Here is a 259,526-nt window from a genome sequence, read left to right as displayed (position 1 = left end):
GTGACAAATCTGTGGATCAACCGGACCAAATGGAGACTCATGTATTGTCATCGGACCTTAACCACCCAGTTCTAAAAGATTCTATATCTGACTTATCATTACAAGGGTGGTTACTTATGTTGACCACAGACCTGGAGCATCTTAAGGCCTACATGAATGAATGCAATTCTTTGTTAACAATGTTAGTCAATACAAGATGTATTTCTCAAGACAGTGTTCCTTCCTCTACCCAGGAACGTTCAGTAAGTCCTGCAGCCGTGGTGAAACCTGTTCAGCAGAATCCACCCAGGGTCAGAAAGAAAGGGCCAGCATTTCACCCAAAAAAGAGCAAAAATGTGAAGTCTCAAAAACCTACGCGGAAAAGCAGGTGGAATTATAAGAGACTTTTTAGCATGCTAGAAACTGCATCGAAAACACGTAACTCTAATTCAAGTACATCTCAAATGAAAGAATTAAAGCAGTCTGACATAAAGTGTTTCACAGTGCATTCAGATGAAGGAAGAATTGCTGATTCAACGAATCGAGAGGGGAAGAGTACTTCTGAAATTCTCCCTCCATCCCCTTCGATATACATACCTCTGCAGGACCCCTGGCAAGACGTTTTGAGGGTTGAGCCTATAAAACATCCATCTGAATCCCCAACTTTACATCAGAGATGGAAACTTATACTTATAAGGAATAAGCTAGTTCTAGCAAATTACCCAAAACCATGGGGCCTTTTAAGTTCATTAGACAGAAAATGCCACCTGACTGACATACTGAATAGACGATAATACCTTCCCTTTATAGGAAAATTCGTACAAATGACATTTGCCAAGTTGAATATCTCTATTTTAATAGCAATAGAGCTCGGGCGGTGGTTACATTTCCCTCACAGGAAATAGCCAAGCAAATTTGGCTTAATAAAGACTGTCTAAACAGGGTATAACAACTCTTCACTTTTTTGCAAATGTAGCCCCCCCATTGAACCTAATAAATGATTTGAATAAGTGCCAAAACTATCTAGATATTCTAGGTCAATTAGAACAGGATCCGTTGATAGTATTAAAGGATCAAGTCAACTGTGACTTAGGGAAATCTCTTCGAAACCCGACAGTTTCCCACATACCGCCAAAACATCAACGGAGTTCTCTTAGTCCAAATAGCCAGAGTGTGCGATTGAAACCCCTTTTGACATCTGAAGGAATGTTTATACCAAGTATCAACGAGGCCCAGATCCCCTTACAAAGGGAGAGTGAAGTTTTAGCCTGCGCTATTACCAAGGTACTTCCTCCGACAGATATCCATCTTTTGCCAGTTAGATCCCCCCGACAGGAGGAACTTCTTGATGACCTCACGACAGAGGAAGAACAATCTCTGCTACAGTCTTTTGGTCTACTGCCTGAGATTGAACGGGACAAAATCTTAAATAGATTAGTACATCTTTCATTACGACTTTCAGTGATCCATGAACAATCACAGGCGAGCCCGTTCCACAAAGCAGACGTGGAAACGGAAGAAAAATCCGTTTCATTTTGTTCGAGCTCCTCTCCTGGATTAGTTTCTAATCTGGGCACTTCCAACCGGATTTTTTCCAAGGTGACAAAAGAACTTTCAGGGTCAGACTGACATCTTAAGATCCTCTCTTGGAATATCAAGGGCTGGTCTAACAAAGACAGTAAGGATGATCTTTTCCCGTTTCTACAGCAGTTTAAGATCGTATGCCTTCAAGAAATATGGGCAACAACTGACTCTTTGATGACCTTATTCGGTTTTCAGGCTTACCCCCTTCCAGCGGTTAAATATAGTATTAATGGTAGAGGTTGCGGTGGTCTCTGCATATTTGTATCTGATGACTTGCCGTTAGAGATTCATATTCTAAACCCTCCATGTGAACACTTTGTCCAAGGTTTAAGGATTTCTAGTTCCCTGACAGGTCCACTTATCATTATAAATGTTTACTTACCCCCTTACAAGGCTAGGTCTCTAACCTCAAATAACATATGGGACCAAATATCTGAGTTTTTAGCCCTCTTGGAATGTCATTACCCAGATCATAGTTTGATTCTCTGTGGGGATTTTAATGCCCGGATGGGTGCAGGCTGTGTGAATGACTTATCATTAAACCATGGCCCGTTTAACCCTTTTCCTCTAGGGGACAGGACATCACGAGATAAAACATTAAACAAGCAAGGTCTGAGGTTAACAGAATTAATTTTTACCCACCAGCTAACCTGTTTACATGGTTCTCAACTTGATAAGTCCAATGGGGCCTTTACTTATTTTTCCATCCGGGGAGCCAGTGTAATAGATCACATGATGGTCTCAAGTACACTTCTTTTGAGGGTGGATTGCTTCTGTGTATTGGATAGAATCGAAAGCAACCATTTTCCTTTGTTAATGAGTTTAAAACTGATGCATCCACTGACCCTACCGATATTACCAAATCTAGAGGATCTTCAGATTGCGGACCGCAGAATACACTGGTCACCAAACCTCTACCTGCTTACTCTTCAATCCTTAGAGAATTCAGATACCTCTAAGATTAGGCAGGCAGTTTTACAGTCGAAATTGGATGCCATCATAGCTTATCAGCAAATTACATCCCAGCTTAAACCTATGTTAATTAAAAAACACTGCCCCATTTCAACTCAGCCTAGGTGTAAGAGCTGGTTTAATCAAGATTGCAAGACAGCAAAACGCCAGTTAATTAAATTTACCCATAATATATTAAGAGATCCAATCACTTTCAATCATAACCAACTCATTAATTTGCGTTCCTCATATAAATCCTTAATAAGATACAAAAAAGAGATGTATGCGAGATCCCAGTGGGAGCGGCTTAACCAAGCTTGGCTGGAAGGCAACGATCGTCTATTCTGGGTCCTGGTTGCTGCTGGATCCGGTGTTTACAGACAATATATTTCTAGCCACATTTCTCCTATAAAATGGCAAGAACATTTTGCCCAGTTATTTGCTGCTCAGCGTATATCAAACTCTATTAGCTATGCCCAAGATGAACCCAGTTCCAGCATCTGGCCTCCGGTCACACCATCTCATGTTCGATCACTTATTTCATCATTAAAAAAGGGTAAGGCTCCAGGGGAAGATATGATTCCCCCTGAGCTTTTCCTAGAGTTTCCAGATTGGTGGGCCCCTATCCTGGCTAAGCTTTTTACAAAGATTAACAACACAGGAATAATGCCAGACGGCTGGAAGCAGAGCATAGTTATTCCCATCCATAAAAAAGGAACAAGAGATGACCCGAAGAACTATCACCCTATTAGTTTATTGGACATAGGTGCGAAGATATACAGTAAGTTCCTTTTACAAAAACTGGAGGATTGGGAAGCTGAAAACTCGATCATTGCTCCGGAACAAGTAGGGTTCCGAAAAGGACAGAGCACAATAGATCATTGCGCCATGCTTTATTTCCTCGCAAGGCAGGCCGTGGATGGCCCCACAAAACATTTATATGCCGCCTTCATGGATCTAGCAGCGGCGTTTGATTCAATTGATAGAGACCGCCTATGGGCCAAGCTGGCGCATACTAATATCAACAAACGCCTCCTATTTTTAATCATACATAGAACATAAGAACATAAGAAGAGCCTGCTGGATCAGGCCAGTGGCCCATCTAGTACAGCATCCTGTTCTCACAGTGGCCAACCAGGTGCCTGGGGGAAGCCCAGAACTTTACTCAAATAACACTCTTAAAATCAGAGTTGGTAATAATCTGACTGACTCAATAGCAGTAAGGAGAGGTGTCAGACAAGGGTGCCTCCTGGCACCCATTCTGTTCAACCTATATCTGAATGATATAGTTATTGAGTTAGAAGGATCAACATTTTTTCCATCATCTGCAGGCAGTAGAAAGATTTCTACCCTCTTATATGCAGATGACATGATCCTCCTTTCTCCTTTCTCCTTTCTGTTACTTACTTACTCCCGTAGGATTGAGAAGGTTATTGACGAAGTTAGACTCCTACTGTAAGAATGAGGGCCTCCAAATTAATTATAGGAAAACTAAAATAATGGTATTCGGTAACAGATATCAAAAGCACAAATGGTCTATTGGAAATTACCCAACAGAACAATGTCGCTCTTTCAAGTATCTTGGAATTTATTTCCAAGACACCTTAGCCTGGAAAGCCCATATAGCAGGCACCAGACTTGCGGCCGTTAAAGCGACAGGTGCAATATTAAAATTCTATAGGACAGCAGGGGGGCATTTGGTAGCCCCTGCTTTAAAAATCTTTCAAACTAAGATTTTAGCTCAGATCACCTATGGGGCGGCAATATGGGGATGGTCAGTATCTTCTTATTCTATGCTTGAAGCTATCCAAAACACCTTTTTCAGACGTCTATTACGCCTCCCTCCGGGTACTCCGGCAGCGTTTATGAGAGCCGAAACTGGTTCAATTCCAGTCAGTGCTCGCATTCACGAGTCCTTTCTCCGATATTGGTCATCTTTGGCAAATTCACAAGTAAAAATATTGGCAAGGATTTGTTTTGAAGTTGCAGCAGCAAATAATAATTGGAAATCTAAATTTCGGTTAATTCTCGCACACTATCATATTCCCATCTACCCAGTATCTGCGCTATTCAGGTACAACATTCATGATCATATAGTAAGACATTGTGTTTGTCTTGATGGTTTATTAATCTCAAACTCTAAATTTTCCAGATGGTATAATTTATTTAAAAGTGACCACAACATGGCTAATTATTTAAAATATCAACTTCCGGTACACTTAAGATACTCTTTTACAGCTTTGAGATTTCAATCTATGCCATCAGCAATGTTAACTGGGCGTTATCAACAAACTCCTTTTGAACAACGAGTTTGCATATGTCAAATGGGGAAAGTGGAAGACCTACCCCATTACTTATTTGAGTGTCCAATTTTCTCCCAGCCCAGAACTGAATTCCTTGATATTTTAATAAATCTTCAAGGCTCCGGATCTGATGACTATTTTATCTCATTTCTTCTAGGAGATAACGTATATTGGATATCCTATAATGTGGCCCGTTTCGCCCATGCTGCTCAAAAATTGAGGGCCAAATACTTAACTACTCAGGGTTTACATACAGCTTCAGGCTTATAGGTTTTAATGTCTTATATGGTTCGTACACAGAATTTATTTATTTTAATGCTGTTTTATACTATTGTATGTGTTTTTAACTTTGTTTGTATGTTGCGACGGCCTAAGGCCTGCAATAAAGATGATGATGATGATGATGACCTTATGAATAGGGTTTTCATGGTAAGCGGTATTCAGAGGGGATTCAGTGAGCTGCATGGCTGTGTGGGGATTTGAACCCTGGTCTCGCAGGTCGTAGTCCAACACTCTAACCACTACGTCACATCAGCTTTAGTGTGTGCTTTTTTAATTCACTTCCAAGAGATTTCACAACTAATCAACCTGTTCCCCTGCAAATATGGCCAATGGAAATGCTTTTGTGTACGTGATTAGTGTGCTCAAGGTCCAAGTCTTCCAATGTTCTGAAGTGCAAAGCATTTGGGGTGGGGAAGTGTGGTGCTCTCCGCAGTTTCTAACCTTTCCGATGATATGCAGTTCCCTTTATACATTCTGCCTAACTCCATTCAGGCAAACTTATCTGCTACTTCTCGCAGGACTCCTGATCTGTACAGGCCACAGGTGAGAGGAGTCACTTGTACAGAGGGTGGCTTAAACTCAGCACCCAGACAGGTGGGTCCGCTAAAATAATTTTGAATCATCAGTTTGCGTTGTTTGCTATTTCAGTCTACATTCCCAGTACAACCTTACTAAAAAAGGACTTCAAGGCAAGGAATTGTAAGGTTTGTGTTCATGGAGCTGATGGAAAGGCCCTTCTCTGCATCCTGACATGGGCGGATGCTACATTTGTTGGGATTCATGATGAGGTCTTTTCTACAGCTCCCCCCCTCCCTGGTAGTGTTATGTTAAAGTAGTGGAAAAGAAGTGGTCCCTCTGCTTGACGACTGGAAACCTCTCACCCTAATGTAACTTTAGATGAAAAGATGTTTTGAAAAGTAATTCAATTGAATAGCCCTTTCGTTGTATCATCTTTATTTGGTGCAAAAAGGTTTCGTTATCAAAATAAGGCTTGCGGCTTTGCTAGCATTACACTTTCCTAACACCATGAGGACATTATTTCACACTGGCAAGTACTGAAAATAAATGCACATGGATTAAGCTACTGTTTCTGGAGTGTGAATGGAAAGCCTGCCCTCTGAACTGAGGCTAGGGCCTAGCTCTGTAAACTCCTGTGCCTGCTCAAGCATGAAAGCCGACTTCAGGTGCAGAAGGGGAGAGAGGTCTACAACACAAGTAGGGGGTCTCTGTATTGCCCCAGTTGAGGGACAGGGAGGAAATGAGTGTTTTCTTGATTTTTCTGCTGCTGTTGGGTTATTTTTATTCAGTGGATCTATTTTTCTGTACATAAGATTTTTGTTAATTATCTCTTAGTTCATTCTTGGGGTGTTTTACTGCACTGAGAATTGAACGGATGGACTGATGTGGTGGGTGTAATGGGACTGTCAGGGCTGGCCCTAGGCATAAGGGAGCCCTGGGGCACCAACACACACACACACGTGCAGCTGGAGCAGGCTGAAATAGGCCACCTATGTCGTCTACTTTATCCCCATGCAACTCTCCCCCCAAATTCAGATGCATCCCAACACTTCCAACCACAAAGTCAGATAGCTGTATTATACAAATACAAGCATCAGCATAAATCAGACCAGCAGTCATTTAAACCAACAGAAATAATAGTACAATTTGCCCTGTGGGTATGTAGCCATGCAGAAGCCTGTGTCTCCCACAGCATGCATAAAATGCGACCAGCAGCTGCATGCCATTAAGTGTGAAGGGCACTCACAAAGCAGCTGTAGCCAATTTGACCTCCCTGGCATGTAGCCCAGGATATTAAGTGATGTGGTTCTCCTACTCACACTTTACACAGCCCACAGCTGTAGTGACAACAAGGCACCAAAAAGACAACAGTCCAATATTTAATGAGCATGAACTCCAAAGGGCAGATGCCACAATACTAAACATCTATGTTGTGCAGAATGGACTTCCTGATGAGGCCCTCACCTGCAGAGCACAGTGATCGGCTGGGTATGAGACGATCATTTAGGTATCCTGGTCCCCAGCTGCGTAGGGCTTTATACACCAAAATAAGCACCTTGAACATAGCCTAGCAGCTAATTGAAAGCCAGTGCAATTCTTTCAGCAGTGGGGTAACATGTTGGCAATACCCTGCCCCAGTGAGCAGTTGACTCGCTACATTTTGCAACAGACCAACCTCAAGGGCAGCCCCACATAGAGCGCACTACAGTAATCCAACCTATCTCAGTTAAGAAACTGCAGCTGTCTTACCAGTGGAAGCTGGTAAAAGGCACTCCTGGCCTCTGAGGTCACCTGGGCCTCAAGCGACAAAGATGGGTCCACCACCTCCAGACTACAAACTTGCTTTTTCAGAGGGAGTACAGCTCCATTCAAAGCAGGCAATTGACCAATTATGCAGACTCAGGAACAACTTATCTCTAGCACCTCCTTCTCCTTCAGTTTTTTGGCCCTCACCTCACCACCAAGCTCAAGCACCAGTCCAGGGCTTGCATGGCCTCTTGATTCACATGCTACCAAGAAATAGGGCTGGGTATTATCAGTACACTGATGACACCTCACCCCAGCTATCCTGATGAGCATTCCCATTGGCTTCATAGAGACGTTAACACTATTCCTTCTAATCCATTGAGTGAGTGAGGCTGCATGGTGGAAGAATCTAACTTGGGCTTACGTGAATGTCCAAAGCACCTGGACAGCTTTGAATCAGAACCTCTGAGGCAAACGAGTCCTTCTTTTACATTTTTTTCCATGAAAGATAATGGGTTGCATTCAGTGGTACTCCTACTCAGAGTAGACCTACTGAAATTTATAGACATGACAGACCTAGATTCATCAATTGTAATGTGTCTACTCTCAGTAGGATTTAGCTGAATACAACTCAAGGTGTGTGTCCTTGCATGACAGAGAATTCATGTTAGATGTTCGACAGCTTTTATATGTTTCAGTTTTAATATGTACATAAACAGCAGTTCTTGCCAACAGTTTGTGGGTGGGGTGGAAGCTGCAATATAGTGTACAGATCTCAGAAAATTCTATGTATATTCTATAGCTCAGGTCACATCCACACTGTACTTTTAAAGCATGACTTCCCCCAAAGAATCCTGGGAACTGTGGCTTATTGCTCACAGAACTACAATTCCCGGCACTACATTTCCCAGGATTCTTGGGGGAAGTCATGTACCTTAAATATATGATGTGGATGTGACCTTAGAGTAAGCTCTTACATGGAAGAAGATGCAGATTGAATCCAACCTCTGAAAAACATGGCTCACCTCAGTGACAGTGTTGCACACCTTTTTCCATGCCAAATTGGACCTGTGGACAGAGCATCAAACCTTGACAAGTGGGCAGAGGAGCAGGACGCACTGGGGTGGAGGAGATTTGGTGCAACAGAGATCATAAGGACAAATGCCAAGTCAGTCAAACTTGACTTTATTTTGAAACTTAATTATAAACAATAGAGTATGTATAACAACAACAAAACCCCTCAAGCAACAAATAAAGATCCCTCCTTCATCACTATCCACATCACTGTTAAATTTCTATCCAGAATAATCACACGATCTTATTTTATATCTTCAGTCAGCAGTTCATCTGGATGGAAAAGAAGGCAGTAATTAAGACACTTCGAGTCTTAATTACTGTTGCTTCATTTGACTTTGCCAGGTTCAGACTTAGCACCCAGAATCCTTCGGCAGCCGATGGGGACCCCATGCCCTGGCTGGGCCCAGTGAGGGTGCCTTCCACCCACCCCCATCATCACCACCGTTGTCAAACTCTTTGGGGTCCTCCTCCCCACCACTGGGGGCTGGCATCACCACAGCAGTTAGCAACTGCCACTCACTCTCCACCCCGACCCGATGTAGAAGGGCTTGGATTTCAAGAACCCACAAGAGATTAGCCTGAGGCAGGGATGTTACACCTAAGAGATGGGCCTCCCCTCAGGCTACAAGTGAGGCCTCTGGGTTGGTCCTCTGCTTCCAGGATGGAGACTTTTCCTTTACTGGTTCTCAGGCACAGCTCTTGTGGAATTATCTCTCGCACAGACTCCAGCTGTACAGGCAAGAAAATGCTGGATCAGACCCTTTTTTTGATCCCAGAACCAAAGGGAAGAGAAGCCAAAAGCAGGACTAAGCTCCAGCTACTCAGCCCCACTACCTTGCCTGAGAGAGTTCTATGGGTTCTGCTGCCTAGTGGGGGAAAGCCAAAGGGCAGCACCAAAGAAGAGGGCAAAGAAACCTGCTTGGGACTCTGCTTAGTCAAAGAGAGCCAGTGTGGCATAGTGATTAGTGTGTCAGAATAGGACCTTGTCGTGTCCAGGTTGGGGCTCAGGAACCAGACCAGTTGGTGAAAGCAAATCAGTTTTTATTAAAGTGATATCCAGACAAAGACTACGTCGTCTCATGAACTTTAACTACTAAACATAACCTGCAACATAGAAGAGAGTTGACAGAACAAGGAACCACTACTCCCACTGTCCCTTAAGAAGGGGGCAAGCATGCGCAAATTCTCTCACTCCACCTCAAAGTGCCCTCATCCACACCCCGCCTCTCCCCCTTCTTTTGCCGCCTCTTTTGCTGTCTCCTTGTACGTGGTGAAGGGGGTGCAACCGTCCCCTCCCCTTCTGAGAAATCTGACTCAGGTATGGGGGAAAGCGGGGGGGGGCAATGCTTAAACCATCTGGCTGTTTCTCCTTGCTTTTCCCTGGATCAGGAGGGGGTTGGATTCCTCCTTGCCCTCCCTCCTTCTCCAACTCCTCCAAGCTCGGAGGGGGAGGAGGCGTGGGAAGCTCACGGTAAGAATCTGTGTCTGTTGGACATTCAAGGTCCTCGCTCCCAGACAGTTCTATCTCTGAGATTCCCTCCCCCTCTTCTGCTTCTCCTTCACACGACTCTGGCCAAATGACCCCCTCCCTCTCCTCATCGTCTGAAACTTCAGGGCCCCAATCCTGCATCCTGACAGACCTGGGAGATCAAGGTTTGAATCCCCATGCAGCTGCTGGGTGGCCTTGGGCCAGTCACTGTCTCTCTCAACCTAATGTATCTCACAGGGTTATTGTGAGGACAAAATGGAGAGGGAGAGAATGGCATACACCACTTTCAGCTCCTTGGAAGAAAGGAGGGGCAAAAATGCAATAATTAAATAAAATAAAGTAAGCTTTGATATCTGGACTTATACATCATTCTTAAGGCTACTCAACAGCAGGCTGCCAGACACACAGGACTGTGTTGCAAGGTGTACAGCTTGCCTGCCAAGAGGGAAGGGCCCGAGGGGTGCATGGTTGTGATGACAAAACATGGGATTTGGGGCCTCCTTGCCAGCCTCTGCTAAAATGAAACCTACCCCCAGGGCATACCACACTTCCTTCAAAAATGCACAAGAGAGTTGCTATGGCTAGAGCCTCTGCTAGGAGGCCCTTCAACATTAAAAGAAATATCTCTTTGAGGTCCTGATGGTGAAGGCCATTTTCATCGAGGTGGATCCATAGATTCAGGGCAGGAGATGACATGGAAAGGGGGAAAAAGAGACAACCGATTTTTAGCAATGGATAAGAGGAAGCGTCGCACTGAAGCAAAGTGGCAGAATAAAGAGAAGGGCCAGACTGGGAATCTTGGGCGTGCACGCCTCAACAGATAATGAGGCAAACCTCACTTTCAATGCCCACTCAAGCCCTTCCCTCTGAGGAAGTGGCAAGGTTACAGGTGTCACTTAATACTCATTCCGCACTTGTAAAAATTCACTCTTTTAGTTACACTTTGGAACTCTCTACCTACTGACATCAGGTAGGCTCCTTCGCTACATCCTTTTCACAGCCAGCGTAAAACATTTAAGAAATGTTTAAGAAAGCCCATCCAGACACATAGATGTTGATGCATTTTTATCTCTTTTTAGATTACTGCTGTTTCAATTGTCTTTTAAATGTTTCAATCACTTCTTTTTAACTGTTGTCACTGATAATTTTCATGTTTCTTGTGAACTGCTTAGAGGTGTTTTTTCACAATCAAGTGATATATAAATGCTGCTAAATTAAAATTAAATTACACACTGGAAAACACTCTCAAAAATTATTGTATATAAAAGTTGGAAACCAGTGAAACCAACATTATCATCACCATGCTTTATCTCTCACTGCCAAATTGGCAAGAAATGAAAAAAAATAAGTGAGATCTCCAGAGATAAGTTGAACAGAAGTCAAATGAGCAGCATAATGATCAAAGCAACAAAGAATTTACCTCACTGTCCTCCTTGCCAAGCTCTGTCATTTTATGTGGCATAAAATGTCATATTGATTACGGTGGATTTAATCTCCATCTTCAAGGAAGGCTTCATGAAGTTGACAGGAGAGAGTAGAAATGATGATATGAAATTCTCCAAAGATCTGTGGACAGACCTGAGCCACCCTCATGACTCTCTTACAACTTCATCTACTGAGATATTCCCGCCCACCCCCCAAGCTAAGATGATGTCTGCTCCTTCTGTTTCCAGCGCTAGTCCCCTGAGGGATCTGGAGGCAGACACCAGCCCAGGCCCCAGAAACAGGACCAGACCTGACCCATAGCCCAAGCCCAGCAGATATGGGGATCTTGAGACATAGACTCCTGATCTGGGATCTGCAGAATCTGTGTCCTCAAAGCCTCCTCCACCCCACACAAGCTAGGAATCCCCCTATAGAGCCACCAAGTTTAGCTGCCAAGTCAGAGACCTGCTGACCCTTTAAGGCATTCCCCTCCACATGGAAGGGACAGAAACTAGGAGGTCTGATCTGGCCCTAGAAACATGGAAGGCACCCAGTTCTCTGCCCCATTCTGCCTCTCTGTTGGCTCCTTCTCAAACTCAAGATGGGACAATGAGCCTCTTTGCTCATCCTTCATTTCCATCCTTGCCTTGATTTCCCCATCAATCTAAATTTCAAGCCACTAACATCCCCTACCTCACACAACTTCCCCCACTGCTAATTCCCAATTACTGTGCACAAATATCCTCCTCTCTGCCACCAATAACATACCTGATATATATATCGCCTCCACTGACATTTGTAGCGTGTGGAGGAAAATGTCACAATTGTTAATGATGCCCTGAGAAGAGATCAAGGAGCAGAGGAGAAAAGTCAGTACCCCCTGGATTCAGGAGGGCTTCTTCAGCCCCACACTTAGGGGTTGACTTCACCCACAATTGAAATTTCTCTTCCAAATGCCTGCAAAGTCCAAGACCCACAAGGTTCTCTGCCTCAGATTATGACCCACACCCAGACCTGCCACTCACCTCCCCACTGGATTGCTCACCCGAAATCTTGGCCAGGGTGCTCTTGTCATAGAGTACGGTGTTCTACCCCCTGGCCCAGGCCTCTTCACAGGTGGAGGAAATGCAGGCCAGAAATCGTTCATCAGAGAAGAACGTTTTGGTTTCCAAGAGTGAAGAAGGGCAAAAGGGGTGCTCCTGGGCTTGGGTTTGGGAGCGGATCACACGAGAGACTCCTGTGCCAAGAGGTTTTGTACCCAGCCTTCACTTCCGCTTCTTCAAATACTCACATCAGGTGAGGGGATGAACTCCTCCATCCGCAGTTCTGCAATGAAAAGAGGAGAAAGGAGATGAAGAAAGGTTCATTCCACACATGGATTACTCTAGCATCTTTGTCTGGATCTTCCCACTACTTCCCTGAAGCATCTGCCCTCTGCCCTCAGCCCTTCCAAACCTCTCTGTGGCTTCCACCCCTTATGCTCAGTAGTAGAGCAGCTGTTTTGCATGCAAAAAGCCCTGGGTTCAATCCTTGGCATCTCCTGGGTTCAATCCTTCAAATAAAAACCCAGTCTGAAATCCTGGAGAGGAGTGTAGACAATTCTGACTCGGTATAAGGCAGATTCTTAGGTATGTTCCTATTTTGTCATTTATCCTAACTGCAAGCAACCTTCTCCACAAGAGGATTCATTCCACCCCATAACCTACAATATGGAAAAGTCCTGTGATGTATCCTGTGATGCAAAGGATCAGGAAACTTCCTATCTGTGCAATCAAGCTATCTGCACTGCAAGGTGACCTGCCCCAATGACAAGTGAAACAGACGCTCCAAAATTTAAAAGGTGGAAAAGGGTCACTTTTTACCATCATTGCAAGCAAAAGACAGTGGGCTTGGAATAAGTGAGAAAGCCCATGTTGCTCTGTAAGGTTGGCATCCAGCAGTCACGCCTCCAATGCATCCTTTTCTGGGAGGAAGAACCACTGAACACAGTGGAACCTCTTTCCCGGATAATCTGCAGAGGGTTCTCCTGTAAGTTCTAGTTGACTTGAGCTCCATTACGTTTGCCTGTGTTTCACTGGTGTCACGGGTCAGCCTCACTGGGCTCCCAACAAGGGCCCTCCTCCATCAGGGGATTGCATTGAAGACATCTTTTATGTACACCGCCCAGAGAGCCTTCGGGCTTAGGGCAGTATATAAATTAAATTAAATAAATAAAAAATTAAATTAAATTAAATAATCCAGTGTGCCTGTTGGTATGACTGGCTGCCCTCATTCACAGCTGCCTTGCCTTCATCCTCCAGGCATCTTTTATCTCGCCCGCCTGAAAACCTTCTGTACTCGTCTACTTCTCACCCCTTTACTCCCTCCCCTCCATTTATACAGAGACAGTAGTTCTGACTACCCATCTCCAAAGTGTCAAATGTCTACGTGTAGTGCATGCACCGAAAGGTATTGGGGAGACCTGTGGTCCTCAAGGTGTCGCTGTGCAGAATACACCTGCAGAAAACACAAAAACAAACCCACCAGTCTGAAGGGGCCCTAGGTAACCTTCATAGAGTGGGAGAAAATCCTCAGAACTGGGAATTTGGCATCCCTAACGCAAAGGAATGTTCTGCTCCTGAAAAGGCTTATGAATTACAAGTGCAACAAAGCTTGACTTGGAGTGAGGGATCTTGAAAAACGAAGGATGAGGAATACAAACTACAGAAGCACAAGCACAGCTGACATTCATCTGGTGACACCAGCTGTTGACACGGTAGAGAAAATCCCTGAAAAAGGGAGGAGTGGGGTCTGGTTATTAGAAATGAACACTGCTTTCCTCCTTCAGGAAATATCCTAAGAGCTGGACATGAGTAGATACCTATAGATGAGTGAAATGGTTTTACTCAGTGGTACAGCACCCCTGCTTTGCATGCAGAAGGTCCAAGTTCAGCTCCAAGTAGAGCTGGGGAAGGCCCCAGCCTGAAACCCTGTAAAGCCGCTGCCAAGTCTATGTAGGCAATACTGACCTAGATAGACCAATAGATGGAGCCTTGTATGCTCATGTTTTTGCAAACATCCTTAAGTATGACCTACTCCATTTTAGGTTCAGATACTCGCTCATGACAGGTTTGTGTGCAATAGCCACATCCAGGTGACAGTCACAGTGTGGAGGTTTTCTTGAAACATCTGGGGTGCCAAGCTCCAGGACAGCACCATTTCCAGTCACTCTGGGAGTGGAGGACACTGTGGCAACCAGGACAACGCAGAGGTTCATAACAGTGGCAATGTCTTGAACAGCAGTCTTTTCCAGAAATTATGAGCTGTCACTGAGCTACAGTCTTCTCCCTGTTTAAAGAAGTATCTTTTAAAATTGTTCTTAATTCTCTAATGAATGGACAGCATACCTAGGGCAGATGCACATCATTCATGTAAAGCGTATTAAACATACCTTTGAAGCACACAGATCCCACTACAGAATCATGGGAACTGTCGTTTGTAAAGGGTAGTGGGAACAATAATTGTGAGGGGGAAACTATACTGCCCAGGATTCTTTAAGGGAAGTCATGCACTTTAAATGCGAGTTCGATGTGCTTTAAATGCTCAGGCATTTTAATTTTATTTTATTTTAATTTGTCTTTGTCTTGATTTTGTTTCTATATTTTACAGTGTATTGTTATCATGTTTATTGTATTTTAATCTGTTTTTACCTTTTGTACACCGCCCTGAGAGCTAGAAAGCTATAGGGCGGTTTAAAAATCTAATAAAATAAATAAATAAATAAATAGTGTGGATCTCCATAATAAACTTTGCCTGCATGTAAATCATTTTAAGTAATTTTTTAAAATGGAAATGAGGTATAAAGTTTACTGGGTGACCATCATCTCTCAGCCTAATCTGCCCCTCAGTATGAAAACAACAGAGGGGAACCATCACCACCAAAGAAAGAAGGGCACACTTAAAATGTAGAGGAAGTAATAATAGTGTGAAATCAAATACTTACTGGGACATAGTATGAAGAAATATTTATATAAGCATGACTGTCAAAGATGTTTACACAACCTATAAAGATATTTGTAGTGCAATCCGATGACTGTTTACTGCAAGTCCCAAGGTATTCAATGGGACTTACTCAAACACGGAAGCATACACAGAACTGCAGCCTCAAGTGATAAGGAACACTCAACCCAAAATTCAGGATCTTGCCATTTTAAGCTGTTTTGCAACTGCTTATAATTTCTATGCTTATTGGATTTTAAAGGGATTTATTTCTTGTTGTGAGCAGCCTTGGTTTCCAATCCACAATTGTATCTCACAGGGTTGTTGGAAAGACTCCATACACACACTAACACATGGAGATGTAAAAATGCATACACCCCATATAACAGTTTATTGTTAAAACCAGTTGGTGATTGCAGAACATTTAAAAAAAAATAGTATTAGTTTCCTACATAATAACAGCAGTGATACTTATTTAAATCCCTGCCTAATTGCTTTAAAATATAGGATTGGAGAGGGAGAGAAAGTTTTACAACACGATTTGCCATCCCTCACTCAGAAGTCCCATTAATTTACAGCACAATCCTAACCATGTCTACTCAAAGGTAAATTTTATTGAATTCAATTGGGTTTACTCCGGGTATGTGAGATTAGCATTTCAGCTTAACTCTCAGAAAGCAAGTATTGGATTAAATCTTCATATTGGGAAGGTGTTCAAAACACTGCCCTCTGCAGCAACCGAGAAAAATTTAAACTTGTTTGACTCCTGCACACAAGAGAAAAGAAGTCTTTTGGTACTGGTGAAAGCAGAGCTTGGAAAAGTTACTTCTTTAAACTACAACTCCCATCAGCCCCAGCCAGCATGGCCACTGGATTGGGCTGATGGGAGTTGTAGTTCAAAAAAGTAACTTTTCCAAGCTCTGAGTGAAAGCCATATATTTACTTAATTTATGAGATTTTCAGATAAATGGGAAAAAACAACAGTTTTCTACCATTGCAATGGCGTCTAGGTATTGCCTGGAGGTTCTGAAATCCCTCGTCAATCACAACCATGACTTCACTTGTTGGCTACAAACCTGAAAAGGCAAGCTTAGAGCAGCCAGCTAAGAGATCATTTCACAGGTTGCAGGAGGGGCCCTGACATTTTCCTGATTCTCTTGTGAAACAGGTCACCTAAAAACTTAATTTTTTTAAAAAAGTGAAAGCTGAGAGTCCAGATATTAAGGTGACACCCAAAGACCCAGGCAGGACCCCAAAAATCCAGAGTCTCCAGGTGAAAACTGGGAGCTTGACTTGAAGTAAATTCTCTCTCTCTCTTCTTAGTCCTCTTAGTCAGGCCATTCATATTAACTATACCAGTTATATGCCTGACTTGAGTCTGAGCGAGACCATCTAGAAACCCTCTGAAAAGCTTCATTGGTTGGCAACAACTCGATTCTGCAGACAACACCAAATACCTTGGCAGAGGGAACTGAAGAGGCCATCTGCCATGGCAGGCTACCCACTGAACACAACTGCCAGCCTCTCCCTGGCTCTGCTTTGACTGAGTCGGCCTGGCTGAAGGAGCAGCACATATTTCAGGAGTTCTGTTGGGATTGTAGTAGACCTGGCACTATCAGGATAGGTTCAGATCACAAGCCTACTTGGACCTCACTGTCTCGAGGCCTTGTCTGCTGCTGTCCCGGCCTCCCTACCTCAGCCTGTGGGGCCTCGTTGCTGCCGGCTGGGGAGTCGCTGTGGGCTTGTGCTGCTGCCGTACACTGAGAGATGGATGAGAAACATGAAGAAAGAGTTGGGGCCTGCCCTGTGGTGTTTACACTGAGAACTAACAGTGAATTATCTCTGGAAAAACTTGGCAGAACCAGGACTAAGCTCTGCAGAACGATGAGGAAGAAGAAGACCTTCATGGCAGAGAAGATCTGTCACTGTCGCTGCTGTTGGAGACAGTTTTTGGGGTTCCTTGACGGCTGGGACAAGCACAAACCAAGGTCTGTGTCTGACGCTGGACGGGGATGTTTTTAGTCAAGAACAAGGAGAAACAATGGCTATCCTGCTTTCTTGTGCATATTTTACCCATATGTATTCCCCTCACCCCTGAATATGCAGACAATTTTATCTTACGGTGTACTGAAAGTCTTTTGGGCAGGCCCCATCGACTGCATTGTAAAATGGACTAGTTTTAAGCCACCAGCTGAGTGGCCCTTGGACTGGTGTATGTGTCACTGAGTTGGGATTTACATCTGTGCAAGAGCCATTGACTTGTCCCGTTAGTGAACTAGGGCAGATTCATAAGTGACTCATTGCTGTATAGTAGATAAGAACTACTAACGCCTGTGGAGAAACTGCCACATATACAGGGTGTAAGCAAGGAGCAAAGCATGCTGTGCATTGTTCATATGGCTTTTTTGTTGTTGAGTATGATCAGTGCAATTGGCAAATCTGCTTTTTTGTTTTTGTTTTTTAAAAAACCCAACACTATCAGGATTATCTGAGACCAGTACACTGCATTGAACCCTCTGCCCCACCCACAAGAGCTGCTGCTTATGTACATATTAAAACTAAAACAAATCTGTCCAACATCTAACATGATTTTTCTCTTTGTCTCTCACTCACACCCATTCCTTCCTCACCCCATCCAGCTCTTGCATGCACTTACAAGTCCTCTATCACCAGTAGGCATGGGCAAGAATTTCAGTTCAATTCACATTCAAAGCCGAATCTATCAAATTCACACTTTCTGAAACAATGTCTGAAACAGCCATCCTTCACAATTTGCACTTATTCAAATTTTGGGATGCAGTTCACCAACCAATGTTAAACAAAAATGCATATATTAGGGAAAGGTATGCATGAACATGAATATATGCATAAAAATAACTTGCAAAAATTCATATGATGAGAGACTGCTTGCAAAAATGTGTACATAAAGTCAAAACTCCCGGTATTTCTTAGGAGAAATTTGCACTCAAATGCTGGAGAATTTTCATGAGGATCTAAAAAGAAAAGAAAACCACAAATTGCTGTGGAGATGTGGAGAACTGAAGATTGGAAAAATGAGAAACGGAGAGAACCAAAATTGAGAGAGCTTTTAATCCTTAATCATTCATGGATGATATCCATTGAAAGGGTGGAAATGGATGGAGATGGAGGAGGTGGTACAAAATATCTGGGGCTTGGGTCCCCTGGGCTATCCGCTCACCAAAACTCTGGGGGGGGGAGAGAGAGAGAGAGAGAGAAGGGCAAAATGCGGAATCTCTTTTGTCTTTTTTTGCAAGCCCTATTTTGTTCATTACAATAAGCCTTGTGTTGAGGAAACATGACTTTGCAGTGACTCTTTTCCTGGGGAGTTTCCTATACAAAGCATGAAAGCAACAGAGATAGAAATGCAGCAAAGGCAAAAGGAGCAGCATCTCCATTTTACTCAGGCAACGTGCTTCACAACGGCTACCAATGGGCAGCGCTGAGGCCACTCCACCCAGTTACTCATTTCTCAGAAACTGAAGCTTTTCTGCACAATTGTGGGAAAGCTTTTCACATCCAGCTGCAGACCAAATCTGACTCATGTATGTCAGGATTTTCAACACACAAATGCCAGAATGGAGCCTGTGTTGGTGGCAGCCTTGGACATCTTCCTCACCACATCCTGATCTCTTTAGAGGACCCCACATACACTTTTCAATGCTGTTACAAATGTAGCATCATGTGAAGGGCAAACATGGATGTGACGTCAATTATGTAAATTCTTTTGCCCTGGGGACTGATATGCAGAAGCATTCCGCTGTTGGTCTTATATGAGGCATTATGACTAGTAGCCATTGATAACCATGCATTCATTTAGTCCCCTTTTAAAGCCATCCAAGTTGTTGGCCGTTGTTTAAAACTGTGCTGTGTGAAGATGTGCTTCCTTTTTGCCTCTCCTGAATCTTCCAGCATTCAGTTTCATTGGATGACCTCAGGTTCTAGTATCCATGCATCATTGTATACATTTCTATCATGTCCCCTTTAATTTGCCTTTTCTCTAAACTAAAAAGCCCTAAATGATGTAACCTTTCCTCATAGGGTAGTTGCTCCATGCCCTTAATGCAAATAAGAAGGGGCATGATAGAAATGTATAAAATTATGCATGACATGAATAAAGTGAACAGGGAGCTGTTTTTGTGCCTCTCTCATAACATTTGAACTCTGGGCCATCCAATAAAGCTGAATGTTTGAATATTCAGGAGAGACAAAAAACAATACTTCTAGCGCATAGTTAAACTATGGCATTCACTCCCACAAAAGGCAGTGGTGGCCACCAACTTGGATGGCTGTAAAGAGGATTGTTTATTATTAGTTATTTGTTTATTACATTGATATACCGCCCCATAGCCAAAGCTCTCTGGGCGGTTTACAGCAATTAAATACATTAAAAACAAATATGAAAACTTTAAAACACAAAAACAAATTAAAAACACAATTTAATTTTTTTTGGGAAAAAAAATAAAAACACATGAAGAAAAAGTCTATCAGGCTCTGCTCTGCTTCCACAGTCGGAAGCAGAATGCTTCTGAATACCAGTTCCAGGAAACCACAGGAGGGGAGAGTGCTCTTGCATTCAGGTCTGCTTGTGGGCTTCCCATAATGGGCACCTGGTGGGCCACTGTGAGAACGGGATGCTGGACTCGGACCACTAGCCTGATCCAGCAGGCACTTCTTATGGTCTTATGATCAACCAACATCAGGCCAGACATGATATGGCAATACGATAACAAGAAAGGTCTGGAAAGGAAATGGCACACTTCCGTCAGCCTTCTTTGTTGCAGGCCAGGAAGTTACCAAATGTTTGTAGTGATTCTCAAATGGGGTGTATGATCTGTTGTTTGATCTCCGGAGGTTAACCCCAGATATGAGCCTCCTACTTTGAGGCAAAGGTTGCCTTCTTCCCACCCTTCTTTCCTGTACAACTCAAGGCTGATCGTCCAGGCTTCTGTTTCCATGTCACCAAATTCAAGGAGGAAAAGTGAATATCAAACAGGCCCGACTCTTTTGATGTAGAGATGCTTTCGTTTTTAGAGGCAAGGGAGGGGGGACGGAGCAGACCCTTTGAGGCTTGTTTATATTTCCCAAGACCTTGGTGGTGGCAGCAAACCAACCATCCAAATCTTCAAACACCAGGAGACTAAAATGGCACTACTGGGGGAGGGGAGGGAAAGAGAAGACCGGAGATAGAAGTCCAGGATCTGTTTCTTTTTCCCCTCCATGCTTCTCTGTAGTTTAGTTTGTTTTGGATGGAGGTCTGCTGTGATTTAATAGCAATCACTGTTTGGCCTAAGAGGACGTACAGTGGAGTCAAGAGGTCCCATTCAAATGAAAATCCTGTGATTCTCATATCATGACATTTGTACATTAGGATTTGGGAAAAAATATTTTTAAAAATATTTGAATGGCAAAGACCAGTTAATTGTTGGGGTGTAGAGGCAGAAAAGGAATGTTATTCTTTTTAAAAATCACTTAAAAAAACAAACTTAACTGGGGAACATGATCATGCATTATAGGATCAATATGTAATACAATGCAAAAGCCAGGAATAGGTTTCTTTAAATCAGCAGTGGGAAACATTCAGATGTTGCTGAACTACAACTCCATTAGCCCCAGCAAGCATGGCCAATGCCCAGGGATGATGGGAGTTAAAGTTCAGCAACATCTGGAGAGCCAAAGGTTTCCCACACCTGCCTTAAATATAGACTTCTAAGTACGTTACACTGAACAGCAACAGCTTTGGCATGTCTGCTGACATCTTCTACGGCAGCCTTCCTGAACCTGCTGCCCTACAGATGCTTTGGTTTAAAATAGAGATGGAGAAATTCGCTTCAGTTCACATTTAAAGGCAAACCAACCTAATTTGCACTTTTTGAAACAAGATGTGAACCGAAGCCATCCTTTGCAATTCACATTGCACAGAATTTTGCCGTGCAGTTCTCCAGCCGAATAAAGCGTACACAAATGCATATATTAGTGTAAAGTGTACATCTAAATCAATGAACTAGTGAAAATAACACAGCAGTGTTGTGTTGTGTGTCACCTCAAATGATGTGGGTAGTCAATAGGGATAGATCTGTCAGTTTCAGTTCTTTCAGTTTCTCATTTTTCTTTTCATTTTCTTAAATTCAGTTCTCCACATTTCTGCAGCAGTTTGCAATTTTTTAAAAAAAATCCTCATCAAAATTCAACATTATAATGCTACTTTCTCCTAGTACACATTTTTGTATGCAGTTTTAACTAATGTATACATTTCTGAAAGCAATTTCTCCTAATATGGTGCATCGCAAAATGTGGGAGTGCAAATTTTGAAGGATGGCTGTGTTTCGGTTCCCATGTTGTTTCAGAAAGTATGAATTCGATATATTTGGCTTTAAATGCAAACCGAATTGAATTTTTGTATTCGGAAGTGAATTTCTACTCCCATCCCTATTTGTCAGTGAGATGCAAATATTTTGCCTAGAACTTATAGAACATATCCTAGAATCCTCTGCAGCATTCTGGCTTCCATAGTGGACATTTGCAGGATCCACTGCAGGCCAGTGAGACAGGTTCCTTCAAGAGACAAAATGTGAAGAGAACTGTGTCCCTTTGGCTCCTCTTCCTGTGACTCTTTGCTACAGTTTTTACTTTGTCATTATTTTGAGCCAGTGTGGTGTAGTGGTTGGACTATGACCTGGGAGACCAGGGTTCGAATCCCCACATAGCCATGAAGCTGGTTGACCTTGGGCTGCCTCTCAGTCTCATAATTGGGCAGCCTCTCAGTCTCATAAAATCCCTATTCATAGGTCGCCATAACTCGGAATTGATTTGAAGGCAGTACATTTACATTTACTATTTTGTATTAAGTCATTTCTTGGCAGATCCTGCCCTCTTTTGGTAAATGGATGTAAGTGCATTCCAAAGTATTTGAGTTACGAATCAGAAACTGACGCGACGGGAATTTTAAAAATAGTCTCCTAGCAAAACCTACAGGGCAAGTTTTTCCCCTGTAGGTGTTTGAAAAAAGAAGGTCCCATTTACAAATCTAACCAAGGTATTTGTCAAAATGAACTGGAAATTAGAAGAAAGGAATTCAGGTGTAAAATTTCTAAAGTATCAACCAGATATTTCAGTGATTTTTTAAAACATATTGTTGCACAGTTTCAGGCCTTATTTCTAGCTTTAGATTGCTCTGATTTTGTTAAATAAAGTTTTGAATACCCCACATCTTGCCAACTAGGCAAGATCTACAGGAGAACAGGTAAGGAAGATCTTGAACCCGTGTGTCTTGAACCCGTTCTCCTTCTGGATGCTCAGCAACATGAACTGCAACATGATCCCTGGTGAAGGAGCCCACTTTACCTTGGATATAATCACACAAAAAAGCGTACATTTATTGTAGGAAATGCATTTGTTGTTGTTGTTATGTGCCTTCAAGTCGATTACGACTTATGGCGACCCTATGAATCAGTGACCTCCAAGAGCATCTCTCATGAACCACACTGTTCAGACCTTGAAAGTTCAGGTCTGTGGCTTCCTTTATGAAATCAATCCGTCTCTTGTTTGGCCTTCCTCTTTTTCTACTCCCTTCTGTTTTTCCCAGCATTATTGTCTTTTGTAGTGAATCCTGTCTTCTCATGATGTGTCCAAAATATGATAACCTCAGTTTCAGCATTTTGGCTTCAAAGGATAGTTCTGGTTTAATTTGTTCTAACACCCAATTATTTGTCTTTTTCATGGTCCGTGGTATCCTGACTTTAGTGTTCAGTGATACATCTTTGCATTTGAGGACCTTTTCTAGTTCTCTCATAGCTGCCCTCCCCAGTCCTAGCCTTCTTCCGATTTCTTGACTATTGTCTCCATTGTCGTTAATGACTCTGGTGAGGTATTGATAATCCTTGACAAGTTCAATGTCATTGTCAGCTTTAAAGTTTAAATATTCTTTTGTCATTACTTTTGTCTTTTTGACGTTCATAAGAACATAAGGACATAAAAAGAGCCTGCTGGATCAGGCCAGTGGCCCATCTAGTCCAGCATCCTGTTCTCACAGTGGCAAACCAGGTGCCTGGGGGAAGCCCGCAAGCAGGACCCGAGTGCAAGAACACTCTCCCCTCCTGAGGCTTCCTGCAACTGGTTTTCAGAAGCATGCTGCCTCTGACTAGGGTGGCAGAGCACAGCCATCATGGCTAGTAGCCATTGATAGCCCTGTCCTCCATGAATTTGTCTAACCTTCTTTTAAAGCCATCCAAGCTGGTGGCCATTACTGCATCTTGTGGGAGCAAATTCCATAGTTTAACTATGCGCTGAGTAAAGAAGTACTTCCTTTTGTCTGTCCTGAATCTTCCAACATTCAGCTTCTTTGAATGTCCACGAGTTCTAGTATTATGAGAGAGGGAGAAGAACTTTTCAGCTGTAGTCCTGCTATTGTGCATACTGTGTTGGAAAGTTCCTAGTTTTAGCTAACTAATTTTGGAGATTCAAAGAGCCATGCTCGCTCTTTGGCTCCTACAGCAGAGAATGAAACATAGGAAAGATGTCTCCTCTCTCAAGGTGGAACAATGAAGGAGGGAGGAGCAGGAAATGAGCTCAGCAACCGTAAGAATATCAGCCTAGCACCTGAAGAAAGATCAGCACTGGCTAGGTCAGAAAAGCAGTCTAGGAAGCTAGGAGGTTCCCCTCTCTATCTACAATTCCCCATGCAAACCCACCAGCCTCTCAATACATCTTCAACAAAGGGTACATTTCTCTGAACTCAAGTTGACCTCCCAAAGGATTCTTTACACTGCAAGGGGCAACTGCCCCTTGACAGCTTAAAGGACTACACGGGGCATTGTGTGCATTTAGGGACCAGCCCTCCAAGACTAATTTCCCTCATTAGAAATTCACCTGGCATGTCCAGGCTGCTGCAACATCAAATCCAGAATATACTTCCTAGTATGCTGGATTCCCAGACAGATAATGAAAAGAGCAGAAAAAGATACTGGCTCACTTTCACACCTCCTTTGAACATGAATAAACAACATAGGTTTCTTTTCTGTCTTTTGGATTAAGAGATATTAATTTACAGATTTGAATCTGAATGTGTTTACTGTTTTCTGGACAACAGAATGAGTGGCTATCAGCCTGAACTTCCTCCTCCCCTTCCTATCTCCCTCACCTGCTGAGCAAAGAAACTCATGGGCTTCTGTCCCTCAGATCAGTCTCTTCCCTCCCCCCAACACATCAAAAAACAAAGAGGTCTAAGATCAGGCCAAAGGGTGCCCATCTAGTCCAGTATCCTGTTCTCACAGTTGCCAAATGCCCCAAAGGGAAGCCAGCAAGCCCTGAGTGCAAGAGCAACATCTCCCCCCCCCATTTTCGTTCTGCCCATCTCATCTTCTTTCTCTCTTTTATCAGGTCATCTATGAAGTCCAAGGGATAAGCTGTATTGTTCCACAAGAAAGTCCCTCTCTCAGTTTGGATGTGGTAGCAGACCAAGACAGCCCGTATCTCACTCACAGTGTAAAGGTGCAGATGGAAGTGTATCTATGAACCCATGCAGATGCTCCAGTGGGCAAAGACACCAAGAACCGACCCTGAAAAGTGCCATTGCTGCCCTTGAGTTTGTCCAACCATCCTTTCCCTTCCTCATCCAATCCCCAGCCCACCCAACCCCAGAAAAACAACAGGACATAAGTTCACAATTTTAAGTTTTAATTGTATAGGCTTCTAAGCATGTACTTATCAATCTCTGTCATCAGTTAATACTGACACCTGATATTCAGCATTTGGGGCAGGAAATCTGGGGCTCCTGCACCACCCCCTAACAATTTCCTTGCTCTGTGTGACAGAGATGCGATCTGTCAGCCAGTGGCGTTTCAAAAGCATTCTGTCAACTCCCAAAAAATATTAGTGTTAACATTTCCTTTCTCTGTCAAAATATTATATTTGGAAAGGAAATGTTGATGAATGAAAGAAAATATCAATATTTGTGAATATTTTGAAAGGAAATATCAATAAAGGAAATATCAATATTTGTGATGCTAAATATCAATGTTTTGAAAGAAAATATTGATAATAATAGAAAATCTTGATACAGCAAAGGAATGGGGTTTTGCTGCCTCCGCCTCTTCCTCTGTGAGTGAGGCTGGTCAGTTTTCATGTTAGCGGAGACTGGCTATTTTTCTTTTGGAATGGAAAAGAGGGAAGCAGCTTTCTGTCCTCCCTCCCTCCTTGACAAGCCTTGTGAGACTTGGCTTGCTTGGATTATTTGAGCTCCACTCTCCAGCCTGTTCTTGATTAGAGGAATGCATCATGGCTAACCCTCAAGCCTCTTCTTTGAAAATGAATAAACAAAAGTTTCCTCTCTATCTTATGGACTAGCAGAGGAGAAAACTGTTTAATTTTACAGATCAGAATCTGAATGTAAATGTTTGTTGTTTTCTGTACAATAGGGTGGCTGTGACTTAATAAGGCAGTGCTTTCCTCATCCCCTGTCCCCCTCCCCCTCCATGGCAGAACAGAGAGGCCCTTTGGCTTCTTTCCCCAAGTTCACTCCCCCCCCAAAAAAAACATCAAAAGAGAAAAAGCATGTTCTAAGAAAAAGAACCCTGTTGGATCAGGCCCAAGGGGGCCCATCTAGTCCAGCATCCAGTTCTCACAGTGGCCAGTTAGATACCCCAAAGGGAAGCCAGCAAGGAAGACCTGAATGCAAGAACCCTATCTTCTGCCCCACCATCACCTTTAGTTCTGCCCCACTCTCCTCCTTTCTGTGAGCAGGTCATCTATGAAGTCCAAGGCACTAGCCTACCATACAAAGGTAAACTTAACATTCACATTGTGGCCCTCAGGCTGAAAAAGTCTCCCATCTTTTCACCACAGACACCGAACACAGATACACAAGCCACACATGCACACTGGACGTATGCATACAAAACACAACACGCACGAGTGGGGAGGGAGTGGTTTGCATCCCCCTGCCCCTCCGGGCTCGGCAAGGAGGATTAAACATCTCGGCCCTGTCCAGTGACTGGTCTACTTTAAAAAAAAAATCTTTTAGATGCTGCCAAAATTGGGGGGCATCTTGGGGGTCTGGATCAGTCTTGTAGGCTTGGGGATCAACCAGCTTAACGGGGAGGGGCCAGCAAAAGCAACGTCAAATCCAGGAGAGTAGTGTACTGCTCAGAGTGTTAATCTAAGTGTGGGGAGCCCTGGGTTCAAACCCCCACCCAGCTGCGGAGCTGACTAAACCATGAAGCTTTCTGGAGGATCAGGGTCCAGGGCCCACTTCTTAGTTAACCTACCTCACAGGGTTGATGTGAAAGGGGGAGAAATTATTGCATGTTGCAGTCCTGAGCTCTTTGGAGGAAAGATGAGATTTTTTTAAAAAATCACTAAAATAGATAGGATAGTGAGAAAGCGACACCACTGATACAGAGATCCGTAAGCTGGTTATCACATGTATATTACTTGTTGCTGGCTCAGAGATTGGTCTGAATGCACTGATGTGTATCTAATTTACTTCCATTTCTGGCTCTAGCAAGTGATATGCTTTCAGAAGTCTTCTTCTGGGACTGGACTGGAATAAAGTGTGGGTGGGAACTGAAAAAAGTAGTTTTGTCTTTACTTGCTCCTTTGCAGCTCTACACACAATGTTTGAAATCAAATCATTGTTGCATTTAATTGTATTTAAGAAGAAGGAGCGAAGAAACTCCCCCCCCCCGGCTTTTCACCACCACAATTGTGCCTCTCCTTTCATATATTTATCTTAGAGTTCCCTGGGTTGACTTTCGGGGAGAGTAAGGGCTAGAAGCTTTGCCATTTCCATTTTCTTTCCATTTTGGAAATGGATCACTTCTCTCTCTGCCCCTTTCCCTCACTTTCTGCCTGCATGCAGAATCCTAGAATAAGGAACATAGTGATAATTTCCATGACAACCCCATGGTGGGGGTGAGAGCCCTACACCAAAGAATGTCAGTTGGAACAGAAACAGAACTCCATGTTCCCTTTGCAGCCGCATTGCCCAAGATAAGAATGCTGGTTGCATGTCACCTTTCCTGACCATCAATTGAAATCACAGTAAGGAGTGAGGGGAGAAAAGAGATTTAATCAGCCTCTGAGATTTTATTCACTTCTTTTCCTCACAGCTGTTTTTTCCCAGTGTTCAGCCTGAGGGCCACATTCCATGCTAAGCGACCTTCCAAGGGCTACATGTCGGCAGTGGGCAGAGCCAGAGGCAAAGTGGGTGGCGCAACCAAAGCGTGGAAGTAATTCATTACAAGTAACGAATTACTTGCAATTCATTTTTTGAGGAACGAGTGGGCTATTCCTTTGCATTTTGATTGTAATAGAACTAGGAGTAATTTTATTACTTTTGCGGAGTAACTGTACTGTTTCCAACATTACTTTGGGACATTACTTGGGGGGGAGCAGGGGAAGTCTTCTGCTCCTCTGATTTGTGGATGAAAATCATGTGCCTCAAACTGGGCTTCTGTGCAGTGTCACTCTTCCCTCCTGCTCTGTGGGTGGGCAGGAGGTGACGAAGGAGGAGGTGGAGAGTGAGATGGGGTGGAGTGGAGAAAACAATTGTTTAAAAAAATGGATGGTGGTGGTGAGGAATGGAGTGGAGGGAAAAAAGGAGCCAGAGGGCAAGATAAAGGAGGAGAAGGAGGCAGCAGCAGAATGGAGATAAAGAACTGTGGAGGTGAAAGATGACCACGTGTGTGCATGTGCGTGAATTCTGTGTTTGCACTTGGCATTCAAAGTGGCCTCTACCACCCTCTCTGGCTACTCTGCTGCATTCGCAGTATGTTAACTGGTTTGCATCTCAGGGGAAAATGTTTGCTTGGGTGAGTGTCCCTTATCTGGTAGCAGGGCACGGTCTGGGAGGTGGTTAATTGGGAGAGATAATGCTTGCTGGCTAAGGGGGGTGCACTTGGTTTGACGTGCAAAGATCTGAGTAGTGGCCTCTGCCTCCCTCCCCACCTCCCTTACCAATGGAGAGGCCACCATTGCTATCTTATTGATAAAAATAATTATTTTACTATCTCTGTATGTGTGTGTTTATTTTTAATGTTGTTTTAGGCTAAGATGTTGAGCAGCCAAGGCCAGCACCTTGTAGGCCTTTTTTTAAAAAAGTAAGTGAAATGTAATCGTAGTGATTACTTTTGAGAATAGTAATCAGTTACTTTCAGAGCAATTGTAATTGTAACAGTAGTTAACTAGTTTTTGGGGCCATATAATGGTAACTGTATGTCAGCTCTTCACTGAGACAGCAGTGTCAGTGGGGGTGCAGGCAGGGCTGGAGATTCCTTGGTAATTGCCAGGCCGTAAATCCTCAGCTGGCAGCTTGGCTATAAATCTGCCAGGCTAGCAAGGAGGAAGCAAGATAAGGGCAGAGGCCGTTCAAAGCTTACGTGCCAAGCCAGAAATCCAGAAGAGACGTCAGTGAAGGTCCGGGTCTAGTTTGCCGAGAGATCAGTCCAAGTCAAGGTTCAGGGGATAGGAAGACACACAGTGGTCACGCCTGACATTGTAGTCAGCAACAAGCTGAAGCCAAGGTTTGACTTTTAAGGAGCAGGGTTGTCAGCAGGTGTGAGCCATCAGAGTTTTGGCCTTAAGTGGACAGGCCTGCCCCTCTTCTGCCTGACCTGTTGTCTACGTTCTGCAGGTGAGGGGGGAGTATCGTGTTCACTCTCTGCGTCTGGCTGAAGGGCTTCAGCTGTGTCTGGGGTGCTCTGCAGCTGAGGGGGAGAAGGAGCTGGGTTCTCAGGAGTTGGGTTCTCAGGAGTTTCCTCCGTTTCTCCTTCTGGGTCTGCTGCTTCTGGGTCTGCTGCTGTTACTCCCGAGTCATCCTCGTCTGATGAGTCCTCTGACGGGGCCATGACACTGTAATTTATACTTTCTAAAAGTAATCTTCCAAGCTCTGGGAGCAACAATAGTGAATTTTACGTTTGTACACAAGCAGGCCATTTTCTGCACACACACTCTTAGCAAGAGGAGTTCAGGGCCACATTTTTATTTATTTTATGGTATTTTACAAAGTTGTATGCTTGATGGAAAACCTCTCGGCAGTTTACAAAGAAAAATTTGAAAAGTGCATTAGAAATACATATAGGAAACATTAAACACATTAACACATATTTACCATAAATAAAACCAACCATTTTAAAACAGTTCACACACACACACACACAAAGAGTTGTTGAAATCATATGCCTTGGTAGGCTTGCAGAAAAAGTAAGGGTGTTAGCAGGCACCAGAAACAATACATAGAATGTGCCTGCCTAAAGTTAAAGGGCAGGGAGTTCCAAACAGTAGGTGCTGCCACATTGAAGGACTGATTCCTTGCAAGTTCTAGCCAGGCAAAAACACCTGGGGGTTAAACCAGAGCCAGTCAGCGGTGTGGCCAGGGGAGATGTCTAAGGGCCAGAGAGAGCAGTCTGGAGGGTCACAATTCAGCCCCCAAGGCTGAGGTTCCCCACTCTGTTCTAGGGCAATTGGACTCTCCCCAAGAGGGCACGAATGTGGCCGGATCATCTGTCTTCCTCCTCCTCCTCCCAGGCTTTCCCTTTAAGGGAAAGATGAAAAAGGCAGTCATATGTTTCATGTCACAGTTTTCAGTGAGAAATTGAATTAAACCCATTCTCCCCTTGTCACTCACGCGGATTAGATCCGAGGTTAGCAGGCATCAGGCTGATGGGATCGTTCTTTTATTACAACCCCAAGATCTACCAACCAGAGCTGGGTGCAAACATACACACCCTCTTAGAATGAAAGAAGTTTGCATCCAGAAATTCATTTTGAGTACTGAAAGTGTCCTGTGCCCACAGTCGTGCTACACAAAACATACTGCCGGTTTCCTCCATGCTTTCCTCATTTCAGCTGCATAATTTTGGGGGCAAGGAGGGAATAATTTTCTTGCTGCTTTTGTTAGGACTATTGGGAGACAGAAATCCTTGTGGGTCTTCCACTGCAAATCAGAGATCTGCCTGTAGATTCAAATCTACCTCCTGTCCATTCCTGGATTCGATGGCATTGTGCGATTGGGGTGGCTGGACAAGAGAGGGTTAATGGAACCAATAGGCTTTCTTAAAGTTGATCAATCCTGATGGCCAGCTCTGTCTATACCTTTTTTTTATTAGGGAGGTCACTGGCTGCTTGCTCACAATAGCAAAGGAGACAGGCTTCAATTTTGGGGGAGACAGAAGGTGATTTGCATGGACTCTGGAAGTGCCTGGGGGGTGGGCTGCCTCTCGCTGAAGACCACCTGTTGGATTGTTAAGCTGTCACAGAATATGGGCCACAAAAGTAGGGGTTATATTCAGAGTAGACCCACTGAAATTAAAAGCCTCGGCTAACAGGTTCAGTGGTTTCAGTGGGTCTACTATGAGTTACATGTAGTTGGACACAAAGCTTAATTCTCATGTTTTGTATTCAACTAGGTCTTACTCAGAGTAGACAACCCACTGGAAATAACAAATGTGCATTAACTTCAGTGGGTCTGCTATGAGGATGACTACTATTGGATACCAACAGACAAACAAAGAAGATAGGGTCGCCAGTCCATTTCCATTTTCAAAAGCAACGTAAACAACATCACAGAAAATAGGGTGGGTCCTAAAAATTACACAGCCATGAGAGAGGCTGTGTACTATAGCCAGCATGGATTTTTCACATTCTGCAATGTTGAATTGAAAATATCTCCCATGCCATTCCGATGCTTCCCAGAAGCTCATTTCAAAACAAACCCTTACAAAACTTATAGTCCTGAACTTAGAAACGCTTGCTTTTATATTTAAAGAAGCCCTTATTATATGGTTCCTACAAGGTTCTTCCTGCAGGAAGAATGTCCATGTTTGTTGTGAAAAACCCTGCTATTTTGCAAATGATTTTTCAAACTGGATAGGCCTTTGAGATTTGTAAGGCCCTAGAGACCTCTGGCAAGAGTTTTTGCAGCATTTTCATTCCATCACTGCTTTTGGAAACGGAGAAAGAGCGACAAGGGCAGTGTTACTGGGAATCACGCATGTATCAAGTTGTGCCTGAAGCCTAAAGGAATTGGTTGGCTCAAGTTGACCTCTGAGAGTGTTGCTAAATGCCAGGCATCCCTAATGAGACCTAACTATGGAAAATATGATGCAAGTTTCATGAACACCAGTGGGCTGCAAATGGCTCATAAATAGGAATGTCAGAAAACAGAGTTGCACTTTTCCCGAATTCAAGAAGAGATTGTACTTTGTGAAGGAAAATTGAAAGATAAAGCAGACAAAGATGTTGAAACAGAACTTCTTTTTTATACAACTCATGCAGTGATGGTGGCAGCAGGTCAGTGGTGGGCTTGCAGTGTTCAGAAGGTGTATGGCATGCCGTCGCTATACAAGACAGCAGTTCCCCAAGGCAGAACTTGACCTCCATGGCCCAGATTTTGTACCCAAATGTGGGCAATAGAATTTTCATTGCTGTTAAATCAAGGTTATTCTGCACTTCTGGAACAGTATCTACTTTAGATTTTAGCGAAAATTCCAGAGAACAATATGTTGGAATATATATGGGGTTCAACTCCAAATTGTGGGTTGAGGCTGCATGGGGCTAAAGGTGTAGCTAGAGAGGAGACCTCTTGGTTGCTAGGCTATACCTGTCCTTTGATCTCCTGCTGTCTCTTCCTTCCTGCTAGACTGATATGCAAAGAATGTTGATCCCTGTTCCTTCCCGCCTTCCACCAGTTTTCTTTCTCTCGAGAGGGGAGCAGACATCTTTCCTTTGTCTCTCCCTCTCCTCCAGCATGAGGGCTAGCACTGGGACCAGTGCCGGCTGCTCCAGGATAGCTGGCTAGCTAGATATAGAACTGTTTCCTATCAAGTATGTACTTCCAGAATAAAGTAGTTCTTTCTTATTTTAAAGCTTAAAGTCTCTGTCTGACTAATTTGCAGGGAAGGTAGAATCTTAGCAAAGATTCAAACACACACACATAAGCTCGCTCAAAACTCTCCGTTCCGCTATGCAACTCTGCAGGGTCCTACAGGACATTGGGCCCAGCCTCCTATAGGTTACCAGGCAAGCAGAAGGAGATTTGAGCAATTAAGGAGCCTTTGTGTTGCGAATCAAGGAAGCTAACAGAGACCTTTGGAGTTTAGTCAGTAAAGAGTTGAGGCTTTTTCTTAAGAATGGCGACCTTAGCGCAACAGCTAAGCATCGACAAACTCAAGCCCAGAGAGTGGAAGCTATGGAAATTCCGTATGAAAAATCACCTAAAGGCAACAGAAGCTGTTGGATGTGATTACAGGATCGGAACCAGGAGGAGATGCTTCTCGGGAGGAACAAAGAGTTTGGACTGAGAAAGACAAGAAAGTACAAGATCTTATTACGAAATGCGTGAGTAACTCCCCAATCCCTTTAATCATGAATTGTAAAAATTCCAGAGAGATGTGGTCTACTCTTGAATCCCATCATCAGCCGAAAGCGGAGGGCATTTAATTGCAATGTTACGAAGTCTTATTAATTTGCAAATGAGGGATGATTCATTTGAACAACACCTTACTAAATTTATGGTGTTAATCCAAGGGACAGAGGAAGCAGGCACAGTTTTAGATAGACCAGTACAAATTGCCTTGGTACTAGATTCCCTCCCAAAGTACATGGAAACTTTCATACTTATTTTGCAACAACAGAAAAAGACTTTCAGTGAAGTGATTTCAGAAATAAGAGAGCATTTGTCTCAGAAAGCAGCTACAGAAAAGGACAGTGTCTCCCCTTTCCTAAGTAAACAAGCTGCTGGCCGACTGGCAGTCAAATACAGATTCGGGGAACAAAGGGAATCCAAAGGTGTGAAAGCCAAGCGTTGCTATCTATGTGGTTCAGAAAAACACTTAAAGGGCCAGTGTGACAAGAGAGAGGTCTGAAGGAGGAAATAAAGGATTTAAAAAGGCAGAAAAGAAAAATGCCAAGAGTTTACAAGTAACTCATGTTGAAAAATGTTATCATAATACAAAATTCTATGTGGATTCAGGGGCAAGCACTCATCTAATAAATGAAAAAGCTTTGTTTGAGAAATTAACCACATGTGAAGGATCGGTCAGAGTGGCGGATTTGAGGGAGGTGCCCATTAAAGCGGCAGGAGATTCTAAGCTGGTTTGCCAGACTCCAAGCAGCACTGAGGAAGTTTATCTCAGGAATGCGCTTTGGACCCCAGGAATTTCTAATAATTTGATATCTGTCAGTGAGGCCACAAACAAAGAATGTAAAGTATTATTTGAACAAGATTCCTGTGTAATTTCTAGAGATGGTAAAATTATATGCACAGCTACTAAAAGAAAGGGAATATATGAAATTGATCAAAGTCCACAAGCTAACGTAAAGGACTGCTGTAACAAGTCATGTTTGCACATGTGGCATAGAAGATTAGGGCATAAAGACATTGCAAAGATTAATACCCTTCAAAAGAATAATTTAGTAAGAGGCATGAAAATTGAACCCTGCCAAGAAAAGGGGAGATGTACAAGCTGTGTTAAGGCTAAAGGGATCAGACCCAGTTTTCCTAAGCAGAGTGAAAGGAAGACTAAGCGTCCCCTAGAGCTGATTCACAGTGACATTTGTGAAATGCCAATCCCTTCAACTGGTGGAAATAAATATATTCTTAGTTTTATTGATGATTGTTCAAGATTCACCATAATCTATATGTTGAAGGAGAAGGGGCAAATGCTTCAGAAACTCAAAGAATATGTTGCAATGGTGACCACTAAATTTCAGAGAAAACCACAGATTCTACGTTCTGATAATGGAGGGGAGTACATATCTCATGCTACCCAGCAGTTTCTGCTTGAAAATGGGATTGAGCATCAAACCACTGTACCCCACAACCCAGAGCAGAATGGAGTCTCGGAGAGAAAATTCAGAACCCTAATTGAGATGGTGAGATCAATGCTGGAAGATGCTAATCTCCCACAGAAACACTGGGGAGAGGCAGTGTATACTACCACCTATCTACAAAATCATTTGCCAACAAAGGTGAATGGCAACAAGACTCCATTCAAATTATGGTATGGGCGCATACCCAGTTTGGCTCATGTAAAGGTGTTTGGATCAAAAGTGTATGGTCACATTCCACACCAGAAAAGAACCAAATTGGACAACACTACAAAGGAAGGAATCTTCATTGGATATTCTTCAAAACAAAAGGGATACAGAATCCTAAATCCCAAAACGGAAAGGATTGAAATCCAAAGAGCTGTCTACTTTGATGAAAGTCAAGGTGCATTCCAACCAAAAGGGGCACCACTCCAAGACCACAACAATGAAGAACATAAAGTAGATATACCATACAGCACTACAGATTACAGCAACATGCCAGCACTGGAGGACAGTGAGGAATCAGAGCAAGAAGGGGAACCTGCACAGCCAGAAGGGGCAGCAGAGAGTCCTGCACCAAGACACTCTAACCGCACCAACAGAGGTGTACCTCCATTGAGACTGTCCTACTTTGCAAGAGCTGATGAACTTCCAGAGCCAGAGACCTGGAAAGATATTGAAACTGTAGTCAAGCATACAACAATCAGGACACTCCTGAGTGTCGCTGCCAACAAGAAGATGCAAGTAGAGCAACTAGAAATAAAAGCTGCTAGAGCATGGAATGACAAACTGAACCAAATGCTCTTGAAAGAAGGCTATAAAAGAGGCGAAGCTAACAAATGCCTATATAGCAGATTCAAGAACAACAAATGGACTTATATTTTGATTTATGCAGATGATCTACTACTGGCTTATGAGAAGCCACAAGACAAAGAAGAGTTAGTAAATAATCTAAGCAAGGAAGGTGAAGTGAAATGTCTAGGCGACATCACATACTACCTCGGAATACAAATTGAAAGGGAGGACGATGGATCCTTTCTACTGAATCAAAAACAAAAGGTTCAAGACCTACTTGAGAGTCTAGGACTGAAGGATGCACATCCAGCGCCTACACCAATGGAAGTAGGATACTTGAAACCAGACCAGAACAATCAACCCTGGGAAGACAACGGAAGGTACAGACAAGCTATAGGGAAACTCCTGTACATCAGCACAATAACCAGACCAGATGTGGCGGTAGCAGTGGGATACCTTTGCAGAAAAACCAGCTTGCCAACCAAGAAAGACTGGGAAGCAGTCAAGAGAGTGACAAGATATCTGAAAGGCACTGCAAACTTGAAACTAAAGCTATAAGCTACTCAAGATCCTAAACGTCTAGGATATGCTGATGCTGACTGGGCTGGAGACACCAAAGATCGTAAGTCAACCAGTGGAAACTTGATCTACTATGGACAGTCACTTATCTGCTGGACAAGTCGAAAACAAGAGACTGTAGCACACTCATCTACTGAGGCTGAGTACATATCAGCTGATGAGGCATGCAAAGAAATACTGTGGCTACGCTAGCTTCTACGAGACTTGGGCATATCTGAACCAGAGCCTATCAAAATACTTGAGGACAATCAAGCTTGCATAAGACTCGCAGAATCAGAAGGGCAAAGTTCTTGCATGAAGCACATTGATGTAAAGTTCCACTACCTGAAGGATATAAGGGAGAAAGGACTTCTAGAGATGATCTACTGTCCAACAGTAGACAGCTGATGCTTTGACCAAACCATTGGGCAAAGTCCGACACCAGAAGCTACGAGGCAAAATGCACCTTGTAGAATGAACCAAGTTCTCGTTGAGAAGGGGTGTAGGAATATATGGGGTTCAACTCCAAATTGTGGGTTGAGGCTGCTTGGGGCTAAAGGCGTAGCTAGAGAGGAGACCTCTTGGTTGCTAGGCTATACCTGTCCTTTGATCTCCTGCTGTCTCTTCCTTCCTGCTAGACTGATATGCAAAGGATGTTGATCCCTGTTCCTTCCCGCCTTCCACCAGTTTTCTTTCTCTCGAGAGGGGAGCAGACATCTTTCCTTTGTCTCTCCCTCTCCTCCTGCATGAGGGCTAGCACTGGGACCAGTGCCGGCTGCTCCAGGATAGCTGGATAGCTAGATATAGAACTGTTTCCTATCAAGCATGTACTTCCAGAATAAAGTAGTTCTTTCTTACTTTAAAGCTTAAAGTCTCTGTCTGACTAATTTGCAGGGAAGGTAGAATCTTAGCAAAGATTCAAACACACACACATAAGCTCGCTCAATATCCGTTCCGCTACGCAACTCTGCAGGGTCCTACAGGACATTGGGCCCAGACTCCTATACAATGAATCAGAAAGTCACTTGAGAAAGCTCTCACCAGTACCAAGAAGAGAAAAAATGGCAGCTCAGGCTGATGATGCTTCCAGACTGTTGCTTTTTCCAGGTGGGAACCAATTGCATACCAGCAAATTCAGGTTGCACAAGCAAAGTTAACTTGGTGCTCTTGAGCAACAAACCTTTGGACTTTTTGTGCTGGAAAGTATGGATTAACACTTTCTTTTCACAGCTTCATCTAAGCATCCTGCTAACGGGGAAGACTGTAGCTCAGTAGAAGACCATCTGTTGCACATGGTGAAGAGTCCAGGTTCAGTCCTCAGCGTCTCCAGGTAGTGCTGGGAATCTCCCCTGCCTGGAACCCTAGAGTCTCTGCCAGTTGGCCTCAACAATGCTGAGCTATATGGACCAATAGTCTGACAGCTTCTTATGTTCCTAAGCAAATCAGGATGAATCTTCAATAAACAGAAGTGACTTTATATTTCGGTTTATTTAAACCCCACCAGTTGGGGCATCTGATTGGGTGGAGGGTACAGTAGCACTGACCAATGAAAATGGGTAGTTAAAGATGTAGGGTTGTATCCAATGTTAATCACACTCAAAGCAGTCCCATTGAAATCAATAAGCATGGCTAACTTAGGTTCATTAATTTCAGTAGGTCTTCTCTGAGTAAGGCTTAGTCGTATGTAACCCCTAATTGAAATGAATGACTGTTAGTCATCTCTATCGGCTTCATTGGGTCTACTCTGAGTAGGACTAGCATGTAATATTACCCCATGTCAGTACTGTCTGTTGGCCTTCCAGTCCAATGGGCACCCGTGCAAACAGCCATTCTTCGCAGGAGTACAGGGTCATCCTGCTCTGTCAGGTGCAAAGAGCCTGATAGCTGCCCGAGAGATTGCTCTGCCCATGGTAACTGACATTCCTTATGCATAAAGGTGGTTATGAGGTTGCTGTGGCTTGTGAGGGCTCAATGCTGACTGAGCCCAAAGCCATCCAACCACCACAGGCCAATGTGTGGACTCAATGCTTGCCTTTGGGTATCTGCCCTCCATGATGATACTGGAGCAAGCTGCTTCACCCTGCTGTGTGGCAGGGCCAGTTCTTGCACAGGCAGACACAGAGGAGGGTAGTCCCTTTGGGCAAATGGGCACCATGCCACCAACCCCAGCCTGCTCCTCACCCGTCACCAGTCCAGAAGGTGGTCCTGTGGTCACCCTCCTTGGTCTCAGTGCTGTGGAACTCAGCAGGATGGAGGATGGGCATAAAATTAGAATGAATTTGCTCTGGCTCCAGTTACTGTTCGTCTCTCTGCCTTCCACCTCAGCAGTCCCAGACCAGAATGTTGTCAGTAGAAAACCTGGTTCAGAATGTGTGTGTGGCTTGTTCATTTGTAATTCTGTCAACCTCACCTGTGCCTGCAAGCATTACAGTGTGCTCCAGGTTCACTGTGGACTAAAGTGGTGATCCTGGATCAGAGAGTCCAGAGAAGCCTTCCCCCACGTGGTACCTTCCAGATGTTTTGGACTACAACTCCCATTGTCCCTATACCTCTCTTCTAACTATATTTGTCACCACAAAGGCAACCGGTGGCAACTTTTGGTAGCAAGGGAAATTCAGCCATCACACAGCTCAGTGGTGGAGCATCTGCTTTGTATGCAGAAGGTCCCAGGTTCAATCCCTGACAAAATCTTGCCTGGAATCCTGGAGAGCCGCTGCCAGTCAATGTAGACAATACTGAGTGAGAGCAGCCATTGTTCTGACTCTGGATAAGGCAGTCTCCTATTTTCCTATCCCTCTCAAAAGGTGTATCCTGGTGACATCGATGGGAAAAGGACTTGCCATCTATTTATACATAACATTTATATACTGTATTTTCCACATGAAAACTAGAACTATAAACTTTCATGGTATGAAAAATTATTCTATTTATAGTTAAATAAAGGAGGAGGCAGCCTGTCACAGGCTTGTAGCCAGAAATGTTGTGGCTGACAGGGGTGAAAGAACACTGGGGAAACTTTGCAATGAATGTGAAAGGGCAATGAACTACATTAATGTTTACAGCATGCATTTAAAGTGACATAACACACAGTAACAGAATCAACATTTCAGTAGCATTAACAATAAGTGCAATGTGCTTGTTGTCAACCATCCCAGGATCTTTGCACTCATTGGCTGGAACTCTGGGAATGAGGACTTCTAAGTGATCCTCCGTGGCGCAGAGTGGTAAGCGGCGGTAACGCAGCCGAAGCTCTGCTCACGGCCGGAGTTTGATTCCAACGAAAGGAGGAAGTAGAATCTCCGGTAAAAGGGGTCGAGGTCCACTCAGCCTTCCATCCATCCGTGGTCGGTAAAATGAGTACCCGGCATATGCTGGGGGGTAAAGAAAGGCCAGGGAAAGAACTGGCAATCCCACCCCATATATACAGTCTGCCTAGTAAACGTCACAAGACATCACCCTAAGAGTCGGAAACGACTCGCACTTCAAGTGCGGGGATACCTTTACCTTTTAAGTGAGCATTTGGGTAGAGTGTTGGTGGCTGCTTATTCCCCCTGGCAGATGGCACCTGGGTATGATCTGAAGGTACCTGAGGCCACCTCCTCACTGAAACAAAGCAGGTCTGGGTCTGGCCATTACCTGGGCGGGCACCTGTCTGGACATGTACACTGCCTTGGGTGCCATGATGGAAGAAAGGTTAGGTATAAATGTATATATGTATGTATGTATAAATGGACACATTGGCACCACATGGCCTGAACCTGGAGGACAGTACCACCACTAATTAGCTTCTGCAAATGAAGCCCCTCTGAGCATTCCATCCTCAAAGCTCTATAACTGCCACCTTGGTAACAGCATTTGTATGTTGGCAGCTGATGAAGGCGGAAGCTGAAACGTTTTGTTTACAATAAAACCCTCTGTCTTGTTAATCACAATTACGTTCGTGTATATATAATGTATATATTATATATATAATAAAAAGGTAAGCGTCATGCTGTCACAATGTGCAGTTCACAGCACCACAGACAGAAGGAAGGTGACCAAGACCGAGCAGATAATGGGAGAGCACATGGGCAACCCACAGACCTGCTAATGGGAGGCCTCCCTTTGCTCCAGGTCATAGGGGCAGGAGGGAGGCCAGGAAGCGACCTAAGCAGGGCATCAGTGGTAGCATCAGCTTGGGAAGCTGGGCAAGTGGGAGGCTCATGGAGGGGATGGTGTGCCATTTATTGAGGATGGCGGTACAGGGTAGCAGGCCAATGGAGGCTGAAATGCACCAACCCCTGCAGAGACTGGGGAGTATTATGAGTGAGGGTTGGTGAGGGGAGTCAGCTGCCTGGGACAGGTTGGTTTGAAAGTGCGGGGGGGATGATTTGGGAGTGCTGGGAGTTGGCACACAAAGTGCAGAGGGGCTAAGCCCCAATAGTAATAACAAATAATTTGCATATGCATTTTATATTTGTTATCTCTAAGTAGGGCCTGGGGGGGTATTAATTCACATTTGAGGTGAACCTACCTAATTTGTACTTTTCAAACAACATGTGAACCAAAACACAGCCATCCTTTGACATTCTGATTTTGCAATATCATGCTCCAGCTAGGTAACGTGCAAAAAATGCACATACTGGACCTGGGTAAAGTCTGCATAGAAAATGCATTATAGTAGGGACCATAGCTCTGCAAAAATGTGCTAGGCAATATTGCATACAAATAAGAGAATATACAGAGAAATTTGTACTAAAGCTCAGATAAATTTTCAAGACCATTTTCAAAGAATCCACAAATTCATGTGGTGAACTTAAGACTGGAAAACGGTGAAACCGAGGCCACATTCAGATCATTCACGTTTTCCACTATTATTCCATTTTAAACAGTCATGGCTTTCCCCAAATCATCCTGTGTTGTTTTTGAGGGATGCTGAGAGTTAGGAGACTCCTCTTCCCCCCACAGAGCTACAATTACCAAATTGTTTAACAATTTGAACGGAACTGTGAACTGTGAGGAGACCCCTATTCTTATAACAACTCGTAGCACCATTCAGAAATTACATGTCCTAGGATTTGAGGGGAAGCCATGCCTGTTTAAAGTGGAATAAAAGTGGAATCAATGTTTAGGGTGAATGTGGTCTGAGAGAACCCATAGTTGACAGATTGACAGGTAAGCTGGGAGGAAACCTGCCTGAGACCTGGGGAGTTGCTGCCAGTCAGAGTAGACAGTACTGAACTAGGTGGACGACTGGTCTGACTAGGCATCAGGCAGTTTCTTCTGCAGAAACATGGAATGTTTTGAGAGCAGTGGGCAGGTGCAAGTTCCACCATAGCCATGGTTCTCTATCTTACGCAAGGAATTAAAATCTTCTGCCTTTATTTACCTCAAGTTTGCCAGCAGGTGTCAATGTTGATTTATAAAACATGAAATTATTTGGCAAGAAGGATAAATAGCGCAATAATTGATTTTGCCATGATCACATAAGAACATAAGAACCTTTTGGATCAAGCTAAAGGCCCCTCTGGTCCAGCATCCTGGTCTCACAGCAGCCACCCAGATGCAACAGCACTCTTCCGACTTGTAAAGCCCAGCAACGGGTATTCAGGCGCATGCTGCCTCTGGCAGTGGAGGAAGAACGCACCCATCAGGGTTTGTATCCATTAACAGCCTGATCTTCTGTAAATTAGTCTAATCCTCATTGAAAGCCATCCATTCAAAGCCATCACTTCCATTTAGATTCAAGCTGAATATGAGAAAAAGGAAACATAAATTTTCATACATGACATATATCAACCCCAACATTCTCAACAGGAACAGAGCTTGGCATTTTTATGGACAGTGTTTTTGATTGTGGGCTCATTTTGGGGGTTCTGGGAGTTCCCATGTTGCTGGGGTAATGTGAGGATGAAGGCTGGGCCCCATTGCAACTTCTCTACAAACTAACATCAAGTCTTCTTCCAGCCAGTTATTGACGCTTAAGGCAAAGCAATGCCGGAGGTCAGGATGTTGGACAAGGACAACAATGCTGGTTCAGGACTTCTTCTTCTTCTTCTGTTCAATGTCATTGCAAGGTGAAGGAAAGGTCCTATTCCCACCACCTATGGGTAACAGTAGAATAGTAGGGCTGTAACACCTCCCTAGTGTTACCACACTTCACTCATTGCCTTTCATAAAGCTCCATATCTTTCATAAAGCTCTATAAAAATTTACAACACTGAGCCAGAGATTCTTGTCCTGAAGCGCAGCCCCAACAGACAAAGTTGTAGCACTCAGATCATTAAACCTATAGAGAGGCTGTCTTTTTTCCTTTTGCCATAAACAATCACATGTAACATGAGCAAATATTTTGTCCACCACACACAGACTTAGCCCTCCCAACAAAAACCACTTGGAAGAGCACAATTCTGTCAGGATTCTGCACAGACTAGGCTACGTCTGCCACTCTTTCAATTAAAAGTCCTCCAATGATAGTCAACAGGAGAAGGCCCTCCACCTGTAGAACCCAACTCCCAATTTAACCCATTTAACCTAAATCTTCTAAAACAGCACTGGCCTAAAGCCAACCAGCAGAGCATTATACTCTGGGCTAAGTACTCAGGATCTGAAATGCTTATCAGGTTTGCAGATGATACAGAATTGGGATGGATAGCTAATCCCTGGAGTACAGAAACAAAATTCAAAGGGATCTTGATAGGCTGGGAGCATCGGGCTGAAAACAACAGAATGAAATTTAACAGGGATAAGTGCAAAGTTCTACACTAGGAAAAGGAAACCAAATGCACAGTTATAAGATGGGAGATACTTGGCTCAGCAATACAATATGTGAGAAGGATCTTGGAATTGTTGTTGATTACAAGCTGAATATGAGCCAACAGTGCAGTGTGGCTGCAAAAAAGGCAAATGCTATTTTAGGCTGCATTATCAGAAGTATAGTCTCCAGTCATGTGAAGTACTTGTTCCCCTCTATTCAGCGCTGGTTAGGCCTTATGTTGAGTACTGCGTTCAGTTCTGGACACCACATGTTAAGAAGGATGCAGACAAACTGGAACAGGTTCAGAGTAGGGCAACAAGGATGATCAGGGGACTGGAAACAAAGTCCTGTGAGGAGAGACTGAAAGAACTGGGCATGTTTAGCCTGGAGAAGAGAAGACTGAGGAGAATGATAGCACTCTTTAAGTACTTGAAAGGTTGTCACATAGAGGAGCGCCAGGATCTCTTCTCGATCGTCCCAGAGGGCAGGACACAGAATAATGGGCTCAAGTTACAGGAAGCCAGATTTCAACTGCAAAGTAGGAAAAACATCCTAACTGAGGTACTACAATGGAACCAATGAGCTAGGGAGGTGGTGGGCTCTCCAACACTGGAGGCATTCAAGAAGCAGCTGGACAGCCACAAGTTGTGTATGCATTAACTATAATTCCTGCATTGAGCAGGGGATTGGACCCAATGGCATTATAGGCCCCTTCTAACTCTATGACTCTAGGATTAAAGCCCGCCCCCTGAACACAGCATATTGCCACTTAAAGGGTCAGTGCCTTTCACCGGCGTCACTAGCGGTAGTGCGGGGGGGTGTGGACCTCCGGCACTCGCCCTCCCAGGTGCATGGATGGGGGTGGCTGGCCTTGCGTGCGTGCGTGCGCACTCGCAATGCGCTCCAGGCTGACGGTGGAAGGCCCGTCCCAGCTTCACCGCCAGCGAGCGGGCGCCTGCTTTCGGTCTTGCCCGCCTGCCTCTGTGGAGGAGTTGGCTGCGCCGACCCGGAGCGCTTCTTGGCTTCTTTGCCAGGCAATGGTGCGGGGTGGGGCAGCTCTGGGTGTCACCCCCCTCATGGTGTCATCCGGGTGCGGTCCACACCCTCCGCACCCCGGTTGTGACGCCCCTGGTGCCTTTCCTGAAACCCTTGCCTCCTCCAAGACACCAGAGTCTCAAGTTGCAGAGACTTCTTGGAAGAAAGCTCCTCAGAGATCTCTTGATCCTCTGAGGATTCTGTGATCCGGTCACTAGAGTCCAGCGGCAGAGATGTCTCTTTAGGGTTCAAGGGACAGAAGGTTGTCTCCAAGCTGAGAAGACCAAGGCATGGATCAGTCCTCTCTTCCTCAAAGCTACCATTGCAGGAAGACACTGCACCTTAGGATTCCTGGTTCAAGTCCATGCCAGAACATGGCCCGCCAGTTACATAGCATTACAGCTAAAATAAATATAAATTTATATATAAATAAAATAAATAAGCATTACATTCTTGTGGCTGTATAATTCTAAAATCACCGCCCTGCTCTCTCACTGGGAGGAAGGATGGGATATAAATCAAATAAATAAGTCATGGTCAGCTTTTGGATAAATACTTCTGGATAAATTCAGTAGCATAGCTCTGAAATTGTTTTGTGATAAAGCGCATTTTATTTATTTCACATTTTGATTATTTTTTTTCTGCAAACATCTGTACATCTGCCATAATTTTGCTGAAATTTTCCTCCTGCGATTTTGCAGTTTATCACCAGAGAACTTTTTCTGGATCAAGAAAGTAACAGCACGGGATTGAGACCACTAACCCCATTCAAAACATTGCAAATGTCTGTAAATCTTTAAAAAGATTCAGATAAAACACAAAGCCATTTGATTTAATATGCCACAAGCCTCTACACTTCTTTCAGAATTTGATTCATTCTTGGTTATATTGAAAGCAATACAATTACAGGAAGTTTTGACTTAACATATAACACACAATCTAACAAACTCAGAGAGTGTCTGACAATCTTTTGAAAACAATTCTGTTCCGTTTGTCTTTGCAATTCAATAACATGGACAGAATCCAACAAAACTATCATATATATTGCCATTGTAGCCATAACAGGGAACTACTGACATGTGTCCCTGCTTACATATGTCCTTTGTTTCATCAGCAATTAATGTGAAGAAGCCAGCTTCCTTCACTTCATGAGAAATCGATTCCAGAACCATTCTGCTCATAATGCTTCATAATTCATCTTGAATGGAATGATGCCTGTACTTTGTATTGTAAGGATGAGATTTTATTTTAGACTGGATTCTAGCCTTGTGTTTTGCAACTAGATGCAAGAGTTCAGAAGATTTCCCCTGTTATTGCTTGTCTCACTTTCCTAATGTCCACACTGAACATTTTTTGTAGTGAACAAAAGATTTTCTGCAAGAGAGACTTCCGGGAAGGGTGACTTCGCTTGTGCCTGCTTTTGAGACGGGCTCCCGCCTCAAAAGAAGCTTATTCAGATATAAATCAGTCAGAACATTTTTATTTTATTTTATTTTATTTTATTTTGACTGATGAAATTTCTCCCGGGCAGGGAGAAACGTAGAGATCAACCTCAAAAGCCTGTTTTTGTTGGGAGGACTGGATTTCATTAATTTATGAGAAAAGGTCCAGCCAGCAATGCCGGACGGACTTCCGAACAAGCTCTATCTGATTAATGCGATACGTTTATCTTTTCTTCAAAGAGAAAACGGACTAACAGGCAAGCACCCTTCTTTCTATTATTTTTTTTTACTTGGTTTAAATTGTTGCAGCAAAAAGAGATTTGTCAAATGAATCAGCTTTAAAGAACTTCTGGGTGAGCTATAACTCTTCTCTGTTATTCACGAAATTAACAGCTTATCTCTGTTTCTATTGCAAAAAGCTGTCCTGGAAGTGCATTCTAAAGATATAAACAGAAGAGGGATTTCTATTCCGAGGAACATTATATTGTCTGGGACTATTCTCTTTTTGGTCTATTTTATTTTGACGAATCTGCTTCTTCACGACGACGCTAACTGTTTTGATGCTGGGAACTAAATTTGTTTTGTATTCTTGAACATAGAGAGATAAGGCAGGCTGCTCTGTTTATACTGTGATGTCATCAAGCCTGGAATATTAACCCAATTGTTGCTGAAATAAGAAGTGGTTCTTCTTTATTTTTGTTTTGTTTTGTTTTCGTGGTTTTAAAAATGGCAATCAAGAAAGTGGCTGAGAATCTGGAAGTAATTATGTTTCAGAAAATAATGGATGAGATTGAGATAACGAAACAAACCCTGCGACAGGGCAGTAAGGAGCTGAAAATTGAACTGAGCAAAATGACGCAGGAGCTTAAAGAAATAGGGGATCCTGTGAGAGAGGAGAATGAGATCAGAGATGAGAAAAGAAAAAATAAAGGGAAGATACAAGCCCTGGAGATTGGAACAAATGTGGAATTGGAAAAAGATCTGGAGTTTATGGATATTAGAAATAAAATCTACTGTTTGGAATTTAACGTTATCTCTGAAGAAATTAATGAAGATATTAGAGATAAAGTTATCAATGGCTTGGATAATCTTCTGGACTGGAATGACGTGATAGAGCTTGATATAGAGAAAATCTATGGAATTAACTGCAGCCATGTGACAATGGAAAAACTCTCAAGAGATGAGCCAGTGCATTTTGTAAAAAAGAAGAACACAGATATGACTTTACAACAATATTTCAGCAACTTATTCAGAATTGATGGCAAGAAAATATTTGGGATAGAGGAAATTCCCATCAGACTCTTATTATATGACTATGGCTATGACAGCAAGATTATTATGGAATACTGATAATGGAAGATTGGACACTGAAATTACTGGACTTAACAGGACTATTGAAGATGGAAGATGGAATTAATAGGGATAATGGAATAATGGCTATTGAAATTATTGGACCTAACAGATTTTGATGAGATGGATTAATCGATATGTTTATTTGGACTATGGTTATGACAATAAGATTATTATTATTATTAACGAGATGGATTAATCGACATGTTTATTTGGAGAAAAATTGATAGATATATTTCTTAAAGAATTGAAACCTCTCTTTGACTTTTTGTGGAAAGAATAAAGTAATGTTTATGAGATTTGATGATTAATTAAGATAACTACTGGAGGAAAGTGATTTTATAATATAATTTAAGAGACAGGATTGTTATATATTGTAGACCTATAACTGATTTGATCTGCGACAAATGGGAAGTCAACATTTTATTTTTTTCTTTAATCATTTTTGTTTTGTTTTGTTTTTTGTCTTTGAATGTTTTATGATTTTGTTTTGTATGTTTTATGAAAATTTGAATAAAAATTATTGTAAAAAAAAAGATTTTCTGCAAGAGCAGCTACATAATGCCTATTTTCTTTGATGTTCTTTAAGCTATAAGCATCATTTAATAGTGCTAAAACTGAACCTTCTTTGAATTTCAGTTTGTATGTAACTCTCCCATGTCTTTGTGAAGTGCTCTTCTGTTATGTAGCTCAGGTCGTGAATCATTATCAGCAGGTTTTTTCCATTTGTTGTACCCTTATGAGGAAACACATTTTCACCACTATAGCCATTTGTTTCCAGTGAAATGATGAAAAGCAATGCAAAACACAGCATTTTCTGTTACCCTATATCCCAACCACGCTGGGTTGATATGTCCCCCATGACTGACCACATTTTGTTGAGGGAAATCTTTTAGCACTGGCTGAATTTTTTCTTTAGATTCTAGCAATGTCATTTGGACCAGGTAACAAATGAAGGCATTAATGCAACCCCTAAATCAACATCTGACAGCTCTGAAAGTTTCCTCTTAATAATTATCTATTTCACAAGAATTGGATTCAGCATTTACTGATAATTTCTCCCCCCCCCCCGCTCCCCGCCAAGTCAAGTTGCGATTCATTTAGTCTGTCTGAGGAACCTGTGCTTCTGTGACATCAGACCTTGCGTTCCTTTTGCTGGTTTTGTTCAGTAATGGTGTAAAGATTGAAAAGATGAAGCTCTGGAAGATGAAGCTGCAGACGGTCAATCTGGGTGTTTTTTATTGCAATCTGTTGCATTTGCAGTACGGAATAAAAGGAATAAGAGGCATTGAATACAGTGGGATTAACCGAAAAGAAAACATTCATAGGTTTGCAGTGCAGGGAAAATCTATCCCAAAGTTCTCAAAGAACTCAAATGTGAGATTTCTGACCTTCTAAGAAGAATACGTAACTCGTCCCTCAGATCTGCCTCCATAGCTCAAGACTGGAGTGTGGGCAATGTACTCAGTACAACTGGTGCAATATGCTGATTATACTAAATTGTTGAGGGTTGTTAACACTAAAAGGATTGCAAAGAGCTCCAAAAGGGACCTCTCCAAACAGCGTGAATGTGTGGTAAAATGGCAGATGCAATTCAATGTAAACAAGTATAAAGTTATGACACTGGAACAAAAAGAATCTTAATTCCGCGAACGTGCTCATGGGGTCTGAACTAGGGGTGACTGACTAGGAACGACACCTTAGGTGTCGTTGAGGAAATCCACTGGACATAGTGTACTTCGACTTCCAAAAAGTTTTTGACAAGGTGCCTCACCAAAGACTCCTGAGTAAGCTTAGAAGTCATGGAGTAAGAATCAGGAAACGGAGTAGGAATACATGGACAGTCAGAAAGTGGAGTCCTCCAAGGATCAGTAGTGGGACCTTTGCTGTTTAGAGCCACCAACTCTCACCGTAGCCCACATTGCAGGATTGTTGTTGTGAGGAAGTCTGAGATTCTGGCAGAAAGAGTAGGATAAAAATGAACAATTCATCTAAAATGGAATGATGTGTGTACCTTGTAATGCAAAGAAGAGTATCTATTTTAGACTGGATTCTAGGACTGCATTTTGCAGCTAGATGCAAGAATTAAAGAACATTTAATGCTGTTATACTTAACGCTACTTAACGCCTATTTTATGTTTTTTATAAGCATCACTTAATAGTGCTAAAACGTCCGGAAGATGGCCGGGTTGGATGCTGCTTACTGTTGTCATGCTCTGGTATTTATCTCCTAAAACTTCCTCTTGCAGCTGCTGTTAATTTCTTTTTTTTTCTTTTTTCTTTACCTTGACAGTGAGAATGAGAGTCCCAGCCAACCTGGTTTGCTTCTACATCCTGAACTGACAGGGAGCCTTTCTTGTGGATCAGCAGAACCACCTCCTTGGACATGTCAAATGACAGGCTACCATAGTCTTCCTCTACCCATTCTTTACACTGTCTATCCCTCTCCTCTTTCTTGAAGAAAGGCCACATGAGCTTTCAACAAGGTTTAGTAGGACTTACCATGTTTTACTAGGGGAACCAAGGCTCCTGGCATTCCAACTAAGAACTTTCAGTGTCATCAGTTGCACTTGGATACAGGGACCAAATGGAGGAATGGAACCAGGAATAAAGGAACCACCCCCTCAATAGAACAGACACAGTGGAACTCACCTTAGATGTGACCCATCCCAGCATCCATTCATATTCACTACACTAGCTTTTTACCCCTAAGATCAACCTAAACTGGTTAGAGGTCCTCCATTATGGTGATAAGCCTGGATACTTGGAAGGCCTGAACAGCTGAGTGAAAGAGCCCTGTACACCTAAGAAACTCAAAGCATGTTGTTGTATATCTAAATGGCCATCACTGGCTGACAGAGAGGGAATGGAGGAGTATGTAGATCTAAAGAAATTGAATTTGCAGTTTTGCAAAATGACTGACAACATTTCAAGGGCTTTTGATAGTTTCTTTAACTGCCAGTACAGCAATGTTACTTAAAATGAAAGCCTCACCTAAAAAATGCAATTCAATGTAAACATGTGAAAAGTTATGCATATTGGAGCAAAACATCTTTATTTCATATATATGCTCATGGGGTCTGAACTGTCAGTGACTGACCAGGAATGAGAGCTTGGGGTCATAGTGGATAGCTTGATGAAGTCGACCCAGTGTGTGGCAGTTGTGAAAAGGGCAAATTCCATGCTAGGAATCATTAGGAAAAGAATTGAAAATAAAACTGCCAGTATCATAATGCTGTTATATAAATCCATGGTGCAGCCTCATTTGGAATACTGTGTACAGTTCTGGTCACCTCACCTCAAAAAGGATATTGCAGAGCTGGAAACAGCTCAGAAAAGGACAACCAAAATTATCAGGGGGATGAAGTGACTCCCCTATGAGGAAAGGTTGCAGCATGTGGACCTTTTCAGTTTAGAGAAAAGCAAAGCAAAGGATGACAAGATAAAGTGTTTAAAATTCTGCCTTTCTCATAATCATTTATTCATTGGCGATCACTCATGGCCGAGTAAGATTGTCTTCCAAGATAAGGTCTTTAACAGTGGGTTTGTAAATGACTGTGGAGGCCAACTCTGGACCCACACAGCCTCCCACAGTGAGGAGATAGGTTTCCAGAGGGAGGATGGTAGCAATGAGGGTTTGTTTGATGTGCCTTCCGCTTAGCTTGTTTGTCCCATTTGCCCTGTATTTGTGCTTCTTCGAAGTCCATAGCACCTTTGATAATTAGCTGACCTGTAATTGGGATGCTCATGGGCCAAAACTTCCCAGGTCTCAATGCTTATGTTACATTTTTTTAGATTGGCTTTAAGAACATCTTTAAACCTCTTTTGCTGTCCACCGATATTCTGTTTTTCATCCTTAAGTTGGGAGTAAAGTAGCTGCTTTGGAAGACAGTGATCAGGCATTCAAACAACATGGTCAGTCCAGCAAAGTTGATGTAGAAGGATCATTGTTTCAACAGTGATAGTCTTTGCTTCTTCCAAAATGCTAACATTAGTTTGTCTGGGGTTTGGAATTATGCATTGCATGGAGAAAGTAGAGATAGAAAAGTTTTTCTCCCTTTCTCATAATACTGGATGTCCAATTAAGCTGAATGTTGGAAGATTTAGGACAGACAAAAGAAGGACTTCGTCGCATAGCTCATATTTAAGCTATGGAATTTGTTCCCACATGAGGATCGGTGGTTGAGACCCATTTCATTTTTATCCTACCCGTTCTGTAAGGAACTCAGACTACATCATGAGCAGTCCGTAAAGGTGGGCTATGCTGAGAATTGGTGGCTGGCCCAAGACTATCCTGAAAGCTTTGTGTCTGAGCATAGATGTTCCCTAAGGTCTCCCTGGACTTAGTCCAACACTCTCTAACCATTACACCACACTGCCATTTTACTATGGGGATAAAGTAATTCTGTTGCTTCGTTTTTAGAGGATATTATCTAATCTGCACTGAAAAATAGCTGCATTAATTTCCATTTAACATTTTGCACCAATATTGTATTTATGTCAGTTGGGGACACAACAGTGGCCTCAAAACTATCAGCCAATATGTACTTTGCATTTAAAAAAAAAGAGTTGGTGTCCTCTAGCCTATTGTAATGATAAGGCAAAGAGGAATCAGATGCACTGCCTTGAGCTCCTTGAAACAAGGGGAGAGTGTGTGTGAGTGAGAGTGTGTGTGTGTGTGTGTTCACAAGGCTCACATTCTTTTCATCCTGCCCTTCCTCCACTGAGTTCAAGGCAATGTGCACGATTCTTCTCTTTACTTTCTCATCACAGCAACAACTCTGTGAGGAAGTTTAGTCTGTGGAAGCCTTGCTTTCCCTAACAGGATGCAGGGGCCTTGCCTCTAAGTATGTGTATCTGGTGCAGAGGATTGGGTGCGGGGCTCCTAGTCTGCAACAGAACTGCTTACAATTGAGGAGTGCAGTACTGCCTAGCCATTGGCAGTACTGTCAGCTCCTCATATTGCTCCATTTCAAGGTTTCCTCCCCAAGCCATGTCACTGAATTTTTTCCACCTTTATTTTATGTGCACGTTCTTCATTCTGGTACCCACCCCCATGAATTTCTCTAGGATGTATGGGGGCAGGAGTGTAGTCATCCAGGGTCTGGGGTGTGTGTGTCTTAGACCCTTTATTTTTCAATGTCTTCAAACATCCTATGAGACAATCAGCATGAAAGTGGAGTGTGCTAGCCACTAAGAAGAGTCTTCTAACATGCTTCCTTGTCCTTCAGAGTGAAAGGAGGTGAGTCAGCCATTGAGAAGACTCTTCTTAGCAGCTAACGCTCTCCCCTTTCATGTTTCTTGGCTCTTAGGGGTATCTGTTATTGTGGGAGAAGGCATTAACAAGGATCTCATTGTCAACCCAGCAGCAAAAAGGGGGGAGGGGTGACTGTGAGTAACATGAAGGGACCCTGCACATGTGAATTTGCCACCATACTACTGTAGGGGGGAGGAAGCATTGTGATGTAGAGGTAAATTTTGAAGCACAGGAGGAGCTCTTTACACCCTCCTATCATAGTCACATTCACATCTGCCAAGACACTCTTCACTAAGACAAAGACAGCCCAAACTCAACTTTAATCTTTCTTGCTTATACATAGGACGAGACTACATCATGCTCCAAATAACATTCAGCAAAATATCTATGGCTGCAATTCCACACTCATTTTCCTAAACCTGAGTAATAAACATGCATAGGATTACACTGCAAGGGCAACAGAGACATTGGGATTTAAAAAGTTAGCCCGCTCTTTCAGACAGGTGATTAGTCAAAGCAGGAAGCAATTCCCAGCCTGGCTTGAGAAAAAACAAGAGGGGCTCTAGCATTTCCCCCCACCCCCAGCAATGGAGCTCTCCAGCCTCCTCAATGACTTCTCTCTCCTCCATGTCAGATGCTCCTCCCCTCGATAGAATGCCACTGGTCTGTTGGCACCTTGAAGAGTATGTCAGTAGCTGCAAAATACATAGCCTTTCTTGGCTCAAGAGCTACACCTGAACTGTAGAAGAGCTACAGAGATGATACTATATGAATGCACTTCACTTGCACATGAAAAGTGCCTTTCCTTCAAATAATGACAGCACTGACAGGAAAAGAAGGGGGCGAGCTCCTTGTGTAGTGGGGCACTTGTCCTCCTTCTGGTGCAGCCTCTGGTGAGAGAGAGAGAAAGAGAGATTCACACGGCAATTAAATATGAGATCGAGGCTGGCTGCATTCCCTTTTAATTTGTAGCGATCGCATGACTTTTTTAGAAAGGGAAGGCAAGCCACTGCATTTCCCTTTAAATGTGAATCAAACCAATCTGCTAAAAATCTGAATAGTAAGGAAAAAACCGACTCTACTTTGTTGTGTCCCACTCATGCAGTCCCTTATTCCTATGTTTCCTGCTGGGGGGGGGGTGTAGATCGTAATTTGCAGATACTCCCCTTTCTCCACCCACTAAACTCCCCATCAATTCCATTTCATTTCCATCTGCTTAGCTGGCCACTTCCACCGCTCTAGTCTTCCTTTCCGCCCCTTTACTCCCTGCCATAACATTAACGCAGGTTTGTGGGTGTGCAAAAGGGCCCCCCCTCCCCTCCCAAACCACCATCACATCAAAGGCCACATCTCTGCCCACAGATGAGTTCTGTGATTCATTGGTGAATTTGTTGTCATCCTATGTACAAATCAGAAACAGCTGTGAGGAACCATGCCTTTGAACAACGGGCTTGTAATGCTGGTAAGGAGTGGATCGGGATTTCTATTGCGCAGTCTGTCTCTATAAGGTTTGGTCTGATTTTGGATTTGTATGCTTACCACGAAAACCCATGCAAATTCAAGAGATTCTGTTTCAATTCTTCTGGATCAGACTTTTACCCAGACACCTTGGAAAAGAGAGAGTTGCTGGAAACCACAGGAGGAGAGAGTGCTCTTACATTTATATCTTGCTTTGTGGGCTTCTCACAGGTCACTGTGAGAACAGGATGTTGGACTAGATGGGTCATTGGCCTGATCCAGCAGGACTCTTCTTATGTTTCTAGGAACTCAGAGCCATTGCACTGAAGCAAACTCAGTTTTATCATGCATGCCCTCAACTGGGAGCTGCAGCCAATCACAGTTCACTGATGAGTGTAGTAGTGGTATGATATATATTTCAACTGATTTGGCATGTTGTATTCACACTTTACGTTTTTAGGTGTACATGTAAAATACTGGCAGCACACTGCTTCTGAAGATAGAAGCTTAATGTAGCTCTGTGTTCCCCAGCCTGGTGCCCTCCACATATTTTGGATGACAACTCCTGTTAGCCCCAGCAAGAATGATCATGGACCTTGTAGTTCAAAACATCTGGGGGACACCAGGCTGGGAAAAGCTGATTTAGCTCATGGCTACTAATCACTGAGAGTGAGAAAACTGTAAGCAGATTGTCAAGTGGTTAATCATTGAGACAAACTGTTGAATGCTTCCACCCTTATGTGAAAAGGTGGCTTTAGTTACTGAATCCAGTCTCTTGGTAACCAAATGACCTCATTGAGAGGTTATGAGGATTTCCTGCTGGATGGATGCCTGCTTACTTCACAGAGCTCATTGAGTTCTAAGCAAAAAGTCAGAGTGGGTGGCATGTGAAGGTTGCTCAACTGGAGCTGAAATGCAGATTCCATCTTATCTGTTTGCGTTTGCTTTTGGTAGAAGGAGACAGAGTTGTCTTTTCTCACCATTACCTTGACCCGATAACTCTGTCCTACTTCTCACCATGACATCATCATATACATCTCTGGGAGGTGGGGGGGGGAGAATGAGGTGGGAGGCACGGCTTCAATTTTTTTCTGAGCACACTGTCAGCCCTCCCACCAGTCCACTTTTTCCTCCTCAGACATGTGGGAAAAATAGATAATGCCCCTGAGAATGAACAAAGCATTTTTTCTTACTGCTGAATAAACACGGTTGACCTCCAAGCACCTGAGATTAGGAGAAGGACCTTCTAGGACTAAAGCCAATGTCTCTTTTAGGGAGCATTGAGAGGTAAGGTGTGGAGAGAGAGAGTGTATTACTAGAACTCAGGGTCATCCAGCGATGGAAGATTTGTGGACATTCAATGAAGCTGAATGTTGAAAGTTTGAGGACAGAGACAAAAGGAAGTACTTCTTCACCCAGCACAAAGTTAAACTATGGAATTCACTCCCACGAGAGACAATGATGACCACCAACTTGCTGCCCTGAGCTCCTTCTAGAAGAAAGGGTAGGATATACATTTAATAACTAATAAATATATAAACTTTAAAAACATATATAAACATGGCTTTAAAAAGAGGGTTAGACCCATTAATAGATAAGGCTATCAGTGGCTACTAGCCATGATGGCTGTGCCTCAGCAAGGACTTTTTCATACAGCATATAAAGGTATGAAATTCACCCCCACAAGATGTAGTGAAGTGATGTCTATTGGCAGGCTTGGCGCCAGACAGCAACCAGGTTGGGCACTGGCCAAGGGTCCCTGTGGCTGAGAGGGGGCTCCTGCTGCTGGGGATGGGTAGATGTAACCACAGCTTGGAAAAGTTACTTTTTTGAACTACAACTCCCATCAGCCCCAGGCAGCATGGCCACTGGATTGGGCTGATGGGAGTTGTAGTTCAAAAAAGTAACTTTTCCAAGCTCTGGATGTAACTCCCGCTCCACAATCCATGCTAGCATCGGGCCATGGACCATGCACCTGGTAACATGATGCTGGCATTGATCGTAGAGCGGGAGCCACCCTCTCAGGCAACACCCCTTCCCCACCAGCATGGGCTTAAAATAGACCCGGCTGCGCCACTTTCCATGTTGCCACATTATCATGCCAGCGTGCTGTGCTGCAGAAGCCAAGGGCCCCTGCAGTCTGGTACCCATGGGCCTTCTACAGTCTGGTGTCAGCCTTGTCTACTGGCCATCAACCTGAGTGCCTTTAAAAGAGGATTATACAAATTCATTGAGAACATCAGTGGCCTCTAGCCATTATGGCTATGAACTATCTCCACTGTCAGAGGCAGTAAGCTCCTGAATGCCAGTTGCTAGGAATCACAAGCGGGGAGAGTGCTGCTAGTGCTTATGTCCAGCTTGTGGGCTTCCCATAATCATCTGGCTGGCCATTACGAGAATGCTGCATGGGCTCTTGACCGAGGGGTTTTTAAAGGCAGATTTCCCAACTGCACACATTCCTCATTGGAACTAAAAATATGTAAAAAAGAAAAAGCTTAGCAAACTCAAAGCCACCTTTGCTTCTCGCTTACACCTTGTATCAGTGGCAATTTCTCCAGAGGAGTAGGTAATTCTTATCTGCTATACAGCAGGAATTCATTTATGAATCTGCCGTAATTTAGCAACAGACAATCCAAGGGTTCTTGCACCAATCTAAATCCCAACTCAGTGACACTTACACAAGTGCAAGGGCCAACTGGATCACCCTGAAAGTTATGTCTACTCTTGCTGCCTCATTGAACTTGGGATGCCAAAACTGGTACCTCTCAAACACTGGGGTTCTCCTGGTTTCACCAAGATAAGTACTACTCAGCTGGTGGCTTAAAACTAGTCCATTTTACAATGCAGTCGATGGGGCCTGCCCAAAAGACTTTCAGTACACCGTAAGATAAAATTGTCTGCATATTCAGGGGTGAGGGGAATACATATGGGTAAAATATGCACAAGAAAGCAGGATAGCCATTGTTTCTCCTTGTTCTTGACTAAAAACATCCCCGTCCAGCGTCAGACACAGACCTTGGTTTGTGCTTGTCCCAGCCGTCAAGGAACCCCAAAAACTGTCTCCAACAGCAGCGACAGTGACAGATCTTCTCTGCCATGAAGGTCTTCTTCTTCCTCATCGTTCTGCAGAGCTTAGTCCTGGTTCTGCCAAGTTTTTCCAGAGATAATTCACTGTTAGTTCTCAGTGTAAACACCACAGGGCAGGCCCCAACTCTTTCTTCATGTTTCTCATCCATCTCTCAGTGTACGGCAGCAGCACAAGCCCACAGCGACTCCCCAGCCGGCAGCAACGAGGCCCCACAGGCTGAGGTAGGGAGGCCGGGACAGCAGCAGACAAGGCCTCGAGACAGTGAGGTCCAAGTAGGCTTGTGATCTGAACCTATCCTGATAGTGCCAGGTCTACTACAATCCCAACAGAACTCCTGAAATATGTGCTGCTCCTTCAGCCAGGCCGACTCAGTCAAAGCAGAGCCAGGGAGAGGCTGGCAGTTGTGTTCAGTGGGTAGCCTGCCATGGCAGATGGCCTCTTCAGTTCCCTCTGCCAAGGTATTTGGTGTTGTCTGCAGAATCGAGTTGTTGCCAACCAATGAAGCTTTTTCAGAGGGTTTCTAGATGGTCTCGCTCAGACTCAAGTCAGGCATATAACTGGTCTCGTCTATATGAAAGGACTTGAGTGAGCAAAGTCAAAAGGAATTAAAATATTAATAGTAGTTCTCTGGACTGGCTCACTAACTGGATCTCCTCTGCCTCTCGTACCCAGCTGAAGTTCTCTCTCTTTTTCTCGTGTGTGTGTGTAATGTGGGTGGGTGGGTAAGGGGAAAGCAGACTGTAGCTATCCAAGAAAGAAAGAAAGAAAGAAAACTGTTTTCACTGATGCACAGCTTTGTTGAGGCCTTGTTTGTGTATTTATTAACGGTCTACACTGCTACAATACTAGTCTCTAAACAATTTACAAAATTAAAATACCAGTATAACACAATAATGTACAATGTAATCAATTCAATAATTACTGCATTTGCCCAAATATAATGCACCCAATTCCCGTTTCAAAATATTGCATTCAAGAAAAAATTGATAGATTAAACAGTTTTTTTAAATCTTTGGGCAAATTTTCTTGTAGTTCTACTGAAGTGTGAGCTTTGTTACCTGGCAACATTGCCTTATTCCAGACAGTTGTAAATAACAAACAAATTCCTTATTACCTGAAACAATTAGTTTTTGAGCAGCCATTTCACGAAGTGGTTCCATTAACGCCAGGAATACCATAACAGTAGGTATAAACAGAATCTTCAACATATTTTACAATATATATTTTAGATTACAATGGATGCATTCATATTCTGTAATAGTTGAGAGGAAGGGGCAGCAACAAGATAGCTCAACGACATAACTTGTGATCAAGTCAAAGTCAGGTGCTGATGAACATCAGGTGGAATCTGTTGTTAAAGATGGACAAGTGACCAAGCATGGTTCTGCACCACACTATAAGCTCCAGGACAGCATCAATTCTAGTCACTCTGGGAGTAGGAGCATTGTGGCAACCAGGACACATTGTGGCAACAGTGGCAATGGTTTGGACCAACCACAAAAGGATGGAAGAAAAAAGAAGCAGAACACATGTTTCTATGACATGCACTTAAAAGGATGCCACCACATTCACTGCATCCCACGCTACAGCACCAGAAGACAGTAAAGTTCTTCTAGAATAAAAAATGCTGCCATAGCCACATACAGGGACAATTTATCAGAAAGAAACCACAGACAAACATTTGGCAACTGAATACAATGTACTGGCCCATCATCGCTCTGCTCTCCCCATGGTGGAAGCCGAGCCATTAACATTGGTAAAGCATCAGAAAAATTGTCTGATTACGTTGGTCTAATGCTTCATGCTTATGAAGATACCAAAATGCTCACCTTGAGGGGACACTCTTGCCCTGCACATATCGTTGTGAGCCAGATTTTCCAGGTCTTCTTTCAACTCCCCAAAGCCTCTAAACTTATAGATCTTCATTATATAAGTCCAAATAGTCACCATGATTTCCTCCAGTAAAGAGTGACCAGAAGCATTTCTGGAAGAAGTTGAACAACTTCCTTGAACACTAGCCCTGTCACTGCTGACAGGATCAGTAGACAGGACACACACAGACAAAATGTTTACATTAGCCAAAGTGGTTTTCAAATCTGGAAGAGAGAAATTATACTCAGGAGCATGGGAGCCAACAATCTGTGGGGTGCAGGGCCTTATGTCTGCTACTGAAGGGGGGGTACAAGGGTGTGATTGGAGACACTGCCATGCAGCATATTTTCAAAAATTATTTGTTCTTTTGATTTATATCCTGCTCAACCTCCCAGTACGAAAAATGCCTTGTCCATTGTGACTGATGAGCTGACAGTTAACACTGGGGAGAAATCAGGATTGTGGCACCTGTTTAGGAACATATGCAAGATGCTGACAAAAATATTCCACTTGCCAAGATCTGGTGCTCTGTTCACAGGTCCAACTTGGCATGGAAAAAGGTATACCACACTGTCACTGAGGTGACCCACGTTTTTCAGAGGTTGGGTTCAATCTGCACCTTCTTCCACGTATTGGATGTGTGCACATGAGAACCGAAGGAGTTGACTGAAGCAAACAAACCTCCATGGCTTTGAAGGAGAAAGCCAAATTCTTTGCAGGATCACCAAATTATAAGCGCACTACTACAATCCTTGCCCATATTCTTGCTGCCAACACTGAGAGGGTCATAAGTGCAAGGATTGCACTCAAAAGTAAAAGCAGGGCCTGACTATCTGTAGAAACAGAGAACTTCTCTCTTTACATCCATTATATTATGCCACCACTGGCCAAGTTGGACTCCAGCTAGCCATTTTGCATTGGCTGCAGAAGAAGGAACATAGGGTGCAAGACAGGCCAAAGCACAAATCCAAGAGTACTTTGGGCAGTTTGGAAACTGAGTGCATTCTACTCTTATATAATTTGTGTACAGCTGTCCCTGTCATTGCCTGTAATTTAAATGCTTAATAAACACATACACCTCATGTGTCTAGTTTCCTCCCCATTTTTCTACACATTTTTCCCGACTGCACATTTTGTGTCCAAGTGCAGACTAACCCCCTGCCCCATTTTGACTTAATACAGCTAGTTTTTCTTACATTCTTTCCCCCCCTGCATTTATGAAGTGTGTACTTGTAGATCGAGGATGACACAGTAGACAAGATTTGAAAAGAGAAAATGTTTATTATCATCTCCCTATCTGCATGTCTGTCATCCATTAGCATTTTAGGAAGGCTGGCTCTCAAAAATAAATTTCATCCTATTCCAGGTGTAGGGAACCTTTGGCCCTCCATATGTTGCTGAATTACAACTCCCATCAGCCCCAACAAGCATGGCCAATGGCCAGGGATAATGGGAGTTGTAGTTCAGCAACATCCAGAGAGCCATAGGTTCCCCACGCCTGCCATATTCAATGGATCTTACTCCAGGTAAGGGGGGATAGGATTGCAGCATTAATTGACATCTCTGTTTTTTAGAAGATACATTATAGTCAACTACGACTACTCTATAGTCCATGATGGAATCACCCGCCAGCTGCTGCTTTTCTTTATTTGGGTCTGTAGTTCTTTGGAGGAAAAGCATCAAATCCTCCCCTCTACTGTTTCTTTGATGCAAATCCCCATACCCACACGTGCCATTTTTCCTGCAGAGGTAAACATATGATACATGTACACATAACCTTTAAGGAAAAAGTGAGACAAACGTTCCTGCAAATTTGCTGGAAGAACAAAAAGATAATTTTTCAGAATCCATTTAGCCACTCTGTACAGGTTATGCAATACAGGTTTATATGGCTGCAAATTGCCTTCTTTTCAACGCAATTCTGATTTTGATCTTCTCTCCTGGATGCTGCCCATTCCAAAGCTATTTCCACTGAGTACCAAGGAAGGAATCCTGTATTTGATGCAACTTTTTGTTTGAGGGATCTGATTGCACATTGCTCCTAAACATTTTTTTTCATTGGCAATCACTCGTGACTGAATAAGATTGTCTTCCAATATAAGGTCTTTAAACAGTGGGTCTGTGACTGTGGCCAAACTTTAAATCCACACAGCCTCCAACAGTGAAGACACAGGTTTGCAGATGGAAGATAGTCGCGATGAGGATTTGCTTGATGTTCCTTCCGCTTAGCTTGTTTGTCCCTTTCGCCCTATACTTAATAGCCAACCTCCAATTGGGATGCTCATGGGCCAATGCTTCCCTGGTCTCAATGCTCATGTTACTTTTTTTAAATTAGCTTTAAGAACATCTTTTTCTGTCCACCGATATTTCGTTGTCCATTGTTAAGTTGGGAGTAAAGTAGCTGATTTGGGAGATGGTAATCAGGCATGTGAACAACATGGCTGGTCTAGCGAAGTTGATGTTGAAGGATCATTTGCAGAAATTTCTGGAGGCAGCATTGGTGGAATCTTTCATGAAGCTGGGAGTGGCGTTTATAAATGGTCCATGTTTCACAGGCATACTATAAGGTCAGTAGTACAGTGGCTTTGTAAAAACAGTAAACATTTGGTCTCCCTGCAAATATCCTGATCCTCAATTGCGTTTCATTCGACAGAATGCGCTGCAGAGCTCAGACGATGTTGAATTTCAGCATCGATGTCAGTTTTTACAGAGAGATGGCTGCCAAGATAGGGGAAGTGATCAACGTTCTCCAGCGTCACACCATTGATGGTGCTACAGAGGGACTAGTTCGCACCTGTTGATGAAGCACTTTGGTTTTTTTAATATTAAGTGAAAGCTCAAGCTTTCCATATGCTTCTGCAAAGACATTTGGGATAGTTTGAAGATCTTTCTCTGAATGTGCGGAGACTATTTTACCATGAGCATATTGAAGTTTTATGACAGAGGTTGACATTACCTTACTTTTTGTTTTCAGCCTACTGAGATTAAGATTAAAAAGCTTTCCATCTGTTCGATATATGATTTCCACACCAGTAGGAAATTTCCCCTTAATAAGGCTCCACAGCTTTGCTAAAATCCTGCCTTTCTGCATTGGAATGTTAAACAAAATTGACAATAGAGAAAAGGAATGGAGGAAGAGAACTAACTTGCTCAGGCCCCTAAAAGTTTATAGCAGCGTTCCCCAAGCTGGTGCCCCTCAGGATGTTTTGGACTACACAACTCCCACTGAATCCCTCCAAGAATCCTGGGAATGGTAGTTTCCTAAGGATGCTGGGAATTGTGAGTCAATTGTGGACAAAAGCATTTAGGAAGAGCCAAATCAGATATTGTTAACTGAAATGACAGCAGCATTTATAGCAGGCAAAGGGTAAATATTGTCATTCAAATTAGGCAAGGATGTAAGCATCACTTAGCCTCCCCCTCCCTCTAGTGCCCCCTCCCTGTGGAGAGAAGAGCCTGAAACTTGCCCTGTGAGCCCAACAGCGACTTAGATGTAGCAATCTCTCTGTCCCCTAAACGTTTATTGGATTAGATTGATAAGCAACTTTGGGTGGCAATATTGGGTGGAACAGTGTAGAATAAACAAAAGCCAATTTTGACCAAAATGCAAGTTCAAAAAAGCATGTGGGCTTCCCAGGTCTTCCTTCTAGCATCAGACTGGCCTTGCACCTGCTTAGCTTAACCAAGGAGCCTGCATCAAGTGCTCTAGGGACGGATCCCTGAGGCCCTTGTGGTAGCCACTGTTCATAAATTTGAAGCACATATACAAGAGAAGATAGCAGGAGGATTATTCCATCTATCAGATACATCTACCAGCCTTATATAGAGGGTCCTAGCCAACATTCACATTCATGAGCCTAACTTAGTTGTACCCATTAATTTCAAGGCCTCTACTCTGACTGCAACTGGCGGTGGATACAGCCCAATATTGCATATTCTGTCTTATCTGATTCCTATTTTGGATAGTGCTTGGAGATTCTTTGAAGCGTAAAGCGACAAAAATTTAAATAAAATTTACTTGTTAAACTAATTCATTGATTTGTTATTTGTTTTAATATATGATGTTGTTTCCTTGATGACTTGATGTTGTTCCCCTCCTTGGTTTTATTTATCCATTTCTTTATTTAGGTATTTTACATTTGTAATAAGCAAATATAGTTGCAATAAACAAATACATAAATAAATACCTTAAACAAAATAAATCAGTCTCATGAGCGCCAATCCTTATGTGTCCAACACAACAGGAGGCTAATTGAAGGCAGAAGTTTGCACAGGGAAGAAACTCTAATCCCCTCTCCCCTCCAAACCACAGAAAAACCCAATGGCTTTTGATTTGATGTTCAGTGTGGAGGGGAACAAAGTCTCCTCATTCCACCGGGTTCACCTGGAGCAGCCCTGTCTCAAAAGTTTCCTGAGGTTATGGCTTTAACCTATTGCTATTGAGAGAAGTCAAGTCAAGGGTCAATGTGGTTGGGATACACTGTTGTTCCATGGCAGAGTAGGGAGGACAGTTGGCAACCCCACCTATCAGGAACTCCATGTTCAGGGGAGGTAGAAATTAAAGCAACACACACTCGTGAAGGCAGCTCAATAGTTGTGAGGGAGGGGGAAATATTCCAATAATATCTCTCTCTGCCCCCCTCACTCTCATGACAGAGGTGCCGGGTTTTGGAGGGATGGAAATGAAGAAGGCACTGCAGAGCAGAGCCTCTTTTTGCCCTCCAAAATCAGCTTCTGGGTTGGAAAAGAGGGGGAGGAGAATTAGGATGGAGAAAGGAGTGGACTAGCCCTCCCCTCTTTCCCCTAAACGCCTGTCAAATGTGAGCGGCCTTTAACCATTATGGAATAATCATCGTTGACCCTAAATGGTATTCTCTTCCAAAAACTGCTGGATGTGCTTTACGTGACATTAGGAGGTCAGTCTGTGTTCAGACAGAAACACTCTCAAGAAGAAAGGAAGGGGGAGGGAACGCAGCAAGGAGCAGGGTGCAGAGAAGCGTGGGAACCATGTGCAGGGCAAAAGTCACGCTCTCATCCTCAGAGCAGGAAATGCTTCAGGGTTAGACGCACTCCTCTTACTCTTCCAGCGGGGCTGAAACCCTTTTCTGGCATGCTGGCTTACTAATTTTGTACAAGGTTCCTCATTCTCCGCCCACTCCCTTTTTTCTCCCTGCCTTGTTTATTTTTCTCCTGGCCATTTCCCCAATTGTCTATTGTCATGTGGTGATAATCATTAGCTGAGGCTTTCATTTCATGCATTGCCTTTCCTGGTTAAAGAGCCCATGACGTGACCCTTAAAATTCAGCCAGTTCAAGTTTTTCAATTATAATACTACTTGACATTTGTATCACATTTTTAGGTGCTTCGCGTGCATTATCTAGTTGTAATCCTTATAGCAATCCTGTTAGGCAACTAGGGGTGAGGGAGAAATTGGTTTCAGTTAATGCAAAATTACCTCACACTTCCTGAAACAATGTGAGACCCAAAACACAGTTATCCTAAAAAATCACACCTCTTCCTAATTCTGTTGCAGTTCTTCAACCAAATAGCAGGTTTTTTAAAATGTAGGAATGAGGGGAAAATGCACATCTAATGCATATATTAGTGAAAATAACATACAAAAATGCATTAGATTAGCCAAAATTGCATGCACACTAAAATGCACACTAAAATGATTTATTTATTCAGTAGGAGCTCAGGGTGGCAAACAAAGACACCAAAACACTCTAAAACATACTTTAAAATATATTAAAACAAAACATCTTAAAAAAATATTAAAACAAAAACATCTTTAGACATATTTTTTAAAAAGCTTTTAAAAGAACTTTAAAAGCAATTCCAACACAGATGCAGACTGGGATAAGGTCTCTACTTACAAAGGCTTGTTGAAAGAGGAAGGTCTTTAGTAGGTGCCGAAAAGACAACAGAGATGGTGTCTGTCTAATATTTAAGGGGAGGGACTTCCAAAGGGTAGGTGCCACAACACTAAAGGTCTGCTTCCTATGTTGTGCGGAATGAACCTCCTGATGAGGGTATCTGCAAGAGGCCCTCACCTGCAGAGCGCAGTGATTGACTAGGTATATAAGGGATGAGATGGTGTTTCAGGTATCCTGGTCCCAAGCTGTGTAGGGCTTTTTACAACAAAACCAGAATGGACAGCTAATGGGTAATGATGAATTATCATGAGGACCAAAAAAAGATATTCACAAGCTGATGTGAAAATGTAGAGGACTGATCTTAAGACTGGGGAAAAAATAGAAATGGAAAGAAACTGAAATAGATAGATCTGTCCATCCCTAAAGGCAAGTCCATCCCTATACTGCAGACTGCAGTTGTTGTGGGAGAGTGGCTTGAACATATTGAGCCCATGACAAAGGCAATATTAGAACAAGGGACTTCCTGCTAACAACCCCTCTGCTAACCACCTTGTATAATATCACTTTGCACTTCTGCAAACTTGTTCTCTGTAGACAGCAGAGAGAAATGGAAAAACTATTTGGTGTTCCTGTACTCTGCCGTCTAGTAAAGAGCCTCCACCAACCCACCCAAAATGTTCATGGGAAATTTCCCTGCTTTTCTCTGTTTTTAAGAAGCCACCAATGCCTTGTGACATTAGTAACACTCTCAGACCTATGTGCATGGCCAGCAACCAACACACCTCATACTAAAGAAAGGAGCAAAAACTGCCCGGCTTAAGAGGTTCTAGAAGGTGTGCAACAATCAGCACAGTTACCATGTGGTAGGCATTTCACTCGCTATTGTGCACTACCAGCAGCTCCAAAAATTGCCAGTCACGAACTGTAATAATGGGGTGCATAAAAATTACGAGGTGTTGAATAATTTGAAAAATGGTCCTTGTTAAAATCCTGAACCTTCTCATCTTTCTCTTCATAGGCAAATGAAAACTGTTTGTATGAGTCAAGCGTGGATGAAAGCATTCAGAGAGCAAGAGCCGAATCAAATAATATCTTCCCCTGAAATGAGCAGTTATATCAGGCAAAGGGTAAATATTGTCATCCAAATCAGGCAAGGATGTTACGTGTAGAATTGCTAGCAATAAATGTAGAATGCATCAGATGATCCAAGGTTTCACAAAGAAACAAACAAAAAGGGATTCCATGCAGGTTACACCCCTAGTCTTTCTAGCTGGTTTGCCTTTCTCTTTCTCCCCCCCCCACGTCATTCCCCCAGCCATTCCCTAACAACTTGGGCCCCAAATATCTGAAGGAGTGTCTCCTCTCACATGCTTGAGGGTTAAGATAAAAGGGGGTGCCCTGTTGGCAAACCTGTTGTGATTTGAGGGGCAGTGGCGCATGAGAGGTTCTCCTCTGTGGTGATCCCCAAGTTGTGGAATGACCACGCCTCTATCTTGCACCATTAGTACATGCTTTTTGACAAATGGTCAAGATGCGCCACCATCTTTACTAAGACCTTTGGTTGAGTGAGTGGCTGTGGGCACACTAGATGCTTGAAAAGCAGCCAGGATGGTTTCTCAGGCTGCGTTTGGAAGCAATTTTGCCCTCAGCTGGCCAGCATTCTCTGTTCCCCATTGCTGTCTTCAGACCTTTTAAGACCACGCACAGCAAAGCTTTGGGCCAATCACTGTATCTGTCTGAGCCTACCGCAAAGCATTTCCATTGGCCATACCTGGAGGGGCAATGGATTGATCTACCAATCAGTTGAGAAGATGAATTAAAAAGAACGCACTCGAGCTGATCCGACCAAGGTTTTAGGGTAAAGAAGGACAGAGTTTGCCTGGCAACTTGTACCGTAATTTTCAGAAAAGAGAGGTGGAACAGACAAATTGGTTACTTTTTTGGTTTTATTTTAAGATTTTAATGAAATCCAAGCTGAGACACCAGACTAAGATGCATCCAAACTCAGAGGAAGACAATGGTAAACCATCTCTGAGTATCTCTTACTATGAAAACCCTATGAACAGAGTATCCAAAATGCAACACGAGATAGTGCTGGAAGATGAGACCCTCCAGGTCAGAAGGCACTCATCGAGCTACTGGGGAAGGACGAGTAGCACTGTGACTAAAGCTGCAGCTGGGTCAAATCTGAAAGGAAGCTCAGAGGCTGATGTGCACAGATGCAAAAGGAGAGTCTGGAGTTGTACAATGCACACAATAAGAACATGGAATGTGAGAAGCATGAACCAGGGAAAGTTAGAAATTGTCAAGCAAGAAATGGAACGTATCAACATTACAATAATTGGCGTGAATGAATTAAAATGGACAGGAATGGGACATTTTCAGTCAGGCAACTAAACAGTATTTTATGCAGGAAATGAGAAATTAAGAAGAAATGGGATTGCTTTAATAGTGAGAAGTGATGTAGCAAAAGCAATTAGGAGCTACAATGCAAGGTCTGAGTGAGTGATAATGAGATTAAATAGGAAACCTATTAACATAACCATCATCCAAGTCTATGCTCCAACGGCAAAGGCAGAAGAAGAGGAACTGGAGAGATTTTACGCAGAAGTACAGGAAGAAATTGATCACACACCAAAGCAAGATGTGCTGATAATTATGGGGGACTGGAATGCAAAAGTAGGGAACAGAAAAGAACTAGGAATTGTGGGGAAATGGGGCTTAGGAGACAGAAATGAAGCAGGAGAAAGACATTGAATTAGGTGAAGCCAATAATTTGTTTCTTGCAAACACATTTTTAAGCAACTGAAATGACTGTACACGTGGACATCACCAAATGGTCAATATAGGAATCAAATCAATTATATAATTGGTAGCAGAGGATGGAGAAGTCCCATACTTTCTGCGAAAACATGACCAGGAGCAGACTGTGGTACAGATCATGACCTGATCGTATCGAAAATCAGAGTAAAGCTAAAGAAGAACAACAAAGCGATCATAATTTAAATAACATCCCAGAAGAATATAAAGATCAAATAAGAAACAGGTTTGAGGCTTTCAGCTAGGTTGACAGAGAACCAGAAGAACTATAGATTGAAGTCAGAGAAGAATGCAAAAAGAATACTTCTAGTTAAAAACAAAGAAAATCCTCAGTGGTTGATTCTAAAATGATTAAAGAGAGAAGGAAAGCAAGAGCAAGAGGAGATAGAACCCTAAATGCAACTATACAGCGACTAGTATGTAAGGACAAAGAGAACTATTCCAATGGTTATTGTATAGAAATAGAAAAGGACAACAAAAAGGGAAGAACAAGAGCCCTTTTCTAAAAGATAAGAGAAATGAAAGAGAAATTTAAACGAATAGGGATGTTGAATAATCAACAGGGAAACACACTGACTGACCAACATGAAATAAAAGGAAGATGGAAGCAATACACTGAAGCACTCTATAAAAGAGATGCAAGGATGACAGATGAAGAACCAGAAATTTTAGAATGTGAGGTGAAAGCTGCTCTTAAAATATGTGGAAGAAACAAATCACCAGGAATAGATGGGCGGCTTGCGTGTTGGGTTTGGACCTAACAATGGCATACCAATAGAGCTGCTACAAGCTACTGAGAATCTGTCCAAATTTTGACTAAAATCTGTCAAGAAATATGGAAAACTAAACAATAGCGCACAGACTAGAAGTGTTCAGTATACATCTCAATTGCAAAGAAAGGGGATTCCAGGGAATGCAGTAATTATCGAACTATTGCCTTAATATCCCATGCAAGTAAAGTAATGCTCAAGATTCTACAACAAAGGCTCTTACCATATATGGAGCGAGAAATGCCAGACGTCCAAGAAAGGGAAGAGACACCAGAGATCATATTGCAAACATACGTTGCATAATGGAATGGACCAATGAATTTCAGAAGAAAATCACCCTGTGCTTTATAGATTACAGCAAAGCCTTTGACTGTGTAGATCATGAAAAACTATGGAATGCTTTAAAAGAAATGGGGGTGCCACAGCATCTGATTCTCCTGATGCGCAACCTATACTCTGGACAAGAAGCTACTGTAAGGACAGAATATGGAGAAACCAATTGGTTCCGAATCAGAAAGGGTGTGAGACAGGGGTGTATTTTATCACCGTGTTTAATCTGTACGCAGAACATATCATACGAAAAGCAGGATTGGACCAAGATGAAGGAGGTGTGAAAATTGGAGGAAGACATAATTTAAGATATGCAGATGATACCATACTACTAGCAGAAACCAGTAATGATTTGAAACGAATGCTGATGAAAGTTAAAGAGGAAAGCACAAAAGCAGGACTACAGCTGAATGTCAAAAAAACAAAAGTAATGACAACAGAAGATTTATGTGACTTTAAAGTTGACAATGAGGACATTGTACTTGTCAAGGATTATCAATACCTCGGCACAGTCATTAATCAAAATGGAGACAATAGTCAAGAAATCAGAAGAAGGCTAGGACTGGGGAGGGCCGCTATGAGAGAACTAGAAAAGTTCCTAAATGCAAAGATGTATGACTGAACATTAAAGTCAGGATCATTCAGACCACGGTATTGCTGATCTCTATGTATGGATGTGAAAGTTGGACAGTGAAAAAAGCGGATAAGAGAAAAATCAACTCATTTGAAATTACTCATACTATGGACTGCGAAAAAGAAATAATTGGGTGTCAGAACAAATTAAACCAGAACTGCCACTAGAAGCTAAAATGATGAATCACTTTGGACACATCATGAGAAGACATGATTCACTAGAAAAGACAATAATGCTGGGAAAAAACAAGGGAGTGGAAAAAGAGGAAGGCCAAACAAGGGATGGATTGATTCCATAAAGGAAGCCACAGACTTGAACTTACAAGATCTGAACAGGGTGCCTCATGACAGATGCTTTTGGAGGTCACTGATTCATAGGGTCACCATAAGTTGTAATCAAATTGAAAGGCACAGAACAACAACAACAATTTTTATAACCCTTCCTAGGACCGTTCAGTGAAAGGTGGACTATAGGTATGTGTTTGTGTACATTTATTCCACTATGATTCCTCTTTAAACAATCACCAGAGTTCCTTGAGAAGAGAGGTTGATTGTTAAACCACTGAGAATTGTAGCTCTGTGCGGAGAATAAGCACCCTTAACAAACTACAGTCCCCAGGATCCTTTGGTGGAAGCCATGACTGTTTAAAGTGGAATCATAGTGGAATAAATGCATAGTGTGAATGTGGCCTAGATCAGGACATGACTCAATTGTTGTCTCTACCTCCTGAAAATGGGGGCACATGAAGCTAGTCAAATCCTTCGCTTTTTCATGTAAAACCTGGTGGGGCAGCTTGAGTGCATTTTTTAAATTTCAGATTCAAACAGATTTTACAACTGATTGGGAGATCAATCCGTTGCCCTCCATGCGTGGCTGATGGAAACACTTTGCTGTAGGCGATTAGTGTGACCATAGCCTAGAAGTAGCAAATGGGCTCAATGGGTGTCGTGGCTAGAGTGCTAGACTAGGACCTGGGAGACCCAAATTCAAATCCCCATTTGGCCATGAAACCCACTGGGTGATCTTGGGTTAGTCACTTTCTCTCAGCCTAACCTGCCACCACACCCCACAGGGTTGTTGTGAGGATAAAATGGAGAAACACAGGGAATCATGCATGCCACCTTGAGCTCCTTGGAGGAGAGGCAGGATATAAATGTAATACAATGAAATTCAACCAGAGATATTGACCCAAACGTTCACCCAAACCAGATTCAGGAAACAAACGTTGGAGAATCGTTAAAGCCAACTTCAAAACTGAAGCTTCAACAAGCCCGCACCTCTCCTCCAGCTTGGATTTTGATCTGAGTGGATGAGAGTACCCTCTTGCCCATCTCCACTGCCCTCCCCATTCCCCACCAGTGGCTGGTGTGGGGCAGAAGATAGAGAGGCCGTGAGCAGGTACAACCAGAGCCAACTAAGTCTAGTTTTATTCCCATCCTCCTCCTCTCCCCTTCTGAGTTTTACAAGAGCAACACTGAGATTAAGGAGAGGGAAGCAGACAGCCAGGAACAGATTGTGAGAAGGCAGGAAGGGAGGCTGGCTGAAGGCAGACTGAGGATGATGGGGCAGTGTCCCATTTGCCCCAGTGGAGCCCTTCCCCTCCAAATTACTTTCCTTTTCCTTCTCTTCATTTGGCTCTCCGCCTTTCACACATGCACCTGCAACTTCTCTCCCCCCTCTTATCATTTTGTAGAAAGGGAGAGCTTACAAAAATAGGAACATACTTATTTGCAAGCCGTTGCATTGTCTCTAAAAAATTACCGGCTTGGAGGGTGGAATTCTGAGTTAAAGTTTGGCGAGCTCTCCCATTGATAATGATGGCTAAAATAATTGATTATCAAGTTGTCATTGGTTCTGTTAAGAGTTAAGTCCCTAACCTGGTGCCTTCCAGTTGTTTTGGACTACAGCGCCCATCAGCCCCAGCTCTAGGCTACTGACCACTACCTACTAATACTGTTATGCATGGATCCCTTTGAAGGCACTGTTCCTTTTATTCCCCTACACCAGCCTTCTCCAGCCTGGTACCCTCCAAATCTTTTGGACCAGAACTCCTATCAGTCCCAGACACCGTAGCCAATGGTCAGGGATGATGGGACTTGTCCAACATCATCTGGAGGACGCCAAGTTGGGAAAGGCTTGCCTAGTTTAGCTTATGTCTTTATTTATAAAAATATTTGTATACCACTATTCATAAAAAAAGACAACAATCATATCTATATATACAATAAAACCATTACATTTTTACAATAAGAAATCATTAGCTATTGCAGAAAGATATCTTAAGTGCCTGCATAAACCTGGCAGCATCGAAAACTTTTCAGCAGGCATTTAAAAGTCAAAACAGAAGGAGATGGCTGCTGAATCTCTATGGGCAGAGCATTCCTTCTGAAATGGCAAGCCTTTTCCTTGTTTTACACTTAAATGCATGAGAACAGAATTGCCCGTATTAAAGTTCTTTCCTATTGTCTTCTGTATGCGGAATGTACTGGTCCTTCTCCAAAGGACCAGTGAGCTCTTTTCAGGGATGTGTTTCTTTTTCCATCAACACATAGAAGATACTCTATACTCAAGTTTTGCTCAACATTTCAGATGTTTTGCCATGTGTTATGATCTAAAGCAAATTTAATTGTTCCCATATTTTCATCATCTTTTCTTCTTCTTTTGTTCTAGCTACATCTATGCAACACCATCCCCTCTAAAGTGGCAGGCAGGATGGAATCGTTGGGCTGGTCTTGGGTCCAGGGCTGGCTGTACCTTTAGGCAGAGTGAGACAACTTCCCAGGGGTGTAGTCATGCAGGGTATTCGGGAGGTCTTCGACCCCTTCCTTTTTTGGAAGCAGGGTCCCAGCAGGGTCCCTATGTCTCCAGCATCCTATGAGGCAATCAGCACGAAAGAGGAGTGCTTTGGCCACTAAGAAGAGTCTTCTAACATGCTTCCTTGTTCTATCCTGCTGATTGGAGCCAATCAGAATGTTGAAAGGAGGTGAGTCAGCCGCTGAGAAGACTCTTCTCAGCAGCTAACACTCTCCTTTCATGCTGATTGGCTCCTAGTGATATCTGTTGTTGTGGAAGAAGGCATTAGCAAGGATCTCATTCTCAACCAAGCAGCAAAAAAGGGGGGGAGGGGAGGTATGACTGTGACCAACATAAAGGGACCTGGCACTTCTGAATTTGCCACTGTGCTACTGCAATCCCTTCAGGAGTCAGATGCCAGAGGACAGTGGCAGCAGCCCATCAGCTGTTCTTCCTGAGCTCCTAGGCACTTCCCCCATGGGAGGATAGAACTGTGTGCACCATGATGCCCAGTGGAAGCTGGTATGTTAGGGCAAATGTTAGGCCACCAACCTCACTCTGCCCTCAGACAGCCCCCACTTGCCTGGCTTCTTACTTAACAGCCACGCCAGAGGTGGCCTGACTGTCAGCTGCCTGTCCTCCTTAGTCTCAGTATTATAAGAACTCAGAAAAGCCTGGCTGCTGGATCAGGCCAGTGGCCCATCTAGTCCAGCATCCTGATCTCACAGTGGCCAACCAGATGCCCACGGGAAGCCCACAAGCAGGACCTGAGCACAAGAGCACTCTTCCCCTCCCCCCATGGTTTCCAGCAACTGGTGTTGCCCTTGGAGAACTCACCAAGGAGGCGCATGGGGACTGAACTAGAATTCCTTGGCTCTGCCTGTCATTGACTTTGGTTCCACCTACTATTGGCCTCCCTGCTTTCTGCCCCACCAGGCTCAATGGGCACCAGCCACCACTGATGAAGCCTGTCCTGTGCCCCCTTAACTAGCTTGCTATCCTCACGTGTGCTGAAGGGCCCTATCCTGTCACCAGTGCTGACAGTCCTGTCCAAGCGTCTGTCCAGCTGGCTTCTCTACATGGAATGCAGAGGGCAGGGGAGGCATCTCATCCTTTGCCTTAGGTAGCAAAGTATAACAGGCCAACCCTACATATGCCTTTGGCTGGTCAACAGAAGTGTGTATTCTCCATTTCCAGCTACCAGCCTTCCAATTAGGAATGCTAATGCCAGCATTCAGGGTTTCACCTGGCATTTCAGCAAGCCCTGTACAGGATGGGGCAATTGGGTGCATCACCACCACCTACAGGATTTTTTAAACTGCATTTTTAAATCTGTGGCATGACAGACAGTGACAGCCTCCATTTAAAGAATGACAGCTTATTTTAAGAACAGGAGCAATTTCAGAATAGGACCCTCTGAAAAATTCAGTGAATAAGGCAGGGCAACTGTGCAACAAAAGCCTCATTTGGAAGAGCCCTCAAAAGTCTGCTCACAACACTTTCCCTGACTGAGGGTGGATTTTTCATGATAAAAACAGCACGAAAACAGCCCTGTAGGAATAGAAAGACTGCTGTTCACACTATAGTTAGCTGGCCGGCTGGCCATATAGGCTGTAACTCAGGCCTAATTTCTGATTTTCCCAATGTGTGCAGCTTAGCATGAGGCCTTTTCGGGGTTTCTGGGCAGAAAAATCAGCCCAGCAAGTTAAAAAAAATCCAGTTGCTTTCCACAGTTAGTTTCCAATTGCTTAGCTCATCCTTCATAGAGCAACCACTTAAAAAGTTTTCCCTTGATTGTATTACAGGAAGGAAAATCTAAAGTTCAGGAACAAGATTAGAAGAAGAGACCCTCTAGGAGGAGTTAACACTTTTTGGTATCCCCTTGTTCACTGTATCCTTAATATCTTTTTGGCCAAGAGAACCACCTGAGAGAACCACCTGAGAGTCTTGCCATCCTCACAGTGTAGAGTTTCATCTATATATCATTTAAGCCAGTCCAGTTCTGTTGACATGGAGAGCTGTAAGCAGATATTCTCATGTCAGACTTCACCACTGTTCTCCAATACATTGATTAGCAATGTTTAAGCAAAAAAACACCCTGGATGTGTAACTATCTTGTATATTTTGGTGACTGACTTGCTACCCTGAACAGGGATGTGATCCTCCAGATGTTGTTGGATTCCAACTCCCATCATCCCCAGCCAGCATGGCTAATGGGAGCTGAAGTCCAGTTACATGTGGAGGGTCACAAGTCTCCCATCCCTAACCTAGAGGTACACTGTGGCATACATGACCTGCTAGCTGGGCTTCTTAGGGCTCACAAACAAATTTCTTAGATCCTGAGATGCCGAATTTTCAGTTTAAAAAGCTACATGATGTTAGCGATGATGTCTTCTCTATGTTTGCGAAACCATGGCAATATATCTGGGAGAGAAACTAATGTCAAACCAAACAATGAAGAATATATGAGACTTAACTGTATCTGACCCAAAGGCCCCGCTAGTCCAGCATCCTGTTCTCACAGGATGGCCAACCAGATGCCTACAGAAAGCCTACAAGCAGGACCTGAGTGCAACAGGACTCTTACCACTTGTGATTCCCAGCAACTGGGATTCAGAGGCATACCACCTCTGATACTGGAGGCAGAACTTAGCCATGGATAGCCCTATCCTCCATGATCATTCCCATGCAGATTGATTTTCATTCCCATTATCTTTAAACACAAGCATTTCTTCCCCGAGAAGTCTGTTTTCTTAGTTTGAATGTATCTTGGCATTAATGGTTGAGCCGCTTGGGCTTCCATTGAGCTGGTAAGTAAATTGAGCACCCACTGAGCAAAAACAGCCTCCCAAAATTCTTCACCCTATTCTCAGGTGGCAAAACTGAAATGAGAAATGAGGCATTGCTCCAAATATTATTTGGGTGGTGGTGGGAAGGGCCAAATTCTCCAACAGTTTCAGTGTGGGGTTGGGTGGAAAAGTCCTCACCATAAGCAGTGGCAGTATTGAGGCCCAAGGGGGCTGGAAAGGGTAAGAGAATATTTAGCAAAATGACCCTCTTAGGGAGGGGGAAAAAATCGAGCACAGCTCTTCATTACATTCTAAATTCAGCACCTCTGAAAATTTCAGCCCAGTTCTGCAATACAAAATAAGAGTTATGAGTCCACCATGAATTAGGCTGGACTTCCCCAGCCTGGCACCCTCTAGAAGCATTGGGCAGCAACTGCCATCAGCCCCAGCCAGCACAGGACTTGTCATCCAAAACATCTAGCAGGCGCCAGGTAGGGGAAGGCTGAATTAGCTCAACAGGCTAGATGGTGCATACCTGCATCCTGCTCTCCACTATTGTGAAAATCATGCACAGGCCTGAAGCCTGTGTCAGGAGATGAGCAGGGGGCCTGAGGAGGCCATCTTAGTAGTTCTGCCACCCTCAGAGGTTTGGGGGATGGTGGCCCGGGAGAGAGCTTGCTCTGTGGAATCCCCAAACTTGCAGAATTTCCTCCCTGTGTCTGGCACCTTTGCTATAGTTTTCAGCAAATGCTAAAGATACACCACTCTACCTTGGCCTTCGGCTCCTAAGATGAAGTTTTCAGAACCAATCCTATTCCTGTGATTGAAATACGTTTTAATTCTTTTTAATATTGTATTTTAGATTTTGGGACCAATTGGTGGGAGTGGGTTGGAATGTGATCACTGGGGACATGAACTGCAAAGCTCTGGTTCATTATACACTCTCATGGAAGATCACGGTGCTAAATGAATCATTCAGTTCAATTGTAAATGCTGTCCTAGATAAAACTAGAACTGTTCTCAAACATACCATTGCAGCAGAAGTGAGATGAAGTTTGGGTAGTTTTCTGTTTCAAGGTGAGCTCTAAAAAAACCAAACCTGGTTGTGTAGGTTTTCAATGTGGCGAAGATCCACCCATGAAGAGTGTGTATTGGCTGGAGCCTGTGCAGTCAACAACCATCCCTCCCATCCCCGCAGCAGTTTTTCAACTCTGTTTAATATGTTTTGTGGGTATGGGTATTTTCTTTCTTTCTTTCTTTTAATAAAGGCAGTAGATGACCACATAAATGAATAAACACACATATGGCATGTAAAAAAGTAGGGAGGAAAGGTAGACTGCCTGCCTGAAACATGGGAGAGGAACAAGGCAGACAGCTGCAACAGAGTTTGATTCGTTGGTATGTCTGCTTGTCATGCCAGTTAGGAAGATAAGCTCATGGTGTGGATGAAGAACCTGCTAAGGTGCCTCTCTTTATGCCTCCTCTCTTGGGGACCTTTTGAACAAAAAGGGCACAGCTCCGAAAGTTTGTGATCTGACACCTTCTCACAGAGCAATTCTTTCCTGCAAAAGGATGCTGTCAAGAAATTGCCACAAATAGATATAAATATCAACGGTCTATATCTCTTCTCTTCCACCCCAGCCCAGGCTCAGCAGTTACGATGAGATCCATCAGAGGGTGGTGGTCACTTTCCCTTTCGAAGACAAGGCCTGTTTGAGCCGCCTTTTCAAATCCTGCATGTTGGGGGACTTGGGCCGGACAAGATGGAGCCCCCTCCGCTTCTCCCCATTGCAGCTGCTGATCAACCTGCTCATCTCCTGACACAGCTGCTTAAAGGCCTCATGAACGCCCTCGCAGCTCTCTCGTGCAGACACTTCGGAGTAAGTGCAGCCCAGCTCATTGGCCAACTGGTGGCCTTCTTTCATGGACACCTGTCTGGCCCGGAGCAGGTCCCCTTTGTTGGCCATGAGGAGCAGGGGGATGTTGGCGTTGGGATGGATCTTCCGGATGTGCTGGTGCAAGGGGCGGATGACGCGATAGCTGTCGTAGTCCGTGATGGAATAGACAAACACAAAGCCATCTGCCCAGTAGATGGACCGATTTATTTGCTCCTGGCAGCAGATAGCGTCATTCTCATCCTGCCATCAAAACCCAGAAGGAAAGAGGTTCAGGTTCCAGTTTGGAAGTGGTTGGGTGGTTGGGAACGATGCAAGGGAGGATCAGCAGCCCAAGCTAAGCTAGAACCTGATTACCTTCCCTGTGCAACAAGAAGCCCAACCTCAGTCCTTGGCAGTGGGGACTGGTAGCTCTGATGTCAGTGGGGCAGTGAACTTGCTCTGGGTTTTAGTTCGAACTTTCAAGGCTGCACATCTTGGAGAGCTCCTTGAAAGCCCGGACTAAAACTCAGAGCGGATTCAATGCCCCACTGACATCGGAGCCACCAGTCCCCACTGTCTTTGGTCCGTGCTGTTTATACATCAGAATCCAATAAAACAATCCTGGAGCAGCCATCACACCCTAATTCTGACATTGGAGCCACCAGTTCCCATTAGGCATCGTTAAGGCAGCTTCCTGGGCCACTGCCAATGGCAATACCTGCTGGGGTCTCCACTCTGGGTCCTCTGCGGCCACAGTCACAGCTGCCATCTTAGTTTTCTCAAAATGCAATGACCCAAATGTTCTGTCATTCCAGGGCATTGTGGGTAAAATGACATGGCAGAGAGGCAATGTGGTGTAGCGGTTAGAGTGGTGGGCTAGGACCTGGGAGACCTAGGGTTCAAATCCTCAGCCATCCATAAAGGCTGTGACCTTAGGCCAGTCACAGTCTCTGACCCTAACTTGCCTCATAGGGTTGTTGTGAGGATAAAATGGAGAGAGGGGAGAACCACGTATGTCTCCTTGAGCTCCTGGGAGGAAAGGTGGGATATAAATGTAATAGATGAAGAAAGAAATGTTTGTTTTTACCCACAATGCTGCTGAATGATGGAACTTCCAGGGCATTGCATTTTGGGAGAACTAAGATGTTGGCCACCAGGGTCCCATTAGACACCATCCTGGCACCCTGGAGTCAGGCCTAGAAATGTTGTTTTACATTTCAGGAAAGTGACACCTCAACATGTGGCTGATATTCCAAGCTGTCTTCACTATTGCTCAAGCAGCTTACGAAGCTGCTTTATCCCGGTTCAGGCAATCGGTTCATCTAACATGTACTCTCATGTCAACTCCGATAGCCTGCTTTGGCATCTACTGAATTGGCCCCCCTCAACCTTGGTTCTTCTGCTAAGGGACTATCATCCCTCCCCCACAGCCTTCTGCTATCAGCTTCCTACCTCAAAATTGTTCCCTGCTCAGAAGTGTGTCCACCTTTGCCACCTTATTTTTTCTGGATTTTCACAGGCCAAGGATGGGGGATCTGAGTTTCTCCTGTTGTGGTTGAACTCCAAATCCCATCATCCTCAGCCAGGATAGCCAATGTTCAAGGATGATGGCAGTCATAGTCCCACAACGTCTGGAGGTACATAGGTCTCCTATCCCTACCCTATTCTCCACCACCCATCATAGGAAATCAAATCCTATGAGGAATGGCTGAACATGTTAGAGAAGATTGGAAGGTAGTGCAGGATCATGGTCTTCAGATATCTTGGAGGGCTGTGATACAGGAGCTGAAGCAGACTGTGCTCTGTTGCTCCAGAGGGCAGGACTGGAACAAATGAACAGAAACTGCATGGAAGCAGATTTCAGTTAAACATGAGCAGCAACTTCCCAAACGATAAAAGTGGAGTTTGTCAGTGGTACAGAAACATAGGAACAGAGGTGGCTGCCTTATACCCAGTAGAGACTGGTGGCTCCAATGGCAGCACCTCGGACAGCACCTTGAAAGTTCAGACTAAAACCCAGAGCGGATTCACTGCCCTACTGACATCAGAGCCACTAGTCTTGATTGCTTATAGTGAGCCAGACCATTGGTCCATCTCGCTCAGTACTGTCTACACTGACTGGCAGCGGCTGTCCAGGGTTTCAGGCAGAGCATCTCTTCCAGCCCTACCTGGAGATGCTGGGGATTGAAACTGGGACCTAGATTTATTTGCTTCTGGCAGCAGATAGTTGAGAGACCTCAAGGAAGTGATGGCCTTTCCTTTGCTGGAGGTATTTAAGCAGAGGCTGGAGACCAACTCTCAAGAACGCTGTAGCTGCATCCTGCACTGCAGATTATGCAATGAACAAGGGGTTGGGCTAGATGACCTCCAGGGTGTCTTCCAGCTCTGTGGTCAATTTCTCTTCCCCCCTAGAATCATTCAGTGACTGCACCCCAGCAGCTTCCACAGTCATTACAAAAGCCCCCCCCCAAATCATTGGAATAAATCTGTGAATGTTTGTCTCTGAAAGGTACTAGAAGTTTTAGAAGCACATCCGTCAGTTCTAAGTTGTCCTTTAACCTATGTTTACCCTAGGTTGAAAAAGAAGAAGAACACAATTTGTGGCAGCCTGCTATATTTGGCTGGCAAATAAACCTCAGCGGGAGATGATTCTGAAAAAAAACTTGTAAGTAAACATGTTGGGGTGGGGAAATATTTTAAAAAGATTTACAGAAAGGAGGAAAATGATGTCCATAAGCAACTGGAAATTTTCCTTTGTTATATCTGATCTCAGCCCAGAATGAAATGGATGTAACAATCAAAATGGAATGTGGCATAAGGAGCATAAAGGACCAGCAAGGGTTGGTGTTGTGTGTGGGTTTTTTTAAGGAGATGACTTCTTAATGATTTTATTCTAATCACAGCCACAAATAGTTACTGACTGTGTACTTTTCAGATAGCAGTTCATCAGCCAACAACCCCTGTTATCTCTCTGTTTTTGGCTTTCTCTTTCAAAGAATAACATTTTAGGCAAAGCTCTGTGCCTGAGTGATTGCCTGGAACTTCACAAAACCATGAAAGCACAACTGTGGTTATGATACCCACATCCACGCCAGTAACAGCTCTATTAATCTAGGTCCAAAGGAGAAAAATATTACTGTGCTTTTAAGCTGGAAGCACACTCCAGCTTTTCCAAAAAAAAATTAAATGGTGTGATGGAACCATTCTTAAGCAGCCTTTCCCTCTGCCACCTCTGCACTCAGAATGGCCCAATCCTGAAAGTGCTTGTACATGTGCTTGCATGTAACATCATGTAACTAACATACCTCTCTAAAAGCTATATGCTGGACAGTGTCATTTTAAAGAGAGTTGAAAGTGATATGACACAGGGGTGTGGTTGCCAGTTTCGGATGGATAACATGAAATTTGCCTGGAAGCCAAAGTCTTTCATTCTTGCCCCTCACTTTTCAGTACCAAAAGAAATGCACTCTGTAGATGCTCCGAGGCACTTTCCCATCATGCTAGTCCCAGTGATTTTGTAGTTATTATCCCTGGTATTGAAAGCTGGCCCAGTTCCAATAAGTTCTGGCTAGGTCAAATTAAGTCCTGACCATTGCCTTTGGTGTATCCTAGCCTTCCCCAACATGGCACCCTCCAGAGGTTGTTGGACTCCAGCTGCCATCAACCCCATCCCCCATAGCCAGTGGTCAGGGGACTTGTAGTCCAACAGCATCTGGAGGGCACCGGGTTGAGGAGGCTGGTGTGCACACGCATGCACACTAGGGATGTGCTGGAATTCAGCCCAATTTGGATTTGGTACCGAATTTTCCATTAATTCGCTTATTCTCAATTGCTGAGGATCGGATTTTAATGTAATGAATTTCTGCAGCTATTTTTGAAAACTGACTTTTTTTAAAAAAATCTGCCTCTAAAACATCAATTGTAAGAATGATTATCGATATTTCCTTTAAAAATATCAATATTTTCATTGAAATATTGATATTTTTAAAGGAAATATCTATTTCCTTCAAAATATTGATATTTTAAAATATTGATATTAATATTTTTTCTTGAGTGAAAAAACCCACAGATCAGTAAAAGCAGTAGCTAGTGGATACAGAATGCATATGAGCCGATGCCATCCTGTTTGGCGGATAGAATGCTTTTGAGCTGGCACTGGCCAACAGATTCTATCCCTAATGCACTTGGTTTCTTTTTCCTAGGTGTAGAACTTTGCAGTTATCCCTGTTTAATGCTCTGTTAAACTGCCACCACACTTTCCTTATGTTTCCCTCAGGTAGAAGTAAAACCTGAGGGTTCAAGGCAAATACTTTGGGGAGAAAGCAGAGAGAGCTTCCAGCTTCCAGCCGTCTCTTGCTGGAGCCAAGGTGGCTTGCTTTTCTCTGTCGAATCTTTCTGAGACACACACATAGCATGAAGCCATACTATGGGAGATACTCGGCTCAGCAATACTACATGCAAGAAGGATCTTGGAAATGCTATTTTAGGCTGCAGTAACAGAAGTACAGCTTCCAAAACACATGGAGTACTAGTTCCCCTCTATTCCGCACTACTTAGGCCTCATCTTGAGTACTGCGTCCACTTTAAGAAGGATACAGACAAAGTAGAACAGGTTCAGAGGAGAGCAACGAGGATGATCAGGGGACTGGAAACAAAACCCTATGAAGAGTGAGGAGAGATGGTTTACCTGAGCCCCCCTCCCCATACACAGCTGGCCTAACCACACTGGCAATCATGGCAGAAGAAAGGTCTTTCCTTTGCAGTTCTGACTATGGCAAATGACCATAGGAGGAGCCAACATGCTGCCCTTCAGATATTGCTGGACTACAACTCCAATCACCCCTGACCATTAGCCATGCTGGCTGGGGCTGATGGGAGCAGGAGTTCAACCACACCTGCAGGGCATCATGTTGGGTACTCTGTTGTAGAGCATGTCACACCTTTAGTTTAAACATTTCTGCTTGAAGCAGCCATTTTACCTCCAATGAAACAAAGGGTGTATCCTGAACTTGTAAAGAGATCTGCTCTCCATCGATGGTGAATTTTCTGGAATACAGTGCACCTAGGGGAAAAGATAGATGGAAAGGGAATGGATACACAAATATTTTCCACTGTCCTCTAATTCTGGCCAGGACCGGCCCAACTGTAGGAATAAACTAAGTGCCAATGTTCCAAGAGTGGCTGCTTGTGCTATGCAAATGCCTCATAGAGAGAGCCAGTGCCTCCACTTTTGGACATGGTACACGGGGGTAGCTCATCAGCTGGGAGATACTCTTCATGCACTAAGGGATGTGAGAGTGAGCCTTGGGCTGTTCGCCAGCAGAGCACGTGCACAGATGGAAAGAGTTGGAACTGCAACTTTAAATTGATTAATCAATTAGAGAATTAATTTTAAAAAATTAGACTAAAAAGGTGCTGCTGATTAATCAAGCAAGAGATTAGGAAAAACAAAATATAGTTGTTGTATTATTGTTATTATTACTACATTTTCCCTTCTCTCATACACAGACGGTAGCGCCTTTTCTAAGACAATGGATGGATGAATTTGTCAATTTTGATCTCTCTCAGTTGCTCTACCGTTGGGCTATTTTCCTACCCGGGGATGGAAGGATCTGTCAATTTCAGTTCTCATTCTTCCAGTTTTACGTTCCATTTGCCACATTTCTGTTTTTCCTCACACAACATTTTTGCACATGATTTCCCCTAATATAATGCATTTTTATGGTATTTGAATTTATATATGCATCTGTGTGCACATTTTCCCCTAGTATAGGCATTTTGGTACACGTCACTTGGCTGGCGAACTACATCACAAAATTCAGAGAAATGGGAATTCCAATGGAAAGTTGCGTTTCCGTTTGCATGTCATTTGGGAAAGTGCGACATAGGTGGGTTTGCACTGAAATATGAACGGAAACGCTCCCCCCGCATTGCTACTGCTATGACACATGGGGACACTGTCTAAAATCAAAGACAATATGTTTCTTCCTTCAGAATAGGGATGGAACCATCTGCCAGTTTTGGTTCTCTCATTTCTCTCCAATCTTAAATTCAGTTTTCCACATTTCTGCAACAATTTGCACATTTTTTTTAAAAAAAATCCTCATGAAAACTCTCCAGCATTTTAGTGTGACTGTCTCCTAATAAAGACATTTTTGTAGGCAGTTTTGACTAATGTACACCTTTTTTGCAAGCCATTTCTTGCCATATAATGCATTTTTGTATGTTAATTTCACTCATATATTCATTTTGCCCTAAGATATGTATTTTTACAAATATTGGTTGGTGAACTGCATTGCAAAATTCAAATGTGTGAATTTTGAAGGATTGCTGTGTTTAGGTCCTTGTGTTGTTTTGGAAAGTGCGAATTTGATAGATCTGGCTTTAAATGCAGACTAATCCAATATCCTGCCCGTTTCTGCTTCAGAAATACTATTTTTACCAATATATACATTTCTGCCATTTAATTGCTAGATTAATCAACAAAACTCATGTTTACTTTATTAAAATGTCATTAATTGGGCTTGTAGCCTTAGGAAGAAGTAAAGAAAGGACAGACATTAGTGGTTGTCCAGCTGTGTTCCTTCACTCACAGCAGGCTGTTCCCTCCGGAAGATTCTCCCTTTTTCCTGCAGCACTCCCCCCCCCACCAACTGCCACACTGTTTCAAATGGTCCCCCAACCTTCTGGAGTGGACTGGGCGAGTCAAGGGAGTTGCAGAAGGAAGGGTAAATTTACAAAAAATCTCCTTCTTTTCTCACATTTATGGAAGGTTCTGCTGGACTGAAGAGCCTTCCGTCAGTGGAGGAGACACACAACTAGATACAACTCATTGCAGCTGAAAAGGAGATAAGAGTGTCCCATTCAGCTTTGAGACCCTGACCGATAGACAATACTGAACTAGATCAACCAGTGGACTGAGATGGTGTAACTTATTTGTTCCTTGATAGTCTTATGGGGATTGCTGTGCTGCTCAACATATGATAAGCCCAAAGACATAATTCACCACGGGCGGCAAAAATGACTTGAGCTAGCTTTAGACAGGGAAATGCTACTACCTCTTTGAATGGCCGTTTCTGTGCTACTGGGTGCTTCCACTAGGCAGGCTGAATCTCCTCCTCCTCCTCCTCCTCCTTTGTGTATTTGTATCCTTCCTCCTAGAAGCTCAGAACAGGATACATGGTCTTTCACTTTTTGTCCTCATAACATCTCTGTGAGGTAGGCCGGACTGAGAGGTAGGGAGTGGCCCATGCCCACACATTACTTGACTAGCAAAATGCCTGCCATTGTAAAGATGCGGGTGGGGGAGAGGTCAAGTATACTGTACACAGGGGAGTAATGGCAGAGTTCATTTAGTCTGTGCCCCTGTTTATGTACAACTCCAAACTATGTGTAATGCCAGCATGAGAGAGTGTTGGGTTTGTTTGCTCCTGCTAGAGATGGTGTAGAATATTCGCAAAATCGGATTTGGTATTGAACTCTGGGATAATCCGCAAGTTCATCTTGTCGCCAAATAGGCTCCCACTCTTTGCCTGCTCTTTGCATCCGTATATTTTTTTAAATCCGCACCGAGAACTACGTAATTATTTATGTAATTATTTTTGTAATCTGCTGCTGCTTTATGCATTATATAAATTATATAGCAGTATAAGGAATAATGGGAAAAATACAAAAAATTTCAGAAAAAATAGCAAAAAAAAAGGGAGAACCAGGAATCACAATAACTAGTGGAAGACAATTTATGGCAAAGTGAAACTGGCAGCCCATGTAATGAACTGAAAAATGAAATGTAATTAGATAGCAAACTCCATCCCTAGCTCCTTCCTCCCCCTCTTTCTCAACATTCAGATTCTCTTTTTTCCTTTCCCTCATTATTTCTATACTAGAAATCATTTTGGATGGAGTTGCTCAGAGTGGTTAACAACAACAATAAAAACAACATAAAGCAACAAACAACAATAATAAAAATGTCATAAGCTTCCTGGTTTGTGACAAACTATCATTTTCTGTGATGTCCAAATCATCAAATTCTGGCTACGTAAACACCATACATTTAAAGCACATCCCCCAACCCCAAGAATCCTGGGAACTGCAGTTTATAAAGAGAGCTAGGAATTGTAGCTCTGTAAGGGGTAAACTACAGTTCTCAGGATTCTTTTGGGGGTGCTTTAAATGTATGGCATACATGCAGTCTCTGATTTCCACTTGCCCTCCAAAAGAAAAATTGCAAGCCATGGTTTATGGTTTGGAAGTAAGCACAAATCATGGTTTGTTGATTTGGATGTAACAGCAAACTTTGGTTTGCCTGAACCCAGAAGTCAGGGTGAACAGCAAAGCATGTGAAGGAAGCCGCCTTGTACTGAATCAGACCATTGGTCCATCTAGCTCAGTATTGACTACACTGGCTGGCAGTAGCTTTCCAGGGTTTCAGGCAGGATTCTCTCCCAGCCCTACCTGGAGATCTGGGGATTGAACCTGGGACCTTCTGCATACAAGGCAGATGCTTTGCAACTGAGCAACAGCTCTTCTCCATGTAACGTGTCAAGCCAGTCCTGTGGGTTCACTGTGCACAAACACAAATCTGCCCTCATCTATAGAGTCTCAGTGACAGGCAGTGCAAGAGGCCAGGGTGTTCAGTGTTGGGCCCAAATGTATGGGGCCAAGGATGTCACCACAGCAATTGGATGCCCAACGAGACACTCTTCTATAACACTCCTATTTGGAGATACTCTTGGGGGAGGCAATTTTTTCTCTGATGACGTATCTGGCAAGGGACAGACTTTGCCCTTATTTGAACTGTGCTCCCAATTGCAGTCTATTTATTTTAACAAGGCTCAATGGCTTTCCATTCATTTCTGCGTAACTTTCAGTTACAAGCTAAAATCAGGAAGATGGGATTGTGCTTGGTCAGGTTTAAAAGTGAAAGGAGAATCTATGCTGCGTAGCCTGTAACCCCCAGATTACTCTTGCATCCAGATGATCTCATGATCCAGATGAATGTAGTAATCTAGGGTTGCTATTGTGCAACCTTGACATGAGAGATATACCTTTAATCTTTCCATGCAGCAGGAGGGAAGCCAGCCTCTCTGCTCTGGTCCTGTTGTGCACAGGATTCCAGGTGTGCTGCAAATCACGTGATGAAGAAGCATGGATGACAGGCCTGGGAAGGGAAGGGGGTGGGCTGATCCACCGCTGTCTTTCATGAGTGCTGCACCGGGAGATTTAAAGGCACATGCTCAGTCTCTGGGTTGGCAATGCTAAACCTGCCATTGCATGCAGAATTCATCTTTTGGCCTATCTTGGGAAGCATCAGAAAAATGTCACTCCCATATACGTGTTGAAAAGCTCTTCCACCTTGAGCATGATGATGAATGCAAATGACCAATTCACTAAAAGAGACAACATGTCATGTCGCCATCACCACCACACGGTGATGTGGGTTGTAAGCATGTGGCCCCTGAACCATTCCCATGTACATATTCATATTTGTATGTGTGTCTTTATGTGTGTGTTATGGGATAGCAGTTGTTGGAAAGTGCAGGAGGGGAGAGTGCCTTGTGCTTGTTGCAGAGTAGCGAAATTAGGAATGGAGCGTCTGAGTCAGCCTTTGTGTGTTTGAATCTTTGCTAAAGATTACACCTTCCCTGCAAATTAGTCAGACAGAGACTTTAAGCTTTAAAATAAGAAATAACTACTTCATTCTGGAAGTATATACTTGATAGGAAAGAGTTCTACATCTAGCTAACTAGCTAAGTTGGAGATGCAAACACTAAGCCTAGTGTTTGCCCTCATGCTTGGATCAGAGGGAGAGACAAAACAGAAGATGTCTGCTCTCCCTCTCAAGAGAAAGAAGAAGAAAGGAGGAAGGAGATGTGGTCAACATCCTTTGCATATCAGTCTAGCAGGAAGGGAGAGTCAGCAGGAGATCAAAGGATAGGTATTAGCCTAGTAATCAGGAGGTCTCCTCTCTAGCTACCCTTTTTAACTCCATGCAGCCTCAACCCACAAGTTGGAGTTGAACCACATATTTCAACAGTACTCAGGTCCTGCTTGTGGGCTTCCCTTTGGGGCATCTGGTGGGCGACTGTGAGACACTGGCCTGATCCAGCAGGCTCTTCTTATGTTCTTATGGGAAAGAGATGCTGCAGCCCTCCAATTATTGCTGGACTACAACTCCCATTATCCCATTGGCCATGATTGGCTGAGGCTGGTGGTATTTGGGGTCCAGCAACATCTGGAGGGCTGCAGATTCCCCACTACTGATATGGATTTAGAGTGGTGCTGTGCCTGAGCTCTAAAAGGTTTGCCTGCTCAATATCTGTGTACCAGAGTGCTGTGACAGGCACAGATGTAGCACCAGCTGGAAAAGTTATGTTTCAGGAAGTGAGGCTGGGTAAAAAGTTTTTAGATTCACTTGAGATGAAGATTTCAGTCGCAAAATGTCCATTTCCGTCCAATTGCACTGGGAATGTGCTTCCTTCCACTCTGATCTAGTGAACTGCCTCTAGGGAGGAGAGGGCTTTTTCATTCCAACCCTCAGCTTCATTGGAGGGCCCTGGGTTGCCATTGGCTGAGACTAGGGATGAGCAAGAATTTTTATTCAGTTTGCATTTCCAGTCAAATTTATCAAATTTGCACTTTCTGAAACAACATGAGAACCAAAACACAGCTACCCTGAGAAATTCACCTTATTGGAATGTTGCAATGCAGTTCGACAACCAAGCAGTGTTTACAAAAATGCATATGTTAGAGCAAAGTGTGCATAAAAATGAATACGGGAAGAAATACCATGCAAAAAAGGACCATATTAGGAAAACCTGCTTGTAAAATGTGTACGTTAGTCAGAACTGCCTACAAAAATGTGTTTATTAGGGGAAATTTGCACTAAAATGTTGAATTTTCATGAGGATTTAAAACACACACACACACACACACTGCTGGAGAAATGTGAAGAACTGAATTTAAGATTGGAAAAATGAGGAAGTGAGAGGACCAAATTTGAGGGATCATTCCATCCCTAGCTGAGACAGAAGCAGGCCAAGTACAACGCCTAGGAAAGCAAAGTTGGAAGAAGCAGGTAGTCCAGACAAATGAGAGGAAGAAGACTGGAGCCTGGGAGGAACATTGGATGCTGCCTTAGGCTGTGCACACACCATATATTTAAAGCACATGGCTTCCCCCTAAAGAATCCTGGGAACTGTAGTTTATCCCTCACAGAGCTACAATTCCCAGCACCCTTATCAAGTTACAGTTCCCAAGATTCTTTAGGAGAAGTTGTGTGCTTTCAGTATACGGTGTGCACACAGCCTTAGACCAGGTCACACTCTTTGTCCATTCATTCTGAATGGCAACAGCTCTCCAAGGGAGAAAGCAGCCCTTCCCATCTGATCATTGAACTGGAGGTGCCAGCAGGGCTTGAACCTGGGACCTTCTGCATGCAAAGCAGGCGCTCAACCAGCCACTGAGCTCTCCCACAAAACAATGCTTCCTAGTTGTCAAGGCCAGTTTTCACAGTGGCAATGCTCCAAAACAACTCGGCTCCTCAGACATGGAACCCCTCAATCTCCATGTGCAACTCAAGCCAGTCTCTTTAGTTTTGTCTCTTTAACGTGGAGAACATTCAGTCCTGTAGCCTTGTACCTGCAGGTTGAAGGCATAGACTGGAAGCACGCAAGAGGCAGCTTGACAGCCACCTCTCGGGGATGCTTTAAATTGGATTCCAGCATTGAGCAGAGGGTGGGACTCAATGGCTTTATAGGTCCCTTCCAACTCTATGATTCTGTGGAATGGTACACTCCTGGTACTGTTTCACTGCATCATCTGGCCTATGTAGTACAGCTTTGGGGATATCTCCAGGCCATCTGCTTCCAAATTCAGTGTTCAGTGAGGAGTTTCCCACCTAAGTAACTGCTGCCCACTCCACACATGGCCCAAATGGGATATTCTAATCTAGACTAGAGTACAGGAATAGCAGAAGCTGCCTTAATATGGAGTCAGGTCATTGGTCCATCCAGCTCAGTACTGTTGACACTGACTGGCAGTGTCTCTCCAGGGATTCAGGCAGGAGTTCTTCCCCAGCCTTACCTGGAGATGCCGGGAATTGAACTTGAGACCTTTGGCATGCAAAGCAGGTGCTCCACCACTGAGCTATTGCTCCTACAAGCAAACTGGAAGCAGGGCTGGCGCCTGGTTGGAAAGGGCCATCAGCAAGGTACCCTCTGGGCCTGCCAAAGCATTTTCCTGTGACAATACCAGATGGTATGGATGGGGTGCCACCCCTCACCTGACCTCCAGTCAGCTGTGCCACTGCTGCTTACTGGAGGGGAGGGGGAGGGGTGAGGCAGTGGGGAGGTTGGCAGGGTGCAAATACCCCAGCAGCAGAAGTGAGCTCTGCCAGGGCCTTTGCACTACACTGAGCTCACTGCCACCTTCTACCTCCTCGTAAGCTGCAGCAATGTGACTGCCTGGAGGTCAGATGAGTGGCAGCGCCCCACCCCACCATCCATGACTGCCCTGTGAGCTTAGCAGGTAAGACAGCCATGGCACTGCTGATTTGCTGATCTGCTTTTCTTTTCTAAAGATAAGGCTGGTGATGAGTAGAGAAGCTTAGGGGTGGGCAGCTGCAACCATCACCCTCTCCTTTCTCCCAAATGCCTCTGCCCCCTGACATGGCAGATGGACACTGTGTTGGGGCAACAAAGCAGCCTCGGGACAAAGAGGGTGGTTGCTTTTCCATTCAGACAGGTGGGGCAGAAGGCAGGGAGCCAACAGTAGGTGGCGCCAGAGCCAATGACAAGCAGAGCCAGCTAATTCTTGTTTTGCTCCCAGCCTCCTCCCTGCTAAGTTCTACAAGGGCCAAACTGAGGCAAGGGAAGAGGAAGCAAACAACCAGGGCCACCCTGTAGACAGGTGGCAGGTGAGTTTGGAGGAATTCAGGGCAGGTCCACCTGGGACCTACATTACGTTAAGGGTGCTGGGAATTTTTAGCTCTGTGAGGGGAAAACCACAACTCCCAGGATTCCTTGGGCGAAGTCATGTGCTTTAAATGTGTGTTGGGTGTGCTTTCAATGTATGGTGTGGATCCTGGAAGTTTATTTATAACATGAGTTGTGTTCTCTGACCTCAGGCACCTGAAGTGCAATGCAGCAATTACAATGCCTTGAAAATAATTGACAAACAGTAAACAATAATGGACCAGCCTCCACTCTGTCTGTAAGTGTGTGTGCATTCTGGTGTCAGCTGTGAGTCATAGCAGCTCCCCTAGGGCCCCATGGGCCTGGCACTTGCCCCATCATGCTGAGTGCTGGTGCCAGGCTTACTGGGAGAGTGAATACACAGACAGGAGACATGTACCTGGCTGGGAGCTCACACCGTTTTATAACTGGCTTCTGAAACGAAGACCAGACAGCATATTATTCCTCTTCCATAAGACATCAAACGGAGATGTCTGGGTACTGCCAGATACTAATCATATTTGGTCCTCTCCTCTAGCAGCGGGAGCACAAGCATTTCTCAATGCCCACAGCTATACATGACTACCTGTTTCCTATCTATAGCATATTTCTCTCTGCTTGAAGGATTGCTGAAGGGCTGGTTGCTTAATGGAAAAAACATGCATTTCCCAGCAATAATTCTCTAGCAGCAAATCCCTGGAAGTAGCGTGTGTGTGTGTTGCAGCACAATCCTGTGCATGGTTGCACAGAAATGTGTCAAAGAATCATGTACATGGGCAAAGGGTTAAGCTGTTGGCAGCCTTAAGAGCTTAAGAACAAAGGTGAAGAATGAAAAGCCAAGCAGTGTGCATTTTAATCTGATGAAGGAGACAGGGCCAGAGGGGTGACATTCCCAGTTTATGATTAGTCAGGAAAGAGTAGTGACTCAGTGTGGTTCTTCTACAGATTTTTTTGTTAAAGTTTGTCATAAAATTGCTAGTGTTTTTAATAAGTGCAGGAGAGGCTGATATTCAATAGGTGAAGCTATTCCTTTAATTGCATCTCATGCAAGAAGGTGCTTCATCTAGTAAATTTCTGCCTGTCCTGCCAGAAAAAAAATATATTGGGCTGTTAGCACCCTAGTCATCTACAGTAAAGTGTTTCCATTGGCCACACCTGGAGGGGCAATGGGTTGATCTGCCAGTCAGTTGCAAAATTGTTTGAAGCTGAATTTAAAAACACACACACTAGAGCTAATCCCACCAGATTTTACAGTAAAAAGGGGCAGGGTCTGATTAGCATTGTGTGCCCCTGTTTTCAGAAAAGAGAGAGAGAGAGAGAGAGATACACTGGAACTGGCAGAACAGGGTTTTTTTAGACCCCTTACTTTTTTGGAGCAGGGTGCCAGCAGGGTCCCTATGTCTCTAGTATCCTACGAGCCAATCAGCATGAAAGGGGACATGCTAGTCACTGAGAAGAGTCTTCTAACATGCCTCCTTGTCTTTTGCTGCTGATTTGAGCCAATCAAAGTGAAACGAGGTGAGTCAGTGAGAATACTTTTTAAAGTAGGGAACAATCCCCCCCACCCCCAGGCATGTTTATTGGTTCCTAAGGACATCTGTTGTTGTGGGGGAAGGCATTAACAAAGATCTCATTCTCAACCCAGCAACAAAAAAGGAGGGATGTGGTTGACTATCATGAAGGGAATTCTGCAGTTACACTACTGCCCATGGATCAATTAAACCAGTTCAACAACTGTATTTGTCCACACTCAGAGTCTTGCGGCACCTTAAACAACAAAGGCTGCAACCCTATACACAGGTTGACTTAGAGGTAACGCCCGCTGGATTTTGGATAGGAGGTTATGTGGGTGCATAGGAGGACTGCAGCCAAAGAATCTCATGGCACCTTAAAGGCTAACAGCTTTCATGGACTAGAAACCATTTTGTCAGATCCATAAAATGTTATCCTCCATTGGAAGACATCTGTCAATCTCTAAGGTTCCACAAGACTTTTCTGTTGCAACAAACTAAGATGGCTTCTCCTCTGGAATTTGCCACATTCAGAAAAGTTATTTAAAATTTTTGACTTTGTAACAAGTCCTTTCTTCAGCTGAATCTGCCAACTTTTTCTTTTTCTTTTTACTGGCTCTTGAGCCTTTAAGACCAGCTTGCTTTGCAGACATTAGGAGGTGATTGTGTTCATTTCACACTGCAAAAGGATTCATCTTCTGATTAAACAGGTGATGCTTTTTCTGATATGAAGCTGCAATTGCTGGAAAAAAGTATCATCTCCTAAATTTCTTTCTTTCTCGTAGGTACATAATCCCTACTGGGAAGCAAAGAAACATCACCAACTGGTGTAGAATCTGCTTTTCAAGACTTGCCTTTACTTTTAGCTAGCTAGTTAGCAAATGTCAAGATTGTATCTGTCATGTGAAATTGCCAACTTTCTTCACTGGCCCTGCTTCTGTGCCTGCTTGATGAGCAAAACATGACAATACAGCCTTGGATACAACGCTAGTCAGTGAAATTTATGAACATGACTTAAGGTCCCATCTGTACTCTACATTTAAAGCAGTATCACACCACTTTAAACAGCCATGGCTTTCCCCAAAGAATCCTGGGAACTGTAGTTTGCTAAGGGTGCTGGGAGTTGTTAGGAGACCCGTATTTCTCTCACAAAACTACAATTCCCAGAGTTCCCTGGGAAGGGGGATTGATTGAGAATTGTAGCTCTGTGAGTCTGTGAATATGGGTCTCCTAACAACCCTCAGCACCCTTAACCAATGATAGTTCCCAGGATTCTTTGGGGGAAGTCATGAGTGTTTAAAGTGGTATGATCAGGGAGAACGTCAGGCATGACTGGGCCCTTGGGCACCAGCTTGCCCTGGATGTACGGCTCCTGCCTGTTCCACCTACCTCTCTCTTGTCTCCTGTTGCTGTGCACGCTGCACACACAGGGCTGCCATCAACCAAGATGGCAGCAGAGGCTTCTCTAAGGGGCTGACGTCCTTGCCACCATCTTGGTTGATGGCAGGCATGCGCGGTACATTACATGCACACCAGCACACATGCCTGCCATCAACCAAGATGGCAGTAGGAGCATCAGCCCCTTTAAAAAGCCTCCACCACCATCTTGTTTGATGGCAACTCTGAGCGCACAGCGCGCACAGCCTCAGAAGACAGGAGACAGAGGTAGGTGGAGTGAGCGAATGGGTGGGTGGCCTGAAAGCTCCCTCCCTGTGATCTGCAGTAGGGAGCCTGCTGCGGATCGCAGAAGGGGAGTTCTACTCCCCCACCCTAATGAGGGGCCCTTCAGGAGCCCCTGTGGGCTGCGGGGCCCTTGGCAGCTGCGGGGCCCTTGGCAGCTGCGGGGCCCTTGGCCAGGACCTGACCTGGCCGTACTTTAGCGCCAGCCCTGGGTATGATACTGCATTAAATGTAAAGTACAGAGAACAGGCATTACCTGAATACAACCCATAAATATTTTTTTCCTATCATGAAGATAAAGTGAAGGGGAAAGTTCAACTTGCTAAATTTTAATGTGTGATAAGGCCTACTGTCAAATGTTTAAGAGAAAGGCCAGAAAAAAGTTGGCAGCTTCACCTATTGTTGCTAAATCTACAAGAATCAGCCAACCGGCCATTTTGCAAAGCAATTTGCATCTCAGCAACAGCAAATTCTATTTCAGTCTTGCCCTTTTTGAATGGCACTAAAAGCACACAGAAGTCTATTTCAAGCTGATCTTTTTTTTTTAACAGGGCATTCAGTTCCATTGTTTGGCACAAAGGGAAAGCTGATTAGCACTTGGCCCTGTTTGTCGGGTGATTCAAGCAAGAATTCTTTGATCCTGTTTTTTATTAGAGGTATGTCAGCCAAAGTCATTTCTCTGATCCTTTTCCATAAGCATGGATATAATATTGGCTTAAAAAGGAGGGGGATGGGTCATAAATAATAGGACTCTGATTTATTGTTTTCATAGCCAGAGGCAATTAAATGAAAATATGCACCTTTTAAACACTTGATCAGTATTTTCTCTTGCCTGTGATCCTCACAGATTGGCTTTAGGACAGTCTCCACCAACCTAGTACAGAACGCCTATCATCCCTGAGCATGCTGGCTGAGGGGAGTTTATTTTTCTTTATTTGCTTATTACATTTATATTGCACCTTTCCCCCCAAAGAGCTCAAGGTGGCATACATGGTTCTGCTCATGTTATCCTCACAACAACCCTTTGAGGTAGGTTCGGCTGAGAGCCTGTGACTTGTCCAAGGTCACCCAATGAACTTAATGGCTGAGTTGGGGATTTGAACCCTGGTTTCCCAGGTCCTAGTTCAACACTCTAACCACTATGCCGCACTGGCTCTGTTGTAGTCCAGTACAGCTCAAGGGCACCAGGTCAGGGAAGGCTGATTTAGAAACATAAAAACACAAGACTATCAATGGACCTCTTTAGCCAGTCCAGTGGGGAATGGAGGGAGTTGCTTGTTCAAAGTCCTCTAGTGGGCTACCTCACAATAAAACCAAGCCACGTGGAAAATTATTTTTAAAAAATCTTTCATTACCAACTCTCCATAACAGCGATAACAATACATTCACCTGGCCTGAATATTTTGATCACACACACCCTTCTGTTCTGTCTTCATTTATTTATTTATTATTTGATTTATATCCCGCCCTTCCTCCCAGCAGAAGTCCAGGGCGGCATCCAAAGTATCACCTTGGAGACATCTATTTAAGACTAGGGGAGACATTTTAAGGGGGTTTGGGGGTGGTAGCTACCCGACCTGCCAGGCCTCTGGACAGCTAGAACCAAATACATCAGTTTGAGTCAAAATTTGTAAGGCAGCGTTAGACGCTAGACATACCAGTATTGGCCTCGTAGTCTCCAATAAATCTCTTGGTGAGAAAGCGCACGATTAGGGCTGCAAAACAAGGAAAAAATGTGGCCTTTTAATCAGAGTCAGAAATTGCTACTGCAGACAGCGCATTAGGCTCAAAGTGGCATTTAAACATGCCCTTTCGTTCCATGTGGCACGGCAATGAAAGGCAATTGCACCAGACACGTGTCATGCAATCAAGAAGCACCACTCTACAGTTTAGCATTTTATGAACACAGGAGGCATCACATTGTTATTTAATATTCTCATTCTTAAAAGTGTCAGCCTCACATTCAGGAAACCCACCCTGGACCTCTCAGGGCTGTTACACACATTACACAGCAGCAGACTCTGGCTTCCCACTCAGTATACAATCAACAGGGAGCTTTATCCAACTCAGACTCCCCTATGTGCGTTTCTGCATAACGGATGTGTTTGCAAATGTGTTGGTCACATGCACACATTCAGGGAAGAGTCATAGCTAAGTGGCAGAGCACCTGCTTTGTGTACAAAAAGTTCCAGGTTCAATCCCCGGCATCTCCGGGTAGGGCTGGGTAGCCAGTACTGAGCTAGATGGATCAATGATCTGACCTAGTAAAGCCATAGTTTAGTGGCAGAGCACTGCTTTGCATGCACAAGAGGTGGGAGAGACTGTCTGAAACCCTGGAGAGTTGCTGCCGGTCAGTGTAGACCAGATGTGGGGAACCTCTGGCCCTCCAGATGTTGCTGACCTACAGCTCCCATCATCCCTGGCCACTGGTTACTGGGGTCAATGGGAGCTGTAGTTCAGCAACATCTGGAGGGCCAAAGGTCCCCCACACCTGGTATAGACAATATTGAGCTTAATGGTCTGACTCAATATAAGGCAGCTTCCTATGTTCATGATTACCTTAATGTGTGATGCATGGCCCTCAAAAACACTGGAAAGATCCTTTAAAAACAAAAGATCTGACTATGGTTTTCTTATCCCTTGCTACAATCACATTTTCACACATACCTCCAATATCACAAGCATTAGAAACTTAGGATTTTAAAAAAGTAATAACCAAAGATCTCTGGATCCAATTTATAGCCCTAGAAAAATGGCTCCTAACCTAGGTCATCAAATCCTGCCCTGATTAGTAGAATTTCCATGCAACACATATAATTATTTGAGGCTACCAATATGCCTGGCAACTGCATGGCAGGACTATCACAAATTAAGCCCCAAGTTAAACCCTCCCCCTCAATCTAAGGGGAATTGTTCATGAGGTATTCTCTCTTATCAACAGTTCCCCCCCCCCCAGAAATTCCTTCAGGAGAGTCAGTCTCCTGCCCTAAGTGTAATTACAGAGTATAACATAGATGTGGATTTATTAACCCAGATGAAAACATCACTTGATTAATCTACAAAGTAAAGAGCAACTGCAATCTGAACTCTTTAGATTTAAACTAGTTCAAAAGAAAACACTCTTACAATGCAAACCCATGCATGCCGACTCAGAGCCAGGTCACATTAAGTTCAATGGGACTTACTCCCAGAGATGTGTAAATAGGCCTGCTGCCAGGGACATTACCCTGCCCGTGCTGCTTTTAAGGCTATCTCTTTGCTATAAAACTCCATCTATTTGTTTTTACACTCTGAAATGGCTCACATTTATTGCCCTTTTCACGGCTTTCTCACGTCTCTTCATCAGGGAGTCTGGGAAACAGTTATCCACTGAAAATTGCTGTCTCCATTATATTAAGTGGAATTCCCACAGCACCTTTCAACCCCATTTATTATTTTGAGGAAATGAAGCAAGTGATATACACACACACCTCATATCTATGGTTTACCACAGGATGACAAAGCAACAGCACGGATCCTGTTTTCATGCAACCTTTTCAAGCAATAAGCTAGCTAAGGGCGAACATAAGGAGAGCCTGCCCACCTCTTCCAGCACCCTGTTCTCACAGTGGCCAACCAGTTGCCCTAATGGGAAACCCACAAGCCAGACCTGAATGGAAGAGCACTCTCTCCTCCTGTGGTTTCCAACAACTGGTATTCAGAAGCACCTCCGGCTATGAAGGCAGAGCATAGTCATCATGGCTAGTAACCCTTGATAACCTTATCCTCCATGAATTTGTCTAATCCTCTTTTAAAGCCATCCAAGTTGAAGGCTGACCATCACTGCCTCTTGGAGTGGAACTCTTTGCTGCTATGACCCAAAGGTGGTGCTCTCCAACACGGTCTTTTGTTCCTTGTTAATATGAGTGATGGGAGGGGGCATTTCTGGGGAAGAATCAACATGGCAGAAAGCAATGCTTAACCCTTGGGCTTCCCACTGATTTTCCTATTTAAATGCCTCTGACAAGCTGTTTTAGGCTGCCCCCCACCCCCTAGCCAGACTCTGAGACTTGAAGCAAACTCCAGAAGTAAGTGCTAGCTGGGAAATAAACAGGCTCAGGAAGGGTAGGGGTTGAAGCTGAGAATCAGACGGCATGGAAAGGGGTTAAGCAGCCCTCCTCTAGACTGCCAACTCTCCCCTGCAAATCTCACACACACATACACACATTTTATTGGGTCAGCCTTCCCCAACCTGGTATCTTCCACATGTTTCGAATTACTACTCCCATCAGCCCCAGCCAGCATATCCATGCCCACTACGGTCTGATGGGAGCTGCAGTCCAAAACATCTGAAGGGTACCAGGCTGGAGAAGGCTGTTATGCTCAATGCAGGTTTGGCTGCTGGCCTTTGCTAAGGCAAAGTGTAGGAATGGGCTAATCTCAGTTTCTTTTCATTTCTCATTTCTTCAGTCTTTTCAGTTCTCCACATCTGCACACCAGTTAGCAATTTTTTTAAAAAAGTCCTTATGAAAATTCATCAAAATTTGGGTGCAAATTCCTCCTGATATGTATATGCAATTTTTGCCATATTAGGCAAAATACACATTTTTGTAAAACAGTTTTCCTCAATATAATGCATTTTTGTATGTTATTGTTCACTACGGCTACTTTCAGACATGGGGCTTGTGTTAGTTTATAATAATAAATAATAATAAAATTTTATTTGTTAGTCGCCCATCTGTCTGACTTAACAGACACTCTGGGTGACTTACACAATATAAAATACAATTTAAAACATATTCATACAACAGTCACCATATTAAACAACAATACATCTAAACCACCCGTTAGTAATACAACATAATAGCCTAACCCACCCCAGAAATCCCGTAGGCCTGCCTGAATAACAAGGTCTTTAAGGGTCGACGAAAAGCCATCAGGGAGGAGGCATGTCGAAGGTCAAAAGGAATCAAGTTCCAGAGGGTGGGGGCCATGACCGAGAAGGCCCTCTCTCTGGTCCGCACCAGCCTAGCTGTTTTCACCGGTGGGACCGAGAGAAGGTCTTGTGAGGCCGATCTTGTTTGGCGGCATATTTGCTGATACTGGAGGCGTTCCTTCAGATAAACTGGGCCAAAACCATTTAGGGTTTTAAAGGTTAATACCAACACCTTGAATTGTGCCCGGTATACAACCCGGTATAACAGATAAATACGGAACTGTGGCTTTTTCAGCCAGTACACCAGCATTTCATGCAACTGTCTTTCACACGGCTGCAACAAACAACCTTGTTTTTGTCCCTCACCAGTTATACACATATGCACGACAGGTCCCCATTGTGTAGCAGGTCTAAGATCTCATCCTGTCGCCATGCAACACCTCTCCCTTTAGCAACTGACTTTTTTTTCTTAGTTGTATAGACACAGGGTGTGTGTGGGGGAAATGCTGCTGCTACCTGCATGTAAGTTGGAATACTGGTACAATTTTCATTAGGCAAAAAAAGAAGCCTGCACGCCTAAACGGTGGAAGCGCACTGCATGCTGGAATGCCACCAACCTGTCACTTGAGCAGCTGCAGCTAGCAAAAACCTCCCATGATTTTCTGGGTTCCCAAGCTTGCAAACAGATTGTTTCTGGTATTGTTTATCATGAAAATTAACGCTAAACATGCACTGTATTCCACAAGATTTCAGAACTAGCTTGTACATTGTGTGAAATATCAAATATAATGTGCAAATGGCCAGGTAAGAAATCATGCAGTGTGAAAGCAGGCAATGTGCATTTTAATGCACAGTTTATATGCATTTTGTGTACCCATTACTCAGCTGGAGAACTGCATTGCAGAATTCAGAGAAATGTGAATTTTGATGGATGGATGTGGTTTGGTTCTGATATTGTTTCAGAAAGTGCAAATTAGGTAGATTTACCTTTAAATATGAACTGAATTGGATTTCTCCCCAATCTCTAGTAAATTGCCATTCCATCTTCAGGGGTTTTCAGGGAGAAGATGCAGCCCAGTGAACTGTGACCCAGAGCTACCTGCAACGAGCAAGAGCCCTGTGGCAGATATGCAGGATATCCCTCTGCATGTGAGAATCCATGCATTTGAAATATTATTGTAACATGATTGTTACACTGTAAGGATGTAAGAAGAGCCCTTCTGCATCTTGTCCAGCATCCTGCTTTCCACTTGATGGCCAAGCAGATGCCCGTGGGACTCCTGCAAGCAGGACCTGCATGGAACCGTGTTCTCACTTGTGATTCCCAGCAAATGGGATACAGATGCATATTGCCTCTGACAGAGGAGGGAGAACATAGCTGCAGGGTTCAGTTGTCCAGGGTCTCATGGGGTTGTAGGCTCCTAACTATTTTGGGCGCAGGGTCCCAGCCAGGTCCCTATGTACAAGCCAATCAGCATGAAAGGGGAGGGAGTCAGCCACTGAGAAGAGTCCTTGTCTTTTTGTGCTGACTGGAGCCAAACAGAGTGAAAGGTGGTGAGTCAGCCACTGAGAAGACTCTTCTTAGTAGATAACACACAGCCTCCCATTGCATGTTGATGGGGTCCAAGGGACACCTGTTGTAGTAGACTCAGAAACAACACAGAGAGCAAGGGAGACGAGGGAAAGTGGAAAAGAGTGTGTGGCTCTGAGGAGGCATTGTGTTGCTCATGAAGGGGCCTTGCACTATTGAATGTGCCACTACACCACTACATAGCTGTCACGGCTAGTACTCGTTGAAAGACATCATACTTGAATTTGAAATGGAATGATCTGTCAATTGCAATTCTCTCAATTTCTCTTTTTCTCCTAATGTTAAATTCAGTTCACATCATACTTGAATTTGAAATGGAATGATCTGTCAAGTGCAATTCTCTCAATTTCTCTTTTTTTCCTAATGTTAAATTCAGTTCTCCACATTTCTGCAGCAATTTGCAATTTTTTAAAAAAAATCCTCATGAAAATTCTCCAGCATTTGCGTGAAACTTTCTCCTGAAAAATACATTTTTGTATGCAGTTTTGACTAATGTACATATTTTTGCAAGCAATATATCCTAATATAATGCCTTTTTATATGTTATTTTCACCAATGCATTTATTTTGTGCACACTTTCCCCTAATACATACATTTTTTGTAAGCAGTGCTTGGCTGGAGAACTGCATCGCAAAATTTAGACAAGCAAATTCCGAAGGATGGCTGTGTTCCAGTTCTCACACTGTTTCGGAAATTTGATAAATTCAGCTTTCAATGCGAACTGAATCGAATTTCTCACAACACCCGTCTAAACCCATTTTAAAGCTGAACAGGTTGGTGGCCATCACTACGTCTACTGGTAGAGAATTCCATCGTTTAACTCTGTGCTGTGTGGACAGATCTTTCCTTCCGTCTGTCTCGGGACTGAATCTCCCAACATCCAGCTTAATTAGATGGCCCTGGGTTCAAGCATCATGAGAAATGGAGAAAAACATCTGTTTATCCTCACTGTGCATAATCTTTATCATTTTCTTCCATTCCCCTTTTTACTAAAGCAGCCTCCCCCCCTACATGGTAACCTTTCCTTGTAGGGGAGCTGATCCAGCCCCCTGATCATTGGTTGCACTTTTTACTCATCTCCCCCTACTATAATGCCTGGGGGAAAGCTCCCCCTGCCCCTAGCTATTCCAGTCATTGACCGGAAGCACAGAAACTGAGTAGTTTTTACCTCTTGCTGCTGCTTGCTGACCTTTGTTCGATTTGAGAGCAGATTCTCAGCAGCTCCTTGTCTTCTACCAGCAGCAGGTCACTCCCTGAGGCCCAGATCATGGTGACTTTCCAGCGAGTGGCCATCCTGTGCTCTCCTCCCTCTCCTGAGGGGCTGGGGCCAAAACACAGTTTACGAATTAAGGCACTGGGCAGCCAGCTCTGCTTTCAGACAAGAGGGGCATGTGCTACAGTTGTGAAACAGCCAACCAATTAGTGTTCAGATACCCTATGTGCAGAGGCCCCTTTTCTTGCTTTGACTCCTCTGCCTGGACCTCCCAGTGCATTGCAGAGGATTTGGGGACATGTTCAAGGGTGGGTAGGTGGCTTTCGGAACAGGTGCTAGGTTAGAGCCATTGCTTGTGTTGCCAGTTCTGACTTGGGGTGTGTGTGTGTGGGTGAGGGCGCGTGTGTGTGTGTGTGTGTGTGTGTGTGTGTGAGTGAGTGAGTGAGTGAGTGAGTGAGTGAGTGAGATCTTCAGTCAGGAATAAGGATAGGGAGGTATTGATCCAGTTCACATTTAAAGCTGAATCTATCACATTTGCACTTTCTGAAACAATATGAAAACCGAAACATAGCCATTCTTCAACATTTTCACTTACCCAAATTTTGTGATGTAGTTGTCCGACTAATATTAGGGGAACGTGAGCATCAAAATAAATATATTAATGAAAATAACATACAAAATGCATTGTTTTAGGAAAAAGTACTTGACAAAATGTGTTCATCAGTCAAATCTGCCTACAAAAATGTGTTTGTTCGGAGAAATTCACACTAAAAAGCTGAAGAATTTTCATGAGGGTTTTTTCCAGAGCTTGGAAAATTTACTTTTTTGAACTACAACTCCCATCAGCCCAATCCAGTGGCCATGCTGGCTGGGGCTGATGGGAGTTGTAGTTCAAAAAAAGTAACTTTTCCAAGCTCTGTTTTTTTCTAAAAAGTTCACAAATTGCTGCAGAACTGAATTTCAGACTGGAAGAATGAGAATTGAAATTGACAGATCCTGCCATCCCCAGCTAGAAATGTAGCCCAACAGTACAGCACCTGCTTCGCATGTGGGGTGTGTGTGTTCCAGGTTCAATTCCTGCCATCTCCTATTACAGAAATAGGTAGCAGGTGATGGAAAAGACCCACAACTGCCTGAGACCCTGGAGTGCTGCTGCCAGTCAGAGTAGACAATGTTGGTCTAGATGGACAAATTGTCTGACTTGAAATAAGGCAGCCATTCTCTTCCACATAGTCTGTTCACAGAGGGCACTGGAGTGGCCAGGCTAGTTGCATGTCACTGAGGGCTGGCGTCAGGAGTTGGCACAGTTGGGTATCTGCTGAGAGCCCACACCCCAGCAGGGGGGCTACTGACAAGAGCTCTCTGGACCTGCTACAGTGAGGCTCATGAAAGAAAGGGGACTATGGAGGGCAATTTGACCGACAGCCTTGCAAAACCCAGAGCCAAGACTGCTTTCATGATTGCCCAAGTGAACTGAGGGTGCAATCTTGAACACACCCAAGCATTGGACTGCAGGGAAAGACTGGTAGCCAGAGTCCCACCATCATTCAAGGAAGCTTCTTTCCCATGCCTCATCTTCTCACTGCCAAACCCCCCATCAGCTTCCAGTGAACCCCACAGCTTCCTACAACATATCACGAAACCCACTTTTCTAGGCCAGGGCCAAGGAACCCTGACCTTTCCCCCTGATTTTCATCTCCCCGAAAATCCCCAGGCCCTTTTTAATTATTTCATAGTGGCAATGAAAAACATCTCATTAACCTTTACATTCCGAAAGATAAACACTGTCTCAGATCATTATTTCTATCAAATGTTAACGTGAAATCATGTGGCAGATACAGTGATGAGAGAGGGGAGGAAAAGGAAAATTAACGAGAAAAGAAAAAAAGAGCAGGATTTCTCAATCTCTGCAGACTTACCCGTCTTGCCAACGCCGCTGCCACCCAACACGACCAGCTTGATGATTTTGTTGGGCGCGCAGTCCAAGATGGGATATTCAGGGATGGGAACTAAGAGGAAATTGGTGGAGTACTGTGACATAGTATTCCCAGAGAGGAAGGGCAAGCCAGTTGAGGAGACCCGATGAGCTCTGCTGTGGGGCTGATGGGAGAGAGAGAGAGAGAGAGAGAGAGAATTGTGGAGGAAGCAGCTCCCCTTTGCTTCTTGTCTCTCTTTTGGACCCTGACAATGGACTCTCCTGGCGGTTTCATTGAAGCAGCATGTTGGAGAAAGACAAAATACAGCCACCGCTGCCTCCGGCCCACTTCCCCCCCCCCCCCAAGATTCTGCTCCGACAGGCAGAGGGAAACTTTTTGATCAGCTCCAGTGAAAACTGACTCCGGCATTCCTCAGCCAATCAGAAGTCAAAACATGACATTCCATGAGTTGGGACATAAAGTCTGGGCCTCCCAGGAACGGCCACACTCATTTTCTGCCATTTTCGCCCCTTCTTCCTGCCTGCTCGCTGTTTTATGGGTTGCACCTTGGAACGCATCAGAAGGAGATGATATCAGGAATAATATTTCGGCTGGAGGTGGGAGAGAGAAGAAAATATTTCACTTTGATCTCTTGCTGCTCAGTTCTAACAGCTTTGCTGGTGTGGTGCAAGTGTCTGTTAAAAAGCAAAAACACAAGCCACTGGGGGAGAGAGCTCTCAAAGTGAGTGGGGCAGAGACACTCAGTGAGGCTGCAAAGGTGGATCAGTTCATCAGTGCAATTAATCAACTGAAATACACATTGGCAACTGCTGGACCTGGGGGAAGGCCTGCTCCCCTTAAGAGACTGTGGCGTTCATCTAGGGATGGGCAGATCGGTCTATTTTGGTTTCTCATTTTCCCAACCTTAAGCACATTCCTTCACATTTTCACATCAGTTTGCGGGTTTTATTTTATTTTTAAGTCTTCATGAAAATTCATCAGCATTTTGGTACAAAGTTCTCCTAATACATACACATTTCTGTATGCTATTTTGCAAAGCAATTTTACCTAATATAATGCATTCTTGTATGTTATTTTCACACGTCTGCAGGTTTATCTTTACCCAAAATATGCATTTTTCTACACATCACTTGGCTGGAGAACTGTATTGCAAAATTCAGAGAAGTGCAAATTTTGAAGGACAGTATATTTTGATTTGCATATCGTTTCAGAAAGTGCAAATTAGGTAGGTTTACCTTTAAATAAGAGCTGAATCAAATTTCTCCCCACCTGTAGTTGTATCAATGTCAGCCATACTCAGAGCTGACCCACTGAAATGAATAGACTTAGATTTATTAATTTCAATGGGTCTACTCTGAGTAAAATTAGATACAGCTCTATCTGCCTTTCCAGTTACCAACCCAAAGGTTTGAACAGGCGTAGCTGAAGTCATGCCCTCCAGATGTTGGACTGCAGCTCCCACTATCCCTGACCATTGGCCATGCTGGATGGGGCTGATAGGAGTTGGGGTCCAACAGTGTCTGGAGGGCACCAGGTTGGCTTCTGGAGGGCACCAGGTTGGCTACTGCTGGGTTAAAGGGATGTATGGAGGCAGCTGCACAAATAGCGAAAAGGCTTGCAGGAAGCCTTCTTTGGGGAGGGGTAGTGAGTGCCCATCTCCCCCTCCCTGTTCAAAGTGCAGCTCTAGGAACACAGTTGCTGATGGAGAAGGATTAAAGTATCAGCAATGATCTCACTGCCCTATGTCATTCTTGATATTTGTCCAATTGGTTTTTGCACTGAACTTGTTTTAATGTATCTTAATTCTTTTCTTTGTAAACTGCTTCAAGATTGATTCGCTAAGGGAAGTGGTACACGCATATTGTCAAATAAAAATAAACAAAATGTGTAAAGCTTCGGCCACAGAGTAAAAAAAATAAAGAAATCCCTGATCAATTGGTGCGACTGTTAACAAGTAACAAGGCTGGAAGGTCTGAAAGGCTGCAAAGAATCCCAGATTAAAGAGAGCTTTTTGATTTTACAATGAGTAATAGCTTTTAATTTATTATTATTATTATTATTATTATTATTATGTCACATATGAATCACTTCCCATAAAACATCCCTAAGTGATTTAACAATAAAAACATATTTAAAAACAATTTCAAGTCCAATGCAGATGGAGTCTGGGATAAAAACCTCCACTGAAAACCCGTGCTAGGAAATTAACAGAGCAATCCAACTCAGGGTTAGCTAGCAAGGGGTGGGTGGGTAGCAGCAGCAGCGGTGGAGGAGGAGGAGCCAGTGGAAAGCCCCAGCAGAATGCAGGTTCCATCAGGAACTGCACGTGAGAGCAAGACGGGAAGAGCCAGCTCCCACAAATAGCCCTACTTGGCGAGTAAGTGGCCTCTGTAGAGCACCAATGGAACTGTTTTCCTCCTTTTTGCCAAGAGAATTCTTGAGTGAATTGGGAATCGGGGAGCACTCTGAGGGGGACTTGGATGCCACATAAGTCCCTCCCACCATGGCTCCTCCACCACCATGCCTCCAGAATGCCCTGTTTTCAGGGCTACCACGGCTTCTGCCGGCTCTCCATCTGCCAGGCTAGCCATCCCCAGTAGACCTCCAGCTGAGCCCCAGCGGAGCCCAGTGGATCCCAGTGGCACTGGGAGCCTGCCAGTTCAGCTGGGGGTCCACCACATCCAACTCCCCCCAGCCCAGTATAAACCCAAGTAGGATTGCTCCCTAGGGGGTTAAAGGTTATTGTATTGAAGGTTTAGGACACTTATAGGCTGACAGTCTCCATTTGTGCCAAATCCTTAGAACACCACACCTTGTTTTGTGGCACCTTAAAAGCTAGAACATTTTATGATGGCATAATTTTCATGGACTACAACCCATGCAGGGAGCATCATCTCCAGTTTTCTGGTATATTATGTATATGGGGGGGGTGAAATGTAGAGGCTGGAGTTAAAATGACAACAACATGGAAAAATTACTGTCTGTGACAATTCAGTTAGAACTTAGGGATGGAAAGATCTGTCCATTTCAGTTCTCTCCCTTTCTTATCTTCCCAATCTGAAAGTCAGTTTTTCTGCAGCAATTTGTGGGGGGGGGGGGGATCCTCATGAAAATTCTCTAGCATTTTAATGCAAATTTCTTTTTGTAGAGTTTTGACTGATGTACACATTTTTGTGAGCCATTTTTTGTCATATAATGCATTTTTATTTTCACGTATATATTCATTTTTTATGCACACTTTCCCCTAACATATGCATTTTTGAAAAAAAATGTTTGGTTGGTGAACTGCATTGCAAAATTCAAATGAGTGCACATTTTGAAGGATGGCTGTGTTTCAGTATTCATATTGTTTTGTAAAGTGCTAATTTGATAGATTTGGCCTGAAATGAGAACTGAATCAAATTTCTCACCCATCCCTAGCTTAAATCAGCTTTCCTCAACTTGGTACCCTCTGGATGTGGTTGGACTCCTATAGTCCCTGGCCACTGACCATTGGAATAATGCCTAGACAGGACTACAGTATTGGACTGATCTCTGTTTCAAACATTTGTTGGTGATGTGTGGGAAAACAGGCTGCTTGTGGCTTTTATAGCATCCATGTAAAGGATAGGGCTTTCCCCAAAGACTCCTGGGAGGTATAGTTTGTTAAGGGTACTGGGAATTGTAGCTCTGTGAGAGGTACAAAACAGTTCCCAGGATTCTTTTGTGGAAGCCATGTGCTTTACATGTACAATGTGGATGTGACCTAAGAATAAGAGGAGACAACAATTTCCCTCCTGGTCTTGTTCTGATTTACAGAGATCCCTTTAACTTCTCTGTTCTTCTGCCTGTGCCTCTGTTCTGCAAAGATGATACTGTTCTTCCAGTGCAATTTAATGTTGTTAAAAGTACACTGAGAGTCTCAAGTCCAAAGCACTTGTTGTTGTTGTTATGTGCCTTCAAGTCGATTACAACTTATGGCGACCCTATGCACCAGTGATCTCCAAGAGCATCTGTCATGAACCACCCTGTTCAGATCTTGTAAGTTCAGTCCAAAGCACTATAAGACATTATTTTTGAAGTTCCATTGGTGCTTGAGGCTGTCTGGGTGCCAAGCAAAATATAACTAAAAACACATTTTTAAATCCATAGCCAAAGGCAACACAGACTCTAATGATGATGAAAAGCTGTTGCAAACGCAGCTAGAAAAACGTCTCCCATAGCTGAAATGCTATTTGAAAAACAGACCCATTGAAATCGAGATTCTCTTCCACATCAGCATGGCCAGAGTTGAGCTTTAAAGAGAAAGGGGGTTAGGGATACATCTTTTTTAAATGTACACACATTTGTGTACAATATTTCTAGGCTGCCTAACAACAACAACGTTCACAAGATGGTTTACAAAAAATAAAATTAGAACACAAGTATAAATAAAAATCCAGGTAAAACAGTATAAAACAAGAATTTAAAACTATGTAAAAGAAACAATTTAAAAAATTCCAAAAGTACCTAATAGGACAATAGCAAAAATGTCTACATGGAGACTATGGAGTGGTCATGCATGCCTTACATGCTTACCTTAGGAGAAGGCCTACTCAGTGGGTTTTACTTCTGAGTAGACATATTTAGAATTGTGCTATTGGTTGCATTTAGACTGGATTATTGTAACACACTGTAAGTGGGGCTCTCCTTGAAGACTGTGCTGGATTTATGATCAAAGAAAAAGCCAGCATAGGAACTTAAGGAGTGGTGTAATTTGATCAAAAGAATGAAAGAGGTCATACTGATCATGTCTGGAGATGGAACAGGAAGATATTCTTACATGAATAAATAAATAAAAACACAGGTTAACTGCTTAGAGAAATGCATTCTGTAACTTTAGATTCACCACAGGAAAAGCCCTGCTTTTGTAGATGACAATCTCATTGAGAATTGAACCTGGAGCTGACCCAGGGGGAGAATATCAGGCTCTCAGCTGGGGTGGTTATAGAGAAGAAGGTGCTTCTTTCCTAAAATAATCCAGGTCCAGATCATTTAAGGAGTACAATGGTCAAAAACAGCAAACTGGCAGCCAATGCAGGCGTCTCCACCAACATATACTCATCAATAAGTGGACATTTTGTGTCCATCAGTGGCATTTTGACCACCAGCAATTTCAAAACCATATTTCCAAACAGACCCAGCTCATCCCTAAACACCTGCACAGTACCAGGGGGGAAGCAGGGTGTGTGCAAGGGGCTGGCAGGGGTACATGATAGGAAGCTGTCTTACAGGCAGTCAGACTATTGGTCCACCTAATTCAGTATCAACCACAGTGCCCTGTATGGCAATGACTTTCCAGGCATTCAAGCCGGAGCCTTTACCAACCTAGCCAGGGGTTGAACCTTCTGCATTCAAAACATGAGTTATGGCTCTTTCTCAAAGAAGTAAGGGTGAAGCATGAACTGCACTTTCATTCAGTGACACATGCCACCCATTTTAATTTAGAAATGAACTTTTGGGCATTTGAGGAAAAAGACTGTTTTAAAAAAAAGGTGGCCAATAGGATTTGCCCCTGCACTCCCTCACGGTGGCCCATCCATGATGAACATTTTGCAGAACTGCCGCTTTTGGAATCCATTTGTGGGTCCGCTGAAGTAACCAGATATGATGGAGGCCTCACCTAATGTGCCAATGTAGTCAGACTTTTTAATCAAATTGGCTCTTCCATGTTTTGTCCCATGGCCTATGTGGTTTCCCTTGTTGGGAAGGAAAAAAAAAATCAGGCTGTGGGACAACAAATCCCAGCGAATTTCTCTATGTTCACACTCAATTCTGGATGTTACCTTGTAGTAACTAGATGAATAACATGAACGTTTTATTATCAAGGAGTCAAGGGCATCATTTATGTTCTTGCTGAAAAGACACAAAAGGCATCTTATAAACCGAGCAGGGGGTGCTGGCTGGCTGGCAGGCAAGCAGCCCTTGTGACTAGGCATTGTCTGATGTGCTATCAGCCTTCCGACGTCTTGATTTGCTATTACTTCTGTTTTACTCTTGGATGTAGGTACACATTGTTATTCCCCTTATGTTCTGGTTTAGCAGTAACACAGCCCTTCTGAGGCTGTGTACACCACCATACATTTAAAGCACATGACTTCCCCCAAAGAATCCTGGGAGCTGTAGTTTGTTAAGGGTGATAGGAATTGTAGCTCTGTAAGGGGGTAAACTACAGTTCCCAATATTCTTTGGGGGAAGTCATGTGCTTTACATGTATGGTGTTTATGTAGCCTGAGGGCTTGCCCATATTTGAGCATTATTTAGCTGTTAATCCACTTTTTCCCCATTTGAATGAGACTGGAGTAGGTGACACCTGCAGGTATTCAAATATGAGAAGCAACTTCGGTCTTTCCTGTTCACAACAACAGGCATTCTCTTTTGTGCAGGCACCCACAGCACTTTTATCAAGATATGAGTACTGGCACCTCATTTTCTACCAAAAAAGCAAACGGAGAGAGAAATACGGTTAGAACCCTAAATGCAATAATACAGCTACTAGTACGTAGGGACAAAGAGAACTACTACAATAATTATTGTACAGAAAATAGAAGAGGATAATAAAAAAGGTAGAACAAGAGCCCTATTCCAAAAGATTAGAGAAATCAAAGGGAAATTCAAACCAAGAGTAGGGATGTTGAATAATCAACAGGGAAAAACACTGACTGACCTAGATAAAAATAAAAGGAAGATGGGAGCAATGCACTGAAGAATTATATGAAAGAGATGCAAGGATGACAGATTCATCCATGGAGGAACCATATGAAGAAGAACCAGAAATTTTAGAATGTGAGGTGGAAGCTGCTCTTAAAATACTTGGAAGAAACAAATCACCAGGAACAGATGGCATACCAATAGAGTTGCTACAAGCTACTGAGACTGAATCAGTCCAAATTTTGACAAAAATTTGTCAACAAATATGGAAACAGGCGGGGCTTGGACGCCTGAAAAATGGCAGCATAGAGTGGGAGCTCCTCGGCCTCTTTTAAAATTTATGCCTAAGAAAGAAAGAAAAAGGAACAACTCAATCTTTCCTGTGCTAAGCTCAAGGAGGGAATGATAGCTGGAACTCAAAAAAACAAAGAGGTAGGTCTTAAACTTTATTTCAAAGCAACAGGACGGAAAGTAGCTTTGAGGCCTATAGCAGAGAGAATACCCTCAGCGGAAACAATTATGGCGTTTGCATCACAAAAGATCTCTGCAAGCACGCAAACGCAGGGAGAGACAGGGACCACAAACACAATAGCTGAAATAGAGAACTTGCTAGTCAGCTCCGTTCCTTTACACAGGAATTAATGACTAGCTGGACGGAAATACTAGAAAACAAGCTGGAAGAGATGCAAACCAGATTTAGATATGGTAGAAAATAAAACGAAGAAAAAATGGCAGAGCAGGAGGACAAAGCTGAGACACTTAAAAAAGCAGTTAGAAGCAAGACTCAAGCTGGAAGACCTGGAGAACAGAAACAGATGCCCCAACCTGCGTTTTCGTTATCTGGATGAAGAGGTTGAACAAGGAGACACAAAGAGGTTCTTAGTAAAATGGCTGACTTCTCTGCTCCCCAACTTCCAACTGAAGGAAGATTTAGAAAGAGCACATGAAGCGTTGGGTCCTAAAAGGAAAAAAGGATCAAGAGACATAATACAGGCATACCCCGCTTAACATTGCTTCACTTAACGTCGCCTCGCTATAACGTACATGTTCCATACGCCACCCCACCCCGCTTAACGTCCGCATGCTTCGCAATTATGGGCACTTAATGGCATGACGCCACTGTCATCTAGTGGCGATTGCAGTGCAGTACATGCATAGATAATTGCTTCACTTTAAGTACATTTTCACTTTACATACACGCTCCGGTCCCATTGTGTATGTTAAAGCGGGGTATTGTAGTTTGTTTTTCTAAATACTCCACAAAAGAAGAGCTGTTTCGTCATCTGGGAGATCTAGGTGAACTAAAGTTTAATGATACAGCGATATTGGCACTACAGGATTTAGCACCAGAAACTCTGCAGAGAGGGAGGAAATTGAGGCCATATACATTGGTGATACAAAAAGCTGGTTTAAAGTACTGTTGAGGTTTCCCATTTAAGTTGATTGTCCCATACAAGGGGACGACATATACAGCTACAACAGCAACAGAAGTCACCAAACTTCTAAAAATCCTGCACCTGGACCCACCAGAAGGATCAGGAACAGGGGAAGAAGAGGAACCTAATGATAGAGCAGAGGGAGCTGGCGAAGAAGACAAATGGGAAGAGGTAAGGAGGAAGAAACCACATAGAGGAAGAGGTACGCCTGGCGCCTACACTTTTATCTTTTCGGCGCCAGGTAAAGACCTTTTTATGCTCCCAGGCATTTTAATTTTCTTAACCATTTTAATCTTTTAATCCGTATTTTTAATTTTTGTCATATTGTGTTTTTGTAGTGTTTTTTGTTGTTTGTTTGTATATGTTTTTATGATTTTTATTATGATATATTGTATTTTATCTTGTTTGTTCACCGCCCTGAGAGCTATTCTGCTAAGGGCGGTATATAAATTGAAATAATAAATAAATAAATAGAGAGCAGCAGGACAGACAACAGGGAGAAGCTCCTTTTTGCAACAATAACCATCCCGCAACACAGCCTCAGAGATCTGCCTAACAGGAAGCATTAAGGAAGAACCAGCAACACAGAAGTTCATCCATCAAGCACGTAATTAGGAAACTGTGAAAATATGATGTTCCAAGTGTTAATAGGAAAGCACAAAAAGGGGAGGGCAGTAAAAGAGGAAAGGAAGGGGCTTGAGTTTCATAAATTATAGAGGCTGCGAGAGTCTCCTGTTTTGTGTGGCTGGCCTATGCATTAATAGATCAGATTGCCCTTTTTTAGTTTTAACTCTTTCCTTTTCACGTCAAGGTTTTTGAAAATTTAGCTGTAAGTTAATAAGTAGAGCCCTGGAGTAAATAATGTTTCATTTCTTTGTTAAGAAATTAAATAGGCAGTTCAACACAGTTACGTAACCGCAAGAGTAGCCACACCTCTGGTTAAGGGGTAAGGCGAAGGATTAGGTAATAGGTATACTTAGTGTTGGGTTTGTAATTGGGGGAATTGGGGAAAGAAATCGGGGAGGGAAAAGGGGAGGAGTGGGGGGTGAAGAGAAGAACAGTAAGGAATATAGAGTGTGAAAGGGATAATAGAACAGAAGGAGGAGTAGAACAAACAAACATAAATAATCTGCTGAGAGTGACTTCACAGAATATAAAAGGACTTGGGACCTCAACTAAACGCACTAGGTTGCAGAAAACGATAAGGGACACGCAACCAAAAGTATTAATGTTACAGGAGACTCACAAAGCTAAATTAACAGATGGGTTTCTAAACAATAAACAATGGAAGCACAAATTTTTGGCTAAGGAATCTGGTAAAGCAAGAGGGGTAGCATTGCTCATTCATGAATCACTGGAGTTTATGCCCAGTAGAAAAGTTATAGATGTGAAGGGGAGGTATGTTTTTGTAGAAGGAATCTTAGACTCTCAAATCACCATTACTCTGGTCTCATTTTATGCCCCCAACAAAAAAGAACTTGAATTTTTCTAAACTTTGTTGGGGAAATTGAATAAATTTACAAAAGCACCTGTCATTCTGGGAGAGGGCACCAATTTGAATATGCAAGGGTTTGACCCTAACAAAAAAATGGATAGCGCATGTAGAAAAGGAAGAGAGATAGGCGAAATAGAGGGACAACAACAAAAACGGATATACAGCTTCACCAAAAAGGGCTTAGTGAAGTGTGGGCAACAATTCATCTTGCAGACCATAGTCATTCTTCTACTCAAGGCCTCATGGAATATTCTCCAGATTAGACTCCATCATTGTCTCTGATGCTTTATTAACAAGGGTGAAGAGAGCTTAAATAGGTATAATCAAAGTAACAGACCATGCCCCAATAAATGTAGATGTTGCTAGTTTTATACCCAGGTCATATATGCCACAGTGGAGACTAAATCCCAACCTGCTCTCCTCCCCTCAAAGACAAATTAAGATACAGGAAGGATTGGCAATTATTTTAAAGAGAACACAGCAGAAGAAATTGTGGAGGAGAGCAGGTGGAAGGCTATGAAAGCAGTAATAAGGAGGATATGCATACAAGAGTGGAGTTATTTGAAGAAAAGTAAAAATCAACAGAAAGGTCAGCTTGAAAAAGAATTACAAGCTCTAACTGAACTCTTTAAAAAGACAGGCTCACAACAACTAAGACAACAGATGGAGTGCAAAAGGACAGAGATGAATGTGGCAGACATAGATAGTACAATGGTCAATACAATGTTGTACTGTAAGCAAAAATATTATGAATATGATGGAAAAGGATCCAGATTATTAGCAAACAGGGCCAAACAAAGAAGGACGAAAAATATTATTAGAGCATTAAAAGTGGGAACTCAGAACCAATTAATCACAAATGATAAACTAATTGGAGAGGAATTAGCTACGTTCTATGAAACATTGTATAAGAACAAAGATTTAGACTTACAACAATTAAAGGAATACCAGTTGGGGACTCTCATGCCTACATTGTTTCAGAAAGAGAAAGTCTTGATGTGCCAATTTCAGAAGAAGAAGTTAAAGCAACAATTAAGGCGCTCAAAGTAAATAAAGCTCCTGGCCCTGATGGGTTTACAGGAAATTTATATAAACTATATAAAGATATATTGACCCTCATCTTACAAGACTATTTAATACAATTTTGACAGGTGCTCTATGCCCCCGACATGGACTACTTCACATATAACCTTGTTACTGAAACCAGGCAAAACACCAACCTCCCCAGACTCATATAGGCCAAAATCACTTTTAAATATGGATTACAAGATCTTTACATCTGTCATGGCAAATCGTTTAAAACTGGTCATCTCCAAATTATTTCATCCAGACCAATATGGATTTATTCCGGGTAGATACATAGCAGATCCAGTGAGACATTTGTTTAGCAGTATAATGAAATTGAGTAAAATAAATGATTCCCCATTGGCTTTATTGGCAATGTCTAATTTATAAGGCCTTTGATAGCATAAAGTAGAATTTTTTATTAAAATCATTAGAGAATTTTAAATTTGTAAGCCGCCTTAAGTTCCAATTTTGCTCACGGCCAGAGTTCGATTCCAACGAAAGGAGGAAGTCGAATCTCCAGCAAAAGGGGTCGAGGTCCACTCAGTCTTCCATCCATCCGTGGTCGATAAAATGAGTACCCAGCATATGCTGGGGGGTAAAGAAAGACCGGGGAAGGAACTGGCAATCCCACCCCATATATACGGTCTGCCTAGTAAATGTCGCAAGACGTCACCCTAAGAGTCGGAAACGACTCGCACTACAAGTGCGGGGACACCTTTACCTTTTTAAAAAATAAAGATAATAAATAAAATTTGGCCCTAAATTTACCAAAGTTATGGAAAGCATGTATACACAATCAATAACTATTTAATGGTACCAAATCAAGACAGATACAGGTTAAAGCAGGTACTAAACAAGGGTGACCGTTATCCCATCTATTATTTACCTTAGTGATAGAATTTTTAGCCAACAGGCTCAGAACTAATAGGGAGATTCATGGAGTTTCATGGAGTTCAGGTGGAGAAGCAAGAGCACTTAATAAATTTATATAAGGATGATATTATACTCATGGTAACAAATACTATAGAAGCCTTACCGCACATTCAAAAAGAATTACAAATGTCTGGGGAGGTAACAGGATTAACAATTTTTTTTAAAAAAAATCAGATCTCCCTTTGTATCAATATACCACCAAACCACCAGCTACGTTTCTCTGAAAAGCTGGGAGTTCCGCTAGCACAAACCTCCTTTAGATATTAAGGGGTACAGGTATTGAAAAACTTTAAAAAATCCTACATAATAAATTATGTTCTTATGGAAGCGTATACAAAAAGATATTTCAGTATGGAGTAAATTGAAGTTGTCCCTTTCCAGCAGGATAACACTAGTAAAGATGATGTTGCTTCCAAAATTCACATAATTGTTTTATGTTTTACCCACTCAAATAAGAAAGAGTAAGATAATATTTTGGAAAGGAAATTAGAACAATTTATATATGCTTAAAAAAAACAAGAACCGCCAAAATCTTAGGTACAGAAGGAACCAAGAGGGAGGATGGGGAATCCCTAATAATATAAAAGTAAATTTATATCAGATAAGGCATATCAGATTAGGCATATGATTTCATTTTTAGATATTAAAAGAGAAGGACGTTGGGTCCAAATTGAAAGATATCTGTTATGTCATAATAACCCTATAGGGTTACCATATATTGAAAAGGAAGTAAAAAAAAAGTATAAAATTAGAATGTACAACAATGACACCAATATTGGAGATATAGAAATATAGAAAGGAGCTGTTTTTACCAGGTCTCTCCCCCTTGGTTCCTCTCTGTAATAATCCAGATTTCTATAAGAAAGAAAGATTAATAGATGCCGAGTTAATTAAAAATGATATTTTTAGAGTAAAGGATGTTTTACGTGAATAACAATCCCATACCTCGAGATACCTGGCACAGGAAGTTGTGGGATATGGGCATTTCTTGGTTGGCATGGTACCAAATCAGTACATTTATAAGGAAAAATTACATTATAACTCAGGGAACAATAGAACTAACTCAAGGAGAAAAAATAGTATTGAATGCAGGCAATACTGAAAAAGGTCTAGTCTCCTCCTTATATAAGTTTTTATTGGGAAAGGATATGGACAGTAACCAAATACTTAAATAAATATGGGAAACCGAATTGAGTTGTGAAATCAAAAATGAGATCTGGATGGGCATGTGGTTAAAATTCCCATTTAAATCAGTGGCCTCATCTTTCAGGGGAAACGGCTTTAAAAATTGTTCAGAAATGGTACATGACTCCTGCACGTTTAGCACAAATCACTAACTCAGGCAAACAGTTAAGAAAGCAACTGTAAATTCTCAGCACACACTTTTCAGATTGCTACGCAATAACTGGTGCAGACATTTTTAATGTGATTTGCTTGTGCGGTTTTCTGGCTTTGTGCAAATCAGAGGGATCAAAAGATAAAAATATGTTAGAGTGTGCTGGAAATAGTTAGGAGCACAGCCAGAAAATAAATTAAAGCATGGAGGAAGCAGTGGGCGTGGAAAGGGGAATAGCAAAAAGTGACAGTTAATCCACCCACCCAAAACCATTGAAACAAATCATTTGTGACCCTAAGTGGAGGACAGTCGAGCCCAGTTTTCCCCAGTTTATCGGATTATCCCCATATTGGGTAAACCCAATTTTACAGGGAAAAGCATCGAGATTAGGGTTGTTTAAGGGGAACACGCAGTAAAAAACCCCAGTGTAGACAAGCCCTCTTGTCAGAAACAATCTCCACAGAGCCCTATCATTAGGCGGAGGGAGGCAAATGCCACAGGTGGCAGATACAGGGGTGGGCCTGCAGCCTTCACCCCCTTTTCTGCTAAGCCCACTAGCCATTACCCTCTGCTGGAGATCAGAGTTCTGATGTGTATCAGAAGCTTCATACACCCTGGCTGCCCTGGGCTCCTGCTGGGAGGAAGGGCAGGATATAAATAAAATAAATAAATAAATAAATAAATAAATAAATACACCTCCTAAGCTAGCCTGTTGCCCTCAACAACGGTTGCAGCCTAGATCTTAGAGTTGTACAATTTCTAGGGGGTTTTGCTTGGCATTGCAATTGTTGGGCTGTACATTCCTGACGTATTTACTTGGGAGTAAGGCCAGATGAACAAAGCAAACATTGAAAGGATCAGGCTGTGTTACTAAGAAGCAATAGTGCAATTTTACATATTCATACACAGACATAAATCTGGTTGAGATCAATGGAGTTTATTCCCAAGTTACAAATGCATAGGGTTGCAGACTGAGTCTCTGAATTCTTATTTCTGAGTAGACACTCATAAGGGGTGCTGTTGCCCAAATGCTAACCTATCTTGCCAGAAAGTGATCCCTGTAGAAATGAAGGGGACCCACTTTCAAACATATGTGCATGGGGATTGCATGCATAGCTGCAATCCTAAACATATTTACTTCAGAGTACGCCCCATTACAATATAAAGTTGCAGTCCTTTGCACCCTTACCTGGGAGTAAGCTCCTCTGAACCTAGTGGGACTGACTTCTGAGTAATTGTGGACACATGTCAACTGCCAGGTTGCAATGCAATCTGTTAGCAAATTTACATGGAAGTAGGTCCCACTGATTTCAGTGCCACTGAAGAAACATGTTTAGGATGTAGATGACCCGGGATTAACACTGGTAGTGTCCCCAAGTGATGGCATGGGGGCAAGCCCTACTCATGAGTTTGAGGGTTAATATGATAGGAGGGAAGGGCCTATGTAGAATGGTATTGCTGATAAGTAAATAAATAAATAAATAAAGACACACATATTGAAGTCAAAGAGAAAATCTTCAAACATAAATGATCCACTACAGCCATGTCTTTAAACACCTCCCCCTTTCTTTGGCTTTGGCTATGCCAACATTGTGAATTGTGTCATTCTGCCAAGAGGTTCAAGATGGCCATAGATATTTGGAATTCTATACCCCAACAGCAACAACCCTGTAAGGAAGGCCAAGAAAGTGACTGCTCCAAGGTCCAGTGACCTTTGTGGCTAAACGGGGAAAAGAGTGCCTGCATTTTTAGGCTGTAAAAACTGTGAAGGCCTTGCAGAGCTGAGGAACCTTTGGCCCTCCAAACGTTGCTGGACTCCCTCAGGCTCAGCCTGGCCACTGATCAGGGATGATAGCAGTTACACCTGGAGTTTAGCCACCTCGTCTAGCCTTAATCCAACTGTGAGGAGCTTTTGGCCGGCTACATTTGCTGAACTACAGCTCCCATCATCCCTTGCCATGGGCTATGCTTGCTGGGGCTGCTGGGATTTGTAGTTCTGCAGTGGATGGCGAACCAAAAGTCCCCCACACCTGAGTTAATCAATTCGACCCTGTGGGGTGGGGAAATGAGATGGAAGAGCTACAACAAAGCCGGTTCAGAGAGCACTTCTCTTCTTCTCAGAGCGCACTGGAGAGAAAGAGAAAGTAGGAACGAAGGGAAGCGCGGAACTCTTGCTGCGGGAGACTGCCGGAGTCGTTTGGTCGCTGCACGCTGGCCGGACTGCTTCAGTTGCGGCGCCACCTGCGGCTGCTGCGGCTCCGGCTGCCGCTGTCAGTTGGGCGGCTGGGACTCAACATGGCGGCGGCAGCAGCGGCGGCGGCGGGCTCCGGGTCGTCGGGCGGATGGAAATACTGATGACGGTCCGGAGACTCGCCTCCATCTGTACCATGGTAAGGGGTGGGGAGGGAGAAGGAGGTCGTGGGAGGGGGTGCCGCAAGCTCCACCCGCTCCGTCCTTCCTTGCTCCGCCCCACAGGCGACCCTGCCCCTCAGCACCGGTCCCTCCCAGCTGTCTACCCTCCAAGCATGTTTCCAAATACATACAGAAGCGCTCAATTCCCAGGTTGGCCGGGATAGAAACTGGGGAGGGGGATAGAGAGGCGAATAAATAAAACTCGAAAAGCCCTACACTCTAGGACTGGGGTGCTCAACTTTGAAACACCCCCCTCCCTCCAATTTTGGTGTCTCTGAACACATGCAGAGTGTCCTTCCCTCCCCCTTTTTTTCTCTTGCTTTCTTTTTCAGACTCGCTGAAATTGAGGGAACATGACTAACTCAGGTATACTGAAGTCAATGGGTTTACTCCTTGTGTCCAGGTAACGCCTCCTCAGAGTGGACCTATTGACATCAATATGCCTGATTTAGTCATGTCCCATCAATTTCAATGAGTCTACTCTGGGAAGGACTTAGTTGGGTTCAACCTGGAGGGTGCAGGTCTTGGCTCATGTTCTATACCCTGACACCCTGGTGAAGGAAAGCCTCCTGTTTAAAATAATCGTAATAATGTTTAAATAGTAATGGAAGGAAATAGTGCCTTTGTTCGGGATCAAAGATTATTGAACACACTTTTTGCGTGTGTCCATTTTGTTTTTCTGACTTTACATCCTGCTATTTAGGTTGTTGAAGAGGATAAAATTCTGGTCCCTTGGCAAGCCGAGCCTACATAGATTGGCTTTTCTGTTCCAGGTAGTGTTGTCCTTCCACAGCTTCTGTGATCCTCTGTGCCTTGCCAAACTGTTGCCTCTAAAAGTTTGTTTCAGGAAGATTTCTTTCTCTTTTGTATGGGACTCTTCTCCTCCCTCCTCGCCCCTTTAGTTAATATCCTTACTTTTTCAAAGGCTGTTATTTCTGTGTAGGAGATGGCATGAGCCACGTCTGTCCATTGTCATCTGGGGGGATTGTGCTTGTGTTAATTGAACTGGCTTCACATGTGGAGTGCAGCTGCACTGGGAATTTGTAGCCCAGCATAGCCTTTCCGGATGTGGAGGCTCAGTGAATTGTATATAATCACTGATATAAGCATTTTTGATGTGCTTTTCTCCACATAATTGCTTTCTGGGTAGGACTTTCTAGATATGTGAAGCAGGAAGCCAAGAGTAGAGAGGTGAACGTTTGAAAAAGTTATGTAGTTTCTTCCTCACCACTTTATCTCTTGCTCATAACTCATTTCTGTCAAGTTGGAATTCACCAGTTCCTCTTCCTCCTCCCACTGTACTGTCATTAATGGACATCATACCTTTAAGTTGCATCAGTTCTCCCATTTCCACCACCCCCAACTAAAGTATGATGATCATTTTTCTACAGATCATACTTGTGCCTCCTAGATGCTCCCATATCAGCCTTTCCTCCAACAAATATCTTCAGAGCTAGTTGCTGTTTTCATTATTTTCTTTTTAGTTCCCTGACTTATTTATATTATTACACTCGTATCCCAACTTTTTTCATTAGGGAGCTTAAGGCAATGTTGCACGTTACGTTCCTTGGTGGTCTGTCATCCAAACATTGTCCAGCCCTGCTTACAGGCAGCAGTATCGTTGATCTCCCATCATGGAAGAAAGGTGGGATAGAAGTGTAATAAATATTAAATCAAGTAATAATAATACTCCACACTATGTTGCATTAAATATGAATGTCGAAAGCACTTGTGTGCGTTGCCTCAAGTGAATTTAGCAGCAGAAGGGCTGAAAGAATAATTAATCTGAAGAAGTGCTTGTGCAGATGGGACAAAAGTGGCCTCTGGGAGCACCTTTCCCACCTACCTTCCCATCTTGCCTATCACCAAGGAGCTGGGCTCTCCCCTCCTCCCTTTTCCACCTGCCCTTTGAAAGTTTTGTGGACCCAGCGTAAATAATTCAAAGCACTCGGGGCATTTGGCACAAAATCCACACTGCTTCTGAAGCACAGCGGTTTCTGTCTGTAGCTAAGGATGCTTGCCACACCCTAGTGCCCTCCAGGTATTTTGGGCTGCAGCCTCTGTTGGCTGCGACCAGCTGAGCCTGGGAGTTGCATCCAAAACATCTGGAGGGCTCCAGTTGGGGAAGGCTAGCCCAGGTTCACTTTTGCTGGGGAGTAAGATTTTTGCAACCATCTGCAGCAAATCTTAGAGGAAATGGGATTTAATTGCCCAGGTTGGCATGTCAAAGTGGTGTAGCTGATATCGGAGTTTGAATGGCTCTGAGAGAGATAAAGAGCCATAAATGATCAAAGCATCAGCTTCCCATAATGTTGCTCTATTAACTGCATGAGGTTAAGTGCACTCGTGACCAGGTGGGGTAATGGTGTCAAAACCTTCTGTGCAAAGAGCATCTCTGTGTCATTCCTTGTAGTGTATTTTGGAGAGAGCATGTCTTTTGCTTCCTTGCTTTTCCTTTGCTGCCACACCTACCGCCAGTTATTCCTAATGTTTACATTCAGTGTTTCTTCCCCAAGGAAGCTAATTATAAGCCTTGCCATGGTGGCTTCTTTGGAGTTGGTTTTTATATGTCAGGAAACCACATGAGAATGTTTGGGATGCATCCTGAGAAAGGACAGGCGCCAGTGTGGTTGCCTTTCCTAGTGTGACGTTGTACCCTGAATTTAAACCAAGGACACACACCCTCAGCATGTCAAACATACTGTTTCGCTCATCTAGGGCTCCTTCTGAAACCCTTGTGTGCTTGGCATCTCTAAGTGGCTATTGGGAGCGGAGGGAGAATGGAAGCTCCATGATGTGACTGTTTCTGGTCTGTTGCTGTGCCTGGCTGGTAAGGAAGCTGCTCTGTAGTGTATGTATTGTGGGTTAGAATCCCAAGAACGTCTTCTCTTTTGCCCCTGAAATGACTCGGTTGTGTTTTGCTGGGCAAGCAAAAGGTGAGGGAAGGAGCACTGCCCCATCCTCCCCCTAGTGGAGTTCAACCTCCTGCTTCCCATCTCAGCAGTGAACCATTGTCGATGTATGTCTGTGGCTGCCCATGGCTGCTTAGCAAATAGTCTTTCCTTCTCTGTGAGGGTCTTCAATGTCCCAGGCAAACTGTGCCTGCTTTGTGCAGGGGTCCTGGCCAGGTGCTCTCCTTGTTCCCCTTGGTTGTGGACATTGTAAAGAGATTTGAACTGCTATTTGTAGAGATGTCTGCAGATTGACAGCAGTGGTGCTGATGTTGGCTGTGCCACTGCAGCTGGTGGAGTGGGGGGCTCTGTGGTGCCATCTTCCAAGTTGGGGGTGTGGCGATGCAAGGCTGTGTGTCCCTGTTGCCGTGAGTTCACTGGCTCTCTTTTTGCATGGGTGTCATGAGGGCACTGTTGTCTGCACAGCCCCTGGCAGAGTTTCCAAGGGGTGACTTTCATGTTGGCCAGAGCTAACGGAAGTTGTCGTCCAAAACATCTGGAAAGCACCAGGTTGTGGAAGGCTGCTCTAGAGCAGTGATTCTTAACCTGGGGGCTGCGGCCCCCAAGGGGGCCGCAAACCAATAAAAAGGGGGTCGCAAACAAGAGTACAGACTGCAGAGGAAATGCCAAGGCTGCTGCCGCCGCAAGTACAAATGCAGGGAGGACAGAGCCTGCCTGCCTACTAGCTGGAGGTTGTTGGACTCCTACTCCCATCAGCCCCAATGAGTGTGGCCAGTGGACAGGCATGATGGGAGTTGCAGTCCAGCAACATCTAGAGGGCTACAGATTCTCCATTCCTACACTAGAGGGTTTACTTTTCAGCATGCATGTTCAGGATTTCAGTACATGAGACAGATTTCTCCCTGGAAGTGGGGTGGTTCTAGTTGGGTTTCTTTTAGATTTAGGAGATGCACGCGCGTACACACACACACACACACACACACACACACACACACACGGGAGTGGGAGTGAGTGAGAGTGCGCGCGTGCGTGTGAGCGTGAGCGTGAGTGAGTGAGTGTCAATGATTTGGAGACAGTTGATATGATCCACATTCCTGCATCTGAAAAAAGCTTGAAGAGCTGTCCAGACTTCCCCGGCCAAGGAAGTAGATGGAGGCAGCCTCTCCAGCTAGGGCTCAGCAGCAGCAAAAAGAGGCAGCATCGACTGGGATTTGAATGCTGTTTTTGCAGGAATCCTTTATAAAGCACAATTAGCATCTCACCCACAGCAGAAGAGTGCTGGCTCCTGCCTGCTAGGCACTACTTGCTGCGAGCCGAACGGGTGCAAGTTGTACAGCTGCACCGTGGTGCCTGCTGGACCCAGCCACTTCCTGGGCTCCAGCCGCTGCTGCGAGAACTTCTGCCAGGGGGACAGCCCTACGCTGGTCAGCTGGGAGGCGGCGTTAGCCGTGCCCCAGATCCCAACTGCGGCTTCCCACAAAGGCAACATCTTGGCCATGCAGTGCTGGCTGAAACCCAATACGGAGCCCATTTATATCCCCAAAAAGAGAGGTGCCGGGGTCCACACCTGGAATCTTATACAGGGGATAGCCCTGCATCTCATGACTAACAGTGCAATCTTATACATGTACACTCAGAAGTAAACGCCCATTCTGTTCAGTGGTACTTACTCCCTGATAAGGGTGTAGTCCTCCATGGTGATGGTGGGGATGTCTTTGCCCTTTACTTGTTTGGAAGCAGGGTACCGGAAGGGCCCTAGGTCTCCAGTGTCCTACTGGCCAATAAGCATGAAAGGGGAATATGTTAGCCACTGAGAAGAGTCTTCTAACTTGCTTCCTTGCCTTTTCCTGCTGATTGGAGTGAATCAGAGTGAAAGGAGGTAAGTCAGCCGCTGAGAAGATTCTTTTCAGTAGGTACTGTAACATGCTTCCTTTCATGCTGATTGGTTCCTAACCGTTGGAACGTTAAACCACTCAGGGAACTGTAGCTCCCTGAGGAGAACAGGAGCCTCTTAACAACTCTCAGCGCCCTTGATAAACTATACTTCCCAGGCTTTTGGGGTGGAAACCTTGAGTATTTAAAGTGGAATAATAGCAGAATAAATGCGTGGTGTGAATATGGCCTGGTTTCACTCTTCTTCGCAATGTGGGTTTCAGAAGTAATTATCTGAGCAGATTCATTTGGGGTGGGACCTGCTCTGGTGGGTGGGTGAGTGAGCGAGCGAGTGTGTATGCATGCGCACCTGCACGTGTGTGCGTATGGGTGTGGATGGGTGTGTTTTGGGAGCTCCTGTGTGTGTGTGTGTTTTGGGTGTGTGTGTGTGTACACGTATGTGTATGAGGTTGGTGCGTGAAGCCCCTAGTTACCTAAGTTGACTATCCTTCAAATTTTGTTATAAGTTGTTTATATTCTGTAATCTGCACTGGGACTTTCTGGTGAAGGGCAGATAATAAATATCATCACATTTGTTATTGAGATGAATAAAAAATGACATTACTTAACACTTCGTTATGTATTTTTTTCAATTAACAGATACTAAAATTACAACAATTAGCATGTGGGGGTCACAAAAGTTTTTGAGTTTAAAAAGGGGGTCCCGTACTCATAAAGGTTGGGAACCACTGTTCTAGGCAAGCAGCATTACCTGATGTGGAAGATCTGATATGAGGGGAAAGTACTGAGGTCTTCCATTAAGTATGGAAGTATGTCCATAAAGTAAAGGAAATCCATAGAGTTTCTGTGGATCTTGAGTTTGTACAAGCAGGGAGGATGCTGATCTGTGCCCCAAGCATGTGTTGGTTTCCTTGTTTTGTTTTTTCAGCTTCCAGCTTAGATATACTCCTTGTTTGTGTAATACAAACATGAGCAACATCTTGCCATATCTTCTTGGCCCGCTGGGCTGTTGGGCCTCAGTACCCCCAGTATGTGTGACACTTGCTCAAATTCCTTCTTTTGTCAGGCTATGAAAGTGGGTGCAGGGGTCCTGCTCCCTTTTGCCTCTGGGAATCCTCTCCCCCACCCAGGGCAGCTTCCTCATGACTCTCTCCATCTCTGCTGATGCTCTCAAGCTGCAGAGTGCATTACTGGAGGAAATCCAGGGACCTGGCAGAATTTACTTACTTTTAAATCTGTAATCGCCGCCTCCTTTCTGCTGTCTCATCTTCCTGGCCAAGCAAATATTTCTGCGCCATCCTGATCCGTATCCATCCTAACAATTCCCAGAATATCTACACTGCCTTTGAGGCCCCCCTCACTTCCTTCTCTTTGCTTCCTGTCCTACATCAATGATGAAACTGAAGTTCTTCACTGCACTCTCTCCCTCTGCCCTGCTCTATCCCTCCCCAACCTTTCTCATGCCTTCCCTTCGTTATTGTTTGAGGATGCGGCAGTCCAGTGGGGCTGAACATTTTCCAGTGCTTACTTTTTCTGTGGAAGCATTTTCTGTTGCTTGAGTTGATTCGTAACAATGAATGGATGCAAATTGCAACATTATTAGGCAAGCTTCGCAGTTTGAAAAGTTTTAGCTTTGCTTACTAAATACAAGCAAAGTAAACATGTTAAACCAGACCCCTCTCTACAGCATCAGAAACTTTTCTAATGCAAACTGTAAATTTTGTGATGTCACTGGCTTAGTTTGCAAAGGAATTTTTTCCAATTCAGAATAATCAGGAAAACCCACATCACTATGAGGGGACTGTTCTGATGCCCTTGTCTAATTTCTTCACATGTCCCCTTAATCCAATTCACGTCTGATTCCTTATTATCTCCCCTGGCTCCTTCTTTGTTGTGTTCACATTAGAAATGGGCAAGAAATTTGATTCAGTTCACATTTCAAGCAAAATCTATCAAATCCACACTTAGCGAAACATAGCCATCTTCAAAATTTGCACGTATTCAAATGTTGTGGTGCAGTTTGCCAGCCAAGCAATGTTCACACAAAAATGCATGCGTTGAGGGGGGAATGTGCCTAGAAATGAATATATGAGTAAAAATAACATACAAAATGCGTTACAAGAAATTGCTTGCAAAATAGTGTGCATTAGTCGAAACTGCCTACTAAAATGCTGGAGAATTTTCATGAGGATTTATTTTAAAAACCACAAATTGCTGCAGAAATGTGGAGAACTGAATTTAAGATTGGAAAAATGAGAAACTGAGAGAACTGAAACTGACAGATCTTTCCATCCCTACTTCAAATCGGACACTGCTTCACCTGTTCTTGGAAAACTTCCTTAAATCTATCCTCACCCTCCAGCTGCTGGGCAAACACTCCTTTTCTTCGCCTCTAAATGCCCTCCTATGGCAATTCACTCTTCCTGACTTTCCCCTTTTCAACTCCCATTTAATTTTCTCAGTTCTCTCAAATGCTGATTCATCCTATTTATTTATAAAAGTATTTATATACCGCCCTTTCACAAAACATCAAGGCGCTGTACATCAACATAAAAACATTTTAAAACAATACAAAACCATCATTAAAATGACTGGTTACTTATCTTCCCACGTTCTTGGAGAAGGTTCAGTGGTTCAGATTCAATCCCAGAATTACCTGGAGATATTGCGGGAAGCCCCTCTGCCTGAAAACCTGGAGAGTCACTGCCAGTCAGTGCAGACAGTGTTGAGCAAGGTGGACCAATGGTCCAACCTGGTATAATACAGCTTCCTGTGTTCCATCAGCTCTGCAGGACATCTTTCCCCAGTCTAAAGCTCCTCTGTCAAAATAATTCGCCTTGCCCAGCACTCGGCCCATGCAACATTTCTCCCAAGTCATTAGTTCCCAAATGTTTTCCCCCGTGGACCATTTAAAAATTGCTGATGGTCTTGGCGGACCACTTAATGATTTTTCTGCCTGTTGTAGCAATTGTCATGAGCTGTATGTGCTAGATGCTGTATGCTTTTTAATTGCATTTTCATTGATTCTTTTATTATATTGTGTTTTATTACAATTTGCATTCCATAGAATTCCAAGTTGTAATATCATAAAATACAATACAGTAGGGCCCCGCTTTACAGCGATTTGCTAATACAGCAGTCTCAATTAGACGTAGTTAGACTAAAGCCCCACTCATACGGCACTTGTTCCACTTTTACGGCGGTTTCAGGCATCGTGTGCCATTCTGTTCAATGTGTTCTGCTTTACAGAGGTTTTCGCTTTACAGCGGGGGTACGGAATGTAACCCGCCGTATGAGTGGGGCCCTACTGTATCAGAAATAAGAGTTAAAAATCAATGTGAATATTTAATGCAGCCATGCTGTGGACCACCTGACTGAACCTTGCAGACCATGGGTGGTCCATAGACCACCGTTTGGGAATCTCTACGTTAAGTGGCTTGTCAATCCCTTCTGCACCCAGCACAAACTCCTTGTCCTGACGTCCAAAGGTTTCTATGGCCTTGCTCCACTCTGTCTGTTGGCCCTTGTTTCTTATCATATCTCTGCCCTGGACTACTGCCCCTCCAGCTCTACCAACTTCAGACCCAAAAGGTTTCTTGCTCTCCAATGGGATGCAGCCATTTCCCCCTGTCTGGTCCCTCTACATGGAGCTAGCTCTATCTCCCTCCCTCCCTCCCTCCAAATCTCTGCTCAGTCACACTTTTCCCATATAGCTTTAAGCTTAACTCCTTTAATCCTCATCTCCAAGCGTAACCAAGTATAAGTACCAGTAGCTGCATTTGCCCACATGCACTTCTCTATCTCCCCCCCCCCCGTTTCAGACTGTAAGCTCCATGGGGTCAGGGACCTATCCTGGTTATTTGCTTATGAATCTCAAAGATCCAGACATGCTGATGGAGCTATATTAAACAGCCACGAGAGTGGCTGTATACTACAGCCAGCATGGATTTTTCACATTCCACAATGTTAAATTGAAATACCCCCCATGCCATTCTGATGCTTCCCATAAGCCCATTTCAAAACAAAACCTTACAAAACTTATAGTCCTGAACTCAGAAACGCTTGCTTAACAACCCTCTCAATTGTCATGGCGATACACAGAACAGTCAGAGAGAATCGAGAGTTCAAAATCTAAAAAAAGAGGGGAAAAAACCCAGAGCCCTTTTGGACTTTTTTCTCTGAGAGTTCTCATAATCTGTTGAAATTCATTAAAAATCAGCCATGTTCACAGAGTACCTGTGATCCTAATACTGACCTTGCCCCATACTCTGACCTTCATCTTCTGCAGTTTAAAAGTTAAAAAAATGCCTGGCTGATTTTTAATTAATTTAAGAAATTTTGGCTGGAACCCTATGATAACGCAGGGCATCCTCAGTAAGAACCGTCAGTGTTCTAAAAGCCTCACAGCTGCTGGGCTTGCCTAATCAGGGGGCCAGACCCATACCAGACTTTGATTTCATGTGAGACAGTCATGGCTTCCCTCAGAGAATCCTGGGAAGTGTAGTTTGTGAAGGGTGCTGAGAGGAGACTCCTGTTCCACTGAGAGTGCTTCAGTGGCCAGACTGGTTTAACAGTCAGCCACTCTGAGTGAAGGTCTGTGAGGGGAACAGGGTGTCTCCTAGGATTCTTTGAGAGAAGCCATGACTGTCCAAAGTGAAATAAAGGCCTGGTGTGGATGTGGCCAGGGGCAGCTTTGGTTTAAATTTGGGTGGGAGGCTACATGTGCCTGCTGTAGAATAAAAAGGTGGGGGAAACGCTGAAAAGCAATGATACTGTTCACAATGTTTTCCTTTTGGAAAGGAAAGGGTTTTCCCCTCTGCCCAGTGCCCACCCACCCAATCTCCTCCCCTCCCCCGGGTCCGTGTTGGACTACAACCTGGGAGACCTGGGTTCGAATCCCCACACAGCCATGAAGCTGACTGAGTGACCTTGGGCCAGTCACTGTGTTTCAGCCTCAGAGGAGGGCAATGGTAAAACCACCTCTGAATACCATTTACCATGAAAACCCTATTCAAAGGGTTCGGTCGACTTGAAGGCAGTCCATTTCCATTTTCAAACATGATTGCACAGAAATAAATCCCATTGAACTCAAAAAGTGTGCAAATGATCAAACTAGGGTTGCCAGGCCCAGCCTCCAAGAGGTCTTCTGTATCTTTAAAAGTTGTGCAGGGGGAAGGGAGAATTTCACCTTGTGGTTTTTCCCATTACAGTGTTGCAAGAAAACCTGTATTTGGCTGAATTTTCTCTTCTCTTAAAGATACAGAATCATTCTCAGGCCCTGAGCCTGGCAACCCTAGATCAAACCTACCCTCCCTTCTCCCTCCTATCCCCTCCCTCTTGCCCCTCCCCTCCCCCTTCCTTTGCCTCTCCCTCCCCATCCCCTTCCAATCCCCTCCTTCCCCTTCCAGCACATCTTCTTTCTATTATTTGGGTTGATTGCAGGTATTGCCACCACTCACCATATGCTCAGAGGCACATGCTACCAAATTCTTCCAAGCTACACAGCAAGTGGATTGGACTGTGAAAGACCAACCCAAATTGTGTTTGCATTTTGACCAACTTATAGGGCAGTCCAATATCTCAGAGAGGAGGTCAGGTCTCCTGCTCCCCTGGTGCATTCGCTATAGCTGCCCAATTTCCCTGCTTTTTAAAGTTTGATAGAAATATCTCTGGGCCAGAGCTTGGAAAAGTTACTTTTTTGAACTACAACTCCCATCAGCCCCAGCCAGCATAACCACTGGATTGGGCTGATGGGAGTTGTAGTTCAAAAAAGTAACTTTTCCAAGCTCTGCTCTGGGCTATAGGTATATTCTTAAACCGCAAAGCTTTTTGCCTATTAGTGAATAAATACATAAATAATTGCTTTGCAGCTGCTCTAGCACGGTCATAATTAGGTTTTGCATTGTAGTGGAAGAAGGTTGTGTTAGCCCAGCCTGACGCCCTCTACCTGTTTTGGACTACAACTCCCATCAGCCTCAGCCTGTGCTGGCTAGGGCTGATGGGACTTGTAGTCTAAAACAAGTGGTCGCCACCAGGTTTGGGAAGGCTGCATTAGATTCAACACAGGGATTCTTCCCACCTCCGTATTTGCATTTGTGAAATTTGTTGTTAAATATGTCAAGTCACTCTTCCTCCCAAAAGGTGTGTTAACTAGAAGCATTGTTTCAGTGGGATGGAGATCTTGTAGTATGCTTGCAGTAACAGCTTTTTCAGAAGAGTTAGGACTGTCACTCTGACAAAGAGAAAAAATCTAGCTCTGTGTTGCTTGATGAGTCATCAGCTGGGGCACTTGCCAGAAGACTTATCCTCCATCCTTACGTTCTTATACTTGGGGTTTGGGATCCAGTCTCTTAATTTTGCAGCATAAATATGACAGCCATGGATAGGCAGCCGTTGGAATCCATATAAATGGATTTTGCTGGCATACTTTTCTTGTGAGTGGTTCTTGCCCACTCTTTTTCATCCCAGATGGATTCTTCAGTTAGCTTTGCTTTTTAAATAGTCATCCCTCATTCCACATTTTTTCCAATGTTTTCAGAAGAGTTAGTAATGGCACTGGCTATATGCTTTAAAACAAAGGGCTATTGTTGTATTATTGATTTCATTTGCTCTATTTATATACAGCCATAATAATTCCCAGGGTGGTTTTACAATAAGAATAATTTTAAACTGTTCACACAATTAGTCTTAAAAATAAATCTAAAAACCAGTTGGCAAGAACAGCAGCAGCCAAATAGCAACACCATCAGGACAATCAAAACAGACTGTCGTAACAAGTAACAGTGCAAGAATAATTTTCTTAATTTCATCTCTGAAAGCAAGGCAAAAAAGAGGCATTTTCAGTCTCCCTCAGAAAGAGAGGAGAGAATTACATTGGCATGTTACAGTAAGCCTGGCTTCTTGCATAGGTTAGCAACCTGTGGTTCCTGGCCTAGTTTCAAAACCCCTCTGCATAATCAGTTGAGATTTCTACCAATAGTGATCTGCCCCTTCTCCTAGTAACCTGCCAGATGGGAAGAAAAAGGTGGGAAGCAGAGAAAGAGAAAGATGTGTTGGAAAGAGAGAAAAGGGATTGGGAGGAGAGGTACGAAGGCCCGGAAAAAAACTGGGAAAATGTGGGGTGGGAGGGACAAAGAAATCCCAATTTTCCTCATTTTTTCCTCAGGCATAGGAACGTTGGAAGGTGCCTTACACTGAGTCAGACCATTGGTTCTTCTAGCTCATTATTGTCTACACTGACTGGCAGCGGCTCTCTAAGCATTTAAGGCAGGGAGTCTTTCCCAGCCCTACCTGGAGATTGAATCTGAGACCTTCTGCATGTAAAGCGCATGCTGTACCCCTGAGCTACAGCCCTGCCCCATCCCTAGTCGGGAGAGAGAAAAAGTGGTGGACCCACACAGTTTGGGCTGTGGCCCACCCCACTGCTGTCCTTGACCCCACCCAGCCTGCAGCCCTGGACAGATTACCCCTGGTATATTGGGAAATGTACGGTGTGCTTGTGCACAGAGTGTGTTTATTCCTGCTTTGTTCCTCCCCTGGTGCGAGCACATGAAACGAGCCAGGAAGCTACAATTAAGCATGGCTTCCTGCGACATTTGAGCCCAGTCTCATGATTTGTTCCTCCCTAACAAGCCAAGATTCATAAGCCAACAACAGACCATGTTTAAGGGCTGGCATGACCCAATATTCAGATGTCTTGGGAAGTAAAGCTTAATTGCAGCATCCTAGTTTGTTTCTTCCATTGACACCAGAGGAAAAACGAAGCAGGAGCAATTAGGTAACTAGAGCTGGGGTTGATTGACAAATCCTAATGCTCAGAAGAGTGCTTAACCGGAGGAGAGCAAGCATGATCCCGCCTCTGCACTGTGCACAGCAGTTGAATGCCCATAGCTCTTCACATGTGGGAGGTGACAGTTCAGTGGTTCCCATCAACCCTAGCCAGTTCTGCCATGCTCTCATCAGTCCCAGCATCACAGCCATACTGGTTGCAGCTGACGGGAGTTCAAGTCCAAAGTATCTGCAGGGCACCAGGTTGGGGATAGGGGGATCTATGTTACTCTTTAGGGGGAGATACACTCTACGCTGCTTTCTGAAATTCATTTTTAAGGTCAGAGAATCGCTTTTGAAATTGATACTTTGGAAACCTTCTCTTAAGACCAAAATGAAAAATAAATATTCTGATAAAATCGGCACTTAAAAGCATTTTACGAGATGCTCTGTGTGTGAGAAAAGGGTGGATGCTTAAGAAGGTGTGTGCTTTCATAAGTGTTTTTAAGTACTTCTATTACAGGTAATAGTTTTTTTTAAAAGTAGTAATCTGGGCCATCTTTTTCATTGGTCAAATGTTTTTAAACAGTTTTAATGGATTATGGCTGCAATCCTATACCTACTTACCTGTGAGGCATTACTTCTGAACAGACACGCATAGGATTGTGCTGCCGTAATATTTAGCTACCTTGCTATTTTTAGCAGTGTATTTATGCTTCTCTGAAAAACAGTGCATAGAAACTAGCCTACTCTGAAAATGGAAATGGACTGCCTTCAAGTCGATCCTGACTTATGGCGACCCAATGAATAGGGTTTTCATGGTAAGTGGTATTCAGAGTGGGTTTACCATTGCCTTCCTCTGAGGCTGAGAGGCAGTGACTGGCCCAAGGTCACCCAGTGAGCTTCATGGCTGTGTGGGGATTCGAACCCTGGTCTTGCAGGTCGTAGTCCAACACCTTAACCACTACACCACAAATTTACATTCATTACTCTGCCTACTTTTGCTTTTGGCCTTGCCCACCAGTGATATATGGCCCCTGGAAGATAACTCAGAAAGGAATGCAGCCCTCAGCTGAAAAAAGGTTTACCACTCAAATCTGGCTTCAGTAGCCATGCTGGGCCCACACAGCCCCACTTCACACGAGTGTGTAACTTGACCATAAAGGGTATAGCTTAGTGTGATGTTGGAACCTGGGACTGTGGTTTGTTTTGCCACAACAAATCACAGTGGCCAAGCCAACAACAAATCATAGTTTAAGGCTCGCTAGTGATTATAGTTAGGGTGAAACAAAGTTATGATCCTGAATTCTGACATCACACTAAGCTGTTTCTGCTGTGGTTTGTTTACACACTTGCGTGAAGGGAGGAGGGAAGCAGGAGTACTTTAGCAGTGCACAGTATGGCTTACTAAACCAAACTTTATAGTTTAATGTTATATACAGATAAAAGAACAAGGCAGTATAAACCCAACCTCCAGAAACGAACAATAATACGCAATTGGTTTTGTGTGCCTAAATCTGTACATTTAAAATTACCTCAAATTATTTCCCCCGATGGGATCTTGTTCGATGTGGTAGGTTTACATGTACTATGTATTAGCATAGGTTAATACCTATTTCTAAGGTTTTGCCATCGCCTATAGTCATATATGGGGCTCACAGAACACCCAGGATCCTTTACATCAAACAAGAACAAGACCCTTAGTCTTACTTAGAGGTAATTTTAAATGTGGACATTGTTCAGTTTGTAAATATTAGCTAGTGGTAAGGTACTTTGTAAATCCAAATGATAACAAACAGTAAACAGTTTTGCAGTTGTAGCATCAAAAAGGTGATTTATGCCACTTTATATCCATGTAGTCTGCGTGGAAATAACTACAAAAGCCATATTTCTGAACTTGCATGAAGAGGCAAAGGACAGAAGCTCTCATGGTCCAACACTCCTTAGAAGTTGGACATGACTACGAGGTTCTGCCATTTTTCTGCCTGGAAAAGATAAACCTAAAAGAGCAACAGTTATACCAGAAATGTAGGCAAAAAGAACTGTGCTGGATGTATACATTAAATATGGTGTCACCTCATGGACAGTGAAGAGATGATCTGAACAGTGATGCAATGAACAATCTACCAACTTACGAACTGATACCTAAGAATATGTATATTTAGGGGGAGGTTGCCTTTGTGTTGAAAGAAAAAAATCTTTTTTTAGAAAAGTTACATTATGCAACAAACAGAATAAGTTAGCATTTGCATGATTAGGATTAGTGATTCCTTACCTCAGTGATATAGCCCTTTAAGGGCAAAATTTAGTGTAACACCTGGGTTAGGCTCTGTATTAAGTAAACCTTGAGCCATCAAACACATAGTTTGCTGGTTGACCTTTGGGAGAACCACTGCCTTTGAGAGATCCTTGAAATTAGGAATGGAGAGAGCCTACTGGTAAGATACTTGGAGATATCATATTACATTAATATTGGGCAAGTCTGAACTTGGTACTGCCTATCTTTTCAGATTGGGCAATCTGTATTACTCAAGACTTATCAAAAAGTACAAATATATATTTTAGGAGAAGATAGACAGATACCATATAAACAAATTTCAAACATTCAGTTTTGGTGAGTTCATTCATTTTTTCTTTACAGGTCAGCACATAATGTATTGATACAACAACAACCTGTTAACATAGTGACAAAATTGAACCACGTATCTATATTGACCGCTGAAGAAGACCTTAATAGGGTAGAAACATATTTGGTCTATAATATAACTGTTTGTTATGTAAGTCTTGATTTGTCGCAATATTGCTGCTTATATCAGCTGTTATTTGGGTACAATTATACATTTATGTTTATAATAATGAGCTGTTAGAGACTTTATTCATTAATGTTTCATATGAACATGGCCACTCAGTGGAACTTTATATGTATTACTCAGAGTGGCATCTTTAAAAAAAAAAAACTTTGTGCAGCCTTGAACTAGAACACAAATAGTGGATCTGCCTTCAAAATCTTTACAGGAAAGGCTTTTATGTGTGTCATGGATAATAAATCGCTTCTAATTTTGCCCATGAATAGATTTCATTGCCCTGTGAAACAAACTGTTGCAGCAAAGCAATTATGCTGTGAAAGATGGGAGAGTACAAGAAGTTCTCCAGCAAATCAAGTAGGAAAGGAGGCTTTAAATAACTGGATATAGTTTTTGTTACATTTCATAGTAATAAAGTTATTATGGTAAGTGTGTGTTTTGTATTAAGAATCTGGATCTGGTTTCGGTCTGGCCTTTTGAGCTTTAAGTACAGCTATGAGTCACTTGCTTTGTGATAAGACTCCTCCAAGGCCTGTGAAGCTGGTTTTCATGTAGACATTCTCTAGACAATTTTTACTATCCATATGTAGTGTTAATCTTAAATCTCCCTCCCGAAGAGCACTAACACACCTGTCAAATAAACCAGTTTCCTGCATTCTTCCATGTCTGGCTGGTGATGGGTGCTGCTGGTTTTCTTAACAAACAGCTTGCTGGCTTGAGCTAGATTGTCTCTAAAGTGCTTTTTGTGTTGGTTCATGGTTGTAGAATCCAGCCTTGCAGTAAAACGGTCTATATATGGACTGTTTGCACCGTGTGTTGTGTAGATTTTAGTGCGCATGTACTAGTTGCAGCTTGTCCTCCTTGGCAGTTTTCTGGTAGTCCTTGGCCTTGGGTTTCCCTCTTTAGGGTCTGTTAGATTGCATTTGAACACTGATCCTCCTGCCCCAAGAATTTGTATGGCAAAGTTTGCATGGGAAATGAATGTTGGCTCTCCTGAGCCAAGAGGCTGCGTTTTGGTTCATAGGAAGCTGCCTTATCCCAGTTGGTCTATCTAGGTCAGCATTGTCTACACTGAGTGGTAGCACCATTCCAGCATTTCAGGCAGGAATACTGCAAACTATGGTGTGTAAATGGAATATAGATATATATGAAACATCTTTATACAAGTGTATTCATCACAAACTTACCCTAAATTGGCTGTGGCTCCTGGTGTGCATAAAGTTTAGCAGCAAATCTTGGGTGCTCACCTTTATTTGTGGAATGGCCCTCGAGGATCAGATCAAAAGGGATGCTGAGAACGCAAGACATCACTAAAGAATCTAGCGATTGGTGGGTCCTTGGCAGCGTCCCACAAATGCTTCTTCTAGTCTGGAGAGAGAAGCTCAGCATGAGGTCACAGAGAGGTACCACTGTTCTACAAGCTCGGGAAACTGGTGGTGGCTTGTGCTGAGCTTCGAAGACATGTGGAAAGGTGCATAGCTTCTCACTGCCTTCCAAGCGCCTCTGAAGCTCAGCACAAGAGGAAAGGAAGGGTCAGGGTCAGGGCTGAACACAAAGGTTGGTTGCTTGGTTGTCAAGGCATTCAGGCCTCCAATCCTCAGGTATGGAAGATACTTTGGTCTCCAAAACAACCGAAGAACATGACTAGCCAATTGTCTAAAAGTAAGTAAAAGCAGGTAGTCCCTGGCCAAAATAAAGCGACATCAGTAAGTAGATTGTTGGCCAGTATTTCAATTGCAGTTTTTAATTTTTGTCAGTTAAAACAACCTCTTCTTGCTTTCTGTAGCTATAGACAACTTTAGGTTTAACATAGAAGAATGCTTCTGCAGAGGCAGAACTCCCAGAGGCTGACTCTGCACTGATGTAGACCTAATCTGCATGATCTTTAGGTTGTGTGCTTGTGTGTTTGATTGATTGATTTGTCTGGTCACTTGTCACAAATAAGTATCATTATACGGGAAGCTTTTGTTGATCAGAAGTTTGTGGTTCTTTCACACCATCTCTATGCCACAAACAATTTATCATGCCAGCATTATGGATTTGGTGTGCTAATGTTTTTGTTCTGATTTTAGTTGGCTAGTAATTTCTGCATACTTGTTTGCAAAACTGGCGTATACATCTTATTTATTTTCAGCATTTATACCCTGCCTTTCTAACAAATATTCTTGACAGCTTACACCAGTGCTTCTGCTGGGCTGACAACGGCTTGAGTGCTGTTTCCATGAATCCATTACCGATATAGGCTGAAATGGTCAACTTGTGCCTGGGAAGTATCGCTTCAGATGGGGGAGGGGCTTAAGTGATTGAATGCGATTCCATCCTCAAGTGTAAACTGCCCAGAGAACTTGGATGGATGGGCTACAAATACAAGACATAAAAATGAATAATCCCTCCCTGTAGAAAGCTAGCACGTTGGGGAGAAGGCTAGGCTAGGACTCCTTTTTCCTGACAGCTACTTCTCAGTGTGGCAGGAATTGTTTTGTAGCGAGGAGTGTTCTGTCACGTAAGCCCCCATCTGTAACACACAAGACTTAGGTTTGCCACCTCACTGCTGTTTGTGAGAACTGAGTAATTCTGGGGTTTTTTTCCTTTCTGGTTGGACTTGGGTTAGAGCTTGATTATGTTTTTCTGACCTACTGTGTTTTTTTTTGGAGGGAGGTACTTTTTGTATTTCTTCAAATGATTTTGATGGTGTAAGGTTTTACTACTGTAACCTGCTTAGGACAGGCATTGCCCTGAAAAGCGGCCTGCTCAAGGAGTGGTCACCTCAGACTGCAGGGGTGGGCTTTTGTGATACAGTTAGTCCTCTGTAGAAAAAGAATCTCTCCTCCCAGAAAATCCTGCCCCTCTTGCAGGCTGAAGTGGTACATACCAGACAATGGTCAGCCACTTCAGGGAAAACTAAGCATTGCAGGAATTTGCACTGGATGCCACTAGGCTCCTAGTCCCAAAGGCCCTGCCCTTAATAATGCTTTTCTTAATAGAAGACCCTGTAGTACATTATGTTTTATGGCCAGGGTAATCCTTCACATGTTTTCTGAAGCATCTAACTAACCGCTTCCCTGATTTCCCCAGGAAACCATCACTTTGCCGAAGTCGCCTCTCCTTGCTCCTTGTCTCCTGTTGGATATTATTGAATGCATTTTGGCCACAGCATCTTCTTTAAACAAACACACACAAATAAAAAGCAGACGCATTTGAAACTGAAGTGAAAAAGAAAGCTGTGCCTGTCACATACGGCGAACAATGGCCTTGTACATTGTCTCAAATTCTAAAATGACTGCAATGCTTTAATGCTAGTTGCTGGAGGAACAATGGCCTTGTTCAAAATATCAACACCATCTGTATTTAGTGTGGTTGAAAATACAACTTTTTCTGTAGACACTTGTTAAATTCACACAGAAAGCATATGGGGAATGACTCTTGAGCTTAAAAAGGGCCAGAGCATCTTCCTGGAAAGATGTAGGATTTATATGGTCACTCAAGGTCCATTTCTACATCCCTACCAGCATATTTTTTTGGCTTAAAACCAGCCATTGGCAAAGCCGGTTTTTGAAACAGTCTTCAGGATGCATTTCAAACAGGGAGGATTCATTGCTGTTGACTAGCTGAAAGAGCTGTTGTCATACTGAGGGCCTTCTCAGTGGTGGTCCCCAAATTATAGAATGATTTGTTTGACGAGGTGCGCCCGGAGCCCACACTGCTATCTTTTTGGCATCAAGTCAAGACTTTCCTCTCCCCAGGCATTTTAGCATGTGATTTTAAATTGCTTTTTAAAAAATGTGTTTTAAAATTTGTATATTTGTTTTTAATGCTTTTAATTGTCGTAAACCGCTCAGAGAGCTTCAGCTACGGGGCAGTATACAAATGAAATAAATAAACAAATAAATATTGCAGGCTTAAGTTCAGGCAGAATCCTGAAAGAGAATTTTGAGATCTGAGAGTTCATAGAATCATAGAATAGTAGAGTTGGAAGGGGCCTATAAGGCCATCAAGTCCAACCCCCTGCTCAATGCAGGAATCCAAATCAAAGCATTCCCGACAGATGGCTGTCCAGATGTCTCTTGAATGCCTCCAGTTTTGGAGAGCCCACTACCTCTCTAGGTGATTGGTTTCATTGTCATATGGCTCTAACAGTTAGGAAGTTTTTCCTGATGTTCAGTTGAAATCTGGCTTCCTGCAACTTGAGCCCACTATTCCGTGTCCTGCACTCTGGGATGATCGAGAAGAGATCCCGGCCCTCCTCTATGTGACAACCTTTCATGTACTTGAAGAGTGCTATCATATCTCCCCTCAGTCTTCTCTTCTCCAGACTAAACATGCTCAATTCTTTCAGTCTCTCCTCATAAGGCTTTGTTTCCAGTCCCCTGATCATCCTTGTTGCCCTCCTCTGAACCTGTTCCAGTTTGTCTGCATCCTTCTTGCACCAAAAGAGTTGAACGTTTGTTTGTTATATTTATATCCCACATTTCGTCCAAGGAACTCAAGGTGCAGTACATGTTTCTCCTCCCTCAATTTTAACCTCACAACAACCCTGTGAGGTAGGTTAGGCTGAGAGATAGTGACTGGCCTAAGGTCACCTTGCAAGCTTCGTGGCTGAGTGGGGATTTGGATTCTGGTCTCCCAGGTTGCTAGTCCAACACTCTGACCACTACACCACAGTGGTGGATCTGTTTAAGATTCTAAGAAATGCCTTCTGCTGTATTGAATGGTGAGTTTAGAACCACCCCCTATGAACATGGGTGGGGATGAAAGGATCTGTTCTCTCAGATTCTCATTTTTCCAATCCGTTCTCCACATATCTGCAGCAACTTGTGAACTCAATTTCGTATGCCTTTCGTAATGTACACATATTTGCAAGCAATTTCTCCTTGTATAATACATGTTTGTATGTTATTTTCACAGATGTATCCATGCACACTTTCCCTAATGGGCTCCTTTGGGGGGGAAGGATGAGATATAAACTTAATAAGTAATGATATATGCATTTTTTGAAAATGTTGGCTGGGGAACTGCATTGCAAAATTTGGCTAAGTGTGACTTTCAAAGGATGGTTGTTTCGGTCCTCGTATGGTTTCAGGAAGTATGAATTCGATAGATTTCAGATGCAGATTGAATTTCCCCCCATCCATATGAAGTTGGGTGTTGTGAATGTGGCACGGCCCTTGTGGAGGATTGTCCTTTTTCTCCCCCTTCTGCCATTTATTTTACACTATTTCACCTCAACATCTCTTTTATCTGCCCCTGCATTTTGACTCTTGTTCAGCTCAACAAAAGCAGAAGTTATACTAGCAAATGCTGAAAGTTCTTGTTATGACCTCTAGTCAAGTCAATAAGCCACATGGTGCATGTGAACATTGGGGTACACTTTCCATGGCTTGTGGGAGTCAAGGTTTTGCAAAGAGTTCATTTGTTTAAAGAGTTCTTGTCCTCTTCCTCAGCCAAAAAAGGATCCCAGAGCAGCTTACAAGATAACTAAAAATATCAATGGACAGTCCTTACCCTCAGACAAACCATCTTAAAAATACATGGCACAAAAGGAAAATGGATTGGGACGGAGGAGGAAATTATTAAACTCAACAAGTTCTTATTTACAAGTTCCTCTAATGATCTGCTGGGGTTGAAACTTCCAAGGAGTTGAGATGCCAAAACCTTCTGGTCTTTCTCCTGGGACCACAGAGCTGCCGTGCCTCGCTTCTGTCCTATCCTCTGCCTGCAGCCTGACGAAATGGCTGCTGCCACGTGACAGTTGACAGGGAAGAGCTTGGCTTTTCAGCAGAGCTGCTGGTGGCCCTGCATTCCTCCTCTTCTCTCTTCTGCTGTCGTAGCTGCTTCCAGGTGACAGTTACCGGGTCAGACCGAGTCACTAGACTGAGATGCTACATAATTTACTGAAATGAAACCTACATACAGGCAGCTGAACTGAGGTGAAACCCAAGTATGTGTGACTGAGATGGATGTGTTCCCTTCCTATAATCCTGTCCCTTCACTTTCCTCCCCTGCCTCTGTTATCTCTCTGTGTGTTTATAATAAAACGAATTTCCTTGAGCCGGAAACCTGTCATCTTGCTTGTCTCTTTGTAAAGTCCCCACATATAGGCAGAGCTTCATAAACTCTGGCTTGAATTCCATGAGTATTGGTCCACTCATGGGATCGTCCCACTGGTGGAAGCAAGGCCATTTTCACTAATTCTTCTTTCCCTCTGCAGTCCCCCTAACCCTCCCCCCGAAAAATCTGGAAGGGAGCCAAGTTGGTGTTTTCTTGCCTGGGGTACATACTCTGTTATCTGCCCTTCGCTCTTTAGATTCTCATGGTGTTCGAGCCACCTTAAACCAATAATTCCCAAACTTTGTACTGGGTGGCGTCATTTTTGTTGCACACGCAAGCATTGGCGCTCATGCCTGAATGGCAGAAATAGAGGGATGGGAATGTAAATTAGTGGCACCCAATTAAAACCAGCTGAATCTCTTATCAAGCACCATTTTAAAACTATCTTGAGTTTAAAAGGCAGCTCATAGTTCAACATGGACACTGGTGAATCATTATTCCAGAATTTACCCCTGGGGATTGTATATACTTGAGGTCAATTAGTACTGGATCTGGGAGCCAGCAGAGCTTGAGCCTGAAGTGTACCAGGCAGTAGGTCCCACTGATGTTTACTAGGCAAGTGGAGAAGGACAGGCTTCCACTATTTATAACACACCTGGCCAATCTAGAGGGTTCATACTGCCTGACAATTGTAGAATAAATAATAAATAAATTTTATTTTTCAGCCGCCTATCTGTCCGGGTTAGGGACACTCTAGGCGACGAACAACAAGAATAAAAGCAATACATATACATATCAACATAATCAAATTTTAAGCTAAAAAACCATCCGTTAATTCAATTATAACATAAAATTAATCTGTCCCAATCTTGTAGGCCTGCCTGAACAGCCAGGTCTTCAAGGCACGGCGATAGCTGGACAAGGAGGGAGCATGTCTGAGATCAAAAGGGAGGGAGTTCCAGAGGGTGGGGGCCACAATAGAGAATGCCCTCTCTCTGGTCCGTACCAGCCTAGCTGTTCTCACCGGTGGGACCGAGAGAAGGTCTTGCGAGGCTCATCTCGTCAGGCGGCACAATCGGTGATTCTGGAGGCGTTCCTTCAGATATACTGGGCTGAAACCGTATAGGGTTTTAAAGGTCAACACCAACACCTTGAATTGGGCCTGGTAGACAACTGGTAACCAGTGAAGATCTAATAACACTGGGGTAATATGATCCCAGCGACGGCTATGCGTAATCAAGCGTGCCGCCGCATTCTGTACCAGCTGTAATTTCCGGACCGTTTTCAAGGGTAACCCCACGTAGAGTGCATTGCAGTAGTCTAAGCGAGAGGAGACCAGGGCATGTATCACCTGAGGGAGCAGATGAACAGGAAGGTAGGGTCGCAGTCTCCGTATCAGATGTAGTTGATACCAGGCTGCCCGGCTCACTGGTGTAATCTGAGCCTCCATGGACAGCTGGGAGTCAAGTATGACCCCAAGACTGCGGACCTGGTCCTTCAGGGGTAAACTTACCCCATCAAGCATCAGATCAGTAATTCCTAATTTCCTTTTATCTCCCACAAGTAATACCTCAGTCTTGTCGGGGTTCAGCTTCAGCCTATTCTCTCCCATCCATCCGCTTACGGATTTCAGGCACTTGGACATGGTGTTCACAGCCAACTCTGGTGAGGACTTAAATGAGAGATAGAGCTGAGTGTCATCTGCGTACTGATGACACTGCAACCCAAAACTCCTGATGATTGCTCCCAGCGGTTTCACATAGATGTTGAATAGCATGGGAGAGAGGATAGAGCCCTGTGGCACTCCACAGTGAAGAGGCCAAGGGTCTGAAACCTCATCTCCCAATGCCACCCGTTGCTGCCTCTCCGAGAGATAGGAACAGAACCACTGCAAGACAGTGCCTCCTATTCCCAATCCCTCTAGGCGATTTAAAAGGATACTGTGGTCAACGGTATTGAAAGCCGCTGAGAGGTCCAGGAGGACAAGGAAGGTGTATTCACCCCTATCCAATGCCCTCCTGATATCATCTACCAGAGCGACCAAGGCTGTTTCCGTTCCATGACCAGTCCTAAAACCCGATTGGTATGGATCTAAATAATCCGTTTCCTCCAAGTGTGTCTGTAACTGCGCAGCCACCACCCTCTCAATCACCTTGCCCAAGAATGGTAAATTAGAAACTGAGCGAAAGTTGTTTAACTCTTGGGGATCCAAGGATGGTTTTTTAAAGATGGGCTTTATTACCGCTTCCTTGAGGGCTGATGGCACTGCACCCTCTTGCAAGGATGCATTCACCACCACCTTGATCCCTTCGCCCAGTCTCTCTTTACAGCTCATGATGAGCCATGAAGGGCAAGGATCAACCAGACAGGTGGTTGGCTTCACAGTACAGAGCACCTTGCCCACTTCCTCAGAGAGAAGAGGCTGAAACCGATCCCAACAGACCGGAATGCAACTGGCCGACTCTGGCCCACTTCCTGTCTCCACGGCGAGCGGAAGCATGCTCTTCAGGCGCTCAATTTTATCAGCAAAGTGTTTAGCAAAAGTATCACAGGAGATTTTAGACTGTTCCATGGGTTCCTGAGCAACTGGACCGACCAGGCTTCGGACCACTTGGAACAATCTCCTGGGACAGCACTCTGCCGACGCAATAGAGGCAGCAAAGAAATTTTGCCAACAGTTCCTTTCTGTACCTCTGATCACACATAGGTCACAGAAGGCCACTCCTTAGCTTCTAGGAGCTTCTACCCCAACATCCCTGACCCTTGGAAACAAGAATAAGCATGACCTGGCTCCTTTGGATTGTTGTTCAAATATTCAAACTATTGTTTGAACACTGTTTTCCAGTTATTAAGCTTTGCCACTTTTAATGTATTGCTAAGCATAGGATCCTAAGGAGAGCTACATGCATGTAGGAGAGAGCTACAGCTTGTACCCACACCTTTGTTTGCTGTTTTTCCTGCTGCTAAAGAAAGAAGCCGCTCAACCTGTGCCATTTTTTCAATACACATCTATTTGGCAATGGAAGCTGTGACGCAAATTGTTTAAGTGGTGCGTGAAGTTCTTTCTTACGTGCACATGTCCTTTTTTTGGATCCGTATCTATTAGCTTTCTGTTTAATATTTTTAAATTTTCACTTTGTTGTTATCTGCCTTCATGTCAACTATGACTTATGGTGACCCTATGAATCAACAACCTCCAAGAGCATCTGTCGTGAACCGCCCTGTTCAGATCTTGTAAGTTCAAGTCTCTGGCTTCCTTTATGGAATCAGACCATATCTTGTTTGGCCTTCCTCTTTTTGTACTCCCTTCTGTTTTTCCCAGCATTATTGTCCATGTCGCAGAGTGGTAAGCGGCGGTAACGCAGCCGAAGCTCTGCTCACGGCCGGAGTTCGATTCCGACGGAAGGAGGAAGTCGAATCTCCGGTAAAAGGGGACGAGGTCCACTCAGCCTTCCATCCATCCGTGGTTGGTAAAATAAGTATCCGGCATATGCTGGGGGGTAAAGAAAGGCCGGGGACGGAACTGGCAATCCCACCCCATATATACGGTCTGCCTAGTAAACGTCGCAAGACGTCACCCTAAGAGTCGGAAATGACTCGCTCTACAAGTGCGGGGACACCTTTACCTTTTTTATTGTCTTTTCAAGTGAATCACGTCTTCTCATGATGTGTCCAAAGTATGATAACCTCAGTTTCATCATTTTAGCTTCTAATGATAGTTCTGGTTTAATTTGTTCTAACACCCAATTATTTGTCTTTTTCGCAGTCCATGGTATCCGCAAAGTTCTCCTCCAGCACCACATTTCAAATGAGTTTATTATTCTCTTATCCGCTTTTTTCACTGTCCAACTTTCACATCCATATATAGAGATTGGAAATACCACGGTCTGAATGATCCTGACTTTGGTGTTCAGTGATACATCTTTGCATTTGAGGACCTTTTCTAGTTCTCTCACAGCTGCCCTCCCCAGTCCTAGCGTTTTCTGATTCCTTGACTCTTGCCTCCATTTTGGTTAATGACTGTGCCGAGGTATTGATAATCCTCATTGTCAACTTTAAAGTTACTTATATCTTCTGTTGTCATTACTTTTGTCTTTTTGACGTTCAGCTGTAGTCCTGCTTTTGTGGTTTCCTGTTTAACTTTCATCAGCATTCGTTTTAAATCATTACTGGTTTCTGCTAGTAGTATGGTATCTGTATATCTTAAATTATTGATATTTCTCACTTCGATTTTCACACCTCCATCTTGGTCCAATCCCACTTTCCATATTATATGTTCTGCGTACAGATTAAACAAATATGGTGATAAAATACACCCCTGTCTCACACCCTTTCCGATGGGGAACCAGTTGGTTTCTCCTTATTCTGTCCTTACAGTAGCTTCTTGTCCAGAGTATAGGTTGCGCATCAGGACAATCGCATGCTGTGGCACCCCCATTTCTTTTAAAGCATTCCATAGTTTTTCATGATCTACACAGTCAAAGGCTTTGCTGTAATCTATAAAGCACAGGGTGATTTCCTTCTGAAATTCCTTGGTCCGTTCCATTATCCAACGTATGTCTGCGATATGATCTCTGGTGCCTCTTCCCTTTCTAAATCCAGCTTGGACATCTGGCATTTCTCGCTCCATATATGGTAAGAGCTGTTGTTGTAGAATCTTGAGCATTACTTGTGTGGGATATTAAGGCAGTAGTTCAATAATTACAGCATTCCCTGGGATCCCCTTTCTTTGGAATTGGGATGTATATTGAATGTTTTCAGTCTGTGGACCATTATTTAGTTTTCCGTATTTCTTGAGATTTTAGTCAAAATTTGGACAGATTCAGTCTCAGTAGCTTGTAGCAACTCTATTAGTATGCTATCTGTTCCTGGTGATTTGGTTCTTCAACGTAGTTTAAGAGCAGCTTTCACCTCACATTCTAGAATGTCTAGTTCTTCATCATATGGTTCCTCCATGAATGAGTCTGTCATCCTGGCATCTCTTTTGTAGAGTTCTTCAGTGTATTGCTTCCATCTTCCTTTTATTTCATGTTGGTCAGTCAGCGTGTTCCGCTGTTGATTATTCAACATGCCTACACTTGCTTTAAATTTCCTTTTCATTTATTTAATCTTTTGGAATAGGGCTCTTGTTCTTCCCTTTTTGTTGTCCTCTTCTGTTTCTATACAATAACTATTGTAATAGTTCTCTTTGTCCCTACGTACTAGTCGCTGTATTGTTGCATTTAGGGTTCTGACCGTATTTCTATCTCCTTTTGCATTTGCTTTCCTTCTCTCTTTAACCATTTTAAGAGTTTCGTCAGTCATCCATTGAGGTCTTTCTCTCTTTTTAACTAGAGGTGTTGTCTTTTTGCATTCTTCCCTGATAATGTCTCTGACTTCACTCCATAGTTCTTCTGGTTCTCTGTCAATTAAGTTCAAAACCTCAAACCTGTTGCTTATTTGATCTTTATATTCTTTTGGGATGTTATTTTGGCATTATGATAGCTTTGTTGTTCTTCTTTAGCTTTACTCTGATTTTCGATACAACCAGTTCATGATCTGTACCGCAGTCTGCTCCTGGTCTTGTTTTCGCAGAAAGTATGGAACTTCTCCATCTTCTGCTACCAATTATATAATTGATTTGATTCCTATATTCCTAAAATCAATAACATAGAGACAACACCGTGGTTCTTTTCAAGGAGATAACCATTACAACTCAGAATTGGGGAACATCTTTGCAATTTAAGACATCAAAGAATGGGTGCTCCATTGGTTAGACATTTTGTTGAGAAACAACATAAGGCAAATGATACAACATTTTGGGCCATTGAAAGAGTTGTGGGCAATGACAGACTACTCAGCAGGAGAGAGCTATCCTGGATTATCTCCTTGAAAAGTCTGGTACCTTTGGGGTTGAATGAGGATTTGGATTTCTCTGAGTTTAAATAAAATCTAAAACAAGGGTCCTATATGAAATTTGGTAAGCGGCGGTAATGCAGCCAAAGCTCTGCTCACGGCCGGAGTTCGATTCCAACAGAAGGAGGAAGTCGAATATCTGGTAGAAGGGGTTGAGGTCCACTCAGCCTTCCATCCATCCGTGGTCGGTAAAATGAGTACCCGGCATATGCTGGGGGGTAAAAAAAGGCCGGGGAAGGAACTGGCAATCCCACCCCATATATACGGTCTGCCTAGTAAACGTCGCAAGACATCACCCTAAGAGTCGGAAACGACTTGCACTATAAGTGCGGGGACACCTTTACCTTTTTTACTGTAACCACTGAACATGTCAGTCAGTCACTGGAAGTATCAGCTGGATCAGTCAAATTTGTAAGTGCAGTGATTGAGCAGCTGAGCTGATCCATATATTCACTATATACACCAGCAGCATTTGAGTTTGGTTTGTGGTTTGTGTTTAGTGTGGAGCTGGACAAAGAATTTGAATTGCCTGGATAGAATAAAGAAAACAGATCTCCACTGGTCAGTATAGGGCATTATCTTCTTTTGGGGGGGAGGGTGAGAGAGTTTTATGTTGTAGCTGGCTAACACAAGAATTCGCTTTGTTTGAGCTGCACAGCATAGTTTTATAAGATGTTAGTTTAATGTTAATGCTTAAGAATACAACATAATGACAACATTTTAAAATGTATGCAAAGTGAATTATGTGGAATGTGGTCTTTAAAAGTATTTTGGTTTTGTCTCAGACCACGGTGTTGTCTCTGTTATTGATTTTAGTTTGTTTTAATGTTTGTAGCTCCTGAAGGATAATTCCAAAATGTGTCGAGCTTATAATAAATCTACTCAGCCCCAGAGCCTGTTTCTCTTTCCTTCCTTAAAAAATGTGTTCACAAGAAACAAATTATTGGCTTCACAGAATTCAATAGGTTTTCTCCTGCTTCATTTCTGACTCCTAAGCCCCATTTCCCCACAATTCCTAGTTCTTCTCTGTTGCCTACTTTCGCATTCCAGTCTCCCATGAATATTAGCACATCTTGTTTTGGTGTGTGATCATTTTCCTCCTGTAATTCTTCGTAAAATCTCTCCAATTCCTCTTCTCCATTTGCCGTTGGAGCATACACTTGGATGATGGTTATGTTAATAGGTTTCCTGTTTAACCTCATTGATATCACTCGCTCAGACCTTGCATGGTAGCTCCTAATTGCTTTTGCTACATCACTTCTCACTATTAAAGCAACCCCATTTCTTCTTAATTTCTCATTTTCTGCATAAAATATTTTGTAGTTGCCTGATTGAAAATGTCCCATTCCCATCTGTTTTAATTCACTCACGTCAAGTATTGTAATGTTGATACGTTCCATTTCTTGCTTGACAATTCATTCCATGTTCTTATTGTGTGCATCGTACAACTCCGGGCTCTCCTTTCACTTCTGTGCGCATCAGCCTCTGGGCTTCCTTTTGGCTTTGACCCAGCTGTGTCATTAGTCACAGCGCTACTCGTACTTGTCCTTTGTTCTTCCCCAGTAGCTCGGTGAGTGCCTTCTGACCTGAGGGTCTCATCTTCCAGCACTATCTCGTGTTGCATTTTAGATACTGTGTTCATAGGGTTTTCGTGGTAAGAGGTATTCAGAGGTGGTTTACCATTGCCTTCCTCTGAGTTTGGACTTTTCACTTACATCAGTTTATTTTTTTTACATACTAAATATACTGATTTAATTATAATTTTAGTGCCTCAGGCATGGAAATACTTTTATATAGTAGTGGGATTTTTAAGGGAGGGTAATTGCTGGGTTTGGGTGCTTTATATTCTTTTAAATATAAATTTAATATTTTAAAAAGCTGTTTGAACTATAAATGGGATGCTAATAGAAAGTTGAACCTGGCAACTAACAGACACCCAGAGGACAATATCATAGCAGTGGCTGCCTATGTCTTCACAGGTAGCCTACTCTGGGTGATCCAATTTCTCACATAGTTTGATTTCAAGAGATTACTCAAGGGACATGTTTCCTGGTTCGTAGATGTGTGTTCCTCTCCAACAGGAATATTTCTTTTTTCACAGTCTTACCTGTATTGCTTCTGTTTGATTACACAACATGATTTTATATGCTGGCCAACTCTGGATTGTCACTGAACTCAAGGGAGCCACAGCCAAGCCACCTGTACATCTTATACAGCAAGCAGTGTTTCCTGCAGCAGCGGACAACGTACACACACCTTTTAAAGACACCATGTACATGCATTTGGGAACCCTGGCTAGAAGGACACAGGATCTTTGAAATGTAATTTGTGAAACATCCCTTGGGGATGTCAGGAGTGGTGGGGATTGTAAGCCAACGCATCTGGAGGGCGCTAGGCTGGGGAAGCTTTGTGTAGATAGTACTGAGCTAGATGGTCCGATTAGATATTGAGCAGCATCCTATGTTCTTCCCTTTGTCTCAACTGGTTTGCAGCCAGTTCTGTTAAGCTGGACAATACAGAGGTAATGGCAAGGTCTTGCATTAGCAGGATTTTTGCTACAACAAACCTGTCTAATGTTTCGATACCCTTCAGGAAATAGTGCCCCTGCTGATCAAAGTCCATGTTGGACTAGGGTCAAGAGACCCAGGTTCAAATCCTCACTGAGCCATGAACCACACTGGGTGACCTTAAGCCAGTCACTGTTTGCCATCCTAACCTGCCTCACGGGGTTATTGTGATGATAACCGTGGGAGAGATGCATGTATGCTGTCTTTTGCTGCTGTCTTTTACTCCTTGGAGGTAATATGGGATATTAACGTATAAGTACACGTTGCTTTGGCTTCACAGCTGTTGTTCAATATACCTGCCCTCTTCAGCAGATCTTAAGGGCATTTTAATTGGGGTCCAGTGAATGGTCTAGGAGCATCAGTGGCTTGCAGCATTTGCAAAGCTAAAAGGCATTGACAAGATCACCTCCTCTTTGAGAGATCCCTGGGAGGTGCATTGTAACAACAGGATGTTTTTTGTGTGTATGTTAGTTAATAACTTATCGTTGCTTAGACGTGCAATAGATGTAGACTTTTTTTTACTCCTTTTACTCCTTGTTTATAAGCCATAATTTTGTCTTTTTTTTCCAGGGAGCCAATGCCTCTGCTTTGGAGAAAGAGATTGGTCCGGAACAGTTTCCTGTGAATGAACATTACTTTGGCTTGGTCAACGTGAGTGGCTCTTCTGTTCTCTGGGTGTGGGTTTGTATTTGATATTCCCTTCAGTCTTTTGGATTCTGAAATGAAAAGGATTCATTCCTGAGCCTTCTGTCTGTGGATGATGCTCCTGACACAAAACTGAGTTCCTTAAATTAACATCCTGTGATGTGCAAGCTCTATTTTTTAATCTATATTTGATGAGCTTAAAAAAAAGCAAACTAAAAAGAGTTGATTTTTAAACATCCGTTGCTTTCCAATTTCAGCAAATGTTTAGCTACTTAAAATTTTCAGAGATACACTAGGGTGGAGATTCTGTTCCAGCAATAGTTGGGTAACTAGCTTGAGCAAAGCAAATAAGAGCCTTGTTCACAAGAGCATTCTGCTGGCATGAGCAATGTAACAACAGAGCCCTGAATTCATGCAAGGTTTAAAAGAAAAATCCCAGTTTTTCAGCTGCTGGACATTTAAGTAGCTACGTCATTAAGCTTGGGAGTAATAATCTCTAAGGTGCTGACAGATCTCTTCTTAGAAGACTGGGGGGCTTTCCTTGTCCATTAGGTTTTGCTCATAGAGGCTGCTGACAATGTAGTCGCTTTTACACTAATCATATTTTCCCTGCTTACAATATGTTATTGCCTTTTGCAAATTGGGAAGGCTTGTGCAGTCTCTCCTCCCTATTTGCCAAGCAAAGTGGAAGTTTTCTTAATTTTTATTTACTAATTTTCACATCACCTTTCATATGGTATCGCAAGGCAGTGTACAAGAATAGTAAAGAAGTTCAAATATCGATAAAATCTACAGCAATGAAAGTCATAATGCAGCAATGAGCTGGGCCGTGGCAGCTTGGATAAATAAAAATGTTACTTCTCTCAGGATCCATATTGTCCGCTGAAAACAAAGATTTTCTTAACGTTTTTAATGAGTTCTAAAATGTTTGAGACTCTTCAGTCAAAAAAGTGACAAAGACAAACAATGTTGTCATTATGTTGTATTCTTAAGCATTAACATTAAACTAACATCTTATAAAACTATAAATCAAGATCTCAAACCTTCAGTTTGTCAGTCCTAGGATTAAACTTTCAGACTGTTTTCTTTTCAAAAGCTTTCTAAATAAGACTGTTTTAAACCCTAGGATCATAACAAATAAACAGATGAATCCTAGCATATCTCTTTTAGTGTTGTGTGTTCCACAGCATGGCCACCAGCATCAAGAGAGTTTTAATTCTCCCTCTCTCGCTTCTCTTCTCATAGTGCTATGGGCCGTGAAGCAGAGCTCGGTTGCCAATCTGAAGGCGCAGGGACGTACATCTGGGAAAAAGTGCTCTCTGTCAGCTTAGGGCCTAGATGTGTGATGAACCTCTTTCTGTTTGAGTACAAGCCTATACACAGTGGTGCCTGGTGCTTAGTGGGCCTGGTAGGGCGGAAGTCAGGGAGGACAGCCATCAGTGGAGCCAGGGCTAATGGGAGGAAGAGCCAGCTAATTTTAACTTTGTCCTTCTGCTCCCTGCTGAGTTCTACAAGGACAAAACTGAGACCAAGGAAAAGGAAATTGACAGCTATGGCCGCTCCCTGCCCTGGTTGTAAGAAAAAAGGCAGGGCAGAGTGGGGCTCACTGAGGTAGGTGGGGCAGCGTCCTCTTTGCCCTAATGGGACAGCCTTGGGGAGGCCCATAAAAACAACAACAAACAAATTACTAATTCTCCTTGTACAGCACACTGCCTACTAGTGGGACTCTCAAGTTTACCCTGAAGTAGGACAGGACAAAGCACAGGGCACTCCAAAACAAGTAGTTAGAAAGAAACAAAAGGTAGAAGAGAGTATGAACAGGAAGGATACTCCAGTGGTTGTGACCTGCAAGGGGTGTGCCATGTTTGTTTTCTTGCCTGAGAACAACATGGCGTACACGTGCAACAAGTGCAAGCTCGTGGCACTGTTGGAAGAAAAGGTGAGAGGCCTGGAACGGCAGATGGCCACACTGAGGACTATAAGAGAAGATGAAGAGTTCTTAGACAGAACGCTGGAACAAGAGCAGCAAAGAGAGGTGGAGGTGGAAGAGCAACAGCATGTGGTAGCAGAAGAGGAGGCTGCTTTGGAGAGGAGCAACGAAGTGGAGGAAACTCCATGGGAAAGGGTGACAGTTAGGAGCAGAAGAGCTAGAAGACACCCTTCACCAGTGGAACTATGGAACCGCTTTCAACCACCCGAGGAGGAGACTGGAGAGCAACCTGTGGAGGAAGAATGACAGGAGACCCTGTGCAACAACGAGCAAGCAGCTGAAGCTTGAGCAAGCGGCTGAAGCTCAATCAAGCAGGGACAATGAAACCACGCCCCACAACAAGAAGAGAAGAGTACTAGTATTGGGAGACTCCCTACTGCGTGGGATCGAAACCCAAGTATGCCGAGAAGATCCGTGGACTCGCCAGGTATGCTGTCTACCAGGAGGACGGATTAGAGATGTGATGGAAAGGTTGCCATCACTCATCAAGCCCACCAACAGGTATCCCTTTCTCCTCATCCATGTGGGGAACAAATGACGCTGCCAAACGGAGCTATGAAGAAAGCACATCAGACTTTGAAGCTCTGGGAAGGAAACTCAAGGACTTTGGGGCCCAGATAGTTTTTTCATCCATCCTTCCAGTACTTAGAAGAGGAGTAGAAAGGGAAAGAAAAATACTCCATGTGAATGAATGGCTACGAAGGTGGTGCAGATGTGAGAGATTTGGATTCTGGGACCATGGGCTATGCTTCCTGGAAGATGGACTGCTGGCAAGTGATGGGTTGCATCTCACAAGGACTGGGAAGAATGTGTTTGGCCACAGCATGAAGTTCATCAGGAGGGCTTTAAACTGAATCCTAAAGGGGAGGGAGATGTAAACTTGGTGGTAACGACTGATGAAGGCTTATGCACAGTAGCGGGACCAAAGAGATTGGCTCTAATAGGGCCCAGTAATACCCCTCAGAAAAATGTAGTAAGGAAGCCAAGCCATAAATCACATGGTCTTCATTGTCTGTATACTAATGCGCAGAGCATGGGAAACAAGCAGGATGAACTTGAACTCTTAATACAGCAGGACAATTACGACTTGATAGGTATAACTGAAACTTGGTGGGATGACTCCCATGACTGGAATACAGCAACTGAAGGATACAACTTGTTCAAGAAGAACAGAAGGAATAAAAAGGGAGGTGGAGTTGCACTATATGTTAAAAATATATATCCCTGCACAGAAATACAGGAAGATGAGCTTGGTAGCTCCACCGAGAGTATCTAGATTAAAATTAAAGGGGCAAGTAACAAAAGGAATGTGGTGCTTGGAGTCTACTACTGACCACCCAATCAAGGAGAAGGTGAGAATGTAACTTTTGAAAAGCAAATTGCCAATGTTTTGAGGAGGCATGATGTAGTAGTAATGGGGGATTTCAATTATCCCGATATCTATTGGGAGACAAATTCTGCCAAACACGGCCCCTCCAAGAGATTTCTTACTTGTGTTGGAGATAACTTTCTCCTACAGAAAGTGGAGGAAGCAACCAGGGAATCAGCTATCCTGGACTTGATTCTAACCAATAGAGATGATTTGGTGGATGAAGCGGCAGTTATGGGAACACTGGGGAAAAGTGACCACACCAAACTTGAATTCTTGATTTTAACAGAAGCGAAAGCTGAGAGTAGCCATATGTGCACCCTGGACTTCAGGAAAGCTGATTTTAATAAACTCAGAACAATTGTAAGTACGGTTCCATGGCAAGCGACCCTAATGAGAAAAGGAGTCGAAGATGGGTGGAAGTTTCTAAAAAAGGAAATTCTAAAAGTGCAATGGCAAGCAATTCCAACAAGGAAAAAAGGGGGGAAACAGCAGAAGAAGCCAATGTGGCTTCACAAAAAGCTTAGAGATGACCTGAAAACAAAAAAGGACCCATACAGGAAGTGAAAAGAAGGCCAGGCCACAAAGGAAGAGTACAGGCAGGTATCACGGAATTGCAGGGATAGTGTCAGGAAAGCTAAAGCTGAGAATGAGCTGAGACTAGTGAGGGATGCTAAAAGCAACAAAAAAGCTTTCTTCAGGTATGTCCATAGTAAAAGACAGAGAAAAGAAATGGTGGCACAGCTACTCAGTGAGGATGGCAAAATGATAACAGATGACAAAGAAAAGGCAGAAGTGCTCAATTCCTACTTTGGCTCAGTCTTCTCCCAAAAAAGGGTCTATGACCCTCCTGGGAAACATGAAGTAGAAGGGGCAGGATTGGAGCTTGAGATTGATAGACAAATGGTCAAGGAATACCTAATCACATGAGTTCAAATCAGCAGGGCCCGATAAACTGCATCCTAGGGTATTGAAGGAACTGGCTGAAGAACTCTCAGAACTGCTGTCTATTATCTTTGCGAAATCATGGAGGACCGGCAAAGTGCCGGATGACTGGAGGAGAGCTAATGTTGTCCCTATCTTTAAAAAGGGCAAGAAGGAGGAACCGGGGAACTACAGACCAGTCAGCCTAACATCAATCGCTGGAAAATTCTGGAACAGATGATAAAGCAGTCAATCTGTAAGTACCTTGAAAACAATGCAGTGATTACTAGGAGCCAACATGGATTTATGAAGAACGAATCCTGCCAAACTAATCTCATCTCATTTTTTGATCGGGTAACCTCCCTTGTAGACTGTGGGAGTGCTGTGGACATAATGTATCTCGACTTCAGCAAAGCTTTTGACAAAGTGTCCCATGATATTCTGATTAGCAAGCTAGCTAAATGTGGGCTGGATGGAACAACTATTAGATGGATCCACAGTTGGCTCCAGAATCATACTCAAAGAGTGCTTATCAATGGTTCCTTCTCAAACTGGGCGGAAGTAACAAGTGGGGTACCACAGGGCTCGGTCCTGGGCCTAGTGGTCTTTGACATTTTTATTAACTACTTGGATGAGGAGGTACAGAGCATGCTTATCAAATTTGCAGATGATACAAAATTGGGGGGCATAGCTAATACCATGGAAGACAGAAACAAAATTCAAAGGGACCTTGACAGGCTGGAGCATTGGGCTGAAAACAACAGAATGCAATTCAACAGGGATAAATGCCAAGTTCTACACTTAGGAAAAAGAAACCAAATGCACAGTTACAAGATGGGGGATATTTGGCTCAGCAGTATGACATTTGAGAAGGCTCTTGGAATTGTCATTGATCACAAGCTGAATATGAGCCAACAGTGTGATGTGGCTGCAAAAAAGGCAAATGCTATATTAGGCTGCATTAACAGAAGTATAGTTTCCAAATAACATGAAGTATTAGTACCCCTCTATTCAGCACTGGTTAGGCCTCATCTTGAATACTGCGTCCAGTTCTGGTCTCTGCACTTCAAGAAGGATGCAGACAAACTGGTACGGGTTCAGAGGAGGGCAACAAAGATGATCGGGGGACTGGAAACAAAGCCCTATGAGGAGAGACTGAAAGAACTGGGCATGTTTAGCCTGGAGAAGAGAAGACTGAGGGGAGATATGATAGCACTCTTCAAGTACATGAAAGGTTGTCACATAGAGGAGCGCCAGGATCTCTTCTCGATCGTCCCAGAGTGCAGGATACGGAATAATGGGCTCAAGTTGCAGAAAGCCAGATTTCAACTGGACATCAGGAAAAACATCCTAACTGTTAGAGCCATATGACAATGGAACCAATTGTTGACCCATAGGCATGACTGCCTTGTGTTTCCATCAAGACTAAAGCAACGAAGAGCAGAGCAGGGGTTAAGCTGCTTGCAGAGCCTTGCAGAGCCTTGGCGAGGCTGTCAAGGCCAGCACCTGGTGCTGCCAAGGCAACCAAGGGAGATAAAGGCTGGACAGCTCTGCCAGCCGAGTGGGGGGGGAAAGTCTATGGAGGAAAGCGGAGCTGGTGTTTTGTATCTGTCTGAGGCTTGTGTTTTATCTACAAGTAAAAGACTCTTAAAACTTTCTGCACTTGTCTCTGTTCTCTGGTTATTCTTACCGGCTAACACCGGAACTGGGCACGCACTTATTCACACGAACGACAGGGGTTATGGGCCCAGATTGCCCAGTGTAAACCAGTTAAAACCAGTAGAACCAGTGCAGTGGTGAAGACTGGAGCCCAGGCTTAGGGGCTGAAAGATGCAAGCGAGCTGAGAGAAGCTGAGGAGAGTGGCTGAGTGAGGAAGAGGTGCTGAACATGGCGTTGTTGACAGCAGGCATGCCTCTTGAGCGGCTAACAGACAAGAATTATTCCAGCTGGAGACTTCGTATGCAGGCTTTTCTGATCAAAGAGGACCTCTGGGAGGTTATAGAGAGAGCACCCCATCGGTTCCACAACTGGCGTGGACGCAGAGAGACGAGAAGGCGAGAGCGTATATTATTCTTGCGTTATCTGATTCACAGTTGCTGTATGCAAAGGACCAGAACACAGCAAAAGAGGTATGGGAGACTTTGAACAGAATTCATGTAAGCCAGACAGCGAGCAGTAAAATATATCTGGCACGTCAATTATATAAGATGAGACTAGGTGAAGGGAAAACTATGTCTGAGCATCTTATGGAATTCCAGAGACTGTTTGCGGAATTGGAAGAGAGAGAAATAATTCACAGCCAACTGCAAAAAGTATATCTTATCATCTTTGGATGAAACGTGGGACCCTCTTGTCACTTCGATCGAGGCGATGGACGACACAGTGTTAACAGAGAATTATATTGGCGGAAAACTGCTTCAGGAGTACCAGAGACGGCAGGAATGCAAAGAGAAGGACGTGGCTGAGCGAAGTGAAAGTAAACAGAAGTTGTTCAAAGGCAGAGTCAATGGACTAAAAGCGTGTTATTGTTGCAATTCGACGGATCATCTACTCAGAGACTGTGGAGTGAAGCGTGGAGGAAAACGCTGGAAGCAATCAAGTGTGCAGTTAATTAGCACAGAAGCCCATAAATCAGAGCCAACCCACTGGATTTGTGATTCGGGGGCGTCTCATTGTCTTGTAAAAGATTTACAAATGTTTCATACATCGAGGCCAGTGAAGGAGACGGTGATCTTAGCAGATGGATCCAGACGTGAGGTGAAAGCGAAAGGGACAGTCCGTTTATGTAAGCTTAAGACAATTATTACTGACGTGTTGTTTGTACCAGATCTTGATTGTAACATATTGTCAGCGAAAAAGCTAAATGAAATGAATTACACCGTGATATTTGAGAAGGGGAGGTGTAACATTGTAAAGGGAAACAGAGTGTGTATCTGCTTAAAAGGAAAAGTGAAGCAGAAGGGAAACTTAAGCTGTTCATCAAGAAAATAGAGACGCAACATGGTGTGACAATTAGGCACATAAGAAGCGATCAGGGGGGAGAGTTCACGAGTAAAGCACTGAGAGATTACTTAGAAGAGAAGGGCATAGAACAGCAATTTACAGCCCCGTTTTCCCCATTCCAGAACGGGACAGCGGAACGCAAAAACCGGACGTTGCTGGAAGCCACAAAAGCTATGCTAATAGACTCAGAAATGTCTAATGCATTTTGGGGAGAATGCATGATGTATGCAGCATATATTCAGAATAGGGTGCTGCACAGAGCCATTGGAATGTCGGCATATGAGAAGCTAACAGGCAAAAAGCCAAGGCTGGCTCACATAAAGAGATTTGGAGCTAAGTGCTGGGTTCATGTTCCTAAAAGCAAAAGGCATGGGAAGTTGGCTCCAAATGCACTACAGGGAAATGTGCTCGGATTTCAAAATGCATTTTACAGGGTGTGGGTTCCCAGTGAAAAACAGGTGGTTTTGAGTCGAAGCATAAAGGTATCAGACTCAGAGTGGAACAATGTTGTTACTTTGAATGGTTCATCCAATGCACCCACATTGCCAGGAGGAGCACAGGCAGTGAAAGCAGAAGAAGCGCAACCTTTGAGGCGTTCAGAAAGGGCAAATTTAGGTGTGCCGCCAGACAGATTTAGGATTGCCACAGTAAAGAGCAGTGAGCCATACACACACAAAGTACTGGATGAGGACACATTATACTTAGAGTGTGTGAAACCTAAAGCGTAAAGTCTGTGAAATGAACATGTAACTGAAATGTAATGTATGATACAATGTACTGTGGAAATGTAATCTGTGAAATGTAACTGGAAACTGAAATGTAACTCTTATAGTTGAAATGTATTGCTAAATCATGTGTAGTCTTAATGGAAAGGTGGGGGCTGTTGACCCATAGGCATGACTGCCTTGTGTTTCCATCAAGACTAAAGCAACGAAGAGCAGAGCAGGGGTTAAGCTGCTTGCAGAGCCTTGCAGAGCCTTGGCGAGGCTGTCAAGGCCAGCACCTGGTGCTGCCAAGGCAACCAAGGGAGATAAAGGCTGGACAGCTCTGCCAGCCGAGTGTGGGGGAAAAGTCTATGGAGGAAAGCGGAGCTGGTGTTTTGTATCTGTCTGAGGCTTGTGTTTTATCTACAAGTAAAAGACTCTTAAAACTTTCTGCACTTGTCTCTGTTCTCTGGTTATTCTTACCGGCTAACACCGGAACTGGGCACGCGCTTATTCACACGAACGACACCAATTACCTAGAGAGGTAGTGGGCTCTCCGACACTGGAGGCATTCAAGAGGCAGCTGGACAGCCATCTGTCGGGAATGCTTTGATTTGGATTCCTGCATTGAGCAGGGGGTTGGACTCGATTGCTTTGTAGGCCCCTTCCAACTCTGCCATTCTATGATTTTTCTGTTAAATTAGCACCCCCATTTTATGTTTTGCTGGGGGGAAGCTTCATCATGTGACTGAAAATTGAAAGGACCTAACAGCTTCTGTGCTGGTGTCCCCAGTTGTGGTATAGAGGACTCTTTGCATTTCCTCTAAGATGACCCTTATAGTTAATTAGATCAGCCTTCACCAACCTGGTGCCCTCCACATGTTTTAGATTACAACTCCCATCATGGATATGCTGATTGGGGCTGATGGGAATTGTAGCCCAAAACATTGGAAGGCACCAGGCTGGTGGAGAGTTGCTTAGTTGGACCAGTTAGTACCATACGGGCCATCTGTCCACTGAGCCTATGGCTATCTCCAGGTATGTCATTTTAAAGCATTTTAAAACTGCTTAATATTTAATAATCTCTAAGCTGTATCCAAAAATAAAACATAAAAACAATAGAGACACAACATAAAAACCAGTAAAACAGTATTATAAAACAAAGAATTCATTAACAACAGGATCCAGTCCACAGGTAAGGGAAAGCAGGGGCAAAAATATATCTTTAGAAGATGTCTCAAGCAACTGATGAATGGTGCTTCATGTATGACAGAGGGAAGGGCATTCCACAGCTATGGAAGAATAACGTGATTGTTCCCCCAGACATAGCACAGATTTTAAAACTTTTGCCCAGTTGTCACACTGACAACAGATGAAACTGCTGGTGTGTTTTGTCTCTAAAAGGCAACCTTTACATGCCAAAGTGCTAAACAACTTTTCATGCTGAATTGTCTTCCCTTGAGGGTAGGCTGAATGACCATTCCAGAGCTTGACAGTAGGGGAAATGGAAGGCAGGCTTGGACTGTAATAGTCGTAGTAGGATAGTAAGGAGGATTCCAAAAACACCTCTTACCATCCCCAATGTTCACGAGAACCATGTGTTATGATGTTTGCTTCCTGTAGTCACTACTGACTCCTTTCTCGCCCCCCCCTTTTTCAGTCAGAAGGAGTGTCCTCAGTTCCAGCAATTTTATCATAGCAGTTGCTCCCAGTTGTCCGCTATAATAATTTGAAATGCAGCATGATTTCTTGGAAGGGTTCCAAATTTTAAAGGCAGCGTCCCCATCTATATAGCACCATATATGCATATAGAATGGCTAAGAATGCCCATCAGTGTGACGACTTGCTCCCTTACAGACAGGTTTTAGTGCTTAGGCTAAAGCTTTCTAACAAATATCTCAAGTGCTCTGGAGCAAGCTGAGATTTTTTTTATTGGTCCTTTCAAGCCTGTTTGGCTGCTTCTAAATATGACATGATGACCTCATCACGGAGCTCCAGGATTTAAACAAAACAAACAACTTCAAAGCAGGCGCAGAGGACTCCCGTTTTCATCAGTGCATTACGTGCTCTGCCGTTATCCTAATTTAAATTGTCCCTCTGAAGCCATTGGCCCTATAACAGGAAACAAACAGAGGTAAGATAAAGGGTTCCTGTGTATTTTCTCCTAGTGAAGCTTACAGCAGCTTTGGGGGTAGGAGATAGATTCTAGATCAGGGAAAGAATTAACTCTCACAGTGCCACTTACAGTGCTGGACTAGATAGGCCTCTGGTCTGATTTAGCAGGACTCCTGTGTTCTTAGGGCAACTACAGCAGTTTCATTTCCAAAACCAGGCCAGGGACCAAATCTGGACACTGATTGATGTCTAGATTTGCACGGCAGCCACTTGTTTCAGCACTTTGCCCCAAAAGGATTTATTTGTAACTGCAAGGCAGGAAGTGGTTTCAAAACTGCTTCTCTGCAAGATGTTTGGGACAACTCCTTCCTATAAGAGGTTATTTATTACTACCCGAACCCAACTGATCAGTCTACCCCTGCTCAATGTTGTGAGCTAAAAGGGGACAGGTCAACCAGATACGTGGTGGTCCCTCTTGCTCCAGACCCTTTTTCCACATCCTTAGATGTCGAAGACTGAAACTCGCCAACTGCACATGATGAGGCAGTGATCTGGACACATTCGTTGGCAACACTGAAAACCAAGAGGCATCCAAGTCCCTATGGCTGAGCCGAGTCTATCCTCAAAGTGCTTAGCAAATAAGTCACAGTGTGCATCTAAGGAAACACACACCCAGTTGGCACTTTATGGCTGCCTTTGAAGACTGTTTGGAAAATTCCGTTGATGGAGAATGGAGCAGCTAAATGGAAGTGTGGCTGTATGGATCACATCTTGCCAGTCCTAAAACAACTGCTCTGGCTGCTGGCCCATTTCCAGTCTCAATCCAATGTGCTACTACTTTTAACCTTTAAACCACTAAATGGCTTGAAATTCATGTACTGTAAGGATCTCTTTCTCCTGCACAAACCTGTCCAGATACTGTGAACACTTTTGGTGTTGACCTTTGGATCTGAACCATAACGGGGCCTTCTTAGTTGTGGTTCCCCAGTCTTGGAATCAGGTGGGCATGTCTGGCACCAAGGCTGATATCTTTTCAGCCCCAAGCGAAGGCTGATTTATTTGCTCAGACTTTTTTGATTTTGTGCTCTTTAGACTACGTGGCACTATAGAACATTTTGGTTCCTTTATTTTGTTCTTGTTGAGTGGCTTTTATTGTTTTGATATGCTTTTGAATTATTGTTAGCTGTTCGGAGAGCCTTTGGGCTTGACCAGACCTCCTCTACAGGCAGAGAAGCTGATTGCTGGAGGCTGAAAACTCAAATGCCGCAACTAGAAAATCAGGTATCAGCAAGTTCACTGTAAGCAGTTATGCAAATGAAACAAATTATGCACGCATTATTTGACTGTATGATCTAAAACGTCGGTCAGAGTTATTCATTCAGCAACGGCAAAAATATTGCAGCGGGCCCCTTATGCTAGGCTGCCCTAATTGTAAAACAGCAGATTGGTGGAGAAGCTGCAGTAGGATTCATAGAGCGTTTGTCATCAGCACAGATGGCAGAGTGGAGAGTAGGCGGCTTTTGGGGAGTTGTGGGAAACAGTATGTTATATTTGCCCTGATGGACAAACGTTAAAGGGTCTGGAAACACACAGTGCAACAAGCTAAGCACATATGGGGTCTGTTCAGTGCCTGGATTGAAGATTTATGGAATTTGATTGATTCCTCAGAGTCATTGGAGTTTCCTGCTGACAACATTGGTGCTCCTGTTGGTCACTCTGTGGAATGCGGAGATGTCTCAGGTGGTTGATATGACATTCTTAAGCATCTTCTTCAGCTGGGCAGAGTTTGTCCGCCTCCATGGTTGCCTGGTTATATTTATATCCTGCCTTTCCACCAAATGTTGCCCAAGGCAGCTAACAATATAATACAAAGTAAAAGATGTTGTGTCAAAAACATAACAAGGGCAAGTACAAACACCTCAATAACACAAATAAAAACGGCAACCCTTTGATTAAATTGCAGCCATAGACAGGGGCCATAACAAGCCAGCTTACGAGGCCAGACACCTGCCTGAAGAAAACTGTCTGGGTTGCAAGATGGCTAGAGTGCAAGTGGTGGAATTCTTGCTGAGGATATGACCAAACGCAGGTAGGAGCTCATTTTAGACTCTGTTCTGTAGCGGAGATGGCAGCAAAGAAATATTGTTTCTCCACCACTGTTACCCAACAGAGTTTTTCTCAGTGGCTTCAGCGTGGCCCAGCAGAAGACATAAAGGAACCATCCAGGCTCTTGCCGTCCCATGTTTGCCAAATACAGTACAGTCATACTCATACGGCTGGTTACGTTCCGGACCCCTGCCACAAAGCAGAACTCACTGAATAGAATGGTGCACGATGCCCGAAAACCGCCGTAAAAGCACAACAAGCGCCATATGAGTGGGGCGTTAGTCTAATTGCGTCTAATTGAGACCGCCGCATTAGCAAAGTGCCGTAAAGTGAAGCACCGTAAAGCGGGGCCCTACTCTACTTCAAGGTTAAAATGGCTCGTATCTACCACAACCTGGATCCCACTGATATAGGCAGGTCAGTCTACAGCTAGAACACAGGAACATGATTGATTTTTTTAATTGATTTTTTATTTACGGTCATAGACCAAACTGAACATACACAAATGCACAACAATAGATCATTGCTGTTGCACGACTGTGAAAACAAAATTGTCCAGATTAATATGACTGTGTGCTATACAAAGCCACAACACTAGTACGTTCTCTTTTGCTGATGTAGAAAGGGATTTAATTCTCCAGAGGCTTGAGTGTCGAGCAACCCAGGACACATCCTTGCTAGATGCTGTATCCCATCAGTCCTATCCTCCTCATTCTCTGAAATAAGACAGCCTTCAAATGTGACAGATGCAAAACAGCTGCTACTAGCTGTCTCCGGCACATTGCCAGTATGGCCTTGTAAACAGGAAGTATGAGGTGGATGTCTCGTTTTGCCCCCAAAGGCATTTTTCTTTCTCTGTTGAACACCAGCAACTTTGAATTGTTCCCCACCCACCTATCCCCACTCTAAGCTGGCCCAGAGGGAGAATCTCTCCTGGCTTGAATCTTTGGAGCAATCATAATCGGCTTCGGGCTTGGAAGGTTCCCACTGGCACCACTGCGTGTCAGAAGCCACAGTCTCTGCCCTCCCCACCAGCCTGCTGCTTACCAGTATTAACCAACAGCAAGAGCGATGCAGTAGCTTCCTCAGGAGTGACATTCAGCAGAACACTGCTCCCTTCTCCCTGTTAATTTGCCTTGTTTATGTGTTTATGAAACAAACATAGGATTTGAGTCTCTGCTAAAGCACATTGCAAAAGCTTTAAAAAAGAAACGGATGGGGTGCCCTCCACCTAAGCATTTGTCAGCTACGTCAGAATTCCTAGTTCTGGATTTCGTAAGTGTCGATAGTTTCCAATCAGCCTTCTCCAACCCGGTGCCCTCCAGATGTTTTGGACTACTACTCCCATCAGCCCCAGCCAAGACAGCTGGGCCTGATGTACTCCAAAACATCTAGTGGGGTATGTTTGTGTACACCAGGTTGGGCAAGGCTGATCAAAAGCTTGCTAAACAGAGCTAGCCATTTTTAAATGTTGCAGCAAATAAAAAAAAGCTGGCTTAGTTTCCACAGCATATTTATTTATCTGAGGCATTTATTCTTCTCTGTGAGCAAGCCTGTGAAACTGATCTATACAGAGTCAGGCCAGTAGTCCATTTAGCCAGCTATTGTCTACTCTCTGTGTCTCAGGCAGAGAATGGCCTTTTTCGGCCCTTCTACCTCCTTCCTGAACTGGAGACCCCAGAGACTGAACCTGGGACCTTCTGTGTGTAAACCCTGTGGCTTACTACAGTTTGTGCAATCGGTTTCCCCTGGTCTGGTTCCCTTTCTAACCCTCGTGGAAATGTTTATTACCCACCAACCCATTCCTCCAGTGTTATGGAACTATTTTTAAAATCACGGGATACCTAATCTAGGTGTGAGTTCTCAGAGGAGGACAACTCTGGGTTTGAAATTAGGGGAGGGGATTAAAACACCATACACACACAGGCTACCTTTTTTGCTTTTGCTTGTTTCACTATGAAGGTGCTCCTCATGCCAATGAGCTGGTGGCTGCCATTTCACCTCCTCCCCCCCAAAAGAATCCCCTCCAGGCTGGATTACTGTAATGTGCTCTATGTGGGGCTGCCCTTGAGGTTGGTCTGGATGAAGCTGCAGCTAGTGCAAAATGCGGCAGCGAGACTGCTCACTGGGGCAGGGTATCACCAACATGTTACCCCACTGCTGAAAGAATTGCACTGGCTGCCCATTTGCTACCGGGCCAAGTTCAAGGTTCTAGTTCTGGTGTTCAAAGCCCTATACAGCTTGGGACCAGGATACCTGAAAGACCGTCTTACCCCTTATATGCCCAGTCAATCACTGCGCTCTGCAGGTGAGGGCCTCCTGCAGATACCATCTTATCAGGAGGTCCATTCCTCACAACATAGGAAACGGACTTTTAATGTGGTGGTACCTACCCTGTGGAATTCCCTCCCCTTAAATATTAGACAGGCACCAACTCTGTTATCTTTTTGGTGTCTACTGAAGACCTTCCTCTTTCAACAAGCCTTTTAAGTTGAGACCTGTCTCAGTCTGTATTGGAATTGCTTTTTAATATGTTTTTTAAATATGTCTTCAAAGCTTTTTTAAAAGTGTTTTTAAGTTGTTTTTTAAATGTCTTTTAAAGTCTATTTTTATGATGTTTTAAAAGTGTTTTAGTGCTTTTGTTTGCTGCCCTGGGCTCCTACTGGGAGGAAAGGAGGGATATAAATCAAATAATAAATAAATAGTCCCTTGGATGAATGCTACTCCATCATGTAGCATTCTAAGGGGCGTTCAGGAGAGGGGTACAGTGGCTGGCGAGAATGGAGCTGCTGCCAGCAAGGCCCTCCTTTGCCCCTCCCCAAATCCCCCTCCCTATTTCCCCACCTGAGGATGGCATGGCTGTACAGTTGCCACGAATACTTTTAGGACAGCCTTCCATCTCAACTTGTGAATCTACACGTGCCACATTGTCAAAGTCTGCAATGTCCTGCTCATTCCCTCCTTTCCTTGCAACAAACTTAGCTTTCGGTTCGTGCACAATTTTTTTTAAGAACTTGGATAATAATTCCCTTTTTTCCTTTCTCTCTCCCCCCCCTCTCTCTCTTCCCTCCCCCCCCCCACTTTCTCTTAATCAGTTTGGCAATACCTGCTATTGCAACTCGGTTCTGCAGGCGCTTTACTTTTGTCGTCCGTTTCGGGAAAAAGTGTTGGCCTACAAGGTCCAGCCCCGCAAAAAGGAAAGCCTCCTGACTTGCCTGTCAGACCTCTTCAACAGCATTGCCACGCAAAAGAAGAAGGTGGGGGTCATCCCTCCCAAGAAATTTATTTCCCGGCTGAGAAAAGAGAATGGTAACTAAGCCTCTTAAATCTCTGTGCGCTGTTTTGGATCCTTGGGGGGGGGGTTTCAGGTGTTACTTTGGTGCCTTTTGGGAACTGCTTCTTAGAGAAAGATGGAGATATATAAGAAAATGTAGAGCTATAAGGTCTAGAACAGTACAGAAACATCAGAGTGACACAGGGCTTTTGTAGAGGCTGATCTGACTTGGTGGTTTATTGACAACATGTTTCAACTTGCGGGGGAAGACCCCTAAATTATCCTGATTTCCTTTATTTGCCCCACACACATGCAGAACTGGTGCACTCCCCTAATAGAAACATAAATAAGTTTGTTCTGTAAACTTAAATAATAAATAATTCACCTGAGATCCTACTGAGATCAATGGGACAAGTTAGTCATGACTTTGTTCCTATTGAAACAAACAAGATTTAAGTGCAGTTGCCTTAGCCTGGATCCAGCCCATTACTTAGATATTTGAGATGGCAAATTAAGCAAGTGCTGATATGGCACGTTTTTGACAATAGCCCAAATTTATAATCCCAGAGATGTACATCCATATTCCTCACTAAAAGAGTGGTTAATGAAAGTCTGGAAACTTGAGGAGATGTCAAAATTTACTGAATATGACCTGTTGAGAGACAAAATCAACTGAATGTGACCTCTTGAGAGCCAACCACCACCAGATAACAACTTGTAACTCTGTTTCCTTTTACTAATTTTGTGATCAAAAGATAAAACCTGGTTATTGAAGGTTGGAACAGTTTTCCTTTGATACAATATAGTATTTGTGTCAGTAGTATATGCAGTTTAAAGTTTTATTGTCTGTGTGTGTTTTGGTACAGTCAGGACTTGGAGCTCCCAAGCAGGGCCTGAGGGCGACAGCCATCTCCCTTCCTCATTGCTTGCCCCCCAGTGATTGGCATGCATAGGTACAGTTTAGTATTTTAGCCAATAGCTGTCAACCCACCTCTCCACCCCATCTTGCAGAAGTAAATTCCATAGAGATCTGAGGTGTGGATGACATGGCTTCTTCCTGTGTAAACTTCTCTCTTCCTAGAAACTGGAGGCTTGCATGGGAAGGGTGCAAGGAGCCTCCCACACCCTTCTGGCATTACTGAGAAAGAAAGATCTTGTGAAAGATAACATCAGAAGAGGGCCTTGGCTGTTGGAGTTCTGTGGCCTTTTTTTTACCTCTGATTGTCTTCCATAATTGATGGCCTCTTTCATGTTTCACCTGAAGACATTCTGTTCTGATTTGGTGTCCCAAACGGGTCTTGAGTACTGCTTAGCACTGCACATTCTAGCTTGGGGAAATTGTCAGAATCTGACACAACAATGGCCTGTTGGCACTCCTCCGCACACCAAAATTACTTGGCTCCTGATCCAGAGCTTGCGCCTTCTCAAGTGTTTGCACAGAGACAGACCAGCTTCTATATTCTCAGGGAGGGCCTTTTTATTCTCCTGGGGTCAGAAGTATATTTTGCTGCATAAATCGATCCCCTCACAAGATGATCTGGCTCATTTATTCAGTTGGTGCTGCCTGTCCTCTGGAACTCCTTGCCCCCTGAAAACTTTGTTTCAGCAAGCCTACCCAGATATATAATTTGGTTACCTATATCTGTTTTTTTAAAAATGTTGTTCGTCTTTGTTTTTAATGGTAGTAGTTTTATGTGTATTTGTTTTTAATTGGTTTGTGCATTTTTAGCTGTGTTTTTATTAACAATTTTATTTGTACACTGCTTGGAGAGCTCTTTGCTCAAGCGGCTTACAAATCTTCTAAGTAGACTTCACAATTGTGGAATGGCACGTCCTTAGGTCTAAGTGAGGTCCCTCCAATACATTCCAAAAGAAATGTAATATTATGTGAAATCTTTAAAATATTGAAAATAACTTGAAAACATTCTCCTCCTTCTGTATCAGCAAACATTTTCTGCTTAAAGTTGGGTCAGGCTCCCAGGGGATAGGTACAGTTGCTTTGAGGGTCACCTCTGGCCCGTGGATGGCCGGCTATCCACCTCTGTGCTGGCAGGGCCTCCACCTTAAATGTTTTCAAGAGTCACATTTTGCTGCTTACACCGGCTGAAGGAATGGAGGTGGTTCTGTTGTGTATTGACCCAATCTGTTAAGAGATAAGCACATCACCTGGAACTTAGCAGAACTCCTTCAAGAGTCGAGGTTTGACCTGACTTCTGCATTCATTAGAACCTTCTTTCCCCATCAGATTAGACATCTCCCATTTGGGGCCTCATCCCTGTCAATGTTAGGCAGAAGGTTCAAGAGGCAGGACAGCTGAAGTAGATGTTTATCCCACGCACACATTATTAATAAATAAAATAAATATATATATATATATTTATACTGCTTCATACACATGACCTTTAAGGGGGTTCCATAAGATATTAAAACCATATGTAAATGAAATAATGAATAATACACATATCAGTAAAAACAGAACAGTGTGGCAAGACTTTATTATGCAGTCTTTCCCAGGATTATAAAGTGCGTTTTCAAACAGCACTTAAAAATAACAACTGTTTCCACTTCCCAAATTGCACGGAGGAGGGCGTTCCAGAGGGCTGTGCTCAGTGCCAAAACAAAACTTGAAAATAACTTTAAAAGACACTCGAAACACTTGTTTCTTCTGTAGATTCACATCCTTAGTATTGAGAATCTCCTTAGTGCCTCTAGATTTCTGGCGACATGAATAGGGTTTTCATGGTAAGTGGTGTTCAGAGGGGGTTTACCATTGCCTTCCTCTGAGGCTGAGAGGCAGTGACTGGCCCAAGGTCACCCAGTCAGCTTCATGGCTGTGTGGGGATTCGAACCCTGGTCTCCCAGGACGTAGTCCAACACTCTCACCACTACACCACACTGGCTCTCAATATATACTGTAAATATATCAAAATCCATACATTAATCAGCCCAGCCATTCCCCTTAGTCTGAAAAGGCTCTTGTGTCTCAGCTCTATCTTACCTAAGCCTCGTGTCCCAATGTTGGTCTTCCTTCTCTTACAACTCCCTCAGGTATAATGAGGCAGGGTGCAGCAGCCATATCACATGACAGCATTTAGTGGCATTAACAGTGGGAAAGTGGTCCCAGGCTGTGGTCTGAAGGTACACGAGGCCAGCACAAGGTTAGGTCTGGTCTGTCAGCCGCCTTGGGTTTCTATCATGAAAAGAATGTAATAAATAAATAGAGATCTGATCCCTGGGGTGCAATCCACCAGGCAGTTCTCATACATGAACCCCAAGGTGCAGCTCCTTGTCAGTTTCAATGGGGCTTGCCCAGGAGAACTTCTCACGAAGCACAGTCTACTGGGGAGTAGAAGAGAAGAAAAGAGGTGGCATTTTGGAATTTCCTCCACTGTCACCACAATGACTTGGGCGAGCCTTACAAGAGAACTCGTGAAAGAAAAAGCAGATTGAACTTCTGTAACTTCAAGCCATCTTGGTGAACTTCTTGGTGGCTGGGACATGGGGCTTAATAGTTGTTACTTTCCTGTTAATCTGAATGGCACAATGCAATTTCATCCATCTCTTGTCACATAGGTGCTGTCCAGATAATGCTTGTTTCTTATAACATAAATATGAAATAAGTATACCCAGCTCATAGACCCAGCTCTATACCCAGCTCTATTAATCTGTAACATCTGAGTCGGGAGAGGCCATACAAGCCCTGGACCACTGCCTGGACTTGGTGGTGGTGTGGATGAGGGCTAATAAACTGAGTCTGAATCCTAGCAAGATGGAGGCACTGTGGGTTGATGGTTCCCGAGTTCAGATAATTGGTCAGTTGCGTGCTTTGGATGGGGTCGTACTCCCTCTGAAAGAGCAAATCCGTAGTCTGGGGGTGCTCCTCGATTAATCTTTGTCACCAGAGGCACAGGTGACCTCAGTGGCTAGGAGTGCCTTTTACCAGCTTCGGCTATTTCTGGACCAGGATAGCTTGACTGCTGTTGTCCGTGCACTGGTAGCCTCCAGTCTGGATTGCTGTAATGTGCTGTATGCAGGGCTACCCTTGAGGTTGGTCCAGAAGCTGCAGCTGGTGCAAAATGAGGTGGCGATACTGCTCATTGGGGCAGGATATCGCCAACATGTCACTCCGCTGCTGAAAGAATTGCACTGGGTACCTATTGGCTATCAGGCTAAGTTCAAGATTCTAGTTTTGGTGTTCAAAGCCCTATACAGCTTGGGACCAGGATACCTGAAAGACCATCTTACCCTTATATACCATCTTATCAGGAGGTCCTTTCCGCACAACATAGGAAGGTGACCTTTAGTGTAGTGGCACCTACCCTTTGGAATTCCCTCCCCTGAAGTACTTGACAGGCACCATCTCTGTTATCTTTTAGGCGCCTATTGAAGACCTTCCTCTTTCAACAAGCCTTTTAAGTTGAGACCTTATCCCAGTCTGCGTCTGTGTTGGAATTGCTTTTTAATATGTTTTTAACCTTTTTTTTAAAAAAAAGATGAAAGCTTTTTTAAAAAAAAGATGTTTTAATGTATTTTGAAGTCTGTTTTATGGTGTTTTAAAGTGGTTTTAGTGCTTTTGTTTGCTGCCCTGGGCTCCTACTAGGAGGAAGGGCAGGATATAAATATAATAAATGAATAAATAAATATTTATTACACTGATAACGCTCCTCTAAATGAGACCCCTATGCAACAAGGATGCGGCATGAGGCATGTCGCTGCTTCCCTCGCCCCCAATATCTGAGTCCTAGAAGTAACCCTGACTGTGAGTGGCCTAATAACGTCTAATAAAGGCCCCCTTTGTTTGCTTGTCTTTGTCTTGCCTCTCTTCATTGCCAGAACTCTTTGACAACTACATGCAGCAGGATGCTCACGAGTTCCTCAACTACCTGCTGAACACGATTGCCGACTTGCTGCAAGAGGAAAAGAAGCAGGAGAAGCAGAACGGCAAGCTCCAGAATGGAAGCATCGAGAGCGACGAAGGGGGGGAGAAGGCGGACCTGACGTGGGTCCACGAAATCTTCCAGGGGACGCTCACCAATGAAACTAGATGTCTGAACTGTGAAGCTGTAGGTGGTGGTTCTTCAAATCCCACAAAATTCTTTCTTTGTCCAACAATAGTCCTGCTCCGAATAGGTCCGCTGATTTCAGTGGGCCTGCTTGGAGTATGACCTAGTTGGAGAGCTGAAACTAGCCTACTGTGCAATGGTAAAATTAACATTCGTTTTCCCGCCCCTTTTTGCCTGTGGCCCTTGCCCACCGTCGGCCTCTGGCCTCTGGAAGATTCCCCAGAATGCAATGTGGCCCTAATGCTGAGAAAGGTTCCCCAATACTGTGTGAGATGCTAGGACATCTAATATGAAGATACATTGAAAGACTGCCTTTCATTCGTTCTGGATCCCAGGATGGTATACAAATACTATTTAAAACAGTTACTGTGCCCAACCAATACAAAACATAAATAAATAAAACAAGAACAGTACAAGAGCAGTCCAGATGTTAAAAAGAAGAGTGTAAACACACTTAAAAGTTCGCAATGGTTGATCATTGCACAAAGACCTTTCAACAACCAGATACCTCCAACGCTTGGGTGGACAAGTTATATTTTTTTTACCTGGCACTGGAAGCCCAATGATGTTGAGGCCAATCAGCAGCTCCTCCATAGCTGATTGGCTGGTGCCATGTCTTGGGTATTGCAGCAGATGCTCTCCAGATTGGCCCTCCAGATGTTGCTAAACTACAACTCTCATCATCCCTGACCATTGATTATGCTTGGTGGGGCTGATGGGAGTTGTAGTTTAGCAACATCCGGAGGGCCAAAGGTTCCCCACAACTGCCCTGTATATACAGTTGGATGGACAGTATGCAAAGCAGATGAACAATTAGTTTTAAAAAAGTAAATAGGTATTGACTGCTACTTTTTTCCTGAGGAAATCAAAATTAATTTGGTCTAAGGTAACCACTTAAGATTACCTGGGGTGATTTAAGGTAACCACTTCTTTGGAACAACTCTGTAGATTGAAGAAATAGATCAGCCTTTGCCCACCTGATGCCCTTCTGATGTTTTGAACTACAACTCCTTTCAGGCTGTAGTCCAAAAAAGTTGTAGTCCAAAAAACCTATTAAGTGGCCTTAAGCGATGCTGGCTACATGGAACAGTCATGTCCACAGGCCATGTGCCAGTTAGTCATTGATGCAGGTGGCAAATGGGAAGGTTTCTGCTTTATGTTGTAAGCTGTTGTTCCACTGTTGGAAGCAGGATTGCAACTTTTGTAAGGACATTTGCTTTCATCCAGCAGGGCTCTTCTTACATTTCAAGCTGAAGAGGATTGAAATATGGCCCAGTAAAGGCTTTCAGCCATTAATTTACATCATTTCCTGGAGCAAATCCAATCAAACAGCATGGCCTGCATCCAAGGAACTGCATGTCTTGCTTTGGATGTGGTCCTCAAAGAGCAGTCCCCTCTGTCACATGGCAAATTGCTTTTGAAAGCAAGAGATGAGTTTGCAAAACTGTTTTTGGCATAGCAGGGGTGGGTAGCTGAATAATCTGCTGTTCAAAGATTTTAAAAAGTCAGTTCTACCACGCAAGCCTTGAAATAGCTTTCTGGATCCTGATCTATTTCAGAAAAGCAGATGCCTAAGCAAAGAGAGGAGAAAGATCTGGAGTGGACTTTTAAACTTAATGTATGGCTGTGTTCTAAAAATAGTGTTGTTTTGTTAATCTGTTGCATTCCGAAGGGACCTTTTCAGCCAATAATACAGTGCAGCTTCTGCAATTCTCTTGCCTGCTTTTCAGTGTTCACCTGCAGCCATGCAAGGCTTTCTGAAGGCCAAACTAAACATGGCACCATTCACACGATTAACAGTGGTGTGAATGGGTTTTTTTGAAAGGGTAAGGAAACAGGGAGAGCTTTAGCCGTGGTCATCCATGAATAGGAAGCCTGTGACCCATAGCAGTTTCCCTTGGTCTGATGCCTTCCAGATGTGTTGGACTACAACTCCCATCGGCCCCAGTCATTAAATCTGGAGAATACTAGATTGGGGAAGGTGGATATTTATCATTATGATTATTTGATTTGTTGCCCACCTTGACCCTGAGGTCCCAACAATTTAAATACAACAGTAAAGACAGTTGAAAACAAATTACATAGCATCTGTGTCTGTCTTGTAAGCAACAATATCGATTTACAAGGTGCAATGAATGCAAGGTGTGGTTTCACAGTTTTCCTGGCTTTCTAAGAACAGTTTGGGTATGTTTGTTGACTCAGCCTGTGACGTTTCTGCTGCTTTGCAAGCGCAGCAGGCTGCTGGGTCTCAGATGTTGCTCAGCTGCGTGAGGTCCAAGGGCTGTGCTCATCATTCCCTGGAGTATCGCAAAGGATTCTGGGGCGCTCCTGTTTCATTGGTGCCCCTAAACATACTACTTCCATGAGCTGCCACTTTCAGTGCTTCCCTGGTTACCCTGACTGTCCAAAAGAGCCATTCAGGCATTACAACTCCCAACATCCAGTGATTGTTATGTATTCAAACTTCCTTTTGAATTTTAAAAATATCTTAACTTACTGAATGGACACTTTGTGCTGTTTCCTAAACCTAAAACATTTCTAAACTTGATTCTTTGTTATGACGCTTTTCAGGCCTCTTTTTCCTTTCCTTCAAGGTTAGCAGCAAAGACGAGGACTTTCTGGACCTGTCAGTTGATGTGGAACAAAATACATCGATAACACACTGTTTGAGGTAAAAAAAACTCCAGAACCTCCCAGATAGAGCTGAAATAGTTCTGTTTTGGTAGCAGAATCGCACCAAAGCGTTTACCATTTGTTTAGGGCTATCAGTATATGATACTTTACCACAGCTCTCCCTAACCTAGTGCCCTCCAGGTGTTTTTAGCAACAACCAAATATTGTAAAATCCAAATATTTTGGACTACGGCCGTGCTGGCTGAGGCTGATGGGAGTTGTAATCCAAAAAACGTGGAGGGCACCATGAAGACCACTTTCCAGAGTGGTATAATAAAAAGTTCCACCTTCCCCCAGCAAGTTTATCGTTCAAACTTTAACAATGGGAGAGACAAAGAAAAGGGAGAGTATGTGGAACAGGGGATGAATGTGGGTACATTCATTGACACCAGGATAGAGAAGCCATAAGAATACAGATATTGTCTGTACTGACTGGTGGTGGCTCTCGAAAGTTTCAGGCAGCAGCCTTCCCCCCCCCCCCCTCGTTTCTACCTGGAGGTGCCATCAGGGAGTGAACCTGGGACCTTCCAAATGCAAAGCAGATGCTCTGCCACTGAGCTGTGGCCCTCCTTTCTCCTACCAGTGGCCCTCCATAGTACAATACCAATATCCCAAGGGCCACGAGATACCTGTCCTGCAGGAACCTGAGGATGGGGCCTTCAGAGCATGTCTTAGAAGAAATGGGGCGACAAAGCAAGCCTTGTCCTCTTGCCTCTCCAGTCGGTGGACCGGACGGCACCTGTATTTTCTTCAGTGAACTTGAGCTTAGCGTAGGCTAGAATGGGCAAATGTGAGGTCTTGCTTGGTGGTGGAAACCTGAATGCACTAATTGGATGGTTCCCAAACTTTTCCCCCCCACAGGCCACTTGAAAATTGCTGAGGGTCTTGGCAGAACAGTTTGGGCACGTTCGTTTGGGGACTCAGCCTGTGATGTTTTTGCTGCTTTGCAAGGGCAGCAGGATGCTGGGTCTCTTCAGCCTGTTGTTGCAATTGTAATGCACCGCGCTAGACGCTGCATGATTTTTAATTGTATTTTTGTCCTTTTATCTCTTTTGTGTTTTGTTGTGTTACAGTTTGAATTCCATAGAACTCAGTAGAATTCAAATTGTGAGTGTTCTTCACAGACACGCCGTGAATGACCTGAATGAAGCGGCCTGCAAACCACAGTTTGGGAACCCCCAGATTAACTCATATTTAATTCCCCATTTTTACAGGGGATTCAGTAACACTGAGACTCTGTGCAGTGAATATAAATACTACTGTGAGCAGTGTCGCAGCAAACAGGAAGCACAAAAGAGGTGAGGCTGAGAGTGATTGGCATTCCATTTTTATCGCACCCTTCTTCCCAAGAGCTCAAGGTGGTGCGCTTGGTTCCTCGCCTCTCTTTGTCCTCACAATAGTCTTGTGAGGTACGCTAGGCTGAGAGAAAGAAAGGGAAAAACCCAGTGGGAATCTGAGCTGGAGTCTTCCAACACATCAACCATTACATCATCCTGGGTCTCATTTTTAAAAAATTGCTGTATGCTGGTTACGGTACTCATTTTATAAAGGTAGTATGTGTCTGCTGCAGTTCCATAAGTGCAGAGAAAGCACTGAATATGAGATTGCATGTTTATTCTGCTTCAATGGTTCTTTAAAACAAGCAGCTGCCCAAGTTTCTAGTCCTTGTGGCATCTGCTTGGAAGTATATTTCTTTTGAGGCCACTACAATTTGGAAGTACTTGTAGCTCCTGGAGATTCCATCCCCACCCCTGCTCTTTGGGTTTTTTTTTTTTTTTTGCCTGCTAGTGGTGGTGCTATCCCAGTTTTGTGATGGATTTCTTGAAAGTATGTGGGCAATACCTGCTGAAATCTCAGATGCCAGAAAGATGGCTAAATGAAGTTTTCAGTAGTCAGGCTTGAACTGAGGGTGCCTAGAATAGCTCCGTCCCCTGTCCTCCCGTGACTGTCGGAATTCTAATAGATTATGCAAACCAATTTCGTAAAAGTCACAGAATGAATTATGCGAAATAAGAGATGGAACACAACTGTGCAAGATTCAGAATTCAGCTGGTGCAAAACATGGTTTTCTTGATGCAGAGCGCTTGACGGTTTGTGTGGAGGCTCTGGCCCTGTTGAGCTGCGCCGTGGGTGTGTCTTTTTCTTAAAAGAAAGTTGTTGTGTCTTGATATAAATCGAGAATCTTTTTGTAGTTATTGAAGCAATCAAATCGCCTTCAGTTCAGTCTTTTCCTCTTTTGGAAATGCTGACTGATACCTGTTTATAAAACTAAATTGAAACCATCTGACTTTGATGCTGGGGAAAGAGTATATATATTGCCCCTTTTGTCTCCTCTTTCTTTCATGGTGGGAGAAGATAACCAATGTTTCTTATTTCTTAGTCAATAACAGCCAGAGCAAAAGGGCAGAGTCCATTCACTCTTCAGCTTTCCTTGTGGTGCTCAGAAATGGATGGGTTTGAACCAAACTAGTTCTTGCATTCAGATGCCCCTTGAAGCTCTCAATCTGCCTTTGCCAACCTGGTGCCCTCCAGATATTTTGAACTATAACTTCCATCAGTTGTAGTCCCAAACAACTGGAAGGCACCAGGTTGGCAAAGGCTGTAGTAAATCTTTCCTACTTTGTATGGAAATGGTTCTGAATAATGTTTTAGCTGAATTTATGTGTTACCCATTTATTCAAAGAATTTATTAGGCCTTATGCCATTTACTGTCTTGAAGAGTACTAAGAGCCATTTTTGTAACATGGGCTCTCTCCCCTCCCCCACTTTTCTCTTGCAATCTTATTTGGTGGGTCCAGGATGCGAGTGAAAAAGTTGCCAATGATTCTTGCACTGCACTTGAAAAGGTTCAAATACATGGACCAGCTGCATCGCTATACCAAACTTTCCTACCGTGTAGTCTTTCCTTTGGAGCTTCGACTCTTCAACACTTCAGGAGATGCTACAAACCCAGACAGGATGTACGATCTTGTGGCTGTAGTTGTTCATTGCGGCAGGTAAGCTATGAGAATGTCACGTTTATCCAGTGCGTCCTCTCTGGGAAGGCATCTATTTGGAAGGTTGTTTGGCTATTTGCTATGCATTTGGGACATCTCTTAAGATTATTGTCGCCAAATTTTCCCTGAGAGTCCCTGAGATCAAGGAGCAGGCTTTTATCTATGTTTGGATACAATTGGACTTTTGAATCAAGATGGCAGACTGCGCCTTTCAAAACTGCACTGATTTTTTTGGTTTCTTAGGGTGGTATTTGATACTAGCCCTACTCAGAGTAGACCCATGACTAACTTAGGTTCATTAATTTCAGTGGGTCTACTCTGAGTAGGACTAGCTGTGATTACCACAAGCTGTGAAAACTCCCAAGCAATGCCAGGTACGAGGCTGCTAGTAAAACTTAAAGAGAATCCTCCCAGGTAGGAACAAAGGACCACCTTATCTAGCATTGTGTTTCTGACGACTACGGAGTAGGCCCTTCTGAACAGCTTACATACAAGACATGAAGGCAACTCCCCCCCACACCCCTTTTTTTAAGCTACTGGTATTCAGTCATATGGCTGTCCCAGATAATAATGGGCTCCTGCTGGGAAGAAGGGCGGGATATAAATCAAATAATAAATAAATATATAAATAGTAGCCTTTGGTGTTGGCTGTGTGTAATTTGTGTGCTTAATTTCGTTTAAAGCAGCACCACAGCAGCAGAGTAACAGCAGATGTTGAAATGTGAGTGTGCCAGCATGTGTGTGCGTTTACCTAAGAAAGTAGGCTTTTACCCACTGAGACTGGAGACTTAGTAAAATAAGAAAAGCTACTTTATTTATAGAAATACATTGTAGATAGAAAGGCATACCTAGTTCTAACTAACTAAGTTGGAGGCGTAACGCCCAGGTGCGGGAGTTAGCCCCATGCTAGAAGAGAGCAGAGGAATGTCTCCTCTCTCCCAGACAGTCAGAGAAGAAAGGAGGTGAAAAGGGCAGAAGGAGAAGGGGCAGGTAAGCTTCCCTAAAGGCATCACAGTCTAGCGACAGAAGGAAGTCAGTCAGAGCATCACAGGTAAAGGTAAACAAGCCTATCCATCTGGAGGATCCTAGCTCTATCTCACTTCTGGAACATAAACAAAAGAACAAAACAGGAGTTGCTCTTGCCCCACTTCCAACATTTGGTAGGTCTGTCTTCCTCTGTGAATTTGCCTAATTCCCTTTTGGAGCCATCTAGACTGGTGGCGATCCAGTGGCTGCAAATTTCTTCAGTGTCTTCCTCAGTAGATTGCTGTTGCTGTGCACTCTGAACAGGGCACCTGGACAAAACACTTGGACAAAACGTTGTTCTATCACTGGGAAAGATGCAGAAATAACAAACGAAATGATCTAGGGGATGGAACTCCCCTATGAGGAAAGGCTGTGGCATTTGGGGCTATTGGGTTTAGGAAGCGGGGAGGAAAATGGTCGAGGTGCATAAAATGTATTTGTGGTGCAGAGAGAGTAGATAGAGATAAGGTTTTCCTCCCTCTCCTAGCGCTAGAACCCAGGGTCACCCAACAAAGCTGAATGCTGGGAAATTCAGGACACACAAAGGAAAACATTTACTGACCCGGTCATTGGTTAACTATGGAGTTCCTTCCCCCAAGATGCAGTGATGCTCACCCAACTGAGATAGCTTTACAAGGAGTTAGATGAATTCATGGAGGATAAGGCTACTCTGCACGATGGCTATATGCTACCTCACATGTGATGCTTGGAGGCTTTCAGCACGGTATCCAAGCTCCCCACCTCACCCGTGGCGGCTGGACTTTTCTGCCTGCCACACAGTTCTGACATCCAGAGCAGTGCCTGGGAGGGTCATCCTTGCACACCTTTCTCCCTGTGTAAATTGCACGTGTGAATGTGGCCAGCTTCAGCCACACCTACTGGCGCTCTGCCCCAAAGAGTTTGCCCACTCCCTGTGCTGCTTCAAGGATCAGAGGCACTATGCCTCTTAGTCCCAGTTGCTGGGAACCACACGAGGGGGAGAGCGGTGTTGTACTTCTGTCCTGCTTGTAGACTGGACTACGTAGTTCTTTGGTCTGGCCAAACCTCCTCTTACAGCAGAGGTGGGAAATCAGTGGCTTTCCAGATGTTGGCCATGTTGGCTGGGGCTTGATAGGAGTTGTAGTTCAGCAGCATCTGGAGGGCCAAAGGGGTGACTTGCATGGTCCCATATTACAACTCTTCACTAAAAGCCTTTAAAGGAAATCTTCCCAAATCCTCCCTCTCTCTTTTTCCATTGCACAAAGTGGTTCCCTTCTTGGTCTTTCTGTCTCTGGTCCTTTTGTACCTGGCTCCACCAGTGGACTGCACTTCCTCTAGATCTGTATCCCCAAGGATAGTTCTCCTAGGGAAGGGCGGGTCAAGGCTGCTGATGAGAATGAATGTCCAGTCACTGTCCTATATATTATAGCAGCTGAATATTGTGGACCATCTCAATTGTGCAAACAGTGAAGAGTTACCAAGTTGTTTTTTAAAAAAGCAAAAACCTATTGTTATAATTTCTTTCTCTGTCAGAGTACATTAATTTAAATCATTCTCTTAGCAAGCCCGTAGGTTATACATGAATCAATGTGTTTCATTGATTGTTTGAAAATGCTGAGTTTTTTTGTAGAAGCCAGGTGCGGGCTGCTCCATCGTCTAGGAAAGGAAATTGGAATATAATCTATTACTGGAACAATGAAGTTATTTAAAGCAGTCCAATTTGACCAAACGTTTTAAAAAGGTTTTTTTATGATGCCAGCGCCACCAAGTGGTTAAACTACATAGTGTTGAAAATATTGTGTGAATTCATCAGCAGTGAGTTACAAGGCTTGCCAATTAAAAACAGCAAAAGGAAACATTGCCTGCACATAGGAAGCTGCCTTAACCCAGTCAGACTGTTAGTGCATTATGCTCAGTATTTAGCAGTGGCTCACTTGGGTCTCAGATAGAAGTTTCTCTCAGCCCTACCTGGAGATGCCGGGGTTTGAACCTGGGACCTTCAGCATGCAAAGCAGATCCTCTACTGCTGAGCTGTGCCCTTTCCCATAGAAAAGTATATGTCATTGAGAAGGGTTATAGCCTAATCTTTACCCTGACTAGTTTACTATGTGCAGCAAGGGCTTTTGTGTGGAGGAGCGTTCAGTCTTGTGAATCCCCACCTGCAGACTGAAGCACAGACACAGATTTACCTCACTAAGAATTAGGCTTAGATTGTTATATGTGGATTCTTTCCAAGTTGAATTTCCAAGTGTTTAGCCAAAAACAACAGAAATACCCACAAAAAGTGGCCTTGTTTCCACATACTAGTGCAGCAGGACAATATGTAGCTAAGGTCACCTAGCCCATAGATTTTGTTGTGCTGGGGAAAACTGTTAAAAGTTCAGAGACAGCCTTACCCTGAGAACTTAAGGGTGGCCAAGAGGACATGACTCATGGCCAACCTTTCTCAGATGATTCTTCTGCCTAGCCCCTGATGACCCACTTTGCGCATCATGGTAAGCCATAGTTTGAAAATAAACTATGGCTTTCTGTGAATGCGCAGCATGCTAAAACTTTGCTTCTCCCTTTGCAGATCTGGGAAATAAACCATGGAGCAACTGAATTACCATTCTGTGTGAACCAGCACTCTTGGTTTATTTCTCTGCAAACAAACCATAAGCGCTGGATTTGCATGGAATGCTCAACCAGCCACACTGTGGCTTCCTTTCCATCTTGGAAAAGAGAAGAGCGAAGTGGGCACAATTGAGCAGTGGGTACCAGCATGCTGTTGGTTCACAGTAAGCCATTATTTCTCTGTGACCGTGGCCTCCCGTTATGCGTCAATAAGAGCCACTAAAATGAATGTGAGCACAACTATGCTTTTGCACAACTTCCATTCATTTCAGTGGAACTCGTGTGGAGAAAAACATACAGTACCTGGGGGTCGTGCTCAAGGTTAGTAGGTGCTGTTTAGGTTCTTTGGTCAGCCCTGATTTGGTAGGGTAATAAATGCTGGATAGACATTCAGAGTACATTTTCTACGATCACAGTAGCACAAGGAAATGAACTTTGAATTCACTGCCACAAAATGTGGACATGACCGCCAATGTTAGATGGCTTTGAAAAGGAATTAGGCAAATCACTTTTCTGTTAGTGGCTATTCATTATATGGGTCCTCCATGTTTACAGAGGCAGTATGCCACTGAATACCAACTGCTGGGAGCAACAGCAGGAGAATGCCTGTTGCCATTAAGCCTTGCTTGTGAGCTTCCCAATGGCAGCTCTGGAAAGCAGTTGCTAGGCAGGGTGGACCTTTAGTCTGATCTAGTAGAGGTTTTCTTAAGTTCTTACGGACTATATTGTTCATGAATTGTATGTCTGAGCCTATAGTCAGAAAAAATAGCCCTGCCCTTTTCTTTCTTTAGACATTAGGTAAAAATGCCTCTTTTATCTTTTCCAAAGCTTTTGGTGGCATTTAATTTTGGAAAGCTGAATGATCTTTGTCTGCTGTTTTGGCTGCTATCCTGTTAACGCTTCTTGGTGTTTTAATTATGTTAAAAGACTGTTGCTTCAAATAACGTTGGGAGCAACTTTGAAGACCAAATTGTTGAAAAGCACTGTGTGCACATGCACACACTTTTTTTTTTAAAAAAAGGTAGGTAGGTACTTGGAAAAGTTTCATTATTGACTATTAATGTAACATCTTTCTCTCTCGCATTCAGTGGTCCAAACCGTGGGCATTATATCACCATTGTGAAGAGCCACGGTTTCTGGTTGCTGTTTGACGATGACATTGTAGAGGTAGGTCTGTATCTTATACCAGGTTTTCACACTCTGGTGTTGTCTGGGATCTAAGCCACTTTCACTGCACATTATTTAGGCCTCTAACCCTTAACTGTCAAACTTTGGGCCGTCTTAATTGTGGGTTGCCCTGGTGCCATTACCAGTCTTTTGGGGAAAATTCTTTGCTGCTGTTAGTCACGGAAGAATCAGGGGTGCAAAGAAAGAAAACAAATCAGAAATAGCTGCCACCAGGTGCTTTTACATCACAACTAGTGGAAAGGTCCTAGATGGTCTTCATAAGGAAGAAAAGATCAGGATATGGAAGAGAAGGGGAAGGGAGGCAAGCTACATAGAGAGCTCCGTGTTGAAGTTTGGGGTTCAATGCAGGCCTTGGTCTGGAATAGCTGAAGTCCACTGATACAAGTCATGGTAAGCCTCTGCATTGGCACTGACAAAGCGATGAAATTCTTACAGACTGTGTTAGCTGCATTGTTAATGGAAACAGCATAGTTTCCAGGTTCTGTCATAACTGTGGTAGACAAACTTACTTCAAACCATGCATTCAGTCTTGGGTTTACAAAGGGACTGTAACTTGCATTAAAGTTGGTTTGCATTGATGCAAGATCCAAGTTAAATGCCTAGCATGAAGGGGTGTGATCACTCTGGAGTGGAGAATGGGTGGGAGTGTGTATTCCTGAGTCCACTTTCTGATTTGCAAACCATGGTTTACAGGGTGCCTGTGTTCAATTTGCAGTAGGCAAAGGTGATCCCATTTACTGTCCACCTTCTAAATTGTGTTACCCCTTCCCATTTGATTGGACCAACATCTGTCAATGTCCAGGCTAAGCAACCAAATTGGGTCAGACCATATCGCTTTTCACTGCTTTCCACAAGGGAGGCAATGGAGACCAATTTTTTAAAAGGCACTCTGTTGAGTCAACACTGTAACTTGTGCTGGTCAAATTCATGGCTGTGTAACTCTTCCAAAAATAAAGTATTGATGCCTGCAGTATTCTTGATATTGGGGCCAAATAGGCAAAGAAAGCTAAGGATATTGTTACCGTGACACTGATGTGCTCTTCCCTTGCAGGTGCCAATTAGCTTTGCCAGCAGCAGCAAACTGTGCATTAGATTGTGGAAAATAACGGTATAGCCTGTTTGTAGCCTGGCACATTTTTCTTCAGAGATGTTATTCAAAGGATTGGAAAGGAAAATTGAAATCTGTTTACTTTTCAGTTCTTAGTCTGAAGGGTGTTTTTCAAATGTAGGGAAAGTGACAGGCATTTACCAGTTCTGTTCGTTCAAGGGGGTGGGGAATTAAAAACACCCTTAGATGGAAAAGCAGTAATGCAAATAAATGCAGAAGTCAGGGTAGCAGCTGATAATGCATTGAGATGCTAGTGGTTACTACGTGGTAACCAGACAGGTTTGTTTTTTTTAAAAAAATGATAATGCATATAAATGCCCAGCTTGTTAACTTAACACATCATCCAGTTGTAACAAGTGGAGCACAGAATGTGTGACTATATTTCAGGCTGGGATGAAAATTGCTGAAGTTCCCATTTGTGTGTGAGAGAGAGAAAGAAAGAGGAGTAAACATTGAACCACTTGGCTTCTGGGGGTAGGGATTACTTTCAGCAGCGGCAACAGCAGCTTTTAAAAACCTGTTCTAGAATTTAATGTGCTGCAGGCACCTGCAACTGCAGGACTCCCTTCTTGGTGGCTCGACTACAATTTTCTTCATCCATGATGTCCTGCAAACAATATATTTCTGGGGCATTGTGTGTGGGGTGTGCATGTGTGGCAGGGTAATAGCTTCCACTGGTAGCTCTCATTTTTTGTTGGGGGGCATTGTTTTCTTCACCACCTTGCTTTGGAACAATGCTGCATCCAGGACATTGTGGGAAAAGAAAATGGCAAATGTGTCTTTGGGAAGAGAGCTCTGTTGTTGTTGTTGTTGTCACCAGCACTGTAACATAATAAAAAAGCTGCTGCTGCCACCACTGCTGAAGACAAGACGCACGCACACACCGAAATGAAAAAGTCAGGGACTTTTTTACCTGTGCCGCTGACCAAATACTTCTGTGAGGACCCTGGTACCAGCAGGAATGTGCAAGCGAGATGTGCGGTGTTGGGTGCTGATATTAGTCAGGCCACGCACATTTGTGTATTTTATTTTGTGTGTGTGTTGTATACTACCCTCCCATATAAATATGCCCAGGACATTTAACATGATAAGTATGACAATATCGTACATCATTAACACCAAAACTAAATAAAACAATACCAATGATAAAACAGTAGATAAAGGCATCTTTGAAACATCCTCCCAGGTTTAAAAGCCTTGGGAAGACTTTTTAAAAAATGTTTCATCCAACCTCCGAAGGGCATCTAAGTATGTTCCCTGGGGAGTGAAGGCTGCCCCCTCAAGGGCCTCACCTCTGATGGCAGGGGTACCTGGAGGAGGGCTTCCAAAGAAGACCACAGCCCATGGTTGATGTAGGAACAGACATCTCTTAATCTAGGGCTTTGAAGGTCGGCACCAGCACTTTGAATTGTGTTTGGAAACAGACCAGGAACAAGTGCAACTTGTCAAGTATAATTGAGATACATTCTCAATACTCTGTCCCATTTGGCAGCTGTATTGTGTACTAGCTGCAGTTTCCAGATAGTCTTCAGAGGCAGCCCTGTATATAGCAGTAGTGTAATCTGGAGGTTAACAGAGCACGGACAACTATGGCTAGGCTAACTCTGCCACAGCTGATGGCAGGCTGATGCACTTGGACTTACAGTAGGAAAGCTGGATTTATGAGTACTTCCAGACTGCAAAACTGGCCCTTTAGGGAGGGAGTACATCCCTGTCCAGAACAGGTTATACCACATCTCCCTGAGCAGATGAGCAACCCACCCTGAGTGCCTGCATCTTGTCAGGACTGAGCTTCACTTTATTGGTCCCCATCCCATCTATTAATTGATCTTGAACACCAATGCAGTACTACTGAATCAGATGTAAGAAATCAGAGTTGAATGAGTGTGATGGTGGGTATCATCAGCAATATAGGCTCCATACACACACCATATGTTTAAAGGCCATCATTTCCCCCAAAGAATCTTGGGGACTGTAGTTTACCCCCTCACACAGCTACAGTATCAATCACGCTTGACAAACTACAGTTTCAAGGATTCTTTGGCGGAAGTAAATGTACTTTAAATGTATGGTGTGTATACAGCCAGAGTTGGGTATCATATCCCTGTTTGTGATAATACTGAGCTTCAAAACCCCAGATGATTTCATTCTGAGGTTTTGTGTCGATGTTAAAAAGCATAGGGGCAGAGTTGGAACCATGTAGCGTAAATGCCATGGGGCTGAGCAATGGTTCTTAAACATCACTTTCCGGATTCAACCCTCCAGGTAGGAACAGAACATTTGGAACATTGTGCCCCTAATTGGCAGTCCAGAAGGATGGCATGGTCAATAGTTTTGAAAGCTGCCGAGATGTCCAAGAAACTCAGTGGTGTTGGAACTCCTCCTGCCCTCTCACTCATAGGTCATCTGTCAGGGTGATCAAGACAGTTTCTATATCAAAACTTGGTCTCATTCAAGATAACCAGCCTTGCCTTTGAATGATTGGAGTTGAATGAACACCCAGCTTATAACTGGCAAATTGCCAACAGGATGGGAGTCTAGTATTATAACCCACTTCATTAAAAAGGCAGCAGTAACATTAATTTTTTATCCTTTCCCACCAGTCTGTTGGGTGCTGTTTCTAAAATACACCTAGTTATCTTTTAAATACATTGGATGGAGAATCACCAAGTAATTGTGGGGCTTTTGTAAGAGTTTTGAACTACCATTGACCCCGATGCTTGTTTTGGGTAGCTTGGTTGTCAAAGTATATGCCCGAGTAACCAGTGGTGCTCCTTGTGACTGGAAGGGTGGAAAAGAGAGTCCAAACAAAAGGTGGAGCCAGAACCAAGCACAGGCAGTGCCAGCTAATTCTAGTTTTGTCCCTATTCTCTTCACCTTGAGTTTTTCAAGGGCAACACTGAGACTAAAGGGGAAGAAGAAGATGATAGGCAGTGGCGGCCCCTGGACAGGTTGAAAGCACGAAGACAGGCAGGCGGGGGCTGGCTGAGGCAAACCGAGGTTGGTGGTATGGTGCCCCATTTCTCCTAATGGACCAGCCTCCTCTGCAAGCAGCTCAAAAATTGTATTGGGCATTTGCAGATTTGACAGCAACCGAGATATACCACCTAAACACCAATGTAGCCAAATGGTGATTAATACTTGTTAAAAACCTGCAGACAAATACTGGATTGTGGGATAGAGTGTGTTTCCTTGGCCGTGAGTGGGGGTGGATTCTGGATTCCTAATGGGGGTTGCAGGCAGAAGAAACTCTGCCAAATTCTGTTTGTGGTTGTCAGACCAAGATATAAATACATTGCACTTAAAATATGTATGCGGTAGGTGTAAAGAAAGCTAATTTGGCACGCTGTGAGCTGTGGCTTGCACTGGAGACCATTTATTTTTAAGTGTTATTTTAAGATTTTGTGAAAAGTTAATACTGTATGCATTTTTATTCTTCTGTGTCAATCATTGGCTTGGGCTGCAGTCAAAAGCTCAGTTGGGCAGCGGTGGGGATTAACAGAGCGATGGAGCCACCGCTGCATCTGTAGTCCTGCTGGTCATGCTGAGGCAAAAGGTGAGGTGGGGGGTTAGGCAGGCAAATTGCTGCACCAGCCTGCAACTGGAAGAGTGATTAAGCCTGGATTAGGCCTGATGCTGTTGTGTGAAAGCAAGTAGGGTGAGCTGTAGATATAGCAGTTCCCAGACTGGCTCAGCATTCTACCGTTAGGTGGGCAGAACAGGGAGTGGCACCTGTCCCCAATCCAGCCTCCCATTTGTTGTTGTTGTTATGTGCCTTCAAGTGGATTACGACTTATGGCGACCCTATGAATCGGTGACCTCCAAGAGCATCCTTTATGGAATCAACCCATATCTTGTTTGGCCTTCCTCTTTTTGTACTCCCTTCTGTTTTTCCCTGCATTAGTGTCTTTTCTAGTAAATCATGTCTTCTCATGATGTGCCCAAAGTATGATAACCTCAGTTTCATCTTTTTAGCTTCTAGTGACAGTTCTGGTTTAATTTGTTCTAACACCCAATTATTTGTCTTTTTCGCAGTCCTCCAACACCACATTTCAAATGCGTTGATTTTTCTCTTATCCACTTTTTTCACTGTCCAACTTTCGCATCCATATACCATGGTCTGAATGATCCAGACTTTGGTGTTCAGTGATACATCTGTGCATTTGAGGACCCGCCACCTTTTGCACCAGGCTATGGGAGGCTTTTTCTAGAACTAGAAAAGCCTCCCATAGCCTGGTGCAAGTGGTGGCGGGGGCTGGATTGCACTGCTGGCCACCTGGCTCAGTACTGTCAACTCTAGGGGTGGTTAACGTGTGGCCCTCCAGATCTTGCTGAATTCCCATAAGCCCCAGTCTGCATGTCCAGTCAGCAACGGTTATGGGACTTGAAGTTCAGCACATGTGGAGAACTACAGGTTAGCCACCTCTGGGACTACAGTTACTGAGAGTGGCTCCCTGGGGTTTCAGACTGGCTTCTGTGAGGGGAAGGGAAACATCAGCTTGGCTGGGAATAAAGCCCCACTTTGGGCCCAGCTGAGGACTGGGAAGAGGGGTCACTTGACAGAGGGAAACTTAGGGACAAGTAGCCCAGAGACAAAACGGCTGAAGAGTGGTGTGGATCAAGGAAAGAACTGTAAAGAATTTGAAGGAAGAGCAGATGGAGAAATGAGGCTTGAGGTAAAGGAGCTCTAAAGAAATTTCACAGAGGTTAAAATGAACAGTGAGCTGTGCTGGGTGGTGCATATTAATAACACAATGCTTCTAAAAAAAAAAGTATACTTGTTTTTAGGTGCTGCATACATGGGATGAACCAGGCCCCATCCTTGAAGAGGGATTGAAGGAATGCTTACAGAGCTTGAACACTTTTATATTAAAAATAACTTTTTTTAAAAGTCCTGTCTGATTAATCAATGGCACCTTTTTAGTCTAATAAAAGATTTTTGAACAAATTAAGTCTTTCTCTAGTGTACTAAATGGGGAAATGTGCAGCCAATGGGCCAAATTAAGTAGCTGGTTGCTTAATCTCAATGAATTTTCAAAAGTCTTTTAATTCTGATGCAATCTCCTACCTCCCAGGGGAAAAAAGTCTGCTTGTTGAGGGGACATAAGAATGCTAAGTGAGAGCACACAGGCAGCAATTATTATTTTTTTCCTAATATGATTGTTGTCTTAAATTGCAGAAAATTGATGCTCAAGCAATTGAAGAATTCTATGGATTAACATCAGACATTTCCAAAAACTCAGAATCTGGATATATCCTCTTCTATCAATCGAGGGACTGAGACAACAGATTTTAAACCATCTTACATGTATTCAAAAAGGGATCAAGCCTGTGCTCAGACAGGACATTGTAGCGATAGCAAAACCAATTCCTCATCTTTGCCATAGGACCACAGGAGATCAGCTGGGCCAGTTCTTCAAGGATGGCAGCTGCCATTAGCCAGAAGGCAACTTGCTCTGGTTTTCTTTCTGGGCTGTTTTATACGTGCTAACTTCCCAAATTACCTCTACTTGAAATCTGGCTGCTTAATCATTCAAGAAACAAGGAAGGCTTTTTTAAAGTAGCATTGTGGAATCTGTTCACCGTTCAGTGACGGCCTGAGATTGTCCTTTAGTTTCTGTTCTTATTTCGTGTATTCTAGCAGAACGATTTCAGTCTTCAGTGTCAGCTCAAGACCTGTTTTACAGTACTGATTGATTTTGGTGGTGCAAGACAGCCGGATCACAGCCAGGGTCAGTTGTATTGGAAACATCACATCTTTAATTCTATATACAGTAGGGCCCCACTCATACGGCAGGTTAGGTTCCAGACCCACGCCGAAAAGCGATAAGCTCCAAAAAGTGGATCAGCTGTAGCACGGGGGTCTGGAACCTAACCTGCTGATCACACCAGAGGAGGAGAAGATCAGATCTTCCCCTCCTCGGGCGCAATCAGCTGGAGTGCGGGGAGCTCCAGCCCCCCCTCCAGCTGATCGCCCTGCTGGTGCCGTATTAGCAGAATGCTGAAAAGCGGGGTGCCGAGAAGTGGGGCCCTACTGTATGGGAAAAGGGCAAAAAGTTCACACCACTCTAGAATTTCCTCAAAGGGTGTCATCTTGAGTTCAGATAACACTATTGTCATTCTACATCCCCCCCTTGTCTTTCCCTAAATCTTGAAAATAATTTTACATGCTTTATAATATATTCTGTTATTTTTGTTTCTTTGTTAGAAGTTTTGACTCAAACCCACAACGCTGCAGAATCCAGGGGAGCAAAGAAGTAGATGGAAGTCTTTGAGATCATATCTAGTGTGAAAGCTGAACTAACTGTATTTCTTGGAGCTATTATATAAGCCAAAAGTGCCCTCTACTGAAAAAGGATCTATTTTGCGACAGGAACCAGAAATAAAGAGGCAAGGCACAGATATGGGTTAAACTAGGGCCACTTCATGGACTACAACTTGGATGTTGCAAAATTCAAAACTAAACTGCATAGGGCTATGAGACAATGGCCGGGAAAACTATAACTCTCAGTCAGGCTCCCAAGCCAGTCCTTACTGGGTGAGGTTACCATGCAGGCAGTCACGCTGGGCTGAAGTCCAGCTTTTTCCCCTGCCACACCCCTTGGGATGAGGAGGGAGGTCTTCCTGATTCATGTCCCCCTCAAAGCTCTGAGAAGCAAGTTAACCCCAGTAGTGATCCATACCCTGTTGCAAGAGCAAATCTCTGGACCCACTATTCACCTAGACGTGCCTCAGAGTGCTCCTCATCCTTTCCACTTCCTCCTGTTCCTGTGCATGCCTGCCATAGGACAAGTCTCTTCTACTCCCTCCCCCCCTCCTCTCAGTCCCCTATGGAAATTGGAAAGGTATCATTTCCAGCAACCCCTAGATTAACATCATCTGGCATATACAGTTCCTCTCTACACTGTGCAATATTGGGGTGACTTATTATCCTAGCACTATTTGTGTCTCCCCATTAACCTTCCCTGCTAACTTCAAAGGTTTTGGGCTCTCTCGACCCCTCCAGCATCTCCTTGGCAGAATGTTTGACCACAGAAGGGGCACTCTAGGCCATCTGTGTCAAACCAGTTCCAAGTCCTGCAGAGTGTGCAATATTAATGCCTTCCCTTTCAGTAGGCTGAGGTTATGCCACCAACATGACTCACAAGCACATGTGCCTATTGTTTGACCACACACCCCTGGAAGATGGTAGGCAACAGCCTATTCCATGTCAAACCCCTTCTGCCCAGCCATTGAACGGGCCATCCCGCTAAGGCCCAACTGTGTCCCCAGCTTAGAACACATTGCCCAGAACACCATACTGTGTCCTGCCATGAGGCCTCTGATGCGTGCTTCTCCATCCTGGCCACAGGAATGTCAGCAGACCATTTAAGGACCTGATATTGACTGTGTAGGTGCAGGAAACTCACCGGATGGCACCTCCCTCTGTACTATGGTCTCTGGGTGGCCCAAATGCTCCTCTTGGCATACCCGTGGCTTAAATGGCAGGTTCGCTTGACTGGTTGAAGCCTCAGAGGCATCCATCTGTGTTGAAATAGCAGTGCCTGTTTAGTTGACATCTGTTGAGCCTTAGTGCTTGCCTGCCACTCTCTCCATCGCATCCATCTGGGCTGGGATAGCCCTAAGAGTTGGTCACTCCTCATCACAATCCTCAGATGAGGATTCCTGCGTAACTGGTCTTTTCTCTAGTTTCTCAGGAGGCTGCTCTATGCCTTTCCCTTGTCATTCCAGCCCCGATGTGCCATCCCTCTTATTAGATGATAGAATAAACCAATGCAAATGCTCATTTATGGTGAAAAAAAGTGACACTACTATTATAATTATTACAACTATACTACATCCTAAAAATTGTTGCCCTCTTAAAATTATGATGCCCCAAACACTCTCTCCAACCCAACCACCACTTAACCACCACCCCCAATTACTCTGTAGTGTGCAGAAAATCCCTGGGACCCAACTGTCCGGGACCCACCAGGACCTCTGCGACTGGTCTCCGCTTGACTCCCCTTGACTGCCTACTGCTGCTGCCCAGGCCAGCCAGCAAATGCATCCGCCAGTCATTGCCCATCTCCCACACAGGCCTGCGAGGCCACTGCCAACCACTCCGCTCAGAACTCTCTGGTGCTCACAGCAGAAGCCACACTCGGCCACTGCCACACTCTAACAGAGGAAGATGGGGTATAGCTGGGTGGAAGGGCCTTATATACCTCCCACCCAGCCCTCCCTAGTGCTGGCACATTTACATGCAGGCACTGGACGTGGCCTCTTGCCAGTCTTCTGGTCCTGCTGCAAATGCACTCCTGCCTGGAAGGCTTTTAGCCCCTAGATGGGGGAGTGTATAGTGTGTGTTTCACTGTTTATGCAAAAAGGCACCTTTAGGAATGGATCTGCGTGCTATAAATGCCCATTAAGAAGCAATGCAAATTGTGGGAGTAAATGAAGGAATCATTTTTGTCTTAGCAACAGTGCTGGTTTTAAGAAGAAACTATTCAGGTCAACATGTACCAATGCTTAGGGACTCTTGACTCTAGCTGCTTTCACACATGGAGCTTATTGAGTCAGCTTAACTGATTAAAATGGCAGTGCTTCTGTCCCAATTTCTAAAATTCCTTTCACACTGCAGTACCTGTTGCATTAAAGAACTGTGGCTTTTTCAACCAATATACCGGCATGTAGCACAACTGGCTTTCATACTGCTGCAATGAACAGCACCTTGGTTTTGTCCCTTACCTGTTATACACATGCGCACTGTAGTTCTCCCGTAATTCACTGCTTCAATTCACTGGAATACAGGTACAGCTTTCATCAAGCAAAAAAAAAATAAAAAAATTGGCGTGTGCATAAAGGGTGGAAATACAGCTGCAGCTGGTACAGCGCTCCCGTGATCTTCTGGCTTCCCAGGTTTGCAAGTGGATTATTTCTGGTATTTTTATTATGAAAATTAGCACTAAACTTTCACTATAGTCCACTAGATTTCTGGAACTAGCTTTTATGTTGTGTGAAAGGTCAAACATAATGCACAAATTACTAGGAAAGCAATTGTCAGACTAATGGAATAAAGTGCACTGTGCAAGCAGCCTCTTTATCATCGTTGCCCAGTTCCTATTTTGCTGCTGCTTCAACAGAGAAAAATAAGGCTGTCTCATGAAGACTGGATTTCATTTAGAGTCTACCAGCATTATATATTGTGTCTCCAAGGATCAGTGGCGGCTGGTGTGCAGCCACAAAAACGGGATGGTGTGCTTGGGCTGTTCCTGGTGGCTCCATGTCAGCGGGGCACTGGAATCCCTTCTCAGTTTTAGGCCAAACTACAGCCCAGGCTCTGAAAGTGACTATCGTTATTGCCCAGTCTAAACCAAAGAAACAAGTGCTGTAAAGCACACAACTGCATAGATTATACAATCAATGGCAACTGATATACTTACTGAGGAAAACGAAAGGATGGGCAAAGAAGAGTGGAAAATACACCATTTTGATTACATGGAACTAAAGTGATACTAGTTGCAGTGATTTGGAAATGACAAACACTCAGTGAAACCCACACAATACTGGAAACAAAATAGGAAATGCTGCTTACAAAAAAAAAGATAAGATGACAGGGTTTTGGTCAAGTCCTGTTCCCTGTGTTCTTCAGATAAAGCACAACTTCTTAACTCAATGTCATTAACTGTAAATAAACACATTTCCCATAGGGGGGTCCACACATACCTTTCCAACATACATAATAACTGAATTCAAATACATTTAAATAACCAAAGGAAGATATCAACTTGAAGGTTGTGCAAACTCGCCACCTTTCAGAAGTCACACACCATCATGGTTGAAAGCTAGATACATTCTTTAAATATTTGTTGGGTCTCTCCAAGTGAAAATATATTTTAGTTTCTCCAAGTGGGAAATAGCTGAGAATCAGATGATAAAGCTTTTCAGTTTCAATCACACTTCAGAACCCAAGCAAATCTGAAGATCGAAATGAAAAAGCAAAATCTCAAGCCAAAAGGCAAAATAAATTGACAAGACAGTGGTTTGTATGGGTGAAATCAAGGCTACAATTTTATTGATTATGGCAAACTAGCAGGGTTGGCATGGCAATAGGGTGAGGCTCAATCTGCCATCTGCACCATGCGAAGGAACCACTTCCCCCACTTGTCAAGCAGCTGGAGAAGTACTAAACCCTTTGCTGGACCCAAGACGACCAGCCCAAAATCATGGGGGGGGAATTCAAAGAATGTGAAGCCACATGTAACTCCCCAAATTTCCCAGTGGGACGGCCAGCACTTGGCACACCAATGACCTTTGAAGTAGACCCCAAAGCTCAGGCTCCCTGAAACATCAGACTGGTACTTGCAAATCTGCACTTGCCTCTGCCAAAATGAAACCCTATTGTAGCACTGAAGAAAATGCAACCGGCCCTGCTTCATGGATGTTGTGATGCAGATGTGGTGAGGGGAAAGGACCCAAGGCATGGCCTGAACCAGTCTGGCAGAGAAGGCCCAGCGAGCAAAGTTTAAGTGCCTGAGCAGGCCTTTTAGCTCACAGACCTCACCCTTGGTCCTGCCCTGCATCACCTGCATGGAGACCTGCAAGGTGGCCAAGTTGTCACCTGGAAGAGGCTGCTCAAGTTGGATGCTGAGGTACGTTAGGGTGGTGCAGAGCCCTTCTGTTTCCTCTGGTGGCAAGGACATCCACAATTGTTCTGCTAGCCTCTGTAAAGTAACCAGCAACTCCTTGCATTTGTCCATGGCTACGGTGCCAGCAAACAAGAAGTGATCCAGGTAGTGAGTTACTGGCACCTTCCTGTTGCAACATCTCCCCATTCAAGAAATGTGCTGAAGGTCTCAAAGGCACAGGCGGAGCACCCCATATGCATTGCTTTGTGAACATACCAGCTGCCTCCAAACCTGAAGCCCAGAAGGTTGTGATCCTGGGCATGAATTGGGATCAGGCAGAATGTGGACTATGTGTCACATTTTGCCATGAGGGCCCCATGGCCACACTCTCAGACCACCTCTACAGTCTGGTCAAAGGAGGCATACCTGACTGAGCACATTTCAGGAGGGATTACATCATTGACAGAGGAGCCTTTTGGGAAATACAAGTTGTGAATGAGCCAATATTCACCTGGGGCTTTTTCGGGTGCGACTCCCAGAGGCAGCACACTTAGGTCTGGGAGTTGAGGGGGGGAGAGAGAAGCTAATGGCCCAGCCACCTTACCCAGTGCACATTCCTTGGCAATCTTTCTGGCAACTATCTGTGCGAAGTCATAGATTTTGGGTTGGGTGTGTCAGAGGCTCCGTGGCACCCAACTGCAGGAATATGAAAGCCCTTGGTGAATCCCTACCACAGGTGTTGTGCTGCCTCCATGTCAGGATAGATGTCAAGGGAGGTGTGCATAGCTCATGGCAGGCAGGCATGAACTCACTAATAAACGTCTACATGCAACTGCAAATCAATGACCATACATCATAAAATACAAGATGCGGCCAAACATATTTTGACAGAGGTGTTCCTCAGTGGCCTTGTAAATGATAACAGTGCGCCTTGTATATTTCTTTCATAAATGGGGGCTGATAATTTTGAAATTCAAAGAATTAAAACCTCATTTCTTCCTAGCGGCATATTATGGAAATAATAAATTTCCACCAGCATTAAATGGTCCTCATAGGGATATTGCTGTGGAAGGCCCTCTGCTCCTTTCTCCTTGCATAATAGGTGCCTGAGGCAGTCCCATTGCTTGGGTCATCTCCAGCAGCACATTCCAGATGTTGACATTGTCAGGTGCCTTGGCGGTTGCTACACGGGGGCTGGGGAGCTGCATCCGCAGGCCTCCCCCCTCTTCCCCCAGCAGCCTTCTTGCAAAGCGAAGAGAGCAAGGGCTTACGCGCTGCTGTTGCCTGCTTCTTGGATCCTGTGCCTGACGAACAAAACGAAAAGCCGATCGAGTTAGTAATGTGGCATGATTCTGAGCCACATTACCTTACAAAGAGGGAAGAATGAAACCTGTGCAAATGTGAAGCTGGGCCACAGGGCTTTCCAGTGTCTTAGCCCCTGCATTGAACCACTGAATTAAAACTTTTTGGGAGGTACAAGTCACACCCTGCAACACCAGCAGGATTTAAACTAAAATACAGAGGCTTGCTTTTTGAGACCCTGGCAAAGGAAACAACCTACGGCCACTTTACCCATTGACCCTACCAGTTAACCAGTTAAGACTAGCGGGACACAGGGCTCTGAGATTGCAGGCCAGACCCCTCCCGTTTTAGCTGGAGATGTTCGCGATTGATCCTGGGAGCCATCTGCAAGCAAAGCAGGCAATACCCAGATCAAGCTATAGCTGTCCATGGAGGATTGAAAACGGGGCTCCATGCAAACTGGGCCAAATTACCTCCTCTTAAGAGCCCCCTGGATGGGGGCAGGCTGGTAGTAACTGGCCCCATGGATCTCCTCCACCCCAAAAGCATAACTATAATTGTTTTTCTCATTTTGCTATTCTCTATGCATGATTACACATTGTCCCATTTGCTATTATAACTAAGCCTTACGAAGAATATGGAATTTACGGAGAGTACCTAACTGTGTTTGTACCTAACTTGACTCAGAACCCTGTGTCCCCTTTACCCGACCTCAGTGTTTCCCCTAACTCTTCTGCTTATCCAAAACCATATCAGATGTAGGTGTTTGCTTTCCATAGAGGGTGGTTGGCCTTATGACTCATCTATTTACTCCCACCACCTATTCAACCTATAGAAGCTTTTAACTATGCCTATGGAAAGCTAGGGTCTTTCCTTTTTCCTGACTTCTGAACCATTGATTCGTATAGTCCCTTGGCATAACATGTTCTTGTAAAACATATCACTACATTGGCCACCACTGCCTGTGTTTAGGCTGTTATTCTACTCCTTTTTAGATTTGACCTTTGCCTCTGCTTATGCTATCCCAAGCGAACCCACGTCAAGAAGCTGCAGTGCTAACTTCTATATGTCCTACTAGCAATGTTTAAAACACTATTAAAATCCTCACAGTTCCCTCCCCTTTCCTAACAAAAAATTCCATGAATGCAAGAACAGAGTTCTGTGTGGAAACTATACCAACTTATGTTTCAATCAGCCTTTCCCTGATCCTCATTTTAAAACTGAGTTTCCTTCACACCTCCTTGAAAGTGCGGACTAAAGTCCAGAGCGGATTCTACTGCCCCACTGACATGGAGCTACCAGCCGCTACTGCCAAGGATTATTGGAAAGAATATATGAAATTGAGAGGACCTTGCAGACATTATTTCACTTCATCTGAGAGTTATATTTAGCTGCAACTTTGCTAAAAGGTCGTACTGATGCGGTTTGAGCTGCGGGAGCTTTTGATGTCACTATGCAACATCCCCACCTGAAATGGCTTCCCAGTTTGTTTAAATGGAGAGAGACATTTTGAACATGCTTTAAAAACAGCAGCTGGACTGCACAGATCGACTGCCTCCATGGGAAGCATGCACAAGAGCTCCTTGTGAGCACTGGAGCACATACAGAATTTTATAATGGTGCACATGAATGGAAATTGAGCTTTCGCCTTCCATTCAGTTCTAATGCTAAAGGTGCTTCAGCTTGTCCCAAAGCGGCCTTCCATATAATGCACACTGGCAATAGCCTGGGAGGAGGAGATTTACTTAATGCAATGCCGCAGCTTGTGTCCTGTTTTTTTACCAAAATATTGCCCATGTGCAGGCAGGAGGACACATTCCCACAAGTCATCTTACAGCAGCTGTGTATCTTACTTGCAGAGCAGTTTTTCCTCTCCTTTGTCTCCCTAGCGGCATTCTGTTAGCAACACATTCCACAATTAAAAACAGACAAAACTTCTGTTTTTCAATTCACACCTCTACCACTTCAGACTAGGGATGTACTAGAATTCTGCCCAGTTCAGATTTGGTACTGAGTTTTCCATTAATTTACTTATTTCCCATTGGTGCGGATCTGATTTTTATGTAGCGATTTTCCATGGTTATTTTTGGAGATGATTTCTTTTTAAAAACAAATCCATGTCTAAAATATTGATATTTTTATTGATATTTTAATCTATTTTTCCTCTATCAATATTTCCTGTAATATTTCCTTTCAAAGTATGGATATTCATATCAATATTTTTTCCAAGGGGCAAAACAGATCGGTAAAAGGAGCAGCTAGTGGACAAGGAATGAACTCGAATCAATACCAGTCTCTTAGGTTAATGGAATGCTTTCGACCTGGCCCCAGCCAACAGATCCTACTTCAGGCAGAAAACTGGTGATGGCTAATTTATAATGTCAAATATGCAAAAGTAATCTTTTCTTCAGAGGTTGTCATCCTTAATAAAATAACTCTTGACAACTGGTTGATGATAATGCGTTATATGTGGATTTTCTCTTGGCTAGAAATCCTCGTAAAGACCCCAAATGGGGTCACTGATCGAAGCTTGGCATCTTGTAGGCGGTGGGGGTGGGGGTGGGGGTAGGGAGGTCACCAAGCGTAAAGACACACACACTAAACAGCAAATATGGCAGAGTAACATAGAACACTAAGATTGTATTTTGTATATTTGGTGATACCATTTTTACAAATAAAATACCTGACGAGAGAGTGAGAATATTAAGATATATACTATAGATTAAAAGTGCACTTTTGCTACAGATTTATAAGGGATTAAATTAGAAGAGAGTGGTGTGATGGTTACTTCTGTATAATAAATGACCCCCAAATGTCTCCAATAAAGGTCAAGTATGGTGAAATGCCTCAAATGTGTGTTGGTTTTTAAAAAAAATTGAATATGAACTTAAATGCCAGATTGGTGCAGATGTTTGTTCTGTTTGTATCCTGCCATCCTCCAAAGACCGCAGGGTGGCATATATAGGCTCCCTACCCCCATTTTACCCTCACAACAGTCCTGTGAGGTAGGATGGGCTGAAAGAAAGTGACTGGCCCCAGTTGTATTTATATTTATGTCACAAAGTTTGTATGCCATTTAGCTGTAAATAAAGCCCCAAGCGGTTTACAACAAACACAAAATGTACTTGAGAATTATCAATATACGTCAACATTAAAAGCAAGTTTTTTTAAAAAAAAATCAAAATACAATTAAAACCAGCAGTTAAGCCAGAACTACAGATTAAAATACATGTCAGCTTTTACATGTCTAGGTAAAATGTAAATGTACTGCCTTCAAATCAATTCTGACTTATGGCGACGCTACAAATAGGGTTTTCATGCGGCTGAGAGGCAGTGACTGGCCCAAGGTCACCCAGTGAGCTTCATGGCTGTGTGGGGATTTGAACCCTGGTCTCCCAGGTCGTAGTCCAACACCTTAACCACTACACTACACTGGCTCTCAAGCATACCTAAATAAAAAAGTTTTAGCAGGCACCAAAAAGAGTGTAAGCAAAGGCACCTGCCTGATGCCAATGCAATAGATGTTTTGTACTCCAGAATAGCTGGAGGGCACCATGTTGACTGCCCTTGTTTGCTATATGTTGGTAATATGCCCATATTGCAGATGGGAGAGCTGAGACTGAGTGGCAATGGCCAAAAGTAAGATTTGAAATGGGGCTTTCTGATTCACAGCTCAGTCTCTTAGAAATCATGTTCAGGCTTGGCACTGGTGCATGGCATTGATAGGCAACCATAAGGGCACCTTTGTAGGGCCTACTGCACTGATGACTGCCTTTGGTCCCTCTTCTTGGGGATGGTTGGCCTGAAATGGCTAGTGGCTGCCATTTAGGGATGGGGAAGAAATTAGATTCAGTTTGCATTTAAAGCTGAATCTATCAAATCCGCACTTTCCAAAACTATCGGAGAACCAAAACACAGCCATCTTTCAGAATTCACACTAACCTGAATTTTGTGATGCAGTTCTCCTGCCAAACAAGTTTACAAAAATGCATGTATAACGGGAAAATGTGAATCAGAAGAAATATATTAGTGAAAATGACATACGAAAATGCATTACATTAGAAGAAATTGCTTGTTAAGATGTGTACATTAGTCAAAACTGTGGACAAAAACGTGTTTATCTGGAGAAATTTGCAACTTAAATGCTGAAGAATTTCCATGAGGATTTTTTTAAAAAAATATGCAAATTGCTGCAGAAATGTGTAGAACTCAATTTAAGATTGGAAAAATGAGAATCGGAGAGAACCAAAGTTGACAGATTATTCCATCCCTACTGCCATTTTGTTTTACCCATAATGCCCAGCATGCTTATGGATCTGGGGAACTAGGAAAAACAAAATGGCAGGCAGAGGGTGGAAATCACTGCACCATGCTGAGAGTAGCCATATGTACACCCTGGACTTCAGGAAAGCTGATTTTAATAAACTCAGAACAATTGTAAGTACGGTTCCTAATGAGAAAAAGAGTCCAAGATGGGTGGGCGTTTCTAAAAAGGAAATTCTAAAAGTGCAATGGCAAGCAATTCCAACAAGGAAAAAAGGGGGGAAACAGCAGAAGAAGCCAATGTGGCTTCACAAAAAGCTTAGAGATGACCTGAAAACAAAAAAGGACCCATACAGAAGGTGGAAAGAAGGCCAGGCCACAAAGGAAGAGTACAGGCAGGTAGCATGGAATTGCAGGGATGGTGTCAGGAAGGCTAAAGCTGAGGTTAGCGAGAGATGCTAAAAGCAACAAAAAAGCTTTCTTCAGGTACATCCATAGTAAAAGACAGAGAAAAGAAATGGTGGCACAGCTACTCAATGAGGACGGCAAAATGATAACAGATTATAAAGAAAAGGCAGAAGTGCTCAATTCCTACTTTGGCTTAGTCTTCTCCCAAAAAAGGGTCTATGACCCTCCTGGGAAACATGAAGTAGAAGGGGCAGGATTGGAGCTTGAGCTTGACAGACAAACGGTCAAAGAATACCTAATCACTTTGAATGAGTTTAAATCGGTAGGGCCCGATAAACTGCATCCTAGAGTATTGAAGGAACTGGCTGAAGAACTCTCAGAACCACTGTCTATTATCTTTGCGAAATCATGGAGGACTGGTGAAGTGCCGGATGACTGGAGGAGAGCTAATGTTGTCCCTATCTTCAAAAAAGGGCAAAAAGGAGGAACCGAGGAACTACAGACCAGTCAGCCTAACATCAATCCCTGGAAAAATTCTGAATCAGATTATAAAGCAGTCAATCTGTAAGCACCTTGAAAGCAATGCAGTGATTACTAGGAGCCAACATGGATTTTTGAAGAACAAATCCTGCCAAACTAATCTTATCTCATTTTTTGATTGGGTAACCTCCCTTGTAGACTGTGGCAATGCTGCGCACATAATATATCTCAACTTCAACAAAGCTTTTGACAAAGTGCCCCATGATATTCTGATTAGCAAGCTAGCTAAATGTGGCCTGGATGGAACAACTATTAGATGGATCCACAGTTGGCTCCAGAATCGTACTCAAAGAGTGCTTATCAAACTGGGCGGAAGTAACGAGTGAGGTACCACAGGGCTCGGTCCTGGGCCAAATGGTCTTTAACATTTTTATTAATGACTTGGATGAGGAGGTACAGAGCATGCTTATCAAATTTGCAGATGATACAAAATTGGGGGGCATAGCTAATACCATGGAAGACAGAAACAAAATTCAAAGGGACCTTGATAGGCTGGAGCATTGGGCTGAAAACAACAGAATGCAATTCAACAGGGATAAATGCCAAGTTCTACACTTAGGAAAAAGAAACCAAATGCACAGTTATAAGATGGGGGATACTTGGCTCAGCAGTATGACATGTGAGAAGGCTCTTGGAATTGTCATTGATCACAAGCTGAATATGAGCCAACAGTGTGATGTGGCTGCAAAAAAGGCAAATGCTATATTAGGCTGCATTAACAGAAGTATAGTTTCCAAATCGCATGTAGTATTAGTTCCCCTCTATTCAGCACTGGTTAGGCCTCATCTTGAATACTGCATCCAGTTCTGGTCTCTGCACTTCAAGAAGGATGCAGATAAACTGGAACAGGTTCAGAGGAGGGCAACAAAGATGATCAGAGGACTGGAAACAAAGCCCTATGAGGAGAGACTGAAAGAACTGGGCATGTTTAGCCTGGAGAAAAGGAGGGGAGATATGATAGCACTCTTCAAGTACATGAAAGTTTGTCACACAGAGGAGGGCTGGGATCTCTTCTCAATTGCCCCAGAGTGCAAGACACGGAATAATGGGCTCAAGTTGCAGGAAGCCAGATTTTGACTGAACACCAGGAAAAACATCCTAACTGTTAGAGCCATAATGACAATGGAACCAATTACCTAGAGAGGTAGTGGGCTCTCTGACACTGGAGGCATTCAAGAGGCAGCTGGACAGCCATCTCTCAGAAATGCTTTGATTTGGATTCCTGCATTGAGCAGGGGGTTGGACTCGATGGCCTTGTAGGCCCCTTCCAACTCTACTATTCTATGATTCTATGTTTTTGGAGTGATTGTTGAGTTTTCTCTTTCTCCCTCCCCACCCTACCAAAAAGCAAAGCAAAACCCTGGATCAATACAATGGAGCATTGTGAGGAAAACCTAAATGGACCCCCCCCCGCGGATGTCTCTCTTGCTCCTCTTTAGTTTTATAAAAAGAAAATCCTATCATGCAAGGCCAGTGCCTCCCCCAGTGGCAATGGATCCTGGGCTTGAGGGGGTCTTGGCAAAGTGTTATCCAGTGGGCCCCTCCCACTTGGATGAGCCTCCTTTTTTTTTTTTTTTTTCAATAATTTTTATTCAAATTTTCATAAAACATACAAGACGAAATCATAAAACATTCAAAGACAAAAAACAAAATCAAAAATAGTTAAACAAAAAAATAAAAATAAAAATAAAAATAAAAAATAAAAAATAAAGAGTAAAATATTGACTTCCCATTTGTCAAAGATCAGATCAGTTATAAGTCTATAATATATAACAATCCTGTCTCTTAAGTCATATTATAAAATCACTTTCCTCCAATAGTTATCTTACTTAATCATCAAATCTCATAAACATTACTTTATTCTTTCCACAAAAAGTCAAAGAGAGGTTTCAATTCTTTAAGAAATATATCTATCAATTTTTTTTTCCAGATAAGCATATCGATTAATCCATCTCATTACTAATTATGATAATCTTATTGTCATAACCATAGTAAAAATAAACATTTCAATTAATCCATCACATCAGAATCTGTTAGGTTCAGTAATTTCAGTAGCCATTATTCTATTATCCCTATTAGTTCCATTTTCCATCTTCCATCTTCAGTAGTCTTGTTAAGTCCAGTAATTTCGGTATCCAATCTTCCATTATCAGTATTCCATAATAATCTTGCTGTCAAAGCCATAGTCATATAGTAAGAGTCTGATGGGAATTACCTCTATCCCAAATATTTTCTTGCCATCCATTCTGAATAGGTTGCTGAAATACTGCTGTAAAATCATATCTCTGTTCTTTTTTTCAAAATACACTGGGTCATCTCTTGAAAGTTTTTCCATTGTCACATGGCTGCAGTTAATTCCATAGATTTTCTCTATATTGGGCTCCATCACATCATTCCAGTCCAGAAGATTATCCATGCCATTGATAACTTTATCTCTAGAATCTTCATTAATTTCTTCAGAGATAACATTGAGTTCCAAACAATAGATTTTATTTCTAAAGTCCATAGACTCCAAATCTTTTTCCTGTTCCACGTTTGTTCCAATCTCCGGGGTCTCCTCTCTCACAGGGACCCCTGTTCCAGTCTCCAGGGTCTCCTCTCTCACAGGGACCCCTGTTCCAGTCTCCAGGGTCTCCTCTCTCACAAGGACCCCTATGTCTTTAATCTCCTGTGTCTCCAAACAATAGATTTTATTTCTAAAGTCCATAGACTCCAAATCTTTTTCCTGTTCCACGTTTGTTCCAATCTCCGGGGTCTCCTCTCTCACAGGGACCCCTTCCAGGGTCACCTCTCTCACAGGGACCCCTATATCTTTAATCTCCTGCGTCATTTTACTCAATTCAATTTTCAGCTCCTTACAACCCTGTCGCAGGTTTTGTTTCGTTATCTCAATCTCATCCATTATTTTCTGAAACATAGTTATTTCCAGATTCTCAGCCACTTTCTTAATTGCCATTTTAAAAGAAAAATATAGGAAAACCACTTCTTATTTCAGCAACAATTGGGTTAATACTCCAAACTTGGTGACATCACAGTATAAACAGAGCAGACAGCCTTATCTCTCCATAGTTAAGTAAACAAAATGCAGTTCCCAGGATCGAAACAATTAATGGCAGTCGTCAGGAAACAGATTCGTCAAAAAAAAAATAGACCAAAAAGAGAGTAGTCTCAGACAATATAATATTCTTCAAAATAAAAATCTGGAATAGAAATCCCTCTTCTGTGTATATCTTTAGAATGCAAATCCAGGACAGCTTTTTGCAACAAAAACAGAGATAAGCTATTAATTAGTGCGTAGCAGAGAGAAGTTATGGCTCCCCAGTGAGATGTCAAAAACCGATCAATCTGGCAAATCTCTTTTAAACAGCAACAATTTAAGTCAAATAAAAGAAAAATATAGAAAGAAGGGTGCTTGCCTGTTAGTGCGTTCTCTCTTAGAAGATAAGGTGAACGTTCGCTTTATCAGATAGAGCTTGCTGTTGAAAATCCGTCCCACCTTCGTTGGCTGGACCTCGTCCCATAAATTAATGAGATCTGGTCGTCCCAACAAAAATAGGCTTTGAGGTTAATCTCTTCGTTTCTCCCTACCCGGGAGAAGTTTAATCAGTCAAAAAAAAAGAAAAAACTGACTGATATATCTGAATAAGCTTCTTTTGAGGCAGGAGCCCGTCTCAAAAGCAGGCACAGGCTAAGTCACCCTTCCCGGAAGTCAGTCACCCTTCCCGGAAGTCTCACTTGGATGAGCCTCCTTAAGGTTTGCGGCTTCAGTAAAGTTGTGAACCAACCAAGAGAACTAACTGTTGACCACAGTCTAAATATCCTGGCATCTTTCAAATGCATGTGACTCAATTGTTTCCCATATCTCTGGACTGTTGTGGCACACATTTTTTTTTATTAATGCTGAAGGCACATGCCACATTCACACGTGTGTGCAAGCATCTGCAAAGCATTTTATTGCAAAAAACAGCCTTGAAAGGAATCTGTTATATCAGGTGTGGACAACCTTTGGCCCTTCAGATGTTTGTGAACTACAACTGCCATCAGCTCCAATATCAGCATGGCCAATAACCAGCGATGGGAAAACAAACAAAAAGCTGTAATATAATAAAACTTTGGTCACCTTAACAATTATTAGAGACAATCAACATTATCATGCATATTAAGATCTGATCTAGGCCACATTCACACCATACATTCTATTCCACTATTATTCCACTTCATACAGTCAAGGCTTCCCCCAAACAATCCTGGGAAGTGTAGTTTGTGGAGGGTGCTAACAATTGTTAGGAGACCTCTCTTCCCCTTACAGAGCTACAATTCCCAGAGTCCTCTGGGAAGAGGGTCTGACTGCTAAACCACACACAGAATTAGCTCTGTGAGGGGAATAGACCATGGCTGGGTTTTAATGAGCATTTGTGCCGATTTCTTTGTGGGGAGGTTATAACTTCTTTAACAATGAGCATTCCTCCTGATTTCCTTGCACAGCATTCATACATCTTCCTGTTAATCATTTGTTCATCTCATATTTTTTACTGTATCCTCCCATCACTTTCCCAAAAAGTCTCTCTCTGTTTGAGTGGATTTGTTGTGCATGGGCAACAGAGTGCTTTAATTGCACAACCCTAAATTTTCAATGTGTAGAATCTCCTGCAAAATACTGGAGTCAGTCTAAGTGCAGACTGTGGGTGCTCTCTATCTTCACTGCATTACTTTCAGCAAGAGAAATGCATGCACATTCTGACCAGCTGCACTACATTTTGATACAGCTAGTTGTGAAAATACCATTGTGAGCATGACTAGAACTGGATCAGGATGAATGTGTGAAGAACTCCCATCTGGAGAGCACCAGGTTGGGGAAAGCTGATCTATACGCTGGCCCAAGGTTGCAAAACATGAGTCATGGCAATAGATCCCAAACTCATGTATGTGGAAGTGTGTGTGTAAGAGAGAGAGAGAGAGAGGCTCTTTTCATCCCTTCCCCATTATTAAACACACACATAAATCACTGCTGAGTTAGTCATAAAAAGAAGAGGGGAAAATAGCAACAGCTGGGAGTGATAGTCACTAAAAGCGTTCTAACTAATTATATTGCAGCAGGGAGAGAAAATAACTTGAAGAACTCAAGAAGTTTTTTGGAAAGGTGCCCAGCTCCTTTTGTCTTCAAGCATCTGTTTTTTTCAGTTCTGGATTTCGAGTGCCATAAAATCACCCCAGAAATTTCTGACGTTCTCCAAGGGGAACTGGAGATTCGCCGTTGTAATAGCTCTGTGGTAGCAGAGGACAGTCTGTACAAGGCAAAGATCTCAGTTTCGTGCACCAGCATGTACCACTCAAGTTTGGAGAGCTATGAGCCAACATGGTGTGAACATTTATTTTTGCCCCTCTTTCCTTTTTTTAACATTCTAGCTCTGGCCAGTTGCTGTGGACTCCAGACAGGTTACACTTTTCACTAGGCCTGAAAGAAGTTCTGTTTTGGTCTTACAAGCCTGTAGATGCTTGTTACTGCTTTTGCCCTCTAAGATAGCAAAAAACTAAATATAGCAGAGCATTTTCCTGTCTGGAATATTACAGGCAAGTCTCCAGCAGGCTGCTATTCAAACCTGGCCTTTGGAACTGAATAGCCAGCTGTGTTGAGTTTGTTCCTTCCTGCTTTCGCTGTTGCAAATTGGTTTGTGTGCTTGGTGGTTTTAAAGGTTGCAGTCATCCACCTGGAGTGTGAGTTGCCTCTTACAGGTTGCACAGATTCATATTTGCGATGAGATCATCAGGATGATTCTGGAAGAATTCTCTGTCTTCAGATTCGGACTCATCTGTTGAGCTACTCAGCTACTCAGAATGCCTGAACACTGCAGACACCTGGTAGCGTGTGAGATCCAAGGTGGTTTAAGACTTAGCAGATGTAAGGAATAATTGGGAAGCACCCAGAACCACCTCCTACTGGATGCTGTTGAACTCCCAGTTCCCATCAGCCTCAGCCAGCTTGGCCACTGGTCAGGAATGATCAGGCCCTCTCAAAGGTCCAGAGAGGCCTGGCTCACTTCTAGCTTACTCTGATGCCCCAGCCATAATAAAAATAAAAAACAACAGCACATGAAAACAAAATAAGAATGAGCAGTTTGTGTATATAATCAGCTGATCCGAGAGGATTGCTTCATCTTGTGCCATCAGAACCTAATCTATCTGTATTAATATTTATGAAAATTTCTAACTCTTCAATATGATAAAAACTATGTCAATTAAGAAGATGTATGTACTTTACCAAATCACATCTCTCATTTGCTGAAATCTGCATCTCTGAGAGGGTGTGTCACATTTTGGTCCGATGCACATGAAAACAAGTTGTGTCTAAATTTGATGCCCCCTTGGAGCTTGAGGCCCAGGCCAAATGGACCTCCTCGGTCCCCTCTGGTTGGTCCAACAACATCAGGAGGGCCACAGGTTCCTCATCCTTGACCCAGGACAACATTATCGTATGCACCTGCAGTTCCCAAACCTTTTCCCTCTGGACCACCGGGAAATCGCTGAGGGTCTTGGCAGACCCTTTAATTATTTTTCTGCCTGTCGTAGCAATTGTAAAGCACTGTGCTAGATGCTGTGCGCTTTTTAGTTGGATGTTATTGCTGCTTATATTCCTTATGTGTTGTATTTTATTATATCACCATCGGAATTCCACGGAATTCAGCACAGCAGTGAAATACAATATAAGAAATAAAAACCAATAGAAATGCAATGAAAAATCAACATGAATATTTCTTCCTCTATAATATTTTTGTAAGCGTTCAGACGTAGCATGATGCTGTGTGGTGAGGCGGAGTGGCAGCGGCGCCTGGCAGCCTCAGCAGGGTGTGTTATGCGAGTCGCCCAGTTGAAGAGGGCGAGTCACGGGAGTTGCCCGGCGGAGATGCCCACAGCAAGTAGGTGAGGGAGCAAATGGCCTGGCAGGGGAAGTGAGCAAGGTGCCCAGCAGTGGCTGGGCCTGGCCAGACCTGGCCCTTTGTGGGTGGGGCTGAGACCTGTTGGGGGAAGGGAAGGAGAGGGACCTGGGGGAAGGAAGGGGGGAGGGAGGGCTGGTGACCCAGGGAGAGGAGGGGGGTTGCTGCTGACCTGTGAGGGAGAGGGGGTGTGCTTGCAACCCATGGGGGCATATACTGGTGACCTGTGGAGGAGCTGCACTGGCGACAATAGGTGCAATTAGCAAGCAAAGCGAGCAGGGGGGAGCCCCTAGTAATACAATGGATGTGCTGTCTCCTGTCTTCAACCACAAATCCACAGGCACCCCATGGACCACCTGAATGAAGCTTGTGGACCACTGGTGATCCAGCGACCATGCTTAAGGGACCTCTGGTATATACTGTATAGTATTAAATAAAAAAGACAGAAATACAGGTGAAGAATTAAAGCATGCAAACAAAAGCAAGCAAGCAAGCTAGCTGAGCATGATGCTCTGAGTTAATATTTCCAGGCAACCACTGCTAGAATAGGACTGTTTTTTTTTTTTTTACCTTATTGCTGTTTTACTGCCTTAAGCACAATAATCAGCCCTGACAATCCGTCATTCTCTTTACCTGCCTATCATCTTTGATAGTCAAATTTTCTGTCCAGGGGCATACAGTAGTTTAGAAGTGGGGATCTTGCTCCTATCTAATGACTGTTTTTAAAAAGGCATCTGTGAGGAGACATATTATCAGTCAAAAAAGACCAAGGGCATTTCTGAGTGATCATCATGCCCTTCAAAATGCCCAGTTGTTCACTTAAAAGTGTGACATTTTGCCCACACTGCACTCTTCCTGTTACCTCATCATCACCCCTGGGGAAAGCGTGGCAGGTGGCAAAGGGCGGCCTTGGCACAGGACAGGCCCCATAAACCCTCTCCTCAATGGCAACTGGCATGGAGAGGTGCATGGCCTCCTGCCAAAGGTAATTGGACATTCTGAAGTCAAATGCAAGCTCCAGTTTGAGGAATGGCCTGCTTCAGTGGGGAGCCTCCAACATGGTTAGCTTAAAAGGGGATTAGATAATTCATGGAAGACAAGGTTGTCTACTGCCTTCAGTATCAAGGTGCACTCAGGTCCTGCTTGTGGACTTCCCAGAGATGCCTGGTTGATGACTGTAAGAACAAGATGCTGAACTAGATGGGCCTTCAGCTGGATCCAGCACCTACCTTCCTTCTTTCTTTCCTTATTTATTTATTTATTTATTTATTTATTTATTTATTTATAATTCCTCCCAGAAGAAGCCCAGGATGGCAAACAAAAACACTAAAACAGCTCTAAAGTGAAAGACTTTAAAACATTTTAAAACAAAACATCTTTAAAAACATATTAAAACAAAACATCTTAAAAACAGCTTTAAAAAACAGCTTTGAAAACATCTTAAAAAGCAGTTCTATCATAGACGCAGACTGGGATAAGGTCTCTACATAAAAGGTTTGTTGAAACAGGAAGGTCTTCAGTGGGTGCTGAAAAGACAACAGAGATGGACAGCTTCTTGAAAGTTTGGACTAAATCCCAGAGCGGATTCACTGCCCCACTGACATCAGAGCCATCAGTCTCCACTGTCTTCAGACCATGCTGTTTATACATCAGAATCCAATAAAACAATCCTGAAGCAGATATCACACCATAATACGTAGTCAAAAGAAAAGCACAAACCAGCAGCCAATTTAAGCAGCCCTTTAAGAGATGGGCTCTAGAGTCAACACCGTCAACTCAACCAAAAGCAAGAGCCTCAATTCTCATTTTCTCCTTTAATATCTCACAGGATGCCTATTTTGAGGGAGGAATTCAAGGGCACACTGGATATTAAGGCTTGCACAATTAAAGTGGATTAAAATACTCTGTTGCCCTAATGCAACAAATTCACACACACACACACACACACACACACACACACACGTGTGAGTGTTAGGAAAGTGATGGTAAATGCATTGAAAGTGTGGGATGCAGGAATGATTAACAGGAAGAAGTGTAAACACCCCGCAAGTAAATCGGGAGGAATGCCCAATCGCTTATAACTGCCCTACAAATAAATAAGAACGAAGGCTCAGTAAAGACCAGACATAGTCTAACTTCTGTATCTGCTTCATGCAAGCAAATCTGGGTGAATGTTCAATGAACAGGTCCTCTGGAGGAGCCCATACTGCAAAATGCAGGGCAAGAAGTCAGCAGGTTATTTGATTCCCAACCCCCACATGCAGCAGCTGCTGGAGTGGAACTGGGAGGGTGGGGGTGGGGTGTCACACTATTGTCATATCGAAAGGAAGCCCCCCCCCCTACCAAAATGGAAAAGACAGGGAGTGGCTGCATCAAGAAAGTCTGCCATGCTGGGCCAAGCCTATTAATAGTCCAGATCCAACTTGAGAGGTGATTTGAGCCTGGCTTATAAGGAGCTCATTGGGTTCTGAATGGGAAGGGGTGGTGGTTTTAAAGTCTCATTTCTAAAGTACAGAGCTGGTTGTTGTTGTTGTTGTTGTTATGTGCCTTTAAGTCGATTATTACTTATGGTGACCCTATGAATCAGTGACCTCCAAGAGCATCTGTCATGAACCACCCTGTTCAGATTGTGTAAGTTCAGGTATGTGGCTTCCTTCATGGAATCAACCCATCTCTTTTGGCCTTCCTCTTTTTCTACTCCCGTCTATTTTTCCCAGCATTATTGTCTTTTCTAGTAAATCATGTCTTCTCATTATGTGTCCAAAGTATGATAACCTCAGTTTCATCATTTTAGCTTCTAGTGACAGTTCTGGTTTAATTTGTTCTGACACCCAGTTATTTGTCTTTTTCGCAGTCCATGGTATACGCAAAGCTCTCCTCCAACACCACATTTCAAATGAGTTGATTTTTCTCTTATCCACTTTTCCTCTGTCCACCTTTCACATCCATACATAGAGATCAGAAATACCATGGTCTGAATGATTCTGACTTTGGTGTTCAGTGATACATCTTTACATTTGAGGACCTTTTCCAGTTCTCTCATAGCTGCCCTTCCCAGTCTTAGCCTTCTTTTGATTTCTTGACTATTGTCTCCGTTTTGGTTAATGACTGTGTCAAGGTATTGATAATCCTTGACAAGTTCAGTGTCAGAGCTGTTATTAGACAGTAATTGTTACCTAGCAATGAGAAACACCAGGCCAACTGTGCTGAGCCCAGCTGGGGTTCAAGGATCTCTGAATAGTAACGGGGGAAGGGGTTCTTTGTTTGTTCCTACTAGGATTGTTCTGTAATGTTGAAGGCCACCTGGAGCTCTTGAAAGTAAGATTTCCTTAATTAGCTTGCATACTTAGGATAACTGTGGGAAAAGTCAGGAATGGCTGAAGCTGTCTACAACTGTTCATGGATTTTTTGATGGGTCAGTGGCTATTTTGCCTTGGGAATGTTGTGCCAGGCTGGGTTGGTGCCAGGAGCATTTGCAGGTATTTCGCCAGCCTGCTATCCATGGGATGTTCTTGCATTCTCCACTTACGCTTGCAAATGCAAAGTCCCAATCCGCATGGAGCCAGGGAGGTGTGGGGTTGTAGTCAAGGACTTTCTACTCAGAGCAGACCCATTGAAATGAATGGAATGGTCATATCCATTCAATCTACTTTGAGTATGTCTAATGTTGGATACAACCTGTTCGATTTCCCCCCCCCATGAGATATTTTATAGCCTGGCCCAGTGGAGACTGGTGGCTCTGATGTCAGTGGGGCAGTGTCTGGCCCCCAAAGGGATCCTACCACCCTACTTAAAGTTGCGAGTCCATTAGGTTTCTTTCTACCATCCGAACCAAGCAGTGATAGGCAAGTTCAAACCATTTTAAATTTTTGTTAGATGCAACTCTAAGAGACTAAAGAATAAGAAACAGCACACCCAAGAAATAACCAAAATGTGCAAAGATATTGGTTGTCTCATGCTTAGGACCAGTATCTTCTTTCTTCCTGAAACGTCTTGTCACATACCTAAGTGGTGATTAGGGATGGGGGAAAATTGATTCAGTTTGCAGTTAAAGGCAAATCTGTCAAATCCACAGTTTCCGAAAAAATATGAAACACAACCATCCTTTGAAATTTGCACTTATCCTAATTTTGGGATGCAGTTCTCCAGCCAAAGCATGTTTACAAAAATGCATACGTTGGGGAAAGTGTGCATAAAAATGAATATATTAGTGAAAATAACATACAAAAATGCATTAGAAGAAATAGCTTGCAAAAATGTGGTTATTAGGAGAACCTTTTGCGTTCAAATGCTGAAGAGTTTTCATGGAGATTTTTTAAAAAACAGATGGAGATTGCTACAGAAATGTGGATAATTGATTTTAAGATTGGAAAGATGAGAACCTAAGATAACCAAAACTGACATATCTTTCCATCCCAAGTAGTAAGAAGATCTAATCTTGTCTAAATCACCTTCCTCTGTCAGACCATCATTCTTGCTGTCCATCCAAGTGGAGCACCCCTTTCTGATGGGCTCCCTAGATTTTTTTTTAATCTTCTCTTCACTGACAAACGTTTGTCCACTTTCTTGCCCGCTCTGTTCCAGACAGGGTAAGCCATTTTGTTCTCTCATCCTGTGTCCTCCATTGGGTTCCTCATTACTATGTTTAACCTACACATTTGCCAGGCCTGTCCTACCAAAACTCTTGTGCTGAGTGTATGCATGCTGAAATCTGTTCCCTTAAGCGTATTTGGTCCTGAAGACTTGTGTCCATCAGTTCTGGCAACTAGCTAATCAGTTAGCTACTCCATGCACATGTGATGCATTCCGTTGCTAAAATTAATGTGGCTGCAAACTGCTGATTGAAACAGAAAGCAAGAGGGAACCGACTATTCGGAGTGTCCTTTTAATTCTGATTCCTCAGCAGATGGGCTTCCAATCTGTTGCTGACAAGCAGTTGCTGTAAGGTTTGAAGAGGAGGAGGAGGAAGATGATGAGAGGAAAGGGATTTTCTCTACATTGGAGGAACTTGGGAATTGATCCAGAAGAGAGATGCTGAAGTGGAAGAAAGATGACACAGCTGAAGAGCAAAAAGTGGCTCAGGTGTATCTGTTGCAAGCCAGGCCTTAGAGCAGGGGGTCCCAAGCTGTGGTCCGCAGACCAATGGTGGTCTGCAAACTTCATCCAGGCGGTCCGTGGCATGTCTGCATTTCATATTCATATGAATTTCTAACTGTATTTTTATTAAATAATAAAAATACCATTAAAAAATCATGTTTTCCTTTTGCCCCCCCCTTGCATTGTGTTTTATTGTATTAACAACTTGAATTCTGTGGAATGCAACTCATAATGCAACAGAAGAAACAACAGAAGCAATAAAAATACAGTTCAGAATCATACAGTTCCTAGCACAGTGCATTGGAATTGTTACCACGACCCTCAGCAATTTTCAAGTGATCCACGGGGGAAAAAAGTTGGGGATCCACTGCCCTGAGGAAGCATAGAAACTGGAGCTCGCCTAAAACACATTTCCACAAAAGCGAAAAAAACACCTCCCATTTTCTGTTATTCTTGGCATACCTCGTAAAAAAAAAATGTCTCCACTCTTCATTACCTTCCTTTGCCCTCAACCACTTCATCACATAGCCACATCTGATGGGCCATGTGCCATCATATCCTAGGACAGGCACGGGGAACCTCTGGCCCTCTAGATGGCCATGCTTGCTGGGGCTGATGGGAGCTGTAGTTCAGCAACATCTGGAGGGCCACACCTGCCCTAGGATGATAGAACCAAAGGGAAGCACACTCTGTCACTGACCGGGGCACTGAGGGCTACTAGGAAGCAACTCCTCCTGCTCAGTCTATCTGTGGCTTTCAATACCATTGACCATGGTATCCTTCTGGACCAGCTCTGCAGGATGGGCATTGGTGGTGCTGTGTTGCAGTGGCTCTGTTCATATCTGCAAGGCTGTGCCCAGAAAGTAGTATTGGGAGAGTGTTCTTTCGTCCCCAGGTGTTTACACAATGGAGTGCCACAGGGTACTACTACCTTGTCCCCAGTACTGAAAGCTTTGTTGTGTGTGTGTGTGTGTGTGTAATCTGCCTAACTGAAAATGCTTGACACTATGTGGAAATCTAAACTGGGAAATCTAAATCTAAATTTTTCAATGGTACTAAATAACATTAGGAAAGGCAAATCTTTTGGCACAGATGTTTACAAACAGAATTTGTTCTTGAGACATCATGTTACATTCGTGTGATTCACGCTGCAGTGCGCTCGGGCATCTCCAGCAAACTGCAAAGAAACCACTTAACACCGCAGATACCTCTGCACCAAGGCTGGAAAAAAATGTCCTTGTGAGACAGTGCAAACCAAGGAAATGCGGTGACAATTATTTTTCAGAACCACCAGAAGTAGCATCCTTCACCTGCCAACAGATATCCATTCATCTCAGTGATCATTTTGATATTACAAGTCTGACTTATAACTAGGAATGGAGGAGAAATTGAATTCCATTAACATTTAAAGGCAAACTTGCCAAATTTGTGCTTTCTGAAACAAAATGCAAACTGACACACAGCTAGTCTTTGAACTTTACACTTTTCCAAAGTTTGCAATGCAGTTCTCCAGCCAAGCACAGAAAGGCATACAGTGCACATAAATTAATAGATTAGTGAAAATAACACAGAAAATGCATTGTATTAGGGAAACTTGCTTGCAAAAGCGTGCATATTTATCAAAACTGCATACAAAATGTGTTCTTTAGGGGAAATTCATACTGAAATACTGAAGAATTTTCATAAGGATGTAAAAATTAAATAAATAAATAAATAAAAATTGCAAATTGCTGCCATAATGTGGAGGACTGAATTTAAGACTGGAAAAATGAGAAACCAAGAGACAAAAACTGACAGATTTGTCCACTCCTTCCTACAACAGAGTGTTGCAGTCTGAAGTGCTGCTGTTCAGGATCCAGCCTCTCCATTCCATTCTCCCTCCCCCTATTAATCAGCCAGCATTCTGTGGCCACTGAGCATGCTCAGTTCTCATTGAGCTCTTTTTGTGGGTTCTACCCATGAGGCTTTTTTCCCTAAAGCTATATCAGAGCTTGGAAAAGTTACTTTTTTGAATTACAACTCCCATCAGCCCCAGCCAGCATGGCTACTGGATTGGACTGATTTGAGTTGTAGTTCAAAAAAGTAACTTTTCCAAGCTCTGAGCTATATATATATATATATATATATATATATATATACTTCTGCAAACCTCAGGGGTTCCCCTAGCCACCAGTTACCTCCCTCTTATGTGTGTGAGGTACCATTTTGGTGACATAAATAATGACACTCACTGCCTGAACATCAGGAATAGAGGAAACAAGTGGGGCCTGAAACATAAAGTTGCAGTGTGGGGACTGCTGCTGTTCATTGATCCAGTTAGTCAGCCATACTCTTCTCCGCAATACTCCATTATATTATCTTCCTACTTAGTTTCCCACCCCATCTCTCTAACAGACAGTTAACATTCTGTGGCCACTGAGCATGCTCAGTCCTCACTGACCTGATCCCCCTCCCCCCCCAAAAAAATCTCTTGAACTTCAGCAAACCTTTGGCTTCCCTTGAGTCTGCTGGTGTCTCTGCTTTGTGTATGGTTGGTGCTGTTTTGGCTGCACAACCACTGGCACTTGGAGAATTGAGATTGCTATTTGTATATTGGGCTGAGATTGCTATTCATATATGTACACACCATAAATTTAAAGCGCAGCATCCCCTCCAAACCTGTGATTTTTGTAGCTGTGAGAAAAGGACTGCAAAAGAGATAAAACCAGCTTCTTGGTTAAATCACCTAGTCAGATCTGCTAAGTACCTCCTTTGTTATGTAAGCATTGGCCAAAGTGTTGCCAATGAAACTATATAGCAAGAGACACTTCTGGAAGGTAAACAGAAGGGGACATGTCTTCCCTTTCTCCTTGCATGGCTGGAGGTGGTATAAGCAAGGTATACTTGAAGGAGAACAATAGCTAGTCAGTCATGGAGGTGCAGCTGGGAAGACACAGAGGCCTGATTTGCCCTCTGTGAGAATCCAGTACTATGGCACTACGGAGTTCTCTGTCCCACTCCCTGAAGCTTGTTGCAAGAGCTGGATCTGTTGGAGTGTTATGCTATGAACCTCTCATCTTATACTCAGCCTGTTGTATATATTTGCAAATAAGCCTTATATCATAGAAAATGCAATGATGTATCACTGAACACCAAAATTAGGATCATTCAGACCATGGTATTCCCGATCTCTATGTACGGATGTGAAAGTTGGACAGTGAAAAAAGCAGATAAGAGAAAAATCAACTCATTTGAAATGTGGTGCTGGAGGAGAGCATTGTGCATACCATGGACTGCGAAAAAGACAAATAATTAGGTGTTAGAACAAATTAAACCAGAACTGTCACTAGAAGCTAAAATGATGAACTGAGGTTATCATACTTTGGACACATAATGAGAAGACATGGTTCACTTGAAAAGACAATAATGCTGGGAAAAACAAAAGGGAGTAGAAAAAGTGGAAGGCCAAACAAGAGATGGATTGATTCCATAAAGGAAGCCACAGACTTGAACTTACAAGATCTGAACAGGGTGGTTCATGACAGATGCTGTTAGAGGTCACTGATTCATAGGGTCGCCATAAGTCATAATCGACTTAACGGCACATAACAACAACAACAACAACAACATAGAAAACATCGCCACACTGACAAACATTGAAAGGAAACAAAAACAAAAACTGCTTCTAAAATTCTTCCCTTTGAGTTTGAATGGTGACTAGTCTCCATTTACTCTCTTATTACTCTCAGTATTTGCTGGGTGTTTCACATTATTTCATATCCTAGCAGCATATTTATTTATCTTTTTCATCAAACTTAGATGAAGCTGTGGAAGTTTGAACTGTCATCCGTGATCAGGAAGGGGCTGGATGCAGGCCAATAAACTGAAGCTCATTCCAGGCAAGCGATGACAGGGCCTGACAATTTCAATTTTCTCTGTTTCTCATTTTTCCCTTCTTAAATTCAGTTCTGCATGTTTCTGCAGCAATTTGCTATTTTTTAAAATCAATTTTTTTTCTTGTTGGTACCAAGTAAAAATCTTTTTAATTGTCCAGGCCTTTTAATTGGCTGAGTCTGTGGTTTTAGGTTGACTAGGGGAGTCCTAAGCAGGAGGAAGAGGATTTTACACCGTGAACATGGAACTTTATTCTCTGAAGGAACTTTCCCTCTGGCTGCTAGGTAAAGCTATCCAGTTTTGCTTTTGTTGACTTTTTGCCCTGCTCAGTGCCTAAAATCTATTTATGTAAGCTATTTGTGTACAGCTTACATACATTTTAAGCAATACACATAAGAATTAACAATCAAACAATGGATAAGATCGATTAAAATTAACCATAAAAACAGAAAACTGTTAAAAGTGCCTACTGAAATAGACAGGCCTGTTGAAATGGAAATTTCTACCTTTGCTAACAGCCTAGTTTCACTTGGTTCCAGTTTTCCACCTACTAAGGAACCTGTATGTTTTGTTTAAGGATTGGGACAGACCTGGGTCTTGTGTTTTCCAAGATGGGGAAATTAGCCATTATTATGTTTCTTTTTCCCAGGAGGCCTTGGGGCTACCTGCATAGCCTCATTTGACTGTGTGTATCCTCCTTTCCCACACTATATTTACACTGTGACCAGATGCAGACTCCACAGCTTCAGCGATAGCCAACCTCCCCACCCTAGCCTGACGAGGAGTTCAGCAGAACCTGAAAGCTTACACACTACCTTGTGATATTTCTTTGGCCTTATAAAGGGATTGCACATCTAACACCGAGTTTGGATTTTTGTTTTTTAAATGTGATTTTTATTCTTTCATTTTATGCCACTCTGAAAGCACTGCTGAAACCTGGTCTATAAATATTCTAAATAAATAAAGTGTTTGAGTTCAACATTTAAAGCTGATTACTTGACATTTCCTAATATTTAGCATTTGGCAGAATTTGACCTATAAAGATACTGTTTGTGCTTGATTCTACCAAAACAATAATCAAGCGCCAATGGATTCAAAGTAGGAAAAGGAGAGAAATTTAGGCAGTTCACATTTTAATACAAACCTACCTAATCTGCACACTTCAGCAAACAATATGTGAAGTGAAGTACAGATATCCTTTGAAATTTGCATTCCTCTGAATTTGCAGTGCAATTTTGCAACCAAGAAGGTGTACAAAATGCATATATTAGAGTGTGTCAAATGCATGCTTTGCATAGTGAAAATAACATAGAAAAATGATTAATGCTCAAAAAATGTGTAGATGATGGAAAGTTACATATTTTTTTTATTTAAAAAAGTATTGTTTTTGCTATTTTCTTGTTTGCTATCCTGGAGTCCATTGGCAGGAAAGGCAAGATATAGACAATAGATATATAGATATAAACAAACAATAATAATAGATTTAATAAACAAATAATAATAGAAAAATATGCATTAAAATGCTGACAAATTTTCATGAGGACTTAAAAAAAAACCTCAAACTGATGCAGAAATGTAGCAAACTGATGATTGGAAAAATGAGAACCTGGGAAAAACGTACTCTGGCAGATTCATAGAATCATAGAATAATAGAGTTGGAAGGGGCCTACAAGGCCATCAAGTCCAACCCCCTGCTCAATGCAGGAATCCAAATCAAACCATTCCTGATGGCTGTCCAGCTGCCTCTTGAATGCCTCCAGTGTCGGAGAGCCCACTACATCTCTAGGTAATTGGTTCCATTGTCTATGGCTCTAACAGTTAGGAAGTTTTTCCTGATGTCCAGTCGAAATCTGGCTTCCTGCAACTTGAGCCCATTATTCCATGTCCTGCACTCTGGGATGATCAAGAAGAGATCCTGGCCCTCCTCTATGTGACAACCTTTCATGTACTTGAAGAGTGCTATCATATCTCCCCTCAGTCTTCTCTTCTCCAGGCTAAACATGCCCAGTTCTTTCAGTCTCTCCTCATGGGGCTTTGTTTCCAGTCCACTGATCATCTTTTGTGCCCTCCTCTGAACCCGTACCAGTTTGTCTGCATCCTTCTTGAAGTGCGGAGACCAGAACTGGACGCAGTATTCAAGATGAGGTCTAACCAGTGCTGACTAGAGGGGAACTAGTACTTCATGCAATTTGGAAATTATACTTCTATTAATGCAGCCTAATATAGCATTTGCCTTTTTTGCAGCCACATCACACTGTTGGCTCATATTCAGCTTGTGATCAACGACAATTCCAATAACAATACCTTGTCAAAGCTCTCACATTTCATGTTTTAAAAGGGGGGGGAACATATTGAATGTACTAATTCATTCAGAATGTACATTTAGAATTTGAGTAGCAAGGCCAGATATTTATGCGAATGCTTGTTTCAGTTCTACAACCAACCCACATTCTCAAAACATGATGTTGCTCAGTTCACTTTATTTTTTGCATCAACCCTAAGTACAAATCTTTGAAAAAAGGCTGTTTTTAAATCCATTCATGAATATTCCGGAAAATATCACTATAGTTATACTGTTGAACCTCCAATAGAAGGAGCAGTAATGTCTTTCAACAACATACGTTTATAGTGCTAGAAGTTCTTTCTTATACAGAAAACCAATGGATAATAGTATTGTTATTCTGAGACATTTTCATTAGTTGACTTTTTTTCCAGGAGTCAGGAAAAATTGTTAGCTCTAATTTAGATGTTGTTATGACATACAGAACAGTGCTGTTTTCCAAAGCAGCAAAGAAACCCCCAAAATGTCAACTGCTTTGGCAAATAGCCCTGCCCTATAGTTTACACAGACATCCAGGGTGCTTCCAAGCAAAGGCTTAGTTTGCAAATGTGTCACTGAGAAATCACAGATGGGACATTGGCAACAGGCTTTTTCTTATTATTTATCAGATTTCCCCCAGAAAAAGAGTAAATCCAGATTAAATGAGGAGAAAAGATGAATTGGTATGTAGGCTGGTATTTTGATGCCAGCGATGTCACGACAAAAAAATTGCATGCATAAAGAGCACCCATCCCATAATAAACCTGGATAAATCTGGAAGCATCCCTTCATTGACAAGAAGCTAACACATTTCCTGGGCCTACATAAAAGTCATGACTGCACCAGTACAGCTATTAGACAAGTATTAAGGGTCAGGCACTTGCTTAAGACTTTTTTGTTCACATAGTCTTTGCCTGATAAATGTGATTCATTTTATTCTGATTTTTAAATGATTTTTGTTGTTCCACACCACTTTGATGGGGGGGGGGGTTGTATGTACTGTGTGATTTATTTGTTTATTTATTTAAGTATTTACATACCACGCACTCAAGGTGGTGCATCTATCTATCTATCTATCTATCTATCTATCTATCTATCTATCTATCTATCTATCTATCTATCTATCTATCTATCTATCTATCTATCTATCTATCTATCTATCTATCAAGGAAATCAAACAACTGAATAGGCCTGCCAGCATAAAAAAAAGTCTTCAAGAATTGTCTGCACATTAACAGTGAAGGTTAACATGTTAAGTTGTATATACATTTGCTTAATGCAGCCTTCACCAACCTAGTGCTCCCCAAATGTTTTGGACTATGAATTTCATCAGCCCCAGCTGTGCACACAGATGACAGTTGTAATCTAAAACATCTGGAGGGCACCAGGTTGGGGAAGGCTCACTTAATAGGTAAATTAAAAACCTTACCGAAATCTGTCGGTTCGGTAAGACATTGTGAGCTGGCCCTAGATATAGCTGTTGTGATTTTTGAAACCTTTAGGTTTCCCAATAATGTTGTCGGCATTCCTGTACTCTTATTGAGCAAAGGAGTGAGGCCATCTTGCGCACCCCAAGCTGGACCAAGTCAGAGAAACCCAAAGGTCAGCCGCTTTGTCAGAGCGACATGTCACCATCACTCCTGTTGTGTCAATGTGGTCGTGTTTGATGAGTCACTTGCCAAACAGAAGCAGATTGCTTGTTGCTATAGCAATTACTCATTGTGTTCTCCTTGGAAATAGAGAGGGGGAAATATTTCAGTTGTACACGTATGGTTTCTCTTGATAAGGGATAAACACAACCAAAAAGAACTTTAACAACTAAGTGCGAAGGCAGATGTTGTTTTTTAAAATGGACTTAAAGCAAGCCCTTCAGCAGCAATGGCAGCCCTGCTGCTCCTTGGCTTTGCAATGACAATGACCGTGGATCAATTTCTAATTCAGCCTCTAGTCTTGGCCTGCCCCAATGTTTCAGATGTGTGCTGCTTGCTTTTTCCATTATTCCCCCCCAAGCTTTGCATGTATATATTTAGCCATTTCTCTATTCATTGACCATTTTATTAATTAAATAAAGGAACACCTTTACCCCCGCATACAAAATCGCTGTGTGTTTTGGGCAGGAGGTTGCATGGTGATGTCAAGGGCGCCAGGCAATCAGTGCTGCCCACAGTTGGTTTCTGTTGCAAATGTGTAGGATCATTTCCCTGCCACCCACCTCCGAGCTTAATCCTGGAGAGGAAAACTATTATTTGGACTAGGAAATTGCCTTGGGGGGGCTTGTGGCCAACCCTCTTTTGTATATACACCATATTTTGATGCAATGAAGATGTTTCCAGACCAACACCACTGCTCTAAAAATTCGGTGCCTGTCATCACATGCCAGTTTCCACCTGCTGCCCTCTAGATGTTGCTGGACTACATCTCCCATCAGCCCCAGCCAGCACACTTGGGAGTTGTAGTCCAAAACATCTGGAGGGCACCAGGTTGGGGAAGGCTGAGTTTATTATTTATTTATTTATTTTACAAAATTTGCATACCACTTAACTGTACGTAGAATTAAAACATACGTTAAAATTATCAATAAAAGTCAAAGTTCAAAACTAGGTTTTTTAAAAAATTCAAAATATAATTAACACCACCAGGTAAGCTAAAACCATCAAGTAAGCTAAAGAACAAAACAGCATCTTAAAACACTTCAGCCACCTTTCAATGGAAGTATTTAAGCAGAAGATATATGTCCATCTGCTGAGAACTCTGTAACTAGAAGATTGTTGCATTGAACAAGGGCTGGCCTAGATGGCTACCAAGCTCCCTTCCAACTCAGAAATTCCTTGACCACTGAAGACATTTCCCTGCAACTTTCTAAGCAGGTTGTTTTTCTGCTTTCTTCAAAAGATTTCAAGTGACCCAAGGAAGGAAATTACATGCATTGCAACCAATCACCTGGCCTTTCTCTGACCCAGTAATCTTCCTCCTTTGGGGACCTGGTATCCACCTTCAACTCAAGCATGCATCTGGGGACCCACTTCTTCATTGTTTTGATGATAGTGCTGCTGGTGTGTGACCTGCCTTAAGTCAGCCTGTGAACCAATAGCGAGTCCCAGCCCAGCAGCTGAAGACCAATGCTAAACATCCAAGGCTGGCTAAACTGTGGCCCTCTAGATGTTGCTGGACTACAGCTTCCACCTTCCTTGACAATTGGCCATGCTGGCTGAGGCCAGCAGGAGTTGAGGTTAACAGTAACGGGGGGGGGGGGACCGATTAGCCATGCCAGCTTTTGCCCATAATCACTCATCATGTCCCAATGGAATTTGTTCATCTTCGAGATGCTGCAGGCCTCTTAGGCTCAAATTAGATGCAAAGGGGCAGCCTGGTGCCTTTATGCATGTAGAAGGAGCTAAACCCTCCCCTTCCCCTTGCCTTCCCTTGCTAAGCTCTGCAGGCCAGTCCACCTTCAGCATCAGAGGTGAGCTGGAAGGGCCACATCTCAGGAGTAAAGCAGGAGTGGGGTATGTTTGGCCCTCCAGATGTTGCTTAATCACAGCTCCCATCAGCCCTAGCAAGCATGGCCAATGGCCTGGGATGATGGAAGTTGTAGTTCATCAACATCTGGAGGGCCAAAGTTCCCCCACACTTGTGACCAAGGATAAACAGAATCGTGTTAACATTCACCAGCTGAATTTGCTGGGAAATAGAGGGAATTGTTCCACAGAGGGGTACCATGGACAGGGCCTTCTCTGTGATGGCGCCTTAGTTATGGAATTCTCTCATAAGATGAGATGTGATAAGCTCTCTCTTTTCCTGTTTCTAGGTAGATGCTGAATATGGTTTTTGTTCTAGCAGGCACATTGTCAGTGTGTGGTATAAGCCACTTTCAGTAAAAAGTGGGATAAGAATAATTTGAATTAAATATATCATATTGAGTCAAACTGTCCATCCATCTAGCTAGCCTACTCTGACTAGCAATGTCTTTCTAGGATCTCTGATAGAGGTGGGGTTTCTTAGCTGAAGGGCATGTTCTGCAACCCAACCTGAAGGGCTTTAGGCTAAAGGGATCCTTTTGCAACCCGGCTAGTAGAAGAGGCAGGCCACCTGATGCTCTGCATCAGGCCACAAGTGTTCTGACACAGCGCATCAGGGATTGGGGCCAGCAGTGCCTCTTTTAAGCACTGGCCAGCCTCCTTTGCTTCTCACAGTGGCACCTGCCCATCCCCCCTAGCTCACAGAGTGATTTGTTTGACTGCTCTGGGCAAAGTAAGGATTTCCCCCCTTCCCCATTTGCCAGTTGGCAATGGTCAGTCACTTTTTCTGCCTGCTCCATACTGTGCAGCAGGTTTGTCGCATTTTAGTTGCCTCACTTTGTTTAATAGGTTAATTCAGTCACTTTGGTGGTTTGGGTGGGAAAGGGAACATTTTAGGTTGGGTAGGTAACCTCCTTTTTAGGGCGATGGGTGGGAGCTTAGGTATGCCACTCAGGACTATGGGATATGGGGGCAGGATAAAGACACCTTTGGGGCCAACCTGCCTCATCCACATGGAGCTTTGGGGCCCAGAGGGTGATGATGTAGGAAGGCCTCCCTGCTCACCCTCATGGTGTGGGTCTGTGGAAAGGGGTAGGCGACAAAGCTGTATCTGTTTTACACAGCTTCAGAACCTGATAGTTACTTTCCCCATTAATAGCTTCCTTCTGCAGGTGTATTTTGTAATTAATAAAGTGGCCCACAGTTCAGCCCAGCCTTTGGTGTCTGACTCTGCATTTCACCCATGGATTGCAAATGCCAACAGGTTGAGAACCTTCAGTTGTTGAGGGTGCGACTGAGAACTTCTGCAGGCCACTGAGCAATGCCCCCCCCCAGAAGAGTTGACCTCTGTGCTTCCGACAGTGTTCTGCACACAGCCCCACACTTGGAGAGTGAGAGTCCAGAGATTAAGCTGACTCACCCGGAGAGGACCCCAAAATACGGAGTCTCCTGTCAAATATGGGATATCTGGCAACCCTAGATAAAAGCAAGCAAACGATGGAAGATATTCTCTGCACACATACGACAGAACCACCCACTGAACTCATGGGAGGGGGTGCTTATGGCAGCCTAAGAACAGTCACAGGGATGGGCTGTTAAAAGAGGCGACCCGCTCTGTCTGGAGTAGAGGTGGAAAGATCTGGAGAAGGGATGGAAAGGTTCTCTCAGTTTCTCATTTTTCCAATCTTAAATTCAGTTCTTCACATTTCTGCAGCAATCTGTGATTTAAAAAAAATCATGAAAATTCTCCAGTATTTTAGTTGTAAATTTCTACATTTTTGTAGGCGGTTTTGCCTAATGTACATATTTTTGCCAGCAATTTCTCAACATTAAATGCATTTTTGCCTGTTATTTTCACTCATACATTCATTTTTATGCAGACTTTCCCCTAATGTACGCATTTTTGTAAACATTGGTTGGTTGGTGAACCGCATTGCAATATTCAGATAAGCACGGATTTCACAGGATGGCTGTGGTTTGGTTCTCCTGTTGTTTCAGAAAGTGCGGATATGATAGATTCAGATGCAGACTTTATCAAAATTCTTGCCCATCCGTAGCCGGGAGAGATGGCAAAGCATCCAGGCAATGCTGACCTGGCACCCGGCCTGTTCTTTGGTTACTTGGGAATGAAATGCCTGAATGGGTCGTCAATTCCTTTCTTTCCTAGTGCATTCAAAAGGGGGGAAAGGGCTTCCATCATCATCTGTTCAGGGCAAGGTGATTTTTTATTCATGAAGGAGCCCAGTTTCAGGAATGGATACAAGGTGGCCTCGCTCTCCTCATGTGAGAGACTTAGAGAGGGTTAGGAGGGTGTGGGAGGAGTGCTTGATGGCTGACTCGTGAGGAGAGGAAGAGGCTGCTGCTTTGGAGTTTCATTTTTGTGCCTTTTGCAAGGCAAAAATGGGGGCGGCTGAAAGAGTCAGTCTGTCAGGGCTGCTGTCCTTTGCTACACACACATTTAGGCGGATGAAGGCTCATGCGCTGAAAGGGAGGCCCTTGCACTCCCAGTCCTCCAAACCCAGAGTGATGGCAACATTTTGAAAGGCTCTTGTGTGGCTTTCTCTTTGGTTTAAAAAATGAAATAAGAACAGTATGTAGTCCTATTTCTTAGCAGAAGTATTTAGTAACAACAGCGGATTTTGAGAATCAACCAGTCCACCTTTCCCTCAGACACAAATAACAACAGAGACAATTTTCTTAGGTAAAAAGTATAAAGAAGGTTTCCTCACTACCTTTCATAAGTTCAGGAAACATAGGCTCTAGCTTAGATGGAAAAAGTAGGAGTCTTAGTCCATTTTAGTCTTTGGTGATGATGCTCCTGGAAGAGCATCTGCCATGCTGCCTCTGCTAGAGGTTAAAGCTCAGTAATGGTGTATATGCAGGAATCTACAATATCCTCAGACAAAGGAGGAGGAAGAAGAAGGTAAAACAACCCCACCCCCTAAGGAAGTTACATCATGGTAAACAGGTATATAGAGATATTCTCCAAATATTAGTTAGAGGGAGCATCTACCTATCAAAGGGGGCAGCATGCAAGCTTGCTTAAACCCAACACTTTCATAGTTCTCTGAGGGGGATGTGGCTCCAATAGCAAAGCCTAAAGAATACCTCTGTCATGAAAAAAGCCATTTAGAAGAGGGAGGAGTTCACTATAGAAAGCTGAGGTGCTAAAAAGGGAGGACAAAAGAACATAAGAAGAGTCCGGCTGGATAAGGCCAGTGGCCCATCTAGTCCAGCATCCTGTTCTCACAGTGGCCAAGCAGATGCCCAGGAGAAGCCTGCAAGCTGGACCTGAGCGCAAGAGCACTCTCCCCTCCTGTGGGTTCCAACAACTGGTTTTCAGAAGCATTCTGCCTATGGTGGCAAAGCACAGGCAGTGATAGCCTTGTCTAATCCTCTTTTAAAGCCACCCAAGTTGGTGGCCATCACTGCCTCTTGTTTAACTGCCACAGTGTAACTGTGTACTGTGTGTAGAAGAACTTTCTTTTGTCTGCCCTGAATCTTCCAACATTCAGTTTCATTGGATGTCCACCAGTTCTAGTGTTATGAGAGATGTCAAGTATAATTTTATACAGTTCTGTGATATCATTTCTAAATCAAAAAGCCCCAGTGCAACCTTTCCTCATAGGGGAGTCACTCCACCCCCTGATCATTTTGGTTGCCCTTTGCTGAACCGCTTCCAGCTCTACAATATCCCTTTTGAGGGGAGGCGACCAGATCTGTACATAGTGCTCCAAATGAGGCCACACCATGGATTTACAGAACAGCATTATATCGGCAGTTTTATTTTTATGACCTTTCCTAACGTTTAGTGTGGAATTTTCCTTTTTCAGAGCTGCAGCACACTGGGTTGGCATCTTCATCGAGTTGCCCACTACAGTCCCAAGGTCTCATTCCTGATCAGTCACCACCAGTTCACACCCCATGGTGTGCATAACTTTACACTTATTTACATCGAATTGCATTTGCCATTTTACCATCCATTTACTAAGTTTGGAGAGGTCCTTTTTGAGCTCTTAATCCCTTTTTGTTTTAACAGCCCTGATCAATTTAGTATCATCAGCAAACTTGGCCGCCTCACTCCTCACCCCTCACTCTAGATAATTTATGAACAAATTAAAAAGCACAGGTCCCAATACTGATCCTTGGGGGACTCCATTTTCTACAGCCCTCCATTGGAAGAACTGTCCATTTATTCCTACTCTTTGCTACATAACCAGTTCCTGATCTACAACACAAGACCTTTCCTCATATTTCATGATTGCTTAGATTAGGTCCAAGTACACTATGTTCACTGAATCACACCTCTCAATATGCTTGCTTGTTATGGAAATATGTATTCATTCATTCATTTCATTGGCGATCACTCTTGGTCGAGTAAGATTGTCTTCCAGGGTAAGGTCTTTAACAGTGACTGTGGAGGCCAATTCTGGATCCACACAGACTCCCACAATGAGGGCATAGGTTTCCAGATGGTCACGATGAGGATTTGCTTGACGTGCCTTCTGCTTAGCTCGTTTGCCCCCTTCGCCCTGTGCTCGTGCTTCTTCAAAGTCCATAGCAATTTTGATAATGGCCGACCTCCATTTGGGATGCTCATGGGCCAAGGCTTCCCAGTTCTCAATACTCATGTTACATTTTTTTAGATTCGCTTTAAGAACATCTTTAAACCTCTTTTGCTGTCCACTGATATTCCGTTTTCCATCCTTAAGTTGGGAGTAAAGTAGTTGCTTTGGAAGATGGTGATCAGGCATTCAAACAGCATGGCTGGTCCAGCGAAGTTGATGTTGAAGAATCATTGTTTCAACACTGGTGGTCTTTGCTTCTTCCAATACACTAACATTAGTCTGCCTATTTACCCAAGTAATTTGCAGAATTTTCCGGAGGCAGCACTGGTGGAATCTTTCAAGAAGTTGGGAGTGGCGTTTATAGGTGGTCCATGTTTCACAGGCGTACAGTAAGGTTGGTAGTACAATGGCTTTGTAAATAAGCATTTTAGTTTCCCTGTGAATATCCCAGTCCTTGAACACTCTGCGCTTCATTTGGGAGAATGTGGCACTCGCAGAGCTCAGACGATGCTGAATTTGGCTGCCAAAATAAGAAAAGTGATTGACATTCTCCAGCATCGCACCATTAAGCTGGATTGATGGTGCAACAGAGGGATTGGTTCACACTTGCTAATGAAGCACTTTTGGTTTTTTGATGTTAAGCGAGAGGCCAAGCTTTTCATATGCTTCTGCAAAGACATTTAGGATAGTTTGAAGATCTTCCTCTGAATGTCCAGAGACTACATTATCATCAGCATATTGAAGTTCTACAACGGAGGTTGTAATTACCTTACTTTTTGCTTTCAGCCTACTGAGATTAAAAAGCTTTCCATCTGTTCGATATGTGATTTCCACACCAGTGGGAAGTTTCCCCTCAACAAGGTGTAGAATCATGGCAATGAAAATAGCAAATAAGGTTGGAGCAATGACACATCCCTGCTTGATGCCTGATCCCACTTTGAATGGATCACTCTGAGAGCCATTGTTATCCAAAATTGTCACCATCATGTTGCCATTGTGGAGTAGCAAAATATTCACAAATTTATCAGGGCATCCAATTTTCAGAAGGATGGTCCAGAGAGCAGTTCGATTTACAGTATCAAAGTCAGATTAATAAATATATGCAGAGATACTCAAAGTAGCAGGCTTTTACCCTGCATTTAGACCACTGAGATTTAAGAGTAAAATAAGAAAAAGCTATTTATAGAAATACATAGTAGATAGGAAAGGCATACCTAATACTAAGTTGGAGGTGCAACACCCAGACGTGGGAGTTGCCCTCATGGCTCAGGAGGGAGAGCAAAGACAGAGATGTCTCCTCTCTCCTCGAACAGTGAAAAAAGACGACAAAGGAAGGAGGGGCAGATCAGCTTCCCTGAGCATATCAGTTTACAATGGAAGGAAGTTAGGTAGAGAAGACCACAGGTAAAGGTAGGCAAGCCCAGCCAGCTGGAGGACTCTAACTCTATCTTCCTTCTGGAATGCAAACAAAAGAACCCAAACAGGAGTTGCTCTTGCCCCACTTCCAACATTGCTGACACTGTCAAAGAACTCTAAAAGGTTAGTGATTTAGGACTTAACACTTGCAGAAACCATGCTGGTTCTGCTTCAGCAAAGCTAGCTCTTGTATATGCTTGGTTATTTTATCTTTAACAATACCTTGTATCAGTTTTCCCAGGCCAGATGTTAAGCTAACTGGGCCGTAATTTCCAGGACACCCCCCCATCCCTTTTTTAACGATTGGTGTTATAGTGGCCTCTTTCCAGTCCTCAGGTATGGAGGAGGATCTGAGGGACAAGTTATGTATATTTGTTAGGAGATCAGCTATTTCACATTTGAGTTCTTTGAGAACTCTCAGCTGGATGTCATCTGGACACTGCAATTTGTCAGATCTTATTTTGTCTATTAAGCCTAGAACTTCATCTTTCATCACCACTATTTGTGGGGGAAGGAAGGAGCTGGAGACGGTGGCATATAAATAGAGGCATCATACGTCAAGTCGGATTTTATTTTAACTCCGCAAAATGCTATGACACATGAACAGAGTGAATGTACACCTAGAACATTTGCAGCTCAAGAAAGTGAAAAGAAAAGAGTCACATTGCCATATGAGGCTTTCTCTGGAAGGGCTAGAAACTTGAAAAGTGTGGTCCTTTGCATGTTTTCTCAGAAGTAAGTAACACTGGGTTGGGGGGGGGGTTCTTGCAGGTAAGCGTGCATAGGATTTCAGCCCAAACAGTGCCTACCTCACTGTGAGGAGGTTCTGTTATGGAAAGAGAAAGACACAACACTGGGCATGATCATAGATTGTATCATGAGTGGCTATGGGCAGCCCCAGCCCCGCTCTATCTGATCCATTAAGTTAGCCTGTTGTTCTATGTAATTCAAAGCCTACTATTGCCTATGCTGACAAAATGAGGGGGGAGAGGTAAAAACTGCCAGTTCTGGGAGAACAGATGCCCTAGTAAAATGCAAAAATATAATGTATTCTGGTTATTATGGAGACAGGGGATGGGACTCTGACCAAAGCAATGGTTTGCAATTGGCTATGAGTTTCAAAGGGCAGATTGGCTAAATGAAGAAGACTGATACAAAAAAAAGGGACAATGAAATCTCCATTCTCTGTAACTTGAAATGGAAGAATGGAGGGTTTCCAGAATTCTAATGCAGGCACCCTAATGGACCAACCTCCACTAGCTTTAAATGTTGTTGTTGTTGCTTATTGTACTAGCCAAAGGCCATGACAATTACATTATAGAAGCGTACAGAAAGTAATATTTTGAACACTAAAGAGTACTTCAGGTAGGCAAACCATATTCAAACTCAGCTTCAGCTTAAAACTCTGAAGCTCCAAGACAGTTTGTGACAATTTTGTCTAATTCTCTCTTCCTAGTCATTTTTGTGCCACGGCAAAGAGAGCCACTTTATGTCACCTAGCTATTGGTGTCACTCAAAAGAAAACGAGCTGTTTCTGCATGGGCATTTCTATACCCATAAATTGGTAAGAGTTTCAAGAATCTCTCTTGGGTCCCTATAGCTTTAAATGTATGGTGTATATGCAGACTCAGGCCCTATCTGCACCCTACATTTAAAGCAGTACCATAGCTTTCCCCAAAGAATCCTGGGAACTGTAGATTATGTGGGCACTGAAAGTTGGTAGAAGGCCCCTATTCCCCTCACAGAGCTACATTTCCAAGTGTGGTTTAACTATCAATCTGGCTTCCTAGGTATAACAATAGTACTATTACTCTATATCCCTTCTGGGGGGAAGGAGGGATGCAGAGTAATAGATCCCAAAACAAAAGTTTTGGGATCTATTACTCCGTAGAGGGAACTTTGGGAACTATAGCTCTACATCCTAACAACTCTCAGCACCCTTAACAAACGATCGTTCCCAGGATTCTCTGGAGGAAGACATGACTATTTGATATGATACTACTTTCCATGTGTGACGCAGATGGGGCCATAGCATCAGCAAGAGAGTCCACTGTCATCTTCTACCTGATCCTTTTAAATGGCACATCAGGGACTGAACCGAAGGCTTTCTTCATGCAAAAAGCCTTTCTACATTGGGCTATAGCTCCTTCCCAGCAATGGTTTTGAAAAACATAATTATTCCGCAATAAAAAGAAAACACGACATAATTTCATGTTCTTTTAATCCTCGCCAATGTATGGCACGGCCTCTGATGGCCGTTTGGTACCCCTCTACAGGTTCTGCCCTGGTTCTCTGCCCCCAGCCCTCTGTCCTGAGGACACAACTAGGCCCTTGCCAATTTGCCATTGGAACCGTGGCTGATCCTTGAAACAGAATTGGCTAATTGCTGCTAATTGTGTGTGTGTGTGTGTGTGATGTGCCTTCAAGTTGATTATGACTTATGGTGACCCTATGAGTCAGTGACCGCCAATAGCATCTATTATGAACCACCCTGTTCAGATCTTGTAAGTTCAGGTCTGTGGTTTCCTTTATGGAATGAATTCATCTCTTCCTCTTTTTCTATTCCCTTCTGTTTTTCCCAGCATTATTGTCTTTTCAAGTGAACCATGTCTTCTCATTATGTGTCCAAAGTATGATAACCTCAGTTTTATCATTTTAGCTTCTAGTGACAGTTCTGGTTTAATTTGTTCTGACACGCAATTATTTGTCTTTTTCGCAGTCCATGGTATCCGCAAAGCTCTCCTCCAACACCACATTTCAAATGAGTTGATTTTTCTCTTATCCGTTTTTTCCACTGTCCAACTTTCACATCCATACATAGAGATCGGGAATACAATAGTCTGAATGATCCTGACTTTAGTGTTCAGTGATACATCTTTGCATTTGAGGACCTTTTCCAGTTCTCTCATAGCTGCCCTCCCTTCTTGACTATTGTCTCCGTTTTGGTTAATGACTGTGCGAAGGTATTGATAATCCTTGACAAGTTCAGTGTCAGAGCTGTTATTAGACAGTAATTGTTACCTAGCAATGAGAAACACCAGGCCAACTGTGCTAAGCCCAGCTGGGGTTCAAAGATCTCTGAATAATAACAGGGCGAGGGGTTGTTTGCTGTTACTGGGATTGTTCTGTAATGTTGAATGCCACCTGGAGCTCTTCAAAGTAAGATTTCCTTAATTAGCTTGCATACTTAGGACAACTGTGGGGAAAAGTGAGGAATGGCTGAAGCTGTCTACAACTGCCCTTCCCAGTCCTAGCCTTCTTCTGATTTCTTGACTATTATCTCCATTTTGGTTAATGACTATGCCGAGGTATTGATAATCCTTGACAAGTTCAATGTCCTTATGGTCAACTTCAAGTTACATAAATCTTCTGTTGTCATTCCTTTAGTCTTCTTGGCATTCAGCTGTAGTCCTGCTTTTGTGCTTCCCACTTTAACTTTCATCAGCATACGTTTCAAGTCGTTCAAATCATTTCTAATTGTGTACCATGATTCAAATTAGCTTCCTTTCTGCAACTATAAACATCAGTGCCACCTACCAAAAAGACATTTTTCTCCAATTCACAGCGCAAGGAACACAGCTGTGCCGCTGAAGGCCTCTTAGCATTGTTTCTGTATGTCTCTTAAGTGTAAAGATCCCAGAAAATTGAAGTGGGAGAGAAAAAAGAGGAGCTCATCCTGCTTTTGGATGAGGTGAGATGCTTCTATAATTGTCAAAGCCAAGCATTACGAAAGCCGTGTCCTCTCTGAAGTCCAGCCGCCAGGAGACCCACTCCTTGTCAGTTTTTATTAACTCTCCACAGCGAACCACTTCTGCCCTCAGCCTTCCCCTGTCAAGAATCACAGCTGCCTCCATTGCCTCTCTCTCAGCTTGAATGCTCGCCATGTCACTATTCTCAGGTGGGATTGAATCACCTCCTGGCAAATTCAGGCCGTGCGATTAAAGCCGATTTGTGCAACAAACTCTCCTCCCCCCACAGACTAGACTTTTTGCAATAAGGAAAATGATCGGAACATGCACGGGAAGTGTGGGGTAACACTTGCTTTGATGCAAGGTCATCTAATCTCCCCTCAAACAAAACAGGAAGAACTATTATTAAATAGCCGAAACTATCTAATCTCTCTGTAAACAAATCAGACACAATTCTCATTAAACAAGTTGTCTGAAAATGACCTGGATCTGGCTATTTCTTCTACGTCACCTCTTCCCATCTTTTTTTTTTTTGCGTGTGTGGATATGTCTCTGAAATAATGCCGTGCCAGAAATTTCTCCCATGCCCTCCCCCAACCAGTAAGTGGACCTGAATGAGAAAAGAAGTTGTGCTTGAAAATTATCAAAGGGGAGAGAAACTTTAAGTGAAATCCTCACAGATAAGGTGTGGGGAGGTTGTTATGTCTACTTTTGAGATGGCCAAGAAATTCCATGAGTGTCCTTTGCCACTCTACAAGCCGTCTCACAGAAACATTGGGGAAGCTGGCTTGTCCCGATCACTGGCCCATCTAGCTCAGTACTGTCTACACAGACTGGCAGTGGCTCTGCAGGGTTTCAGGCAGGAGTCTCTCCCAGACCTGCACGGAGATGCTGGGGTTTGAACTTGGGACATTCCGCTTCCAAGGCAGATACTCCACCAGTGACCCATGGCCCTTCTCACAAGTGGTCTGCATTTTGCAGCCTTCCTGGGTGCCCATGCTGTTGAAATATATGGGGTTCAACTCCAACTTGTGGGTTGAGGCTGCATGGGGCTAAAGGCGTAGCTAGAGAGGAGACCTCTTGGTTGCTAGGATCTCCTGCTGTCTCTTCCTTCCTGCTAGACCGATATGCAAAGGATGTTGATCTCAGTTCCTTCCCTCCTTCCAGCCTTCTTCTTTCTCCAGAGGGGAGCAGACATCTTTCCTTTGTCTCTCCCTCTCCTCCAGCATGAGGGCTAGCAATGGGACCAGTGCAGGCTGCTCCAGCATAGCTATTTAGCTAGATATAGGACTCTTTCCTATCAAACATGTACTTCCAGAATAAAGTAGTTCTTTCTTATTTTAAAGCTTAAAGCCTCTGTCTGACTAATTTGCAGGGAAGGTAGAAGGTAGCTCACTCAAAGCTCTCTGTTCCGCTACACAGCTCTGCAGGGTCCTACAGGACACTGGGCCCAGCCTCCTATACATGCTTCCTGAAAACCCCATGACATTCTTGGGTGGGTTTTCCTGTAAATGTAGGAATACTGCCTACCATGGGCATGGCAGATGTTAGGACTTTTTTAAAGTGAAGTCTTTTTTTTTTTAACTTTTAAAGAAATTGGGGCATAAAGTTGTATTTTAAGGGAAAAGGAAGGACTTTACTTTAAAACAAAACTAGTGACTACACCAGTGGTAGATGGAGCAGCCAGGGTGGATTTTACCTCTGTATCATAGGCTACTCTCTACATGCCCTCCTCACACACACCTCTCTGTCCTTTCCCCAGCCATGCAGGACTTAGATCTCATTCTATTTCCAAACATCATACTAACTGAAGTGCCTAGTTCTTGTTATTATGACATTCATTATATTATGTAATTGTACACCATTGAGTCTGAAAAGTCTTACTGGTAGTGGTCGCAGAGAGGAGCTTTCTCTTAGGAGAGTAGCAGTGTGGAATGCCAACACGCTGTGAATGGCTTTTCTAAAGTAAGTGTGTGTGTGTGTGTGTGTGTGTGCGTGCGTGTGTGCGTGCACATATCTTTTATATCTGCTTTGTGCCATTCCACAGAAACCTTCCAGGCCACCCAGTGGCAAGGCTATTTTTAAAATCAGGAGCATTAACAAAGGAAACTTTTTGCTCCCCAGGAAATGCAGGAATGGATTCTTATAAAGGTAAGGGGTCATGTCACATGGCACAGTGATTCAAAAGCCTTTATTGCCAGCCCAACATGAGTCCATTTTCTGAGCAGTTTTACCCTTACCCTCCCTGACATGGTTTGATTTTATGAATCAGCAGAACACCATAAAACTTCAGTATCCCATTGTCACAATGCTGAGTCTGTCTCCCTCCCCCTCCTGCCAACAATGAGTTTTCTGAACATCTCACTCAGCTCTAAACAACTAGCAACTCATCAGCAACAATGGATTGCCAAAACAGGTGCAAATCTGGGAATTTAGCATCGCAACAATCCCAGCTATATGAGCATCAAGACACAAGACCCAGCAACATCAGCCATACCCCTGAGGCATATGTTCCAATGTGATATGCATTTACTTTTCAAATACTGATGCCACTGCTTCGCAAAGTGGCCATCATCTGCCAGCCATGTCTGTCTACGTGTGCTGGCTGGCACTGATAGGAGTTGTCAAAATTATCTGGAAGAAAGTTGGCATAGGCCAATCAAGTCAGTTTATGTTTCAAGGACTGCCAGCTCCTTAATCTGGAATTGGATGGAACCTCCTCATCAGAAGAGGACTGTAAAGGTGGGCTCCAGCATAAACCAGGACCAGGTGAAGATAGGTAACCAGCAGGCAACCCCAGTGATCATATGTCAGGGACTTGCAAAACTGGGGCACCTAATGCATGGATCGTGGGGCGGGAGCCACCCTCCCAGGCAACACCCCTTCCCGCACCGGGATGGGCTTAAAATAGACACGACCACACCACTTTCCATGTTGCCGCATTAGTGTGCCAGTGTGCTGTGCCGTTGAAGCCGAGGGCCCACTGCAGTCTGGTGCCCAAGGGCCTTCTACAGTCTGGTGCCGGCCCTACATCCCAATGAGTCCTTGGACCTGACAATGTAACACTTGCATCACAGCATGAGGCATCCCGTATGTCATTCCGCTTTGACAGGGGGAACCATGACCATCACAGTCAGGACCAGGACCTCACTGATACATCAGGCTGACTGTGTAAACTAGGGAATGGGAAACCTGTGGCCCTCTGGATGTTACTGAACTGCAACCAGCGGCAGCTGTCTTGCTTGGAATGCCAGAAGGAGACACTGTGCAAGAGGAATGTTATTATATTATTAGAACTTTACACTATGCCATGTTATAATGGAGGAGACTTTTAAGCCTGTGTGGTTTTCATTCTTAGCTACCCCAGCTCCAGTCTCCAGTGAGCAAAAACTGCCTGTTCTGTCTGACTGTGCCAGATTGTAATGCCAAAATGTGTCAGAATGAGAAGAGAGTGAGAAATCCTCTCTCAAAGAGGCAGATGGCTGAAGCAGCATATTTCTGCACGAATTGCTCACTATGAGTTTGTTCTTGGTAACCCTTTGGACCTATACCAGTGAGTTTGGACTGAAGTCTGCATACTGCTGCTTCTGGAGGGATGCATGTCTAGCAACTAATTAGCTGTTATTTTCTCTCTTCTGCATTCTTGAAATATTTAGTACACAGTGCTGATTAGTATGCACCCCAGCATATCAGAAGAAAATATAGGCATCCCAGCCCAGTGCAAGAATTTCATGTCTGTTGGGGAATGGTGTTTATAAGAACTTGAAGATGTGCAGGCGGAATCTGTTTTGTTTTGTGACTAAGAGAATCAAGAAGCTACTAGCTTCCTTAAGGACACTTGTCATGCTAAAATTAAAATCCCCTGCATTCTTACTTGAGACTGTACCCAACTGAATGCAGTGGAATTTACTTCTTAATAAAATACTCACAGGAATCCGCCACACCTATCCTGCCCTGACATGAAAATGGACTGCCTTCAAGTCGATCCCAACTTATGGCAACCCCATGAACAGGGTTTTCATGGTAAGCTGTATTCAGAGGGGGTTTACCATTGCCTTCCTCTGAGGCTGAGAGGCAGTGACTGGCCCAAGGTTACCCAGTGAGTTTCATGGCTGTGTGGGGACTCGAACCCTGGTCTCCCAGGTCATTATCCAACACATTTACCACTACACCACACTGGCTTAACAATTTCCACCTAAATCACTGTATTATCTAAATTAGCATGCTGGTTTTGTGACTATGTCTATGTGATCCAGATTTTACATCCTAGCTGGCTTTCCTCAATAAGCCCTTTGCATGGGGTAAGATTACTTGTTTTACACTGAAGTTAGACAAATACTGTATTTTCAAGGGATACTCTGTTCTCTGGAAGGTTAGAACAGGAGGAGGATCTGTCCTGGCCTTCACCAACCTGGTACTCTGCAGACATTTTGTGCTGGCTGGGGCTGATGTGAGTTGTAACCCAAAATATCTGCAGTGCCCTGATGGGAATGCAAATTGCCCCCTCCCCAGTCATCAGATGTGAATTGCTTTGAACACAATGTATTTGTAGGAAACTAAATTGACTATGACTTGGAAATATGAGGCCTAAGATTGAGGAGCTGAGGAACAAATCTGCTTTTATTATTTATTTATTTATTTATTACATTTATATCCCACCCTTCCTCCTGCAAGGATGCCATCAAGTGTTGCCATGAGACTTTACGTGTTGGGCATTCTAAAATGCCCAAGAGAGAGTTATGCTGTCTACATCATGGCCCAAAGTGCTGCATTTCCCCAGATTTGACACACTGATGGGAGAGGAGGTGCTCCTATCATCTCCTGTCATTGCATGCCTCTGTTGCAGCCAGCATCAGCTCAGAAAAGGGCAGGCACTGCTTCTCTCACACACAAGAGGGAATACTTTTACTATATACCGCTTGCAGGGGGGTGGGATATGTCCAGTATAGACATAGAAACAGTGTGAGTACAGAAAGGTTAACATCTCACCTCCAAAGCACTGTGGCCTTGATACAAATAGCCCCCATGGCTGCTTCTAAACAAGAAAAAAAGATGTAAAAAAACAAACAACCCAAAATCTACATCACACTTGTGACAATTGTGTTGGCCCTTTCACACCCATGTTTTATAGATACACAAACACTTGTGTGCAAATATGCCCACTTACATAAATGCAAGTGCCTACCATTCTTGGCATCTGCATTTAAACACAACAGGAAGTCACTTTCTGTCAGTGACAAACTGCACCCTAGTTATGCCTTTCCCATCAGCTACGTGTTTCTATAAATAAAGTAGCTTTTCTGATTTTAAAGTCTAAAGTTTAAAGTCTCGGTTATTTCAATGCAGAGTAAAAGCCTGCTCCTTTCAGGTAAATCGCACACAACACATATGGCTTGACTCTGCTGCATCTAAGCTAAATACTTTGCCAACACATAACACTTGCATGCCATGTTGGGGAAATTGTGTTTCTTTCCTTGAAGATTTTCTAAATGGCAACCCCCTTCCCCTTCCCTGCCCCATAGAAGTGAGATGGTAATTAATTCACTTGCATAGAGCAAAAGAAATGGGCTGCAGTCAGACAAATAGGGAGGGGGAGAGGCCTTGGGATATTGCAGCTTGGACTGCCTGTTGGACTGGCCATGTTAGGGTCGCAGCCAGCTAAGTCCTACTCAGAGTTGAAATTAATGGATTTAGGTTAGTCATGTCCATTAAGTGCAATGGACTTACTCTGAGTAGGACTAGGATACAGCCCTCAAATTTTGCAACGAAACAACATGCTTCTTATCGGCACCTAAAAAAAAAAAGATTTATTATAAGCTTTTATTTATTTATTTATTATTTAATTTATATCCCACCCTTCCTCCCAGCAGGAACCCAAGGCGGCAAACAAAAGCAGTAAAAACACTTTAAAACATCATAAAAACAGATCTTAAAATACATTAAAATAAAACAACTTTAAAAACATTCTTTTAAAAAGCTTTAAAAACATCTTAAATAAAAAGGGTTAAAATATTGTTTAGAAGGGAAAAAAGGTTTTAAAAAAAACATATTAAAAGCAATTCCAACACAGATGCAGACTGGGATAGGTTTTAACTTAAGGCTTGTTGAAAGAGGAAAGTTTTGTGGAGTTAGTGAAGTGTTATCCTGAGTTATTTATTATTATTTATTACATTTATACCCCGCCTTTCTTTTCATGATAGAAACCCAAGGTAGCTTACATATGGTTCCCAGGCTGTCTCCCATGCAGGCACTGCCCAGACCTGACCCTGCTTAGCTTCAGCAGGGCGCTGGCCTCTTGTGTCTTCAGACCATAGCCTGGAAATTGCAGATACATAGTGTGAGGAGGGGGGACTGTTTGCTTATGTAAACTGCTTTGAGCACAGACTATTTGTAGAAAATGCGGTATATAAATAAATTGACTATTGTAAACAGAGAGGCCAGAGGGAAACTAGAGGCAGACAAGTTCGGAGGCCATAGCTATTTAATTATTCTGTGGTCATTCACAACAAACGGTTGTGCTGTTAACACAGACATCCTGGCACGGGAAGCCAATCAACACAGGTAGCGTGATGAAAATCCATGGGGTTGGCTCAGTTACCTAATTATCTGTACATTGCCACATCTCATTTCCCTCTGACCTCACCATTTACAATTTTCCCATCCACCCATGCGTGGATAGAGTGGCAAGTCAGGATTCACAGGCCATGAATCACTGATGTGCTCTAACAAACACATCGGTCTTTAGGGTACCACAAGAGCTGGTCAAGAATGGAAATGGACTGGACTATCTTCAAGTTGTTCCCGACTTATGATGACACTATGAATAGGGTTTCCCATTGCCTTCCTCTGAGGCTGAGAGGCAGTGACTGGCCCAAGGTCACCCAGTGGGCTTCATGGCTGTGTGGGGATTCAAACCCTGGTCTCCCAGGTCGTAGTCCAACACTCAAACCACTACACAACACTGGCTCTCTTAAGGACGGAAATAAACCAATGGAAAACAATCAAACCAACCGCTGTTGTTGTTTAAGCAGGGTTGAAGGTCCCTGACTTGCTCTGTCCGCAGCTCGGTCTAGTAATGGCACAACATCTGTCCAGGGGCAGTTAAGTGGGCTGCCCCCCCCCTCAAAAGTCATCGTCAGCTGGCCTCCAGTCTTCACGTTCCTGTCGTGCTGTTGTGCATTTCTCCTCGCCCAGACCTTGCAAGCCGCTCTTCTCGCCCGGCTGAAGGCGTGAAGCTGCTGACCTTGGGAGAGGAGGCGGGTCTCGTCAGCCTTATGAATGAAATTCCAGAGGACGCGCGGGCGGGCGCGCGCGTTTCCCTCCCCTTCGGTGCGTATTTCGGAGAAGCGGCGGGCGAGGGAGCGCGCCTCGTTGTTATTCTGCTCAGAGGCGCCTCTGATTCACAGACTCGGAGCCCGGCGGTGAATGCAAGTGGAGGTTTTTGACGTCAGAGGGGAGAATGATCAGCAGACCCAAAGGGGCGAGCAGTTGCAGAGCAACTCGGTCGCCAGGAATCTGCCAGCCTCATTAGCCATGTTAAGCAGCGGAGGAAGCCTTAATGCCAAGGACTGAGAAGGACTTAGCCGGGAGGACAAGTGACCAAAGGCACCGAAAGGAAGGTAAAAAGGAGCGGGGGAAGCCCCCCCCACTGCATGCCTGCTTCGGAATGTGGCACGGGGTCTGTCTGCGTCCCGCCCGCACCCCACGGTGGGCTTGTGAGGGGGGGCGGAGGAGGGTGCCCGCCTTGCCTGGGACCCGGAAAGGAGCCGTTTTCGGTGGCTGCCGTTTTGGAAAACTGTTTGCATTTCTTGGGCGCTCTCCTAAGTTGCCTGATGCGAGCAGCCGCCAGAGTCAAAGCGTGTGCCCCCCTTCCCCGGATCTTCAAATCCCAGGCCGAAGACCCCAAGGGTGACCTTTGGGTGACTCCAGGATTGTTTGTTCATAACCCTAAAATGTGACCCCAGAAAGAGGTGCTCAGTGGGGCTTGTGTACTAGGGACTCACGCAGGATGGGAAGACTGCGCGGGTATCGCGCGTGTCGGTCTTTTTTCCCCCCACGCAGCGGCCGAGCCTCCGCGGTGCTTCGCAGGCGGCCTGTGTCATCCCTCAGAAAAGGAAACCGGGCGGGAGCTGCGATCAGACCCTTTGGTGCGATTGTCTTATTGTTCAAACAGCAGCCTGGCCGCATCGTGAACGGATTTTAGAAACGAAAGGGAGAGTGTCTTGGAATCATGCAAATAGGTGTTGGGAGGGGACTGATTTCAGCTGATCTATTAGTAAACAGCGGGAGTTTTCTCTCCCTCCCGGGTCAAAAGCAAACCGGGACAGTGATGATTTATTTATTTATTAATGAATTTATTAGTCGCCCATCTGGCTGGCTGTCCAGCCAGTCTGGGCAACGTACAAAATAGGCATACTATACCTAGACATTAAAAATCTAAAAACAACGAAGATAAAATCTAGCCAACCCCTAAAGCCTGCCTGAAGAGCCAGGTCTGGCGGAAACTCATCATGGAAGGGGTGAGGATGTTTTTGTTGATAGCCAGCTCTGGGAAAGACCCAGCAAAGAAGTCCTGGCCTCGCTCAGCAAAGAAGGCAACCCTTCCCCTGCGCCCCATTATCCCCCCCCAGAGTAGGCAGCTGCAGTGCCAAACGTAGAGCTGATGATGCAAGCTCCTCTGCCCCCTAACGGTCAGATGTGAGGGGGCAGTGAGGAAGGGAATGGATAGAAAACATTTTGGATATAGAATCTCAAAGCACTCCGATTTGGTTCCGTTCAGACAGGCGTGCGGAGGGAGGGGAGATCATTTAAAGCAAATTCAAAACAGCCACAGCCCCGAACATCAGCAGTCGTGCGAAGAGCCCCCCCCCCAGTGCAGTGGGAAATAACCAAAGAGGAAGTGCAAACACCCCCCCACACACACACACACCCAGATATGCTTGGAATGCCGGGTGCTGAATGCCGGGAGGGGTGGGGGGGATTTGCAAATGTGATTTTTTTTGGAGGGGGGATTTGCAAAGGTTGCTGCTCTGTCGGGCCATGGCTTCGGCTTCTGGTCACCGGTGCTGACAAATGACAGCCCCGAAGGCTTCAGGGTCTCGGTCGCCTGACGGGGGGCACCAAGTGCCCCCCAACCAGGAGCTCGCCCCCACCTAGTATATTTCACCCACCGAGAAATAGACTTTGCCCCTTCTGTGCCCCCCTCCGATTTTTTCCATGGTGCCTTCCTGAATCGCCACATGGCAGGACAGCCTGATCGGGCTCTGGGGTGTGTGTGTAGCTCTCAGGGGCTAGGAGGGGAAGCAAGGCGCCCTCGTGGGCGCAAAGAAGGGCCTTTGCTTCAAGCAGCTGGGGTAATGGGGGGTCCCCTTGACAATGGCTGCTTTGGTGTCAAATTCAGGTGGAATCGCCATTTCCGCCCACTTCACTCCCACCCTCCGTGGCATGGGATGTTCTCGGTCATAGGAAAAGAGGAAGCTGCCTTATACTAACTAGTGAGACCCTTGGCGTTGCCTGCACTGACTGGCAGCGGCTCGCCAGGGTCTGATCTTGGGGCTTTCTGCATGCGAAGCAGCTGCTAATAGCACCAGGCTAGGGCCCTTCCCGTACCCGAGAGCTGCCTTCTGCAGTGCCAGACCCTCGGTCCATCTAGCCTAGTACTGCCGACGCTGACCGGCAGTGCATCTCCAGGGTTTCAGGCAAAGTTCTCTCCCAGCCTGCCTGGAGATGCCTTTGGGGACCGCGTGCCACGCAGGTGCTCTGCCGCCACGAGCGAAGGGCCTCCCTACCTCCCTATGGAGGCAGATCCTTGGGCCCTCCTGGTCATTGACTGGCAGTACCTCTGCGGGATTTCAGGCAGGAGCCTGGACCTGGGGCCTTCTGCGTGTCCCCTGAGCATCAGGTCCATTCCACCATGAAGCCACCCTAGGGAAACTCAAACCAGAGATGTGGGGGCGTCCAAATGCCCCCGATGATCCTTACCTTCTCCTTTTGATGTGGGGACAGTAGTGTGGTGGCAGATCCAGAACTGCGGGAGTCCTTTATGACGGTCATAGCCGTGCGCCCCCTTTGTGGCTGCTGGATTTAGAATGAGACCCTAGTTGATACCTTCCCCCACCACACTAGATGTCCCTAGGAGCCAATAAGCATGAAAAGGGGAGAGCATTAGCTACTGAGAAGAGTCTTTTCCATGGCTGACTCACCTCCTTTCACTCTCATTGGCTCCAATCAGCAGGGAAGGCTCCAATAAACAAGGAAACATGTTTAGAAGACTCTCCTCAGTGGCTAACACACTCCCCTTTCGGGCTGATTGGCTCACAGGACACTGGAAACATAGTTAAACATAGGGACCTGCTGGGACCTGGCTCCCAAAAAAGTAAGGGGTTCAAGCTCCCCCAGACCAGGGTCGACTACACCAGAGAGGGATATGGCCACCCCCATCCAGCACATCCCTCCAGGGCCCCTCGGCTGTCCTGTCTGCTGCTCCCTTCCCCTGCCCGGCTTCCTCCCCCTCGCCTGACTGTCTCTTTCTCTCCCCAGCGATGCTCCGCGACCCCGCGGCGGCGGCCATGGAAGCGCAGTTGCTGCAGCAGCAGCGTCAGCAGCAGCAGCTCCTGGTGCTCCTCAACGCCTCCTCGCGGCCCTTCGCTAGCATCTGGCCGCCGTCGGACGCCTCTGCCGCCGCAGGAAGCCCCTCGGATCTGTCCCCCGCCGCAGGAGGGGGCGAGGAGGCGGCAGGCAGCGGCGGCGACGGGGGCGCGGCGCGGGAGGCGGCCGCCACGGCGGTCAACCCTTGGGACATCGCGCTGTGCGCCACCGGCACGGCGGTGGCCTGCGAGAACGCGCTGGTGCTGGCCGTCCTCTTCTACACGCCCAGCCTGAGGGCGCCTATGTTTCTGCTCATTGGCAGCCTAGCGCTGGCCGACCTGCTGGCCGGGCTGGGGCTGGTGGCCAACTTCAGCGTGCAGTACCTGCTGCAGCCGCCGAACGAGGCGGCGTCGCTGAGCGTGGCCGGCCTGCTGCTGGCTGCTTTCTCTGCCTCGGCGTGCAGCCTGCTAGCCATCACCGTCGACCGCTACCTGTCGCTGTACAACGCCCTGACGTACCACTCGGAGCGCACGCTGGCCTTCACCGCCGCCCTGCTGGCGGCCGTCTGGCTCCTCTGCCTGGGCGCCGGGCTCCTGCCGCTGCTGGGCTGGAACTGCCTGCGCGAGCCCAGCGCCTGCAGCGTCCTCCGGCCCGTCACCAAGGAGCACGCCGCCGTCCTGGCAGTCGCCTTCCTGCTCCTCTTCGCTCTCATGCTGCAGCTCTACCTGCAGATCTGCAAGATCGCCTTTCGGCACGCCCAGCAGATCGCCGTCCAGCACCAGTTCATCGCCCCAGCCCAGGCCGCCTCCACCCGCAAGGGCCTCTCCACTCTCTCGCTCATCTTGGGCACCTTCGCCCTCTGCTGGATGCCCTTCGCCGTCTACTCCCTGGTAGCCGACGCCAGCTACCCGCCCGTCTACACCTACTCCTTGGCCCTGCCGGCCGCCTGCAACTCCCTCCTCAACCCCGTCATTTATGCCTTCAGGAACCCAGACATCCAGAAGTCCCTCTGGCTGGCCTGCTGCGGGTGCGTCTCGTCGGGCTTTTCCTCGCGGCCCAGGACATCCAGCGAGGTATGATGAGGCCCGCCGGCCTCTGCGGATTTGGGATCCAGTCGCCCGCTCTCCTCCTCGGAAAGCAGATACAACGAGGTGGGGAGAACCCTGCATTAGAAAAGAAAGCAGGGGGTCAAGTCAAGGCCTCGCCAAACCGGGATTTTCTCATGCCTGCTTTTATTTGGATAAATAAACCATGCGCCGGGGAGGTGTGCCTGACAGGATCCCCCGCCCCGCGACTGGGTGGGTTTTGCTTTAAGTATTTCTTTTTAAGGGGTTCCTTGGGAGGCGTGCCGGAAGAGTCGCGCATTTGCCAGACGGGGCCCCCGGGTGGGTTTCCCCGGAGGGGAACTGCGAGACAATGTCTTCTCCTGGTGTCTTCGTTCATGTTCCCTCCCCGCTGCGAAGGGGAACCCTGGTGGGGTTGAAAGGGGGATCTCAAGAAAGGAGGTGTGGGGGGGCGCGGGGGGATGTCTAGCTTCTGTGTATGTTACTTTGTTTTATTCTGGGAACAAACATCGGTCGTGTGAATTTAACCTTTGGTTTTCCTCCAGTCGGGGAGACTGGAACAGGAGAATCATAGAATCGTAGTGCTGGAAGGGGCCTCTAAGGCCATCGAGCTTAACCCCCTGCTCAGTGCAGGAATCCAACGTAAAGCATCCCCGACAGGTGGCTGTCCGGCTGCCTCTTGAAGGCCTCCCAGGTTGGAGAGGAGCGTAGGCCCGCCGCCGCCCTCTAGGGCACGCGTGGCCCCTCTTTTAAACGAAGCACATTTCGGGGCGGGGGAGGTGTGGGTAAGTGCCAGGACTAGATGTCAGACCCAAACAGCTAAATGTTTGCTGCTCTTTAAGCTTAATCTTAAAAAGGGATGGGGGTGAGAAGCCAAGCCAAAACTATAAACCGAGATATCCCCCCGGGAAAAGCGTGGGCTGTTCATTTTGGAGAGTCCTTTTTATTCTAATCCAGTTTTATCTGCTATGCAATAACGACCTTTACAAACAAAACAAAACGAGACGGTCGCGGGATGGATGAGTTGAATCTGCCAGATTTCCTCTCAATCCCAGAGGCCGTTCAGCACCACCAGGAGCGGACAGCTCCGCGGAAGCGCTAAACCTGCGTGGAGACTGATCAAAACGCACGCGGGCTTTTTATTTTGAAAAGACGGCGTGCATTTATTAGCCTTGGCCAAAAGAGGATGGGGTTGGGCAGATATAAATAACTGCCATTCCTCGTCATTGCCCCCCCCCTCCGCTGCCCTCATAAAGGTTGCACAACTTGTCTCCTGGGTTGGCTGAGAAGTTTGAAGGGCTGCTCCCAGATCCTACTGTGGGCAGTCCTCTGGGGGAATCTACAGAACTGACAGCACTTTAAATTCGTGTATCACTGTGTGAGACTGTGGCGGAACATTTTATTTCCTGCAAATGCACTTAAAGTGACCCCAGAGACTGTTGGGGGTAACAAAGACTGGCCTAATTTGGCAAAGGGTGAGGTGTGTGGAAACCAGCATGTGGTTGTTCTGACTAGGTTCCTTTACGTTTAAGAAAGATGGGAGTACTACTCTTCAAAACTATCAGCCCTGTTTAGTATGGAGGAAGGAGGCAAGAGATTGCTATCTTGGCTGTGGTCTTAAGTTCTGTATACCTGAACCTACTAGAGTAACTCGTTTGAATGGGCGCACTTTGCTAAACTAACTTTCCTCTGTGAATGATGTTCTTTGTGATGTAAATGAGAAAAAAAAGATGATGTGTCCTTTATCATGTGTTGTGTTTTGGCGAAGAGTTGGGGCTGTTTAGCAAAGAGAACTATAAACCCTTCGGAGTATCAGTGAGATCACACTAGTAAGGAACCATGCTGAGCGAGACCTTGTCGCATGCCCAGTGGCTTGCATGACTTGGTTGTGAAGGATGCCATCTTGTACTATTAAAATTAATGAGAATTTTGCTATTGCCATCAACAGGAGCAGGATCATTCCTAAATGTTTTGCACACTTTAGTATTGGTGGAAGTAATTCTCTCTCTCTCTCTCTCTCTCTCTCTCTCTCTCTCTCTCTCTCTCTGTGTGTGTGTGTGTGTGTGTGTGTGTTATAAAACATCCAAGTCAGCCAACAATCTGAGAAGTCCGAGAAAGGAAAGATACTCACAGAATGTTCTTTCTGTATCTTACATTTGAGTAATTCCTTTTCTGGCATTCACAAGCAAATTCTCTTGGGTAAATTCTCAGGTAGGGTGGGATATAATGAAAACTGCCCCCTAGTTAAGAAGATCCTGTTGCAGGACCCTTCTGCCAGAAGCTGCCTTAGCCAAGGCATAGGTATCAATTTCATGGTGCCTGGCAAAGAAACTTGGGGATGCCCAAGTTGCTGCTGTATGGAGACATTGGTCAAGAATGCTGAAGTGGCTGCAGCTCTTGTGGCATAGGGCATTAACTTACCAGGCACAGGGGATATCTGAGCCTCATACTAATCCACCTGGAGAGGCTGGATGCAAGGAGACAAAAAGGGTGTTGGTTAACCTAATGTCCTTAGTTCTAGAGACGTAGACCTTAAGAGCCCTTCTGTCATCCAGAGAATGCCAGGTGGGCTCCAGAGAATGAGATGGAGCCAGACAAAAAGACAGGAGAACCCATTCTTGTTGTCTATGGAACCTAGTAAGCACCTTTGAGAGAAAGGAGGGGTCTGCCCGGAGAATGACCTTATATTTGTGAAAAATACAAAGGTGTTTGGCCACCAAAAGAGCATTCAGTTCTAATGAAGTTGCCTGTGATTTTTAACCCCCAAATGGTTTTCCTGGGCCTAAATTCTGTGCATCCCTGGAATGCTTGCATTGGTTAGATATCTACACATGCAAACAAACAGCTCAAAATCTTCCAGTGTTATTATATCCCAAATTGAGCTATGTCGGGAAGACATGTGCCACTGAGGAAATCTCTGTTTACTTTGCATTTCATGTTTATTGTCTTTCTTCATAATACCTGTCCTTAAAATTATTTGGTGCAATCCAATGGAGCCTCTGGATCATGGCATAGTAACGCAGTACAACTTGGGCTGCACACTGGTGTTTCCTTTCTAATTCAACATCCACAAGAAATTTGCTAAAGGCAAATGGATGCAGCAGATGGGGTTTGCGTTCATAGGCATCTATTTGTGAATGTAATTACCTCCTCCTCTGAAAAAAGCTGTTTTTTTAAAAAAGTTACATAACATTTATCTGTCCTTCCTCTATTAATTCTAGCTTGATTAACAATTCCTGAACATAAAAAGCACAATGCAGAATTCTTTCCACCATCACCCCATCCTCAGCCCCCACATCTTTATCTAGTTGCAGATATATTGCTTTACAGAGCTCGTTTTATATTTCTGAAGGTTGCAATCCTATCCACATCTGTGTACTCAATGGGCTTTTCATCCAAGTAGACATTATAGGATTGTCCTCTGTACAACATTTGCTCTTGGTAACATGTTTACATGGGACTTCCATCAGTGGATGTGTGTAGGATCATTTTTCTTCTCGTGCAGCATGTCAGTGCCTATCCAAGAGGGGCAGTGTTTTCGAGGGCACTGGAGATATGCATGCTCATCCATTGCTCTGTGCAGCTAAACCTGGATTGGGGGCATGGGTGTATATGTGTTTGAATGTTGCACAATGGCTCTAGTTATGCTCTTGTGCTGCTCCCTGTGGCTTCCACAGAGCATGCACAGGAGATGTTCTAAGCAGATTGTGGCCTCGCCTGTTGCAAATCAAGCACACTGAATCTGCAAGAGAATTATACCACTCCCTGACTCCATCTTTCAATTTCTGATTTGACACAGTAACCTACAATGCAATGGTTTCACAGCACACATTTTGCCTTACTAAATGTTGTGGGAGGGGGAAGGGTGTGAGATTGCTGTTTTGGGGGATGGGCACATTGTGGCTCTCACGTGTAGTTCCACAGATCTATTTTATTTATTTGTTTACTTATTTATTTTATTAAATTTATATCCCACCCTTCTTCCCAGTAAGAGCCCAGGGGGGGATCTAAGGGAGTTCTAAGGCAGGCTTCCCCGACCTGTTGCTTTGCCGATGGTTTGGACTACAAGTCCCATCAGCCCTGGCCAGAACAGCCATGTTGTAGGGCTGATGGGAGTTGTAGTCCATGTTGTGTAAATTTGTATATTTGTTAAGCAGAGAACAACAGCTGTCTGAAATGCATGTGCCAGTGCATGCGTTTACCTAAGAAAGCAGGCTTTTACTCTGCATTGAGATCACTGAGACTTAAGACTTGGTAAAATAAGAAAAGCTACTTTATAGAAATACAGAGTAGACAGAAAGGCATACCTAGTTCTAACTAACTAAGTTGGAGGCGCAACGCTCAGGCTTGGGAGTTGCCCTCATGGCTAGGAGAGAGAGAGAGCAGAGACAAAGGTGTCTCCTCTCTCTCGGACAGTCAGAGAAGAGAAGAGAGGAAAGGGCAGAAGGAGGAGGGGCAGATAAGCTTCCCTAAAGACCTATCAGTCTAGCAATGGAAGGAAGTCAGTTAGAGCATCACAGGTAAAGGTAATCAAGCCTATCCATCTGGAGGACCCTAACTCTATCTCCATTCTGGAACATAAACAAAAGAACAAAACAGGAGTTGCTCTTGCCCCACTTCCAACAGTCCAAAAGAACTGGAGGTCACACCAGGTCAAGGAAGGCTTAGCGGGGTTGTGCCCAGATTTAAAACTTGTGGAAAGATGAGAAAGAAAGAAAAAGCAACCACCAGTGGCCACAAAAACAGAAACTGTCTTAAAAGCGTTATCTATTTATTTTTAAGGCACATGAGGCCAGCTCCCTGCTGAAGCTAAGCAGGGTCAGGTCTGGAGAGTGCCTGGATGGGGACCACCTGGGAACCATATGTAAGCTGCCTTGGGTTTCTATGATGAAAAGAAAGGTGGGCTATAAATGTAATAAATAAATAAATAAATATTTTTGTTACCAACCTGTATAAGGTGTCAACAGCTTCAGATTATGCTGGCTAGTGTTGGGGAAAACTGTTCTAAAGGTTAAAATAAAGTTAACATTTTTTTTTACAAAGCATGAGTTGCAATAGCATCATTGGGGAATTTCAACATTTTTGCGGTTAGTGTAAAAGCATGCAAGTGTTTGTGACAGCAGACAGCTGCATGCCTCTATTTTCAGCCAGGTTCCTAGTGGGTTTCAAACACCAAGCAGCAATCCTTTTCCTTTCCCTGTCTTTTTTCCTCTTCTGTCTCCTCTTCCAAACTTATCACACACCCTCTTTGTCTGGGGATTAGGAGTCCCGCACTTTGGGACCACCTGCATACAGAAGGCTACTGTATTATGTCTGCATGAAAAAACACCTTCGGAGGGAGATGGGGAGGGGAGGAATACTGCCTTGGAGGCCTTAGAAAAAAGAACAAGCTTTGATATGAAAGACTTCTGTAGAAGAGCTTGGTTGTGGAAGTGCATTGGGAATAGATGTGATGTGGAAATGGATGGTGCTGTATACAAATTGCCCTTTATGGAAAGCGTGTGGAACTTCAGGGCCAGGGGCTAAATGTGGCCCTCCAGACCTCTCTGCCTGGCTCTCAGAACACTTCCCAGGCCACACCCCTCGCTGGTCCTGAGTGTTTTTACCTGGCTGGAATGTGTCTTCGAATGCTGATTGTGCCTCTTGCTTGCCTAGATGGAAGACAGACAGGGGAGTGTGAGAGTGTGTAGAAACTAATCTAATGTAGAAAGACAAAGCATTTGCTGCTCCGCCCACTTATGCCTCTGGCCCCACCCACCACTGGCATGTGGCCCCTGGAAGGTTGCCGAGAAGGGATTAAGGTTCCTCACTCCCGATTGATGGTCTTACTGCTGCTCCTGGGGCTGTTGAAAAGACAAAACGTTATGGGAAGGCCATTGTTTGACTCGTCAAGTGTTCCTTGTTGAATGGCATGTCCATGTTGAGCTGCCAAAGGTACAGCTACCGTTCCATGTGGTTCAACCCAGCCCCTACAATGCACTTTATGGCCGTGTGGGAGAAACAAGAAATCAATGCTGTTATTGCACTGTATCTCTATGGTGTATATACATTCATCTGTTAAGAGTAATTTATTTTTATTACTGTACATAAAATGTTGAAGTGATTTGTCAAGATAATATTTAAAATTATTTTAAAAAAGATTAAAGAGAGTTGTTGACTTCTGGGGCATAGTCCCTGGTATGTGCCAAACTTGTTGCTTCTTTCCTTTTGCAGGTTGCCTATATAAGTGACAGTAATGGCCTTATGCATAGAGTTGCTTCCCATATGAGAGGCCTGCTTACAGCGTAGCTCCCCACCACCCCCAATGTAGATCTCTGGCCATATGGCATTGCCAGTCAGATGGTGAGAAACCCCATATGTGCCCACTCAAGCCCTTCACTCACTGTTGCAGGTGCCACATAATACTTGTCCCTCACTTGTAAGAAATTGTTCTTTTAGCATGGAAGCATCTACTCTGGAACTCCCTGCCTGTTGACATCAGGCAAGCGCCTTCACTGTATTCCTTTTGACACCTGCTTAAAGCTTTTTCGTTTAGGCAAGCCTTTCCACACACACAGCTGTTGATCTGTTTGAGCCTTTTTAGTTAGTAGCTGTTTTAATTGTTTTTAATATGTTTTAATCCCTTGTTTTTACTTGCTTTGTTGATGATGTTAATGTTTTTGTAAACCACTTAGAGATCTTTACATTTGAGCTGTACGTAAATGTTGTTAAATAAATACAAGAAAGAACAAATGGCAGGGCCGGCCCTGCAAGTTGCCACTGAATTTGCAGTGCCCAAGCAGTCGGCATGCATGTATGAATTAAGCCCTACAAAACAATCCTGCTGGTTGCAGAATGGGAGACACCATGGTAGAGGAAAAGCCACATTCTTCCAGGCTCATGCCAAGGTTAAAAACTGGGGGTGGAGGGTGGAGAGAGAAGCATTTGCCAGGATAAGCCCCTCCCATTTCTCCCTGTGGGACACAATGGAACAAAAGAAGTTACCTTGCACTGAGTCAGTCCCTTGTTCTATCCAGCTCCACACTGGCAGCGAGTCTCAGGGACATTCGAGCGGGAATCTTCCCCAGCCTTGCCTGGAAATGTCAAGGACTGAAACTTGGGACCACTTGTATGAATATCACATGCTCAGCTACCAGTGAGCAATGTTCCTTCCACCTTCTCTTCTGCCCCTTCCAGCCCCAGTTTCTTCATTGGCCAAAGATTTTCTTTGGCCCTGAGGCTTTCTACTCATTTCAGCCCATTGACTTGGTCTGTACATAACTTACGAGAACAAATGAGACTCAAGGCTTAGGCAACATTTCTTGGCCACAAGAAAGCACATGGGGCTGCCCTTGAAGACAAGTTGGAAACTTCAACTGGTCCAAAATGCAGCGGCCAGATTACTCGCTGGGGTTCCCTTTCGCTCTCAGATTACCCCTGCTCTAAAACAGCTGCATTGGGTTGCTAGTTTCTTTCTGGGCTCAGTTGAAGGTGCTCGTGCTAGTGTTTCAAGCCCTGAATGAGTTCGGCCCCAAATATCTGAAAGACCACCTCCTTCCCTACAGACCCTCTCGGGTGTTATCAGCAGAGGGAGCCTTCTTGGTAGTGCTGCCACCCTCAGAAATTTGGAGTGGCGGTGGCCCAACAAAGAGCATTCTCTGTGGCAGCCCCTACGTTGTGGCCCTCCCTCCCCACAAAAGGTGTGTCTTGTACCTTCCTTTATACCGCTTCTGTCATATGGTGAAGAGAAGATGCTCTGGGACCTTCTGGTGAAGGGCAGGTAATAGATATAATAGCAGCAGCAACAACATGGGAAAAAGACAGGACTCAGAAACAGAGGAAAGTTACAAACCAAAGGTCAGTAAAATTGATGGGGTGGGAGAAGAGGGCTGGATGTTCCAATCTCATTCAACACTTAGCTTCTCTCCCCTGCTATTCCACCTCTGTTCCCTTATACTCTCATCCTCCACAAATACACCTGCGCACACACATTCCTGAACACTTTCCCTCAGTGCATAAGTGTTTCTTTTTGTCCTGCTGCATCTGAAGTCTCAACAGGTGACACAAGAGACCACACTGGTAAACAAGCTTATTTGCATGACGTGATCTTACTATTATTTATTTATTTATTAAATTTGTTAGTCACTTTTCTACACACATGGGCACTCAAGATGCCTCACAGTTAAAAAAAATTAAGTAACAACAAGAAAAATCAATTAAAAAGTTGAAAGCAAAAACAGTACATAAGGCAGTGGAGCAGCCCTTCATAGGAAGGCTACATAACAGAAGCCCTCCAAAAGCCTTCCACGAAAAGCCTTCCTAGGAAAAGAGAAATGTTTTTGCTAGGCGCCTAGGGATCGATTTATGATGGCGCCAGACATATCTCCCTGGGGAGAATGTTGGGGGGCCACCACTGAGAAGGCCCGTTCTCATGTTGCCATTCTCTGCACCACCTTCTGAGGGGGCACACGGAGAAGGGCTTCTGACACTGAGCACAGGGACGAGTTATCTGAAGACTCCCAGATCCAGCTGTCATGTTAGTGCTTTGCAAATGGCAAACTCAGGTGCTATGTGAAGGCTTCAGCAACCGGAAGGCAAGCTTGCAAGTGATGGAGCCTTAAAAATTGCCTTGTGGGCACCATCTTAGCTTTTAGGTGAAACCCAGTAATAATGAGAATGGCAATGACTGTGGGAATTCCTAAACTGTGTGTCAGAGATGTAAGCTGCAGTCTTGGGAAGGAAGAGGTCAGTGGGCCTTGCTCGTCAGTAAGTGTACACAGCCTAAATTCATGAAATTATTACGAGCTCCTGTCAGCCTCAATATCCTATTGGGAGGCTGCCCACTGCATCTCTGCATACTTCCCTGCTCTGGCCTTGCCTCCTGCTAATCAGACCCACCTGGAGGGGGAAATTCTGCCTCAAATCTGCATCATTTCTTCTAAGAGCAAAAGGAAAGCTCTTTTGGATCAAACCAAAGGCCTATCTTTTCTAACATTCTTTTCTCACAGCGACCAACAAGATGCCCATGGGAAGCTCATAAGCAAGACACACAGGCAATAGCACTGACCCACTCATGATCCTCAGCAACCACTATTCAGCTAAATACTGCTTCTGATAATGGAAGTAGTACATAGCCATAATTACTAGTAGCCATTGATAGCTTTAATCTTCCATGAATTCCACAGGGGGACCAGCCCACGGGTCTCCTTTTCATAGACATCTGGGATCAACCCAACGGGCGAGGGCATCATCTTGACAGTGTTCTTTCCAAACAGCTTGCATTCATACTCAATGAGTTGTCTCCAGAAACCTACACTGGGCCTTACAACAGGTTGCCTGCTCTTCACCACTCATGGGCATCCAAGAGGCTCAGCCTGTGGTATTTCATTAAATAGGCAATACAGAGGGAAGCAGATCGACTTACACCTGCCACACAATGGACAAGGGTTCTTGCAGTCTTCTTCTCGGTCCGGTGTATCCTGTTAGCCACGGAGTCAAAATATAAGGACAGTGGAGCGTGGGGGAGGTCTGAAACAGGCACCTTGACATACTCAATATCTGGCCACTTGGCATTGGGGATTTCCATGGTGGCATTCACTACACATGTCACTGCCCTGGAGTAGACCATATGTCTGTTGGATGCAGCATTGCCAGAGCAGAGGTAGAGGCACGGGGAGATCTGAGCGATGCCTCCTAAGACGGACAGAGTGTTCCCAGCAGTGGGGGATGGTTTGGCCACAGAATGAGGTGAACGGCGCAAGAAGCCGTGGTTCCAGAAATTCATAGTGGATGGTTCAGCGTACATAACAGCTCGGTCATCCCCTTGGAGCTCTGTAGCAGCTGCTCTCATGTGAGGACTCCCTGATTTTGAGGGTTAGGTTGCCGGAAGGGAGAAAGGGAAGGAGCTGGAAACTGTGATGCTCCCATGAATTCATCTAATCCTCTCTTAAAGCCATCCAATTTGGTAGCCATCACCATCTCTTGTGGTAGGGAACTCCATAGTTTAACTGTGCTCTGTGTGAAGGACTTCCCTTTGTCTGTCCTAAATCTTCCAACATTCAGCTTCACTGGATGACCCAGAATTCTATTGCTATGAGAGAGGGGGGGGAATTCAACCCAGACACTTTCTCCACACCATGCATAATTTTATACACCTCTATCATGTCCCCGTCTCACTTCCCCCCCTAAACTAAAAAGCCTCAAATGTGATCTTTCCTCATTAGGGAATTGCTCCAGCCCCTCAGCCATTTTTTGAACATTTCCCAGCTCTACAATATTCTTTTTCGAGGTGTGCAACCAGGTCTGTACACACGATACCAAGTGTATACACAATACCATGGATTTGTATAATGGCAATTAAATTGCTTAATTAAATTGCATTTGTCATTTGGTGTCATCAGCAAATGAGTCCATCTCACTGCTCACCCTGTTGAGGAACAAATTTGAAAGCACTAATCCCAAATACAGATCCTTGGATGTAAAGGACGCTGGGCCCAATGTCCTGTAGGACCCTGCAGAGTTGTGCTGCGGAACAGAGTATTGAGCGAGCTTGTGTGTGTGTGTTTGAATCTTTGCTAAGATTCTACCTTCCCTGCAAATTAGTCAGACGGAGACATTAAGCTTTAAAATAAGAAAGAACTACTTTATTCTGGAAGTACATATTTGATAGGAGTCCTGTATCTAGCTATCCAGCTATCCTGGAGCAGCAAGCACTGAGCCCAGTGCTAGCCCTCATGCTAGAGGAGAGGGAGAGACAAAGGAAAGATGTCTGCTCCCCTCTCGAGAGAAAGAAGAAGACTGGGAAGGAGGGAAGGAACTGGGATCAACATCCTCTGCATATCGGTCTAGCAGGAAGGGAGAGATCAAAGGACAGGTATAGCCTAGCAACCAAGAGGTATCCTCTCTAGCTACCCTTTTTAACCCCATGCAGCCTCAACCCAAGTTGGAGTTGAACCCCATATATTCCAACAGGATGAACCCATTTCTTACATCTTTCCTTCCATTGTGAGAGCTATCTATTTATTCCTATACTGTTTAGGGTTCTTTGAGTAGTTATTGATCAATAAGAGGACCTGTTCTCTTAATTCCATAACTACTAAGCTTACTCAGGAGAAATATTTGGTGAGGGACTTTATTGAAAGCTTTTGAAAGTCCAAGTACACAACATCTACTGGCTCACCTCTATCCACATCAAAGAACTCTAAAAGGTTAGTAAGACAGGGCTTATCATTGCAGAAGCCATGCTGGTATTGATTCAGCAAGACCTGTTCTTCCACATGCTTGGTAATTTTACCTTTCATCATGTTTTCCACAATTTTTCCTGGAACAGACGGCCTGTAATTTCCCAGATACCCTCATTGATGCCTTTTTAAAAATAGGTGCTACATTGGCCATGTTCCAGTCCCCAGGTATAGACCAATGTTAGGGACAAGTTACATATTTTTCTTAGATTAGCAATTTCACATTTGAGTTAAGAACTCTCAGGTGGATGCCATCTTGCTGCCCTGGGTTCCTACTGAGAGGAAGAGTGGGATGTTTGTTTGTTTGTTTAACTCTGGGATGTTAGCTTTCAATCTGTTAATTTGTCATTGAGACCTGTATCTTCAACTTCCCTTCATTAGTTCATCCCACTTTCCCAATTAAAAAAATAAATACTCAAACAGTGACTCACATAGAAACACAGTTCTTTGTATTGCTTATTCTAAAAACAGCTTTGTAGGAATATGAATTAAGTGTGCCTCCAATTTTAAGTCAGAAAAATTTCTAGTTTGGGGGAAAGGGTTCTACAGCAATGAGGACATTGTACTTGTCAAGGATTATCAATACCTCGGCACAGTCATTAACCAAAATGGAGACAAGAGTCAAGAAATCAGAAGGCTAGGACTGGGGAGGGCAGTTGTAAGAGAACTAGAAAAGGTCCTCAAATGCAAAAATGTGTCACTGAACACCAAAGTCAGGATCATTCAGACCATGGTATTCCCTATCTCTATGTACGGATGTGAAAGCTGGACAGTGAAAAAAGCGGATAAGAGAAAAATCAACTCATTTGAAATGTGGTGCTGGAGGAGAGCTTTGCGTATACCATGGACTGTGAAAAAGACAAATAATTGGGTGTTAGAACAAATTAAACCAGAACTGTCACTAGAAGCTAAAATGATGAAACTGAGGTTATCATACTTTGGACACATAATGAGAAGACATGATTCACTAGAAAAGACAATAATGCTGGGGAAAACAGAAGGGAGTAGAAAAAGAGGAAGGACTTCCGGGAAGGGTGACTTCGCTTGTGCCTGCTTTTGAGACAGGCTCCCGCCTCAAAAGAAGCTTATTCAGATATAAATCAGTCAGAATATTTTTTTTTGACTGATGAAATTTCTCCCGGGCAGGGAGAAACGTAGAGATCAACCTCAAAAGCCTGTTTTTGTTGGGAGGACTGGATTTCATTAATTTATGAGAAAAGGTCCAGCCAGCAATGCCGGACGGACTTCCGAACAAGCTCTATCTGTTTAACGCGATACGTTTATCTTTTCTTCAAAGAGAAAACGGACTAACAGGCAAGCACCCTTCTTTCTATTATTTTTTTTACTTGGTTTAAATTGCTGCAGCAAAAAGAGATTTGTCAATTTAATCAGCTTTAAAGAGCTTCTGGGTGAGTTATAACTCTTCTCTGTTATTCACGAAATTAACAGCTTATCTCTGTTTCTATTGCAAAAAGCTGTCCTGGAAGTGCATTCTAAAGATATACACAGAAGAGGGATTTCTATTCCGAGGAACATTATATTGTCTGGGACTATTCTCTTTTTGGTCTATTTTATTTTGACGAATCTGCTTCTTCACGACGACGCTAACTGTTTTGATGCTGGGAACTAAATTTGTTTTGTATTCTTGAACATAGAGAGATAAGGCAGGCTGCTCTGTTTATACTGTGATGTCATCAAGCCTGGAATATTAACCCAATTGTTGCTGAAATAAGAAGTGGTTCTTCTTTATTTTTGTTTTGCTTTGTTTTCGTGGTTTTAAAAAATGGCAATCAAGAAAGTGGCTGAGAATCTGGAAGTAATTATGTTTCAGAAAATAATGGATGAGATTGAGATAACGAAACAAACCCTAAGACAGGGTAGTAAGGAGCTAAAAATTGAACTGAGCAAAATGACGCAGGAGCTTAAAGAAATAGGGGATCCTGTGAGAGAGGAGAATGAGATCAGAGATGAGAAAAGAAAAAATAAAGGGAAGATACAAGCCCTGGAGATTGGAACAAATGTGGAATTGGAAAAAGATCTGGAGTTTATGGATATTAGAAATAAAATCTACTGTTTGGAATTTAACGTTATCTCTGAAGAAATTAATGAAGATATTAGAGATAAAGTTATCAATGGCTTGGATAATCTTCTGGACTGGAATGACGTGATGGAGCTTGATATAGAGAAAATCTATGGAATTAACAGCAGCCATGTGACAATGGAAAAACTCTCAAGAGATGAACCAGTGCATTTTGTAAAAAAGAAGAACAGAGATATGACTTTACAACAATATTTCAGCAACTTATTCAGAATTGATGGCAAGAAAATATTTGGGATAGAGGAAATTCCCATCAGACTCTTATTATATGACTATGGCTATGACAGCAAGATTATTATGGAATACTGATAATGGAAGATTGGACACTGAAATTACTGGACTTAACAGGACTATTGAAGATGGAAGATGGAATTAATAGGGATAATGGAATAATGGCTATTGAAATTATTGGACCTAACAGATTTTGATGAGATGGATGAATCGATATGTTTATTTGGACTATGGTTATGACAATAAGATTATTATTATTATTAACGAGATGGATTAATCGACATGTTTATTTGGAGAAAAATTGATAGATATATTTCTTAAAGAATTGAAACCTCTCTTTGACTTTTTGTGGAAAGAATAAAGTAATGTTTATGAGATTTGATGATTAATTAAGATAACTACTGGAGGAAAGTGATTTTATAATATAATTTAAGAGACAGGATTGTTATATATTGTAGACCTATAACTGATTTGATCTGCGACAAATGGGAAGTCAACATTTTATTTTTTTTGTTTAATCATTTTTGCTTTGTTTTGTTTTTTGTCTTTGAATGTTTTATGATTTTGTTTTGTATGTTTTATGAAAATTCGAATAAAAATTATTGTAAAAAAAAATAAAAAAAAAAGAAAAAGAGGAAGGACAATGGACTGGATGAGGGCTAATAAACTGAGGCTCAATCCAGACAAGACTGAGGTGCTGCTAGTGGGTGGTTCTTCTGACCGGATGGTGGATGTCCAACCTGTCCTGGATGGGGTTGCACTCCCCCTGAAGGAGCAGGTTCGTAGCTTGGGGGTTCTCCTAGAATCATCTCTGTCACTTGAGGCTCAAGTAGCCTCAGTGGCACGGAGTACCTTCTACCAACTTTGGTTGGTGGCCCAACTACGTCCCTATCTGGACAGGGATAACCTGACTTCAGTTCATGCTCTGGTAACCTCTAAATTAGATTACTACAATGCACTCTACGTGGGGCTGCCTTTGAAGACGGTTCGGAAACTGCAGCTTGTGCAAAATGCAGCGGCCAGATTGGTAACAGGGACCAGATGGTCCGAACATATAAAACCGATTCTGGCCCGCTTGCACTGGCTGCCTTTATGTTTCCGAGCTCGATTCAAGGTGCTGGTATTGACCTATAAAGCCTTACATGACTTGGGACCGCAATACCTGATGGAACGTCTCTCCCGATACGAACCCACCCGTACACTACGTTCAAGATCAAAGGCCCTCCTCTGGGTGCCTACTCCGAGGGAAGGGTGGCCCCCAAATTATGGAATGATCTCCCTGACGAGGTGCTCCTGGCGCCAACACTGTTATCTTTTCGACGCCAGGTCAAGACTTTCCTCTTCTCCCAGGCATTTTAGCATGTGTTCTATATTGTTTTAAAATTTTAAATTGTGTTTTAAATTGTTTTTAAAAGATGCATTTTAAATTGTATTCATTTTTAGTTACTGTAAACTGCCCAGAGAGCTTTGGCTATGAGGCGGTATACAAGTTTAATAAATATATAAATAATTAAACAAACAAGAGATGGATTGATTCCATAAAGGAAGCCACAGACCTGAATTACAAGATCTGAACAGGGTGGTTCATGACAGATGCTCTTGGAGGTCACTGATTCATGGGGTCGCCATAAGTCGTAATCAACTTGAAGGCACATAACAACAAGCAGGTTGAATTTGGAGACCAACAGAGTTCTACACAATATACAACTCAGCCAAAGTTAAGGATTACTGTCCTACTGATTTTTATGGAAACTTAAAAGCACATGCTTCCCTCTCTTCTGTTGAAATCAAGAGACTTTACCAAAACACTTTAACTTTGAGACTGGATCCTGGCTTGATGTTTGGGATTTCCACTCCTGGAATCTACACATCTCCCTCTTCTGCTAAGGTCCTAAGGAAATTCCCTCCTCTGATACTGGTATTTGCGCGTGTGAGTGTGTAAACTCCTGTTGGTTCCAGAGGAAAGTTCCCTCCTAAATGCAAATATTATCTTCAAAGAGAGAAGGGTAATATTCCTTCTCCATGCTTGCTCTGATGCCTTTAATTATGACACATTTAATGGGCCTAAATTTGGCTAGACCAGCCTTTCCCAACTTGGTGCCCTCTTTGGAATACATTTCCCATCAGACCAAGACAGCATGGCTGTACTGCCTGGGACTGATGGGAGTTGTAGTTCAAAATAAAGGACTACAAGGAAGTTTATGTAACTGGCGATGAGAGGTGATACAAGCGACAGCCACATTTTAAAAACCCCAAGTATAAAAAATGTTTTTAAAATGTCGGTGTTGCTTGTATCTGTGATCTGCCATTTGGGATAATTTTGGCAGTAGTATGTAGATGATGCATTGTAAGGAAGTTAGGTATCAGAACTGTCCCTCATTCACGATGAACACACTAAATCACCCTCTTCTCCATTTTATGGCCAAACACATTCTTCCCAGTCCTCGTGAGGTGCAACCCATCACTTGCCAGCAGCCCATCTCCAAGGAAGCTTAGCCTGTGGTCCCAGAATCCAAATCTCTCACATTCTGCACCACCTTTGTAGCCAGTCATTCATCCGGAGTATTTTCCTTTCCCTTTCCACTCCTCTTTTAAGTACCGGAAGGATGGACAAGCAAAGTACATGGGCCTCAAAGTCCTGCATTAAGCAGCAGGTTGGACTCAATGGCCTTATAGGCCCCTTCCTCTATGGTTCTATGAAGACTTTCTTAACCTGTTGCCCTTCTGATGCTTTGGACTACAACTCCCATCAGGCCTGGCCAGAACAACTGTGTTGGCTGGGGTTGATGGGAGCTGTAGTCCAAAATGTCCAGAGGCCATCAGGGCAAGGAAGGCTGGGTGAGGGTGTGCCTACCATTTAAAACTCATAGAAAGATGAGAAATAAAGAAAAAGTAACGTCAGAGGCCACAAAACCAGAATTTGTCTTAAAACCTTTATTTATGTTTATTACCAACATGCATAAAGTGTCGACAGCTTCAGATTATGTTGTACATTTCTTGAAAAAATAAAAAGACAGATAATTCATTACTATCAGTCTCCCCCACCCCTCCCCCAGATCTTGCACAGATCCTGTTTTTCCTCTACAGGCAGGAAAAGAATAAAGTTCCATTTTGCAACCATAAGTTTTGGCCCTGATTTTGTCAGCATCGACACAAGCAGAACCCACCCCATCGGGAACACTTGCTTTACACAAACAGCAAATTCTGTACAGTAGATAGATACAAGCAGCAAACATATACTGATCTATTGACTAAATGCACGTGGTTAGAACACCTCATTAGACAGCAAAGAGCTTCTTCTCATTAGTGCTGCTGTTTGATCAGCTACATAATAATGTGCATGAATCAAATTAGTCATACCTTGAAACACGTACAGACCCCACACATTGGATAGATCCTAGTTTCTCCTGTTAGCCGCTCTTTTTGAACAGAAATCAAACCTGGGGGTGGGGGTGGGGCAAAAACTCATTTCCAAAAAAAGAAAAAACAGTATAAACTATGATATGAGCAGGAGAGAGAGAGAGAGAGAGCAACAAAACTCTGAAGACCCTTGCATTGCCTGGCAGACGTTGTGTCAGTAATCTCAATGGAGGCTAGGTCTCCATAGCAATTGGCCTGAAAGCTAAAATGAACTTCCACATTCAGAGGCAGTGCACCTCTGAATACCAGCTGCTGGGAACATACAACAGGGAGGTCTGTTGCTTGTGAGCTTCCCAGAGGCATCTGGTGGGCTGCTCTTGGAAGCAAGATCCTGCACTAGATGGACCTTTGGTCGGATCCAGCTAGGCTCTTCTTGTGTACTTAAATATTTGAAATAGCACAGAAACTAAAAGTCCTCCAGCTAAGTGTGAAGCAACCTTTGCCAACTCGGTGTCTTCCAGATGCTTCGGACTACAACTCCCATCAGCCCCAGCCAGCATGGCTATACTGGCTGAGGCAGATGGGAATTATAGTCCAAAATATCTGGAGGACATCAGGTTGGCAAAGGCTGATGTGCACACTGCCTCTCTCTCAGATATTCTGCTAGCACATAATTCATTCTGGTCTTGGACCACAGGTGGGAGTGAGTGTGTGCATGTGCATATGTATTACATACCGCCATGCCATATGTAACGCCGTAATTTCATCTGATCACTTTAAGCTCACTCTACATAAACAGTCCATCATGTGGTAAAATTGTTCATGAACTATACCTCTTGAGGCTGCTTGTAGGAGGCTGCATATGGGAATGGTCCTCTGTGACAGGAAAAGAATTCTGGGAAAGTGTATTTGTGAAGGGTGCTGTGGAGAGTTGTTAAGAGAACCTTATTCCCCTCACAAAGCTACAGTTGCCAGAGTGGTTTAACAGTTGATCCCTCTTCCCAGAAAACTCTGGGAATTGTAGTTCTAGGAGGGAAATTGGGGTCTTCAAGCAACTCTCAGCACCCTTCACAAATTATACTTCCCAGGATTCTTTGGGGGAAGCCATGACTGTTTCAAGTGGAATGACAGTAGAATACATATATGGGATGAATGTGGTCTAGGTGTATTGAAATTAATGGACATGACTAACAGGCCCATTAATTTCAGTGGGTCTACTCTGAGAAGAACTAGCACTGGATAAATAGTATTTGATGCAAGAGGAGCTCTCAGTCAAGCAATCCTCAATATCTGCAGTCCAAAGTGGAATGCACAGGCACCATTTTCTCTTGTGATCTGCAGACTAGGCCTCATTTGGAAGTGAGCCTTTGAAAACAACACTGGGAAAAAAGCTAAATACATGGCAGGCTGAGGGAGAGGTGTGAGCAAACTGGATGAAGATAGAGCTTTTATCACTGTGGATAAAGTCAGACTGCTATAAGAAAAAGAGTAATAGTTTGTGTTTCACTACAGAGCAAGGATGGGGAACCTGTGGACCCCCTCACCCAAGTTAGTTGGACTCCAGCTCCCATCAGCCCTCGCCAGCATAATCAGTGGTGAGGGATGATGGGAGTTGCAGTCCAACATCATCTGGAAGGCCACAGGTTCCCCATCCCTGAGACAGACCAAGGACAAGCAACATGGTGCCCTGAAGATGTGGTGGACTTGAATTCCCATCTTCCCTGAGCATGGTCATGCCGGATGGAGCTGACGGGAGCTTGAGTACACAACAACTGAAGGGTTAGGGTTAGGGCTACATCTGATACAGAGCGATTGCATTCAGGGAGTCTTACACGGGAATTTTCTATGCTGGTGTTTTAGCACTACAACAGGAGCTGAAGGAAGCTCAAGAAACATGGAGGCAAACTGTATCCCTCAGAGCATGCAGGAAAGGAGAACCATGGCCTGAAGGCTTCATGGGGCTTTGTGAGTTGGATTCCTCCTCCGAAAGCATGGCCAAGCTCATTAGAATGCAGCAACATGCAGATCTGAATCCAAAGGGCTGGTCTTGCTGTTGCCACATTTTTCAAGGTATTAACATGCTATCAGATCCTACTTTGCCCTTCGTGATTCGAAGATCAAACCTTTTCTGCTGACGGAAAGATGATCAAAGAAAGCAGTCCAGTGGAAGCATCCCTATGCACAGGGGAGGGGAGGAACCTGTGGACTATTTGCTATCGGGGGGCAATGCTGGGCAGCCTGACAAGACCATGGGTTTTGTCCAAAGGGCCGAAAAATGTTGGCTGTTGGCAGGTAGGATTTTTGTGCATGGCAAGCTGCCACCTCTGTCGTTTCTCCAAAGGCTGGTGTGGTGGGGCCCCACAGCCGTGCCTCAGTGGCACATGGGTCTCTACCAGCGGGTTTGAGACTGGGTCATTTGTGGTGGGGCCATTGTGCGTCCCAGCCACTCCTACGTGGAAGATCCATGCTCGTGGCTGCTTCAGTTTGTGCAATTACGTTGGTGGCGTGAAGAAAGGGAGCCCCTCCCCGGAGTATTCAACAAATGGGGTTCTTAAGCTACTGCCAGACTGCCAAGGGCCTGGTGGAGAGAGGAAGTGCCTGGGGGATGAAGGGGTGAGCAGGCTGGCTATCCATCCATTTAGAAGTAGAGAGAAGGGGGAAGACCACCACCACCACCACCAGTGGCCTTGACTGAGCAAATGCAGCAGGCTTTGGAGGTATGTAGCAACACTGGGATGTGATCCCCTCGGTGATCACCAGATTCCCAGGGACTGGGGGATTCTGGGCTGCAGTGTCAACACCCTTGTTCGAATCACCTGCCATTCTCTCCTCCAACCAGTGGCTCAAGGAGCATGGTATTGGGGTCTGGCGTGAATGGCTTGAGCCCCACAACACAGCAAGAGTGCATCTCCTGAAAGAAGGCAACAGCCAGCAAGGCAGGTCACCAAACAAAATAGGTTGGAAGCAGGACAGTGAAACTG

General features: G+C 43.8%; 3 protein-coding genes and 1 pseudogene across 6 annotated transcripts; 2 read left to right on the top strand and 2 right to left on the bottom strand.

Annotated features, from left to right (window-relative positions):
• Positions 1 to 66,993: 66,993 nt before the first annotated feature.
• LOC133371505 (ras-like protein family member 11A-like) lies at positions 66,994 to 116,672 on the bottom strand. The gene is made up of 7 exons (XM_061599037.1): positions 116,617 to 116,672; positions 115,565 to 115,621; positions 113,852 to 113,894; positions 101,421 to 101,601; positions 93,441 to 93,497; positions 80,618 to 80,700; positions 66,994 to 75,899 (listed from the first exon to the last, which is right to left on the bottom strand). The coding sequence occupies exons 1-7, from the start codon at positions 116,670 to 116,672 to the stop codon at positions 75,432 to 75,434; spliced, it is 945 nt and encodes a 314-aa protein (XP_061455021.1). The 3' UTR covers positions 66,994 to 75,431.
• Positions 116,449 to 193,893, top strand: LOC133371178 (ubiquitin carboxyl-terminal hydrolase 12-like). 4 transcript variants are annotated; one of them, XM_061598323.1, is made up of 10 exons: positions 131,766 to 131,797; positions 132,001 to 132,136; positions 147,244 to 147,324; positions 162,626 to 162,839; positions 167,638 to 167,867; positions 170,462 to 170,538; positions 171,755 to 171,838; positions 173,339 to 173,536; positions 178,243 to 178,321; positions 184,630 to 193,893. In XM_061598323.1, the coding sequence occupies exons 1-10, from the start codon at positions 131,781 to 131,783 to the stop codon at positions 184,729 to 184,731; spliced, it is 1,218 nt and encodes a 405-aa protein (XP_061454307.1). In that variant the 5' UTR covers positions 131,766 to 131,780; the 3' UTR covers positions 184,732 to 193,893. The 4 variants fall into 4 exon arrangements, with proteins under 4 accessions (XP_061454310.1, XP_061454307.1, XP_061454306.1 ...); XM_061598322.1 differs by lacking the exon at positions 184,630 to 193,893 and adding an exon at positions 184,239 to 184,410; XM_061598326.1 differs by lacking the exons at positions 131,766 to 131,797; positions 132,001 to 132,136; positions 184,630 to 193,893 and adding exons at positions 116,449 to 116,765; positions 184,239 to 184,402.
• Positions 193,894 to 238,527: 44,634 nt separating this feature from the next.
• Positions 238,528 to 239,652, top strand: LOC133371504 (G-protein coupled receptor 12-like). The gene has a single exon (XM_061599036.1). The coding sequence runs from the start codon at positions 238,528 to 238,530 to the stop codon at positions 239,650 to 239,652; it is 1,125 nt and encodes a 374-aa protein (XP_061455020.1).
• A 9,107-nt stretch (positions 239,653 to 248,759) lies between these two features.
• Positions 248,760 to 249,531, bottom strand: LOC133371503 (dual specificity protein phosphatase 14-like; annotated as a pseudogene).
• Between the last annotated feature and the right edge of the window lie 9,995 nt (positions 249,532 to 259,526).

This window comes from Rhineura floridana, chromosome 16 (genome assembly GCF_030035675.1).
Source record: "Rhineura floridana isolate rRhiFlo1 chromosome 16, rRhiFlo1.hap2, whole genome shotgun sequence".
Classification (NCBI taxonomy): Eukaryota; Metazoa; Chordata; class Lepidosauria; order Squamata; family Rhineuridae; genus Rhineura; species Rhineura floridana.
The sequence above is the reverse complement of the archived record's forward strand: the minus strand, read 5'-3'. Positions and strand labels throughout refer to the sequence as shown.

What these genes read in the sequence shown, in the direction of transcription:
- LOC133371505 (XM_061599037.1), bottom strand. Translation starts at nt 116,672, where the DNA reads ATGTTGAGTCCCAGCCGCCCAACTGACAGCGGCAGCCGGAGCCGCAGC. An exon ending in CAGCGGCGTTGGCAAGACGG is followed by an intron (nt 93,498 to 101,420) that starts GTAAGTCTGCAG and finishes CTTGTTTTGCAG; the next exon opens with CCCTAATCGTGCGCTTTCTC. An exon ending in CACCCTTTGTTTCATTGGAG is followed by an intron (nt 75,900 to 80,617) that starts GTAAAATGGCTG and finishes TTTTGATGGCAG; the next exon opens with GATGAGAATGACGCTATCTG.
- LOC133371504 (XM_061599036.1), top strand. Translation starts at nt 238,528, where the DNA reads ATGCTCCGCGACCCCGCGGCGGCGGCCATGGAAGCGCAGTTGCTGCAG.
- LOC133371178 (XM_061598322.1), top strand. An exon ending in GTAGTTGTTCATTGCGGCAG is followed by an intron (nt 173,537 to 178,242) that starts GTAAGCTATGAG and finishes TCTCGCATTCAG; the next exon opens with TGGTCCAAACCGTGGGCATT. An exon ending in TTGACGATGACATTGTAGAG is followed by an intron (nt 178,322 to 184,238) that starts GTAGGTCTGTAT and finishes ACTTGTTTTTAG; the next exon opens with GTGCTGCATACATGGGATGA.